General features: G+C 44.0%; 1 long non-coding RNA gene across 1 annotated transcript; it reads right to left on the bottom strand.

Annotated features, from left to right (window-relative positions):
* Window positions 1-114,435: 114,435 nt before the first annotated feature.
* Window positions 114,436-248,139, bottom strand: LOC135181026 (uncharacterized). Its single transcript, XR_010304653.1, has 4 exons — window positions 248,051-248,139; window positions 216,296-216,394; window positions 130,542-130,610; window positions 114,436-114,976 (listed from the first exon to the last, which is right to left on the bottom strand). It is a non-coding gene; the product is annotated as an uncharacterized LOC135181026 (long non-coding RNA).
* Window positions 248,140-288,358: the final 40,219 nt, after the last annotated feature.

Below are 288,358 nucleotides of genomic sequence, written 5' to 3'. Positions count from 1 at the left end.
ACTGAGTTTTCAGATGAAAGACAAAATATTTCGCTAAACTTTTGTGTTCTCACTGCAAAAGTTTGCCTACTTGTTTGGATTCCTGCTTTCTTTGAATGCTGACTGCACTTATTCTTGACTTTGGTAGCTGTTAATTTGCAGGCCTTTTCAAAAGGGATGAGATTTCTGGGATGAGATTTAAGGCCAAGTGCAGGATTCTGCACTTTGGCCACAACAACCCCAAGCAGTGCTACAGGCTGGGGACTGAGTGGCTGGAGAGCAGCCAGGAAAAAAGGGACCTGGGGGTACTGATAGATAGTAAGCTGAAGATGAGGCAGCAGTGTGCCCAGGTGGCCAGGAGAGCCAATGGCATCCTGGCCTGCATCAGGAACAGTGTGGCCAGTAGGACAAGGGAGGTTATTCTTCCCCTGTCCTCAGCACTGGTCAGGCCACACCTTGAGTACTGTGTCCAGTTCTGGGCTCCTCAATTCAAGAGAGATGTTGAGGTGCTGGAACATGTCCAGAGAAGGGCAACAAAGCTGGTGAGGGGCCTGGAGCACAAATCCTATGAGGAGAGGTTGAGGGAGCTGGGGCAGTTTAGCCTGGAGAAGAGGAGACTCAGGGGTGATCTTATTACTGTCTACAACTACCTGAAGGGACATTGTAGCCAGGTGGGGGGTGGCCTCTTCTCCCAGGTAACCAGCAATAGAACAAGGGGACACAGTCTCAAGTTATGCCGGGGTAGGTATAGGCTGGATGTTAGGAGGAAGTTGTTGTCAGAGAGAGTGATTGGCATTGGAATGGGCTGCCCAGGGAGGTGGTGGAGGCACCATCCCTGGAGGTCTTCAAGAAAAGAATGGGTGAGGCACTTAGTGCCATGGTCTGGTTGACTGGCTAGGGCTGGGTGCTAGGTTGGACTGCATGATCTTGGAGGTCTCTTCCAACCTGGTTGATTCTATGATATTATATGATATTCTATGAAAAGATGAGCAAGCCCTGTAACAAGTATTTCTCTATTAGCTTGCCAGTAGTATATATGAAATCAGGAGACGGGGGAAAGGAAGTAGTGAGCAGAGACTTCATGCTCTTTGTTTATTGTGTGGACATTTGTGATGAGGTTTAGGCCTATTTCACCAGTGTGACAGTGTGCCAAAACTGCACTTTGCAAGACATCCTGAAAGTCTCCTGCCATGATGGGAAGTCCTGGAGGCACACAGATTTTCCAGGATAAGGTCAGAGATTGATTGTCTCTATTCCCCATCGCTCTGCAGAGCCTGGGAAGAATCACAAACCTCATCGACTGACAAGACACTGACAGAATTCTGTGCAAGTGTTTCGGGTGCTGTCTGAAGCTGTAGCTGGCCCCATGAGTTGGGATATTAATATTAGTGAGTAAATACTTATAGCCTCTTGTAATTCACCAATTGCCTTCTGCCACAGATCTGCCAACCTGATTGACTCTATGATTCTATGAACAGGAAGCTTCGAACCTTTAAGAATCATCATATTTTGCTAGAAATTACATCAGACATACCAAGAAACCACATCATTGCTGTTAACATTAATCAATTTTTCAGTCTTTTAAATGCAACATATTTTTAAATGCAAGGCTAAGTGCACATAGGTTTTGTTCAGTTGGTCCAAAGCCTATGCATAACAATATCATCTGAATGCAAGGAAAGTAAGTTAGGGGAGGTACAGAGTACTTTGTGTGGCTCTTATTTGAAAAGTTATTTGAACAACAACATGGATTTGTCTTTTGATAATTTGCAATGGCTCTGTGCACTTTCTCTGTTTAGTAAATCCTACATTTCTTCCTTGGGCCAGAGGTTGGAGTAGATGGTCTCTAAAGGCCCCTTCCAACCTAAGCCATTCTATAAGCAGAAAGGATCTTCTTGAGGCCATCTAGTGGACAAGTGGTATAAGTAATCATAAGCAGTGTGTTGACCACAGGAACCCTCTCTTCCACTTCAATTGACTTCAATTAGTCATAGAATTCACAGAATCACAGAATTTCTTAGGTTGGAAAAATCTTTCAAGCTCTTAGAGTCCAATCATTAGTTTCACACGGACAAGTCCTTAACTAAACCAAATCACTCAGCACAACATCTCATCACTATGAATCACTATGGTTGGAAAGGACCACCAGGATCATCCAGTCCAACCTTCATCCCAGCATCCTTCATCACCAGACCATAGCCTCAAGCACCACATCCACTCTCTTTTTAAACACCTCCAGGGATGGTGACTCCACCACTTCCCTGGGCAGCCAGTTCCAGTGCCAGACCAGCCACTCAGTAGAGAACTTCCTCTGAACATCCAACCTAAACCTCTCCTGATGCAACTTGAGGCCATTTCCTCTTGTCCTGTCATTAGCAACTCATGAGAAGAGACCATGTTATCTTATTGCTAGTTATTTGCTCTGGATCCTATGTTATTATTTGCATAATGTTTCCATGGCCATTGCAGAAGAACTGGATTATTATTAAAATTACTGGTTGGGATGTGTGTGTGTGAGAGAGAGAGACTCCTGAATATTGAATTAATATAATTAATTAATTAATGTAGTTAATCAATTAATTGCATTACAGTCCCCACAGGTAAGCAATGGAGGTTTTACCTTCCTTTTTTCCCCCTCCTTTTTTAATAGAGGTAGTGAAATTGTGTGAACTCATCTTTGATAACATAATCTAAAGGATGTAGGCAGTTCTGGCTCAGTATCAGATAAACCTTTGCTCTGGGAATCCATGCAAATCATAGGAATCACTGTTTTGTGAGTCTTGGCCTTGGACGTGCTTAATCAGCCAGAATTTCCTATTAATGAATTTTGAATAGTCACGACAGAGCTGATTACTTTAAAGATGGGCAAAGAATTTTGGCAGGAGAAGAGGCGACATTTTATAATGGTAAATAATATCTCTCCTCTACAATATGCAGCAGTGCAGTGCTACGTGCAGTGCATATCAAAAGGGGATGTGTTATTCATTAAGTGCATTGAATAAGAACTATGATATAAGTGGTTTCACAGCTCTGAGGTCTTCTAGTTAATCTTTACAACAAACCTACCAAACTGATTTCATGAGCTAAGGTTTGGGGGTTTGGAGTGATTGATTTTTTTCTTGTTGGAGTTTGGTTTATTTATTTGTTTTAGGGTTTGTTTGTTGGGGGTTTTTTGTGTGATTGGGATTATTTTGTGTTTGCTTTGCAGTTTTGTGTTTTAACTGAAGTGGAGATTAATTCAAGGAGAGCAAGGATGGATTGAGAATAATGCACTGTTGAGGAGTTTTTGCAAGGCTGGTGCAGACTGTGCATCTTAGCTGTACCTAGGACCTGAGTCCAAATTATTCAAGGTCATCTTTACATTTAACATAAATCCAACTAATAGCCCAAATCCTGAAGACTGCAATATTACATAGGCTGTGCTCCATAGGTTTCCCTTCTTATTTAATCAATGCTTTTACTGCCAGTCTGTAATTGAAGGATACCAGATTTTCCATTATATTATCTATTCAGATTTTACATTTGCTTTTCCTTTGAGGAAATAACCACTTAGTAAAAGGGTGTAGAATTTGGATGGGATTGGAATTGGTTATGATCTCACTTTACAATTCCAAGCTAGGGCATATGAAATATTAAGTAATAGCTATGATAATTATGATTATCCAAAATCACAGCAGGATTTTGTACAGTTATGCAGTTCCCTTCTTTGTATTTAAACTGTTCAAATATGTCATTTTCTCTTTTATATTGATAATAGGCATACAGCAATTTTCATGATAGGCACCTAAATATATACAGTATGTAATTGTCATGGGACAACATAGTGTTATTAGGATGGAAAATCAGGGAAACTTTCCTTTATCTTTACCCATGAGTTTCTCATGTTGTTTTCTCCATTGTCCTGCTGAGGAAAGGAGTGAGGTTGATCTGGTGGGCACTTAGGTCAACTCACCACATCAACTGAAAAACAAAAGAGTTTTAAATGTCTTTATGTCTATAAAAGGCATTATCATAAAATCATTAAATTATGTAAACCTGTTAACACAGAGTCACTATGACATATATTTAAGCTAACATTAATTTGTTAAATCCCTTCTTAAAACCCCACACTGAGAGCTTTTGCAATTTCCTTTAATCACAGAAGTGTCAGTGGAGATCACTCAGGTGTTAGGTCAAGAAGGTATTCATAATATATCATAATAACAGAATATGCCTTGAAATGAAAGCAGAGTTCTATAAAGATGAAGGGAAATGAGCTGGCTGTTGGCTACCACTGCATTTTTTTCTGGAGATATTCCTATTGGAATCCAGAAGAAAGTTTTTCACAGTGAGAACAGTGAGACATTGGAATCATCTCCCAAGAGAAGTGGAACCACCTTCACTGTACAGTTTTAAGACAGCTGGACAGTGTGCTGGGCCATCTCATCACCTAGAAAGGTCGGACCAAATGATCTTCGGGTCTCTTCCAACTTGGCAAGTCTGTGATTCTGTGACTAGATCATAAAATCATAGAATCAGTCAGGGTTGGAAGGGACCACGAGGATCACCTAGTTCCAACCCCCCTACCCTACCAGGAACAGTGTGGCCAGTAGGACAAGGGAGGTTATTCTTCCCCTGTACTCAGCACTGGTCAGACCACACCTTGAGTACTGTGTCCAGTTCTGGGCCCCTCAATTCAAGAAGGATGTTGAGGTGCTGGAACATGTCCAGAGAAGGGCAACAAAGCTGGTGAGGGGCCTGGAGCACAAATCCTATGAGGAGAGGTTGAGGGAGCTGGGGGTGTGCAGCCTGCAGAAGAGGAGGCTCAGGGGTGATCTTATTACTGCCTACAACTACCTGAAAGGACATTGTAGCCAGGTGGGGGGTGGCCTCTTCTCCCAGGCAAGCAGCAATAGAACAAGGGGACACAGTCTCAAGTTGTGCCAGGGTAGGTATAGGCTGGATGTTAGGAAGAAGTTCTTCACAGAGAGAGTGATTGGCATTGGAATGGGCTGCCCAGGGAGGTGGTGGAGGCACCGTCCCTGGGGGTCTTCAAGAAAAGCCTGGATGAGGCACTTAGTGCCATGGTCTAGTTGATTGGTTAGGGCTGGGTGCTAGGTTGGACTGGATGATCTTGGAGGTCTCTTCCAACCTGGCTGATTCTATGATTCTATGATTCTACCATGGGCGGGGACACCCTACCCTATATTCATAACTATGAGTAAAAAGATCCTCCTAAACCACTAAAGAACTGCATCATTTGAAAAGATTTTATAAACTAACTACTTAAAAATACAATAGGTGGAAATATTTCTAAATTATCTCCCTAGTTTATAGTGCATATATGTATATGAAGTTAGAAAAAGTGAGTAAATCATTTACTTCACAACTGACTGCTCCAGAGGAAAATAGCACTGCATTTCCTACCTGCTAAACTGATTGCTATGAACACGTTGTAGGCTTGTGCTCTTTCTTCAGATCACCTTTATTGTGTGTTTGCTCACATCTTAATCCATAATTTGTTCGGTATTCTTTTTTCCTTTTTTGATTAGGTACATAAAAGAAGTATCTAATGTAGTGGAATCATAGAATCATAGAATCAACCAGGTTGGAAGAGACCTCCAAGATCATCCAGTCCAACCTAGCACCCAGCCCTAGCCAGTCAACTAGACCATGGCACTAAGTGCCTCATCCAATCTTTCCCTGAACACCTCCAGGGATGGTGACTCCACCACCTCCCTGGGCAGCCCATTCCAATGCCAATCACTCTCTCTGGCAAGAACTAATCCTTGTCTGTTCTACTGAGGGACCTATGAGACTTGTAATGAATGTTAGCATGGACAATATATTTTGAAGTCACATGAGAGGTTATCTCTGCCTTCAATAAACAAACAGCTGTAAAATAAATCATCAGGTCAATGTGTTGTCACTGTCTACCGAAAACATATCTTATTTGTACTTAGTTTCTTTTGCTCAGTATGCAGAAGGTAGAAGTGAACATGGCCACCCTAATGTGATACCCTGTGAAACATCAAAACGCACCCTGCATAAAATACACTGCACAAAAAAATACAGTGGAGTGAAAGAGAGATTGAACACTTCTACTGAAAGGAAACAAACATCTGGATGTTGTCGCAAAGCTTTTGCTTACTTAAATGATTGAGGATTAGATCACTCATAGAATCACAGAATCATAGAATCAACCAGGTTGGAAGAGACCTCCAACATCATTCAGTCCAACCTAGCACCCAGCCCTATCCAGTCAACTAGACCATGGCACTAAGTGCCTCATCCAGGCTTTTCTTGAACACCTCCAGGGATGGTGACTCCACCACCTCCCTGGGCAGCCCATTCCAATGCCAATCACTCTCTCTGTGAAGAACTTTCTCCTAAAATCCAGCCTAGACCTCCCCTGGCACGACTTGAGACTGTGTCCCCTTGCTCTATTGCTGGTTTCCTGGGAGAAGAGGCCACCCCCCACCTGGCTACAATGTCCCTTCAGGTAGTTGTAGACAGTAATAAGATCACCCCTGAGCCTCCTCTTCTCCAGCCTAAACAGGCCCCCAGCTCCCTCAACCTCTCCTCTTAGGATTTGTGCTCCAGGCCCCTCACCAGCTTTGTTGCCCTTCTCTGGACATGTTCCAGCACCTCAACATCCTTCTTGAATTGAGGGGCCCAGAACTGGACACAGTACTCAAGGTGTGGTCTGACCAGTGCTGAGTACAGGGGAAGAATAACCTCCCTTGTCCTACTGGCCACACTGCTCCTGATGCAGGCCAGGATGCCATTGGCTCTCTTGGCCACCTGGGCACACTGCTGGCTCATGTTCAGCTTACTATCTATCAGTACTCCCAGGTCCCTTTCCTCCTGGCTGCTCTCCAGCCACTCAGTCCCCAGCCTATAGCACTGCTTGGGGTTGTTGTGGCCAAAGTGCAGAACCCTGCACTTGGCCTTGTTAAAGTTATGAGTTATAAAAGCCAAACCACCACAAACCCAACCCACTCAACCAACCAAAAAAACCCCCAAAGAGAAACAAAACCAACCCAAAAAAACCCAAATACTCAAAAAGAAATCAACCCAAAACTCAGGTGAAAAAGAATTTCAGTAAACAGAACATACTATTTGGCATCAAAGCTTTCATTAGTAGATATCTGTTCAGTAGAGTAAAAACAAACAACTAACTCCCTGCTTTTGGGAGCTGAAGATATATACAAATTACAGAAACTCACAAGTTTATCAGCTCCTTAGTATGTTTAAGCAGAAGCAATGCCCTGTCAGATATGAAGTAACATTAATACTATGTGACAAACTGTAATTCAATGCAACATGATTTGATGTGCTAATAAAATGCAACTTGCAAATGTATATTACCTATGGCAAACTAAGTCCTGTCAAAACTAATGAAAAAGAAAATCTTTGCCTGTCACAGATGAGTAAAATTTCTTTTTATGCTATTGCTTTCTGACATGTAAACACATTGTGGGACTGATAAGGTAAGGCTAAAAATATTACTGCTGTCTAAAGAAGTGGAATTTAGTAGGTTGCAGAAACTTGGAACTTAGGATAGGGAGGCCAAGGATGAAAGGGTTGCAGTTGGCTGTCTGAGATCAGGTATAATGTGACATAACCTATACACCTGCAGTGAGATGTTACTGAGTTTCTCATATCATGCCTGAATACCCTCCTTAAATAAAACAGTGTTGTCAAAAGAGATTCAACTGAAACAAAAAGTGTAGTAACAGACATGAAGACATTTTTCCCACAAGTGGCACCTTTGGCAGTTCTGAATCTGGTTGGTATTTGGGAGATATTTTGAGTTATTCAAGTTCATCTCCAGCTGAAGATGATTGATGTACTAACTAAAAAATCACTGGAAGCTAAAACCTGGGGTTGCTTAGGATCGTAAACTTCACCTGGTGGTTTATGTGGCCAGACTTCCAGATAAGGGACAGGTATAGGAAACCAGTTCTGAATATTGTATTGTTGGGAACACCAGCATACATGCCAACAAGGAAGGCTGCTGAGGCAGTCTTGGCATACTTCTCAACATTTCATTCTCTGGTGTTCTCTTCTAACTCCTGCGCAGCTTCATGTATATACTCCCACACATATTGCTGTGTACACTTGAACTACTCCATCGTCACCTAACTTCCAGTCAGCATTGCTTGTGTAACTGCTGTGTGCTGCTTTAGCTTTTGGAACAGATATTCCTTTCTCTTAGTAAAATATTTTTACTAAAGGATTTTTTATACCTTTGTTAAGTCTAAAGAAACTACTGAAGAATCATAGTGATGATCACTACTCATTATCTGCATCCATGCAAAAACACAAACTAACATAGAATCATAGAATCAGTCAGGGTTGGAAGGGACCACAAGGACCACGTAATTCCAACCCCCTCGCCATGGGCAGGGACACCTCACACTAGATCAAGCTCTCTAGAGCCTCATCCAGCCTGGTCCTAAACACCTCCAGGGATGAGGCTTCCACCACCTCCCTGAGCAACTCATTCTAGGCTTTCACCACCTTCATGATGAAGAGCTTCTTCCTAATATCCAGTCTGAATCTACTCATTTCCAGCTTTGTTCCATTCCCCCCAGCCCTATCACTATCTGAAATCCTAAAAAGTTCCTCCCCAGCTTTCTTGTAGGCCCCTTAAGATATGAAAGGCCACAATAAGGTCACTTTGGAGCCTTCTCCTCTCCAGACTGAACAACCCCAACTCCTTCAGTCTCTCCTCATAGGAGAGATGCTCCAGCCCTCTGACCATATGTAAGTATATACAAAATGACAATTGTAATCATAACCACTTTGCAGATGAACAGCTTGCTTCCATTCCAAGGAAAGGCACAAAGTTTCCAGAGGTCATTGAATAACTGAGCAAAGAGCTTTATTTTTTCTTTCTTTTTTTTTTTTTAAAGTAGAGAAGCTGAGCTGATTTTGCTACATAAGTCACAGGATCTGTGTCAGAGCACCTTTCATGAAAAGGACTGGCCTTCCCAGGAAAGAGCCACAACAGCAGAACATATGCAGAAGAAAAGCTAGTGATCTAGCCTGGAGGTGTCCTGGCACTAACCATAGAATCATGGAATTGTAGAATCACAGAATCAACCAGGTTGTAAAAGACCTCCAAGATCATCCAGGCCAACCTAGCACCCAGCCTTAGCCAGTCAACCAGACCATGGCACTAAGTGCCTCATCCAGCCTTTTCTTGAATACCTCCAGGGATGGCAACTCCACCACCCCCCTGGGCAGCCCATTCCAATGCCAATCACTCTCTCTGGCAATAACTTCCTCCTAACATCCAGCCTAGACCTCTCAGGGGAAGTTGGTCTCTTCTGCCAGGCAACCAGCAACAGAACAAGGGGACACAGTCTCAAGTTGTGCCAGGGGAGGTCTAGGCTGGATGTTAGGAGGAAGTTGTTGGCAGAGAGAGTGATTGGCATTGGAATGGGCTGCCCAGGGAGGTGGTGGAGTCACCATCCCTGGAGATGTTCAAGAAAAGCCTGGATGAGGCACTTGGTGCCATGGTCTAGTTGACTGGCTAGGGCTGGGTGCTAGGTTGGACTGGATGATCTTGGAGGTCTCTTCCAACCTGGTTAACAAAAAATCAAATAACAAACATGTAGCATTTTATTTTTTAAAAAGTATTTTTTGCCTAATAATTGTGATTGATAACTGAAATAATTTTCTTCACTCTCCAGGGAGAGGAGAGTGCTTCAAAGGTATTTGACTAACTGCTCTCCTGTTTACACTAGTGGAAGTGAGAAGCAGCCTTCTGGTAATTAATGGAGTTATTTGAGTCTAAAGGTTAAATGACTGTCAGAAAACCAGAAACCAAACATCATGTCATGGTAATGAGCACAAGTTTGAACTGAAGCGAAGGGTGAAGGAGGAGAATCAGATTTGTTAAAGCCTGGATGAACAAACATGAGCTGCAGACAACTGGGTCTATTTTTAATAAGTAATAAGTCTCCCTAGAGAAATGAAAATGCTTTTTTCAACGGACAGTGGACATCTTATTACCTATAGATTTATAATTGGAGAGAAAATATCCTTTTTATGCAATAGATGAAAGCTGATTACTATTAATTGGTTGGGAAACAAGGAGTGAGAATAAATAAATTGGGAAATAAGGTTGAGAGCTACTTAAATCCGTTGAATTATGATCGCCTTTGTTATGCGTGACTGATTTGTTGCAAGCAAAATTAAAAGACATCAGTTCCTTATATTGCTGTTAGTGAGATTGAAATAGTTGTTTACCATCAGCACTTACTGCAGACTGCAGTATCTCAATGCCCAGCATTTCTAATTCTGCTACATTGTCTTTACATAAGACCTTACTTTATAATTACTTGGCCCAGCCTGGTAAGGAGGAAAATTGAGACATCTATAAAAATAAGTGATATAAAAATACAGAACTATGGGAAGTGCTTCAACCATAATTAAGGGCTTCTTGCAACGTAGCTGTAGAAGGTGTAAATTAAAAGTAAAAAGTTATTATTAAGAAAGGACAGTTTGTAATAGGATGAAGAGTGAAAAATAACACAATTTAGCATGAATTTTAGTAAACATATAATAAAATGCATTCTAGAGAAGAAAATGCTAAGTCTTCTGTCACTTTCTTCTGTATTTTGTGTTTAGGTTTGAACATTTTGTTTTGCACTGAATGCAGGTTTCTTCAGAACAATATAAACCATCTTCCAAATATTGAGAGACTGAGGGAGCTGGGACTCTTTAGCTTGGAGAGGAGGAGACTAAGGAGTGATCCTGTTGTGGTAGGCATGAATAGGCAAAAATAGGCTTATGCATGTCCTTTTCTTCTCTCCCTCTGTCTTCTATGGGGAGAAGCAACCATGGGAAAGAGGACGAATAACCTGGAGACACTGAGTCTAAGGACCCTGGCTTGCCTAGACTTGTTTTACTCCTGTTTACACCCTGTAGTAAACAAGGTGCATACACGTGGCTTGTGTCTGCCTCACTCAAGGCTTACATCCTGCCCTAAAAAGGTAAAAGTAAGCCTATGGTTTCACCTAATATGGTCAAGATTGGCTAACTGCCATTCTGATTGGCTATTCTGTGTCCAAAAGCCCGTTCATCTTGGGCTGTGATGATAAAAAGAGATGAGCAGGTATAAAGTATGCTCTGTCATTGTATTTGTGCTTGTTTGCCTTCTTGCTTGCTGTTACTGCCATTGTTCCTGCCTTATCATGCTCTCTGCTTCTGGCAGTGATTCTGACATTGCCTTCTGCAGTGTTATGCTATGCTAAGCTATAATTTAGCTCTGCTGAATAATAAGCCCTCTGCTCTGGGCTAGTGTGCCTGGAGACATGCAAAATCCACTTGGATGTGTTCCTGCACAACCTGATCTAGGGATGGCTGCTTTAGCAAAGGAGTTGGACTAGGTGATCTCCACAAATCCTTTCCCACCCCTATTATTCCATCATTCTGCATGACCAGGAAAAAAATCTTCCCTGAAAGGGTTGCCAAGTCCTGGAACAGGCTGCCCAGGGTGGTGGTGGAGTCACCATCCCTTGGTGAATTTCAAATTGTGTAGATGTGGTTCTGAGGGACATGATTTAGTGGTGGACCTGGCAGATGTGGGTTAACAGTTGGACTTGATGATCTTAAAAGTCTCTTCCAATTTAAACAATTCAATGGTTCTGAGTTTCCCAGGAATAGGCATAAATGCCTTCACATCATAGGCCTGCATGGCCAGCAGAATCTCTTGAGGGAATCTCCAAATTAACCAGTAAGGAAATAAAACATCCTATTTCTATGCATTTTTAGATTAAAAAACCCAACTGCAACCAAACCACCATACATTAATTATTAATTTCTATTTTTTTTCTTATTGTTTGATGTAATATTTTTCATGTGCTTTAAAGCTACTGCAAGAACTTTTCTGAAGCCAATGACAGGGTGTTTCTTTGCCAGAGAATTCAATGGAGTGGAGCAAAGATAAGATGATTACTCCTTGTTTGAGAAAACACAAGGAACTCCACTGTGTGCAACATCTGCTGAAGTCTGCTTGCATAGCAGGTATTGCCTTTGCTCTGGGCATTGGGGACTGGGAGTGTTTGTGAGGGCAGCTGTCACACTGTGCTTGTTTTGTACTGTGTAGGTAAATCTGAATGATCTGAACATGCAGGGAGAGGTTCAGATGAGCCATTTCCTTCCCATGCTTTATAGGGCAATGTAAACGGTCATATAGACCAGTGTGATGCATGGAATTGTCCTACAGGAATGTATTGCCCCAGTAAGATATTATGATGCACTACTTCTCCTGAAATATGAATACCTAGCCATCATAAAATATACCAGAATTTTACTCTTCCCTTACCTTTTCCCTTCCCTTCCTTTTCCCCTTTGTTTTTCCCTTCCCTTCCCTTCCCTTCCCTTCCCTTCCCTTCCCTTCCCTTCCCTTCCCTTCCCTTCCCTTCCCTTCCCTTCCCTTCCCTTCCCTTCCCTTCCCTTCCCTTCCCTTCCCTTCCCTTCCCTTCCCTTCCCTTCCCTTCCCTTCCCTTCCCTTCCCTTCCCTTCCCTTCCCTTCCTTTGCCTTCCCTTTTCCTTTCCCTTTTCCTTTCCCTTTTCCCTTCCTTTTTCCCTTCCCTTCCTTTCCCCTCCCTTCCCTTCCCTTCCCTTCCCTTCCCTTCCCTTCCCTTCCCTTCCCTTCCCTTCCCTTCCCTTCCCTTCCCTTCCCTTCCCTTCCCTTCCCTTCCCTTCCCTTCCCTTCCCTTCCCTTCCCTTCCCTTCCCTTCCCTTCCCTTCCCTTTTCCCTTCCTTTTTCCCTTCCTTTCCTTCTGCCCAGTCAAATCATGATTCCTCGAATTCATCCATGATGAGAATATAGTCCATGTTTTTGTTATGAGTGCTAGTTCTGGCAAAGTAAACTGCTAGACTGATCACAAACACCTCACAATGAGCCCTCATTTATTCAGGAGATTTACTGGCTCAGTGGAACTGGTGGCATAAATAATAGTATGTTATTTTCCCCTTTAATTATCTTTACATTACTTAAAATCTGTGAGTCTCAGTCTCTATAACATAGTTACTGTGGGAAATTATCATTAATATATGATTAGAACTTCTTGAATCATTTGAATGTTTTCTTGTTAGGACCAAGCATTCAGTCAAAACATTTTGACTTCATCCTACTTGCTTTAAGCAGATTGTTCTGAGATATAGGAGCTCATGCCAGACTGGATTTTCCACTGCTGGTGCATGCAAAATGCTAGAGATGAAAAACGCCACCTGGACTGTCTTTGACTCACAAACTGATTTAGTAATAGGTTTAGGAACTCCATGTCTCAGCTATGCTGAGCAACATCTCATTGTAAAATGGCTCATTACTGTTAGTGGTCTGTAATTTTCACAGTGTGTGCAAATTTTAATTATGGGGGAATAGCTGCAGCATTGCTTGTTTTATTTAGCTGCATTCATGAGAAAGATTGGTTTAGGAATACAGCAAGAGATATCTAAATGTAAGACCTTTTTTCTTTACAGAAACTTTTAAGGATGAAGTGTATGAGTCTCTGTCTGCTGATTGAACGTTTTCCTGAACTAAATTAAATCCTTAATGTTGCCCTCTCTAAATACACCTTATAGAACATGCACATTTTTTTATAAGAAGCCAAAATTATTAAGCTTACATCCATTTCAATTATAAACTTCTTTTTTAATCCCTGGTAGCAGTATCGACCTTTGCTCATGGCGTTCCTTTGTGAAGTGGATGTAGAGTATTTGTCTGCTCTTGTTTTTAAAGGACATCGTTTATTTAAAGGTTTTATTGCGTTTAAAAAGGGAAAGGTGAATCAATCGGTGACATCTGTATTTAAGTGACAAGTGATGGAAAAATGGAGGGAGAAAGAAAGAGAGAGAGAATGAGAGAAAGAGAGAGAGGAAGACAGGGAGAGAGAAAGAGAAAGAGAAAAAGAGAAAGATAAAGAGAAAGGGGGGAAGGGAGGAAGGGAGGAAGGAAGGAAGGAAGGAAGGAAGGAAGGAAGGAAGGAAGGAAGGAAGGAAGGAAGGAAGGAAGGAAGGAAGGAAGGAAGGAAGGAAGGAAGGAAGGAAGGAAGGAAGGAAGGAAGGAAGGAAGGAGAGAAAAAGACAAAGAGAGATAGAAAAAGAGAGAGAAAGAGAGAGAAAGAAAGAGAGAGAGAGAGAGAGAGAGAGAAAGAGAAAGATGAAGAGAGATAGAGACAGAGAAAGAAGTGAAGAAAGAAAGACAGAGAAAGAGAGAGGGAGAGAGAAAGAAAGAGAGAGAGAAAGAAGGAAGGAAGGAAGGAAGGAAGAAGGAAGGAAGGAAGGAAGGAAGGAAGGAAGGAAGGAAGGAAGGAAGGAAAGGAAGGAAGGAAGGAAGGAGAGAAAAAGACAAAGAGAGATAGAAAAAGAGAGAGAAAGAGAGAGAAAGAAAGAGAGAGAGAGAGAGAGAGAGAGAGAAAGAGAAAGATGAAGAGAGATAGAGACAGAGAAAGAAGTGAAGAAAGAAAGACAGAGAAAGAGAGAGGGAGAGAGAAAGAAAGAGAGAGAGAAAGAGAGAAAGAAAGAAAGAAAGAAAGAAAGAAAGAAAGAAAGAAAGAAAGAAAGAAAGAAAGAAAGAAGAAAGAAAGAAAGGAGAAAGAAAGAAAAGAAAGAAAGAAAGAAAGAAAGAAAGAAAGAAAGAAAGAAAGAAAGAAAGAGAGAAAGAAAGAGAGAAAGAGAGAAAGAAAGAAAGAAAGAAAGAAAGAAAGAAAGAAAGAAAGAAAGAAAGAAAGAAAGAAAGAAAGAAAGAAAGAAAGAAAGGAAGAAAGAAAGAAAGAAAGAAAGAGAGAGAGAGAAAGAAAGAAAAATGAAGAGAGACAGATGGAGAAAGAAGGAGAGGAAAAAAAAGAGATAGAGAGGAGAGAAAGAAAGAAATTAATTTATCTCATTTAGCCTTGTCCTGAGACTGCCAAGAATTTTACACCTGAACTAGACAGGAAAGTGACTTCACATGAAGAACAGCAGGTGCTGTATCAGCAAGCAACTTGAAGTAGAAATTGGAACCCAAGCAAGAAAACTGCTCAAATCAACAGAGATAGCAAGTGCAAATGTAAACTGAAACTGCTTGCTAGCATGTTTTCTTTTTTGCTCCTAAAGGTTAATGAATATTTAGTGCAGTGTAGGGCCATAAAACATGATATAAAACCCGCTCCTTCTGTCAGCATTTGAAAGTTTATATGGAGACGACAGGAGCCACCTCTGGGAATAGCTATTCTGTCTCAGCAGCAGGACACTCTGGCTGCCAGGAAGCTTTGCTGTGCTGAAATACTGCTGCAGGTTAGCAGCGGAACTAAAAAGAGAAGTGAATTTCATTTGAGCCTGGGCTAACGACTGGATGAGCGCTTCAGAAGGAAACAAACCCACAAAATAACCCCAGTCCTCAAGAAAGGTACAAAAGTACACAGTGCTCTTAAAAATGATATCTCTTCGTGTTTCAGGATGAGATTGGTCTGAAGAACTTCAGAAGTGGGAAGTTCTAAGTTTCCTGAATTATGCCTGCTGAAGAAGGCTTCATTTATACTATGATTAAGAATATGATCTGTGTGATGGTTTGGGTGTTTCCACCCTCCCCTCTTATGAAATCACCCAGACTAGATTCGGCAGAGATGGAAATTGAGGCATGAAGCTTTATATTTACAGCTTAAAACAATATACAAGCAGGTACTTACAATATACACAGCTATAGACAGACATATACAACAACCCTCCCAGAAAACAGAGTCCCAACCACCCTTTCACCTCCTTTCCACCCCTCTGCCTTATCCCAGACTTTGCCTTATGTTCAAGGTGAGTTGCAAGGATCAGCCAGCGGGGTTAGGAAGCAGAAGGATTGGTTACACAGACAGCGGGTTAGGTAGAAAAGCACAGGCACCAGCTGCAGCAGAGAGCCACACTGCATTATCTGTGTTTGTGTTCTTGTTTATATCCATCTCAGCAAGCCTATGAGTGCAGCAGCCATCACCATTGTTTCCTTTTCACAGCCTAGCATCTAATTTCTCTCAGTAAAATATTTCAGCTAGGCTCCAACTAGCACAATCTGTTGCACCTCTTCTCAGCTATCAGCAACTCATATCTGTGTCATACCATTGCAGTATTTGCCTTTATGGTGATTTTGTTTGTTTGTTTTTAGAAGTCACTTCCACTGCCTTAACATATAAACCAAGATGTTTGAAAAGAAGTATCTGTAGTTTATCTGAAAGGACGTGAGTTACACCTTCAGTATCTGGACACACCTTGAGTATTGAGTCCAGTTCTGGGCTCCTCAGTTCAAGAGAGATGTTGAGATGCTGGAATGTGTCCAAAGAAGGGCAACAAAGCTGTTGAGAGGTCTGGAGAACAGACCTGTGACAAGAGACTGAGGGAGCTATGGGTGTGCAGCCTGCAGAAGAGGAGGCTCAGGGCAGAGCTCATTGCTGTCTACAACTACCTGAAGGGAGGCTGTAGCCAGCTGGGGTTTGGTCTCTTCTGCTAGACAACCAGCAACAGAATGAGGGGACACAGTCTCAAGCTGTGCCAGGAGAGGTCTAGGCTGGATGTTAGGAGGAACTTGTTGCCAGAAAGAGTGATTTACATTGGAATGGGCTGCCCAGGGAGGTGGTGGAGTTGCTGTCCCCGGAGGTGTTCAAGAAAAGCCTGGATGAGGCACTTAGTGCCATGGTCTGGTTGACTGGCTAGGGCTGGGTGCTTGGTTGGAGTGGCTGAGCTTGGAGGTCTCTTCCAACCTACTTGATTCTGTGCTTCTATGATTCTATGACTGTGCCTGAAAATAGCATGAGTACTATGTCTTTTGGTACCTAAAGATGATCAAAATATCCTGAAAGTAAGCAAACCAAACAAAACAAACAAAAAAAAACCCAAATACACACACAAAAAAAACCCAAACAAAAACAAATCATCAACAAAACCAACCAAAAAACCCTAGCAAATATGTCATTATGTAAACTTTCTTGTAGAGCTTTTCATGCATCAAGAAACATCTCATCTGCAATCACAGTGAAAGAGAGGGATGCTCTGCTTTTAGCATCTGCACTTCAAGATTGAAAGTAGTCTCACTAAATTTGCAGATGACAAGTTGAAAAGGAGTGTTGATGCACTTGAGGGTAGAAAGGCACTGCAAAGGGACCTGGACAAGCTAGATCAATGGGCCATGGCCAATTGTATGAGATTTACCAAGGCCAAGTGCCAGGTCCTGCATTTGGGACAGAATAATCCCATGCAACACTACAAGCTTAGGGAAGAGTAGCTGGAAAGCTGCCTGATGTAAAATGACCTGGGGGTCTTGGTTGACAGCCAGCTGAATATAAGCCATCAGTATGCTCAGGCAGTCAAGGAGTCCAATGGCATCAGAACTAGAGAGCTGAATATAGCCCTGTATGTGGCACTGGTGAGCCTGCACCTCAAATACTGCATTCAGTTCTGGGCCTGTCACTACAAGAAAGACATTCAGATGCTTGAATGGGTCCAGAGAAGGGCAACAGAGGAGGTGAAGTGTTGAGAGAAGCAGTCCTGTAATGAGCAGCTGAGGGAAGTTGGATTTGGTCTATCACTTCTTACTAAGCAAACCAACACCCATCTCACTACAACCTCCTTTCAGTTAGTTGTAGAGATCTAGAAGGTCTTCCATCAGTGTCCTTTTCTCCAGACCAAATCCTCTTAGCAGACAGAAAGGCTTCCATGTTTTTTCTATAACAACATTAAATGCACTGAACAAAAGATTTGGGGTTGCTTTTGGTTTTTCTGGAGTTTGGAAACATACATTATGTTGTTGATGTTTCCTGATTAGTCTTTCATAGAATCATAGAATCATAGAATCCACCAGGTTGGAAGAGACCTCCAAGATCAGCCAGGCCAACCTAGCACCCAGCCCTAGCCAACCAATTAGACCATGGCACCAAGTGCCTCGTCCAGTCTTTTCTTCTTGAACACCTCCAGGGACAGTGACTCCACCACCTCCCTGGGTAGCCCATTCCAATGCCAGTGACTCTCTCTGCCAACAACTTCCTCCTAACATCCAGCCTATACTCCCCCCAGCACAACTTGAGACTGTGTCCCCTTGTTCTGTTGCTGGTTGGCTGGCAGAAGACACCAACCCCCACCTGGCTCCATGACATGTTGTGACAGTGAATAGGAAACCCATTGGACTTCTTGAGAAAAAGCAAAGCCTTCCATCACTTCAGAGAAGCGTTGATGGTTTAGAAAATGAGTAGCTGATTACCTTTATGCAAGTCAAGAAGGAAAGGCTGGTAATAAGTGTGAGCATACAAGCAGGAGAATCAGTTTGCCAAGCCAAAGGACACACTGGAAGGCAGACTAAGAATAAGTATTCTGCTGTGCTTCAGGGGCTTCCATTATCACCCTCATCCTGGAGTGAGATATCTAATCAACCACACAGAACTGACAGCTTGGTACATGAAATAGTCTTGATGGCTTACTCCTGCACTTTCTGTCAGACTCATCTTTTCCTCTAAACTTGTCTTTTCCATCAGTGTTGTGCCTTTCTATCGTTTACTGATGGTGTGCCCCTGTCTTTCCTGATATAGGAACTGACAGGCAGCTGCAGGTTCTGAGAGCTGCTCAGCTCTGAGGGGCAAAAGCTACAAACATTCCTCTGCGAAGATGTTAGCTGACAGAAACAAAGGCAGGCTTGTACTTTGTGAAATGTTTTATGTGAAACAAAAAGAAATGGCAGTGGCACTAAGATCTTTTGCAAGGAGCCTGATTGACAGTGTCGAAATGCTTTGGTTTTCCTTCTCTTTGGACTTGCATCCCTTGGTCTCAGGTTTGGAGGCCTCCAGTTGAGCTACATAGCACAGGCTGCAGCCAGGTACTGCCTGGGAGTGTGGCTGACAAAGGCTGAAACTGTGCCAACACATAAATGAGTGAATAGTAACAGTGCCTTACCTCACACTACGTAGTTTACTGCTGCAGATATTTCCAACTGGCCTTATGTAGGGAAAAACAATGCTGAGATACATCAGCTAGGATAAACTTAGTGGGAAAAGAGAAGATATAAAAAATACATGAAACATTTGGATATGGCAGAGCTTTAATACATTAGTACACAAGTACTCTGGTTAATGAACTCTGCTTACTAAATAATACATAGTGGCTTAGCCATCAGAATGCACTGGTCTGGCTGTGTGCTTGTTCTGGGCTGCTCAGGCTTGATGTTAGGAGGAAGTTCTGCACAGAGAGAGTGATTGGCATTGGAATGGGCTGCCCAGGGAGGTGGTGGAGGCACTGTCCCTGGAGGTGTTCAAGAAAAGACTGAATGAAGCACTTAGTGCCATGGTCTGGTTGACTGGCTAGGGCTGGGTGCTAGGTTGGACTGGATGAGCTTGGAGGTCTCTTCCATCCTGGTTGATTCTATGATTCTAAAAAAGCATGCTATTTGTATGGTCTTCTCTAGCCCTTCTCACCATGGCAGACTAGAGTCATGAGATTAGATTCACTAAGACATGAAACATTATAGATCTGATGTTCCTGCCCCTCCAAAGGTTTTATGGAAATAATGGAAACTGTGGTGGTTTTAATGTGAAAGATCTGCCTGGAGAAGAGGAGGCTTCGAGGAGACCTTGGAGTAGCCTTCTAGTATCTGAAGGGGGCCTACAGGGGGGCTGGGTTGAGACTATTGACAAGGTCTTGTAATAACAGTACAAGGAGAAATGGGTTTAAACTGTCAAAGGGGAGATTTAAACTGGATGATAGGAGGAAGTTCTTTCCAGTGGCACAGGTTGCCCAGGGATGTTGTGGATATTCCTTCCCTGGAGGTGTTCAAGGCTGAGTTGAATGAACCAGAACCAGAGAATGCCAGGTTGGAAAAGACCATAAGGATCATCTGGTTCCACTTTTCTAGGCGATAGTGGAGCTGAGATGAACTGGCCCAGCACCTTGTCAAGCTGAGGCTTAGACTGCCCAGTGCAGAGGAATCCATGATGCATGATTCCAATCTCTAACTGTTCTCATGGTGAAACATTTTCTTCTGGAATCCAATGGGAATCATAGAATGAGGTCTTGAAAGACTTGTTTTGATGAGAGGTGTCCCTTCCGATAGCAGGGGCTTGGAACTAGATGATATTTGATGTCCTTTCCAACCTAAACCATTCTATGACTCTATGATAACTTCCTGGATACCTATGCAATGAGGCAGGAGTGAGCACTGTAACTATTTAATGCATTAGTAACACAAGCAGATAAGACTAAATAACTGAAGAAACTAGGGCAACTCTCATCTCTATGGTGATTGGTGCAATCCAGTTCATGCTGGTATTGATTTGCTGCTAGCAAATGATTTGATAATTACTACAAAGCAAAGTTGCTTTATCACATTTTCTACATCAATCTCAATTACACACAGACCTTCAATAATTGCTGACTCATTTAGAAGTCTGAGGAGCAAGATAGGAACTGAAATGATATTGATATAGATTTTCCTTCTCGCCTTTGAATGCCAGACTAAATTGGGGTGCAGACATGTGAGTTGGATAGTAGAGGAAACTTCCCTTATTACCATCTAAATTGGCATCACAAGTATTTCTGTATCTGCCATTTCTCAGTGGCATGATATTACACTTGCCTATAAATAGACAATAAATTGCATCTAGCGTAACACACTTTAAAGTCATCTCAATGGATCAACAATTAAGCTGCAGAACACCTAACTGCAAAGGCTGCTGTTTTCTTCAATACTCAGAGGCTTATAGCATTCCCAGTTATGGGTGCAGAAGTCAGTAATACACCCAAAGAACACAGTTGGACTCGTTGCCTTGGGCACAAATGAATACCACTCTGTGACTTGCAACTGTATAATTAGTAACTGTGTGCCTAGTGCAGTATCCATATGACCTGTATCAGGAGCAGTGTGGCCAGCAGGGCAAGGGAGGTTATTCTGCCCCTGTACTCAACACTGGTCAGGCCACATCTTGAGTGCTGTGTCCAGTTCTGGGCTCCTCAATTCAAGAGAGATGTTGACATACTGGAATGTGTCCAGAGATGGGCGACAAAGCTGGTGAGGGACTTGGAGCACAGCCCTGTGAGGAGAGGCTGAGAGAGCTGGGGGTGTGCAGCCTGCAGAAGAGGAGGCTCAGGGCAGACCTCATTGCTCTCTACAACTACCTGAAGGGAGGCTGTAGCCAGGTGGGGTTGGGCTCTTCTGCCAGGCAAGCAGCAACAGAACAAGGGGACACAGTTTCAAGTTGTGCTGGGAGAGGTCTACTCTGGATGTTAAGAGAAAGTTCTTTGCAGAGAGAGTGATTGGCATTGGAATGGGCTGCCCAGGGAGGTGGTGGAGGCACTGTCCCTGGAGGTGTTCAAGAAAAGCCTGGCTGAGGCACTTAGTGCCATGGTCTGGTTGACTGGATAGGGCTGGGTGCTAGGTTGGACTGGATGATCTTGGAGGTCTCTTCCAACCTGGTTGATTCTATGATTCTATGTAAAAATCACAGAATCACAGAATGTCAGGGACTGGTAGGGACCTCAAAAGATCATCTAGTGTGATCCCCATGCCAGAGCAGGACACAATTAAAAATCTCAAAGCAGCCTTATTTAGGTCACCAAAGGAATGTTAACATAAGCTGAATAACTCTGTGGCAGTGTCTGCTCAGCAGCAAAACGACATGAAGGCACATCCATGTGGTTCACTACGATTTAATTCATTGGGATGCTTCTGATCAAAGACTACAGGAAACTATAAATATCAGTGGTTTAACTTTCTGCCTAGAACAAATCAAAGAGAGGAAAAATATGGAAGAAGGGGAAAGAAATAAAAAGGACTAAGAAACCCAACAACAAAATTGCATGCCCAGAATTACTTTTTCCAAGAGGAAAAAAAAAAATCCTGCATTTTTTCCCCCAGAAAATGCATTTTCTAAGCTATAAACCAAACCTGTTCCTCTTATTTGTTCATTCAGACTTGCTGTGGCTGTCACAGTGCAATGGTGGCACCTATTGGTCTGTGATATACACACAAATCTGCCTTTTTTTCCCCCCCAAATTAATGCAGTCTACTCTCTGCTTCTGCATGCTGGGAGCAGCACTAGAATGACAATTCCTGCATCGAGGTGACAGCATGACTCACAGTAATAGCTCTGAAATTAGTAATTTCTGATTCAGGTTTCTGCCCACATGTTGTGACTGTATTCTTGAATTGAGGCAACTACTACAGAGATGATCTTTTAACAGGTAGTGAGGTCTATGAGTTCCCTTCAGAATAACTGGATGGGTGCCCCCTTCTGAGCATGATTCATTTTCTCTGATGTTTCCTGAGAAAAGAGAATAAATAAGGGAAGCATACATTTGAGTATGGTTAATGAGAGTCTTGTGTGAGCCAAGCCGTGCAAAATGGGGTATGCTGTTTCTTCATTTGTCAGAAGGAAGGGTGTGATGAAAGAGCTGAGGTGGTGTGGAGATAAAGCAGGCATAGAGGACAGGCATAGATTCAGAGCTGTCTCTGTACACACACTTAGCCTGTGCCTGCCTAGTGCAGGGCCTGTGCTGTTCCCAAATTAGGGAAAAGTGAGCCTGTGGCTTTGCCTAATGTGGTGAGGTTTGCCTAACTGCCATCCTGATTGGCTGTTCTGTGTCCAAAGGGCAATGAATCTCAGCCCATATTGATCAAAGGAGACAGGCAGGTGAACAACCTGCTTTTGCTTCCCTGCTTTGCTGCCCTGCTCTGTGCCTGCTCTCTCTGCTGTGCCCAGCCCTGCTGCTATTGCACACTGCCTTATTGCTGCCTGCTAAACTCCACTGCCGCCAGTTACGAGGAGCAGACCCTGGATGCCTGCAGGCGATCAGCCTGTGTGGCCAGCATGACACCATGCTGAGACTGCACCACATCTGCCTCTGCACCTGGAGGTCCTGCCTAGAATCCCTGCACATATACACAGATCATCCAGAAGAGCCAGGAGACAAGGGCAGAGATTGGCTGCGTCCTGTCCCCAGGAGCCAGGAAGATTGAAGCCTCAATGTCAAACAAGACCCAGTCCCCTGGGAGCATTTGGGCACTGTCTGGACTGTGGCTAGCCCCTATGAGTGGGTAATAATAATTAGTGAGTAAATGCTTAAATGCCTCTTTGTAGTTCTCTATTGCCTGCTGCTCCTTGAGCCCATCTGCTGGGCAAGTGGCGTATTGACCACAAGCGGCATTGACAGCAGGAACCTTCTCTTCCAGTTCAATTCATGTTTCTATATTTTGCTGGTTATTATTAGATGGAGATATTATCCATAGAATGTTTCCATGACTGTGTAAGAACTGAAATATTATTAAAATTGGTGGTCAGGGGTGGTGAGAGTTCTGAATAGCAACATTAATAAACAATATTAATTTTGGAAAACATCATCTCACATCAATTAATTTCCCCTCCCCAACAGCAGGGTTAGAATTTTTCCTGTTTTCCCATTACTATTTTCCAAGTTCTGGTTGTTTAAACTGTTTCATTCTGTGCAATTCCTTCCTGTTGACTGAAAAGCCAAAGAACCTCAGGGAATTTTTCCCATTTTAAAATAGTATTAATAAAATTACTATTAATACACCAATTAATATTAATAATTCATAACTATTATTAATTTCCAATACACTTATGACATTCCAGCACTCCTATAAGCCAAACAAGTGATTAGATATATTTCTAAGATGACTCAGGGCCCTAGCAAAGCAGCATTCCTCAAAAACATCTCAGCCACAAAATGCTGCCACAAAGATGTGAAAAGTTCAACCAAATGTGAAAATTAACAGCCAGTTGAACTATCACTTTAGTATCGAGGGATAATTTGACTCTCAACACATTTGTTCAGCCTGGATTTTCATCCCCAAGCTAGTTTTGGGGTTATAAAATATTCATAGAACATATTTTCCACTTAGTCCTGAGTCGACTCTGCTGTATAACTTTAAATGATGAGTCGAAAATGCGTACAGAATGTTAGATGTTAAACTGCTGCATCAAATTTGTGCTTAGTTGATTTAGGTCTGTTCCAAAATATAAATTATACTATATTAATGTCTAGTAATAAGCATGATCTTAAAGAGAAAGGAAAAACAAAAAGAAATCCATACCTGACAGTTTTAGCCTGATAATATCACAGAATCACTGAGTTTCTTAGATTAGAAAAGACCTTTAAGATCATCGAGTCCAATCATTAGTTTCACACTGACAAGTCCTTAACTAAGCCAAATCCCTCAGCACTATGAATCGCTGTGGTTGGAAAGGACCACCAGGATCAGCCAGTCCAACCTTCATCCCAGCATCCTTAATCACTAGACTATATGCAATGGTCTACTGATAGACTATATCCAACGGTCTAGTGATAGACTATATCCAATGGTCTAGTGATTTCTCTGACTTTGAGAAATACAGGATGCCTTTACCAGTCTTTGCATACATAATTTCTCTACTTCATATTTCAAATAACCTTAGTCCATAATTACAAGTAGAGTGAATTCAACACTTTCCTCCTCTACCCCAAAACCTCATTGTTGTCTACATTGATGCCTACAACTACCTGAGGGGAGGCTGTAGCCAGGTGGGGGTTGGTCTCTTCTGCCAGGCAGCCACCAACAGAACAAGGGGACACAGTCACAAGTTGTGCCAGGGGAGGTCTAGGCTGGATTTTAGGAGGAAGTTCTTCACAGAGAGAGTGATTGGCATTGGAATGAGCTGCCCAGGGGGATGGTGGAGTCACCATCCCTTCAGGTTTTCAAGAAAAGCCTGGATGAAGCACTTAGTGTTATGGTCTGGTTGACTGGCTAGGGCTGGGTGCTAGGTTGGACTGGATGGTCTTGGAGGTCTCTTCCAACCTGGTTGATTCTATGATTCTATGAAAACCTGCTTGACTTTACCTTCTCAAATGACATTTCTATTCAGAGAGGCTGCTATTTCACACTCATAATGTATCCTACAAGAATTCCCACACTATAGCTTCCCATGATTAAAAGTATTTATTTGTTCCCTTTCCCTTGACAACCAATACATAAAAAATACAATAAAAATATCCAAACACCTCTAAAAAATGTTTACCAAAGGTAAGGCAATGTCTGTTTTTACAATTGGAGTATCTGTCACAGAAGTTGTAGTTAACTGACAAAAATAAAATTGGGTAGTTTCCATTTTTCTTTTTAATATATTCATCTCAATTCTTTTTTTTTTCTTATAATAGAACTGCTCAGAGAATAAAATTGATGTATTCTGCAGAATAGTTTTAAGTGCAAGAAGCTTTTGCAGAAGTGCAAGAAGTACTTGCAGAGCAATGTCAGATTTCTACAATATAGACTCACAGAATCAATCATAGTTGGAAGAGACCACAAGGATCATCCAGTTCCAATCCCCCTGACATGAGCAGGAACATCCTACCCTAGATCAGGCTGCACACAGTCTTAGCCAGTCTGGCCTTAAACACCTCCACAAATGGGGCCTCAGCCACCTCCCTGGGCAACCCATTCCAGCCTCTCACCACTCTCAGGCTCAACAACTTCCTCCTCATGTCCAGTCTGAATCTCCCCACCTCCAGCTTTGCTACATCCACCCTTGTCCTGTCACTCCCTGACAGCCTAACAAGTCCCTCCCCAGCTTTTTTGTAGCCCCCTTCAGATCCTGGAAGGCCGCAAGAAAGTCATCTGGGAGCCTCCTCTTCTCCAGACTGCACAGCCCCAACTCTTTCAGTCTGTGCTCACAGCAGAGCTGCTGCAGCCCTCTGAGCATCCTCGTGGTCCTGCTCTGGACACGCTCCAGCATCTCCAGATCCGTCTCCTAAGATTCAATATTGCATGAAATAGATGATATGCTTCAGAAAGAATATACTCTTCAGAAATAATGTTATAGGACATTTTTATATATTGAAATCTGCCATATTTTTCAGTGAACAAAGATGTAATGATAGACACAGAATCATAGAATCATAGAATCAGTCAGGGTCAGAAGAGACCACAAGGATCATTCAGTTCCAACCCCCCTGCCATGGGCAGGGGCACTCTACCCTAGATTGGAAAGACTAAAAGAAGAGAAGACTGAGAGGGGATTTAATAAACGTTTATAAGTATCTGAGGGCTGGGGGGTAGGAGAGGGGGGGACAGGCTCTGCTCACTCATTCCCTGTGATAGGACAAGGAGCAATGGATGGAAGCTGCAGCACAGGAGGTTCCACCTTCAACACAAGGGGGAACTTCTTGACTGTAAGGGTCCCAGAGCACTGGCACAGGCTGCCCAGAGAGGTTGTGGAGTCTCCTTCTCTGGAGCCTTTCAAGGCCTGTCTGGATGGATTCCTGTGTGACCCAGATTATATGGTCCTGCTCTGGCAAGGGGGTCGGACTCATTGATCTCTTTGGGTCCCTTTCAATCTCTGACATCCTGTGACCCTGTGAAGGTGACAGCAACAGCCCTGAGTTGGTACAGGTGTACATATCCAAGCGGTGCCTGAACTGCAACATCCTCTTCCAGAAGCAGACTGTCAGGGTTGCTTAAATACAAAGAAAGGTCATCAGAGAAGCAGTCTGAGATATACTTCTATGACAACACAGCTTTGGCAGTGTTTTATCCATGTGGGCAGATGTAACTCCTGGCTCACCCAGATCTGAAACCTGTTAATTAAATATTATTTATAGTTCATCTCAGTAGCCATCTCAGCACGGAGTCTTTGTGTCCTCACACACTTTAGATGCAATTACTTAGACCATTCTCAACACTGTGGTAGCCACCTTGCTTACAGAGGAGCAGTAGAACTGGTCTTTATCAGATATGGCTTGTTCTCCAATTTGTCCTTCCCCCAAAACATATATTCTGTTTACACTAATGTAAAATGATTTAGTAGCAGCATATAAATGTGAGAAATAGTGTGTGTGAGAGAGAGAGAGGGAGAGGGAGAGATCACACTTTCTTTACTCTCCAGAGACTTAACAGAGTGAAAGCATATGTGTATATGCAGGAAAAGCATATTTTTGCTTGGCAAAATGAGAAAAGCTAATTAAAGTTTATACACTTGTGGATTATGTATCATTTCCTTGTGACTCATAAAATGTGCTTGGAATTTATCCATCATTTAAACTCTGTATCAACAGATCATATATGGCCAGCAGGGCAAGGCAGGTTATTCTGCCCCTGTGTTCAGCACTGGACAGGACACACCTTGAGTACTGTGTCCAGTTCTGGGCTCCTCAGTTCAAGAGAGATGTTGAGGTGCTGGAAGGTGTCCAGAGAAAGGCAACAAAGCTGGTGGGGGGCCTGGAACACAAACCCTATGAGGAGAGGCTGAGGGAGCTGGGGGTGTGCAGCTTGCAGAAGAGGAGGCAGACCTCATTGCAGAAGAGGAGGCAGAGGTGTGCAGACCTCATTGCTCTCTACAGGTACCTGAAGGGACATTGTAGCCAGGTGGGGGCTGGTCTCTTCTGCCAGGCAACCAGCAGCAGAACAAGGGGACACAGTTTCAAGTTGTGCTGGGGGAGGCATAGCTGGATGTTAGGAGGAAGTTCTTCACAGAGTGATTGCCATTGGAATGGGCTGCCCAGGGAGGTGGTGGAGTTGCTGTCCCTGGAGGTGCTCAAGCAAAGCCTGGATGAGGCACTTAGTGCCATGGTCTAGTTGATTGGCTAGGGCTGGGTGCTAGGTTGGACTGGATGATCCTGGAGGTCTCTTCCAACCTGGTTGATTCTATGATTCCATGATCAGTGTATTGCTCTCATCATTATACACCAAATTGTAAGTTCTATGTACTCCAATTTTGTGCATTATTACCACTTGATTGCATTTGTTACTAAATTCCTCTAAATTATGAAAGAAGGATTTAGGAAGACCTCATGTGGCATCCATTGACTTAACAGTTATTTCCCAGTGGTCTGGAAGAGAGGAGGAGAATGCAAACTACATGGGTTGTCTATGAGGCAAAAAGGAACGTGTGAGCCTTGTACTTAAATGTTTCAGTGATTAAACAGAAAGTAAAGCACCATGGGGACATCAGGCTTCAAACTTCTCCAGCATTCATTGAAGCAAACCGTAATGAGAGAGTCATTGGAGGAAACATCAAAGAATGCTCTTTCTGAGGGGACCTAAAATCCATGCTGCCCTTTCATGAGCTCGTTCTTGCACATCCACTTCCATTGCAGAGAACATAGAATCATAGAATCAACCAGGTTGGAAAAGACCTCCAAGATCATCCAGTCCAACCTATCTCCCATGGTGGTGTAGCCCAATGATTATGGAATTCCTCACTTTGAGGAATATCCAGATCCCAATGTAAGGATTCTATCACTTTTCATATTTATTATAAAAATCCAAGTGCTCTTGTGCTGCCAGGGGGTGCAGTGCCTTTCTGGGGTGTATTAGAAGGGCTGTGCTTAGTAGGTTGAGAAAGGTTCTCCTCTCCCTCTACTCTGCCCTTGTGAGGCCTCATCTGGAGTATTATGTCCAGCTCTGGGCCCCTCCAGTTCAAGAAGGACATAGAGCTGATGGAGAGAGTCCAGCACAGAGCCACAAAGGTGATGAAGGAAATGAAACATCTCTGTTACGAGGAGAGCCTGAGGGAGCTGGGGCTGTGCTGCTGGGTGAAGAGGAGTCTGAGAGGTGACCTCACCAATGGTTATCAATGTGTGCAGGGTGAGTGGCAGGAGGCTGGAGCCAGGCTCTGCTGGGTGATGCCAAATGACAGGACAAGGGGCAATGGGTGGAAGCTGAGGCATAGGAAGTTTCATTTAAAGACAAGGAGGATTTTTTCCCCTGTGAGGGTGACAGAGCACTGGAACAGGCTGTCAGGGGGGCACAGCACAACTTTTAATTTTAATGAACACAAAATTTTGGTTTTTTTTTAAGTACAAACAAACAGATTGCAAGGAAAATGTAATAAAGTGTAGATCTGTGGCCTTGCACATGAATAAGAGTTATTTTCTGTCTTAATTGTGTCCCAGTTTACCTTGAAATTCACATGATAAATTTACTATAAAGAAAGGAATAAATGTCATCATTGCAACAGTCATAGAATCAGAATCAACCAGGTTGGAAGAGACCTCCAAGATCATCCAGTCCAACCTAGCACCCAGCCCTAGCCAGTCAACTAGTTCCTCAGACTTTTCTTGCCATGATTTTTCAGCTTTTTAAATGGTAATGAATATATCTGAACCTCTTCTTTGAAGTCAGGTTCAAAATAAACAATTTAGAAAGAACAGGAAACGCCTCCAGTGGTTTTGGGTAACTTCATTTCTATACTGAGGGCATGAATTTGTACAAAGCAATAGGAAAGACACAGCAAAAAGCAGTTAATGGTGTGACTCACAGCTTAAAGTTGTGATTTCACACATATGCAAGTACATTTCAAATAAATATGTATTAACTAAAACCTTGATAGCCAGAACTACACAAACTTGTTAAAGCCAAGGCTTTGAATCTACTGTGTACAGTTCTGGAGCCCCCAGCACAAGAAGGACATGGAATTGTTGAAGTCCAGAAGAGGTCATGAAGATGTTCAGAGGGCTGCAGCAGCTCTGCTATGAAGACAGGCTACAAGAGTTGGGGCTCTGCAGCCTGGAGAAGAGAAGGCTTTGAGGAGACCCTGGAGTGGCCTTTCAGCATCTGAACAGAGCCTACAGGAAGGCTGGGGAGGAACTATTTAGAAGGATGAAGAGTAACGGGTTTAAAGTGGAAGAGGGGAGACTTTAACTAGATGTTAGGAACAAGTTCTTTCCAGTGAGGATGGTGAAACACTGGCACAGGTTACCCAGGGAGGTTGTAGCTGCTCCCTCCCTGGAGGTTCTAGACCAGGTTGGATGAGGATTTGAGTGACCTGTTCTAGTGGGAGGTGTCTCTCCCTATGGTTGGAACTAGATGATCTTTGCTGTCCCTTCCAACCTAAACCATTCTATGATTCTACAATCATGACATTCTGAGTAAGTGCTCTGTGCTAGTTTGAAGCTAGCTAGAATGTTTTGGTGAGAAGAACTAGATCACAGGCTGTGAAAGGGAAACAATGGTGATGTCTACTTCACTCATGGGCTTGCTGAGATGTATAAGACCAAGAATCCAAACATAGATAAGGGAGCAGCTCTTTGCCTGGGCTCTGGGTTGCATTTTTCTCTCTAACCTCACCCTGTGTCTCTCTGATTAATCCACTTTACTTCCTAACCCCCCTGACCGACCCTCCATTCTTCCTGGAGGCACAAGGCAAGGTCTGGGGTAAGGTAGAGGAGTGGGAGAAGGTGGAAGGGTGGTTGGGAGCCCCTCCTGGGGACTCAGGTTTCTGGGAGGGCTGTTGTGTTTCTGTATTACCTTTTACCTTGCATGTTACTGTCTATAACTGTATATACTGTCAATATCTGCTTGGATGTTGAGCTAAGCTGTAAATAGAAGCTTCATTCAATTTCCAGAGCCAGCTGAGTCTAGTCTGGGTGATTTCCAAAGTGTGGGGGGACAGGGAACACCCAAACCATTACAGTGCTCACATTCAGAACTATTTCTCATTATTTTAGCTTTAAATTTGTGATTTAGTGCAAAATAAACAATGCTAAACAAATGGTAATACAAAGCAGCACTCTTGAGAAGCATCAAATCTTGCCAGGGCTCTTTAACACAGGAAAAGGAAGCATTGGAAAAGGTAGATACCAAAATAACTTTTGATGACAGAGGCGAGATCCTTTACTAATATTAGGAAGGAATAGGTAGTCTAAAAATATAGTTTCTAATTTTCACAGATGTCAGTGGAAAAAAACGAATCTCTTCACCTGCAGGAGCACTGCAATGGGTTGCACTGCTGTCCTTTGTGAACTGTCTTTTTCTCTGAAGCAACCTAAGCTATTTCAGGATGTAGATGATTATGTTTTCCAGTGACTAAATACAAATTTCAAGGAATGAAAGAATGCCTGCTTTGGTAGCTTGCTTCAGCTACTGGATATTATCCAGCATGTAAATGGAGGTGGTGGAGGCACCGTCCCTGGGGGTCTTCAAGAAAAGCCTGCATGAGGCACTTAGTGCCATGGTCTGGTTGATTGGATAGGGCTGGGGCATAGGTTGGACTGGCTGATCTTGGAGGTCTCTTCCAACCTGGTTGATTCTATGATTCTGTGATCCTTTTGTCAGGAAGGAAAACTCTCAAACAAGGTTTCCTCCTTATGGCAGGTTCACCGAAAGCGTAGCTTTGCTACAGATCACTTAAAACATGAACACTGCAATAGCACACATATTTTTGCAAAGTAATAAACACTGCAGCTGTGGATAGCAGGAAAATAATCTGCTTAATCTTGGCTAGAAAGCTCTTAATGTTGTCTAACAGGTCAGATTATTATTACATGAGATAAACACATGGCAACAACTAAGATGAGAAAATGATCCATCTCTGATGGTGTCTCACATGATGCCCTCAGAAGTGAAAGATAATTCTGCTTTTAATGAGACTATGCTCTTGAAGCCCAGAAAGCCAACCAGAGCCTGGGCTGCAGCAAGAGAAGTGTGGGCAGTAGGTCGAGGAAAGTGATCCTCCCCACTCTCCTCTGCACTGGTGAGACCCCACCTGGAGTACTGCATCCAGTTCTAGAGCCCCTGTTACAGGAGGGATATGGATGTGCTGGAAGGTGTCCAGAGAAGGGCAACAAGGATGATCAGAGGGCTGGAGCACCTCTTCTATAAGGACAGACTGAGGGAGTTGGGGCTGTTCAGTCTGAATAAGGTGACCTTATTGTGGCCTTGCAGTATTTTAAGGAGGCTACAGGAAAGCTGAGGAGGGACTTTTTAGTAGTGATAGGACTGGCAGGAATGGAACAAAGCTGGAAATGGGTAGATTCAGGCTGGATATTAGGCAGAAATTGTTCATCATGAGGATGGTGAGAGCCTGGAAGGGGTTGTCCAGGGAGGCAAAGGAAGCCTCACCCCTGAAGGTGTTTGAGGTCAGGCTGGATGAGGCTCTAGAGAGCTTGACCAAGTGTGAGGTGTCCCTGTCTATGGCAGGGGGCTTGGAACTAGATGATCCTTGTGGTCCCTTCCAACCCTGACTGATTCTATGATTCTATGAACAGTTGAGACCTATTTAAACTCCAACTATATGCACTTATCTTATTTTCATTAGCATGTAAGAGACATGTATAGATATGTATGTGTATATGTTTATACATTATGTATATATGTATATTTAAAACTGCTTTTCTTAACAAATTAATTCAGGGCACTTTACTGATATTCAGAGATACAGTTCTAAGTCATTTTCAATTGTAATTCTCAGCATATTCAGGGACATAAATATAGATACAGCATGGGATTATGCACATTCTTTCTGGCAGCCACTATACAGCAGTGTTTACTACTTCCCAATGAAAAAGGAAGCTGAGAGTTTCAAAGAGACAGTTCATTAAACTAGAAAAATATTAAGTATTCCAAACTTGCCAGGAGACTGCAATATTTTCTTTTATATCTTGCTTCTAACTGAAACACAATTTCTACCAATGGAAACATGATGGGACTTGATTCTACACTCCAGTCAAACTTCATCAAGTGATGCACATTCTAAATAAAGAAAATGGTTTAGTCTCCTGACATTTCAAATGAGAAAATTCAGTCACAGGAACAATGAAGTAGAGCCATTACACTTATTTATTTATTTGGCTCTTGAGCTTGAGAAGTTCTATTTTATTAGCCTGCCAGATATTTCAGGACTGTTCTGCTGTCCTGTAAGTGACTTAAAGAAGAATGGAGTGCATATTTAGGAAAGGCAAAGCTGTCATCATTCCCTTTGGTTTATCTCATCCATTGAGAAACTTTGTTTTGGTGTGATTGCCTTTGTTATAGCATGTATCATATTGTATTGAATTATTACATCATATGGTAGCAATATTGGACAATCTTTATTGGAAAAGGTCTTTTAGATCATGTAGTCCAATCATTATCTAACTCTCCTTACTCTGGAGCTAAACCATGTGTTTTCATAGTATCACACAGTATCACAGTATCGTCAGGGTTGGAAGAGACCTCACAGATCATCAAGTCCAACCCTTTACCACAGAGCTCAAGGCCAGACCATGGCACCAAGTGCCACGTCCAGTCCTGCCTTGAACAGCCCCAGGGACGGTGACTCCACCACCTCCCCGGGCAGCCCATTCCAGTGCCCAATGACTCTCTCAGTGAAGAACTTTCTCCTCACCTCAAGACTAAATCTCCCCTGGTGCAGCCTGAGGCTGTGTCCTCTTGTTCTGGTGCTGGCCACCTGAGAGAAGAGAGCAACCTCCTCCTGGCCACAACCTCCCCTCAGGTAGTTGTAGACAGCAATGAGGTGTCCCCTGAGCCTCCTCTTCTCCAGGCTAACCAATCCCAGCTCCCTCAGCCTCTCCTCGTAGGGCTGTGCTCAAGGCCTCTCCCCAGCCTCGTCGCCCTTCTCTGGACATGTTCAAGCTTCTCAATGTCCCTCCTAAACTGGGGGCCCAGAACTGAACACAGCACTCAAGGTGTGGTCTAACCAGTGCAGAGTACAGGGGCAGAATGACCTCCCTGCTCCTGCTGACCACACCATTCCTGATGCAGGCCAGGATGCCACCGGCTCTCTTGGCCACCATTGCCTTGAGAGCCATTTCCAATACTTGAGAACCCTTACAGTGAACAAGTTTCTTCTAATATCCAATCTACAGTGCAGTTGTTCCTTTCAGCTCCTTTTCTTTTGCCGCACCACACAGCTTGGTGTTGGTGGCAGATTTGATGTGGATGCAGTCAATCACTGTCCATGTCACCAACAAACATGTTAAACAGCACCAGTCCCAGTACCAACCCCTAGGGGGATACCACTCATCATAGGTCTCCATTTGGACATTGAGGTATTGATTGCAAGTCTTGGAGAGTGGCCATCCAGCCAATTACTTGTCAACCAAGTGGTCCATCCATCAAATCCCTGTCTCTCCCGTTTAGAGACCAGGGTGTCACACAGGACAGTGCCAAATGCCTTACACAAGCCAAGGAGGATGACATCAGTTGCTCTTTTCTTATTTACCCATGCTGTGACTCCATCATGAAAAGACACCAAACTTGTCGGGCAACATTGGCCTTGGTGAAGCCATGTGGGCTGCCAGCAGCCACCTCCTTGTTTTCTATGTGCCCCACCACAGCTTTCAGGAGGATTTGTTCCATTATCTTGCTGGGCACTGCGGTGAGACCGACTGGCTGATAGCTCCCCAAGTCTTCCTTATCTCCTTACTTCACTTTGAGTGCTGTGTCCAGTTCTGGGCTCCTCAATTCAAGAGAGATGTTGACATACTGGAATGTGTCCAGAGAAGGGCAACAAAGCTGGTGAGGGGCCTGGAGCACAGCCCTGTGAGGAGAGGCTGAGGGAGCTGGGGGTGTGCAGCCTGCAGAAGAGGAGGCTCAGGGCAGAGCTCATTGCTGTCTGCAGTTACCTGAAGGGAGGCTGTAGCCAGGTGGGGTTGGTCTCTTCTGTCAGCCAAACAGCAACAGAACAAGGGGACACAGTTTCAAGTTGTGCCAGGGGAGGTCTAGGCTGGATGTTAGGAGGAAGTTAATGGCAGAGAGAGTGATTGGCATTGGAATGGGCTGCCCAGGGAGGTGGTGGAGTAACTGTTCAAAGAAAGCCTGTCTGAGTCACTTAGTGCCATGGTCTAGTTGACTGGCTAGGGCTGGGTCCTAGGTTGGACTGGATGATCTTGGAGGTCTCTTCCAACCTGGCTGATTGTACAATTTCTTTTTTAAAACAGAGGTTACCCTTCACCCTTTCCATTCAGAGGGAAATCAATTTGATCATCATGATTGTTTAAAATATGGCTAAATGGTCTTTTCCATCTCGAAATCTACAGAATAAAACAGGATGAACAAGAGTTCAAAGCCTGCATTTTCAATGACCCCCAGATAAAGCTGATAACAATACAGCACTCAAACAGTATGTTTCCTGCAGAATTGCATGAAAAGAATAGCATGAGCTAGTGTTTAATCATTGTAATAAATGATATTTCCAAGAGTTGTTCTATAAAGGTCATAGTTTTTTTTTTTAGGTAGTTATAAATTACCTTTTCTTTGTCCTCTCTAAAACAGCTGCTTCCTTCTTTCATTCTTACTGTGCTTTTTTCCTGGTTTGGTAGATTAGCAGTTAAAAACAAATTCCTAAAGCTACAAGTATTTAATTAACATAACAAAAAAAAAGATTGCTTATATCCTTCTGGGGTCTCTTTTTAACTCAAATACATTTAGAGATGATGAGGGGTACCTTTCATAGGTCCCTCTTGGGAATTTATGTGCTCGAGTCACGTTTCCATTAAAAAGATTTGTTTCTGCAACTCCCTGTGCACCGTTTTGAAGACCTGCTTCTTGGAATATCAAATTCTATTTTGTTTGATAGATGTGATGTCTGGTAAGAATAACTGAGTGAATTTTGTGGCTTGCTTGTCCTTCAGTTCCAAATTAGCATTTTGCAAGTTATTTATTTTGGACTGATAGGCATACAGGAACTGAAACTACACAGGCTTTCAAATACCTTCACTAAAATATTATCATATTTAGAAAGCCCTGATAGCAGCAGTGATTTGGATGTTTTATTACTAAGGGGGGAAAAAAAAACACAAAACCACCTATTTTTTCTTACTTTTAAGTCTCTGTTATGCAAAGAAGAAAAATAAAGTCATTCCAGATGGAAAAATAGTGACATTTAAGACCAGCTTTGATGGTGAAATATGCAGGTTATGTACCACCACTTCCTAAAGTAAATCCAGTCTTCAAACTAAATCGCCGATCAAGCTTTCAAGTATACTACAAAGTCAAATAGAGAAGCTTTGGTGCTCCTAAAGGCAAGTGGCTTTCCTCATGGGTAATGAGGAGAGAGACTTGAGGGAGTGGTGGACGAGAAGCTTAACATGAGGCAGCAGTGTGCACTTGCAGCCCACAGGGCCAACCAGAGCCTGGGCTGCATCAGGAGAAGTGTGGCCAGCAGGTGGAGGGAGGTGATTCTCCCCCTCTACTGCACTCTGCTGAGAGCACACCGGGAGTACTGCATCCAGTTCTGGAGCCTCTATTACAAGAGGAATGTGGAGATGATGGAGCATGGTGTTATGCAAAGAAGAAAAATAAAGTCATTCAAGATGGAAAAATAGTGACATTTAAGACCAAGTTTGATGGTGAAATATGCAGTATATGTACCACAACTTCCTAAAGTAAATCCAACTCCTTTTAAAGGCAGAGCACCAATAATCACTTACTTGTAGTCAAACTGTAAAAAAAAACCCTACAGCATCTCAATTTAGAGGTCACACTGCACTGGGTCACACTCAAAATGAGAGCAATTCCTACGCCCTGCAGAATGTCCTTATCATGTCTTTTCTATGCAGATAAACCTTTTTTTAGAGATATATGCTGAATCTTACCACTATCTGAGTATTAGTGCCTTTAAAGGTAATATGAAGCTTCAAGTTGAAATCATTGGGTCAACAATTGGTCCCCCAAGGTTGAAGCAAGGCTTCTGTTGTGAATGAAGCAGTCAAACTCTAATCATAGGATCATAGAGTCAGTCATGGTTGGAAGGGACCACAAGGATCCCTCCTGACATGGGCAGGACACCTAGATCAGGCTCACAGTGACAAGACTTTTTTCCTTGCACTCCTCCAAATCAGTTCTCTGTTTCAAAAATTTCTTAATCTAATGACACAAGTATTTTCTACAGACAACCTGCTTAGAATCATAGAATCAGTCAGGGCTGGAAGGGATCAAAAGGATTAGCCAGTTCCAACCCCTCTGACATGGGCAGGGACACCCTACCCTAGAGCAGGCTGCACACAGCCTCATCCAGCCTGGCCTTAAACACCTCCAAGCATGGGGCTTCAACCACCTCCCTGAGCAACCCATTCCAGGCTCTCACCACTCTCTAACTTGGTGGCATTTCTCAATAGTTTGGGTCAGATCACTTCACTCTTCTGCCACTCTCTGGTTGTCTTCTTCCTCATCTATTTTTCCATTTTGCTCATGTCTGCTTCTACAATGTGAAATCATTTTGATAATTGATGAAAACCAAAAGTGCTCTATTTCCCAGTTAAAATCTATTTTCACTAGGAAATTAGAAAGGCAAATCTTTAGGAGAGAAAAAAAAGAAGAAACAACTACAGAAACATTTATTACAAATAAGTCCATAATGAATTGTGAGGAACTTAAAGGATTGCTTACATCATAGAATCATAGAATCAACCAGGTTTGAAGAGACCTCCAAGATCATCCAGTTCAACCTAGCACCCAGCCCTAGACACTCAACTAGACCATGGCAGTAAGTGCCCCATCCAATCTTTGCTAGAACACCTGCAGGGATGGTGACTCCACCACCTCCCTGGGCAGCCCATTCCAATAGCAAATCACTCTCTCTGTGAAGAACTTCCTCCTAACATCCAGCCTGTATGAGGGAACCATTTAAAGAGAGTGGGTTTCAGGTCAGTTTGCATAGGACTAAACCACTAATTATAGTCAAAGCATCTCTGTTAATATTTTAAACTAATTAATTATTTCCAGCCAAAAGTCTTTTTCTTCAGATAATCATAGAATCATAGAATCAACCAGGTTGGAAGAGACCTCCAAGATCATCCAGTCCAACCTAGCACCCTGCCCTATCCAATCAACTAGACCATGGCACTAAGTGCCCCATCCAGTCTTTTATTGAAGACCCCCAGGGACGGTGCCTCCACCACCTCCTTGGGCAGCCCATTCCATAATAAGATGGAATAAGGAAAAAAAAGTATGAATGGGAGAAGTTAGAATATAATGGCTTTGCAAACTTTTGCCTTGAGGTTTTCACTGGTCTTGTGGATACTCTTTGTTGAAGCTGCAAAAAACAACCTTAATTTGCTACCTCATAGATGACACCATGTTGGGATCATGTGTGGATTTATTAGAGGGTGGGAGGGCTCTATCTGGATAGATGGGCACAGTTCAACACTGTGAGTTTTAACAAGTCCAAGTGGTAATACAGCTATAGGATCATGGAATCCCAACATGGTTTGGATGGGAAGGGATGGAAGTGGATTGAAGTTCATTTAGTCCAACTCCTCTGCAAGGCGCAACGACATCTTTCACTAAATGGACATAAATCAACCTAATTGTCAACTTTTTATTCACAGATAGATGAGATCACTCTTTTTTCCTTTCCCCTTGACAGAAGTTATTTCATAACCATCTGCTTCAGAACTCCTGGCATTAGCTTGTGGGAGTATGTGGATCACTGCTTTACCTTTTATGCTTTATAAATCTGAGCATTTAAATAACAAATCTTGTAATTAAAACATTTCTCCTCCATTTTATTAGTGTTTGGCATAGTTAAGTCCTAGAGCTGGTGTTTAAAACTAAACTTAGGGATACATAAACCATTTTCATAGAATCAACCAGGTTGGAAGAGACCTCTCAGCTCATTATTTGCTTTGGAGTTTATGAAAAGAAATCTACAAGCTTTAAGGCAAATCTTTTAATGAAGCTCTCATTTATACGTTAAAAAAGAGAGAGAGCAATGTCAAACTGAACAGCAAATTATTTAGCAAAGGAACAAAATATTTTGGTGAAAGGCTCCTGAGCAATCCATAAAAGCAACTCTTTTACACCTCTATTTAAGCACAAAGAGTAAAAAACTGGTTTCTCTGTTAGCAAACCTTGATCTAGGACCCTGTCTGCCACAATCTCTCCATCATGTATTTTTTTCATTCACTCTGACTCTGGGATCTGTTTCTCTGCAGGCTGCTAATGATCCACTTTCATGGTTTATTATGTTATTGTCAGTTATTCTGCTGAGATTGTGCTATGCCAAGGTATTGCAATCAAATGCTTGTGGCCCAAGACAAATTGTTGGTGCCATGAGCTTACTTTTCTAAAGTCTATTACTGTTTCCAGATATACTTCTTCTCTTCTTAGCTATGAATACAGAATTGTCATTCCTAAGCCTCACCTATGGAAAAGATCAGCATTCAGACTGTCTCATGGAGGTACTGGTGCTGATCTGCACCCATAAAGAGCTTTGAGAGCCTTAATATCTCCAAGTTTCACTATCACATCTGTTGACACCTGCTTGCCTATTAAATATGAGACCCCACCTGGAGTACTGCATCCAGCTCTGGAGCCCCAATTACAAGAGGGATGTGGAGATGCTGGAGTGTGTCCAGAGAAGGGCCATGAGGCTGCTCAGAGGGCTGCAGCAGCTCTGCTGTGAGCACAGACTGAAAGAGTTGGGGCTGTACAGGCTGGAGAAGAGGAGGCTCCCAGGTGACCTTCTTGTGGCCTTCCAATATCTGAAGGGGGCTACAAAAAAGCTGGGGAGGGACTTTTTAGGCTGTCAGGGAGTGACAGGATTGGGGGGAATGGAGCAAAGCTGGAGGTGGGTAGAGTCAGCCTGGACATGACTAGGAAGAAGTTGTTGAGCCTGAGAGTGGTGAGAGGCTGGAATGGGTTGCCCAGGAAGGTGGTTGAAGCTCCATCCCTGGAGGTGTTTAAGGCCAGGCTGGATGAGGCTGTGGGCAGCCTGATCTAGGGTAGGTTGTTCCTGGGCATGGCAGGGTGTTGGAACTAGATGATCCTTGTGGTCCCTTCCAACTCTGACTGATTTTATGATTCTATGATTCTATGATCTACTTGTATAGAGACCCAATTTATTTAACTATCAAATTCAGTTCAACTACTTAAAAAGATAAATAGTGTTTTCTTTTCCTTTGCATGCTTCTCATAAGAGTTCAAATAAGAGAGGTCCCAATCCTCCCCTGAGCACATTTGTGAGTGACTGTCATCATACTTAACTGCAAATTCTGTTGCACTGTAATTTCTTGGCCAATTACTTGGTTACATCCAATTAAACTAACTGAGTTCCAGTTAGATTATGACATCTCATTTCTGAACAATACCCTAAAGAGGGAAGAAACTTACATTTTCAAGCAAGCTCTCTTAGACCTGTTATAGATTATATCACCCCAGCTATCAGAGACAGAAAAGACCTCTATGTTCATCCACTAGCAGTAAAAAATGATTTCCACATTATATGCTCATTGTTACACACAGCACTGGCATGAAGATTCCATGAGTACAGAAGCCTTAGGCTCTGTCCTGCTCTCTACCTTTCCCTGAGCACACTGACTACCATGTTTATCCTTTTATTGTTCTCCTTTTGTCTGCTCTTCTAAATCCCTTTGTTCAGTTTTTATTTGTTCTGAGCTGCTGCTATGGCACTGAATGTTGATGACATCAGAAATTATTCTAACTCAGAAGGTTATTTTTCAGCTGCATTTGTTAGCATAACAGAGACATCCTCTATTTACATGGGGAATCTCTGCAGCTGCTCATCATGCTAAGATCAATTGTATCAGGGATTACAGGCATGGGTTAATACTGCAACAGGGACAGAGACTGATCATAGAATCATAGAATCAACCAGGTTGGAAGAGATCTCCAAGATCATCCAGTCCAACCTAGCACTCAGCCCTAGCCAGTCAACTAGACCATGGCACTAAGTGCCTCATCCAGGCTTTTCTTGAACACCACCTCCCTGGGCAGCCCATTCCAATGCCAATCACTCTCTCTGCCAACAACTTCCTCCCAACATCCAGCCTAGATCTCTCCCAGCACAACTTGAGACTGTGTCCCCTTGTTCTGTTGCTGCTTGCCTGGCAGAAGAGACCAACCTCCACCTGGCCTGACCAGTGTTGAGTACAGAGGAAGAACAACCTCATACATCCTTTCAACTCCTCTTGTTGGTTTTCAACTCCCTTCCTTCCTTCCTTCCTTCCTTCCTTCCTTCCTTCCTTCCTTCCTTCCTTCCTTCCTTCCTTCCTTCCTTCCTTCCTTCCTTCCTTCCTTCCCTCCTTCCTTCCCTCCTTCCCTCCTTCCCTCCTTCCCTCCTTCCTTCCCTCCCTCCTTCCTTCCCTCCCTCCCTCCCTCCTTCCCTCCTTCCCTCCTTCCCTCCTTCCCTCCTTCCCTCCTTCCCTCCTTCCCTCCTTCCCTCCTTCCCTCCTTCCCTCCTTCCCTCCTTCCCTCCTTCCTTCCTTCCTTCCTTCCTTCCTTCCTTCCTTCCTTCCTTCCTTCCTTCCTTCCTTCCTTCCTTCCTTCCTTCCTTCCCTCCCTCCCTCCCTCCCTCCTTCCCTCCTTCCCTCCTTCCTTCCTTCCTTCCTATATATATATATAGAGTACCCCTGTGTTTGCCAGAAAGGGAAGCCAACTGCTTGCAGACTGGGCAAACGGTCACACAGCACTGCAGGAATGAAGCTTGCTGGGAATACATTAGGTATTAATAGACAATTTATTACAAGAATGAAAGAGCTGAAATAGGTATTAAAATACTAGTGCAGAGTACAAGATTACTGTTAAGAGACATCTTCCCCTTAAGAAAAAGAAAAACTTGTGAATAAGATCCAATCTACATAGAGATATAGAATCATAGAATGGGCTGGGTTGGAAAGGACCTCCAGAGGTCATCTAGATAGGTGTATGTATCAGTTGGAACAGAAAGCTGGGACTTCTCCATGTGTTAGGTTTCATTCATTTTAGTAATGTGATGTCAGTACACTGCCAACATCCACAACAGAGTTGTTGCAGATGGTGTGTTTTAAATAGAGCTGGCAAATTCTGTTGTTTCACATAAGGTGCACTGAAGTGGTGCAATACTTCATGGGAAAGCCGAAAATGTTATTCTACATTAGGCTAAGGAAGATTGGATTAGCTCCTCAAATGTAGAGTCTCATTTTTTTTTGCCAGTTGCAGACCTCACTGTGAGGTCCTGTGTCAGCATCCTCACCAGCTGTGTTTTAGATGGTGGTGCAAAGAGTACAAAATAGTGTCAGCTCATGGATTTCTCAGAGCAAGTGTTTTTTGGAGTCTGAATGACTAAAGACATGGAGCCTAAGTTGGAAAAATCATAAAATAACAACAAAAAAGCTCCAATCTCATCTGCATTCATGTAGATATCTTCATGAGCTTAATAAACCAAATGTTCTATATACATCTAAACTATTTAGGGGACACAGTCTCAAGTTGTGCCAGGGTAGGTATAGGCTGGATATTAGGAAGAAGTTCTTCACAGAGAGAGTGATTTCCCATTGGAATGGGCTGCCCAGGGAGGTGGTGGAGGCACCGTCCCTGGGGGTCTTCAAGAAAAGCCTGGCTGAGGCACTTATTGCCATGGTCTGGTTGATTGGTTAGGGCTGGGTGCTAGGTTGGACTGGATGATCTTGGAGGTCTCTTCCAACCTGGTTGATTCTATGATTCTATTTAATTTTATATCTTGATACTTATCTAAATAAATTACCTTTATTTATGGATTATTTTTTCTATATAGGAAAATATTTATGTACATCTAAAATAAAATACTGCAGGAACATACATTTGAATAATAGTAAAGTGAATCTAGTATCTTTAGAGTTCTGAGATCAGGAGATGCCTCAAGCAAACCTTGGCTTACTCTACACAGACCAGCAGGACTTTGGAGTGAAGTCTGAGATTTTTATCAGTCACTTTTAGTCACATTTGCACTCAGCTCATTATAGTAGCGAACTCTGGCTTGCTCTCACCTGTTTTATCTTCATATCATCTTCTACCTCTTCTATTTGACATCTGAACACTTTGAGGCAAGACAGCTTTGGGGATTGGAGGAGAGTGGAGCAGTAGTGTGTGCTTTGGTTTGGGTTCGTTTCTTTGTTCATGCTTTTTTTGTTACTGTGTTTTTAATTAGCACAATCACAGTATCACAGTATCACAGTATCATCAGGGTTGGAAGAGACCTCACAGATCATCAAGTCCAACCCTTTACCACAGAGCTCAAGGCTAGACCATGGCACTAAGTGCCATGTCCAACCTTGATTAAGAACCATAGAGAGTAGTGCTCCTTTGTCACATTTTAATGTGCCTTGAAAAGCAACTTCATTTGGGAAAATCAAAGGGGCAAGAATCTACCATTTCTTTTCTGAGGCAATATAATTGCTTCTTGTATTTTAAGTTGAAAGAAGGAAAACTTGAATTATTTCCACCTTCAACATGAGCTATCAGTCTCAAGTTGTGCCAAGGCAGGTATAGAATGGATGTTAGGAGGAAGTTGTTGGCAGAGAGAGTGATTGGCATTGGAATGGGCTGCCCAGGGAGGTGATGGAGTCACTGTCCCTGGAGGTGTTCAAGAAAAGCCTGGATGAGGCACTTAGTGCCATGGTCTAGTGTAAGGCCTGAAACACAAACCCTATGAGGAGTGGCTGAGGGGGCTGGGGTTGTTTAGCCTGGAGAAGAGGAGGCTCAGGACAGACCTCATTGCTGTCTATAGCTACCTGAAGGGAGGCTGTAGCCAGGTGGGGGTCAGACTCTTCTCCCAGGCAACCAGCAACAGAACAAGGGGACACAGTCTCAAGTTGTTCCAGGGGAGTTATAAAATGGATGTTAGGAGGAAGTTGTTGGCAGAGAGAGTGATTGGCATTGGAATGGGCTGCCCAGGGAGGTGGTGGAGCTGCGGTCCCTGGAGGTCTTCAAGCAAAGCCTGGCTGAGGCACTTAGTGCCATGGTCTGGTTGACTGGCTAGGGCTGGGTGCTAGGTTGGACTGGATGATCTTGGAGGTCTCTTCCAACCTGGTTGATTCTATGATTCTAAAGAGATGAACTTAAGACTGTTTTTATTTGAGAAGACAAACCCCTGAGTTTGTAGATAGATCATAGACTTCCACAACCTGCTTCTCTAAGAGATCTCCATTATCAGGACACTACACAGGAGAAGTTATTTCAGTCAGTAAACATTTTAATTTGGTGTGTGCATGTGTTAAAAACTGCCATTGAACACTATCAGCTGATGTATTGATGATGTAGACAGCTCTCTGTCATAGCCTGAGACTACACAGTGGCAGAATAATGAACTTTCATGCACAGTTTCAGGCTAATTTAAATCAGTGATAGGATGATAAAGCTTTTATATCCTATGATCAATTCTCTTACCATAAAGATGATAAAATATTACTGATGTATGATAATAAATGAGAGCCTAGCTTCAGACTTATAGACACTTCATAGGTATAAATTTGTGCAAGTATAGAGTTCACTGCATGATAGTAACATAGTGAGAAAATAAATCACAGCTGCCAGCAATGTGAACATTTCCTGAAGTAGAAAGGTATTACTGTTGTAGAATAGATAGGCAAACACAGCAGGGAGTGATGAAGTTTTTTTCTGGTTTAAACATGTAATAACATTAAGAACTCACAGATACAACTCTTCTCCTTGCACTCCTCCAAATCAGTTCTCTGTTTGAAAAAAATCTTAATCTAATGTTGCAAGTATTTTCTCCAGAGAACCTGCTTAGAATCATAGCATCAGTCAGGGTTGGAAAGGATCACAAGGATCACACAGTTCCAACCCTTCTGCCATGGGCAGGGACATCCTACCCTAGAGCAGGCTGCCCACAGCCTCATCCAGCCTGGCCTTAAACACCTCCACAAATGGGGCCTCAATCACCAACCTGGGCAACCCAGGCCAGGCTCTCACCACTCTCATGCTCAACAACTTCCTCCTCACATCCAGCCTGCACCTACTCTTCTCCATCTTCTCTCCATTTTCCCTAGCCCTGGCACCCCCTGATATCATGAAAAGTCCTTTCCAAGCTTTTTTGTAGGCCTCCTTAAGATTCTGGAAGGCCACAAGAAGGTCACCTCGGAGCCTCCTCTCCAGACTGAACAGCCCCAATTCGCTCAGTCTGTCCTTATAGTAGAGCTGCTGCAGCCCTCTTATAAACTCAGTGGTCCTTCTCTGGGCATGCTCCAGTACGTCCACATCCTTCTTGTAATGGAGGCTCCAGAGCTGGACACAGTACTCAAGGTGAGGTCTCACCAGAGCAGAGTAGAGGGGAAGAATAATCAGCTTTGTCCTACTGGCCACACTGTTCCTGATGCAGGCCAGGATGCCATTGGCTCTCTTGGCCACCTGGGCACACTGCTGGCTCAGCTTCAGCTACTATCTACCAGTACCCCCAGGTCCCTTTCTTCCTGGTTGCTCTGTCCCCAGCCTGTAGAGCTGCTTGTGGTTGTTGTGGCTGAAGTGCAAAAACTCTGCACTTGGCCTTGTTAAATCTCATCCTGTTGGCCTCTGTGCACCCATCCATCCTGTTATGGTCCTTCTGCATTCTTATTTTCTTTTCTGTAGCCATAAGGATCTAAAATTCTAAAATCACAGAGAGTGATTGGCATTGGAATGGGCTGCCCAGGGAGGTGGTGGAGTTACCATCCCTGGAGGTGTTGAAGAAAAGCCTGGATGAGGCACTTAGTGCCATGGTCTGGTTGACTGGCTAGGGCTGGGTGCTAGGTTGGACTGGATGAGCTTGGACTTCTCTTCCAACCTGGTTGATTCAATGACTATGACTGCCATGGTCTAGTTGATTGGACAGGGCTGGGTGATAGGTTGGACTGGATGATCTTGGAGGTCTCTTCCAACCTGGGTGATTCCATGATTCCATTAAAATGTTGTGGGGCTCTTTTTTCTTTGCTTCCTAAGGCAAAGACAAACACCCTTTGAGCTATTTACTACAACTAGTGCTACACTGTCCTCTCCTCACTTGTTTATTCTTCTTTTAGAAGCCCACCAGAACATGAGGTTCAATGGTAATTCAAACAAACAACAGGGGAAAATAATACATGAACTATCTTCATTTTTTTTGCCTATATTCAATTAAGATGTCTTGAATAGTCTACCCATAAGAAATATTTTGTGCTGTAAAACAATCTCCTTCAAGGCAAATCTTGAATACATTAATAACATAATATGACTCAATACCTTTTCCACTATTCACTCTGTAATCCGCAACTCTCTCAGGCTCTGAACAATTCATTGTAATTCAGTCATATGATAAAAGAGGTCTTGAAGGTTATTGGATTTTCTTTTACTCAGCTTGTCAATCTTCTAAGGAAAATTCATGTTCACAATGTTTGTTGCATTCTGGAGTGAAATTCTTCTGACTTATTTTAAGGAGGGCTAAAGTCAAAGATGCAAAGAGAAGAGGTTTATAAATTAAGTTGTAGTTCCAAACGTTGCACTAATTCAAAGACATAATAAATGTTTGGTGAGTTTAGGTTAACAGCCTTTTGTTATTCGAGCAGGTTGGAAGAGATCTCCAAGATCAGCCAGTCCAACCTGGCACCCAGCCCTGTCTGATCAACTAGACCATGGTACTAAGTGCCTCATCCAGGCTTTTCTTGAATAACTCCAGGGATGGCAATTCCATCACCTCCCTGGGCAGCCCATTCCAATGCCAATCACTCTCTCTGGCAAGAACTTCCTCCTAACATCCAGCCTAGACCTCTCCCAGCACTACTTGAGACTGTGTCCCCTTCTCCTGTTGCTGGTTGCCTGGCAGAAGAGACCAACCCCATCTGGCTACAGCCTCCCTTCAGGTAGTTGCAGACAGCAATGAGCTCTGCCCTGAGTCTCCTCTTCTCCAGGCTAAACAACCCCAGCTCCCTCAGCCTCTCCTCATAGCCCTTGTGTTTCAGACCTCTCACCAGCTTTGTCACCCTTCTCTGGACACCTTCCAGTATCTCAACATCTCTCTTGAATTAAGGGGCCCAGAACTGGACACAGTACTCAAGTACTCATTGTAGATGAAGGGAAGAAACAATCTGTGTAGATAATACCAAAATGTATTCTTTCCCAACATTACCAATGCTTTTCCCAATTAAAATAACAAAAAGTTAATAAATAGATAGATAGATAGATAGATAGATAGATAGATAGATAGATAGATAGATAGATAGTTGCATGACTAGAAAATGTTGAACTCTACTAAATTCACCTTTTTAAGTATGGTAACTAACATTTACAGCAGTTGCAAGGCAGGAAAACATTAATATCATTCCAGAACTGATGCTACTAGGATTGTGTGAGCAAATATTATCTGAGAGGAAGAAATCTGTTAACCTCAGAGGGAGGGTGGGTCTGTGACTTGATCTGTTGTGTCAGGGGGAGTCAGAGAGCAAATAACACAGCTGTCCTGCTTCCAGGCAGCCAAAAAGACATCACTACATGTAATGACCTCAGAGCAAAAGCTGGGTCACTGTTGCCACTGGCCTGTTTCTTATCTCACATGTGTGACAGCAAGGTTTTTAAAATGAACTTTAGGCCACCAAAATAAAGAGGGTTGCTCTGCTAGGTCTAACCATAAGAAATATTTTTGTCAACTCTGTGTGTGTGTCCCTTGAAAATGAGTTTTACAAGAGAAATTTGGATGGAGAGACAATTCTGAATTCAGTATCTGCCTCATAGTGATCCTAAGGAAGGGAAAAAAATAATGTCACACCCTCCCAAGGACTCCTTTAAAAGCTGAGTACAGCTATCAGCTCCCTTTTCTCCAACCTTAGGCTGTCATGTGTATTGCCAGGAAACATCTGTCTCTGCCTTGGAATTCTCAGCCTTAAACTTAATACATTGGGATCACCCCACAGAGACCCTGGAATGGGTTGCCCAGGGAGGTGGTTGAGGCCCCATCCCTTGAGGTGTTTAAGGCCAGGCTGGATGGGGTTGTGGCCAGCCTGACCTAGGGTAGTGTGTCCCTGCCCATGTCAGGGTGGGGGTTGGAACTAGATGATCCTTGTGGTCCCTTCAACCCTGACTGATTCTATGATTCTATGTGTGTGTGTGTGTATGATACATTGGACTGAATGACCTTGGAGGTCTCTTCCAACCTGGTCAATTCTATGATTCTATGTGTGTGTGTGTGTGTATGATACATTGGACTGAATGATCTTGGAGGTCTCTTCCAACCTGGTCAATTCTATGATTCTTTCTGTGTGTGTATGATACATTGGACTGAATGATCTTGGAGGTCTCTTCCAACCTGGTCAATTCTATGATTCTATGTGTGTGTGTGTGTGTATGATACATTGGACTGAATGACCTTGGAGGTCTCTTCCAGCCTGGTCAATTCTATGATTCTATGTGTGTGTGTGTGTATGATACATTGGACTGAATGATCTTGGAGGTCTCTTCCAACCTGGTCAATTCTATGATTCTTTCTGTGTGTGTATGATACATTGGACTTAATGATCTTGGAGGTCTCTTCCAATCTGGTCAATTCTATGATTCTATGTGTGTGTGTGTGTGTATGATACATTGGACTGAATGATCTTGGAGGTCTCTTCCAATCTGGTCAATTCTATGATTCTCTCTGTGTGTGTATGATACATTGGACTGAATGACCTTGGAGGTCTCTTCCAACCTGGTCAATTCTATGATTCTATGTGTGTGTGTATGATACATTGGACTGAATGACCTTGGAGGTCTCTTCCAACCTGGTCAATTCTATGATTCTTTCTGTGTGTGTGTGTGTGTATGATACATTGGACTGAATGATCTTGGAGGTCTCTTCCAACCTGGTCAATTCTATGATTCTATGTGTGTGTGTGTGTATGATACATTGGACTGAATGACCTTGGAGGTCTCTTCCAGCCTGGTCAATTCTATGATTCTATGTGTGTGTGTGTGTGTATGATACATTGGACTGAATGATCTTGGAGGTCTCTTCCAACCTGGTCAATTCTATGATTCTTTCTGTGTGTGTATGATACATTGGACTGAATGATCTTGGAGGTCTCTTCCAATCTGGTCAATTCTATGATTCTTTCTGTGTGTGTATGATACATTGGACTGAATGACCTTGGAGGTCTCTTCCAACCTGGTCAATTCTATGATTCTATGATATTCAGAGAGAGAGAAATCAGATATGTATAAAAAATACACAAGCTAAAGTTCTAATTCTTTTTTTTTTCACAGTTAATACACAAACTTTACATAACAATTCACCTTCTTTTACTCAGATAGACCATAGGAGTAAAAGGTGTAACAGGATCCTTAATTGCTACTGTTTGTTTCAATTCTTTATGTTAAAATAAATTGGCTCTGTTCTTGGTTCATGTTGTCAGAGATGCTGATGTAAACTCCTCCTCATAAACAAGGAGAGTAATGACAGTTTGTCCTCAAAGCAATTTCCAGTGCTCACAGGTGGGAGATTTGAATGCAAGGGAGGTTATGTATGTGAAAAAATCCCCCAAGCATTCTGTTAAATACTTTAATTTATACTCATGTAATGATTTCAGGTTATCTCCTCCATCCCATTATTTCAAAAGGTCACTTGTTTATGACTCTGTATATTCAAAGCTCTATTACAGGTACTGGTACTATTAATAATACTATTTCTTCCAACTCAGTTTCATGAGTGGAATAATTTTTGCTTTGGCTAACACACAGGTCTAGTCAGCAAATACCAGAGCTGTCTTCCCATCTTTGTGTTTATTTTTGCACTACTCTAGCCTGATGAGGATTTTGTCCCTTTTCTTTACTTTGTTTCATAGAATCATGGAATTAACCAGGTTGGAAAAGACCTCCAAGATCATCCAGTCCAACCTAGCACCCAGCCCTATACAATCAACTAGACCATGGCACTAAGTGCCTCATCCAGGCTTTGCTTGAACTCCTCCAGGGACAGCAACTCCACCACCTCCCTGGACAGACCATTCCAACGCCAATCACTCTCTCTGCCAACAGCTTCCTCCTAACATCCAGCCTAGACCTGCCCTGGCACAACTTGAGACTGTGTCCCCTTGTTCCGTTGCTGGTTGCCTGGCAGAAGAGCCCAACCCCACCTGGCTACAACCTCCCTTCAGGTAGTTGTAGACAGCAATGAGGTCCCCCCTGAGCCTCCTCTCCTCCAGGCTAAACAACCCCAGCTCCCTCAGCCTCTTTATTTACTTCAGAGATTATTTTGCCAAGTAAATCAATAGTTCTACAAATTTCAACTTTCATTGATCTCATTTATTAATGGAATTACTTCCCATCTGGCTTTTTTCTTCTTTTTCTTTATTTTTGCTTTATTTTTTTTTTCTGCTTTCTTTTTTTTTCTTTCTTTCTTTTTTCCCTTTTTTTTCCTTTTCTTTTTTTTTTTTTCTTTTTTTTTTTTTGTTATCTTTTATAGGTTTCTGTGTGGCCCTTATATGTAGACTGATATCTGTAAACCTGTGCAAAACTACAGGTCCTGAGAGTCCTGGTGAACAAGAAGCTATCCATGGGAAAGCAATGTGCCCTTGTGGCAAAGAAGGCCAATGGGATCCTGGGGTGCATTAAGAGGAGTGTGGCCAGCAGATCAAGATAGGTTCTCCTCCCCCTCTACTCTGTCCTGGTAAGAACTCACCTAGAATACTGCATTCAGTTTGGGCTTCCCAGTTCAGGATGGACGGGGATCTACTTGAAAGAGTCCAACAGAAGGCTACAAAGATGATTAAGGGGCTGAAGCACTGCCCTGTGAGGAGAGGCTGAGGGATCTGGTGAAGAGAAGACTTAGAGGGGATCTAATCAATGTTTATAAATATCTGAGGGCTGGGGGTCAAGAGGGAGGGCACAAACAGTTCAGTTGCACCCTGTGATAGGACAAAGGGTAACAGGTATGAACTACAGCACAGGAAGTTCCATCTCAACATGAGGAAGAACTTTACTGTGAGGGTCATGAAGCACTGGAACAGGCTCCCCAGAGAGGTTGTGGAGTCTTCTTCTCTGAAGACAAAGTTTTAAGACCTGTCTGGATGTGTTCCTGCATGACCTGTGATAGATTCTATGTTCCTGCTCTGGCAGGGGGTTTGGATTTGATGATCTATGGAGGTCCCTTCCAACCCCTAACAGCCTGTGACTCTCTGAATCTGCTGAACTATCAAAACAATGTTAGAGAGTGCTACCCTCAAGCGTAAGATCTAGCAATAGCTTTAAGAACTGCTTAAATATCCATGTGGAAACCAACACAGACATACTGAAAAATAACATGAAGCTTATGCAGAGCATTTCTAGAGCCAGCCACTACACTTATCAACATTTTCTCTTGAAGGCAACTGGTAGCACCACAAAACATAGCAGCTCTAAGGGCAGCCGCTCCATGGATGAGTACATGGCGAGTGATGTGTCTGCTGCTACCCTGAATTCTCCTGACAGTCTCCCAGGGATTTGAGTCAGTGGCCTGAAAATGCTGCAGAAAATCTGAGAGTGTTAATTCTTAAATCACAAATTAGACATCTGTGAGTAGGGCTGTTCAGCCTCCTGGTAAACCTTACTTGACTTTCTTGCTCAAATGAGCTCAACATCTCTGTGTTCAGCAAATCACTTTCTTCCAAGACTGAAAGATGATGTGTAAGTTCCAAACATTTTACTTACTAGTTCAAGAAACATCACTTGTTTTTTAAGGAGTTCAATTTATCTGAATTAAAGTCAACATAACTTGTCTGAAATAATGGCAATTCCAGCCATCATTAGGATTAAGTAATGTGATCAACATAGCAACACACTAAAAGGAAAATTCTGCTTTATTCTATGCTCTGGATAAATTTTTGCTGTGACCAAAGTGAATATGCCTAAACAAACAATCCAATGCAGTTTTCTGCATGAAAAAAAAAACAATTAATTACATAATTATGCAACCCCTGAAAGAGTTTTGTTATTCAAGGATGATTTATTTGGTCTCTTGGAACATAACTGTGTCCAGTTCTGGGCCTCTCAATTCAAGAGAAGTGTTGAGGTGCTGGAAGGTGTCCAGAGAAGGGCAGCAAAGCTGGTGAGGGGCCTGGAACACAAACCCTATGAGCAGAGGCTGAGGGTTGTTTAGTCTAGAGAAGAGGAGGCTCAGGGGTGACCTCATTGCTGTCTGCAACTACCTGAAGGGAGGTTGTAGCCAGGTGGGGGTTGGTCTCTTCTCCCAGGCAACCAGCAACAGAACAAGGGGACACAGTCTCAAGTTGTGCCAAGGGAGGTCTAGGCTGGATGATAGGAGGAAGTTGTTGGCAGAGAGAGTGATTGGCATTGGAATGGGCTGCCCAGGGAGGTGGTGGAGGCACTGTCCCTGGGGGTCTTCAAGAAAAGCCTGGCTGAGGCACTTAGTGCCATGGTCTAGTTGATTGGATAGGGCTGGGTGCTAGGTTGGACTGGATGATCTTGGAGGTCTCTTCCAACCTGATTGATTCTATGATTCTATGATTCTATATATAACAATGTATGTATATATATATATATATAGGGCAATACAGCACATTAAAATCAAGAAGTGACATGAAGTATTTGTGTGCACCACACATAGACAAACTCCACTTGCTAATGAGCTGCTGCTATTTAACCTGTTCTTTTAGTTACCATGACTTTAACTAGGCATCCAGCTTTGCCAATGATTTATCTTCTTGGCCCTACACCTTCCCCTGCTGTTAAAACGTTGCCTCCTGCTAGTAGGGAATGCACAGTTTCATGAAGATAATTACAGGATTTCAGCCTCCAGAACAACTAATCAATGTTCTACCCCTTTCCTGCAGCACTCCATTTCCCTTTTAAAGGAATGGAAAAATAATTGCAATAGATAAAAATAAATGTGAAATGGTTTCAGTACTTTTATACATTAAAAGCAATGACTTTAATAATTCCCAAGGAGCTAATATTGAGTGTACTGGGATTTTAGGGAAAATACTGTTTTTGAGTTATGGATCAGTGCACTGCATGCATAAACATGCTGATATAAAACACTAAATGAAGAAAAAAACCACCATATCTTAATCTTTCCCACTGTATTCCTCTTTTTCTGGAAGAAAAGAGAAGATGGTGGTAAAAAAGACATATAGGTAGAATTTTAACACATTTAGAATTAATCCAATATGATAAAGAGGTTAACACAAACCCCATGAGGAAAGGCTGAGGGAGCTGGGGGTGTGCAGCCTGGAGAAGAGGAGGCTCAGGGCTGACTTCATTGCTCTCTACAACTACCTGAAGGGAGGTTGTAGACAGATGGGGCTTGGTCTCTTCTGCCAGGCAAACAGCAAGAGAACAAGGGGGCACAGTCTCAAGTTGTGCTGGGGGAGGTCTAGGCTGGATGTTAGGAGGAAGTTGTTGCCAGAGAGTGATTGGCATTGGAATGGGCTGCCCAGGGAGGTGGTGGAGCTGCCGTCCCTGGAGGTGTTGAAGCAAAGCCTGGATGAGGCACTTACTGCCATGGTCTGGTTGACTGGCTAGGGCTGGGTGCTAGGTTGGCCTGGATGATCTTGGAGGTCATTTCCAGCCTGCTTGATTCTATGATTCTCTGATATGGTATGTAATATCTATTTGATTGTTTGGAGTCATCTGTTTCAGGTGAGTCTTAGAATCATAGAATCAACCAGGCTGGAAGAAACATCCCAGCTCATCCAGTCCAACCTAGCACCCAGCCCTGTCCAATCAACCAGACCATGGCACTAAGTGCCTCATCCAGGCTTTTTTTCTTTTGAGCACACACAGCCTACTCACTGGCAGAGCTGTATGAGAACCAGAAAAGTCTATAACACAGTGTGAGCACTGCTCAGCAGTAACTAAAACATCTCTGTACTGTCAAGAGTGTTTCAAGCACATATCCAAAACACAGACTCACAGAAGCTGCTGTGAAGAAAATTAACTGTATCCCAGCAAAAACCAGCACCCCAGCCACAACCAGTACACTAAGACAGTTTGCTTCACTCTGAACCTTCCTTGTACTTCTGAGGACAAGAAACCTGCTTCCTATTAGCTGTATCTTTACTATAAGGCTGAGATTAAAGCAGTTTTTCAGTAAGAGAGATGCATTTTGTAGCATTTCCTAGTGCAAGCCAGGCTATGTAATTATCAACTTTTCCCTCCTACTAACTATCCACTAAGACTTTTGAGGTCTGTGTCTCTGATAGTGTTTGACCTATGTGACATATATCATTCAGAAAGAGATGATACTGAATCTTCATTATCCTTAAAGGCCATATTACATTATATATTACAGTAGATTTTGATACTGCACTAGATACATTAGAGACCAGATGACCACAGCAGAAATTCAGAGCATGGGTGGAGAACAAAGCTACCTTTGCAGCATGATATATGCTTACCATAAGAGTCAAAGCCTGTTTCAGCTTCCCTGGAAGTTGATGTGAATCTTTTCACTGACTCCCACAAGAACTGAGCTACATCTTCAGCTGTCACAGATCTTACTCTTGAGGGCAGATTCTTTGGAAGGAAAAAATAAAGATCTCTCATGAGTAAGAATGTCAGGACTGAGCTCATCAAAATAGATGATAACCTTCTGGATGGTACCATTGTCTAAATCTGACATAATAGCAGCATGAGAATGGTATTCTGGGGTGATGTTAAATTAATCCAGCTGAAACTTTAGGCAGGAAGAATAAATATAGAGACAGCATGAAGAAGCTTGTCTTGCATACCAGTACTAACACAAAACATGAATTGAGAGTGACTTAACCTGTCAGCAAAGCGTTAGTGTAGCATGGAGTAACTGTGCTCTAGTAGTGTTCAGGGTTTTACAGGACTGATGGAGAAAAAAACATGACTTAAGTTGTGCATGGGACGATGGTTTGATGGTTTGTGGTTGGTTTGTTGCTTGCTTGCTTATCACTTTTGGAGCATGCAGCCATTAATGTCTGTACTCATTGAAACTCAGCTAATGTTAGGAAGAGCAGCTATGCCAAAAACTTTGGAGTGAAACTGGTACAGTGAGAGCTTGCTGTAGGAAATGGAAGGAGACAGAGACAGGGATTTGGAGTTGCTGTCGAGGGGGGCAGGGAGGTCATTCTGCCCCTGTACTCTGCACTGGTTAGATCACATCTTGAGTACTGTGTCCAGTTCAGGGCCCCTCAATTTAAGAAGGACATTGAGATGCTTGAACATGTCCAGAAAAGGGCAACGAGGCTCATTGAGAGGCCTTGAGCACAGCCCTACGAGGAGAGGCTGAGGGAGCTGGGATTGGTTAGCCTGGAGAAGAGGAGGCTCAGGGGTGACCTTATTGCTGTCTACAACTACCTGAGGGGTGGTTGTGGCCAGGAGGAGGTTGCTCTCTTCTCTCAGGTGGCCAGCACCAGAACGAGAGGACACAGCCTCAGGCTGTGCCAGGGGAGATTTAGGCTGGAGGTGAGGAGAAAGTTCTTCCCTGAGAGAGTCATTGGACACTGGAATGGGCTGCCCGGGGAGGTGGTGGAGTCGCCGTCCCTGGGGCTGTTCAAGGCAGGACTGGACGTGGCACTTGGTGCCATGGTCTAGCCTTGAGCTCTGTGGTAAAGGGTTGGACTTGATGATCTGTGAGGTCTCTTTCAACCCTGATGATACTGTGATACTGTGAAATGACTGGATGAGGCACTTGGTGCCATGGTCTGGTTAACTGGATAGGGCTGGTTGCTAGGTTGGACTGGGTGATCTTGGAGGTCTCTTCCAACCTGGTTGATTCTATGATTCTATGATCTGGAACTTGGAGTATCTTCTACCTCTCCAGTGACCTTGTTGCCTGCACAGTTGTTTCTCTCAGATACTTCCTCTCCCATAGCTGTTACACAGCAACTCAGCAGCAAAGTTTGGTAAACTAATTTTCTTTGGACATTCATTTACGTATTTGCATCTGTTCTCAGGTACTACACTAGCAGTAAAATCATTTAAATCACCAGGAAATACAAATTTATTGCTAATAGCAGCTGTAAAATATCTTAGTAAGTGTTGCCAAGTATTAGAAAGTTGGAGTCATTACTGAGAATAACTTTGTGTGACCTATGGTTTCAACTTTTAATTAAAGCCTGACCGTACTAACAACATTATCTTGCGCCATATCTCTCCCAATATATTATTTTAATGACTTGTGTGAATCATATAATGTGAATTTATTAGAGATAAAACTAGTACAGGCCAATGAAATGTTCTAATCACAACTATTTCCCTCAGCTGACTTTCTCCTTTCATTCAGGTCCAGGGTCAGCTTCATTGACCTTCCTAATTCATATCTATTTTTTGCTGTCATGTGTGAAAAGTTACATTCTATCACAAAATATCAGCTTGCTTTATGATGGGTGGGAACTTTCTTTAGCATTTTTTAGGATTATTTGGCAACTAATTTCTCTGACATTTTAGCAGCAACATACCTTTATGGACAGATACATAGTGGTTTATACCATGTAGTAGTGGAAACCTCCAAAACGTTTTTTCCCCCAAAGGAAAAAAAAATATTGATATTATCTTAAAAAATGCTAATTAAAAAAATACAACTCAATAATATATTGTGGAAATACAATGAAAATATAACTCAAAAACATATTGTGGAAATACAATGATTGCCACAACAGGCTCCTAGCCAAGCTGGCAGCTCATGGATTGGACAGATTCACTCTGTGCTGGATCAAGAACTGGCTGGATGGCAGAGCCCAGAGAGTGGTGGTGAATGGTGCCACATCCAGTTGGCAGCTGGCACCAGTGGTGTGTCCCAGGAATCAGTGCTGGGTCCAGTCCTGTTCAATATCTTTATTGATGATCTGGATGAGGGGATTGAGTCCAGCATCAGTAAGTTTGCAGATGACACCAAGCTAGGAGCAGCTGTGGAGATGTTGGAGAGTAGAAGAGTCCTGCAGAGGGACCTGGCCAGGCTGGATGGGTGAGCAGAGGCCAATGGGATGAGATAGAACATGGCCAAGTGCAGGGTTCTACACTTTGGCTACAACAACCCCAAGCAGCACTACAGGCTAGGGACAGAGTGGCTGGAAAACATCCAGGCAGAAAGGGACCTGGGGGTACTGATAGATAGTAGCTGAAGATGAGCCAGCAGTGTGCCCAGGTGGCCAAGAGAGCCAATGGCACCCTGGCCTGCATCAGGAACAGTGTGGCCAGTAGGACAAAGCTGATTATTCTTCCCCTCTACTCTGCTCTGGTGAGACCCCACCTTGAGTACTGTGTCCAGTTCTGGGCCCCTCAATTCAGGAGAGATGTTGAGGTGCTGGAAGGTGTCCAGAGAAGGGCAATGAAGCTGGCAAGGGGCCTGGAGCACAGCCCTGTGAAGAGAGGCTGAGGGAGCTGGGGGTGTGCAGCCTGCAGAAGAGGAGGCTCAGGGCAGAGCTCATTGCTGTCTACAACTACCTGAAGGGAGGCTGTAGCCAGGTGGGGTTGGGCTCTTCTGCCAGACAACCATCAATAGAACAAGGGGACACAGTCTCAAGCTGTGCCGGGGTAGGTCTAGACTGGATATTAGGAGGAAGATCTTCACAGAGAGAGTGATTGGCATTGGAATGGGCTGCCCAGGGAGGTGGTGGAGTCACCATCCCTGGAGCTGTTCAAGAAAAGCCTGGATGAGGCACTTAGTGCCATGGTCTGGTTGATTGGACAGGGCTGGGTGCTAGGTTGGACTGGATGATCTTGGAAATCTCTTCCAGCCTGGCTGATTCTATGATTATTTGTCATATCATATTCAGCATTGAATTTCCCCCCATATTTGATTGCAGCATGTGAGCTGTAAGCACTGAGGGTTCCAGTACACCTTTCTCGTTATGGTTTTAGTGTTTAGGCTATAATAAAGTATTGACACTGTATCTGGAGGGGGTACCCACGTGAGAGTGTGTTCCCTGGTCTCCAAAGAACTCACTGCAATACATAGAATTGGAATCCATTTACAAAAAAACCCCAACAACAACAAAAAGCAAACCTAGCACTCCCCCTGAATGTTTAAACTTCCTTACTCTGAAGGCACCTCACAAACTTTTTGTGCTGCAGGATGATCTGAAGCAGGCAAGATTTGCAATCTGTCACTATAAAAGCTACTGTAAGGGAGAAAAAAGAAGAAGCTCTTGAACACATAAAAGAATGGTCTGTTTGCCTGGAAGCCTGCCTGTTCCCAACTCCAACTCCTATTATCTTTCTCACCAATATCTTTAACCCATCACAGCAAGAGCAATGTTATGACAAGAGCAAAGATTGTTATAGAAGAAAACACCCAAAGCCTTACAAAAGACTCAAGCATTGAGTGCATGCAGTGAAAAATCTTTGCTATCAAATGCTTTCAGCCTGTTTGAACTGTTCTGCTTCTCCTATTTAAATCCCTTCTACTAAGCATCTGCTGGTTGGAGTCAATTAACTTTCTGTCTCCTGTCTGGTTTATACCCTGTCTCCACTTGTCATCTCTCACAACACTAGTATTTTTCATGCTTGAATAACAGAAAAATAATAACCACATTATTTGCAGCGACCACTCTCTGTGGTTGCATTCTCTGGGTGCAAGAAAGTATTCCTCATCTCCCTGGGGGCCCAAGGAAACATTTCATTAAAAGGATGTGGTAAGCTGCCTCCTTGCCTGGCAGTCTTCAGGGACTTTCAAATCAGGGGCACCAAGAAGCCAGGCAGCATGTCTGTGATATGCTTTGTATTCTTTCTTAGATCAAAGCTCTTTTATTTTTAGATCCATGGTTACCAGATCTGTGCTGAATCAATATGATACAGTTTGAAGTTAATCCAAAAATTAATTGAACATACACTTCAGCTGTTTAGGCACTCTACTGTCAGTGTAGTTATGTTGATCTAACCAAAACCTTTTTTCTTTTTCCTCTGCCTTGTGTATAGACTCTTAAAACAAACATAAACAAAACCCCTGTATAGGGTTAACACTCCTGGGGGAGTGACCCTGAACCTGACCCGACCCCTAGGGTCAGGTTCAGGGTCACTCCCCCAGGAGTGTTAACCCTATACAACCCCAAAGCTCTTTCTTCTAAGATCTGTGCTGGAAAATTGCCCCTTATACAGAACACTGTCTCATGTAGCTCGTGGAGACCCCACAACCTCAAGGTGAGGCTGGACAAGGCTCTGAGCAACCTGATGTAGTGGAGGATGTTAGGAGGAAGTTCTTCCCAGAGAGAGTGATTGGCATTGGAATGGGCTGCCCAGGGAGGTGGTGGAGTTGCCATCCCTGGAGGTGTTCAAGAAAAGCCTGGATGAGGCACTTAGTGCCAGGGACTAGTTGATTGTCTAGGGCTGGGTGCTAGGTTGGCCTGGATGATCTCAGAGGTCTCTTCCAACCTGGTTGATTCTGTGATTCTTTTCTCTTCACAGACAATGATCCAATTTCTCTCATTAAAATATTCCATTTAGTCTCAAACTAGCACAAGAGAAAAGTTCACATCATTAAAGCAAACAAACAAAAAAAATACTGAAGGTTGTAATTGTGCAGCAGAAACTTCTGAGGCTAAGGAAATCATAGAATCAACCAGGTTGGAAGAGACCTCTAAGATCATCCAGGCCAACCTAGCACCCAGTCCTAGCCAGTCAACTAGACCATGGCACTAAGTGCCTCATCCAGGCTTTGCTTGAACACCTCCAAGGATGGTGACTCCACCACCTCCCTGGGCAGCCCATTCCAATGCCAATCACTCTCTCTGACAACAACTTCCTCCTAACATCCAGCCTAGACCTCCCCCAGTACAGCTTGAGACTTGTCACAGGGAATCTAGAAATGGGACTTCAGATCACCCAAGTTTCATGTACTGCCTGCAGCTAGCTGAGCACAAACAAGATCTGCAGTTTGCCTCATTCCAACCTGGTGTACAACACTTGGAGCTTGCTTGCCTTGTAATCCTCCTGGTACCTCAGTAAGCCTTGTGGAAGAGTGTGGAGGCAGCACATTTGCTCTTCTGCGCTGTTTTAATAATGTGAAAGAACTCACCAGGAGAAATCTAACACAAATGACAATAGTGGACAGAGTACAAGCATCAGTTTACAAAGATGCTGGAGGCATTCCTTCCCCAAGCTCCAGAACAGGAGCTAGTGTCAAACAGGTTTCTGTCACATAATGATATTGCTGTCTTTGTTTGTGTCATCAGGGATTTAACAGCAGAGCTGTAGCTCAAGCCCTAGGCTGAGTGCTTCTATATGGACATCAAACCACTACATATTCTACCTGTGGTTTATGGTATTAGATTAAGATAAATGATGTCAATATCATCATAGATATTGTGTCCTGCACAGCTAGATGTGTAAGTGCCTGCAAATGTAAGATGCAATTTAGGAAATGCATCTGCCTTTTTGACAGTAGAAATGTACATATTGGTTTGCCTGTGTGATTTGTCTTACACCCAGAGTAGCATGAAGTGAAATGTTTCCTTTGTCATATTTCTTAGCAGGAGAAGTAAGATGTACAGATGATGCCTTATCTGCAGAGGACAGAGTGACTATTTTCTGGTGAAGCTAATAATGGCTTCTCAGAAAACACAGTTCCTAGCATAAATAACTGAAGAGAAAATGCATACAGAATCATAGAATATCAGGGGCTGGAAGGGACCTCAAAAGCTCATCTGGTCCAGCCCCCCTGCCAGAGCAGGATCACCTAGAGCAAATCACACTGAAATACATCCAGATGGTTCTTGAATCTCTCCAGAGAGGCAGACTCCACAACATCCCTGGGCAGCCTGTTCCAGTGCTCTGTCACTCTCACATTGAAAAACATTCCTCCTCAGGTTCACATGGAACCTCCTATGCCTCAGCTTCCACCACTGCCCCTTGTCCTGCCACTGGGCATCCCCAAGAAGAGGCTGGCTCCAGCCTCCTGGCACTCACCCCTTATATACTTATAAACATGAATCAGGTCACGCTTTAGTCTTCTCCTCTTCAAGCCAAAAAGCCTGAGCTCCTTCAGACTCTCCTCATAAGGAAGATGTTTAACTGGTTATTTAGCCTGCAGAAGGGGAGGCTCAGGAGTGACCTCATTGCTGTCTACAACTACCTGAAGGGAGGCTGTAGCCAGGTGGGGTTGGTCTCTTCTGCCAGGCAACCAGCAACAGGACAAGGGGACACAGTCTCAAGCTGCGCCAGGGGAGGTCTAGGCTGGATGTTAGGAGGAAGTTGTTGTCAGAGAGAGTGATTGGCATTGGAATGGGCTGCCCAGGGAGGTGGTGGAGTCACCATCCCTGGAGGTGTTGAAGCAAAGCCTGGATGAGGCACTTAGTGCCATGGTCTGGTTGACTGGCTAGGGCTGGGTGCTAGGTTGTCCTGGATGATCTTGGAGGTCTCTTCCAACCTGGTTGATTCTATGATTCCTTAATCACTTTTGTGGCTCTGCTCTGGACTCTCTCAAGCATCTCCCTGTTCTTCTTGAGGTGAGGGACCCAGAACTGGACACAATATTCCAGGTGAGGCCTCACCATATGCTTGTCTTGTGTTTTAAAGTGCCTAATACATGCAGTGGTATGAGCAGCTCTTGTGCCTCAGGGCTCAGAGGAAGGCACCTGGTTTACTAGTTGTTTCCCTTTCTGTTCTGTAATTTGAACATCGCTGCAGCTGATCAATCTGTTACCACTGTGCCTCTAGTGGCTCTGTGTCATCATCTCAAACTGATGAGCTGCCCTTCCTCAGGTGCTGAGGAAAAATCCATACCTTGGAGCTAAGGTCAAAGTCTTTTGAGATTACTTTTATTGTATTTTCTTTGGTGATATCTGTTACACCAAACTGCATTGTGTACACTCACTGTGGGATAGAATCGTTTCATAAAGTGATTGAGATGAAATTCCAGTGTGAGAGGATTGTGCATATATTGATTTGAATGAGGGTAGAGAGGCTCTTCAGAGGGCCTTGGATAGGCTAAATCAATGGGCCAACAGTAACTGGATGAGTTTCAACAAGGCCAAATGCCAGCTCCTGCACTTGGGTCACAACAACCCCAAGCAGTGCTACAGGCTTGGGGCAGTGTGACTGGAGAGCTGCCTGGCAGGAAGGGTCCTGGGGGTTGCAATAGACAGGAGCTGAATATGAACCAGAAGTGTAACCAGGCAGCCAAGAAGGCCAATGGCATCCTGGCTTGGATTAAAAACGCTGTGGGCAGCAGCAGCAGGGAGGTGATTGTCCTCTAGGACTTGGATCTGGTGAGGCCACATCTCAGGTATTGTGTTCAGTTTGGGGCACTGCAATGCAGTATCACAGTATCACAGTATCATCAGGGTTGGAAGAGACCTCACAGATCAAGTCCAACCCTTTACCACAGAGCTCAAGGCCAGACCATGGCACCAAGTGCCACGTCCAGTCCTGCCTTGAACAGCTCCAGGGACGGCGACTCCACCACCTCCCCGGGCAGCCCATTCCAGTGTCCAATCACTCTCTCAGTGAAGAACTTTCTCCTCACCTCCAGCCTAAATTTCCCCTGGTGCAGCCTGAGGCTGTGTCCTCTCATTCTGGTGCTGGCCACCTGAGAGAAGAGAGCAACCTCCTCCTGGCCACAACCACCCCTCAGGTAGTTGTAGACAGCAATAAGGTCACCCCTGAGCCTCCTCTTCTCCAGGCTAACCAATCCCAGCTCCCTCAGCCTCTCCTCGTAGGGCTGTGCTCAAGGCCTCTCCCCAGCCTCGTCGCCCTTCTCTGGACACGCTCAAGCATCTCAATGTCCCTCCTAAACTGGGGGGCCCAGAACTGAACACAGTACTCAAGGTGAGGTCTAACCAGTGCAGAGTACAGGGGCAGAATGACCTCCCTGCTCCTGCTGACCACACCATTCCTGATGCAGGCCAGGATGCCACTGGCTCTCTTGGCCACCTGGGCACACTGCTGGCTCATGTTCAGGAGGGTATCAATCAGCACCCCCCGATCCCTCTCTGTCTGGCTGCTTTCCAAATACATACAGGAGAGATGTGGAGGTGCTGGAGCAGGTCCAGAGGAGGGGAAGGGCCTGGAGAAGAAATCTTATGAGGTCTGACTGAGGGAGCTGGGGATGGCTACTTTGAAAAAGAGGAGGCTGAGAGAAGACCTCATTGCTGTCTACAACTGTCTGAAAGGATGTTGTGGAAAGGCTGCTGCTGGTCTCTTCTCAAAGGTAATTGGAAACAGGACCAGAGGGAATGGCCTGAAGCTGAAACTGGGGAGGTTTAGATTGGACATTAGGAAAAAGTTTTTCATGGAGACAGTGGTCAGGAACTGTGAATGAGCTGCCCAGGGAGGTGGTGGAGTTACCAGCCCTGGATGTGTTTAAGGGTTGTTTGGATGTGGTGCTTAGGGCTACGGTTTAAGGTGAATCTTGTGGAGTAGGGTTATAGGTTGGATTTAGTGATGCTGAGGGACTCTTCCAACCTGGATATTTCTGTGATTCTGTGATATAGAGAAGGAGAAATTATTTTTCTCTCTTAGTGGGAATGAAGGAATGAGACTGCAAGTGGCATAACATTATTCTCTACATGTATGTTGGCTTTTTTTTTTCATGGAAAGCTACTGAAAGACTTTAGAAAAGAGTGAACTAAGGGAAAAGAAGTGTGGGGGGAAAAAGGCAAAAGGAAGTAATCTCTTCTTGTCTGAAAAACACTTTGTGTTCATTTGCAATGCAGACAAACTTTCACTATTTTTTTAAAGTAATGGTTTCTGTTCTTTGGTGCAGCAAAACAAGCTCATGGCTCCAGTTGTTGTCCTACCATAGAATCATAGAATCAACCAGGTTGGAGGAGACCTCCAAGATCATCCAGGCCAACCTAGCACCCAGCCCTATCCAGTCAACTAGACCATGGCACTAAGTGCCTCAGCCAGATTTTTCTTGAACACCTCCAGAGATGGTGACTCCACCACCTCCCTGGGCAGCCCATTCCAATGCCAATCACTCTCTGTGCCAACAACTTCCTCCTAACATCCAGCCTAGACCTCTCCTGGCACAACTTGAGACTGTGCCCCCTTGTTCTGTTGCTCATTGTTTGGGAGAAGAGCCCAACCCCACCTGGCTACAGCCTCCCTTCAGGTAGTTGTAGACAGCAATGAGGTCTGCCCTGAGCCTTCGCTTCTGCAGGCTGCACACCCCCAACTCCCTCAGCCTCTCCTCACAGGACTCTGTTCCATGCCTCTCACCAGCTTTGTTGTCCCTCTCCAGACACATGTATATATATATATATATATATATATATGTATGTATGTATCAGTCTGATGACTTTTGACCATGAGATTTTCCACAGGGAGCTAAAAATAACTTTGATTTTATCTAACTTTCCCAAGGTTACCAAGCAACACATCTTCAGCAACACATCCTTTTTTTAGAAGGGGAAAAAAAATAGCAAATCCAACATTTTTTAAATGGATAATGTTGACCTTTCTGTGTCATTACATATACTCCTGGAAATAATTCAGTGTTGTCACCAATCATTTTAAAACTTCATATTTTCCTATGGTATCATTTGCAAAAATTAATAATTATCCTATAGGGCTGTGATTTCTTTTGAAAGCTTCTTCTTAAAGTGCTCCATATGATCAGAGTTTCTAATGAGCAGTCCTCCGAGGAGCTGTCAGGAGATAAGGTTTTAAATGTATTATGAAGGACATAAATGCATCTAAGTAAGTGGAAACAATCCTCACGTCGAAACCTCTCTTTAAACAAGAGCTTTTGCAAAGCACAAGCATGTCAAAAATCCCTGCAATGCTCATGAGATTTTCCACAGAAGCTACATAAGGCAGAAGGAAAATAAAACCCAAACAATAGATAACTGAAGGGTCATTTGCCTCGGTATAGAACATTCAGAAGAGGATATCTCACTCTTCATCACAGTAAACCTTAGTCTCCCACGCCCCCAACCAGGCATATATTGCTCCCAGAGATGCCCTCTGATACAGAATATGTACTTATAACCCAGGCAAGGTACCAGCCCTCTTTAACCTATTTACAAGACAATGAGCTTTCAATTTCCCAGAAGCACACTCCAGGGTCCTTCAGCCAAAGTGAAGAAGGAAGAATAAGGAGAGAATGTTGAAACTACCTGGCACTCTCCAATAGTGAAAGCAGGAACAGATTCCCACACAGCTGAGCCTTCCCCACCCAGATGCCCTCACACTGGTGGATCAAAAGTGATAACCATCTGTCATTACTACACAGCCCCTTTTAATACTGAGAGGCAATAAACCTGAGCCCAATGTCACAGAGAAACACGTCCGGACTCCACCAGGGCAAAACAGAATCCCGCTTTATTACAGCCAGAGCTACTTTTTATACCTTAATACAGAGAAAGCACTGACATATTATGAATGATTGATAGTTCCGTTTCGAAGGTGCTTCTTCCACTTATTTTCATTCCATCCTATCAGTCTCCTGCTTCTCTCCCATGAGGAAGGCACCCTGTAACTCCTGGGAATCAACACTGTACGCTCTCTACGCCACTCGTTATTTTTCTTCCTTGCATTTCTCTTTCTTGCATTCCCACACAATGTGTCCTGAACTCTCTCACCAGACCATTCAGGCTGACCTTTCACACATAAACACCTTACTATTTAGCAACTTAAGAGTGGCTTACTGAGCTCGTTCCTCTCCACAGGCAGTTAAGCCTCAGGAGTGATCATGGCACGACAGAAGCATGCCCATGGAGATCAGCGGTGGCTCTGCCACCGATTTTGCCTAGCACCAGAAATATGCTCTCACTACAAACTTATTGTGTCTACAATTCAATGAGACCATGTGAATAAGATATATGCTTCCAGACTAGTTTCTCTATCAGTTTAGACAACAAATGTCCAATTTCAAGGCATCAGAGGTACCTTGAGTACTGTGTTCAGTTCTGGGCCCCCCAGTTTAGAAGGGATGTTGAGATGCTTGAATGTGTCCAGAGAAGGGCGACGAGGCTGGTGAGAGGCCTTGGGCACAGCCCTACGAGGAGAGGCTGAGGGAGCTGGGATTGGTTAGCCTGGAGAAGAGGAGGCTCAGGGGTGACCTTATTGCTGTCTACAACTACCTGAGGGGTGGTTGTGGCCAGGAGGAGGTTGCTCTCTTCTCTCAGGTGGCCAGCACCAGAACAAGAGGACACAGCCTCAGGCTGTGCCAGGGGAGATTTAGGCTGGAGATGAGGAGAAAGTTCTTCACTGAGAGAGTCATTGGACACTGGAATGGGCTGCCCGGGGAGGTGGTGGAGTCACCGTCCCTGGGGCTGTTCAAGGCAGGATTGGACGTGGCACTTGGTGCCATGGTCTAGCCTTGAGCTCTGTGGTAAAGGGTTGGACTTGATGATCTGTGAGGTCTCTTCCAACCCTGATGATACTGTGAGACTGTGAGGTCAAAGAATGCTTTTTTCACCAGTGCAAGTATCACAGATTGATGAATGTTCAAAGATATTTTTTGATATAGAAAAGCCCAGTAATTCAAACCCAGATCTCAACTCAAATAGGATTTCAACCAGTCCTGGTGGTGTATATTCAGCAGTTGGCTTAACTTTACAGCTATCATATCTTCAGGAGATACAGTCAGTTAATACATAAATTAAGACAATTATATGAGCTGTATCTTTCCCAATGCAAATGATGTCTCCTATGCAACTTTAGTTGCTGTCTGAAAGATCACCTTTCTGTAGCTATACTTACCTGTCAAAAATGATAAAGTGTTTACTTCTGTCATAAGCAAGGATATCAAGAATATATGAGATAGATCTACATAAAATCAACTTTGTATATGTGGGCTTGAGAGTGCCTAACAATCTTGTTTTCCTTTTGTTTGCTGTACCTAAATAGAGGTCATTATTCAGTAGGAAATATGCAGAAATAAAACTAAAGCAGGGAAAGCTGCCACTTGTAAGGGACATCTTGCATCAGACTTTTCCAGTGACACTCACAGCAGTCAAACAGTGAGCTGCTAAATGCCAGATTCTATAAAACATAAATAACCTTGAACAAACTCTCTTATCTAAACTTGGCACCCAGAGAGGATGCTGCTGCAGCTAGGAAAATTATCTGGCCTAAATGAATGTACAGAAACATAGAATCAACCAGGTTGGAAGAAACCTCCAAGATCATCCAGTCCAAACTAGCACCCAGCCCTGTCCAATCAACCAGACCATGGCACTAAGTGCCCCTTCCAGGCTTTGCTTGAACACCTCCAAGGACAGTGACTCCACCACCTCCCTGGGCAGCCCATTCCAATGCCAATCACTCTCTCTGCCAACAACTTGACCATGGAAGAGTCTGGCATCCCTAGGGAGCAGCACAGAAGGAGCACATCTCAACAGAATAAGGGGACAGAGTCTCAAGTGGTGCTGGGGGAAGTACAGGCTGGATGTTGGGAGGAAGTTCTTCACAGAGAGAGTGATTTGCATTGGAATGGGCTGCCCAGGAAGGTGGTGGAGTCACAGTCCCTGGAGGTGTTCAAGCAAAGCCTGGCTGAGGCACTTGATGCCATGGTCTAGATGACTGGACAGGGCTGGGTGCTAGGTTGGACTGGATGATCTTGCAGTTCTCTTCCAGCCTGGTTAATTCTATGATTCTATGATTCTAAGCAGTTAAATTTCAGGTTAGTTGCAGGAAACCTTGTCCAGCCTCAGTTCTATTTTTTCCTTTTTATTAACCCAAAGCATTTCCCAACAGGCTCCATAATTTTAATTTGTTACCCCTTTGTGATATTTCTCATCCTTACAACATAGTTGCTTTCACAATGTTTTTTACAGAGATTAAAATGTCTACATACTGATATCCATTTATGCAAATCTATCATGCAGTTATTATTCATGCTAGAGCAGGTCTACCATATAATGCAGCTCCACAATCTTGTTTTCCTCTTCATCTAGACACTTTATGATGTTGATATTCATCCTTTTGTTCCAAAATAGAAGATATTTAATGCATTCAGCATTTGCTTATTTTGTGGGCTGGGAATTGTCAGTTCTTTTGTGCTACGTGACAGTTTCCTTTCCCTCTTTTATCCTTAATTCAAATCCCACTTAACAACACGTGGCAGTTTTGCAAGCTTGAGGTCAGTGACCCTATTTAAATGCAGCAAAAGTATTCATAAGCAATTTCCATCCAATGCTCCAGAAACTGGGTCGTGGGGTTACCATTGATCACTTATATGTTACGAGGTCTTGTAACAACAGGATGGGGGCTAATGGGTTTAAACTGGCAGAGGAGAGATTTAAACTGGATGCTCAGAGGGCTGCAGTAGTTCTGCTAGGAGGACAGGCTATGAGAGTTGGGACTCTACAGCCTGGAGAAAAGAAGGCTTGGAGGAGACCTTGGAGTGGCCTTCCAGTATCTGAAAGGGGCTACAGGAAGGCTGGGGAGGGACTATTGACAAGGTCTTGTAATGACAGGATGAGGAGTAATGGGTTTAGAGTGGCAGAGAGGAGATTTAAACTGGATGTTAGGAAGAAGTTCTTTGCAGTGAGGGTGGTGAGACACTGGCACAGGTTGCCCAGGGAGGTTGTGGCTGCTCCCTCCCTGGAGGTGTTCAAGGCCAGGCTGGATGAGGCCTTGAGCGACCTGTTCTAGTGGGAGGTGTCCCTGCCTATGGCAGGGAATTGGAACCAGATGATCTTTGAGGTTCTTTTGAACCTAACTCAATTTATGATTCTATGACAGCAGGAAAAAGGTCAATAGTTTTCTTCTTTTCCTTTTCAGGCATTGAAATTATTTGTAGGTTTGTAGATTTTAAGATTACAGTATTTAAGATTACTTAAAATTACAGTATCACCAAGGTTGGAAGAGACCTCACAGATCATCAAGTCCAACCCTTTACCACAGAACTCAAGGCTAGACCATGGCACCAAGTGCCACATCCAATCCTGCCTTGAACAGCTCCAGGGATGGCGACTCCACCACCTCCCCGGGCAGCCCATTCCAGTAGCCAAATTGCAATAATTTCAATGATTCATAGAATCAGTCAGGGTGGGAAGGGATCACAAGGATCATCTAGTTCCAACCCCCCTGGCATGTTTGACTACTTGAGAATCTTGATGTTTCCCTTTGATATTATTTCTATGGTCTATCTGTAAAAATCCTTCCCCACAACTATTTCTAAAGCCCTTATTGTTTGTTGTCTGATTTCATTGTTCTCCTCAAGTGATCATGGCCACCTGCCATTTCAGCAATATCACTACTAAAAAAGCTGAAAACAGGTAAAATAAAAAAATCTAAAATAAAAATAATACTCAATTATCCCCATAACAGACCATAAAAAGCTTAATTGAATCAGGATTGAAATTAAAAGAGGCAAACAAGAAACCCCTCATGGATTGAACACTTCCAACACTCTGAATTCTACCTTTTGGTGACTTTGTCAAGGAAAAAGGAGCAATAAAATCTGAGTTACTCTGGGGTTTAATCTAACCAGTGACCACAAAAGATGCAATAATGATGATTGAGAGCAATAAAAATGATGAGAGAGTGATTTGTCATTGGAATGTGTTGCCCAGGGAGGTGGTGGAGTTGCTGTCCCTGGAGATGTTCAAGAAAATACTGGATGAGGCACTTAGTGCCATGGTCTGGTTGATTGGCTAGGGCTGAGTGCTAAGTTGGACTGGATGATCTTGGAAGTATCTTCCAACCTGGTTGATTCTATGATTCTAAGATAATTTACTTAAATATTATGTATTATAATACATATTTTTTGGTCAGAATGAAGGTAATTTGGATTCCTAAGTGAAATCAGCAGCTGCATGGTGAAAGTTACATCAGTAGCCACCACAGTGATTTGCCATTGGAATGGGTTGCCCAGGGAGGTGGTGGAGTCACTGTCCCTGGAGGTGTTCAGCAAAGCCTGGATGAGGCACTTAGTGCCATGGTCTGGTTGACTGGCTAGGGCTGGGTGCTAGGTTGGACTGGATGATCTTGGAGATCTCTTACAACCTGGTTGATTCTATATATGATTCTATATATATGATTCAATCTCCATGGTCAAACACAGTCCTGATAAGGTTCACCAAAGGATCTCAGTGTATTGCTTATGTACCTGCAGGTACTGGGATGCCCCCAAGCAGCTCGAGGCTTGATATCCAGCGACAGGAAATGAAAAAAGGACAGGATGAAATAGGAACAATGAAAATGGTTGGAAGAGCTGACACAGTGGCAAAAGCACCACATAAAATAGTAGTGGCAAAGGCAGCAGGAATTGTTATTGATTGTATTCTGACATGAAACAGAATAAAACAAAGTAGAATCATAGAATCAATCAATCTTGCAAGAGACCTCCAAGATCATCCAGATCAACCTAGCACCCAGCTCTAGACAATCAATTAGACCATGGCACTAAGTGCCTCATCCAGGCTTTGCTTGATTACCTCCAGGGACACCGACTCCATCACCTCCCTGAACAGCCCATTCCAATGGCTGTGGGCTATGCTTTTCTCAGTGATCAGCTTAGGGAAGAATTTGGACAGCTTTTATTTGTTAGAAAGTAAGGGACCTGCTAAGGTCATCTAGGTTAATAACTGCATTTAAGCAGCTTCACTTTGATAATTAAGGCACCTGCTGAGGTCATCTAATCTAATGTCTGTATTTAAGTAGGTTAACACAATGTTAATAGATGAAACCCAAAAGCCAAACATAAACAGCAGCAGAGAAACAAATGTATGATGGACTTAATATATGACCTGATTAATGAGTGCTATTTTAGGACCCAGGAAAACAAACAAAAACCTCAACAGGAAATGAACAACAAAACCCAAAGCAAAGGAAATTATGGAGAGAAAGACCAAATAAGTATTTCTAAAACAGTTCTTCAGAAAGAACTCCACAACGTTGGTTTTGCTTCAAGTTAATAAAGAAATCTAATTGCTACAACCAGCAAGCTACAGATTTGTATTTGGGCAGCATTCAAAGATCTGTGGTATGGACACTAATGTTGAATTCTACTCTTTTTCATTTCTGATCCTTTATTTTGTTACAACATTAAAATAATAATAGATGACTTTCATACTTGTCAGTTCTAATCTGTCTGCTACCAGCATTGATCAAAAACACAGCACACAAAGTTAGACCATCTGCATTCAGAAGGAAAGGAAATCTGCATCTCTTCCAAGCAATGTCTCTTGTGTCACAGCTTCTCCTTCGTGCTTAGTCATCAGGTGTTTCTAAAAATAGGGTTGATCAATATTCATGGGGAGATTCACATCACAGAAGAAAGAGGGCATCAGGCTTTCTTGTAATGACAGCAAAATCACATGAGTGTGTGGAAAAGATACTCAAATGTCCATTCATTTACTGCTAATAGAGCACTAAGCAAAATGTATTTTGTTGTTCCAAATTCTTCCAGGCACTTATCACATATTCACCTGTGAACTACCTAGTCAGCCTTTCTTTGCTGCTGTCATGCTACTCTAAGCCTCTGAGACAACATGCAACACATGCAGTATTTAATAACTGCCTGGGTAAGGTTTATTTCCCCAGGTTTTATTGACATACTCATGAGATGACCCAGAAGGCTGACTAAAAGGTTTGTCACTTCTGACTGATGTAGCTATCCTGTATTTATGCTGATAAAGTCTTTATTCAGCTTTGCACTGTCATACATTTTCTTTTCCCATGTATAAAACAAATGGATCTGTTTGACCAGCTGTCATTTGTTTAAGCTAAGACAATCTTCTGCTCCAGCTTTCCATGAAAAGAGAGTAAAAGCAGCCAAGGAAAGGGAATTCTTTTGTTCCTTAATAATTCCACTTAACAAGGATGAATGGTACACTATTAAAATTATGAATTATTTATTGCTGAAGCTTGTCAAAGTTCAACTTAGGCTATTCCTAACCCTAGTCATTTGCTTATGCTAAACTTATCTTATTCCTAGGCATTAGAATGGGCTGCCTAGGGAAGTGATGTAGTCAGCAACCCAGGGTATGACTAGGGGTCATTTGGATGTGGTGCTTGGGGATATGGTTTAGGGTGCACCTTGTAGCATTGAGTTGCTGGTTGGACTTGATGATCCTGAGGGTCCTTTCCAACCTGAATATCATGTTCCATTTTGGGCACTGCAATACAAGAGAGATGTGGAGGTGATGGAGTGGGTCCAAAGGAGGGCAATGAATGTGGGGAAGGGCCTGGAGAATAAATCTTATGAGGAGCAACTGAGGGAGCTGGGGATGGCTACTTTGAAAAATAGGAGGCTGAGGGGAGACCTCATTGCTGTTTACTGCTACCTGAGGGGACATTGTGGAGAGGCTGCTGCTGGGCTCTTCTCACAGGTAGTTGGAGATAGAACAAGGGGGAATGGCCTCAAGCTGAGGCTGGGGAGGTTTATATTGGGCATTAGGAAAAAGTTTTTCATGGAGAGAGTCATCAGGAACCGAAATGAGCTGCCCAGGGAGGTGGTGGAGTCACCCAGCCTGGAAGTGTTTCAGGGTGGTTTGGATGTGGTGCTCAGGGCTATGGTTTCAGGTGAATCTTGTAGAGTAGGGTTCTAGGTTGGACTCGATGACCCTGAGGGGCTTTGCCAACCTCAATGTTTCTGTGGTTTCTCTAAGTAGTTTCGTAGTGTCCCAGTGAGAAAAATCCAGTTTGTAGCTAAAGAGTTATGCTGAGCACCTAAAGGGATGATATGCATAGTAATGTATTATTCACATACATGTCACACATCCTTGTACCAATAATATTAGCAGCAAACTAAAGCTGCCTGTCTGGGACTAAGGCTGTCAGAGATTACTTTGACAGGCCAGCAAAGAGCATCATCTTTGCAAATTTGTACTGTGAACAATCCAGAAATCTATTTTGCCTCTTTTTCTGCCATCCATCAAAGCTCCATAATCTCACAAAAGGATTGCTTTTGAAAATCCATAATGCATTTTTCTGAGATAATTAAGGATTTAAGAACCTGTGTATTCCAATCTTCACATCTCTCGTCCTTACATAACTTAGATATCCCTCTGAAAATTACTATTCAAGGGAGGAACAGGCATGCTTCATCTCACAAGACTAAAATTAATGCCATTTTAGTAATCAGATGTTGTACTGCTAATGAGTCCATTAAAAAAAAATAGCAGTTAATGTCAAGAATTAAAAACTCTTCGTGGACAAAGAACTGTTCTGATGCAGGCTCTAAAAGCAATGGAAATTAAAAATAAATTAGAAAGATGTCTCCATGAAATCATCTTTGGAGCAGAAAACCTTTATTTTAGAGGCATTAAAACCTCCACTAACAAAATAGTTGCTTTTTTTTTCATACTTTTTAAATCAATATGTACTATAAATGTTTCTCAGAAAATTAGTAAACTGTCTTTTGAGGAGTGTTCTCTCATTGGACATGACCTATGCAGAAGCACAGTGTCACAGTATCACAGTATCATCAGGGTTGGAAGAGACCTCACAGATCATCAAGTCCAACCCTTTACCACAGAGCTCAAGGCCAGACCATGGCACCAAGTGCCACGTCCAGTCCTGCCTTGAACAGCTCCAGGGACGGCGACTCCACCACCTCCCCGGGCAGCCCATTCCAGTGTCCAATGACTCTCTCAGTGAAGAACTTTCTCCTCACCTCCAGCCTAAATCTCCCCTGGCGCAGCCTGAGGCTGTGTCCTCTTATTCTGGTGCTGGCCACCTGAGAGAAGAGAGCAACCTCCTCCTGGCCACAACCTCCCCTCAGGTAGTTGTAGACAGCAATAAGGTCTCCCCTGAGCCTTCTCTTCTCCAGGCTAACCAATCCCAGCTCCCACAGCCTCTCCTCGTAGGGCTGTGCTCAAGGCCTCTCAATGAGCCTCGTTGCCCTTCTCTGGACACGCTCAAGCATCTCAATGTCCCTCCTAAACTGGGGGGCCCAGAACTGAACACAGTACTCAAGGTGTGGTCTAATCAGTGCAGAGTACAGGGGCAGAATGACCTCCCTGCTCCTGCTGACCACACCATTCCTGATGCAGGCCAGGATGCCACTGGCTCTCTTGGCCACCTGGGCACACTGCTGGCTCATGTTCAGGCGGGTATCAATCAGCACCCCCAGATCCCTCTCTGTCTGGCTGCTCTCCAGCCACTCCGACCCCAGCCTGTATCATAAAACATTTCCTGCTATTTTCTCCCCTCATCTTAGTCACACGAAGGAAATAACTGCATTTCCAGCAACAAAACCTTGTATTAGAGTATCATTTTCACTCTTCCCTAAAAGTGATATCTTTCATGACTTGCCAGACTCCCACAATTACTCCTCAGAAAACTGTTCAAGAATGTCTGGGTTCCTTTGTATCTTGGCAACTACACATTAGAGTCATGATCCTCATTATACACTGAAGTACGAGGAGGTATTAGCCATATACAGTAGATTTCATTACAGCACAAAATCCCCCCCAGCAGTACTTTAGGGCAATGGTATATACTGGCTAACCCATGTACAGAATTCTGAATGGCTCACAGCAAAAGTAGATAAACCCTCATGTTTGATAGCTTTGGTTTCTGCCACACCACTGTAATTCCCACAGAAACTGCATCACTACAGCCAAAGATGAGAAATGCCAACAGCAGAAGTAGCACCTTGGGACTACTAGTTCCCAGTTCTGCATGGACTCCCTCACTTCTTTTCTTGGGTTTGCTATTAACTATCCCACCCTATTTCCCTCACAGCATCACAGGGTGTTAGGGGTTGGAAGGGATGCAAAGAGATCATTGAGTCCAACATCCCTGCCAGAGCAGGTCACACAGGAATACATCCAGACAGGCTTTGAAAGTCTCTAGAGAAGGAGACTCCACAGCTTCTCTGGGGAGCCTGTGCCAGTGCTCTGGGACCCTTACAGTAAAGAAGTTCCCTCTTGTGTTGAGGCGGAACCTGAAGGGAGGCTGTAGCCAGGTGGGGTTGGTCTCTTCTGCCAGGCAAGTATCACACAGTATCACAGTAGCAACAGAACAAAGGGACACAGCCTTAAGTTGTGGCAGGGGAGGTATAGGCTGGACGTTAGGAGGAAGTTGTTGGCAGAGAGAGTGATTGGCATTGGAATGGGCTGCCCAGGGAGGTGGTGGAGTCACTGTCCCTGGAGGTGTTGAAGCAAAGCCTGGATGAGGCACTTGGTGCCATGGTCTAGATGACTGGCTAGGGCTGGGTGCTAGGTTGGACTGGATGAGCTTGGAGGTCTCTTCCAACCTGGATGATTCTATGATTCTAAGACAAGAATGCTACCAAATACCAACATAACAACAACTCTCTGTGTTTACCTGGTAGCCTCTTGCACATACAGATACTACCTCCTGTGACTGCTACTGCCCTGCAGTCAAGGAAAATATCTGGTGTGTTTGGTTAGCTAAACTGGCAAATTAAACTGAAATGCAAAGTTGTACCATGCAGCCTAAGCATAGCTTTGTAATGAGAGTGGAATCCAGATGGAATCTGAAAAGCAATCAAAACACAACAGGATGCACTCATCTGGTGTGAGTCACTGCATTGTCTGGGTTAAAGGGACATAAACTGGTTCTGTTCTGGCAAGGCATGGAAAAAAAATCTTGCTTGGCAGAGCTTGCAGGAGAGTAAAACTAACATTAAATATAATTGGAGGACTCTGAGTATCTGAAAATGCATATTTTTTTACATGGTTTACTTAAAAATTAAAATCCAAAAATGCTCTTGGCCACTATCACTATTTACTAGCTCTGAGGTGAAAAAACCAAGTCCCAAACCCTAGAAGCATTGCACAGTGATACAACTTGTACATCGCATGCTGTTGCTTCCCTTAGGCGTAATTTGGGCTGAGATGAAACTTCAGGAGGATTTCAAGACAAGATCAGGGTGAAAAGTGAAGAGTCTGCAAAGTGAGGGAGCTTTACTCAAGGAGATCAGGAATTGACCTAGGAACCTACATGATTCACTTTTGGATGATGACCACAGGGCTTCAGTGTAAAAAAACATTCTAAAATTCTCTGGCTATCTGGGAGGAAGAGAATCTTTAACTTGCCAATCTTCTGATAAATCATTTACCATGTAACTGAAAAGCTACTTCTTCCCCATCAACTTGTAAACATCCTCCATACTCACATGGTTTCAGTACTGCAGACAGAATGCCCCACAGACATGTATAAAATTTTAAACACTTCTTTTATTTGGTTTGGTTTGGTTTGGTTTGGATACTAGCTTTAATTCACTTTCCAACCAGGAAGGTTTCTAAATGGATCCCAGGTGGGATCCATCCTAAGGTGATGCAATAGCTGGCAGATGAGCTGGCCAAGACACTCTCTGTCATTTGCTAACAGTCCTGGCTCACTGGAGAGGTCCCCAAAGACTGGATGCTGGCCAACGAGATGCCCATCCACGAGAAGGGCTGGAAGGAGGAATCAGGAAATTCCAGACCGGCGAGTCTGACCTCAGTGCCAGGCAAGGGCATGGAACAGGTTGTCTTGAGTGCCATCACAGAGTACCTACAGGATGGCCAAGGGATAAGCCCCAGCCAGCATGGGTTTAGGAAGGGCAGGTCCTGCCTGACCAACCTGAGCTCCTTTTATAATCAGGTTCCCTGCCTGGTGAATTTGGGGCAGGCTCTGGATGGAGTCTACCTGGACTTCAGAAAAGCCTTTGACAGTGTCTGCCACAACAAGCTCCTGGCCAAGCTGGCAGCTCTTGTCTTGGACAGATTCACTCTGAAATGGGTTCAAGGCCAGGTTGGATGAGGCCTTGAGGTACCTTTTCTTGTGGGAGGTGTCCCTGCCCATGGCAAGGGAGGTTAGAACTAGATGACCTTTGAGTGCTCTTCCAACCTAAACCATTCTATGATTCCCTTCAATAGATTTTATCAAAACTAGAAATTTTACAAATACTTCTTCCTGGATAATCTGTTGTAGCAAGTTGGGGGTGGGAGGTGGGGATGTAGTGTTATACCAAGTCAAAGGCATGAACAATGACATCATGCTTCATTTACCTGCTTTGTGCCTGTAGTCTACCTTAGAAAACACATGTAGAGCTGCACAGTAACAACTCTTTCTGCTGGAAGCAGTGACCTGAGTTATTTTCTTACGGAACTTCCATTCCTCATCATGAGATAAATTAACTTCATGATGTGGCAGCAACGCTGCAAGTCTTGAGAGCTGTATAAGGTCAGAAGTTAAACTTGTCATGCTGCAATGACACACTTGTTTTTTTGAATTAAAGGAGTCATTAACTGTTGAAAGGAGGAAAAGCCACAGGAACCTGCTGTGAATGCCATAAAGTCTGCAGGTTTTCAAAACTCCTAATTGAGGCTGCATGGTTCAAACTGGAGTTAATGGCAGCCCTTTAACCTCTCAGTAAATTCGTGCCAGAGACAAGCTATCAAGAAATGGGTTTTTCTTCTTGTTGTTGTTGTTTACTGTTTCCTTTTATAACTCATTGTTTATTCTGGAAGATATCTTGAGTCATGTTTGGAAGCTTTTCCAGAATAATTAAGTAATATTGCATTGTTCCTCTTCAACACAAGACCATGACAGTGTCATCTAATACTACAACACTAACAACATAAGCCTATGGAAAGCCATCGAACACCACTTACACTTGCAGTTATGTCCTAGTCACTTGTTCTGTGCTGACCTAGGCAACACAGAAAAAGGGTAAGTAACTGAGAAAATCAACTGCAGATTCAAACAGCAGTTGAAGAGAATGCAAAGTGACTGGAGTGTCTGAGCAGCTGTCATAGAATCAACCAAGTTGGAACAGACCTCCAAGATCATCCAGTCCAACCTAGCACACAGCCTAGTCAATCAACCAGACCATGGCACTAAGTGCCTCATCCAGGCTTTTCTTCAACACCTCCTGGGACAGCAATTCCTGTTGGGCAGGAGTTGCCCATTGGAACGGGCATCCCATTCCAATGCCAATCACTCTCTCTGGCAAGAACTTCCTCCTAACATCCAGCTTAGACCTCCCCTGGCACAACTTGAGACTGTGTCCCCTTATCCTGGATGGAGTCAAGATTTATAAGCCTAGTAGCATGAACAACAGCATTAGATAAGTTCATTTAAATTTACCCATGAATGGCTAGGAACATGGCCTTAAGATCTGCAGAATGCTTAGATATTCCAAGTATTAGAGCTGCATTAATTACAAAGTTTAAATGAAAAATGTTAGCTACAGCTAGCACAACACTTAACCCAATAAACAATATGCAAAGTAAATTCCCTAGACACATTGCTTTACCACTGACCCATAAATGATATGCAGAATAGTAATTAAAGTGTGCAATCCCATTGGGTTCTCTACCTAGATCTGACCCCTCAAGGAAACATGCAAGAATAATTAATGTATTTATTAACAATGAAGTCTGTAGTTTGTAGAGCTAACTTGAAAAGATTTTATCTATGAAAACAGAAAAAAAGCATTTGTATTACTCTTCCCTTTGGAGAGGAAAACATACTGCCTAGTAGAAAGAACAAATTGTAAATATATATGTCTGTATATATATATTGTAAAATATATTGGATTACATATATATATATATATATACACACATATACATTAGAATACAGATATACATGAGCCAGCAGTGTGCCCAGGTGGCCAAGAGAGCCAGTGGCATCCTGGCCTGCATCAGGAGCACTGTGGCCAGCAGGACAAAGGAGGTTATTCTTCCCCTGTACTCAGCACTGCTCAGGCCACACCTTGAGTGCTGTGTCCAGTTCTGGGCTTCTCAATTCAAGAGAGATGTTGAGGTGCTGGAAGGTGTCCAGAGAAGGGTGACAAAGCTGGTGAGGGGCCTGGAACACAAACCCTATGAGGAGAGGCTGAGGGAGCTGGGCCTGTTTATCCTGGAGAAGAGGAGGCTCAGGGGTGATCTTATTACTGTCTACAAGTCCCTGAAGGGAGGCTGTAGCCAGGTGGGGTTGGTCTCTTCTGCCAGGCAACCAGCAACAGAACAAGGGGACAAAAAATTCTATCTCCAGACTTCTGAGGCTAACTACAGCTTCCAGACAGTACCCAAACACTTGCAGGGAATTCTGTTGATGTCTTGTCAGCTGTTGAGGATTTTAGTTCTTCCCATGCTCTTAATGGGTGCTGGGAGTTCCTCTTGGACTCCAGATTCCGCAAAGAACTTTGCAGAGGGGCAGGCAGGATGTCTTGCAGATGTGCAGATGGGCACAATGCCACACTGGCTAAGTGAGTCTGTCATGGGAAGGCACTTAATGCCATCTTCTGGTCAACTGAGACAAGGCAGTTTCCAGGTATACAAACCCAAAGTATCAGGGCTTGTTACTATACAGCATGCAGAATGTTGCAGAGCATGGCAGGATGCAACTGCAAGAAGCAATGAGGCAGAAGCTCATAGAGGCAGAGTAGCAGCAGAAGCAAATTGAGGCAGAGCACCAGTAAGGCAGAGCATGTTGTCTTTCCCTGCTTATCTGTTTTTACCAATGCATGCCAAGGCTAATAGCTCTTTGGCCACAGATCAGCCAATCAGAATGGCAGTTTCCCAACTTAACCTTAGCTAAAGTCAGGACTGACTTTTACCTTTTTAGGGCAGAACACAAACATGTGTATAAACACATGCAGGTACCCTGTAAACAAGTTTGGAAGGAGAGAAGGAGACTGAAAGGCATCAGGCCTTTTGTCATCCTTTCCTGCCCTTCATTCTCCCACCAGCAAAAGGAAGGAGAGCAGAGAAACACATCTGGGCAAGCCAGAACATGCTTAGGCCTAATTTGGCCTATTTTGGCCTTCCATGACAGCTCTATCAAAGCATATTTTCCATGGATGAAACATTCAGCCTTCAACATTTTTTTCTCCCAGTGAGAACAGTATGAAAATGGAAGTATTTCATTAAAGCTAAGTGCTGCACACAACCAGTGAAGTTGGTGTGCCTGAGATTAAACATGCAGACTGTCATTAAATTCATTTTGAAATCTCAGGACCATTTCTGCCTTTGTTTTCTGTTTTAAAAAGATATAGAAAAATAAGAAAAGAGGGGGGAAAAAAGGCCAGCAGCAAGGTACATCTGTTTTAATGTCAGAACTTCAGACAGAAGTAGAGTTCGGATCAATACCCTTAAGAAAAACACAAAACACAAAACCCCCAAATGAAATACGAACACAAGAGTAACCCTTACAGTTCAGATGGATTATTGTTTATCAGCATCTCTTTCACTTCATGAAATCACAAAGTTAAAAGTTCAGCAAATCAATCTAAAACACTATAACTCTGTGCTCAGATCCAAAGAGAGGTGGCAGGTTATGTATTTGTTTGCTTTGCTGAAGAATGGGTGATGGTAGGACTTGTAATGTTTTGGGATTGGATGTGTAAGCACTTCTCTTCAAGTTGCAACTTAATTCAGACCCATCCCAAAATATCACAGTATCACAGTATCATCAGGGTTGGAAGAGACCTCACAGATCATCAAGTCCAACCCTTTACCACAGAGATCAAGGCCAGACCATGGCACCAAGTGCCACGTCCAATCCTGCCTTGAACAGCTCCAGGAACAGCGACTCCACCACCTCCCCGGGCAGCCCATTCCAGTGTCCAATGACTCTCTCAGGGAAGAACTTTCTCCTCACCTCCAGCCTAAATCTCCCCTGGCACAGCCTGAGGCTGTGTCCTCTCGTTCTGGTGCTGGCCACCTGAGAGAAGAGAGCAACCTCCTCCTGGCCACAACCTCCCCTCAGGTAGTTGTAGACAGCAATAAGGTCACCCCTGAGCCTCCTCTTCTCCAGGCTAACCAATCCCAGCTCCCTCAGCCTCTCCTCGTAGGGCTGTGCTCAAGGCCTCTCCCCAGCCTCGTCGCCCTTCTCTGGACACGCTCAAGCATCTCAATGTCCCTCCTAAACTGGGGGGCCCAGAACTGAACATAGTACTCAAGGTGTGATCTAACCAGTGCAGAGTACAGGGGCAGAATGACCTCCCTGCTCCTGCTGGCCACACCATTCCTGATGCAGGAGCTTTTCAGGAATATGCTGAAGGCTTTTCAGGAACTCAAGATTAGCCTCAGCTTTGAGCCAGCTAATTAGTCTGTTTTGCATTTGAAAGGAAGATAAGTAGAAGGAAATAAACTGCAGTTCAAGGTTTTAATAAATCCTTTCCTCTTAGTGGACTTAAGATTTCCTTGGAGCATACAGAGCACAGGCCCTGCATATCCATGCACAATGGTAAGCTAATGAGAGCTTCCAGTGACTCATGATACACATCATAAAAAAGAAAGATATTTTAAATTATAGTTTGTCAAACAGTGCATATTGGTTTATTGTTAGGATATTAGTCTTTATTAAAACTTGAGCTGCTGACATTGAGAATATAATGTGATTATTCTTTCCAAAATCCACTAAGATACACTACCTTCAAGCACATGGATTCTGTCTTTCTGTTTGGAATAATTTTAGTGATGGGGTTTGGGGCTTTTTAATCTTCTTCAGAAACTTCCTGAAATGATACTAACACCCTTCTTGCTTGTGAAGGATGATGAAAAATTAATAATCTGTCTTAATTTTGATATCCAGGTGATGATTGTTAATAACTGAGCATTATTTATTAACATTAAAACTCGACAGAAACTTATTCACAGGTTCAAAAATGCACAGGTTGGAAATTTATACAGGCAGGGTACAGGCAAAACCAGAGCACTTCTTTCTGACAGTGGCAAATGCAAATACACTGGAAGAGGCTTTTAATTATTTACTCACAAAATTATAAACCAGACAGTACCCAAAGCACGTGGAAATTTATCTTCTTGGCCACTGAGACTTGATTGAGTGAAGACACTGAGGTGACATGGAAGATTTAAGTGAGGTCAAAATCATATTCAGTCTGGTTACTGCATGTTTAATAAGAAAGAATGGAAAGGATGAGAAAACATTTCAGGTGTGTTAGGATTCTTCTGCCTATATAGAACAAGGGGACACAGTCTCAAGTTGTGCCGAGGAAAGTATAGGCTGGATGTTGGGAGGAAGTTCTTGCCGGAGAGAGTGATTGGCATTGGAATGGGCTGCCCAGGGAGGTGGTGGAGTCACCATCCCTGGAGGTGTTCAAGAAGGGACTGGATGAGGCACTCAGCGCCATGGTCTAGTTGACTGGATAGGGCTGGGTGCTAGGTTGGACTGCATGATCTTGGAGGTCTCTTCCAACCTGGTTGATTCTATGATTCTATGATTCTGATTCTTCCCAGACTTCTGGGGAAAGGAGGCAGACAATCTCTGACCTTGTCTCTTGGCTTCTCTGGACAATCTCCAGGAGTCTTTCAGGTGCAGGCAGGATGTCTTGCCATGTGTGGCCTCAGCACAATGTCACACTGGGGGCTATGCAAGCTTAGACATTTGGTGCCTGTTCCTGGTAAGCTGTCCAGGCAAATTCAGGATGCAAAATGAGATGGCAGCAGCCCTGTGCTATCTGCTTATCCTTTTTACCATTATCCAGCTCTAGACTAGTGGGGCATTGGACATAGATTAGTCAACCAGAATGGTACTTTGCCAGGCCACACCATATTAGGTGAAGTCAAGGCTTTCACCCTCCCCTCCCACAGTTGCCTCCCACAGCACAAGAGGAGCAGGGGAACATGTCTAAGCAAGCCAACATGGATAAGCCCAGGTTTGCCCCATCAAGCCCACCACCACATTGTTAAACTCTTCTGATGTGTTAATATGAGTTATGAGAAAATTTCAGTGGTCACACTGGTCTTCTTTTAGAGGTACAAAAGTTTTCACAATATCAATAACATCACAGAATATTACAAAATGTATCTGGTTGAAAGAGACCTCAAAGATCATCCAAACCTTGACCCAAAACCGAAGGGTCAACACTAAACATTGTCTCCACCCACCAGGTCCACATGCAGCTTGAACACCCCCAGGGATGCCAACTTCACCACTTCCCTGGTCAGATAATTCCAATGTTTGATAACACTTCCAGTGAAGAAATATTTCATAATATCCAACCTAAGGCTCCCCTGGTGCAGCTAGAAACTATTTCCTCTAGTTCTGTTACTTGTCATCAAGGAGAGGAGGCTGCCCCCTTCTCACTTCAGCCTCTACACAGCCTGATCTGTGTCCCTGCCTGTGGCAGGAGGGTTGGAACTAGATGATCCTTGTGGTCCCTTCCAACCCTGACCAATTCTATGGTTTTGTCCAGAACATGGTCCTGAAAGGTGACACACACTTTGAATGAGACACTGCTCTCTAGCTGGCTTCTGGTCTACGTGTATTCACAGAATCAGAATCAACTAGGTTGGAAAAGACCTCTAGGATCATTTAGATTCATTCCAATTCTTTCTGAGCCTTTCATAGACATTAAGCAAAACTCCAATGGTCCCATTCTTATAGGTGAGAGGCTTCTGCAGAGCAATTTGTTATAGAGTTTAGGATTTCTGTAGAACTAAAGAAAATGCTTCCACATATAGGCTTTGGTAAGTTCCATACAGCTGTCCTGCTTTTGTTGATGTGGTTTTACTAGCATGCTTCATTCACTGGTCTGTCTCTCCTGTGCAGGGTTCTTGAACTGAGTAATCCACCTATATCATAGAATCAACCAGGTTGGAAGTGACCTTCAAGCTCATCCAGTCAAACTTATCACCCAGCCCTATCCAATCAACTAGATCATGGCACTGTCTCATCCAGCCCTATCCAATCAACTAGACCATGGCACTAAGTGCCTCATCCCTCTTCCATAGCTACTGTTAAGTGGTTAAACCATTATGAAACGATGAGACCCTTTTAGAAAACAAACCTGGTATATAAGAACCTTTGACTCATTTAGCAGTTACAGAAGAAGAAACCAAAACGTGCTTTGAAAACTGTAGAAGCTTTTACCAGCATTTGTTCCAAATTAATCTTGTGCAACTTTGGATAAGCCACTAAACCTTGCTGCAACTCAACTCCTGGATCTGTTTAGCAGAAATAATCAAAGTGATAAACAGCAGCATCAAATATTTCACCTTCTCTTCTGACCCACAAGAGTTAGAAGTCAAACAGAAGCATTAATAATTTCATTTCTTCTCATGGCCAGCTGCAAATGTGTATCTGAGGACAGTCACTTGGTCCCTGTGGTTGAAAGATTTAAAATGGTTTTTCAGGCATCCTGAATAATGGAAGCAATACAAAGCTCACATTTTACAACAGAGCAGCAAGCCTTGTAAAGGGGAACTCTATCTCTCCCAGCTGCCATTTTTCAGAGGAATATCTCCACCTCTTATATTGATTTTAGCTGTACAATAACAGTTTCTCAACAAGTTACAGCTTTCCAATGGTGTCTCTAATTGTGAGCTTACTGGAATGAGTCCAGAGAAGGGTGACAAAGCTGGTGAGGGGCCTGGAGCACAGCCCTGTGGGGAGAGGATAAGGGAGGTGGAAGTGTGCAGCCTGGAGAAGGCTCAGAGGTGACCTCATTGCTATCTACAACTGCCTGAGGGGAGGCTGTAGCCAGGTGGGGTTGGTCTCTTCTCCCAAACAACCAGCAACAGAACAAAGGAACACAGTCTCAAGTTATGCCAGAAGAGTTATAGGCTGGATGTTAGGAGGAAGTTGTTGGCAGAGAGAGTGATTGGCATTGGAATGGGCTGCCCAGGGAGGTGGTGGAGTTACCATCCCTGGAGGTGTTGAAGCAAAGCCTGGCTGAGGCACTTAGTGCCATGGTCTAGTTGACTGGACAGGGCTGGGTGCTAGGTTGGACTGCATGATCTTGGAGGTCTCTTTCAACCTGGTCAATTCTATGATTCTTAGAAAGTGATCTTTAATTTTATCTAGAATATGATAAAGTGACATTTACTAGAGAAAAAAAATATAATAACCTTAAGGAAGATGGGGAAGGGGTCAAGTGGTGGCAAAGACCAAAAGCAGCAGCAGCCACAACAGCAGCAGGGGAAGATAGCAGCAGGCGCAGCTCAAGCAGCAGAAGCCAGCAAGGGGGAAAGAACAAGCTGTGCTTCCAGACATAAAGCTCTTGATGCTCCAATGAAATGATATTGACTTATCCACTGTTGCCATTATATGGCCTATCCCTGGAATGTTCACCTCTCCCCTATGCCTGAGCTAGAAAATCAGCTCAAACTGCCCCAGTATTTAAAGTATCTCATAATTTGGTAAATACAACTTTGTTTAAAATTGACTCCAAATTAGTTGTTGGGTTCCTAGGATAAATGATTTAAAAATCCCAGATTTTTATTATTTGTTTGGGTTTTTTTTAAACTAAACTTCTACTACACAAAGGTAATGAAGACTACTTGCATTTTAGCAGGCTGTTCATTCACTTTGATGTGCAAGATATGATCTCTAAAGAAGCCGAAAATGAGGGAAGCCAGAGCTGCATCTCTTTCTTTCTCAGTCACCAACTGAATGAGCATGATCCTAAATAATCACAGATAATGATAAACCACAGTAAGGAGGACCTCAATTTATCAGGTCAAAGGACTGGTTTTGCTATCACCTCTTTATCTAGGCAAGTATAGAAAATAAAGCTCTTATGTGTCTTGATGATATGACTTTCATAGGGCAAGTAGATGGTCCTTTTGCCCAAGAAAATTCAGTGTTATAGAAGCAGGCAACTAAAAAAAAACAAAAGAAAGTAGTGAGCTAGTTTGAGCCTAGCTGGGATATTTTAGTGGGAGGAATTACATGCTAGGTTGTGAAAAGGAAACAATGGTGAGGGCTGCTGCACTCATAGGCTTGCTGAGATGGATAAAAACAAGAACACAAACAGAGATAACAGAGCTGCTCTCTGGCTCTGGCTGCCTCCCTTCTCTCTCTAACCTGCTCTCTGGGTAACTAATCCTTCTACTTCTCAACTCCCCTGGCCAATCCTCCAAGCTCATCTTGCACGTAAGACAAAGTCTGGGATAAGGTAGAGGGGTGGAGAGGAGGTAGAAGGGTGGTTGGGAGCCCCTCCTGGTCACTCTGGTGTCTGGGAGGGCTGCTGTGTTTCTCCATTACTTTTGAACTTGTCTATGTCTGTCTGTAGCTGCATAGACTGTAAACACCTGCTTGGATATTGTGCTAAGCTGTAACTATAAAGCTTCATTCTTTAATCTCCAGCTAAGGCTGAGTCTAGTCTGAGTGATTTCATAAGAGTGGGGGGGCAGGGAACACCCAAACCATCACAAGTAGAAATGACATTTTTACCATTATTAATAATCCCCTCGGTGAGACCCTCTAGGACATCTTTGGTGTTGGAACTGAGAATTTCCAGTCCAACTCAGGAATGCAAAGTAGATGGCAGGGCATCTCACCCTACCTCTCACCTTCAGGTTCTGTTGGATGCAGGAACCAAACCAAGGATCTCAGCAAAGAACTTGTTTCATTTTACCAGGGAAAAAAAAAGTCCTTTTAACAACAATAATTACTTTTTTTATGCCAAGAATCAGAATCACTGCTACAAATTCATTGATGAGGGAGGGACCTGGGACTTTTTATTCTGGAGAAGACTGAGAGGGGGTTTAATGAATGTTTATAAACATCTGAGGGATGGTCAGGGGATGGGGGGACAGGCTCTGCTCACTGCTCTCTGGGATAGGAGAAGGAGCAATGGGTATAAGCTGCAGCACAGGAGGTTCCAGCTCAACACAAGGGGAAACTTCTCTGTAAGGGTCAGAGCACTGGCACAGGCTCCTCAAAGCAGTTGTGGAGTTGTCTTCTTTGGAGACGTTTCAAGGGCTGTTTGGATGTGTTCCTCTGTGATCTGTGCTAGATTGTGTGGTCCTGCTCAGGCAGGAGGGTTGGACTGGATGATCTCCTTGGGTCCCTTCCAACCCCTGACACCCTGTGAAATGTATTAGTCAACAGTTAAACGTAAAAGTGTTGCATAAAGATTAATTTAATTAATAAAAAGAAATGTGTCTCCATATCTAAAATTCATGAACATTTTCTACACCTTTCCCCTTAAGCTGCTTTCTAATTTTGGTTCAGCTTCTTCAGTGCAATAGAGCATAGCCCAGCTGCAGTCTGCTTCCTCCCATTTGATTTACATAATCCTTAATTCTCATAGTCAATCTGGTTACAAATGACATTGTCACTTTCATAATAGCCCCATAGGTCTTATCTTTCCTGAAACTTATCAAAATCAAAATGTTCTAAATATTAGACCATAATATGCATTACCATCCCCATTATGAACTATTCCAGAACGAGGCTAATTATTAGCTCTGAAGGGTACTTTATCAAATCCCTCTCTTTGCTCAATTCACCTTTTAACATGCCTGAAAAAATTAGAGGCAACTTGCATGGAAAAAAAAAACCTTCAAAAATCTATCTAGCATTTCTTTTGAATAAATTGGATCCTTGCTTCATCTGGCCACCAATTTCAATCATGTTCATTTCTGGCTAAGTGTTGTCACATCACAGAATGGTTTAGGTTGGAAGGGACTTCATTTGATTCCAACCCCCCGCCACAGGCAGGGACATGTCACACTAGAACAGGTCACTTAAGGCCTCATCCAACCTGGCCTTGAACACTGCCAGGGAGGTTGTGGAGCACAGAAGCACCCAACGTGATCAAAGATCACGTTGGGTGCTTCTGTGCTCCACAACCTCCCTGGGCAACCTGTGCCAGTGTCTCACCACCCTCACTGTAAAGAATCTCTTCCTAACATCCAGTTTCAATCTCCCCTCTACCAGTTTAAACCCATTACTGCTTGTCCTATCATTACAAGACCTTGTCAATAGTCCCTCCACAGCCCTCCTGCAGGCTCCTTCAGACACTGGAAGGCTACTCCAAGGTGTCCTCGAATTCTTCGCTTCTCCAGGATGAAGAGCCCCAACTCTCTCAGCCTGCCCTCACAGCAGAGCTGCTGCAGCCCTCTGAGCATCTTGGTGGCCTCCTCTGGACTGGCTCCAACAGTTCCATGTCTTTCTTGTGTTGGGGGCTCCAGAGGAGAGCAGAGCCAAGGGGCAGAATCCCCTCCCCTGCCCTGCTGCCCACACTGCTCTTGCTGCAGCCCAGCACAGGGTTGCTGTCTGGGCTGTGTGCACACACACTGCCAGCCCGTGTTGAACTTTCATCAAGCAGGACTCCCATGTCCTTTTCCTCAACCATTTGGCTTTTATGTCTTCCAAACAGCAGTAACTTTCTGAATCTGTTCATTGGCATTCCATTGCAAACCCAAAGCCAAGAACACAATCTGGCTCCATTACAGCTCTGCATTTCCCCGCTCAGGGAGGCAGTTTGAAAAGAAGTGTCAAGGTTTGCAGCTCCCTGGGGTCACAGTGTGTCTGTTCTAGTGTCACACACACTGATAAGCTCCTTAGAAAGCCTTGACACTCGTACTGAAATGCAAACTGCTTTTCTAAGCACATGGCTGATTGGCATCTATGTGTTTCACCAAATCCTCCAAAACTTTGTGGGAAGGCACCAGGCCAGTCTAGGAGACAAGTATCACAGTATCACAGTATTATCAGGGTTGGAAGAGACCTCACAGATCATCAGGTCCAACCCTTTACCACAGAGATCAAGGCCAGACCATGGCACCAAGTGCCACGTCCAATCCTGCCTTGAACAGCCCCAGGGACAGCGACTCCACCACCTCCCCGGGCAGCCCATTCCAGTGTCCAATGACTCTCTCAGGGAAGAACTTTCTCCTCACCTCCAGCCTAAATCTCCCCTGGCACAGCCTGAGGCTGTGTCCTCTCCTTCTGGTGCTGGCCACCTGAGAGAAGAGAGCAACCTCCTCCTGGCCACAACCACCCCTCAGGTAGTTGTAGACAGCAATAAGGTCTCCCCTGAGCCTCCTCTTCTCCAGGCTAACCAATCCCAGCTCCCTCAGCCTCTCCTCGTAGGGCTGTGCTCAAGGCCTCTCCCCAGCCTCGTTGCCCTTCTCTAGACACGCTCAAGCATCTCAATGTCCCTCCTAAACTGGGGGGCCCAGAACTGAACACAGCACTCAAGGTGTGGTCTAACCAGTGCAGAGTACAGGGGCAGAATGACCTCCCTGCTCCTGCTGACCACACCATTCCTGATGCAGGCCAGGATGCCACTGGCTCTCTTGGCCACCTGGGCACACTGCTGGCTCATGTTCAGGCAGGTATCAATCAGCACCCCCAGATCCCTCTCTGTTTGGCTGCTCTCCAGCCACTCTGACCCCAGCCTGTATCTCTGCATGGGGTTGTTGTGGCCAAAATGCAGAGTAGGAATATTGGCAGGAAAAGCACTATGCAAGAGGAGGTGTAAAGGCATGGCTCTCAGCTTGGAATGCTTCTTCACCTGTGATTAAGAGGATGTGTAATCACTAGTCTAGCTGTAAGGCCAATTAGCTTTGAAAAAGTACTAAAATCTACTATGCAGCCAGGTATGAAGAGCCTATGACCTTGGTGAATTAAACGGATTTCTGTCTGTTTTCCTTCCATGAGCTAATCCTCTGCCTTATCGCATTACACTCTGCTGAAAGCAAAGATGCAGCTCCAGGATAAATCAATAAAAGGTCATTTGCTAGTGTAGAGCTTATTCTTATCAGAAAGCCACGTGAAAGAGACTTAAGCAACTCAGAATTCATTCATATAGCCCTCCAAATAAGCATAGGAGTCTTAGAGCATTTAATCTTCAGGCAGCATGTGCAACTCCATCAAACAGAAATGCTGGTTTAAAACAACTGAACACAGCTTTTCCTTTCAAAAACCTCTATCTTCTCAAAACCTTGCTTGAGATGATGGGCCTTTGTGGATCCTTGATATGCTCACAAACGCTGTGATTTGGGGAGAACAGATTACCTCCCCCCTCATTTTGAAGTATACTGTTTGGGGACTGCCACAAAGCTGAATAATCTTAGATCTGTTAAGCTGCTGTATGCATCTAAGGGTTGTGTTAAGGATCATCTGAAACATCTGAACTGGAAGCCAGAGAATAGAATAATCAGAAGCATTAACGTTTGAACTGGAAGCCAGAGAATAGAATAATCAGAAGTATTAACACTCTGTGAGAGTTGTCACAGGCTTGGTTGAGAAAGGCTCAGCAGGGTAGCAAACACAGCTGACTGCCACTCACAGGGGAGAAGCCTACAGTTCCAGCTTCTCAAGTTAACAAGAATAAGCAGAGTTATTGGTGCTCAGACTTGCATCTTGATTTTGGATATTGCAGTTCAAGCAGAACCACAGACACCAAAGCTGTTCCCAGCATGCCTGACTGCTTTTTGAGCTTTGGGCCTTTCAGGACCCTGTTTTCCCTTCCTATGCTGCATCAAGCTACATGTGATTGTCCCAGGTTTCAGATCCCCTCCTTCTCCCTGTTTTTCTAAGGCTCTTCACGTATAATGCCTCTTTGGGTTAGTGATTCTTGATTGCTTTGAATCTAGGACAGGTCCAATGCCAGGCAGGACAACAGATGGCTTACTCACAGAGACTAGAGGTGTTATTAAGCAATCTGTGTTAGTTGTAAAAGGATACAGAGTCAGTAGAGTAATTTCCTACCAACAATATGACTAAGAAAAGCACAGCTTTATTTTTCACTTGCAGGCTTTAACAAATTTTTAAGACACTCCATTACTTTTATTTCTCTTTATTGCTTTCAAAAATGAGTTTAGAGTTTCTTTCCTTGTGTTATTTAGTGTGTTCAAACTTATTCTCACTTATTTGGGAACAAAATTCCTTGGGGAAAAAGAAAAAAAAAAGGAGGAATTGGTGGAGGAGACTTAAATGTGTGAAAATCATAGAATTATAGAATTAACCAGGTTGGAAGAGACCTCAAAGATAATCCAGTCCAACCTAGCACCCAGCCCCGTCTTAGTGCCAGACCGTGGCACTATGTGTCTCATCCAGGCTTTGCTTCAACACCTCCAGGGATGGCAACTCCACCACCTCCCTGGGCAGCCCATTCCAATGAATGGGCTGGGTGCTTTGCTAGGTGTTTGGGCGTGTACATGCATCCATCTACATGAGGAAGAAAAAGAGAGCATCAGAAAACACGCAAGGAAAAGCTATTCTAATATGCTCAAGGCAGCTATCTGAAGCTTGGATGTGTTAAACATAAATTCAGAAGCTTTAGAATCTTTCAGCTTTCTAATGTTTTAAAGCAACAGGTAAATTAGTTTAAATTATTTCTATCAGTTTAAATTATTTCTATTAATTCTATGATTCTAAATTATTTCATTCACAAACCACGTTTCCAGTAGTAGATGGGGCAAATCTCTTTGGGCTGGCCAGCAGCAATAAGACAAGGAGAAGCAGCTGCAAACTGGAACATAGGTTTTGCCTCAACATGAGGAGAAGCTTCTTTACAGTGAGGGTGACAGAGCACTGGAACAGGCTGCTCAGAGAGGTTGTGGAATCTTTTCTGGAGACTTTCAAATCCCACCTGGATGCTTCCTGCTCAAACCACTCTAGGGGATTCTGCTTTGGCAGAGAGGTTGCACTTAATGATCTCTCCAACCTCTAATACTCTGTGATTCTGTGGAATTACCAGGTGGCCAAACATGTGGCTGAAACAAGAAGTTTGAGAGAATAGGTCATCAACAATAAGATGGTTGCCTTAAATTCCAATACTTTCACACCATTTGACTGCTTTGTGCAGATCCTTGGCAAGTGAGAACCTAGGAAGATCCCAGAGACTCCTCCAAGCAGCCACCGCAGTGTTTGCTAGCTGATAAGTGCTGTTTGTATGCTTCAGTGTGATGATTAATATCCTAGATGGAGAGACTGCCTGTCCTAGGCAATTTTGTAGCACAAAAGGCCATTTTCCTAAATCCTCATCACCATCTAGGTTGGACTGGATGATTTTGGAGGTCTCTTGCAACCTGGTTGATTCTGTGATCTCCTTCTGCTGCCTGATACTCAAAGGTAACAACAAGAACATCAACATCACCACCAGGATGTAACCAAAGATGCACTGCTATAGAATATTGTTTGACTACTAAATCAACAGGTAGAGAGAACTGAAACTTCTGTGATAATACTGCAAATGCTATGAAAAACAATTTGTAGAAGGGAATATTGTCTATTGCTCAGGGATCAACACTTACAAGTATTAGCAAAATGCAGTCACTAGCTGATGCAGGCAGGCAAAGACACATGCCACTTAGCTACAAAACAAGACAGGGTTTTGCCTCTCTGATGTAAAAGAGTGTCAATGAGATTTGAGTTTCATTCTATTTTCCTTATTAAGGATTCTGAAGGATTTCCTCCATGCTAATTTAATGTTTTTCAAGGCATTAGGATGTCAGGTTGTGATAGGAAAAAGGGGAATGGAACAAAGCTAGAAATGGGTAGATTCAGACTGGATGTTAGAAAGAAGTTCTTCAGCATAAGCATAGTGAGAGCCTGGAACAGACTGCCCAAGCAGGTGGTAGAAGCCTCATCCCTGGAGGTGTTTAAGGCCAGGCTGGCTGAGGTTCTAGACATCCTGATCCTGCCCATGGCAGGAGGAATGGAACTAGATGATCCTTGTGGTCTCTTCCAACCCTGACTGATTCTATGCTGCTAGTCTGTGATTCTAAAGCATTTCACAGATTCATTCCTGCCATTTTTACAGTTTCACAATTGAGCAAAAAGAAGCAGTTAAACACAAAGGAGCTCAGCCAACACCCACAAGTGATGGTAGATTGAGCATCAAACCTAGCCTAGCCCTACCTGACCGGGGGGCCACACCAGGCCCCCCGGCCTTTTGTCCCCTTCACCATTCACCCGGTGTGCACCATGGGCACTCACCACTGATGATGGGAAGAGGATCCCTTTGCCCAATTGGGCAAACTTGAGGCTCCTGCCTTTGCTGGAGCTGGTTAAGAAGGGGAGGGGGAGGGAGGGCAAAGTGGTCACACCTGGGGTGGGTGGAGACTCCAACAGAGCCCAGGTGCTCTGGGTTTGGGGGGAGAAGGGGAAAATGAGGTGTGGGGTGGGAAAGGGACAAAGCCTTTGACACTGTCTGCCACAAGAAGCTCCTAGTCAAGCTGGCAGCTCATGGCTTGGACAGATTCACTCTGTGCTGGATCAAGAACTGGCTGGATGGCAGAACTCAGAGAGTGGTGGTGAATGGTGCCACATCCAGTTGGCAGCTGTCACTAGTGGTGTTCCCCAAGGATCAGTACTGGGCCCAGTCCTGTTCAATATCTTTATTGATGATCTGGACGAGGGGATTGAGTCCAGCATCAGTAAGTTTGCAGATAACACCAAGCTAGGAGCAGGTGTTGATCTGTTGGAAGGTAGGAGAGCCCTGCAGAGGGACCTGGACAGGCTGGATGGCTGGGCAGAGGCCAATGGGATAAGATTGAACAAGGCCAAGTGCAGGGTTCTGCACTTTGGCCACAACAACCCCAAGCAGCACTATAGGCTGGGGACAGAGTGGCTGGAGAGCAGCCAGGAGGAAAGGGACCTGGGGGTACTGATAGACAGTAAGCTGAAGATGAGCCAGCAGTGTGCCCAGGTGGCCAAGAGAGCCAATGGCATCCTGGCCTGCATCAGGAACAGTGTGGCCAGTAGGACAAGGGAGGTTGTTCTGCAACTGTACTCAGCACTGCTCAGGCCACACCTTGAGTGCTGTGTCCAGTTCTGGGCCCCTCAATTCAAGAAAGATGTCGAGGTGCTGGAACATGTCCAGAGAAGGGCAACAAAGCTGGTGAGGGGCCTGGAGCACAAATCCTATGAGGAGAGGTTGAGGGAGCTGGGGGTGTTTAGCCTGGAGAAGAGGAGGCTCAGGGGTGATCTTATTACTGTCTACAACTACCTGAAGGGACATTGTAGCCGGGGGGGGGGGGGGGGGGGTGGCCTCTTCTCCCAGGCATCCAGCAATAGAACAAGGGGACACAGTCTCAAGTTGTGCCAGGGTAGGTATAGGCTGGATGTTAGGAAGAAGTTCTTCACAGAGAGAGTGATTTCCCATTGGAATGGGCTGCCCAGGGAGGTGGTGGAGGCACCGTCCCTGGGGGTCTTCAAGAAAAGCCTGGCTGAGGCACTTAGTGCCATGGTCTAGTTGATTGGTTAGGGCTGGGTGCTAGGTTGGACTGGATGATCTTGGAGGTCTCTTCCAACCTGGTTGATTCTATGATTCTATGGTGAAAAAGAGGATGGGGTGCTGCAAGGAGGGAAATAGAAAGGAAAAAGATAGAGGTGAAAAGAAGAAGATGGGGGGAAAGGAAGGAGATGAAGAGGAAGGGAAGAGGATGGGGGGGAAGAGGAAGATGAAGAGGAAAGGAGGGAGGCAGAAAGAAAAGGAGGAAGATGTGGGAAAATAGGAAAAGGAGAGGAAGGGAAAGAGATGGGGGGAAAGGGAGATTTTAAAACATAATAAAAATGAAAACTGGACTGTAGTGCTTGCACTGAAACCACTCTTTCCATGACAGGGTTAACCCTCCAGGGGGAGTAACCTTGAACCTGACCCTAGTTGGTCTTGGCCCCTCCCCAGGGATGGGTCTGAACACTACCAGGTGATGGTTAGCACACTCCCCCTTCCTGTCCCATAAAAGCAGGGGGAAATTCTCTCTGCCTTTCTGTGCTCCCTGCACCTCTGTTTACCAGCATCTCCATCCTGGTCTTCTTTATTTTACCACGTGGCCATCACCCACGAGGAGGGCAAAGCCATCACCATCAAAATCAGGTTGTATTTATACATTTTGTATTTGTTTTCCCTTCTCTATACCTTTGTAACTTTCCTAACTCAGAGACCTTTTTAATTTGCTGTTAAATTTTTCTTTTTAACTTCTAAATCAAGTGAGATTCATTTATTTGGATGTGCTTAGCTTTTCCTCTCTCTACATCTAACCCCTTTCTTTTGGGAAAGAAGGGGGAAGAGGAAAGGGTACTCTATAAATTGTTATTTGGTTCTGTCAAATTTATCTGAGTCTCTGGAAATTTAAATTAGAACTGAGACAATTAAACCAACTCTTTGTCATTTCTGCTTGGAGTAATAATTGGATATCTTCACTGGCTCACTAAGCTGGCTGAAAAAGAGCAAGTCACACCTGCCTAAAAGGGAAAAAAATGAGGAGCTAAAGGGAAAAATTAAGAACTGAAGAAGAAAAACAATTACAAATGATAAATATATATCTACACAAAGTGTGAGGTCTTTCAGTAAGTTCTGTATGGACCAGGAATTTGTACTTGGGGCCAAGTGGATACCTGACACTTGAAGGTAACACAGAAACATCAACAACATAGTATGTGTCTGAAGATGAAGTGCTATAGAATGTTGTTTGACTAAAATCCACTCCATAGCTGGTTTGCTGTGGAAGGGGCTTGTCACAGATACATCAATTCCACATTCAGGAGAGATCCTTAAGCAGCTGAGTGTCATTCTGTGAAGGCACCTTTCTTAGAATGATTCCAGAAAGAACATAAAGTATGTAACAGAATTGTGGTTTACAGCTTCTAATACTACTTTGTGCAAATAGTTAATTGTGCTGATCCCAGTGCTAACCTCCTGTGTCTTTTTCATGACTGCATTTGTCTATCCACAGTAGACTGTGATTAACTATTGGGACTTGAGCAGGAAAATGTGGTTGTGGTGTAGCTGTGGTTGTGGTGTAGCTGTGGTTGTGGTGTAGCTGTGGTTGTGGTGTAGCTGTGGTTGTGGTGTAGCTGTGGTTGTGGTGTAGCTGTGGTTGTGGTGTAGCTGTGGTTGTGGTGTAGCTGTGGTTGTGGTGTAGCTGTGGTTGTGGTGTAGCTGTGGTTGTGGTGTAGCTGTGGTTGTGGTGTAGCTGTGGTTGTGGTGTAGCTGTGGTTGTGGTGTAGCTGTGGTTGTGGTGTAGCTGTGGTTGTGGTGTAGCTGTGGTTGTGGTGTAGCTGTGGTTGTGGTGTAGCTGTGGTTGTGGTGTAGCTGTGGTTGTGGTGTAGCTGTGGTTGTGGTGTAGCTGTGGTTGTGGTGTAGCTGTGGTTGTGGTGTAGCTGTGGTTGTGGTGTAGCTGTGGTTGTGGTGTAGCTGTGGTTGTGGTGTAGCTGTGGTTGTGGTGTAGCTGTGGTTGTGGTGTAGCTGTGGTTGTGGTGTAGCTGTGGTTGTGGTGTAGCTGTGGTTGTGGTGTAGCTGTGGTTGTGGTGTAGCTGTGGTTGTGGTGTAGCTGTGGTTGTGGTGTAGCTGTGGTTGTGGTGTAGCTGTGGTTGTGGTGTAGCTGTGGTTGTGGTGTAGCTGTGGTTGTGGTGTAGCTGTGGTTGTGGTGTAGCTGTGGTTGTGGTGTAGCTGTGGTTGTGGTGTAGCTGTGGTTGTGGTGTAGCTGTGGTTGTGGTGTAGCTGTGGTTGTGGTGTAGCTGTGGTTGTGGTGTAGCTGTGGTTGTGGTGTAGCTGTGGTTGTGGTGTAGCTGTGGTTGTGGTGTAGCTGTGGTTGTGGTGTAGCTGTGGTTGTGGTGTAGCTGTGGTTGTGGTGTAGCTGTGGTTGTGGTGTAGCTGTGGTTGTGGTGTAGCTGTGGTTGTGGTGTAGCTGTGGTTGTGGTGTAGCTGTGGTTGTGGTGTAGCTGTGGTTGTGGTGTAGCTGTGGTTGTGGTGTAGCTGTGGTTGTGGTGTAGCTGTGGTTGTGGTGTAGCTGTGGTTGTGGTGTAGCTGTGGTTGTGGTGTAGCTGTGGTTGTGGTGTAGCTGTGGTTGTGGTGTAGCTGTGGTTGTGGTGTAGCTGTGGTTGTGGTGTAGCTGTGGTTGTGGTGTAGCTGTGGTTGTGGTGTAGCTGTGGTTGTGGTGTAGCTGTGGTTGTGGTGTAGCTGTGGTTGTGGTGTAGCTGTGGTTGTGGTGTAGCTGTGGTTGTGGTGTAGCTGTGGTTGTGGTGTAGCTGTGGTTGTGGTGTAGCTGTGGTTGTGGTGTAGCTGTGGTTGTGGTGTAGCTGTGGTTGTGGTGTAGCTGTGGTTGTGGTGTAGCTGTGGTTGTGGTGTAGCTGTGGTTGTGGTGTAGCTGTGGTTGTGGTGTAGCTGTGGTTGTGGTGTAGCTGTGGTTGTGGTGTAGCTGTGGTTGACTTGAGTCCCCAGGACGGGCTCCCAACTGCCCTTCCACCTTCTCCCACCCCTATACTTTAACCCAGACATTGCCTTGTGCCCCAAGGAAGTATGGTAGGTGAGGTTAGAGAGAATTGCAGCTCAAAGACCAGGCTGTGCCTGAATGCCTTATCTGTGTTTGGATTCTTTCTCTTATATCTCTCAGCAAGCCTATGAGTGAAGTAGACATCACCATTGTTTGTCTTTAACAGCCTGTGATCTAGTTCTTCTCACCAAAACATTCTAGCTAGCTTCAAACTAGCACACTTACATCTCGCTGTACCAGGGAGACTTATGAGTTACCCAGAAACCCTCTTGCCAGTTTTAAAAACCTCTAGAATGCTATTTTAGTTTGCAGTCCCCCATTCTCAACCAGTAGGTTTACCACTTCAAAATACCTTTTTTTTTTTTATGAGCCTTGAGCAGAAATATATTTTGCTGTATCATCACAAAATCATTACTCATTTCCTGTAGCCAAATGCTGCATTCTGAAAGGGCAGCATGTGGAGACACTCTCTATTTTTGAGAGAAGCAGTGGGACCAATTTAACAAGTCCTGGTAGAAATATAATCAGGAAAAAGAAAAAAGGAAAAGAAAAAAAAAAAAGAAGATGATTCAGCTTAAAAAAGTACAAAGTTATACTTCTGGGAAATAATCCAAAATCACCTCCCATGGAGGAGAAGTAGAGAGAGGAAAAGTGCTTAGAGTGATACCAAGACAGTAGTATAGAGCAAATCCTCCAAAATATTTGTATTGCTTTAATTAATAAAGCAAATTTATGTCAGAAAACTGCAAAGATCAGGAAATGATTATTTAAAGTCATGTGTAAATGCACACTCATGCAGTCTGATGGGAGCCTACTTCCCCAAAGTAATCCTCGGTGTGGCATTTCTGTGATGCAGAAAGCACTGACATAAACGTTGATGTTGATATTTCACTCTTAGCTTTACCATTTCAAACATAAAAGGGGAAAAAAACCCGACACACAGGACTCTGATGGTTTGCATGTTGCCCACGCACACTTAAGAGAATCACAGCACTGATTCTGATTCTTGGCATAAAAAAAGGACTTCCTGGCCTGCATCAGGAATGGTGTGGCCAGCAGGAGCAGGGAGGTCATTCTGCCCCTGTACTCTGCACTGGTTAGACCACACCTTGAGTACTGTGTTCAGTTCTGGGCCCCCCAGTTTAGGAGGGACATTGAGATGCTTGAGCGTGTCCAGAGAAGGGCAACGAGGCTGGGGAGAGGCCTTGAGCAGAGCCCTACGAGGAGAGGCTGAGGGAGCTGGGATTGGTTAGCCTGGAGAAGAGGAGGCTCAGGGGTGACCTTATTGCTGTCTACAGCTACCTGAGGGGTGGTTGTGGCCAGGAGGAGGTTGCTCTCTTCTCTCAGGTGGCCAGCACCAGAACAAGAGGACACAGCCTCAGGCTGTGCCAGGGGAGATTTAGGCTTGAGGTGAGGAGAAAGTTCTTCACTGAGAGAGTCATTGGGCACTGGAATGGGCTGCCCGGGGAGGTGGTGGAGTTGCCGTCCCTGGAGCTGTTCAAGGCAGGATTGGACGTGGCACTTGGTGCCATGGTCTGGCCTTGAGCTCTGTGGTAAAGGGTTGGACTTGATGATCTGTGAGGTCTCTTCCAACCCTGATGATACTGTGATACTTTTTTTTTCCTGTTAAAATGAAACAAGTTCTTAGATACGGAGACACATTTCTTTTTATTAATTAAATTAATCTTTATGCAACACTTTTACATTTAACTGTTGACTAATAAATTTCACAGGGTGTCAGGGGTTGGAAGGGACCCAAGGAGATCATCCAGTCCAACCCTCCTGCCAGAGCAGGACCACACAATCTAGCACAGATCACAGAGGAACACATCCAGACAGCCCTTCAAAAGTCTCCAAAGAAGACAACTCCACAACTGCTTTGAGGAGCCTGTGCCAGTGCTCTGACCCTTACAGAGAAGAAGTTTCCCCTTGTGTTGAGCTGGAACCTCCTGTGCTGCAGCTTATACCCATTGCTCCTTCTCCTATCCCAGGGAGCAGTGAGCAGAGCCTATCCCCCCACCCCCTGACCATCCCTCAGATGTTTATAAACATTCATTGAACCCCCTCTCAGTCTTCTCCAGAATAAAAAGTCCCAGGTCCCTCCCTCATCAATGAATTTGTAGCAGTAATTCTGATTCTTGGCATAAAAAAAGTAATTATTGTTGTTAAAAGGACTTTTTTTTCCCTGGTAAAATGAAACAAGTTCTTTGCTGAGATCCTTGATTTGGTTCCTGCATCCAGCAGAACCTGAAGGTGAGAGGTAGGGTGAGATGCCCTGCCATCTATTTTGCATTCCTGAGTTGGACTGTAAATTCTTAGTTCCAACACCAAAGATGTCCTAGAGGGTCTCACTGAGGGGATTATTAATAATGGTAAAAATGTCATTTCTACTTGTGATGGTTTGGGTGTTCCCTGCCCCCCCACTCTTGTGAAATCACCCAGACTAGACTCAGCCTTAGCTGGAGATGAAAGAATGAAGCTTTATATTTACAGCTTAGCACAATATCCAAGCAGGTGTTTACAGTCTATGCAGCTACAGACAGACATAGACAAGTTCAAAAGTAATGGAGAAACACAGCAGCCCTCCCAGACTGAGGATGCTCAGAGGGCTGCAGCAACTCTGCTGTGAGCACAGACTGAAAGAGTTGGGGCTGTGCAGGCTGGAGAAGAGGAGGCTCCCAGGTGACCTTCTTGTGGCGTTCCAGGAGCTGAAGGGGGCTACAAAAAACCTGGGAAGGGATTTTTAGCCTGTCAGGGAGTACAGGACAAGAGAATGTAGCAAAGCTGGAAGTGGGGAGATTCAGACTGGACATGAGGAGGAAGTTGTTGAGCCTGAGAGTGGTGAGAGGCTGGAATGGGTTGCCCAGGGAGGTGCTGAGGCCCCATCCCTGGAGGTGTTTAAGGCCAGGCTGGATGGGGCTTTGGCCAGCCTGATGTAGGGTAGGGTGTCCCTGGGCATGGCAGGGGGGTTGGAACTGGCTGATCCTTGTGGTCCCTTCCAACCCTGAGTCTATATTTCTATTCTGTGATTTCCTGTGTGATGGGTTAGCAGTTTCTGACATGTTTTCCCTCTGTCTACAGTAAGCTGACATAAAATGACATTTTTGTTCCATCAAAATCTTGGTTTCACTAAATCAATGTTCTCTCAAAAAGAATCTTATATTCATTCCTGAATGCCTCCACCTTAAAGCTGTTTGCATACACAATGTAAACCTGTAGGGAATACACTTGTCCTGAGGAATCTCTGAGCTATAAAGAAAGCTTTTTCTCTCTGTTTGGAATTGACATGCACCTTGCTAGTTAGTGTTGATCAAAACCACCTTAGCCTCCTTCTCTACTTTGGTAAGTCTCTATGACATATGCTCCACTTCTCTCAGTGAATCTGAACACAAAAGCCTCTTAAACAGCATTTTAGGGCTGGTTTAGGTGTTAAGATTTGTAAATAAACAATAATCACTTTGTTGCTGTTAAACTCATGTTCTGTCTTGTGCAACCCCAGTATTGTTTTGCAGAGAACATAGAATTAGAGCACTTCAGGTTAGAAGGAACCTCAAAGATGATCCAGTTCCAACCCCCTGCCATAGGCAGGGACACCTTCTACTACAACAGCTCACTCAAGGCAGCATCCAACCTGGCCTTGAACACCTCCAGGGAGGTTGTGGAGCAAAGAATCACCCAATGTGTTCTTTGATCACATTGGGTGATTCTGTGCTCCACAACCTCCCTAGGCAACCTGTGCCAGTGTCTCGCCACCCTCACCTTCCTAACATCCAGTTTAAATCTCCCCTCTTCCAGTTTAAACTCATTACTCCTCATCCTGTCATTACAAGACCTTGTAAATAGCTCCTCCCTAGCTGTCCTCTTTTAGGCTCCCTTCAGATACTGGAAAATATTTGGCTAAAGCTTGGCAAATGCAGATGTGAATCAGTATTCATTTCATTGTCTCATCAGTGCTGTGAACATTCAAAATGATTTTATCTGCAGGCTGATTTTTATGCCTCCCTGGGCAGCCCATTCCAATGCCAATCACTCTCTCTGTCAACAACTTCCTCCTAACATCCAGCCTAGACCTCCCCTGGCACAACTTGAGACTGTGTCCCCTTGTTCTGTTGCTGGTTGCCTGGCAGAAGAGCCCAACCCCACCTGGCTACAGCCTCCCTTCAGGGAGTTGTAGACAGCAATGAGCTCTGCCCTGAGCCTCCTCTTCTGCAGGCTGCACACCCCCAGCTCCCTCAGCCTCTCCTCCCAGGGTTTGTGTTCCAGGCCTTTCAACAATTGCAACAATTTTTATGACTTTCAGACAATAGAATTGAAAATTGAAAACACTGAATTAAAAATAGCTTTCTTGCCAGACAAAAAAACTCCCCCAAAACTCTGTACTCTAAATGCACATTATATGAAAAAGAAGATGAAGACACAAAGCTCCCAGAGAAGAAATCAATACTGTTGATACCAGAATAAATGGAATTCAACCACAATCCCATTAACAGACAAATTCCCAGCAACTTACTGCCTAGAAAGTGTAGCAATATCAATATTCTCCAAATGTGAATTTTCCATACACGTTTTCTTGTGATGAATGAAGCAGCTTTAACTGAGCCTCAGTTTTTTTATTTGATAAAATAGGAAGAAATAGAGGAGAAAAAAAAATACCCAACCTAATAGAGGTTAAATTACCTGGGGATACTGAGACATATGTGTTTTAACAATGCCTTTAATTTACAGTGACACAGGAAAAGTCAAAAGCAAGCAGCACAACACTATGTAAGGAGTAGTTATTTAGAAGCTATTAGCACTGCAACCACAATTTTCAGTAGACAAAAAAAGAGCATGAAACAGACCAAATCAAGACTATTTGAATTATAAACAGGATAGTCTCAAAAATGAGAGGCAAATGAGTATGCAGGAAGAAAGAGAACAGAGAAAGAATTGTTTCTGTGTATTGAACCCAATTTTTTTGTTGCCATTCTTCTTCTGGCAAAGCTTTCGCTATCTCAGAAACAGCTTTGCTATTATGAGAATTGAAATCATTCCTCCTACCCAAGCCAGTGACATAATAAAAATGAAATCCTATGGCCTCAAACTTATGGAGTGAGAGCTGAAGTACAAGGAAGACTTGCCACTTCCAAATTGCTATTATCATTCCTTTGCTGTCACAGCCTGCTTGCCTTCTTCCTAGTCAGCTCTCTTCCAAAAGTAATTAGAAGCTACTTTTGTTTAATTAAAAGCATGTTAAAAAAGACATACAAAAGTGTTAGGAAATGGATTTGGGCTACAACTGCCTGAAGACATTTGCCATAAATCCAGTTTGAACTGACATCCAATTTTAAGCATCCCTTCTTTAATAGATATTGTGATCCACCCTCATTCTCCTTCTGCAGTACAAGCAGGAGAACCGAACACATTTCTGTCAGAGCAGAAGTCTTTCAAGGTTTGTAAGTGTTCCTCACTCTTTGAAAGCTCAGATGAAACTTGAATTGAAAAAAAAGCAGTCATAGCTGTTAACTCTACAGTTAAAAGATGGTTTGGTATGTTGAATAAAGAACCAAAGCAGGAGACAGGCTACATACAGCATCACTGGTCCTGCCTTTTTTTTTTTCATCCATTATTTCAGCCTTTCTCTCTTGAATACATATTTGTATAGAAGCCTGTCAGTCTGGTACTATAGGCTGGATGTTAGGAGGAAGTTCTGCACAGAGAGAGTGATTGGCATTGGAATGGGCTGCCCAGGGAGGTGGTGGAGTCACCATCCCTGGAGGTGTTCAAGCAAAGCCTGGATGAGGCACTTAGTGCCATGGTCTGGTTGACTGGATAGGGCTGGGTGCTAGGTTGGACTGGATGAGCTTGGAGGTCTCTTCCAACCTGGTTGATTCTATGAAACTGCAAATCAACAGGCAGTGCCTTTGTGGAAATTCCTGGCCCTCAGCCTGGCTCGTATGGATGTGCACATCTTATGTCAGCTCCCCTGAAGAGAAAAGCCTTATGTGCACTTGGGGTGTGGACAGGTAAGCAGCACAGGGAGGAGGCAGAGGCCCTCCCCAGTGCTGCTGTTGGACCCCTGCGAATGCATCAATACACAGGAAGATTTCCTGGGGAGCTGCACCTGGACACCCATCTAAAAAACTGTATGGAAAGACATGAGCAATGCCTGCCACAATGTGCACCTCCAGGGCTGCATCTCCACCAGAGCACCTCCAGGGCTGCATCTCCACCAGAGCACCTCCAGGGCTGCATCTCCACCAGAGCACCTCCAGGGCTGCATCTCCACCAGAGCACCTCCAGGGCTGCATCTCCACCAGAGCACCTCCAGGGCTGCATCTCCACCAGAGCACCTCCAGGGCTGCATCTCCACCAGAGCACCTCCAGGGCTGCATCTCCACCAGAGCACCTCCAGGGCTGCATCTCCACCAGAGCACCTCCAGGGCTGCATCTCCACCAGAGCACCTCCAGGGCTGCATCTCCACCAGAGCACCTCCAGGGCTGCATCTCCACCAGAAGAACTCCTGATGAGCTCCACAGGAGAACATCCCTGGGCCACACACAGGTCTCTCTCCCTCTCTCCTCCCCACCTGCAGCTGATGGTAATATAATTCCTGCTCTTTCCCTTTGCTGCTTCTTCTCTTTTTCTCCATTGTTCTCTCTCTTTCTCTGTCCCCTGTTTTGTTCAATTTTATCCTTTAACAAATAGTTTTGTGGTGCTATCTGGTCTTGCTTGTACCTTAATTTCACAACACAGAAATCTCTAAGAACAGATCTTGATGCTCTGGAAAGAGATATTGTTAATCTCTGTTCTCTGGACCTTGACAAAAGTGCCCTTTACTCTTCACTCTTCTAGGCTGTTGCCTCCTGTTCACTTTTCAAACCCCTCCTATATTTCCTTCACAGAGTAACAGCATAATTCTCAGTGGTGTTTTTACCATTTAATATCCTAAACCAGCTCCTACTCCTTGAGTATGGCTCTGCTACTGAATTTGGCCTCAGGAGTAAAGTAATTGAATTATTTTCTTCTTAAATCTATAAGCAAGGGATAAATCTCCAACTAGACCACAGCACTCAGCACAGATGTGACAAGGATTTATTTCCTCTAGTGAATCTTTGTGGTGCTGTTAGAATTTAATCAGATTCACTGAAAATATCTAACTTGACCTCAATAAATTTTTTTTTTCCTTATGACACAAATGCTCCTTTAACAATCACTTGCACCAGACAGTCCTTTAGGGGAAACAAAAAATTAACAAGAACAAAAAAAAAGGGTTTCAGACTGTAAGACGACACAAGGAAATTTATATCAATATGCATTAATAGTTGAGAATATTAAATTGCTATAGGAAAATAAAAAGCATTCTAAAGGTAATTAAGAGCTGTGATAAAATGGTTTCCTCTTAGCACAAAAAAAAAAAACCAAAACCAAAAGCTGACAGATTTAGAAATACTCTTTGGTGTTAAATGTACTCTGGGATTTTTAGTTGTCTTCAGAGCTGCAGAAAAAGCTCTAAAGTTGTCAGTGTTGTCTGTTAGGCAAAGCTACAGCTCTGGCATGAGTTTAGACTAACTATAGAAGAACTAACTATAGAACTGACTATAGAAGAACTAAACTGGAGAAGAGTGGCATCAGGGGTGACTTCATTGCTGTCTAAAACTACCTGAAGGGAGGCTGCAGCCAGGTGGGGTTGGTCTCATCTGCCAGGCAAGCAGCAGCAGAACAAGGAGACACAGTCTCAAGTTGTGCTGGGGAAGACCTAGGCTGGACGTTTGTGGCAACTGAGTTGAGTTCTATCTCTTAGCAGAGGTTTGACAAAATAAGTCTAGTTAATTCTGCAGGCATAGGTTCGTGAGTATTCCGAGGGGTTCCTTAGAATCATAGAATCAACTAGGTTGGAAGAGACCTCCAAGCTCATCCAGTCCAACCTAGCACCCAGCCCTAGCCAGTCAACCAGACCATGGCACTAAGTGCCTCATCCAGGCTTTTCTTGAACACCTCCAGGGATGGTGATTCCCTTGACATGACATTACATATGTTCAGTTTAGTGCTTGATTTATATCATCTGTTGACCTTTGTCTCTGGTTTTCACTGTAGATTCAGGTATGAAATAACCAGCCTATAGGCATCTTGTCCCTGGAGAAGAGCAGGAAATTCATTGTAAACCTAGGAAAAAATCTTGGATGATTTTCATTCTATAAGAGAACTATAAACTCATCTCCAACATCTAGAGTTCTACTTGTGCTGGTTTGAAGCTAATTGGAATATTTAATGAGGAAAAATAGATTATAGGCTGTGAAAATAAAATAATCATGATGTCTGGATCACTCATTGGTTTGCTGAGAGGTATAAAAAGGACACAAATGTAGATAAGACAGTCTGTCTGGTGGAGACTGATTCTCTCTTCTGCTTGGATCTGCGTAACCCAACTAATCATTCTGCTTCTGATCCTCCCAACTCACCTTGCAAGTAAGGCAGATTCTGGGATATGAGTCAGGGGTGGAAAGAAGGTGAAGGAGTGGTTTGGGTCCTCCTGGGGACTCTGATTTCTGGGAGGCATACTGGGTTTCTGTATCACTTCTAACTTGTGTATTTCTGTACATAACTCTAAATAGCTGCTTGTGTATTGTGTTCGTCTGTGAATATAAAGCTTCATTCTTTAACTTCCAGCCAGCTGAGTCTAGTCTGGGTGAATTCATTATGTGGAGCGGTGGGTAACTCCCAAACCATCACACTAATGCAGGAGCATGCAGAAGTTTCTGTTGTAGCTACCAGTTGCTTATGTCCTTAGAGTTTCCTGGAAGAGGGAGGATGTCAGTTGGACATCTCTGACTCAGTCATCTTTCTGTTCAGACAACTACGTCTGAATTTTATGTGCTGTCATCATCAGCACAACTCAGTTCCTGCCACTGTCTTGAAAATATTAGAATTTTTATTCCAAAGACTAAGTCTAAGACTAAGAAAGAAGAAAAGAGATTTGCTGTCAGAGAACCTCGACATCTTTTGTGGAGTAATCCTGAGTACATCCAAGATCCATCACATTTGTCTTCTATTTTTTTCCCTCCTTCCACCAGGGAAAGCCTGTCAAGTTCACAAAAGTTAAATGGCCTCCACACCATAATGTGGCTTATCAATCTCAGTGACAGCACTGAAAGGAATCAAGAATGTTTCACTCAGTGCTGCAACAGCTTGGAAATCAATGTGCATGTCTAAAGAGGCAGATTTAAAGTCAAGATAGAAGAGAATTGAAATTTTCCTTTGTGGATATGACTGAAGCATCTATACATTATGGGGCTTCTTCTTTTACCTTTCATTATAATCATACATTTCTTTAACAAGACATCCATTAGTCCTCAATAGCAAATTAAAAATACTAAGAAAATTTCCTTTCGTGGACTTTGGTTTCTTCACTGCACGTCCTTGAAACTCAGAACATTGAAAGATAGACAAAAAATGCATTTTGTACCAGATATTTTTTTTTTCTTGTGGCTTGTTAAGCTTTAGTTCAGCCATGAACAACACTGACAAAAATTAAACACATTCACCCCAATCACCACATTATTATCCTGTGCACTAATGCCACTTAAAAGAAAAGAAATGCTTGCTTGCAAGCACCTTTGTGTTTTGTGTTTAAGAACATAAATTATGTTTTTCCTGAAAGAAAGGAAGTGAATTTTTAGTTTTAACTCTTAACCACATGAATAAGATGGACAAACCTCCTTATTTCAGGTGTAAAGTAGAAGGCCTGAACTCCAGCCTTGGTCTTTAAGACATTGCTTACACAGATATTGCTCATCATGCACATAAAATTCTCAAAGCAGGTCAGTGATGAGAAAGCATTACTGAAGACATTGAATGAATGGATGATGTGCTAGTTTGAAGCTAGCTAAATTGTTTTGATGAGAAAAACTAGATCACAGGCTGTGAAAGGGAAACAATGGTGATGTCTACTTCACTCACAGGCTTGCTGAGAGGTATAAGAGCAAGAATCCAAACATAGATAAGGTTCAGGCACAGCCTGGTCTTTGAGCTGCATTTCTCTCTAACCTCACCTTCCATGTCTCCGATTAATCCACTTTGCTTCCTAACACCCCTGGCCAACCTTCCATTCTTCCTTGGGGCACAAGGCAATGTCTGGGTTAAGGTAGAGGGGTGGGAGAAGGTGTAAGGGTGGTTGAGAGCCCCTCCTGGGGACTCAGGTTTCTGGCAGGGCTGCTGTGTCTCTGTATTACCTTGTATGTTCCTGTCTATAACTGTATATACTGTAACGATCTGCTTGTATATTGAGCTAAACTGTAAATATAAGCCTCACTCAATTTCCAGAGCTGGCTGAGTCTAGTCTGGGGGTTTTCCAAAGTGTAGGGGGGCAGGGAACACCCAAACCATCACAAGGAAAGTAGTTTTTGCATCTCAGGAAATGTCTTAGCATTATGTATGTTTGTTTTGTTGTATTCAGCCCCAAACTTGCAAAACTTAGGTTTTGTTTGCATCAATAAAGGGCTTGAATTATTTTCTTTTCTTTCTTTTTTTTTTTCTAGATTTTTTTTTTCCAATACTTTGTCTTGTTCAAACACTTCCCCAGAGCTTCCTATGAATAGATGAAAAAGAAATAGCTTTGAATGCCTTTTGCCCAGGGAGGTGGTGGAGTCACCGTCCCTAGAGGTGTTGAAGAAAAGCCTGGATGAGTCACTTAGTGCCATGGTCTGGTTGATTGGCTAGGACTGGGGGATAGGTTGGACTGGATGATCTTGGAGGTCTCTTCCAACCTGCTTGATTCTATGCTTCTATTTACCAGTCTCCAGACCAGGAGCATTCATTTCTGTTCATATTTTCCCAGTTAACAGTCTTATCTCCCCAGCCCACCACCTAACGCTGTACTGTAACTCTCCATCTCTCTTCCCTGAATCCATACACTGTTGACAAGAAAAAATTACCTCCAGTACATACTTGATTGATTTGTTTTGTTTTGTTTTACTTAAGGACTTTGCAGACTTTGCTGACACTGTACCGAGCAGATGAGTTTTGTCAATGGCTCACTGGTCTGTAGTGAAATTAGCCTCACACAGAAAGCAGACACCACAAAAAGCCTACCTGGAGCTCCTTAGTAATGCTTCCTGCAGAAATCAGTGGAAGAGTTTTTTGCTGAATAAGGAGGAAAGATGTAGTATCAAGCACCATCTCCCTTCTTAACTTCATTTTGTTGTATTCCAGGTTTGCTTTCACACACGTGGGGAAGTTGTTGTACATGCAAATGTATAACATGAACTACTGTCAGTGCTCTGGTGAGCAGGGTTAGACAATGAACCTACATTATCTGACACTGTAGGCATAACCTGTGATTGTTCCAAAGATTCTCACACTTACAATCATAGAATCAGGGTTGGAAGGGACCAAAAGGATCAGCCAGTTCCAACCCCGCTGCCATGGGCAGGGACACCCTACCCTAGAGCAGGCTGCACACAGCCTCAGCCAGCCTGGCCTTAAACACCTCCAGCCATGGGGCCTCAAACACCTCCCTGGGCAACCCATTCCAGCCTCTCAACACTCTCAGGCTGAACAACTTCCTCCCCACCTCCAGGCTGACTCTCCCCACCTCCAGCTTTGCTCCATTCCCCCTAGTCCTATCACTCCCTGACAGCCTAAAAAGTCCCTCTCCAGCTTTTCTGTAGCCTCCTTCAGCTCCTGGAAGGCCACAAGAAGGTCACCTGGGAGCTTCCTCTTCTCCAGCCTGCACAGCCCCCACTCTTTCAGTCTGTGCTCACAGCAGAGCTGCTGCAGCCCTCTGAGCATCCTCATGACCCTCCTCTGGATGCTCCAGCATCTCCACATCCCTCTTATAATGGGGGCTCCTGAGCTGGATGCAGTACTCCAGGTGAGGTCTCAGCAGAGCAGAGTAGAGGGGAAGAATCACCTCCCTCGAACCTGCCAGCCACACTTCTCCTGATGCAGGTCAGGACCTGGTTGGCCCTTTATGTGAAGCACAGTGGAGGGATGCTGAACACACATAATTTAGATCTTATATTGGCAAAAGAAGGCACTCAAAAGCTGAGAAATGCTAGGGGGGAAAAGTACTTTCTTCATAGGATAGATGAAAAATGTGAAAGTTTCTTCTCTCCTTCAGCTAGGACTGTGGATTGCATGTCCTATTAAAACACTGACATCACTGAACATTAATTACTGTTTAACTTCAGATTGTCTTTGTATCCTTTTTTTGCTGTGTGTAATGTTCTCTCCTTTTTCTGCCCTCTTACTACTTCTCGCAGATATTTTCCGCTCACAAATCATCTGATCATATCAACAAGAGAGAATGTGGCTAGGAAATAACTTGCTGAAAGAATAAATATTGTCTAAAACATGAAATCTTGATTATATTCACGCCTTCTATGAGATCTCCACAGGTTACTTTGCTTAGGTACCTGTATTTCTGCCTCCTAAGCATCTCACCTTGAAAGATCTTTGAGACATGCCTAGACTTTCATGGCATGTTTCTGTGCTGCCTGATGTTAGTCCAAAGCCCTTCTCTGTATGAATAAAAGTGAATGGTAAAGAGTCTTCTCAGAGTAAGAACGATGCAGTCTTACAGAAGCTGAGGCAAAGAGACAAACATTAAGGCAATGCTTCCTTAGTGAATCCAGTTGAATCCTTAATACTCTAAAAAAATCTGTGCTGCTGTCTCAGAGTTTGAGATAATAAAGCAAGGGGAAAAAAAAAAAGCCCAACCCAAAACACATCTAAAATTCAGCTCCTGGGTCAACTTTTTAAAGCAAATATTCCAGCAAGCAGCTTCACAGATGGTTCCTACTCCCAACTGCCTCTTCCTACTCTCTGTTTGGAAAACTTTTAAGACGCCTCTGTAGGCTGCTGGTAATCTACAAACAATCAGTCCTTTGACACAGAAACAAAAGCTGTGCTTTGCCTAGCTGTGAAGTGTCGTTTGACAGGGAATTTATTGCGGGTGAAATGATTTGCATGTTGCGAAGGCAGAGATGCCAAATCTTTTAAGTGCAAAGCTGGAAGGCAGCAAATGACCTTATGGGGCTTTCTGAGCAGGAAAGTAGGGTGTGCTGAAGGAGTTCAGGAGCACGCAGATGGCAGCTGAAAAAAAAAAAGACAGCTGACTGCAAAGCTCTTAAAGATTAGGATGAAGAACAAATGCATTTATTTAAGCAAAGGAGAATTCTTGATTCACTGGAATGCCTCTTTTATTGTGCCTCAAATAGCAGTGTTAGTCCAAGTGAAATACCCTGTCAGGATGCAGAGTAAAACGCTGAATTAATGTGTCCTGACATCCTAACTTCAGCATGCAGAGAAAATATGTGAGAAGCATCGTTGTAGACATCACTATTTTACAGCTCCCACCACTATATTGCATGTAATACCTTCTCTAGGAGTCGCTGACTGTGGTTTATGGCAGTTCCCTTGGAGAAGCAAGTGAGAGATGGTAGTACTTGTCCAGGTGAAGAAAGCAACATACACTTACCAGTGTGGCACTCTTGGGACATTATATATATGCATACATACATGAGAGAAAGAGAGAACGAGAGAAAGAAGGAAAGAAGAGAGAGAGACAAAGAAGAAGAAGAGAAAGAGGAAGGAAAGAAGAGAGAAAGAAAGAGAGGCAGAGAGAAAAAGAAGAGAGAAAGAAAGAGAGGCAGAGAGAAAAAGAAGAGAGAGAAAGACAGAAAGAGAGGCAGAGAAAGAAAGAAGAGACAGAGAGAAATAGAGAGAGAAAGACACAAAGAGAGGCAGAGAAAGAAAGAAGAGATAGAGAGAAAGAAGAGATAGAGAGAAATAGAGATAGAAAGATAGAAGGAATGAAAGAAAGGAGAGAGAAAGAAGAGAGAGGAAGAGGGAGAGAAAGAAGGGAGAGGAAGAAGGGAGAGGAAGGAAGGAAGGAAGGAAGGAAGGAAGGAAGGAAGGAAGGAAGGAAGGAAGGAAGGAAGGAAGGAAGGAAGGAAGGAAGGAAGGAAGGAAGGAAGGAAGGAAGGAAGGAAGGAAGGAAGGAAGGAAGGGAGAGAGAAAGAGAGAAAGAAAGAAAGAAAGAAGAGAGAGAAAGAGAGAAAGAAGAGAGAGAAAGAAAGAATGAAATACAGGAGAGAGAAAGAAGAGAGAGGAAGAGAGAGAAAGAGGGAGAGAAAGAGAAGAGAGAGAAAGGAGAGAGACAAAGAGGGGGAAAGAGAGAGAGAGAGAAGAGAGAGAGAGAAAGAAAGGAAAAAGAAAGGAGAATGAAAGAAAGAAAGAAAAGAGAACGAGTTCATTCTTTTCAAATTACAATTCAATTCTTTGTTTTTTACAGTTCAATTCAGGATTGTCTTCAAGTTCCATGCCTTTCCTGGCATGCTTTTGAAGTGGCAGGAGTGTTCCAGCTCATAGTTATTATGTCATCAATATGAAAATAATTCCATAGCCACTGATGTGAAATTGTAATTGTGGGTTTTTTTTTGCCATCTCAGAACCTCGCTTTAAGGGTACCTCACTGGATGCATGATATGCCAAACTTCAGGACCAGCTTCTGAACAGAAAACTCAGTAAGCCTTAAAACAAGCAATGAAAAAGAGGAATGCAAAAGTAAATCACTTCCTCTTTCTGTTTTTTCCTATTCCTCCATTTCTTTTCCTTAGAGCTGAGGTTTTCTCACAGCTTGTGTTGTTATAAATCTCTACAGATCATAAGATAAAAACCCTTTTCTTGCCTTGAAATGAGCTTGAAAGAACAGTAACAACACGTCTTAAACAGAATACAAAAGGCAATAGCCCTCTTCCCCCACACAAACATCCAGAGATGACAAAGGACAAAACAACAGAAACTCAGGTGGGAAGAACAAAAGGAACTTTAGGGAAGGCAAATACTTAGCTGCAAAAAAATGTGTAACAGAAAACGACAACTGGGAAAGGATCCATCCAGAGAGAGCTGGACAAGCTGGAGAGGTGGGACCAGACCAACCTCATGACATTCAACGAGGCCAACTCTAAGGTCCTGCACTTGGGTTGATGCAATCCCAAGCACAACTCCAGGCTGAGTGGAGAATGGCTGAGAGTTAGCCCTGAGGAAAAGGACCTTGGGGTCTAGGGTGCAGCAAGAGCAGTGTGGCCAGCAGGGCAGGCGAGGGGATTCTGCCCCTTGGCTCTTGCCAGACCCCACCTGGAGTACTGTGTGCAGGTCTAGAGCCCCCAGCACATGAAGGACATGGAACCGTTGGAGCCAGTCCAGAGGAGGGCACTAAGATGCTCAGAGGGCTGCAGCAGCTCTGCTATGAGGACAGGCTACAAGAGTTGGGGCCCTGCAGCCTGGAGAAGAGAAGGCTTCAAGGAGACCTTGGAGTGGCCTTCCAGTATCTGTATGGGACCTACAGGAAGGCTGGGGAGAGACTATTGACAAGGTCTTGTAATGACAGGATGAAGAGTAATGGCTTTAAACTGGGGTAAGGAGAAATAAATGAGATGTTAGGAAGAAGTTATTTGCAGTGAGGGTGGTGAGACACTGGCATAGGCCAGCCAGGGGGTTGTGGAGCACAGAATCACCCAATGTGATCTTTGATCTTTGATCACATTGGGTGATTCTGTGCTCCACAACCTCCCTGGAGGTGTTCAAGGCCAAACTGGATGAAGCCTTGAGCAACCTGTCCTAGTGGGAGGTGTTAGAACTAGATGATCTTTAAGGTCCCTTCCAACCTAAACCATTCTAGGAGTCCATGAACTCATTTAGAAGATGCTGCATCACAAGGTCATTACTTTCCCCAAACGTTAATCAATTTGCTAGGGCAGCCTTTCACTGAGCAGCTCCATCTGTAGAGTCAGGTAATCTGCTGCTGGAAACCCACAGCTTTCCACCCAGCACAATGTTTTGCTCCAGACAGCTCTGCTTTCATTGAAAGTCAAACAGCTTTTTCTCTCCATAGCAGCTTCCCAGGGATTCTGACAAAATGAAATTAGCTGCTGCCTACCTTTCTAATACATTTTGGTATCATTGCAAAACTCATCTATAAAAATCTACTGAGTTCTCTCATATTTTTTTTTCACTAGTGGACAGCTGGAAGCCAGAATTTTGCCAAGCAGAAGGGAAGTGGGAACTCTGCTTTCTGTAATGCAGTCAACAGTCCTTAATGAGGCTCAGGAATCTGAAGGCTTCAAGGTAATTCATTCCACTCTGCTAAATGGGGAATTACTGAAATAACATCACATACTTTTAGAATGTCTTCTCTCTAGGGCTCTTAAAGTGCTTCATAATAATTAATTAATTAACTAAGCCTTGTAACATGACTTTGGCATAAAGTGCTACTGTGCTCCAATCTACAAATTAATCTGCTCGTAATGAGTATGTATTATGCCAGTGGAAGAAAGGCAGCTTGTAAGCTTGCCTGCTCTTGCAGTTAATGTGGAAGAAAAAAGCAGATGAATCTGTGATGATTGCCTCTCTTCAACAGCCAGACACTAGAGGATTACTTTAAGCAACTCACCTGTAGCCAAAATAACCACCTTTGAGATAAAGCCTGGCAACCAGCAATAGACAAGGAGACATATTCAAGTTGTGCTGGGAGAGGTATAGGCTGGATGTTAAGAGGAAGATCTGCACAGAGAGAGTGATTGGCATTGGAAAGTGCTGCCCAGAGAGGTGGTGGAGTCACCATCCCTGAAGGTGTTCAGGAAAAGACTGGATGGGACACTCAGTGCCATGGTGTAGTTGATTGGACAGGGCTGGGTGCTAGGTTGGACTGGATGAGCTTGGAGGTCTCTTCCAACTTGGTTGATTCTGTGATTCTGTGAAAGACTCATTACTCCAAAATCTTACCAGATGCTGTAGCAGGACACTTCAATAAATTGACTGGTAAATAGTAGAAAATAAAATGTGCTATTTGTTTTCTTTTCTAGAGTATCATTTATGGTTATGTGATGCTCCTACAACAGGGAATAAATTTTAAAAGCTTTTTTATTATAATGGTTATTTCGAGATTCAAATGCAGCAAGTAGCAGGCTGCTTTGGAGTTAACAAATGATTCTTTCATTCAGATAGGAAGCAGAAAACAAATATTTTAGTAACTATTCTTCCAGGCTGGGGAAGGACCACTGAAACAATACAAGAGGGATGTAGACATTCTGGAGCATGACCAGAGAAAGGTCACAAGGATGATCAGAGGGCTCTGGGCTGTGATTCTGTGATTCTGTGACCTCTGCTATGAGGACAGATTGAAAGAGTTGGGGCTGTACTCTGGAGGAGAGGAGGCTCCCAGGTGACCTTATTGTGGCCTTGCAGGATCTGAAGGGAGCCTATAAAAAGGCTGGGGAGGGACTTTTTACGCTATCAGGTAGTGACAGGACAGAGGGGAATAGAGCAAAGCTGGAGGTGGGGAGATTCAGACTGGACATGAGGAGGAAGCTCTTCAGCATGAGAATAGTGAGAGGCTGGACTGGGCTGCCCAAGGAGGTAGTTGAGGCCCCATCCCTGGAAGTGTTTAAGGCCAGGCTGGATGAGGCTGTGGGCAGCCTGACTAGGGTAGGGTGTCCCTGGCCATGCCAAAGGAGCTGGAACTGTGTGGTGGAGGCACCATCCCTGGAGGTCTTCAAGAAAAAATTGGATGAGGCACTTGGTGCCATGGTCTGGTTGACTGGCTAGGGCTGGGTGCTAGGTTGGCCTGGATGATCTTGGAGGTCTCTTCCAACCTGGTTGATTCTATGATTCTATGATCCTTGCTAGATATAGATGATATACATATAGATAGATAGATAGATAGATAGATAGACAGACAGACAGACAGAGGGAAATTTGCTTTTCTAGGAAATAAAAACTATTCCATATATCTATACAGTAGGCATTTAGCATCAGGCTCCAGAGTTTCATAAGATAACCAATCTCTCCAGCAGACTTTCTGCTATAGTGACATGTGGTACTGCAATGTCTAAACATATAGAAGAATGTAATAAAGGATAGGAACTTATTTATTGTGCACAATTTAATGACATAATTGTTTGATCTACTCAGTGAATGTCAAATGTATGCACAAAACCAGAAAAGAATCCTTCCTTTCTAGTTAATGTAGTATTAAGGCTAAGGTTACCAAAGAGATGAACTTAATTTTCCTTGGTACAATTTCAACTTGCCAGCCATGACCACAGCTGAGATGGACATAGGCAGTGACTGACTTTCTACTCTGTTTCAAATGCTGTGCTCTAGAGAAGAAATTTAATTAGGTTGAGTAGTAAGTTCCCAATGTCTCTTTCTGTTAATATAATTTTCAAGAATAAACCCCAAACAGTTAGAATTTTCCCATGGTGATATGAAGGGAATGTTACACACTTAACTTGAATGTTTATTTTGATTCAACTCCCAATAAACAGGCAATTTCCATATAATACACCTGACATTTTCATTAAGAGTCTTCTGATATATTCTTCCTCAGACTGTGTTATTGAAAAGGGAAGAGAAATAGAGAAGAGGGAATCAAGAGCAGACCTTTAACTGATAGGAAAGGGTAACAGATTCAAAATGTTATAAGAAATATATACACCATGTTCACAGCTATTATAAGCAGTAACATATATGTGAAGGTGCTATGAATCAGCTTTCCACTGCTAGCAATTATTCCAATGCCATCTGTATTTAAACCTATTTTCATAGGGTCACACAGCAGGGGAAGGGTAGCCATGCACAGCATCATGGAAACAGGCCACACAGCCCACATCCATGTCATTCTCCCCAGCAGAAATGGATGTCAAGTCCACAACTACCTTCAGCTCATTCATATCTTTCAGTGCTTGCCTGACCCAGCAGACAAACTGCTTCTGTTGAGCCAGCTCCTTCAGACAGCCACGACACTTCACATTGATCCTCTGCAGCAGTCTCTTGGCACTCATAAACTCAGAGCTGATCATAGAATCAGAGAATCAGAGAATCATAGAATCAACCAAGTTGGAAGAGACCTCCAAGATCATCCAGTCCAACCTTGCACCCAGCCCTATCCAGTCAACTAGACCATGGCACTAAGTGCCTCATCCAGGCTTTGCTTCAACACCTCCAGGGACAGTGACTCCACCACCTCCCTGGGCAGCCCATTCCAATGCCAATCACTCTCTCTGCCAACAACTTCCTCCTAACATCCAGCCTAGACCTCCCCTGGCACAGCTTGAGACTGTGTCTCCTTGTTCTGTTGCTGCTTGCCTGGGAGAAGAGACCAACCCCACCTGACTACAGCCTCCCTTCAGGTAGTTGTAGACAGCAATGAGGTCACCCCTGAGCCTCCTCTTCTCCAGGCTAAACACCCCCAGCTCCCTCAGCCTCTCCTCACAGGGCTGTGCTCCAGGCCCCTCACCAGCCTTGCTGCCCTTCTCTGCACAATTCCAGCACCTCAACATCTCTCTTGAATTGAGGAGCCCAGAACTGGACACAAGACTGAAGTTGTGACCTGAGCAGTGCTGAGTACAGGGGCAGAATAACCTCCCTCATCCTACTGGCCACACTGTTCCTGATGCAGGCCAGGATGCCATTGGCTCTCTTGGCCACCTGGGCACACTGCTGGCTCATCTTCAGCTACTGTCTATCAGTAACCCCAGGTCCCTTTCTGCCTGACTGCTCTCCAGCTACTCTGTCCCCAGCCTGTAGTGCTGCTTGGAGTTGTTGTGGCCAAAGTGTAGAACCCTGCACTTGGCCTTGTTCAATCTCATCCCATTGGCCTCTGCCCACCCATCCAGCTTTTGTGTCTTGCATGCTTTAAGAGTTTCTACTATGTCCAACAACTTCTCCAGGATGCTGAAGTCACCAGAGAGGTTTAAATTCTCTCTGACACTGGCAAAAATCTTTGCAGCATCAAACGCTAAATGCATTTTGTGGCACCCTGGATCTGCTGAAACCGCTGATTGACCCAGGCACTGTCTTCTCCAGGTCTAAGCTTACATAAGTTATTTAGTTCAGTTTTTATGTCTTCAGGCTGATCTGTGTACTCCTGAAAGATTGTGTCAGCTGCAGAAAGCATCAGATTTCCAGATCTGAGATCATCACACAGCCTCTCATAGCTCTCAAAACAAGGAGAGATTAGGCTGGTGGAAATATCATCGAGGTCCAGCGCAGGAAAATTGGAGTCTTTCTCCTCTTCTGAAATTTCACCTTCCTCTGCTGCCCTTCCAGAACTGCTGGAAGATCAGGCTGTCCTTAAAACACTGTATTTTCTGGGCATATTTTTTCAGCTCCAGGCTCAAGCTGTAGTAGGTCTCTGGAGGGCTCTTTTTCACATTCACAACTTCATTTAATCTTTTTGAGTGAAAGTCTTCCTTGTCTTGAAATACCACTTCACCTACAACTCACTGCAAGATGCATTGTAGGAAATAGTACATCCAAACTGGAACATGGATATTGGTCTCTCTGTTTCCATACAGAAATGTGATTGCCAGATCCTAGGGGGGTTTTGCCTCTCTGTTTTGAATAAGCAATCACTTCTGTCTCTCTTCTAATGGGCACACAGCATTCAGCTCTCCCTCTGCAGTCAGCAGTATGGAATTGAGCTCCTCTGCTGCACAGCTTGGAGACAACCAGGTGGGAAGTGATTAGCATGAGTCAGATAAGGCTGTGAGCAAAAGAATTGACTGGTATGATTTACCGTTGCACTCTGATTCTTGCCTCTGCATAATATTTGGTTTCATTTTCCTCCAGCCTTGGTTCTAACAGCAGACAGCTGGCTCTGAAGTCCTCAGGCCCTCTTGTCTGAGGAAAGTAGTCTCATTTTTACCAGAGGCTTATGGCACTGAAATCTATTATCTCATATTCTCCTCACAACGCTTCCAAGAGAAGAAGTCCCATTACAGGAATGCTCAGTCCGAGCCAGCACAGGGAGGACATTCTTTGACTCTCTTACAAGTAGTTTCCTAACTTCCAGGCTATGATACTGTCAGCCAATAACAGATGAAGCTTGTAGCTCTAACACTTTGCATAGAGCTAGAAGCAGTGCTGGCTTGAAACTGGGGAGAGGAAAATCACTAAAAGATGAACGTTTAAAACAGAAAATCCAAAAGAGAAAGACATCAGCATGACAGAGTGGGAAGGAATGAAATTATCCTGGATGAGTGTGAAGCCAAAAATAGAACATTTTCCCATATATTGTCTCTAATACCCAATATTTAGCTACCTTCTATGGAACTTTGCCTTTTGCTCCCTGTGACCAACAACTCAGTTTGTTTTGTTTTTTTTGTTGTTGTTTTGGCTTGGGTTTTTTTGGGAGGGTGTTTGTTTGATTTCCTTTCCTTTCTCCTTTCCTTTCTCCTTTCCTTTCTCCTTTCCTCTCTCCTTTCCTCTCTCCTTTCCTTTCTCCTTTCCTCTCTCCTTTCCTCTCTCCTTTCCTCTCTCCTTTCCTCTCTCCTTTCCTCTCTCCTTTCCTCTCTCCTTTCCTTTCTCCTTTCCTTTCCTTTCTCCTCTCCTTTCCTTTCTCCTCTCCTTTCCTTTCTCCTCTCCTTTCCTTTCTCCTCTCCTTTCCTTTCTCCTCTCCTTTCCTTTCTCCTCTCCTTTCCTTTCTCCTCTCCTTTCCTTTCTCCTCTCCTTTCCTTTCTCCTCTCCTTTCCTTTCTCCTCTCCTTTCCTTTCTCCTCTCCTTTCCTTTCTCCTCTCCTTTCCTTTCTCCTCTCCTTTCCTTTCTCCTCTCCTTTCCTTTCTCCTCTCCTTTCCTTTCTCCTCTCCTTTCCTTTCTCCTCTCCTTTCCTTTCTCCTCTCCTTTCCTTTCTCCTCTCCTTTCCTTTCTCCTCTCCTTTCCTTTCTCCTCTCCTTTCCTTTCTCCTCTCCTTTCCTTTCTCCTCTCCTTTCCTTTCTCCTCTCCTTTCCTTTCTCCTCTCCTTTCCTTTCTCCTCTCCTTTCCTTTCTCCTCTCCTTTCCTTTCTCCTCTCCTTTCCTTTCTCCTCTCCTTTCCTTTCTCCTCTCCTTTCCTTTCTCCTCTCCTTTCCTTTCTCCTCTCCTTTCCTTTCTCCTCTCCTTTCCTTTCTCCTCTCCTTTCCTTTCTCCTCTCCTCTCCTCTCCTCTCCTCTCCTCTCCTCTCCTCTCCTCTCCTCTCCTCTCCTCTCCTCTCCTCTCCTCTCCTCTCCTCTCCTCTCCTCTCCTCTCCTCTCCTCTCCTCTCCTCTCCTCTCCTCTCCTCTCCTCTCCTCTCCTCTCCTCTCCTCTCCTCTCCTCTCCGTTCTCCTCTCCGTTCTCCTCTCCGTTCTCCTCTCCGTTCTCCTCTCCGTTCTCCTCTCCGTTCTCCTCTCCGTTCTCCTCTCCGTTCTCCTCTCCTTCTCCCTCTCCCTCTCCCTCTCCCTCTCCCTCTCCCTCTCCCTCTCCCTCTCCCTCTCCCTCTCCCTCTCCCTCTCCCTCTCCCTCTCCCTCTCCCCTTTCCTTGTCCTCTTCATTCTCTTTTCTTTTCTTTTCCTTTTCTTTTTATTTCTTTTCTCCTTTCTTTTATTTTACTTTTTCTTTTCTCTTTTATTTTCTTTCCTTTCCTCCCCTCTTCTTTCCTTTTCCTTTCTTTCTCCTCTTTTTATTTTCCTCTTCCTTTTCTTTTTTTATTTTTTTTTCCTCTTCCTTTCCCTTTCCTTTCCCTTTCCTTTCCTTTCATTTCTTGTTTTTATTTTGTTTTGTTTTGTTTTTCTGGCAGAAGAAGACATCATTTTTCATTTTTAAGCAGAGAGTTGCTAATTTAAGAGATGCAACCTTCAAACAGGAAAGTAATAAACCCCCATGGCCTTGCTGGTGAAAGGGATTTTAATTGCCACAAAACCACACTAAGGTTATGATTTCATTTTTTTTTTCCTATTAAAAATTGAATGAGCTAAGGCATTATGGCAAACTTAAAGCCATTGTAAATACCAGTGGGCATCTAAGCAGCAACAGAAAGGTTTGCATTGCTCCAAGATTCAGAGCTGTTTACAGGTTCAAGCCATGCCTTTAAAGAGAGTAGAAATCTGATTATGAGGGACAGCAAGCAAATAAAAAGATCAGGTCATGCCAAGGTCAACCTTTAAAAATTAAGGGGGGGAAAAAAATCATTGTTTTCTTCCAAACAAATCCTTTTGAAGATTCATTTAAAATACAGTTTTAAGCAAACAAACAAACCCACAATTATGGTTGATCCAATATAGAAACCCAATCCCATGAGAGACAATAGAAGGGAGGGCTGTATTACCATTTCTCAGCAGGATATTAAGACTTTTTTGATTTAAGGCAATTATAGCTAATACAGAATTGGATTTCAGCAGTTGCTTTTACATTGCATAGAGAGATAATAGCAGTGAACATGTTCCATTTACTCTTTCTTCTTGGCTTTTGAGCTTTGCTTTGTAGGTAGTGATTTATTTCAGATTCAGATTAGTTCAGATAAGGCATATTTGCTCTTAAATCAGTAGATAATTTGCATTGTGGAAAATTATGACAAGAGATGCAAAGAGGAATATGATTTAGAGCAGAACTCTCTGTAATTGCAGGAGTAACCGAAATGGTAGGACAGTGCTTGTGTGCCCATGTATATGTGCTGAGTGCTTGTATCTCAGGAATATATACTTTTCTTCATGTACTTTGGACTATTTAATGATTTTAAGCCCTGATACTTAACAAAGCTCTTTTGGTATTCCTTGGAGTGTGTGTCTGTCTGTCTGTCTTCTCATAGCATCTTTGCAATCAATGTGCATTTGAATTACACTTTTATTGCTATATTGTAGAATCACAGAATCAGTCAGGGTTGGAAGGCACCACAAGGATCAGCCAGCTCCTAAACCCCTGCCATGGCCAGGGACATCCTACCCAAGAGCAGGCTGCACACAGCCTCAGCCAGCCTGGCCTTAAACACCTCCAGCCATGGGGCCTCAACCACCTCCCTGGGCAACCCATTCCACCCTCTCAACACTCTCATGCTCAACAACTTCCTCCTCACATCCAGTCTGAATCTCCCCACCTCCAGCTTTGCTTCCTTCCCCCTAGTCCTATCACTCCCTGATATTGGGAAAAGTCCTTCCCCAGCATTTTTGTAGGCCCCCTTCAGATCCTGGAAGGCCACAAGAAGGTCACCTGGGAGCCTCTTCTTCTCCAGCCTGCACAGCCCCAACTCTTTCAGTCTGTGCTCACAGCAGAGCTGCTGCAGCCCTCTGAGCATCCTCCTGGCCCTTCTCTGGACACGCTTCAACACATCCACATCATTCCTGTAACAGTGGCTCCAGAACTGGATGCAGTACTCCAGGTCAGGTCTCACCAGAGCTGAGTAGAGGGGGAGAATCACCTCCCTGGCCCTGCTGGCCACACTTCTCCTGCTGCAGCCCAGAATCTGGTTGGTTTTCTGGGCTGCAAGTGCACACTGCTGGCTCATGTTGAGCTTCTCTTCCACCAGAACTTCCAAATCCCTCTCCTCAGAGCTGCTCTCCAGATAGTCACTGTCCAGCATGCATTTGTGCTTGGCATTGCCCAAGCTGGAATGTCTGCTTGAATGAACCATTTGATGAAGAAATCTCTCCATTTAATATCTTCAAATAGTTCTAAATAAACTAATAGCTGAAAAGAAAATAATCTCTCTCTTCTTATATTCTCATAGTCACCATCCCTGGAGGTGTTCAAAAAAAGCCTGGATGAGGCACTTAGTGCCATGGTGTAGTTGATTGTCTAGGGCTGGGTGCTAGGTTGGACTGGATGATCTTGGAGGTCTCTTCCAACCTGGTAGATTCTATAATTCTAAAATTGTGAAGGAGAAGGAGCCCAGAGTGATCATCACCTTATAGGCTCAGGATCTGAGAGAAATCAGGATATCTGATTTATTTTAAACTCACTTTTTCACATTATTTTCCACTGAAATATTTTTGAGCATCTATTTATCTGATAGCTCTGACAGCAGCACCTTTCTTATCTGAGCTTTAAATGAAATTTCTACATGAAGCCAGAATACAAAATGCCAATTGTCATTCCCAACCTTTAATAATAATGATTATAAGTTTTTGTTTGACTGGGGCTTTGAGTTTGTTGGGATTTTCTTGTTAAATAGAGCTACTCTGGTATTGTGCATTCTTCCTAAGTAGTTTACTAGTTGCTAGAAACAGAAGGGGAAAACTTTTTCTCTAAATGAACAAAATAGTTGTGCCAGGGTAGGTATAGGCTGGATATTAGGAAGAAGTTCTTCACAGAGAGAGTGATTTCCCATTGGAATGGGCTGCCCAGGGAGGTGGTGGAGGCACCGTCCCTGGGGGTCTTCAAGCAAAGCCTGGATGAGGCACTTAGTGCCATGGTCTGGTTGACTGGATAGGGCTGGGTGATAGGTTGGACTGGATGATCTTGGAGGTCTCTTCCAACCTGGTTGATTCTATGATTCTATGATTTTAATATTCCACATAGAATTACTTGCACTGTGGGAAGTGCAAGTGAAGTGAACTGCAATACCTTGTAGGCCCTTTATAGGGACTGGGAGAGACAAGAAAGCTGGGGAGGGACTTTTTACAAGGGCTTGTAGTGGTTGGACAAGAGGGAATTGATTGAAGCTTGAGGAGGGCATATTTACACTGGAGATTAGGAAGAAATTCTTTCCAGTGAGAGTGGTGAGACACTGGCACAGGTTGCTCAGGGAGGCTGTGGATGCTCCTTCCCTGGAGGTGTTCAAGGCCAGGTTGGATGAGGTTGTGAACAACCAAATTGAGAAGCATCCCTGTGTGTGGCAGGGGGAGTGGAACTAGATGATCTTTAAGGTCCCTTCCAACCTAAACCATTCTATGAACCATTTTAAGCGAGAGCATATGTAAGGAAAACCATAGATCAGGAATATTTTGTGGTTTATTCTTATCTATAAAAACATCATTTAAAAGCAATGCTATAGCTCAGTCAGAAATTTAGCTTGAGAAGCTTCTTGTCTATACCAACACACATAGAAATGGGCATGGACAGGGAGAAAGCTTTCATCTCAACTATCAGCAAGGTGATGTATCTCTGAAGCACTTGTGGAGCTGTGCAGAAATGTGATGCTCTAAAGTCTGCAGTGAAAATGTTTCCTTCTTACCAGGGCAAAACTGTTTGGAGACATCCTTGAACCTTCCATTAAACATCCTTTATAAATGAATTGGGGGCAAATACATTATTAATTTTCTGCTGAGCAAGAGTTATAAAGTCTGAATAGCTTCTGAATGCATCCGTCTGAGTATTAATGATATGTTCTTGGTCCTTCATCCTTCTGGGACTACAGCTGTGCTTTTGTAACAGTGCTGCCCTGCACAACCTTCTATACCCACATGTGCCATTAAGATAGAACTTGAACACAACTTGCAATTAGAGGTATCTAAGTGTGTTCTCTACCACATGGATACATTATCTATTATAGATTATAAAAGGTCAGGCAATAAAAATACTGTACTATGAAAATGGAGCAAAATCACTTGGATATAAATTCGAGTACAAACAAACAGGCAAAAAGATCATAGAATCAACCAGGTTGGAAGAGACCTCCAAGCTCATCCAGTCCAAACACTTCTAAAATACATTGATTTTAAGATTCTATTACTAGCTCCTTCTGAGTACACCAGGTATATGTAGAATAGTCTCCTAAGTTACAGACCTTGGCTGGAAAAAAATGCTTTTACACAGGACACAGCAGAAAACTTTCAAAGTGAATACAGTTGAAAAAACTTTCATGCAATACCCATAAAGTTTCCTTAGAATGCTGGGACAACCCTTTCCTTGAGTGCTGTGTCCAGTTCTGGGCCCCTCAATTCAAGAAAGATGTTGAGGTGCTGGAACATGTCCAGAGAAGGGCAACAAAGCTGGTGAGGGGCCTGGAGCACAAACCCTATGAGGAGAGGTTGAGGGAGCTGGGCCTGTTTAGCCTGGAGAAGAGGAGGCTCAGGGGTGATCTTATTACTGTCTACAACTACCTGAAGGGACATTGTAGCCAGGTGGGGGGTGGCCTCTTCTCCCAGGCAACCAGCAATAGAACAAGGGGACACAGTCTCAAGTTGTGCCAGGGTAGGTATAGGCTGGATGTTAGGAGGAAGTTCTTCACAGAGAGAGTGATTGGCATTGGAATGGGCTGCCCAGGGAGGTGGTGGAGGCACTGTCCCTGGGGGTCTTCAAGAAAAGCCTGGATGAGGCACTTAGTGCCATGGTCTGGTTGATTGGATAGGGCTGGGTGCTAGGTTGGACTGGATGATCTTGGAGGTCTCTTCCAACCTGGTTGATTCTATGATTCTATGATTCTGTGATTCAAAAGAGAGATCTGTGGGGAGCTTTTACAACTGGTTTTGAGGCATTTCTCCTCTGGTCTTGACAAGAAGTTATTTTAAAGGAGAAGTCATCTGTAGAGAATAATCTTAGTATAAAAAGAGCTAATTTTCTCAAAGACTCAATAAATTATTTGACCTTGTCTAGACTTATCATTATCTTTTTCATTATTTATCAGGGATGGAGGTGTTCAGGAATTTTACCTGAAGTATTTCTCATGTATTTCATACTTACAACACAAGGCTGGAACTTTATTAAAGTGCCTCTCTTTTGAGATTTCTTTTTCCACTTTGCAGAACGAGTTGTTAAGTGTCTCTTTGCTTGATGTGTCATAGGCTATTTAACATTTAGTTCCACATCCTGCACCGTTTTCTATGAGGCCTGTGTATTTATAGCTACTGTACTGTACCCTGATGAAGACAGATGGCTATGAAGTCAACTGAAAATTTCCATCTTCCTTTGTCCACTGGCCTTTTAGACAATGACTCATAACATCAGGTGTGCAAGAACAGTTCAAAATACTGAAATGACCACAATAGCAACACCTGGTTCTGGATGCAAAAAATAACAAATAAAAGGAAGATAATTCTTGCCTGGTAAATAAATGAATGAAATGAATCAATCATGGTTGGTCCTGCCTGACCAAGCTGATCTCCTTTTATGATCAGGTTACCTGTATGGTGAATGTGGGGCAGGCTCTGGATGCACAGCCCTGTGAGGAGAGGCTGAGGGAGCTGGGGGTGTGCAGCCTGCACAAGAGGAGGCTCAGGGCAGACCTCATTGCTGTCTACAACTACCTGAAGGAGGTTGTAGCCAGGTGGGGTTGGTCTCTTCTCCCAGACAACCAATAACAGAACAAGGGGACACAGTCTCAAGTTGTGCCAGGGGAGGTCTAGGATGGATGTTAGGAGGAAGTTGTTGGCTGAGAGAGTGATTGGCACTGGAATGGGCTGCCCAGGGAGGTGGAGTCACCATCGCTGGAGGTGTTCAAGAAAAGGCTGGCTGAGGCACTTAGTGCCATGGTCTGGTTGACTGGACAGGGCTGAGTGATAGATCAACCAGGTTGGAGGAGACCTTCAAGATCACCCAGTCCAACCTAGCATCCATCCCTAGCCAACCCCACCTGGCTGCAGCCTCCCTTCAAACATTTCATGAAACCTATGGTCTTGATGCTGATGAGGAAGCTACTCATTTTCATTTGGGTTATTTTTTCATTGGAAAAGAGAGCTAACATCAATATTACTTTGCTGCAATGGAAAAGACAAACTAAGAAGGTCACTTGAATGCCACATTTCAGAAACTTTTTTCATCCCACTGCCTGGAAAATGTTGCTGGCATAGTAGCTGTGTAATCACTTCAGTCTTCTGCCTTCTGACAAAATGTTAGCACTAGGAGGTGCTGAAATTGTTTTGGGTTGAGTACTTTAGCTGTGGCAGGATTCTTTTTTTTTTAATTATTTTTTTAAAGGGAGAAGATTCAAGGACTATTGAGAACAGCAGGGTTTGGAGTGGACTGTATTTATTTTCTTCCCAGCCTTGTTTCCTTTGTCACTTCTCAGCAGCACAATTTTGTCTCGAGCAGATCATCGTGTGGAACGACAGCACTAGGAACTTTTCTGTTTAGCCATTACAAGCACTGGGCAGAAACTTTACACTTCTGTGAGTCAGGAACTAGATGAATGACCTGAAAGACTTTTTTTTTTCAGAGCTCTGTTTTGATCATGTGTGGGAATGCAGAGTGCAGAAGAGCTGTGGGAAAGGAATGAAGAAGGATAGTAATAAGCAGGCTGAAGATGAGGCAGCAGTGTGCCCAGGTGACCATGAGACCCAATGGCATCCTGGCCTGCATCAGGAACAGTGTGGCCAGTAGGATGAGGGAGGTTATTCTTCCCCTGTACTGAACACTGGTCAGGCAAACCTTGAGTACTGTGTCCAGTTCTGGGCCCCTCAATTCAAAAGAGATGTTGAGGTGCTGGAAGGTGTCCAGAGAAGGGCAACAAAGCTGGTGAGGGGTCTGGAACACAAACCCTATGAGGAGAGTCTGAGGGAGCTGGGGTTGTTTAACCTGGAGAAGAGGAGGCTCAGGGCAGAGCTCATTGCTGTCTACAACTACCTGAAGGGAGGCTGTAGCCAGGTGGGGTTGGGCTCTTCTGCCAGGCAAGCAGCAACAGAACAAGGGGACACAGTCTCAAGTTGTGGCAGGGGAGGTCTAGGCTGGATGTTAGGAGGAAGTTGTTGGCAGAGAGAGTGATTGGCATTGGAATGGGCTGCCCAGGGAGGTGGTGGAGTCACTGTCCCTGGAGGTGTTCAAGGAAAGCCTGGCTGAGGCACTTAGTGCCATGGTCTGGTTGATTGGCTAGGGCTGGGTGCTAGGTTGGCCTGGATGATCTTGGAGGTCTCTTCCAACCTGGTTGATTCTATGATTCTCTGATATGCTAAAACATACTCTCCCCACTGCAATATATTTACTTTTCAAACTTCTGTAGAAATGAAATCTACATACAGAGGCAATATTGGTTTGTGGTTTTTTGGGGTTTTTTGGTTGGTTGTTTTTTTTTTTCACATTTCAGAAACACAGCTGCTCTAGGCAAAAAAAAATAAAGCAGCACAGCCCATTTGCACATTTCCTGTTGGCAGCAAAACAAGGATCAAATGATGAAAGCAGCAATTTGAAATGGCTTCCAAAAAAATCAGTGTATTATCACTGTGTGAGGAAATTTGGTGGCCTTACACAAAAATGAAATCTCAAAAATATATATATAATAATATAACAGAATGTTACAGGCTGCTAATAAGTACTTGGAAGTTAACCTGATATGGTCTGATTACAAATTCCAAGTCATTCACTGGAGAATACTCTGAAATACAAACTACCCCATCATCTGCTTGATCATTCATTCATAAGACCATTTCATTTGGAAGGGAATTTAGATCTGTAGTCCAAAATCCTACTAAAAGCAGAGTCAGGTCTGAGGTCAGACTGGTTGCCCAAAGGTTCATCCAGCTGGGACCTGGGAAGCTCTTTGGCACATTTATTATCTAAAGCTACTTAGTGTGCAGAACACCTTAAACTCAGGATTGTACTTAAGAACAGATGTCTTTAAGATAAGCATATAGGCTAATATAGCTAGGCCAGCTCTCAACAACAAATGAAGACATACAGACAACTTCAGAGAATAATTAATTCATATTTTTATGTAGAAATAAAATGGATTATCCAGTAGAGATACTTCATTATTATATAGATGTAGAGAAACATACTAATTAAAGGGAGGCTAAAAAGTAGGCTTTAAACTGAGAATCTAATTTTTAGCTGGCTTTATGTAGGTAAGGTCAATTTTACACTTTATTAACTATGAATTATTGCCTGTGAAGGCACTGATCACTTGAAAACACCAGTATTTAAACCTGTTCCTCTTTAATATGATGCAGGCTGTGGGCATGAATCACCAAATCATTCAGCTTGGAAGCCGCCTAAGTCTCTGTTTTAACCTCTGCTGCAAGTAGGTATGAGATCAAATTCAGACCAGGACGCACAAGACTTTAGCCAGTCAGAACCTGAAACCTCTAAGTACAGAGGCTGTACAACTCCTCCTATTCATTTTGCATGCATTAGTGAAAGGGCATTTCAGAGGCACCCAAGTGTGCTGATTCCCTTGTATGAGTCTGGGAGCTTCCTCCATAAAATTGTTCTGCAAGCACTTCTTTCTTTGTATGCTTGAGTTTGAAGTGCATTCCTTTTCTGTTTTGTGATCACTGTGTCTCTTCTCTTCCCATCACTCTGACCTTTTGCCTTGCCTACCCCACCTAAAACTTCCCCAGTTGTGTTTGGGTTTTTTTTGAGGACTCTCTCCTTACCAGTCTGTCCAGTCTGATAGAAAAGAGTGTTTCCCAACTTGAGTCAGAGGATTACATCTCTTCCAAGCAGCTGTTGACCCTTTAAGAGAGTCCATGGCTCTACAACCTCAAACCCTAATGCAAGCACCAGTTATACAAACAATTGTTGACCCCTAAGTTTTGCCAAGTCCTCCTAATGCCCATCGTTGGCAGGATCAAGTCAAACACTGTCTGAGTCTCCCTGTAGTCTTGTGTGTCAGTTACCAGCAAACTAGTGCAGGGCAAGGGATGTGATTCCTTTCACTCTGCTCTCGTCAGACCCCATCTGGAGTGCTGTGTACAGTTCTGGAGCCCCCAGCTCAACAGGGACATGGAACTGTTGGAACCAGTTCAGAGGAGGCCACCAAGATGCTCAGAGGGCTGCAGCAGCTCTGCTATGAGGACAGACTGAGAGAGTTGAGGCTCTGCAGCCTGGAGAAGAGAAGGCTTTGAGGAGACTTTGGAGTGGCCTTCCAGTGTCTGAAGGGGCCTACAGGAGGGCTGGGGAGGGACTATTGACAAGGTCTTGTAAGGACAGGATGAGGAGTAATGGATCATAGAACCATAGTCCCTGGGGCTGTTCAAGGCAAGGTTGGATGTGGCACTTGGTGCCATGGTCTAGCCTTGAGCTCTGTGGTAAAGGGTTGGACTTGATGATCTGTGAGGTCTCTTCCAACCCTGATGATACTGTGATACTGTGATAGAATCAACCAGGTTGGAAGAGACCTCCAAGATCATCCAGTCCAACCTAGCACCCAGCCCTAACCAATCAACCAGACCATGGCACTAAGTGCCTCATCCAGGCTTTTCTTGAAGACCCCCAGGGACGGTGCCCCCACCACCTCCCTGGGCAGCCCATTCCAATGCCAATCACTCTCTCTGTGAAGAACTTCTTCCTAACATCCAGCCTATACCTACCCTGGCACAACGTGAGACTGTGTCCCCTTGTTCTATTGCTGGTTGCTGGGTTTAAACTGGCAGAGGGGAGATTGAAGCTGGATGTTAGGAAGAAGTTCTTTACAGTGAGGGCAGTGAGACACTGGCACAGGTTGCCCAGGGAGGTTGTGGCTGCTCTCTCCCTGGAGGTATTCAAGGCCAGGTTGGATGAGGCCTTGAGTGACCTGTTCTAGTGGGAGGTGTCCCTGCCTATGGCAGGGGTTTGGAACTGGATAATCTTTGAGGTCCCTTCCAAGCTAAACCATTCTGTGATGCTATGATTCTATCACAGACAATAAATACTACCTTTCAGCAAACCCACATTTGTCAATGAACCCCACAACCTTTACTCCATAACAGTATTGTCTAACCTAGAGTAACTTGTTTCTGGAATTTGGAAGTCACTCACTGGCATACAAACATATTCAAAGCCATTCTAAGACAGCTTCATTGTACTGTGAGTGACAGCATTTATGCCGTCTCCACTGTTAATTAACAGTCCACCTGGAGTCCTCCTGCTTTGCTCAGCTGAGATAAAGGAAACCACCTGCCTAAAGCACTGAGTGCCTGAAGGCTTACTGGGAGAACTACATACCCTGCTCTGACAGGGTATGTAGTGATATGGCTGATTTCTTGGACACTGGAGCCATTCAGCTGCCAGTTGCTGACAAATCAGAGAGACTTGGCTTGACAACAGTAATGATGCTACACTCTCCATAGTCTCTTAACTAAAGCAATTACAACTGCTGGTTATTCACTTCCCCACAGCTTCAAATATTTGTTATTTCCATCCCAATGTCACTGTCTTCCAGCAGACCTCTCCTCAAGAAAAGACACACACTAACTGTGTTGTGTTGCAAGCTCTCATTGCTCAGCATCCATTGTATGGAGGCTGTGTTATACATGACACTATTTTGTCACAAGCTGCCACAAAGGGCAAAGGTAGTTTACAAGACAAAGCAAATGAGGTCTTTTACTATTGAATCCTTTGCAGAACATCAGATACAAAGATTTTAGCAACTGTGAGGAGACTCTGAGGGAGCTGGGTCTCTTTAGTTTGGAGAGGAGGACACTGAGGTGTGACCTCACTCGGTGCCATGGTCTAGTTGACTGGATAGGGCTGGGTGCTAGGTTGGACTGGATGATTTGGAAGTCTCTTCCAACCTGGTTGATTCTATGATTCTATGATTCTTTGATTCTAATGTTTACAAGGATGTAACAGGGTGAGTGCCAGGAGAATGGAGCCAGGCTCTGCCTGGTGATGCCCAATGACAGCACAAGGGGCAATGGGTGGAGGCTGAGGCACAGGAAGCTCCATGTGAACATGAGGAAAATGTTTTACCCTGTGAGGGTGGCAGAACATAGAAACAGGCTGCCCAAGGGGGCTATGGAGTCTCCCTCTCTGGAGATATTCAAGATGCACCTAGATGTGTTCCTGTGTGATCTGATCTAGGTGATCCTGTTCTGGCAGGGGAGTTGGACTGGATGAGCTTTAGAGGTCCCTTCCAGACCCTGACATTCTGTGAGTCTTTGAAATGACAGTAGAGTTAAAAAATAACATTTACTACATTTACTACTTGAAGAACACTTTGTGGTAATGGTGGCCCATACCTAAATCAAAAATAGGCCAGGACAACATCTGTCAGTGAGAAAGTTCATAGTATGTTTTGATGTGTGACAGTTTGGATGTTCCCTGCCCTCCCCACTCTTGTGAAATCACCCAGACTAGACTCAGCCTAGCTGGAGATTAAAGAATGAATCTTTCTATTTACAGCTTAGCACAATATCCAAGCAGGTATTTACAATCTATGCAGCTACAGACAGAAATAGACAAGGTAAAAAAAGTAATTCAGAAGCACAGCAGCCCTCCCAGAAAACAGAGTCCCTAGGAGGGGATTCCAACCACCCTTCCACCTCCTTTCCACTCCTCTCCCTTATCCCAGACTTTGCCTTACATTCAAGGTGAGTTTGGAGAATCAGCCAGGGGGTTAGAAAGCAGACAGATTAGTTACTCAGACAGCAGGTTAGAAAGAGAAGAGAGGTAGCCAGAGAGCAACTCTCTTATCTATGTTTGTATTCTTGTTTTTATCCATCTCAGCAAGCCTATGAGTGCAGTAGACATCACCACTGTTTCCTTTTCACAGCCTAGCATCTATTTCTTCTCACCAAAATATTCCAGCTAGCTTCAAACTAGGGGGGAGAAAAAAAATCCCATTGTATTTTTAACAAGTAGTCCTATTGAATGTCTTTTTCCCCATGAAAACAAAACTAAGTCTGGACTTGAAAAACCCAGAGGATAGATTTGACTATAAGACAGCAGAGAAAAAGTACAACTGGTTTAAACGACTATATTGGGTACTGGAAGCAGCATTTCTGAGTCAATAATGGGCAGATGACAAATAAGCACAATGAATCAGGCAAGGTAACCTACCCTCTGCTCCAAGCTTCACAAGTGCCTCTTGCTCCTGGTCCAAATAGTCTCAGCTCAAGGGTGAGCAGCCTGCAAACAAATTACAAGACATATAACAGGTATGGTTTCCTTAGTTGCTACTCACAGATCCACCTCAGTGCAATCACTAGCTCCCCAGGACTCTGGGCTGGGCAGTGATGAAGCAGTAGCTGGGGACAGTCTGTGACAAAAAGCCCCTATTTTGTAATACTGTGAGTACTCTCCTTGTCCCTTAGCTACACAGCTTCTTTCTGAGACTGCCACTGCTCACACAGAATTAGGGATAATAGAAGACTGGAAAACATCCTTTTCCTGCCTTTTTTTTAATTATTATTTGGCTCCATAGGACCTGCAGGGATTAAAAATTAGAGAACAGGGAGAGTTTGAAGAGAAAAGGGTTTGTGCAAAATATTGTTCATAACTCAACTATCATTTTGGTCTGGTTTGGATATAATGCAGCTGGGGGGCGGGGGGGTGTTGGTCTCTTCTCCCAGGCAACCAGCAACAGAACAAGGGGACAGAGTGTCAAGTTGTGCCAGGGTAGGTCTAGGCTGGATGTTAGGAGGAAGTTGTTGGCAGAGAGAGTGATTGGCATTGGAATGGGCTGCCCAGGGAGGTGGTGGAGTTGCCATCCCTGGAGGTGTTAAAGAAAAGCCTGGATGAGGCACTTAGTGTTGATTGGACAAGGCTGGGTGCTAGGTTGGACTGGATGATCTTGGAAGTCTCTTCCAACCTGCTTGATTCTATTCTATTCTAGTCTATTCTACTCTATTCTATTCATTTGCTAGCTAAAGATCTGCATCACTCCCTTCACTCACAGGTATTGTTGCATGTAAGCTGGCTTTAGCAAATGCAATAGTGGCACAAATGTAATCGTTCCAACTCTGATTATGTTTATGAAAGATTTATGGCACCAATTAGCTGAGCTGTGTTAAATAAACAAAATCTACTACCTAACAGCTGTAGAGCATTGACCTTGGCTGCATACAAAGTTCTCACTAAGCTCCTCTATAACTCCTCTCCTCAGCAGCAGCAATGGAGAAAGTAAGACAGAAAAAAAACTTGTGGGTGGTGAATCAGACAATTTAATCAAGTAAAAAAGCAAAGGCTGGATGTGGGAGCCTTTCACTTAGGGGCATTCTCAAAAGACAATGCTGAAGCAGTGTGGATTTAGCTAGATATTTGATTCATTTTCAAGATAACTACTTTTGTGTGTATATCCACAGATACAAAATGAAAAAAGACTTACTGAAAGATATAAATGGTATCTTGTAGAAAAAAAAGGGTTTTTTCAGAGTGTATGTACTGGAATTCTAATGGAAAACTAGTATTTTGAGACACATAAGAATCATAGACCCATAGAATCAACCAGGTTGGAAGAGACCTCCAAGATCATCCAGTCCAACCTAGCATATTCCAAGTTTTCTGTACAAAACTCTCAGACCTGGAGCTGCCAAGTCACCTGTACCACTTAAAGACCTTATGTTCCATTTACTACTCACTAACTTTACCTTGAGTAGCTTTCTCATATGCTACAACAGTAACTACTTAAAGGGCTTATGTTCCATTTACTACTCACTATACCTTGAGTAGCTTTCCCATATGCTACAGCAGTAACTACTTAAAGGGCTTATGTTCCATTTACTACTCACTAACTTTACCTTGAGTGGCTTTCCCATATGCTACAGCAGTAACTACTTAAAGGGCTTATGTTCCATTTACTACTCACTAACTTTACCTTGAGTAGCTTTCCCATATGCTACAGCAGTAACTACTTAAAGGGCTTATGTTCCATTTACTACTCACTAACTTTACCTTGAGTGGCTTTCCCATATGCTACAGCAGTAACTACTTAAAGGGCTTATGTTCCATTTACTACTCACTAACTTTACCTTGAGTAGCTCTCCCATATGCTACAGCAGTAACTACTTAAAGGGCTTATGTTCCATTTACTACTCACTAACTTTACCTTGAGTGGCTTTCCCATATGCTACAGCAGTAACTACTTAAAGATCTTATGTTCCATTTACTACTCACTAACTTTACCTTGAGTGGCTTTCCCATATGCTACAGCAGTAACTACTTAAAGGGCTTATGTTCCATTTACTACTCACTATACCTTGAGTAGCTTTCCCATATGCTACAGCAGTAACTACTTAAAGGGCTTATGTTCCATTTACTACTCACTAACTTTACCTTGAGTGGCTTTCCCATATGCTACAGCAGTAACTACTTAAAGGGCTTATGTTCCATTTACTACTCACTATACCTTGAGTAGCTTTCCCATATGCTACAGCAGTAACTACTTAAAGGGCTTATGTTCCATTTACTACTCACTAACTTTACCTTGAGTAGCTTTTCCCATATGCTACAGCAGTAACTACTTAAAGGGCTTATGTTCCATTTACTACTCACTAACTTTACCTTGAGTAGCTCTCCCATATGCTACAGCAGTAACTACTTAAAGGCTTTATGTTCCATTTACTACTCATTAACTTTACCTTGAGTAGCTTTTCCCATATGCTACAGCAGTAACTACAGTTTCCTCCCAAGCAAGCTGAACGGATACGTGTGGGAGAATTGTTTCCACTGGAGTGAGAGTGAGGCACAACTTGGCTTTAAACAGAGAAAGCCAGCAAAGAGAACAGTGTGCAAACATGCTCATGGAATTGCACTTATTACTTACATAATTGTGGAACCTGAGAGAAGTTTGGTGGCAAATACACATATAGCATTCAGTGTTCAGCATGGACAGTGGCACTAAGTACACCCTCAGCTCCATTTCTATCCAAGAGACATCCCATATGACAATATAAAGTGCATACTTTATTGCCATGTCATTTATATTTTCCCTTTCTCTTCCACCCAATTCTCACATTTTTTCCCCACACCATTATGTTTTTGAATGCCAATTCAGTCACAGACTCTTGGGGTTTATAAGCCAGGATGTTTTGGAAGACAGGAACATTGTCGAGAATTATTCAAGGACAGTCCCTCAGGGATCAGTCCTGGGACCAGGCTTGTTCAACATGTTTGTGGGTGCCATGGACAGAGGCATTGAGTACAGCCTCAGCAAGTTTGCTGATGACACCAAGCTGTGTGGTGCAGCAGACAGAGGGGAGGGAGGAGATGCCATCCAGAGGGACCTGGACAGGCTGCAGAGGTGGGCACAAGCCAACCTCAGGAGGTTCAACAAAAACAAGTGCAGGATCCTGAATCTGGGTCAAGGCAATGCCAAGCACAATTCCAGGCTGAGCAGTGACTGTCTGAAGCATGGCCCTGAGGAGAGGGACTTGGGTGTGCTGGTGGATAAGAAGCTCAACATGAGCCAGCAGCATGCAGTTGCAGCCCAGAGAGCCAACCAGAGCCTGGGCTGCCCCAGAAGAAGTGTGGCCAGCAGGTGGAGGGAGGTGATTCTCCCCTTCTACTCCACTCTGGTGAGACCTCACCTGGAGTACTGCATTCCAGCCTCTATTACAAGAAGGATGTAGACATTCAATCTGGAGAAGAGGAGGCTCCCAGGTGACCTTCTTGTGGCCTTTCAGTATCTGGAGGGGGCCTACAAAAAAGCTGAGGAAGGACTTTTCAGGATACCAGAGAGTGACAGGACTGGGGGGAATGGAGCAAAGCTGGAGGTGGGGAGATTCAGTCTGGATGTGAGGAGGAAGTTGTTGAGCCTGAGAGTGGTGAGAGGCTGGAATGGGTTGCCCAGGGAGGTGGTTGAGGCCCCGTCCCTGGAGGTGTTTAAGGCCAGGCTGGATGAGGCTGTGGGCAGCCTGATCTAGGATAGACTGTCCCTGCCCATGGCAGGGGGTTTGGAACTAGATGATCCTTGTGGTCCCTTCCAACCCTGGCTGATTCTATGATTCTATGATATAGAACTTGTTTTTTTCACTCTAGAAAATAACAAAAGACCATTACACACCATGTTCCTTCCATAATTATCCTAGAGCAGGGATTAAATTCTTATTTAATCATTCTTCTGCTCTCAATTACTGCTCTCAGCCATCTTCAACTATGTTTTCCTGGACTGTGGAGTAATTGTGCCAGAAACAATGATGCACCAAGACTGGTTCCATGTGGAGGCAAATTGGATCCAGGTAGGGTTTTTAATTAAAAGAGGCAAATAACCAGCATACAAGGGTCAATGTGACCTGGAAACAAGGCAGCCTCCTTTCACATAGTCTAGAATCTAAAGCACCATGCCAAGTGAAACCAAGCTGCCTTTACAAAATATACCTTGTTTTTTTCTTAATTGCAAAACTTCCTTGGTTTTCTGCAATATTGTGTGGGTTTGAGGCCAATCAGAGTATTTCAATGAGATTAATTTGATCATTGGCTATGAAAAGAAAAGAAAAGTAATGTCTATATTGCCCATTCGCCCTGCTGAGATGTGTGAAAACAAGAAACCATAACAAAGATAGTCAGTCTCTGCCTAGAACTGGACACAGCACTCAAGATGTGGCCTCAGCAGTGCTGAGTACAGGGGCAGAATAACCTCCCTTGTCCATCTCATTCCATCCAGAGTTTTAACTGCAGGAGGAGTTTTGGATTGCCTGGCTTATCACACTACAGTATAACAATTCTCCAGAGACCATTTTTAAACGAAAAATTCTTATTTCAGGCCAGTGGAATTTTCCCTAAAGATTTATTTATTGTCTCATAAGGGTAAAAGCTCTGCACTGAAGTTTTTGGAAGACATATGAATCCTACAAAGGCTAGCACCAGGCAACTATTGGTTTAAAGGTGAGTGTGACTGTGCTGTTTGCACCATCACTGTCACCATGGAATCATTGTCAGTGCTTCAGCTTGCACAGTCCATGGTTCAGTAATGGCCTGAGACTGAAATGGCACTGCAGGCAACATTGAGACTGCATGTTTTAGTGATGTGTCAAATAGCTCTTATCAAGGAGGTTATTTCCTCCACCCTGCAAATATCATGACATTTTTTTGTTGAGTTAGAGGGCATTTTCTTGCAGAATTATGACACCTGTTGTATTCACAAACAGTTTCTATCTCAGTGCAGCATTTTTGCCTTTTCAGTTCCAAGAAAAACACTGCAATTAGTGTTATTTCAGTGTTTATTCTGTTGCTTGCAGAAACATTTGCAGTTTAAATTCATGACTGTGCAACCTATGTAGTTTATTTCTTCTTAACAGGTGATATTTTTCTCCTTAGAAAATAATTACCTTTGAAAAAGCTCAGGACTCTCAAATTTAAGGCTGTGCATAGAAATGTTGGTGTTCAGCTTTTATTGTGAGACTGGACATTTGCATTAGTATAATAATATTTTCTCATCATGTAAGGTGCTTTTATTTGATAGGTGGCCACCTCCTGGCAATGTTAATTTCTTCATCAATGTGATTCATTAGCCATATACATCCTTGTTATATTCACAGTACAGAATCTGTACTGATTACTTAAAATCCCTATTACACTCCCATTATTATTATTTTAGTATAGGATGGTACTTTAAAAAGCAACTGGCTTGTTTCTGAATCTAGAAATCACTAAATAATGAATTGAAATGGCTGGTTTTGAGAGCCATTCCAGGCTCAAGAATTGTGAGCTCTAGGCTGGATGTTAGGAGGAAGTTGTTGGCAGAGAGAGTGATTGGCATTGGAATGGGCTGCCCAGGGAGGTGGTGGAGTCACCATCCCTGGAGGTGTTCAGGCAAAGCCTGGATGAGGCACTTAATGCCATGGTCTAGATGAATGGGCAGGGCTGGGTGCTAGGTTGGACTGGATGATCTTGGAGGTCTCTCCCAACCTGGTTGATTCAATGATTCTACGATTCCTTGCTTGTTTTCCCATGATGTACTTACATGGTAGGTTAAAAAAAAATACATAAAAGATTTAAGGATAAAATTACTTCAGATTTAGATTATCATATTCATTTTCAGGCTGGATGGGTGAGCAGAAGCCAATGGGATGGGATTTAACAAGGCCAAGTGCAGGGTCCTATACTTAGGGCCACAACAACCACAAGCAGCACTACAGGCTGGGGACAGAGTGGCTGAGAGCAGCCAATAGAAAGGGACCTGGGGGTGCTGGTAGAGAGTAGCTGAAGATGAGGCAGCAGTGTGCCCAGGTGGCCAAGAGAGCCAATGGCATCCTGGCCTGGATCAGGAACAGTGTGGCCAGTAGGACAAGGGAGGTTCTTCTGCCCCTGTACTGAACACTGGTCAGGCCACACCTTGAGTGCTGTGTCCAGTTCTGGAGCCTCTACTGCAGGAGAGGTATGGAGATGCTGGAGTGTGTCCAGAGAAGGGCCACGAGAATGCTCAGAGGGCTGCAGCAGCTCTGCTGTGAGCACAGACTGAAAGAGTTGGGGCTGTTCAGTTTGGAGAAGAGAAGGCTCCCAGGTGACCTTCTTGTGGCCTTCCAGAATCTGAAGTGGGCTACAAAAAAGCTGGGGAGGGACTTTTTAGGCTGTGTGGTAGTGACAGGACTGGGGGGAATGGAGCAAAGCTGGAGGTGGAGAGATTAAAAGTGGAGGTGAGGAGGAAGTTGTTCAGAGAGTTGGTGAGAGGCTGGAATGGGTTGCCCAGGGAGGTGATTGAGGCCCCATGGCTGGAGGTGTTTAAGCCCAGGCTGGATGAGGCTGTGGGCAGCCTGCTTTAGGGTAGGGTGTCCCTGGGCATGGCAGGGGGGTTGGAATTGGATGATCCTTGTGGTCCCTTCCAACCCTGACTGATTCTATGATTCTGTGTTTTCTTTTTCTCTTGTTGACATTCTTTTTTGTCTTTCAATTTTTCTCACAATTCCTTAGGGATTTAGGACATCAGAGACACGAGGCCACAGACACTGCCATTCCCTTAGTTTCCCTTTAATAGGATGTCTCAAGCATCTGATGTGTATTACGCAAAGTGCAAACTGCTTGTCCCATTGAGCTGGGCTCTTCATTAATCACTTTACTAAAATACCTCTTATTAAAATCTTTGCTTAGTGTCTCTGTGTTTACTCCAGACAAGCTGTTTGCCTCTTACCCACAGTTATTTATTTCCCCTATACCTAATCTCATCTTATTTCATAGAATCACAGAATCATAGAATCAACCAGGTTAGAAGAGACCTCCAAGATCACCCAGCACAACCTAGCACCCAGCCCTAGCCAGTCATCCAGACCATGGCACTAAGTGCCTCATCCAGGCTTTGCTTGAACACCTCCAGGGACAGTGACTCCACCACCTCCCTGGGCAGCCCATTCCAATGCCAATCACTCTCTCTGCCAACAGCTTCCTCCTAACATCCAGCCTAGACTTTCCCCGGCACAACTTGAGACTGTCCCCCCTTGTTCTATTGCTGATTGCTGTCTCTTATGTCTCATCTTTCTTATTTCTGTCTCTTATTTCTCATCTTTCCTAGTTCTGTCTCTTATTTCTCCTCTTTTATCTTTCTGTCTTGCCCAGAATCTTTTCAACACCACTAATCTTCTCTAAATTTTTGATGGATATCATGAAGGTGAACATTATTGGAATAGACATTAACTCAATATGCAGTCATTATTAAACTTAATCTTCTCTCTTTCTGTCTATTTTCCCTTTCCCTAGCCTGCGTTGGGTCTCTATGAATGGCACCTAAAAAGCCCTTGCTGCATTTAGTATCTTAACAATTTTTCCTGCCACTTTTGTCACATAAATGCTTGAGAAGAGGACAAAAGTTCAAAATGTATCCTGCCTTTTTTTTTTTTAACAGCAGGCATCTTAATTTCAGTTGTCAATATATAAGTGCAGGCTCTCCTGTGTAATTACAGTTCCAGCTACATGTCTGCCAAGCTGATAATTGTCAGTGACGTTTCTTTGCTTGCATATTATGATAGATTCACTAATATCTGACCAAAAAGAAATGATTGAAGAAGGAGAATATTTCCTGTGCAGATTATGACATTTTTAACCTGGTAGCACTAATCTTGTTCTCTTCACCATGAGAGTGGTGAGAATCTGGAATGGAAGGTGATGGAATCATCATCCCTGGAGGTGTTTAAGGCCAGGCTGGATGAGGCTCTAGACAGCCTGATCTAGTGTGAGGTGTCCCTGCCCATGGCAGGGAGTTGGAACTAGATGGTCTTTGTGTTCTCTTCCAGCCATGATTCTATGATTCTGTGATTCTAATCCCAAGGAATGAGTGGGAATATGTTCCTCTGATGAGTGAAATTCTTCTGTCTGTCAGTGGTTTTGGTCTAGTTATTACATCAGTGGAAAACACATGAGTAATTGAAATTCCTTTGAAACAGGCAATTCCTGTTACTTTAGTAAGAGGATTCAGAACTTAGTCTCCCATGGAATACAACCTCTGAGTGCTGTGTCCAGGTCTGGGCCACTCAATTCAAGGGAGATGTTGAGGTACTGGAACGTGTCCAGAGAAGGGAAACAAAGCTGGTGAGGAGCCTGGAGCACAGCCTTGTGAGGAGAGGCTGAGGGAGCTGGGGGTGTGCAGGCTGCAGAAGAGGAGGCTCAGGGCAGACCTCATTGCTGTCTACAACTATCTGAAGAGAGGCTGCAGCCAGGTGGGGTTGGGCTCTTCTGCCAGGCAAGCAGCAACAGAACAAGGGGACACAGTCTCAAGTTGTGCTGGAGGAGGTGTAGGGTGGATGTTAGGAGGAAGTTGTTGTCAGAGAGAGTGATTGGCATTGGAATGGGCTGCCCAGGGAGGTGGTGGAGTCACCATCCCTGGAGGTCTTCAAGCAAAGCCATGGTCTGGTTGATTGGATAGGGCTGGGTGCTAGGTTGGACTGGATGATCTTGGAGGTCTCTTCCAACCTGGTTGATTCTATGATTCAATAAACTGATGCTTGCAGTATTGCCTATTTAGATTGATTAATTACATAAATATAAGGAAATAATATACCATTTAAACAGGCCTGCAGAATGTTGGAATGGATCACAAAGTTGTGCTAGTTTGAAGCAAGCTGGAATGTTTTGGTAACAGAACTAGATAACGGGCAGTGAAATGAAAAACAATTGTGTCTACTTCTCTCACAGTCACGCTGAGAACTCTGGGAAGAAGAAGAAAACATTCTCCATTTTGTCTCTCACTCTTGCTTTTGCCTTAGACCTGGTCACATCTCATTAACCCTGCTCCTACTAACCTTGCTCCCTAACCTCTTGGCTGCACCTCTTTTCTTCCTGAGAACTGGGGTAAGGTTGAGAGGGCCGGGGGGAGGTGTTGGGGTGGTTTGAGAGCCCCTCCTGGGGACTCAGGTTTCTGGGAGGGGAGTTGTGCTTTCATATTGTTTATCCTTTGTATATTTCTGTATATAACAATATATAACTGTATATATTGTAAATAGCTGCTTGTAAATTCTGCTAGCTGTAAATAAATTGCTTCATCTATATTCCCAGAGGCCGTCTGAGTTAGCTGGGGCAAATACAAAGTGTGGGAGGGGCGGGGTAACCCCCAAACCATCACATTTTTAATTGGCTTTCCCAACGTGGGGCTAGATATTTCAGTGAGTGGAAATCAGCTCTGGGAATTAAGATGAAGCTAATCAAGCAGCTATTGTACTTGGTGGGGATTGCTATGTGGCCTGTTTTCTGGTTTTTTGTGTACAACTGGATCAAAGATCAAATTGGTTATTTCTTACTTCATGTAGTTTTTAAGAAGGCTAAAGTTAAGCTTTCAAACATGTTCTGGAGCTGGGGTGATTTTATTCTTGGTTATGCTGGTTTTAGTGTCACTGAGAATATTACTAGTGATATTACAAGAGTTTTTGTCAATAATGTTACAATCAATCGAGAGTCTGCTTTATCTACTGCTCTCATGAGGGTCATCCAGCCCCAAACTGAAATGCCAAGTCCATGCAAGGATTTTTACAGGAAAGAGATTGTGGCGGGGTTGCTGTACATTATCATGGCTCTTATGATTTTAATTTTCATATTAATTTTGGTATTATTGGTGAAAAATTCAAAACCAGCTTCTATAAGAACTAGGAAAAATTCTGTGTCTCAGAAGCAGTCTCTTTCACAGCAAAACAAAGGAACACAGTTATCGGCTTCCCCCTTGCCAGCCTCTGCCCCTCCTTCTCCAAGTGCTGGGAACGCGGCCAATGTTCCCGCCAATAACGTAAACAATGATAGCAAAAACAAAAATAATGGTCAGAGTTTAGCAGGAGCCTCAGGAGCACAGACAGGTACCCAAAATCAGAATGTTCCTAGCAAAAATGAAAACAAGTCAGGGTTGGCAGGCATCCCAGGAGGACAGGCAAACAATCCCACTAATGCTAATAATACTACTAGTGCTGGTAATGCTAGCCCAGTCAGTCCAAATCCTAATGACACCAGCTCAGCTAATTCAAACCCCCAGCCAGCAGACCAGAACCAAAATCCTCCTGTTAAAAGCAAGGCAGATTTGAACTCACAAGCTCCAGGTCAGACCCCTAAGGATTCAAACCCTTCAGGTCAGACTCCTAAAGATTCAAATCCTCCAGCAGACACATCCAAGTCTGTTGCTGCTCAGGCCCTTCTGGCACCTGCTAAGGCAAAAGCTAAGACAAAGAGTGGTTCGCAGGAGGATGTAAGAGATGGAACCTCTGGTGATCAGCAGCAAGAGGAGGAGGATGAGATAGTTAGTCTGCGAGACCTTGTAGATGTGCTGAGACAACAATACTCAAGTGAGAGGAGTGCTGTGAGGTTAGCTGCCAAGAGAGAGGATGGTTCCCATGAGTTTAGGAATGCTATGAGGAAGATTGTGTTAGGCCCGGCGCCACCAGAACAACAGGAAGAAGAGGAGGAAGATGACATCCAAGGCTCCAAGGATCCACTCAGAGAGGTCAGGGAAGTTAGGAAGGAATACACAAGGGAATCAGGTGAGCCAATCCTAAGCTGGCTAGTGAGATGCCGTGGCATTGGTGCTAATGCTCTGCAGGTAGGAGACAAGTCTGCCAAGCAGCTGGGACCACTCACTAAGGAGAGTGGAGTAGACAAACACCTAGCAAGTCCTCTTGGTAGGGTTAGCTTGTGGACACGCCTCCTGTTGGCTGTGGCTATGAGATATCCTTCCCGAGATGATTTGCCATGGGCTGCCAAGAAGTGGAACACCATTGAGCAGGGAATTAAGCTTCTGAAGGAGTTTGCTGTGAAGGAAGTGCTTTATGGAGATCATGGCACTCATGAGCCTGATGATATTCCTTTGGGAACAGGTCTCATGAAGAAGCTTATTAAGCTTGCTCCTTCATCCTATGCTAACATATTGGCCAGTAAATTTCTAGCAAGGAGTGATAATGGAAGATCTTTCACTGTTGGTGAATTCACTGACCAGCTCAGGCAGATTGAGGACAGCTTGTCACATTCTGGTATAATCTGTGCCATAAAGACTATGACTACAGAGATGAAGGATAGCATTGAGAATGGCATTAGAAATGGCATGAAAGAACTGAAGGAGGACCTTACAACCTCAATTTCCAATCTGGTAAAGGATACCATTCCTGCATCATCTGAATGGGTGCATGTTTCTGCAGTCAGGAACAGACGCCCACCTCCTGCAAGGCAATTCCAGCCCAGGAGGAGACAAATTCCACCCAGACAGCAGCAATCACGTGCGTCACTGTGGATACTTCTGCGTGACACATACGGGGAGAACATGAACAAATGGGATGGTAAACCTACTTCAGCTCTTTCAAAGAGGGTCAGGGATCTGCAGAGTGGCAGAAACAGAGGCAATAATGCCAGGAAAGTAGCTGTCACTTCTTCAGCTCCTGAGAGCAACTGCAATTGTTCCAACAGTTGCAATTCCTCTCACAACAACACCAATCATTGTGTACACCCTACATGCCATGTTCAGCATTAGGGGTGCCCTGCCTCCAGCCAGGAGGAGGAAAGGGATAGTGGAGAGAACCGAATCTATTGGAATGTATTCATTAGGTGGCCTGGCAGTTCAAGAGTTCGGAAATACAGGGCTTTAGTTGACACAGGTGCTCAGTGTACTTTATTGCCATCTAATTGCAAAGGGACAGAGTCCATTTCTATCTTTGGAATCACTGGTGGATCTCAAGAGTTAACTAAGATACAGGCTGAGATCAGTTTAACTGGTAAAGAGTGGAAGACACATACTATTGTAACTGGTCCTGATGCGCCTTGCATTTTGGGAATTGACTTTTTGAGACAAGGTTGTTTCAAAGATCCTAAGGGTCATAAATGGGCTTTTGGAATAGCATCTGTAGAGATTGAGGATGATAAATTGAAATTGTCTGTTAGACCTGAACTTTCTGATGAATCTGCAGTTGTGGGACATCATGACATAGAGGACCTGGAAGTGCCAATTGCAACTCAAACTGTTCATCATAGGCAGTACAGAACTAACCGTGACTCTTTGTTGCCCATTCATCAGCTGATTCGTCAACTGGAGAGTCAGGCTGTCATTGAGAAAGCTCATTCACCTTTCAACAGTCCCATCTGGCCTGTGCGCAAACCTACGGGCGACTGGAGACTGACAGTTGACTTTCGTGCCCTCAACGAGGTGACGCCACCCATGAGTGCAGCTGTGCCAGACATGCTGGAACTCCAGTACGAGCTGGAATCAAAGGAGGCTAAATGGTATGCAACCATAGACATTGCTAATGCTTTCTTCTCTATTCCCATAGCAAAGGAGTGTAGGCCTCAGTTTGCATTCACCTGGAGAGGAATCCAGTATCAGTTCAATCGTTTGCCTCAGGGGTGGAAACACAGCTCAACCATCTGTCACTCAGTCATCCACAATGCACTGGAGAAAGGTAAAGCTCCAGAGCACATCCAGTACATCGACGACATCATTGTGTGGGGCCAAACTGCTGAGGAAGTCTTCGAGAAAGGTAACAAAATCATTGACATTCTGCTGCAAGCAGGTTTTGCCATTAAGAGAGACAAGGTCAAAGGACCTGCCAGAGAAATTCAGTTTCTGGGAGTGCGGTGGCAGGATGGTCGCCGTTACATTCCTCAGGATGTGATCAACAAAGTCTCTACCATGGCGGTTCCCACCAGTAAGAAGGACACACTTTCTTTCCTTGGTGTGGTGGGATTTTGGAGACTACACATTCCTGGTTTCAGTCAGATTGTCAAACCTCTGCATGATGTGACTCGTAAGAGAAACAATTTTGAGTGGGGACCTGAACAACAAGCAGCCTTTGATCAGATCAAGCGAGAAGTAGTCCATGCAGTGGGCCTGGGACCTGTGAGATCTGGTCCAGACATTAAAAACATTCTGTACACGGCTGCCAGTGACAATGGTCCAACTTGGAGTCTCTGGCAGAGAGCTCCAAATGAGACACGTGGTCGTCCACTTGGTTTCTGGGGACGTTGTTACAGAGGTTCAGAGACAAATTACACTGCAACTGAGAAAGAGATTCTAGCAGCCTATGAAGGAGTGAAAGCAGCTTCTGAAGTAATTGGAACTGAGTCACAATTGCTTTTAGCTCCTAGACTGCCAGTTCTTAACTGGATGTTCAAGGGCAAAGGTTCATCACCACATCATGCCACAGATGCAACCTGGTCTAAATGGATGGCTTTGATAACCCAACGAGCACGAATGGGTAATCTTGACCGACCTGGTCTGGTGGAGGTGATCACCAACTGGCCGGAAGGCACAGACTGTTCCAAACCTCCAGAGGAGAAAATAACTCGTGCTGAGGAAGCTCCTCCCTATGGTGATCTCTCTGATCAGGAAAAGAACTATGCTTTGTTCACAGACGGTTCCTGTCGTCTTGTTGGGAACAAGCGAATATGGAAGTCAGCGGTTTGGAGTCCAACCAGGAGAGTTACCGAAACGAAAGATGGAGAAGGAGAATCCAGTCAGTTCGCTGAGGTAAAAGCTGTTCAACTTGCTCTTGATGTGGCTGAACGTGAGAATTGGCCTATCCTTTACCTCTACACCGACTCGTGGATGGTAGCCAGTGCTCTATGGGGTTGGCTGAAGGACTGGAAGAAGAATGGTTGGCAGAGGAAAGGAAAGCCTATTTGGTGTGCTGATCTATGGCAGGACATTGATGCACGGCTGGAGAAAATTCCAGTGAAGGTGCGGCACGTAGACGCACACATGCCCAAGAGCAGAGCCACTGAGGAACATCAACACAACCAGAAGGCAGACCAAGCTGCTAAGATTGCTCAAGTTGATACCAACTCTGAACTTGACATTGACCTTGATTGGAAACACCGAGGTGAGCTGTTCTTAGCTCGGTGGGCCCATGATTCATCTGGACATCAAGGCAGAGATGGAACATACCGATGGGCTCGCGATAGGTCAATTGACTTGTCCATGGACGCTATCACCCAAGTCATCTATGACTGTGACATTTGTGCTGCTATTAAGCAGGCTAAGCGAATCAAGCCCTTATGGTATGGTGATAGATGGTCAAAGTACAAGTATGGTGAAGCCTGGCAGATTGACTACATCTCTTTACCTCGATCTCGTTCTGGCAAGCAGTATGTGCTGACGATGGTAGAAGCCAGCACTGGATGGTTGGAAACCTATCCAGTTCCACATGCTACTGCACGTAACACCATTGTTGGTTTGGAGAGACAGATCTTGTGGAGACATGGAACTCCAGAGAGAATTGAGTCAGACAATGGTACTCATTTCAAGAACAATCTTGTGAAAAACTGGGCCAAAGAGCATGGTATTGAATGGATCTATCACATACCCTACTATGCACCAGCTTCAGGGAAGATTGAGCGCTACAACGGTTTGCTGAAAACCACCCTAAAAGCCATGGGGGGTGGAACTCTGAAAAACTGGGACAAACATTTAGCACAAGCTACCTGGTTGGTAAATAGTAGAGGTTCAGTAAACAGAGCAGGACCTGCACAATCAGATTTGGTCCAAACAGTAGACGGTGATAAAGTTCCTGTTGTACGTGAAAAGAATCTGTTAGGGAAAACTGTTTGGGTATTTTCTCCTTCGGGCGAAGGGAAACCTGTCCGAGGGGTGGTTTCTGCTGAAGGTCCTGGTCATACATACTGGGTAATGCAGGAGAATGGTGAAATCCAGTGTATTCCACAGAGAAATTTAACTTTAGCTGAGAGAGTTTAAATTCAAGTTGTTAGGAGTTTTCTGTTCTAGGTAACATCGGCGCCCAACACTGAGAGAATCTACAATAGAATCTACAGTACGTGAGCACGAACCCAATATCACCTGGGAGTCCCTGTTCTGAGCTTTTGAATCACCTACATCTGATTGAAGTGTGAACTGAACTTGTATATATTGTCTTAGTGTAAATATTGGTTTAGATTAGATTGGATAATTCTCAGCGATACTCTGAGCGAAGTAGACAAGGGGTGGATTGTGCTAGTTTGAAGCAAGCTGGAATGTTTTGGTAACAGAACTAGATAACGGGCAGTGAAATGAAAAACAATTGTGTCTACTTCTCTCACAGTCACGCTGAGAACTCTGGGAAGAAGAAGAAAACATTCTCCATTTTGTCTCTCACTCTTGCTTTTGCCTTAGACCTGGTCACATCTCATTAACCCTGCTCCTACTAACCTTGCTCCCTAACCTCTTGGCTGCACCTCTTTTCTTCCTGAGAACTGGGGTAAGGTTGAGAGGGCCGGGGGGAGGTGTTGGGGTGGTTTGAGAGCCCCTCCTGGGGACTCAGGTTTCTGGGAGGGGAGTTGTGCTTTCATATTGTTTATCCTTTGTATATTTCTGTATATAATTGTATATAACTGTATATATTGTAAATAGCTGCTTGTAAATTCTGCTAGCTGTAAATAAATTGCTTCATCTATATTCCCAGAGGCCGTCTGAGTTAGCTGGGGCAAATACAAAGTGTGGGAGGGGCGGGGTAACCCCCAAACCATCACAGGAGTCAGTGTTGTGTCACCACTCTTAATCACTTTGTACAAGTGGAGGCAACATCAAAGAATTATGTGAGCAGTGCTTCAGTGATGCTTGGGAGCTACCAGATTCCAGCAAGAGGATTCTGTGTAATTCTGTGCTCTCCTCATAGGGCTTGTGCTTGAGGCCTCTCCCCAGCCTCGTTGCCCTTCTCTGGACACGCTCAAGCATCTCAATGTCCTTCTTAAATGAGGGGCCCAGAACTGGACACACTTTTGAAGCTGTGAAGACATATTTCACAGTATCACAGTATCATCAGGGTTGGAAGAGACCTCACAGATCATCAAGTCCAACCCTTTACCACAGAGCTCAAGGCTAGACCATGGCACCAAGTGCCACGTCCAACTTTGCCTTGAAGTGCCCCAGGGACGGCTTCAGTGCTATACCTGAGAATAGGGAGATTTGAAAAAGAGAATGAATACTTATCATCTGAGTAATCTGCCTCACAGTCTCTTTAATCTGACATGATGAAAAAGTGAAAGCAATTTGAATTAGGACACAGTTTGTTCCCAAAGAAACGGTGCAAATCTAGCAAGGCTCCGCCTTATCTAGCTCCAGGCTTCACGGGCACGCCAGATATGGTTAACACAGTGTGTCATAAAGTTCTCCTTCAGACAAATAAATCATAAATCATTCCTCTGTCATTGCACATTCTCACTGCCTCCAAGCTCCAAAAGCAAAAGCCTGTGTATGTCAAATTTGGGTTTTGATTGGCAGTCAGGGAGCAAGAACAACAGCACACAAGTCTAGCTGAAGTCGGATTAGATCATGGTGTCACACGCACAGGAGCAGCAGAGGCACAGCCTGACCACTTGAAAGGGAAAGAGTGTGACTCAGATTTAGTGGCCTGGGATAAGGTGCCAAAAAGACAACTTTTCCAGGCTAAGGAGTGCTTGAGGGTACAGCAGGTGTAAAATGTTTTCAAATCGAACTGACAGCATTCTTCTTTTGCTGCTTCTCTTTTGTGGCAGCTCTCTCCTGGTAATATGCTAAGAATAATATAATGAAATCATTCTTTTCTTCCCCACACTCATGTCTCTCAGCCTCTTCTCACAGCGCTGTGTTCCAGGCCCCTCACCAGCTTTGTCACCCTTCACTGGAGACATTCCAGTGTCTCAACATCTCTCTTGGATTGAGGAGTCCAAAACTGGACACAGTACTCAAGGTGTGGCCTGACCAGTGAAACCAAACCAAATGAAAAGCCTTGTTAAAATCAAACATTTGGCAGTTTAAAGATGGCTTCATTTTACTGATACATGGATCCTGGAATCCTCTGGAGATGACCAGTTCCTATACACCATAGTTAAAGGTGAGCAATGTGACTACCAGTAACACATGCTGCAGTAATATCGTACATAACCTGAGTTGTCACCTTTTCTATCTACAGGACTTCAAATGAAGAATAGATCATAGAATCATAGAATCATAGAATCAAGCAAGTTGGAAGAGACCTCCAAGATTACAGAATCACAGAATCAAACAGGTTGGAAGAGACCTCCAAGATTACAGAATCATAGAATCAAGCAGGTTGGAAGAGACCTCCAAGATTACAGAATCATAGAATCAAGCAGGTTGGAAGAGACCTCCAAGATTACAGAATCATAGAATCAAGCAGGTTGGAAGAGACTTCCAAGATTACAGAATCATAGAATCAAGCAAGTTGGAAGAGACCTCCAAGATTACAGAATCACAGAATCAAACAGGTTGGAAGAGACTTCCAAGATCATCCAGTCCAACCTAGCACCCAGCCCTAGCCAGTCAACCAGACCATGGCACTAAGTGCCTCAGCCAGGCTTGGCTTGAAGACCTCAAGGGATGCTACCTATCACTTTCAAACACAGAAGCTACCTAAATAGTGCAGATGTTACTTTTACCTTTTTTTCTTTTTTTTTTTTGTTTCCTTTTATTTTTTTCCTCTCCACAAATGAGAAGTAAAGATTTAATATTTCATATATAATTTCCACTCGAGTAGAATGGGAAACATAATTAGGAAGACGTATTTTAATATTTCATTTTGGCTGAAACTAAACATTGGAGTATAATGAAGTTACCTGGGAAAAAAAAATCATGCCCCAATACCCACTGTCTCAGAAATACATTCCCTTGCCACACAGGCACTGCTTAAATTTCTGTCCCATTTCTCCTTGCCTGAGATCAGCCCAATATAAATTCGGTGGAGTTAATCCAGAACATAAAGAAGGGATAAACTCTGTAAATAAAGAGCAAAGACTAGAATTTCATCCTGGATGATACCAGACCTCTTGGAAGGCAGCAAAGGGGAAAAAGATCTGAGGGTCCTAGTTGATGGGAAGTTGACCCTAAGCCAGCAATGTGCTCTTGTAGCCAGGAGGGGCAATGCCATTCTAAGGTGTATTAGAAGGGCTGTGGTTAGTGGGTCAAGAGAGGTTCTCCTACCCCGCTACTCTGCTCTGGTGAGGCTGCATCTGGAGTACTGTGTCCAGTTCTCAGCCCCCCAGTTCAAGAGGGACATAGAACTGCTTGAGAGTCCAGTGCAGAGCCACAAAGATGATGAACGGAATGGGACACAGTCTCAAGTTGTGCCAGGCTGGATGTTAGGAGGAAGTTCTTCCCAGAGAGAGTGATTGGCATTGGAATGGGCTGTCCAGGGAGGTGGCGGAGTCACCATCCCTGGAGGTGTTCAAGAAAAGACTGGATGAGGCACTTAGTGCCATGGTCTGGTTGACTGGCATGGGCTGGGTGCTAGGTTGGACTGGATGATCTTGGAAGTCTCTTCCAACCTGCTTGATTCCATGATTCTAGGAGGGCAGTTCTAACCTCAGCATCTGGAAGAGATGCTGAAAGAAAAGAGCTAAATGAAAAAACACTGTTCTTTTCCAAAACAACCATTCATAGGCTGTTCATTCCTGTCATTTTCAGACTGAAATAAATGAGAAGAGTTTTCAATTAGAGATGCAGCATATTAGCTATTTTCCAAAATGCTTCTACCCTAAGAAAACTACATAATTACTTTACCCTAGATATGAAGGATAAGTACCTTAGAGCTTTTTGTATCTAAAATAAGACTTAGATTTAAAAAGTACATTTCCATGGTGGTGTGAAGTTAGGTTAGGAATTCTATTCACTAGATAATTATATTAGCAATATGCTGAGCAGCATCACCATAAGAACCTCTGTTTGGTTAACCATATCACATCCATGCATTTCTATGAATACCCTGAAGTGCATCCTATATCATCATAACAGTGGAACTGCAGCCCTAGAGGCACAAATACATCACTGTGATGGTGTCAGTTTTGCTTCAGAGGCAGTTCTACCAAGTGTTCCTGCCCTTTATTTCATCAGCTGCTCACAGTTTCTCTTGTCTACCTCCAATAGCTGCACAATTTAAATTCACTTGGGGAGTTTCTCCTTTATGCATATGGATGTCTACTTATAACACTGATTAATCACTGCTATTGTAAACAATATTTATCAGAAGAACACATTAAAAAATTATGTGAAATATGTTCAACTTCACAGCTAAGCATTAATTATTATAATAGATTTGGAGACCTCGGTAGGTCATTTGGAGAAAAGTTATTAAATCTTCCCTAGCTTATCTTGGTGTTATCAAAGAATGACATTAATTATTAACAAGATTTATTAAAGAAAACTGGGGAGAAGTGCAGGTAATTATTTATATTGCTGCTTAGATGGCAACGCTAAAGCATGCAGCTGAAATTTGATACACGTGAAATAAAAGTGCTACAGAATCATAGAATTAGTCAGGGTTGGAAGGGACCACAAGGATCATCTAGTTCCAACCCCCTGCCATGCCCAGGGACACCTTACCCTAGAGCAGGATGCCCACAGCCTCAGGCAGCCTGGTCTTAAACACTGCCAGGGACGGGGCCTCAACCACCTCCCTGGGCAACCCATTCCAGCCTCTCACCACTCTCATGCTCAACAATTTCCTCCTCACGTCCAGCCTGAACCTACCAATCTTCAGCAACAGAACAAGGGGACACAGTCTCAAGGTGTGCCTGGGGAAAGTCTAGGCTGGATGTTAGGAGGAAGTTGTTGGCAGAGAGAGTGATTGGCATTGGAATGGGCTGCCCAGGGAGGTGGTGGAGTCACCATCCCTGGAGGTGTTGAAGCAAAGCCTGGATGGGGCACTTAGTGCCATGGTTAAGTTAATTAGAAGAGTTAGGGGATAGTTTGGACTTGATCCTAGAGGTCTCTCCCAACCTGATTAATTCTGTGGTTCTGTGATTAACTGCTGAGGATTTGAGAACTTTTAAGAAGACCAAAGGTGAACTTCTGAAGGTGAATTATACTCCAGAGTCCTTTCAGGATTGAACAAATGAAATTTGCTAGGCCACACCTACTGAAATTTCTTACCTGAAGAGGAAGGCCTTATACTCATGAGGTCATAATGGGCAGCTAATGTGTTAGAAATAGTCTAGAAGCCAAGAGAAAGCTCACTTCTTCATGTCATCAGACTAAACTACAGCCTGAATTGCATCTGCATCAGTCTGGGATGGTTCAGGAACAGTGACAGATGTGAAGGCTGTGATATGTTTTATGATGACAGTGGGGATGGTTGTAGAAATAAGGCAGGTGGTCATGCAGGATGAGCTGTTTATATTTATACAGGCTCTTCTTGCACCAGTGCCTCATCTCTATCCCACTAACAAGTAGTCATGAAAATGCTTCTTTGCAGTTTTAAGTAATGCCTCAGCATATGCTTCATTTCTATTGCCTATTCTATTCTAAGTGGACCATAAGAGGCCAGTTAAAGATGTTGCTTGCACATTACCCATATTTTGATGTACTCCAGTCCATGTCATTACCTTTACTTATCTAAGGTTGCTAAACAAACAGAATGGAAACCTGGGGAGGTCTGAATGAAGGATGTTAATGTCCTCTCTTCTCATCTGCAGAGCTGGCGAAATTCAGGAGCACTTACTGTGTCTCACAAGAGATGTCAGGCTTTATAGGAAACATTTGAACTCTATCCTATCCATGTCTACTGAAAGCTTTCTGCTAAATAAATAAATAGGAGAAAGTACCTTACCTAGTTGCCACAAAAGGGCCTCACAAATAGACTGCTTTTCCAGACTTGAAAAGTAAAAGTACTTGGCTAATTGTTTTCCTTGCTAAATTTGGTAATCAGCTATCTAAAAACAATCCAAGTCTGAAATTTCCTTGTAAATTAACAGATTATGCTTTGTATTGTAGATCTGACCAAAGGAGACAGAATTTGACATAGACATAGAAACAATCAGGTTGGAAGAAACCTCCAAGACCATCCAGACCAACCTAGCACCCAGCCCTCTCCAGTCATCTACACCATGGCACTAAGTGCCTCATCCAGGCTTTGCTTGAACACCTCCAGGCACAGTGACTCCACCACCTCCCTGGGCAGCCTATTCCAACACCAATCACTCTCTCTGCCAACAACTTCCTCCTAACATTCAGCCTCCCCCAGCACAACTTGAGACTGTGTCCCCTTGTTGAATAAGTTACAACTGAGCAGAGATATTTCCAGAGTCTTTCCATTGTGCTGACCTCTGTTCTGTTCTAATATATTGAAATTCAATTATTACACTTGTTGGACAAAAAGTGAGTGCAACAGTGAGCAATGTAGATAAGGAACCATAACTAAGCATTTAAAGCAAAATTATTTTGCCATTAATCATTTTCTTGAGAACCAAATCTTTCTCTGAGTAGAAAGTGCAAAGTATAACAAGAAAAAAAAAGGTAATTGCTACACCTTTTACACCTTTTTAGACATGGAAAGTGTGAAAGCAAATATGTTCTTATCCTGCCAGTGTAAATCAGAAGTCATTATGCCACTGGAGCTATTTGAAAATCAACCTAGTGTAATTGTCTTATTTCATGGAAATTTTGCTCTTATTAATAAGTCACCCTACAGAAAGCAGCCACAAACTTAAATCACTGTGAAAGATTGAACTTCTACCAATTTTCTACTTCTTCTAGAAGAATTACATTTGGATTCATTTCATTGCATGCCTTTCAGATTTACTTTTGAAAGGTCAAGTTATCAGTTTGGGTTAATGATGACATTAGTGGCTCCTTCCCAATAGCAATGGCAAGCAAAATCTTCGTTTTTCCATTCCTTTTCTTAAGGTGATGTTGGAAGTTGATGGGACGTGACAAAGTTTGTAGGACAAAGTAGACAAAGTATTGGTAAAAGCAGAGAGGACATTTGTCAGTTCTTGATTCACAAAAGAAAGTATTCAAAAGTCAGTGAGTGCCCTTCTTAAAACCAGATGTGCTGACCTGGGAGAAGCAGTCGATGCACTTGACAACAGCTCTGCCATCTAGAGCAACCTTGACAAGCTGGAGATGGGCCAACAGCAACCTGCTGAAACTTACTAGCTACAAACACAAAAGCTCCCAGCTTGAAAGTAAGATCTGGCAGGAGTACAAGCTGGGGATTGACTGATTGAAGAGTAGGCCTGCAGAAAAGGCCCTGGGGTCTCTGGTAGGCAGGAAGATGAACATAAACCAGCAGTGCGCTCTAGCAGCAACCAAGGGTGGCCAAGACACTAGAACAGGCTGTGCAGGGTGGTGTGGATTGCCCCTCTCTAGAGGTGGTCAAGGCCAGGTTGGGCAAGGCTTTGTTCAATCTGGTCTACTGGAAGGTATCTCTGTCCTTGGTCAGGAGTTTGGAACAAAATGACTTAAGTGTGAGGAGAAACTTCTTTACAGTGAGGGTGACAGAGCAGTGGAACAGGCTGCCAGGAGAGGTTGTGGGGAATCCTTCTCTGAGACATTCAAAAGCTGTCTGGATGTGTTCTTGTGCGAGCTACCTTAGGGGCTTCTGCCTTGGCAAAGAGGTTGGACTCAGTGATCTCTGGAGGTCTCTTCCAACTTCTAAAGTTCTGTGATTCTGTGATCTTCCAACCCAAACCATTTTATAATTCAATAGCATCCAGGCCAATGAACAGGACACAGACAGCATTTTGACAAATTAATGCCACTGCTCCTGTTAAGCACTTGTTAGGCTATATCTGAAATAGTCTATCCAGTTCAAATCTCACAATGCCAGGAAGACATTGACCAACTGGGATAAGTTCAGCAAAGAGACACCAACAGGGCTGAGACTACAGCACTTACCCAGATCTGTTTAGCCTGGAGAAGAGACAACTTCAGAGTCACACAACAGCATCCTCCTGGTGAGACCTCATCTTGATCACTGCCTTCAGTATTGGGCTCCCCAGTTTCAGAGGGATAGGGATCTGCTGGAGAGGGTCCAGGGAAGGCTACGAGGGACTGGAGGGCATGGCTTATGAGGAGAGGCTGAGGGACCTGGGACTGTTTAGTCTGGAGAAGAGAAGACTGAGAAGGGATTTGATGAAAGTTTATAACTATCTGAGCACTGGGAGTCAGGAGAGGTGGGACAGACTCTGCTCACTGCTCCCTGGGATAGGAGCAATGGGTGTAAGTTGCAGTATAAGAAGTTCCACCTCAACACAAGGGGGAACTTCTTTACTGTAAGGGTCACAGAGCACTGGCACAGGCTGCCCAGGGAGGTTGTGGAGTCTCCTTCTCTGGAGACTTTCAAGGCCTGTCTAGATGCATTCCTCTGTGATCTGTGCTAGGTTGTGAGGTCCTTCTCTGGCAGGGGGGTTGGACTCGACAATCTTCTTGGGTCCCTTCCAACCTCTAACACCCTGTGATCAAGTACCTATGAGTGGGTGACTGAGAATATGCATCCAGGCTCTTCACAGAATCAACCAGGTTGGAAGAGACCTCCAAGATCAGCCAGTCCAACCTAGCACCCAGCCCTGTCCAATCAACCAGACAGTTTGTTTTGATTTATTTTAATAATTGCTTCTGAACAGATGCATTTCCCAAAATCTCCAGTGAAATTTCCTGCATCTAATTTGTGCAAAGATCATAGAATCATAGAATCAACCAGGTTGGAAGAGATCTCCAAGATCATCCAGTCCAATCTAGCACCCAACCCTGTCCAATCAACTAGACCATGGCACTAAGTGCCTCATCCAGGCATGGCAACTCCACCACCTCCCTGGGCAGCCCATTCCAATGCAACAACTTCCTCCTAACATCCACCCTACACCTCCCCTGGCACAACTTGAGACTGTGTCCCCTAGTTCTGTTGCTGGTTGCTTGGCAGAAGAGACCAACCCCACCTGGCTACAGCCTCCTTTCAGGTACTTGTAGACAGCAATGAGATCTGCCCTGAGCCTCCTCTTCTCCAGGCTCAGCTTCTCCTCACAGGGCTGTGCTCCAGGCCTCTCACCAGCTTCGTTGCCCTCCTCTGGACATGTTCACTATTCCTGGAGTCATATGTCTTAAGAAGTGTGTTATGAAATCAGTTCCTTTGCTTCATATTTAAGAAAATAAATTTAGACTCTACTAGAGCAAATCATTCCCCACTGGAAAACATGGAATAAAACCACATTGTTAAAAGGCTTGAATTTCCAGCAGTCAATGCACATGCTCCTGCATAAAACAAAATGCTTGATAAAGAGTATTATGTGTTCAGTTTACTTAGCATAATGGACAGTTCATGTTCAACCAAGTATTATATCACTTTCTCTAAACTTCAACTTAGAAGGTAATTCTGTGTTCTCTTTACTTAGCACAGACTAAGCCCAAATAAATAGTGAAGGATTCCAGCTGGCATTCTGAGTGTGCACTTGGCAAAAGGAAAAGGAGAAAAAATAAGCAAGAAGATAAAAAGAAAATTAGATGAGCAATGTATGACTACCTGGAAAGAAAAAAAAACCACTCAGATTCCCTTGGCAGGGGTGTGGTGGTAGGATTGATGGGGTAAATATGGGCTTATCCATGTTGGCTTGCCCAGACATGTTTCCCTGTTCCCCTGCTCCTCCTGTGCTGGGGGAGGCAACCATGGGAAGGGAGAGCAAAAGCTCTGGCTTCACCTAATATGATGAGGCCTGGCAAAGTGCCATTCTGATTGGCTAATCTATGTCCAATGCTCCACTAGTTGCAGGCTGGATATTGAGCAGATAGCACAGGGCTGCTGCCATCTCATTTTGCATCCTCAGTTTGCCTGGAGAGCTTACCAGGAACAGGCACCAAATGCCTAAGTGTGGTCAGCTTGCATAGCCCCCAGCGTGACATCGTGCTCAGACTGCACATGGCAAGACATCCTGCCTGCACCTGAAAGGCTCCTGCTAAGACTAGAAGTCCTGGAGATACACAGATCACCCAGGGGAGCCAGGAGACAAGGTCAGAGGTTGTCTGCCTCCTTTCCCCAGAAGCCTGGGAAGAATCAAGTCTCAGTGGCCAACGAGACAGAGTTCCACATGCTTTGGGTACTGCCTGATGTATAATTTTGTGAGTAAATACTTAAAATCCTCTTCCAGTATAACATTTGTGTTTGCCACTGTCAGAAAGAAGTGCTCTGGTTTTGCCTGTACCCTGCCTGTATATATTTCCAACCTGTGCATTTTTTGAACCTGTGAATACATTTCTGGTGAGTTTTAATGGTAATAAACAGTGCTCAAAGTTATTAACAACCATGGCCTGGGTATCAAAATTAATACAGATTATTCATTTTGCATCATCCTTCACAAGGGGGAGTTGGAACTAGATGATCCTTGTGGTCCCTCCCAACCCTGACTGATTCTATGATTCTCCCTGTCTCACTTTCCCCAACTTAAACACATGTTTTTAAGATGTCTAAAGAGCCACAAGAGTTTGCTGGTGTTTCTCTGCCTGTGGTTATTTTTAGGCTTCCAGATACTGAAAAATAGCTATTATCTGCTGTATTCTATGGAAGAGAGTCAAATTAAATTTCAGAAACCTTCTTCTCCCCTGGAAATAGCTGTTTTAAGTTAATAAACACAGTGTATAGAATTAGGAGTGACTACAGATTAACTGTTATATGACCCACAGATATTAAAGAAAGTGATGCTATCCATATGAGATATTTGGCAGAGGGAAGGTGATTCATAGGAAGTAGGAGAGACTTCAGGAAGTGAGAGATCTGAGACTGGATTAACATTATTACATCAACTCTGTGGTACTATTTTTTGTCAGCCTTTGCAATAACTTTACGCTATTAGAAAGAACCACTTCAACTATCACCAAGCAGTGTATGTTTTACAATGCACACCTTCACTGGCCTGTTTTTCACTATGTTAATGCATTTTCAGGACAGACCTAGACAGGCTGGATGGGTGGGCAGAGGACAATGGGATGAGATTTAACAAGGCCAAGTGCAGGGTTCTACACTTTGGCCCCAACAACCCCAAACAGTACTACAGGCTGGGGACAGAGTGGCTGAGAGCAGCCAGGAAGAAAGGGACCTGGGGGTACTGGTAGATAGTAAGCTGAAGATGAGCCAGCAGTGTGCCCAGGTGGCCAAGAGAGCCAATGGCATCCTGGGCTGTATCAGGAACAGTGTGGCCAGCAGGACAAGGGAGGTTATTCTTCCTCTGTACACAGCACTGGTCAGGCCACACCTTGAGTACTGTGTCCAGTTCTGGGCCACTCAATTGAAGAGAGATGTTGAGGTGCTGGAATTGTCCAGAGAAGGGCAACAAGGCTGGTGAGGGGCCTGGAACACAAACCCTATGAGGAGAGGCTGAGGGAGCTGGAGGTGTGCAGCCTGAAGAAGAGGAGGCTCAGGGGGGACTTCATTGCTGTCTACAACTACCTGAAGGGAGGCTGTAGCCAGGTAGGGTTGGTCTCTTCTCCCAGGCAACCAGCAATAGAACAAGGGGACACAGTCTCAAGTTGTGCTGGGTAAAGTATAGGCTGGATGTTAGGAGGAAGTTCTGCACAGAGAGAGTGATTGGCATTGGAATGGGCTGTCCAGGGTGGTGGTGGAGTCACCATCCCTGGAGGTGTTGAAGCAAAGCCTGGATGAGGCACTTAGTGCCATGGTCTGGTTGACTGGCTAGGGCTGGGTGCTAGGTTGGACTGGATGATCTTGGAGGTCTCTTCCAACCTGGTTGATTCTATGATTCTATGAAATGTAAAAGAATTCAATACAATAAGGCAGAAGTTTTACATATATGTCTCTTCCCCCACAAACACTTTTTTAGCAGGACTTTGTCCTTTTCTTAGCTGAAAAGTTTCAAGCTCCAGTCTGACTCAACTTGAATTGACATTTACCCATTCAAAACTACTTAATTGTAAATAGAATTCTACTTGATCACCTGCACAAACCTTATTTCCTAGAAATTGGGTTCAATTACACCTATGCAACATAGACTGGATGTGAGGAGGAAGTTGTTCATCATGAGAGTGGTGAGAGGCTGGAATGGGTTGCCCAGGGAGGTGTTTGAGGCCCCATTCCTGGAGGTGTTTAAGGCCAGGCTGGCTGAGGCTGTGGACAGCCTGATCTAGGGTAGGGATCACCTAGACCAGATCACATAGAAGTGCATCCAGGAGAGCTTTAATTATTTCCAGTGAGGGAGATTCCACAACCTCTCAGGGCAGCCTATTCCATAGGTTCCTTCTAGGTTCAGGTTGGATTCATGGCTTCATTGGGATATAATCTGTTCACAAACCACCCCTTAGATACAATTAAGTACCTTATCTAAAGGGGACCCACAAAAAAGCTGATACTCAAGTGCTGTTAGAGAGAAAAGCTATTATACAATGGAGCTATTATACAATGGAGCATGTCCAGAGAAGGGCCATGAGGATGCTCAGAGGGCTGCAGCAGCTCTGCTATGAGGACAGACTGAAAGAGTTGGGGCTGTTGAGGCTGGAGAAGAGGAGGCTCCCAGGTGATATTACTACAATGATGTGTGAAGACATGTACTATAAAAAATGCATAGCAATAAGGCATTCCAGTGAACTCTCTCAGATCAGCTGCTCCTCTGGATGAGGCACTTAGTGCCATGGTCTAGTTGACTGGACAGGGCTGGGGGATAGGTTGGACTGGATGATCTTGGAGGTCTCTTCCAACCTGGTTGATTCTATGATTCTATGACAGACGAGTTCCCATTAGATGCTCAGAGATAATTGCAAGCCTTGATATACAGTACTGCACTGCATTCATTTTCTAGTCTCTAGCATTACTGCAGAATGTTTTGTTGATTAATACTGGTTCTTGGCACACAGTTCCACATGTTGCTGATTAATTCAGCCTCAGGTTGCTCCTCTCTCTTTTTCCACATCAGTAATTAGTGAGCAAAGCTAAACTTTCCACTCCCACAGTATGCTTTCCCAGCCACGATGTAGATTTAGCAGCTGGCTTGATGTTGTTAATGCACTTTGGACAGTCATTCCCTGACTATCAGATAAAACATTCTAATTGTAAGTTAGTTTTCTTTCCAGTGTTTCATGCACCAGTGATTAACAGCAGCATTTATACATTTTCATATCTTAGAATCTTTGCTTTTGTGATGTGCTGTAGCAGTCTTTACAAAATCTCAGCAATGCTGACAGCAAATCAGATGTTTCAATAGACATACTGGGCAAACTTAAATAAATAGATTGAATTTTCAAGCTGGGATTAGATAGAACTGAGGTCCTTAAACTAATTACTTCAGTAGCAAAAGCTTCTGCTTAGCTGCTTTTTATAGTACAGGGTATATCTAAGTAGATGGATGTCTCCCTGCTTGAAGTTATTGCACCCTGGAGATTCAACTACTTACTGACTCAGAAGTACTCCAGCCTGAGCAGCCTGGTGATTATCTCCTGCCTAAACCTCACTGGATCCAGAGGAGCTCAGACACTTCTCATAATATGCTTAAACTGCACTTAAAATCACATATAGATCTGCACAATCAAATCTCTCATAAAGTACAGTTCTAACTGCTGTCTGTTCTTAAATTACTTGAGGGAGGGCAGATGTTATTCATTCTTCTCCCACCTGGAGTACCGCATCCAGTTCTGGAGCCCCTATTACAAGAGGGATGTGGAGATGCTAGAGCATGTCCAGAGCAGGGCCAGGAGGATGCTCAGAGGGCTGCAGCAGCTCTGCTGTGAGCACAGACTGGAAGAGTTGGGGCTGTGCAGTATGGAGAAGAGGAGGCTCCCAGGGGACCTTCTTGTGGCCTTCCAGGATCTGAAAGGGGCTACAAAAAAAGCTGGGGAGGGACTTTTAAAGATATCAGGGAGTGCCAGGACTGGGGGGAATGGAGCAAAGCTGGAGGTGGGGAGATTCAGACTGGACATGAAGAGGAAGTTGTCCAGCATGAGAATGGTGAGAGGCTGGACTGGGTTGCCCAGGGAGGTGGTTGAGGCCCCATGGCTGGAGGTGTTTAAGGCCAGGCTGGCTGAGGCTGTGTGCAGCCTGCTCTAGGGTAGGGTGTCCCTGGCCATGACAGCAGGGTTGGAACTGTGTGATCCTTGTGCTCCTTTCCAACCCTGCCTGATTCTATGATTCAATTCTCTGATTCTGAAGTGGTAAAATAGGGATGATAAGGCTTTCCTATGAAATACCACCTGGGCATGACAAAAACCAAAAGCAGTTGTCCAATCAAAGGCTACAAGTCAAATTCATCCTTCACTCAGAGGGATGGAGCAGGGAAAATTTCCAAGACAAGTGCCATGGTCTAGCCTTGAGAATTGTGGTAAAGGGTTAGACTTGATGATCTGTGAGGTCTCTTCCAACCTTGGTGATACTGTGATACTGTTTGGGATATTTTGATGAGAACATCCCCTTGCTGGGATATTTTGGTGAGAAGAATTAGATGCTAGGCTGTGAAAAGGAAACAATGGTGATATCTACTGCACTCATAGGCTTGCTGAGATGGATAAGAACAAGAACACAAACACAGGTAAGTTTTGCCTCTCTCTAACCTGCTGTCTGTGACTAATCCACTTGCTTCCTACCTCCCCCCAGCCAACTTGGCAAACTCACCTTGAACATAAGGCAAAGTCTGGGGTAAGGTAGAAGGGTGGGAGGAAGGTAGAAGGGTGGTTGGGAGCCTCTCCTGGGGACTCAGGTTTCTGGGAGGGCTGCTGTGTTTCTGTATTACCTTTAACTTGTCTATTTCTGTCTGTAGCTGTAGATATTGTAAATACCTGCTTGGATATTGTGCTAAGCTGTAAATACAAAGCTTCACTCTTTAATTTCCAGCTTGGCTGAGTCTAGCCTGGGTGATTTTCTTAAGTGTGGGGGGGCAGAGAACACCCAAACCATCACAACATATCAGTGTTGCACATATTCTTGGGTTCTATTAAAACCTTTCAATATAAAAGTTGTCTTCACATGAACTTCAAAACTACACAACAGTCTTTTCTGAGATGGTCTGACAAGTGCAGTTTTGTGTTGGGAAAACAAACAAGACAAAACCACCATGCACACAACAGCATTCAGTGAAACAATCCCTGAAATAATTTTCTGGGAGCAGAACCTAAAAGTTTTGGGTCCTTTTTTTTTTTGTTTGTTTCTTTGTTTAATTTTAGAAATCTTAATGACTATTCCCTTTCTGATGAGAGTTTGTAATTAGTTAAGTAAAAGCATCATGTGGAGTTTCCCAGAGGTGAATTTCTTTCCTAACTCTTCAATGAATAGAGGGAAAATATTTGTGATCACACCAGGAAAGAAAATAAAAAGAACATAAATAAAACCCTTCCAGTAATAGCTTTAAAGTCATTGCTTGCTTCAATATCAAAGGAGTTCATTCCTTCAAACATGGACTAAACTAAGGCATCAGTATCCCAAGGAGTATCTGCTGGTGAAAGTCATTTAATGCATTGTGAATTATCTGGCATAACATCTTATCTTTTGCTTATAACAAGACTGATACAGTATTAAAAGATAATTTACAAAGTTCCTGGTTATAGCAACCAGTTGGTAATAAAAATAGAATCACAGAATCAAGTAGGTTGGAAGAGACCTCCAACATCATCCAGTCCAACCCAGCACCCAGCCCTAGCCAATTAATAAGACCAATTAGACCATTTTTTCTTGAACATCTCCAGGGATGGTGACCCCACCACCTCCCTGGGCAGCCCATTCCAATGCCAATCACTCTCTCTGCCAACAACTTCCTCCTAACATCCAGCCTAGACCTCCCACAGCACAACTTGAGACTGTGTCCCCTTGTTCTGTTGCTGGTTGCCTGGCAGAAGAGACCAACCCCACCTGGCTACAGCCTCCCTTCAGGTAGCTGTAGACAGCAATAAGGTCCCCACTGAGCCCCCTCTTCTGGAGGCTAAACGCTCCCAGCTCCCTCAGCCTCTCCTCATAGGGCTTGACTTAGTTGAGTAAATGTCTTAACTATACAATTCCCATCTGAATTCTCCAAAATCTCAGTTAAAATCTGCTAATTATAATGAATAAATGAGTAAGAGGCTAGACTGTAAAACAAGGAGAACACAGAAAATCACCACCTCTTTCTAAGGAGATGTAAAAGACTGCTTTATTACAGTAAAAATAGCTGAGCCTAAGAAAACCTTATATGTAATGGCCAAAAATGTTCATAGGAGAGATTATTTGTGTGTAGGGGTATAGTATACAAAGCAGAGATGATTCCACACACTGGAGCTATGGAAAAAAATTAGAAGCTTTTGAGATTTTCAAAGATCATAAAACAGAATCACAGAATGGTTTAGCTTGGAAGGGACCTCAAAGATCTAGTTGATTGGACAGGGCTGGGTGCTAGGTTGGACTGGATGATCTTGGAGGTCTCTTCCAACCTGGTTGGTTCTGTGATTCTGTGATCATCTAGTTCCAACCCCCTGCCATAGGCAGGGACTCCTGCAGATAAAACAGGTCACTCAAGGCCTCATCCAAACTGGTCTCAAACACCTCCAGGGAGGTTGTGGAGCGCAGAATCACAGAACGTGATCAAAGACACAACCTCCCTGGGCAACCTGTGCCAGTGTCTCACCACCCTCACTGCAAAGAGCTTCTTCTTAACATCCAGTCTAAATTTCCCCTCTGCCATTTTAAACCCATTCCTCCCCATCCTGTCATTACAAGACCTTGTAATTAGTCCCTCCCCAGCCCTCCTGTAGTGCCCTTCAGATACTGGAGATGGATGATGAATATTTGTGAAGCAAAGGAGAAAGTTTTTGCTGAGGCTGTGACTGCAGAATTGTTCTAACAGATACCTTGCTTCCACATTCATCCTACTGAGTTTTGAATAGTCTGCTCTATTTCTATAACATTGCTTGTGTCTGTTAATCACACATCCAGAAAGAGACAGTAATTGCCAGTGATGGATGATGGCTGAAAATATCTCACATCACAAAAGCAAGATGCAGCAGCAAGGAACTGCCTGTAATATATTATTCTTCTGCTGGAAAACTTGAAGCAAATGATTGCTCCTTTGAGAGATACTATATCCAGTCTTTTTATACTGGGGACCTCATTATGAGATAAGACAACTGAGAGCCTTGTTGGTGTACTGCTAATAATTGCACACTAATAGGCTTCCTTGCAACTCATCTATGTGCTGTGTTTCTCTTCAAGAAAAATGGTTTCTTATAGGTAAATGCATAACCCCTGGAGAAATGTGGCAATAAAACTGGAACAGTTAATGTACATAAAATATGCAGGCTACATCTACAACCAGCAACAGAACAAGGGGGCACAGTCTCAAGTTGTGCCAAGGGAGATCTAGGCTGGATGTTGGGAGGAAGTTGTTGGCAGAGAGAGTGATTGGCATTGGAATGGGCTGCCCAGGGAGGTGGAGTTGCCATCCCTGGAGGTGTTCAAGCAAAGCCTGGTTGAGGCACTTAGTGCCATGGTCTAGTTCATTGGACAGGGTTGGGTGCTAGATTGGACTGGCTGATCTTGGAGGTCTCTTCCAACCTGGATGATTCTATGATTCTATGCTGTGAATTTAAGAGGTTAGATGGCACACAAAAATATTTAAGGTAGTTGATGCTTTAAAATTATATAGCTGAATATAATTTAGTTATACAATTTTGGCTAAAAGGAGTAAAAATTGTGGCTCCCTTGAATGTTTATAATAACTTTGGTTTTCCTCAAGTGAAAGATGCAGCTGTTCACAAAGTAAATAAAACCAACAAGAACATGAACAGATGGTACTAGCTGTCCTTCTGCAGGCCCCCAAGCTACTGCATGCAGAGAGAACCTCTATTTTCATAGAATCATAGAAACAACCAGGTTGGAAGAGACCTCCAAGATCATCCAGGCCAACCTAGCACCCAGCCCTAGACAATCAACCAGACCATGGCACTAAGTGCCTCATGCAGTCTTTTCTTGAGCACCTCCAGGGATGGTGACTCCACCACCTCCCTGGGCAGCCCATTCCAATGGCAATATTTAAGAGCCTGAAAAGTAAGAAAGAACAAATGAAATTATATGCTTTTTAGAAAGACTGAGCACCTTTAGTTTCACTTCTTTTTTACAATTTTAAATGAGGTTTTGGGGTTTTTTGTCCTGTTTGTAGGGCTCAACAGAATTAAAATCATAGGAACAATCATAGAAACATAGAATCAGCCAGGTTGGAAGAGACCTCCAAGAACAGCCAGTCCAACCTAGCACCCAGCCCTGTCCAATCAACTAGACCATGGCACTAACTGCCTCATCCAGGCTTTCTTGGAACACCTCCAGGGATGGCAACTCCACCACCTCCCTGGGCAGCCCATTCCAATTCCAATCACTCTCTCTGGCAAGAACTTCATCTAGCTCCAACCCCCCCTGCCATGAGCAGGGACACCTCCCACTAGATTGAGCTGTCTAGAGCCTCATACAGCCTGGCCTTAAACACCTCCAGGTTGTAGCTTCTCCCTCCCTGGAGATGTTGAAGGCCAGGTTGGATGATGTCTTGAGTGACCCGTTCTAGTGGGAGGTGTCCCTGCCTATGGCAGGGAGTTGGGACTGGATGATCTTTGAGGTCACTTCCAACCTGAACCATTCTATGATTCTATATCCATTTTCCTCAGCAAGTTTGAACTGAGAACTGCAATGGTCCCAGAAGTTCACAGAGACCAAAAATCTAACTATATCTTTCAGTATAAAATGAACATTAAGAATGATTCATTTGGAATGGGCTGCCCAGGGAGGTGGTGGAGTCACCATCCCGGGAGGTGTTCAAGAGAAGACTGGATGAGGCACTTAGTGCCATGGTCTGGTTGACTGGATAAGGCTGGGTGCTAGGTTGGACTGGATGAGCTTGGAGTTCTCTTCCAACCTGGTTGATTCTATGATTCTATGTAATAAAAATTCTGTCCATTCTAACACCAAAGAGTACAGCAAAAGTTATCAAATTTAAAGGAAATTACAGCAGGAGTGAAAGTTCACATACAGTGTGTGCCTTACTGTGATGGCAGACTAAAATGGCTATCAAGGCAATGAATATAAGGAAATAACAGCACATTTCCCTGTAAATGTCAAGTAGTGTTACTCTGAAAAATGTCAAAGCAATAATTAGGTGAAGATGACTCCAACTAATCTGTACTATGTGGTCACTTTCAGTGTATCAATCAAGTGAAGCCAATACTAATACTAGTTGCTGCCAGAGCTTCTAAATACCTCATCAAGTAATGACTCTCCTAAAGGAAATGTATATAATTATAGAATAGCCAACGATGGAAATTTGATTTCTAGGATCTGGACTCAAATGTAATTTCTTTTCTATTAACTTTAAACTTAAAAACTCTGTTTGCCCTTGGGAACTCAAGGCTAGAAGGCTGCAGGGTCAGTGACTTGAGGTGCCTATTATTGAAGGCAGATGGACTCTATAAGCCTTTTGGTACACTTCTTAATCTTCATCTTAGAAGGTCGTTGCAGTTTTGTCCTTCACTTCTCTGCATTAAAGGTATTCCAAGACTTGAGTGTTCTGATGGGTAGAATTTACTAATTAGCAACATAAATTTATTCATGCTCACATTATGCTTTCTTCTGTTGACAACTTTATCCTTTGGCTTCGATATGTATCTTCTTGCCTGATATTTGACTGTCTCAACAAACAGTATTGATATTCCTTCTCCTCTTCCCTCTTCTTAACTCAAGGTCTCTTTTCCTTTTCCCTTTGCTTTATGTTTTCATAGGAGAGGTTCCATATTTGCATTTTCATTTTAGCTGTTCTTCCCTACAGCTGTGGGAGGTTTTCTCTGAGATCTCAACAAGGTTTCAGTTCACTCCTGTGCAACAGCATTCGAAAACAGTAAAAATCACTAAATGTGATCTGCAAAATAAAAACTCTCTGAAAAGGGGCTACTTTTTAAAAACCTGACTGAGCCATCCCAAATTACCACAGGAGAAGGTTTGGTTTGGTTGTTTGTTTTAAAGAAAGAGAAAGAGAGGGCAGGCAGAGAGTATGAAGACCAACAAAACAAGCAAGCCTATGTATTTTTAATGTGATGTGGGCTGGTGAAGCTGCATAAGACTGGAAAATGCAAGTAGAAAAGCAGACATACTCCTATCCATAGTCAAACTCAACAAAAGTTGGGATGCTGATTCTATGGTGCTTGTGAGGGGAGTACTGTGTCCAGTTACAGACTCCCTGGCTCAAGAGAGTTGCATGAGAGGGTGTGGTAAAGAGCCACAAGGTTGATGGGGGATGGAAACTTCCCTTTTATGAAGAAAGGCTGAGGGACTTGGGCCTTTTTAGCCTAGAGAAGAGAAGGCTGAGGGAGAATCTTCTCAATGCTTCTCAACACTTCAAGGGTGGGTTTCACAAGGATTGGTTCAGTCATAAAGGGTGCTCAGTGACAGGAGAAGGGATAATGGGCACTAACCAGAATACAGGAAGAGCAGCTTCTTCACTTTGAACGTCGTAGAGCACTGGAACAGGCTGTCCAGTGAGGTGGTGGAATCTCCATCTCTGGAGTCATTAAAAATCTGCCTGGATGACATCCAGTGCAAGCTGCTGTAGTTGAGCCTGCTCTGGCATGGGGATGTTGGACTAGATGATCTCTTCCAATCCCCTAACATTCTGTGAGCCAATACAGTCAATCTGAAATTACAATTTGAGCCTTAGAGGGGTAATTGTGTATTTCACTGTGAGAGCAATAAATAGATAACTCCAATTTTCTAAATAGAAGCCATCCAATGAATACTTTTATCAGTAATGTTTGCAGCTGAAAAAGACATAACAGCATAGACAGGGTTTAAATCTGGGCTGGGGAGCAGACTGAGCATTGTAGGAGTTAGAGCATCAGCTTAGCTACAGTGCAGTTTGGAGCACAATTTTATTCACCAGAACTCCTTTGCAGCACAATGTAGAAAGAGCATCTTACAGCAAGATCTACAAGACACCAATGCAGCTAAGCCTGTTGATACTGAGAATACTGACTGATCCTTGAGGAGAAAAGGACTTAAATACAATATTTCTATCCACAGTTTAGAAATGTCTTAGAAGTAAGCTTTTACAGCTCTCTCCTTTTCCCAGGTACCTTAGAAAAGCCTTTCCTTTGAAATATTGCATGAGTATGATAGATAATAGAACTATGGATTTTTCTTGCACTTGCTGGATAAATACTGAGTACCCTGATAAAAAAAGTCAAAGTAGGATTACCTGAAGGGAGGTTGTAGCCAGGTGGGGATTGGTCTCTTCTCCTAGGCAACCAGCAAAAGAACAAGGGGACAGTCTCGAGTTGTGCCAGAGGAGGTAGAGGTTGGATGTTAGGAGGAAATTCTTCACAGAGTGATTGGCATTGGAATGGGCTGCCCAGGGAGCACATCCAGCACATCCATAGCCCTCCTATAACAGTGGCTCCAGAACGGGATGCAGTACTCCAGGTGGGGTCTTACCAGTGTGGAGCAGAAAGGGAGGATAATTTCTCTCACCCTGCTGCCCACACTTCTCTTGCTGCAGCCCAGGCTCTGGTTGCTCTCTGGGCTGCAAGAGCACACTGACAGCTCATACTGAGCTTCTCATCCACCAGCACCCCCAAGTCCCTCTCCTCAGGGCTGCTCTCAAGCCACTCACTGCCCAGCCTATATTGGTGCTTGGGATTGTCTGAACTCAGATGCAGGATCTTGGACTTGGTCTTGTTGAACTTCACGAGGTTGGCTGACCTCAGCAAGCAAGAACCATAAAATGAAGCACTCCAACACACACCATAGGATGTTTCTAGACACCTCAGTCTCCCAGTCTCTGGATAGGGCATGTACATTCAAATGATGCCATCCATTTTCTTTGTCTGTTTTCAATTGAATTCTATTATTTCCACAGTGCTTTTTAAATTTAACTTCATTATTTCTGCTTTCTCTCCTGCAATTTTGTTTATTATGGACTAAGCAAACAATTCTGTATGTGCTGCACATTTACTATGTTTTTCTTGTTACAGACAGTATCTTGTGTGTGTCAGGCACCTGGAATAAGATTAGGATCTTATGAAAGGTTCTTTGTGACTTATGTATGACTAATTGCACTGACAGCTCAACATCCTTCACCAGGAGTTGTTCACCACACAGAACAATGCAATTAGAGAGCTGTTGAATTCTTGCCTCCCACTACTGACCAAAGCTCAAGGCAGGGATCAGCAGTGATGGCACATTCCTCTTAAACTATGTCACACATTCACGTTCCTCTGAAACACAGTGTATGTCAGATCTGGAGCTTTTATCACAAAGGTGTTTCAGTGGAAGACTTTCATTTCACACCTTTTTGACAGTTAATGAGAGGGTGCTCAAGCCATCATCTTTTTTTGCACAGATGGCAGCCCCACAGGTTGCTCTGGGACTTGTGAAGGAGCAGACAGCTGATTAGTTATTTTCCTTGCTCCTAGCTGCTGAAAAAGTTTCCAACAGGGAGGGCAAAGATCTGGCATCTACTTTGACCTCATCCAGTCCTCTGTTCTTCTCTCATGCCCCATACTGTTCCTCCTCTGACCTTGTAAACTAACCAGGTTTGGAGGGTTCAAAATCTTTTCTCCTGCTGTAACAGCTGTTCCAAGAGAGTTTAGGGTTGTGTTCACTCCGAAGCATTTCATAAGCAGAGCTGCTATGTCTGGATGTACAACTTTAAAGACACACACACAAAAAAAACCTCAACAAAAACCAACCAAGCAAGCAAAACAAATAAAACAAATCACCACCACCTCCTCTAATTAAAAAAAAAAAAAAAGCCAACAGCAAAAAAAAACCCACACCAAAAAACCCCAACCAACTCAAAAACTCAAAAATGTTGTGGCTTTGTTAGCTAAAAACTAAGTGAAAATGTCTTGTTTCACTGCATCACAGATCACAGGCTCACAGGATGTCAGGGGTTGGAAGGGACCTGAAGAGATCATTGAGTTCAACCCTCCTGCTAGAGCAGGGCCATACAGATCACAAAGGAACACATCCAGAGAGGCCTTGAAAAGTCTCCAGAGAAGGAGACCACACAACCTCTCTGGGAAGCCTGTGCCAGCGCTCTGTGACCCTTACAGTCAAGAAGTTCCCCCTTGTGTTGAGGCAGAACCTCTTTTGCTGCAATTTACACCCATTGCTGCTTGTCCTATCCCAGGGAGCAGTGAGCAGAGCCTGTTCCCCCCATCCTGGCCAGCCCTCAGATACTTATAAACATTTATCAAATCCCCTCTAAGTCTTCTCTTTTCCAGACTAAAAAGTCCCAAGTGTCTCAGTTTCATCTCTGTTGGAGCTGGGTTTTGGTTTGGTTGGGTTTTGTAGATTGTTTGTATGTTTTTCAGAGGGACTACAGATGAGAAGCTGGAACATAGCTTTTTTTTTCCTACTACTAGCCTGCACTCTTCAATGATGACCTCTCTGTAGAGTTGAGGCAGGCTAATGGGTTACATAACACCTTACAACCTTAACCTCTGCTTCTGGATAGAGTAAGATGCTTTAAGGATACTGGTGCTCAGTGAAGAGTTATGGTTTAAGTGTCTCCAAGATGCATTTCAGTTTTCTTTTGACTGTAAGTCCACAAAGATGTAATGTCACTCCTAAAACCCTAGCCTAACATATTCCAAAGGACACTCATGTGCTGTGGCTTCATTAAAAGCTTTCCTGACATCAACAATCTTCTTGAAATTATCATTTCATGGCAGACAAGGTACCAGAAAGTGAATAAAATATATTCTGGCTCCAGTACACAGCCCTAAAATGTACAGGAAAGGGGGGGGGGGGGGGGATCTCCAAGCACAAAAATCTACCAAATCCCATCAAACCTTTTATTTCTATCTGAACTGCAACCTTCAGGTTTCAGTGCATTATTCAACCACTTGAAAAGTTTCAATGACTGCACTGCTTTATAGCAAGTGGAGCAAGTTTCTGAATCATCTTCTGTATTTTAGTTCACTTTTTATGTCATTTCAGTATTGTATTCTATACCTGAGCAGTATGCTCCTTCTTTTTCCCTCTGAACTTGTGAAATCCCTCTTGGTGTTGATGCTCCTGGCAGTTTAGCTTTTAGTTCACTATGAGGAGGCATATGTGACAGGGAAATGCTAGATATTAGCTGCAGCAGTGGCTGGTTATTCTTAGTGAAGTTTCATTATGGTCTATTATGAGGGGTTGTTTGATTGACAGGGAGATTCACAATAAGCCTTATCACAAACAGGAAAAGACCTGCATCAATTAACACAAATTAGCATCCCTGATGGAAATCTGGGATAGGAATGGGAAAGAACATCACACATTTTACCCTGTTCAGACTGAGTGCCTCAACTTCATTTAGCTTTGTACTAATAGAACTAAAGCTTCACACAGCCTCAAAATTTACACCAAGGTCAGCTGCTGCATGGACCTGCCCATAGATTTAGCAGCAGATGAACAAGAACTAGCTCTGATTTTCTAACCTGGCCATAGATTTAGCAGCAGATGAACAAGAACTAGCTCTGATTTTCTAACCTGGCCATAGACTTAGCAGCAGATGAACAAGAACTAGCTCTGATTTTCTAACCTGGCCATAGATTTAGCAGCAGATGAACAAGAACTAGCTCTGATTTCCTAACCTGGCCATAGATTTAGCAGCAGATGAACAAGAACTAGCCCTGATTTTCTAACCTGGCCATAGATTTAGCAGCAGATGAACAAGAACTAGCTCTGATTTTCTAACCTGGCCATACATTTAGCAGCAGATGAACAAGAACTAGCTCTGATTTTCTAACCTGGCCATAGATTTAGCAGCAGATGAACAAGAACTAGCTCTGATTTTCTAACCTGACCATAGATTTAGCAGCAGATGAACAAGAACTGGCTCTGATTTTCTAACCTGGCCATACATTTAGCAGCAGATGAACAAGAACTAGCTCTGATTTTCTAACCTGGCCATACATTTAGCAGCAGATGAACAAGAACTGGCTCTGATTTTCTAACCTGGCCATACATTTAGCAGCAGATGAACAAGAACTAGCTCTGATTTCCTAACCTGGCCATACATTTAGCAGCAGATGAACAAGAACTAGCTCTGATTTCCTAACCTGGCCATAGACTTAGCAGCAGATGAACAAGAACTAGCTCTGATTTTCTAACCTGGCCATAGACTTAGCAGCAGATGAACAAGAACTAGCTCTGATTTTCTAACCTGGCCATATATTTAGCAGCAGATGCACAAGAACTATCTCTGATTTTCTAATGTAGAGAATGCATTAATCTATATCTCACCTGTACAAAGCCTTGCACAGTTCCTTGCTTTTGTGTTGCTTTTGAGTTCTGGGATCATACTAAAGAGGAGAGGAGCAGAAAAATTAATTGTGCTCTGAATTTTAATTATGTTCCCTGGCTAATGAGCTTGTCCATTTTTTTCCCTGCTGTTTATCTCTGCATAAATCTTTATATTCTCCTGTAATTCCCAGTGAAAATGCTCAACAATATTCATTTCTTCAGTTCATTCTATAAAATTAGGCCACATTCTCCCACAAAAATACTTTATTGATTAATCTGTCAGAGATAAGCTGGATGAGGCTGTGGGCAGCCTGCTCTAGGGTAGGGTGTCCGTGCTCTTGGCAGGGGGGTTGGAACTAGCTGATCCTTGTGGTCCCTTCCAACCCTGACTGATTCTGTGATTCTGTGAAATACTGAACAACTATTTTCCATCTAATCAAACAGGCAGAAATGTTCAGGTATTGCATTATTCACTGCTGACTTGTACTGTTTGAAGATAATTGAAATGATTTCTTTTTCTCCTGATGTTCTGCAGCTGCTTTGTCTCAGAGACAGGCTTTAAGTTATTTGACAGGAAGGCTTGTTTGACAGGATGGACTGCATTACTTTGAATTTAAAGTCTGAAGAGATGGAAATGCACTGGACTAGAAGTAGCTGACAGGTTCTTCAACAAACAGGTACCCGTACGAACCTTGCCTACACCTTCACACAAAATCAGAACAAGTTCCCATTGTGTCAGTTGCAAAACAAATGATGAGTGAGCCAGAAAAAGAATGGGGGAAAAAAGAGTAAACATCAGACTGTCAGATCAGTTGCCACTTATGTAAATTTTGATATTTATAAGCTAGACTAGACCTTATTTAAACAAAGAGACTTTGACCTCCATTCGTCATTGGACAGACACAAATATACTGCTAGAATTCAGGCGCTGGCAGAAGAGCAAAAAGTCCTCTCCTGGAGAATGGGCAAGCTCTGTGCAGCAGCCAAAGGCCAGAGCTGCTTGTGGCCTGATCAGCTCTCTGTACTCACTGGAGTGTGGGCAGCAGATGCTTCTCATTATCTGAAGCCACAAACCTTTCCCCCACCTCACCAAAGCGGACAGAGAAGCAATTGCAGCACCGTGTCCCATGGGATTTTCTTTTTGTTTTGCATTTAAGATCACTATAAATTGCTGAAGAACAAAGAACAAACAAAAACCACCAAACACAGTAAATGCTGTGCAGTAGTGGAGTGGCCACTGTGCACTGCTAAAGGGTGTTGGGGGTTGCATGTAGGACGAGAGGGAAATACATGGATGAAAGCTCTTCAGAAGAAGAGAACCAGTTGTAAAGTGCAGGTTTTATCTTTAAGAGACAAAGCTGTGAGTAGGAAAATGGCCTTAATTATTCCAGCTTTTGCCTTTTTCCCTCATTATATGAAACTTTGGATTCTTTTCTCATTCCTGCTCCTTAAAAGATCTTATATATTTCTATTCATAATGACAATCCATCTTAGTTTCCATTATATGCACATAGAATCGACCAGGTTGGAAGAGACCTCCAAGATCATCCAGTCCAACCTAGCACCCAGCCCTAACCAATCAACTAGACCATGGCACTAAGTGCCTCATCCACTCTTTTCTTGAAGACCCCCAGGGATGGTGACTCCACCACCTCCCTGGGCAGCCCATTCCAATGCCAATCACTCTCTCTGGGAAGAACTTCTTCCTAACATCCAGCCTATACCTACCCCACCACAATTTGAGACTGTGTCCCCTATATATTTATTACATATATATTTATGAAGACATAGTCACAGAATCATAGAATCAACCAGGTTGGAAGAGACCTCTTCTGATTAAGAAAAAACAGTTCTACAAAAACACTATTAAAGCCATGGTCCCATCAATACACCACTCTCGTGCTCAACAACTTCCTCCTCATGTCCAGGCTGACTCTCCCCATCTCCAGCTTTGCTCCATTCCCCCCAGTCCTGTCACTCCCTGACAGCCTAAAAAGTCCCTCCCCAGCTTTTTTGTAGGCCCCCTTCAGATACTGGAAGGCCACAAGAAGGTCCCCTCAGAGTCTGCTCTTCTCCAGACTGAAAAGCTCCAACTCTTTCAGTCTGTCCTTATAGTAGAGTTGCTCCAGCCCTCATTAATGAATTAGATTTTCATCAAAGAACTTAATCTGTAATTGTCCATTCTATTAGGAAATATTCAATTTGTAACACCTTAACATGGAAGGAAAAAAAAATTCACCTGATGTCTAAGCTGAGAAATCTTACAGGTGGATACAGGAACCTTGGTTTGAAGTTTTGACATTGAGAATTTCATTAGCTCTTGATTACTTCTATCATGAAAGAGGTTTTTTTTTCCTGTCATTTCAAAAGTATTGCTAAGGCATCTACCAACAGAATCAGTTCTCTCATCCAGTGGTAGAATAGAGATACAAATAAAACTGATGGGGGAAAAAAACTCCTAATGCCTTATTTTTCTCAAACAGGCAGTTGAAAAGGTAGAAGTAGGGAGGAAAAAACCCTGTATTTGTAGTGAGCAGATCAACCTTCTGACTCACCATAGTTATTTTTACTGTTGTCTTTGTCTTCTGACTTTTCCCCTACATTTGATTTCTGTGATGTGACAGCAATGATTCTCTTGGTTTGAATAGGTTTGTCATAGCCTTTGACCAGACTCAGCAGAGGTTTAGGCAACCAAAGCAAGGATCTATTTTTGCAGAAGGAGGCAACCATGTGGAAATCTGTGTATGCAATCTCAAGCAAGCTTCACTATGCCACTGGGCCTCTGTGGATCAAAACCTGGTTTTCAGCTTGCACCTGTGGGAGATTGCTCGTGAGATAATCTGCACAAAATATTGGTGTGAAAAAGAAGACAATTAATAAAGGAGATGAAATTCAACCTACATGGAGGTTTCTGTTTCTTCACCTAAAGTCACTAATGTCTTATGTCCTACTTTGAGCCCAGCTAGAATGTTTTGGTGAGAAGAATTAGATTACAGGCTGTGGAAAGGAAACAGTGGTGATGTCTACTGCACTCATAGGCTTGCTGAGATGGATTAAAACAAGAACACAAACATAGATAACAGAGTTTTGCTCTCTGGGCTTTGGGGCTGCATCTCTCTCACTAACCTAGCCTGCTGTCTGTGTGACTAATCCATTGGCTTCCTACCTCCCATGGCTGACCCTCCAAACTACCTGGAGCATGAGGCAAAGTCTGGGGTAAGGTAGAAGGGTGGGAGGAAGGTGGAAGGGTGATTAAGTGCCTCATGCAGGCTTTGCTTAAACACCTCCAGGGATGGCGACTCCACCACCTCCCTGGGCAGCCTATTCCAGCCCCCCTGCCAGGGCAGGATCATCTAGAGCAGAGCACACAGGAATGCATCCAGATGGTTCTCAAATATCTCCAGAGAAGGAGACTCTACAGCCTCTCTGGGCAGTTTGTTCCAGTGCTCTGTCACCCTTACAGTGAAAAAAACCTTCCTCAGGTTCACACAGAACCTCCTATTCCTTAACTTCCACCCATTGCCCCATGTCCAGACACTGAGTATCACCCAGCAGAGCCTGGCTCCAGCCTCCTGGCATTCACCCATTACACATTTAAACACATGAATGAGGTCACCCCTTAGTCTCTTCCTCTCCAAGCTAACAAGCCCCAGCTCCCTCAGTGTCTCCCCATAAGGAAGATGTTCAACTTCCTTAATCACTTTTGTGTCTCTACTGAAGCACACATCCAAAATCACACAGTCATATCAGTCCACATAACTACACAGTCACATCATTGTGTTTGCAAAGAAATGGATGATTTGGAGGCACACTCAATAGCTAATAATGAGGAGGGGGAATGAGAAACCTGTGATCTCCTACTAAAAACTTCTTTCTAAGTTTGAAATAAATATTTCAAACATCTTTATTCAGAGTATCCAAGAAAGCAGAAGAAATGCCTGCCAGCAAACCTCAGGAGTTTTATCCAGCGTTCAAAGCCGTGAAGCTCTTTATGGCAGGAAAACCCAGCAGTGTTCTAGACAGGTATCATAGAATCAACCAGGTTGAAAGAGACCTCCAAGATCATCCAGGCCAACCTAGCACCCAGCCCTATGCAATCAACCAGACCATGGCACTAAGTGTCTCATCCAGGCTTTGCTTGAAGACCCCCAGGGACAGTGCCTCCACCACCTCCCTGGGCAGCCCATTCCAATGCCAATCACTCTCTCTGTGAAGAACTTCTTCCTAACATCCAGCCTATACCTACCCTGGCACAACTTGAGACTGTGTCCCCTTGTTCTATTGCTGGTTGCCTGGCAGAAGAGGCCACCCTCCACCTGGCTACAATGCCCCTTCAGGTAGTTGCACACAGTAATAAGATCACCCCTGAGCCTCCTCTTCTGCAGGCTGCACACCCCCAGCTCCCTCAGCCTCTCCTCACAGGGCTGTGCTCCAGGCCCCTCACCAGCTTTGTTGCCCTTCTCTGGACACCTTCCAGCACCTCAACATCTCTCTTGAACTGAGGAGCCCAGAACTGGACACAGCACTCAAGGTGTGGCCTGACCAGTGCTGAGTATAGGGGAAGAATAACCTCCCTTGTCCTGCTGGCCACACTGCTCCTGTTCCAGACCAGGATGCTGTCGGCCATCTGGGCACACTGCTGGCTTCACCTTCTCTTCTTCTTCTCTGGCTATCTGCCTTCAGATAGATACTGTTATGCAGCTAGGTTTACTTTTATAACTAAAATTACTTTGTCTGTGAAAAAAACAATTTTACTTTCACTTTCAGGTGGAGAGGCTATTTTCTGAGGCTTATTGTATTTGCACTAATCAGTGACTTGATCATATACGTCTCATTTCCCCATAAGACAGCAAGGGGTTCTCTTCATATATCCATTATAGATTCAAGTCATCCTCACCCCAAGTGGTTTATCCCTTTCAGTCAGTAGCTCAATCAGCTAATTCTTGCTGCTGATAAGACGCCTTTGACAGCTCCAACATCTAGATTTGTTCATTGTTTTCTAAGATGTGGACACACCACTGAGCTTAAGCCTTTCACAGCTTTTTTATTCCCTGTAACTACCACAGTCTCCCTGGAATTTTTTTTCAGATGAATGTTCCATACCAAATGCAAGTGTGGGCTCTGTTAATTGTCACAACATGCATATGTCAGTCAAAATCCTTTAAATGGAGAAAGGAATCTTTGTGGCTGATTACATAGTCCCAGTAAATGAAGTATACTGACATCCACAATAGAGTTTGGATTGAGTTGTAAAGGCAACGAGTAGCAAGTGCCAGCTATTTGTAGGACAATTAGCTGAATCTTTCTCAATGGTGAGAAGAGTTGTAGGAGGCATAATCATGTATGACTCACATTTCTTCTACTTATTGGCAAGCTATGTTGTGATGTGGTGTGTTTTGACATCGTACTTGGAGGGCAATAAGCAGGCAGGGTGCAAGCAGAGAAGGGGAGGATAGTTGTGGTTTGAAGGAGGTCTGTAGCAGCAGAGATTGAGAGAACTAAAGAGAGCAGGAAAAAGACATGATACAAAACAAAAATAAATCAAGAAAGAGATAAATTTTAAGGTGCTTCATAATGATTGTTGCAACCTAGAAACTGAGAGTTGATAGCTTGACAGCAAAGTGAAGGAAAGAAAGAGCACTGGAAAGAGGAAACATCTGCATACATATCACATTCAGGTGTTCAGAGAAGGGTGACGAAGCTGGTGTGGGGCCTGGAACACAAACCATATAAGGAGATGCTGAGGGAGCTGAGGCTGTTTAGCCTGGAGAAGAGGAGGCTCAGGCAGACCTCATTGCTGTCTACAACTACCTGAAGGGAGGATGTAGCCTGGTGGAGGTTGGTCTCTTCTCCCAGGCAACCAGCAAGAGAACAAGGGGACACAGCCTCAAGTTCTGCCAGGGGAGGTCTAGGCTGGATGTTAGGAGGAAGTTGTTGTCAGAGAGAGTGACTGGCACTGGAATGGGCTGCCCAGGGAGGTGGTGGAGTCGCCGTCCCTGGAGGAGTTCAAGCAAAGCCTGGATGAGGCACTTAGTGCCATGGTCTAGTTGACTGGATAGGGCTGGGTGCTAGGTTGGATTGGATGATCTTGGAAGTCTCTTCCAACCTGGTTGATTCTATGATTCTGACTTCCCTTCTACCTGACCAGGTGCTTGTAAATGTGTAAAATCCCTGGTTTTTACCAGTCAGCATGCATGCCAAGTGCAAAACTAATCAACACATCTTAATGTCTTTGTATGGCAGGACAAAAGTTCTTGCAGATGAGAGAAGAGTAGCAAGTATCACATCTTAATACAGAATCAGAGATCTGAATGCCTTAAAAATCTTCACAGGCAAGTCAGGAAAATATTGTCTAGTTGAAACCACAACAGAAGGATACATAAACGATTGAACAGATCACAGAATCACAGCAGCATGCAGGTTGGCAAAGCCCTTCAGGACCACCAAGTCCAACCTTGAACCCTACTCTACAAGATTCACCTTAAACCATAGCCCTGAGCACCACATCCAAACCTCCCTTAAACACATCCAGGCTGGGTGACACCACCACCTCCCTGGGCTGCTCATTCCAGTCCCTGACCACTCTCTCCATGAAAAAAATTTCTAGTCTAAACCTACCCAGCTTCAGCTTCAGGCCATTGACACTTGTTCTGTCTCCAGCTACCTGTGAGAAGAGCCTAGAAGCAGCCTCTTCACAATGTCCCTTCAGGTAGCTGTAGACAGCAACAAGGTCTCCCCTTGGCCTCCTCTTCCTCAAACTAACCATCCTCAGCTCCATCAGTTGCTCCTCATAAGATTTATACTTCAGGCCCTTTCCCAGCTTTGTTGCCTTCCTCTGGACCTGCTCCAGCACCTCCACATCTCTCTTGTATTGCAGTGCCCAAAACTGAACACAATACCCAAGATGTGGCCTCACCAAACCCAAGTCCTAGGGGACAATCACCTCCCTGCTCCTGCTAGCTACAGCATGGTCTAGTTGATTGGATAGGGCTGGGTGAGAGGTTGAATTGGATGAGCTTGGAGGTCTCTTCCAACCTGGTTGATTCTATGATTCTATGCCATTGGCCTTCTTGTCCGCCTGGGCACACAGCTGGCTTATATTCAGCTCTTGTCTATTATGATCCCCAGATCTCTTTCTGCCAGCCACACTGCCCCAAGCCTGTAGCACTGCTTGGGGTTGTTGTGACCCAAGTGCAGGAGCTAGCATTTGGCCTTGTTGAAGCTCATCCCATTAATGTTGGCCCATTGATCTAGCCTATCCAAGTCTCTCTGAAGAGCCTCTCTACCCTCATTCAAATAACACTGCCACCTAACTCGGTGTCCTCTGCAAACTTACTAATGACACTCAGTAGTCCTCAAAGCAAAGTCTGTATCAAGTGAGGCAATCAAGGAGTCTGTTCCAGGCTTCCTGCTACTTCATAATTGAAGTTTTAGTCTCTGTCTGAGACAAACATTAACTAGTTTGTAAAGGATACGGAAGGCAAGGAAAAGCACTGCGCCTTCGAGCACGAGAAATGAGTTGGAAAGAGCCCAGTGGAGAGTAGCAGGTCTGCTCAAGGGAACGTGAAAACGTGGAAATAATGTGGATTGTTTAAAAGAGAACAGAAAATTGAGAGGATAACACGGTAATGATCATCGGGTGTGCTGAGGGCTGTCACCAGGATGAAAGCAGGCTGCTGTGTACACAAGGAACAGGACAAGAAAGTAACAGACGCAGACGCATTCAAGCACATGCACTTCAAATGATTCTATTGATCTGTGCTGTTACAGACATGCACTGCCACAATTTAGAGCTCTGTCTTTTTTCATAGCAATTGAGGAATACAGCACAGCACCTAGAAATTGGGTCTGTAACCATTAGTCAAACCAATGTACTGAAAGTGGAGAAAGTATTACAGCGAAATGAGATATTGTTCCATCTGTGAGATCTTCTTTCCCTTATTTTATTCTTTTGGGGTACTTTAACTGCTGCAGCTGTAGCAATAACTGTGCAGCAAAGAAATCCCTCAGAAGAAGCCTGTGATTTAATGTGCCATGATGTCCAAATTTCTTTGGAAGGCAATTTATGTATTCACTGCCACGCATCTCAGAGTAGCTGATTATTTCCAATGTGCTCTAATGTGCAGGTTTAGTCATCCTAACGTGCAAGTGAATGTCAAGGAAGCCTTGTTCTTTCTGCTGGATTTCACTAATATAGAAACAATCAATCAGCACTGCTCGCTTAATTCCTTGTCTAGCAGTTTGTTTGCAGGGGAGCATTTGCAATGTTGCCTGTCAGTTCTCATTACCTTTTGATCAGTAGCTTCGCAGAAATGGCACTGCCAGAAGCAGTTGACTTTGACAGCAGAAGTGCATCTAATGGATCACTTTTTTAATGTGAGAGTTAGCCATTTCACAGGAGACATCATAAATTCTGTTGGGTTTTAGATATAATTAAAGCAGAGATAATTTTAGGGTTTAAAGACAATTATGATTCTGTAGCTCTAACTAGATTTGAGCTAAGTTAACAAGTTCTTAGTATCAGATAAACCTCAAATGTTAACAAAGTTCTGGGAGGAAAAGTAGTATCTATAGTTTAAAAATATCAAAGAATGGTTTAGGGTGGAAGTGACATCAAAACCATCCAGTTCCAACCCCCCACCATAGTGAGGGACACCTCCCACTAGAACAGGTTGCTCAAGGTCTCATCCAACCAGACCTTGAACACCTCCAGGAAGAGAGCATCCACAACCTCCCTGGGCAACCTGCTCCATTGTTTCACTACCCTCACTGGAAAGAACTTCTTCCTAGCACCCAGTTTAAATCTCCCTCTGCCAGTTTAAACCCATTACCCCTCATCCTGTCATTACAGGATTGACCTTGTCAATAGTCCCTTCTCAACCCTCCTGTAGTCCCCTTCAGATACTGGAAGGTGACTCCAAGGTCTCCTCAAAGCCTTCTCTTCTCCAGGCTGAAAAGCCCCAACTCTCATAACCTGTCCTCATAGCAGAGCTGCTGCAGCCCTCTGCCTGAGTTGCAATTATCTTTATTTTAATCACCAACTAGACCATAGCACTAAGGGCCTCAGACAGGCTTTGCTTCAACACCTCCAGGGATGGTGACTCCACCACCTCCCTGGGCAGCCCATTCCAATGCCAATCACTCTCTCTGCCAGGAACTTCCTCCTAACATCCAGCCTAGACTTTCCCCACCACAACTTGAGGCTGTGTCCCCTTGTTCTGTTGCTGGTTGTCTGGGAGAAGAGCCCAACCCCACCTGGCTACAGCCTCCCTTCAGGTAGTTGTAGACAGCAATGAGGTCTGCCCTGAGTCTCCTCTTCTCCAAGATAAACACCCCCAGCTCCCTCAGCCTCTCCTCACAGGGCTGTGCTCCAGGCCCCTCAACAGCTTCATTGCCCTTCTCTGGACACATTCCAGCACCTCAACATCTCTCTTGAATTGAGGAGCCCAGAACTGGACACAGCACTCAAGGGGTGGCCTGAGCAGTGCTGAGCACAGGGGCAGAATAACCTCCCTTGTCCTACTGGCCACATTGTTCCTGATACAGCCCAGGATGCCATTGGCTCTCTTGGCCACCTGGGCACACTGCTGGCTCATGTTCAGCCTACTCTCTACCAGTACCCCCAGGTCCCTTTCTTCCTGGCTGCTCTCAGCCACTCTGTCCCCAGCCTGTAGCACTGCTTGGGGTTGTTGTGGCCAAAGTGCAGAACCCTGCACTTGGCCTTGTTCAATCTCATCCCATTGTCCTCTGCCCACTCATCCAGACTGTCTAGGTCCCTCTGCAGGGCTCTCCTACCTTCCAACAGATCAACACCTGCTCCTAGCTTGGTGTCATCTGTAAACTTACTGATGCTGGACTCAATCCCTTGGTCTAGATCATAAGTAAAGATATTGAACATGACTGAGCCCAGCACTGATCCTTGAGAAATTCTACCTCCACCTTTGTCTCTTGCTCTGAGAATTTTGTTATCACAAAGCAACATCACTTTTGCCTCAAATAACCACTTAAAGTACCCTTTGATGCGATGCATCACCAGAAAAATGTGATGTATGAAATGCAATCACCATTGAAAGAAAATAGTCTTTTAAGTATGTTGGAGGATGTATTGGTTTAACTGAAACAGAGTGTTAAAATGTACACCTGTGAAAATGCCACTGAGAAATGCTTGCACATTTGAAATAGATAAAACTCCTGAGCTGTGTGCAGCTGTTTGGTTGTAAAATGTGCTGCAGCACTACTGATGTATTCTTGCTTAGCTGACCTTGGTGAGTAGACAATTACTCCAAACCATTTGGTCTGGGGAGAGAAAAAACGTGTCCATTTATGACAAGCAATGGTTTGGACAGAAACACTAACTGAAGGAGTCAAGTAAGGTCTGCCAGCAGGCTGACAAATGTCAAGATGAGTTAAAATACAATGACAAAGACCTGGCCACAGTCTGTGGGCCAAATCTTCGGGTCAAAGCCATTTCCCTTGGAGGACAGAACTGAACATTCAGAGGCGACATGCCCTCAATCCTGATGCTCTTCTGTGCACAAATGTTTTCTTTACATGGAGCTACAGCAGCCTAAATCTGTGCTTCAACTTGTGTGGTGTTCACCATAAAAAGAACAACTCTGTGCAGACTAGAGGAAAATAGAAAGGTGATATTCAGGCCACTGTTATACATGTACTAACGCTTAAATCCTCCTGCTCTGCTTTTGATGCTCATCAGTGATACATGGACTTTTTCACCATGCAGTTTCCAGCCATTGTGGGCAACAGCCAGGAATACTCTGAGAGTATCAGCCCTGCTAGCTAGGATGGCTCAAGCTCAGAATGAGTTCTTAGGCAGTTACATTTTGAGATTCTAACATATTTCTGAGAGCTTTGAATATTCTGTTCAACACAGAAAACGCTGGATTACAGTTTCAAAAGCAAGCAAATGTTCTGATCAATGGGAAAGCAGCAAATTAATTAACAATTAAGAAAGAAAGAAAGGCAGAATATTAGCTACAAGCTCCAGTCACTCCAAACAGAGGAGAGCAATGTCACAGCAGTGCAAGCATGTGCTTAATTTGTTTTGTCTAGGTCTAGAAAAATCGCTTTGGTAGAGAATGTTATTGAAGTAGAATGTGCCCTGGGGGCCAAGAGGGCCAATGGGATTCTGGGGTGCATTAAGAAGTGTGTGTCCAGCAGATCAAGGGAGGTTCTCCTCTGATTCTACTCTGCCCTGGTGAGACCTCATCTTGAATACTGTGTACAGTTCTCGGTTCCCCAGTTGAAGAGGGACAGGGATCTGATGAAGAGGGTCCAGCAGAAGGCTATGAGGATTAGGGGACTGGAGCACTGCTTGATGAGGAGAGGCTGAGGGACCTGGGGCTGCTTAGTCTGGAGAAGAGAAGACTGAGAGGGAATTTAATCAATGTTTATCAATATCTGAGGGCTACAGGTGGCTACAGGAAGGCTGGGGAGAGACTACTGACAAGGTCTTGTAATCACAGGACAAGGAGGTTTAAACTGGCAGAGAGAAGATTCAAACTAGATGTTAGGAAGAAGTTCTTTGCAGTGAGAGTGGTGAGACACTGGCACAGGTTACCCAGGGAGGTTGTGGCTGCTCCCTCTCTGGAGGTGTTTGAGGCCAGTTTGGATGAGGCCTTGAGTGACCTGTTCTAGTGGGAGGTGTCTCTGCCTACAGCAGGAAGTTTGAACTGAACAATCTTTAATGTCATTTCCAAGCTGAACCATTCTCTGACTCCATAAGGTGGGAACTCTGTCAAGGCTGGAAGTCCATGCCTTTTCCCTCACTCTATGCTTTTCCTAGCCAAAATATCCACTTGCCATACACACTAGGTGCAAAAAATCCAGCCATCCACCAGCCAATTGCAGTGCAGGCTTCTACATCAGTTGGATAGACGTGGAAATGGTGCCTTTTGTTGTTCCCCCTTCAAGCCTGCTAGGTAAGGGTAGGAGAGGGAAGCAGTTATTTAGCACCTTCTTTTCCCCAATTCAAACCTCTGGGAGACAGAGGGTGGGGGGTAGAAGGAATTTGCAGTCTCCACAACATTACCCAATTGTAGGCCCAAAAGAAACAAAACAAAAGGCAGCAGCAGGTTTTTTTCTCATGACAGAGTATCTGGCAGATTAATGATGGTTATTTAAATTTACATTTCAGTTCATTTTGCTGCAGGACATAAGTTAATGAGATATTGATGGCATTTGAACTCAGGACTACATGTTCTGTAAACAAAGACAGTGTAAATTCTAATAGGTCATTTTGCCACATGAATTCCCTAGTCTCAAAACCTGGATATCAGAGAATCAAAGAATCAACCAGGTTGGAAGAGACTCCCAAGATCATCCAGTCCAACCTAGCACCCAGCCCTAGCCAATCAATTAGATCATGGCACTAAGTGCCTCATCCAGGCTTTTTTTGAGTACTTCCAGGGATGCTGGCTCCACCATCTCCCTGGGCAGCCCATTCCAATGGCAAATCACTCTTCTCTGTGAAGAACTGACCCTTGGGGGACAACAGTAGTGACAGCTGCCAACTGAATGTGGCACCATTCACCACCACTCTCTGGGCCCAGCCTTCCAGCCAGTTCTTGACCCATATCAGAGTGTATCAGATATGTTTCCTGAGAACCACTCTAGCAAACAGAAATACCTAGAGAGAATACATACACTACACCATGATTCCTTTCCCCTTCCCAAAGAGCTTTTCAAGTGGACAACTTCTCTATAAAAATATTGTTGTTCAACCAAGAAGAGTCTTATGATGTGCACTAGGTAGTTGGTCCTGTTCTGTTTTGGCAGAAAGTAAGACTATGAGAACTCAAGCAAGCCAACACAAAATATAAATCCCTGCATTTATAATACAAAGCTGTGGTTTTGGTTAACAAATCATAGAATCATAGAAAGTCAGGGGCTGGAAGTGACCTTGAAAGAACATCTGGTCCAGCCCTCCTGTCAGAGCAGGATCACCTAGAGCAGATCACACTGGAACACATCCAGATGGTTCCTGACTATCTCCAGAGAGGGAGACTACACAACCTCCCTGGGCAGCCTCTTCCAGTGCTCTGTCACACTCACAGGGAAAACATTCTTCCTCAGGTTCACATGGAACCTCCTGTGCCTCATCTTCCACTATTGACCCTTGTCCCATTACTGGGCATCGCTCAGTGGAATCTGGCTCCAGCCTCCTGGCACTCACTCTGCACACCGTTATAACCATGAATGAGGTCACCCCTTAGTCTCCTCCTCTCCAAGCTAACAAGCCCCAGCTCCCTCAGACTCTCCTCGTAAGGAAGATGTTCAACTTCCTTAGTCATCTTTGCAGCTGTGTGCTGGGCTCTCTCAAGCATCTCCCTGTCCTTCTTGAACTGGGAGGCCCAGAACTGGACACAATACTCCAGATGAAGCCACACGAGGGGAGAGTAGAGTGGCAGGAGAACCTCCCTCAACCTACTAACCACAGCCCTTCTAATACACTTCCAGACTTGGGAGTTTCAATCACAGTAAATTCATCTGGAGAATATTATCCTCCCTCGACACTCTGATTAGCAATGCTTCCCATATCATGTTCAAGGAATAAAAGAAGAGAAAGCCAACATAAAGTTTCTATTACATTTTCAAAACCTTCAGACCCTTCAAAATTCAAAAGTTGTGGAAAGAAAAACTGTTTTCAATTATTCCTTGACTTGAAAAACAAAATAACCAAAGCTTCTTAAGGCACTGATAAAGTTCTTGCTTTAATCAGATTACACACACACACACAAGATTGAATTATGGTTAAACTTCTCCCTTCCTGTGCTAGTTTGAAGCTAGCCAGAATGTTTTGGTGAGAAGAACTAGATCACAGGCTGTGAAAGGGAAACAAGGGTGATGTCTGCTGCACTCATAGGCTTGCTGAGATGGATAAAAACAAGAACATAAACACAGACAGCAGAGTTGCTCTCTGGGCTTTGTGGGCTGCTTTTCTCTCTCTAACCTAACCTTCCATCTGTGTGATTAATCTATCTGCTTCCTAACCCCCCTGACCAACCCTCCAAACTACCTTGAGCATAAGGCAAAGTCTTGGGTAAAGTAGATGGTTGGGAGGAATGTGGAAGGGTGGTTGGGAGCCCCTCCTGGGGACTCTGGTTTCTGGGAGAGCTGTTGTGTTTCTGTATTACTTTTTGACTTGTCTATTTCTGTCTATAGCTGTATAGATTGTAAATACCTGATGGATATTGTGCAAAGCTGTAAATATAAAGATTCATTCTTAATTCCCAGCTGCTGAGTCTAGTCTGGGTGACTTTCAGAAGGGGGGTGGGGAAGAGAACACCCCAACCATCACACTTCTTTTAAAAGAAGAAATTCAGAGATGTTATTATTATTATTATTATTTCAAATTGAAAAGCTGAAACAAAACATGATGCAGCACTTTAAGTCACAAACATCAAAACTGATTATTTCTGTAATCCTATTTGTTTAGAACCGAATTAATCCTAGACCAGTTTTGTTTTCAAATCAACTTGGCACTTGCAGAGATTACAAAGCTAATCTTATTCAGTGCTTTTTCTACCTCCTTACATGTTCGATGTAAATCAGATGAAAATCTGATGCCAGTGAAGTTTGTCATTTTTTTTTGCTTAAATGTTATGTGATCAAAGTTTGTTTTGATTTATTTTAATAATTGCTTCTGAAGAGATGCATTTCCCAAAATCTCCAGTGAAATTTCCTGCATCTAATTTGTGCAAAGATCATAGAATCATAGAATCAACCAGGTTGGAAGAGATCTCCAAGATCATCCAGTCCAACCTAGCACCCAGCCCTAGCCAGGCAACTAGACCATGACACTAAGTGCCTCACCCAGCCTTTTCTTGAACACCTCCAGGGATGGTGACTCCACCACCTCCCTGGGCAGCCCATTCCAATGCCAATCACTCTCTCTGACAACAACTTCCTCCTAACATCCAGCCTAGACTTTCCCTGGCACAACTTGAGACTGTGTTCTATTGCTGGTTGCCTGGGAGAAGAGACCAACCCCCACCTGACTACAGCCTTCCTTCAGGTAGTTGTAGACAGCAATGAGGTCTGCCCTGAGCCTCCTCTTCTCCAGGCTGCACACCCCCAGCTCCCTCAGCCTCTCCTCACAGGGTTTGTGTTCCAGGCCCCTCACCAGCTTTGTCACCCTTCTCTGGACACCTTCCAGCACCTCAACATCTCTCTTGAATTGATTAGATTCTACTCCTTAGGGAAAGAAGCTTTCCACTCACTACTTGTTGGTAGCCTGGTGTATGGAATTTGCTTTTCGACCCCAACACAGATCAGTGCAAAAGATCAGTGACATCCATGGGACAGACTTTGCATAGAACTCAAGGGATAACAGAGTAAATTCATCAAGCTCATATATTTGACAGCCTTTGTTAAATCTAGGACTTATCTTCACAAGAAACTTTATTTCCAGGTGTTGTAATTTGACCATGGCTACAGGGTCATCCCTACAGGAAGGCTTAGGAAGGCTATTTAGAAGGTCTTGTATTGACAGAATGAGGAGTAAAGGGTTTAAACTGTCAGAGGGAAGATTTAAACTGGATGTTAGGAAGAAGTTCTTTCCATTGAGGGTGGTGAGACACTGGCACAGGTTGCCCAGGGAGGCTGTGGCTGCTCCCTCCCTGGAGGTGTTCAAGCCAGGTTTAATGAGGCCTTGAACAACCTGTTCTAGTGGGGGGTGTCCCTCACTATGGTGGTGGGTTGGAACTGGATGACCTTTGAGGTCCCTTCCAACCTGAACCATTCTATGACTCTATCAGCTCTCTCATTGTGCTGGGGAAAGTACAGGCTGGATGTCAGGAGGAAGTTCTTCACAGGGAGAGTGATTGGCAGTGGAATGGGCTGCCCAGGGAGGTGGTGGAGTCACCATCCCTGGAGGTGTTGAAGCAAAGCCTGGATGAGGCACTTAGTGCCATGGTCTGGTTGACTGGCTAGGGCTGGGGGATAGGTTGGACTGGATGATCTTGGAAGCCTCTTCCAACCTGGTTGATTCTGTGATTCTATGAAATTCAAAGCACAGCACTGTGTGGGCTGCTGCAAGGAAAGAGAGCTCCAACCCAGTCAGACCCAGTGCACCAAGGAATGATGATAGATCTTATTTATGCATTGTATTCAGATATCTGACCTCTGTAAGCCATCCTCTGTTCTCTCTAGTTCAAATGAATCCTAAACAGAGGTTGTGGACTTGAAAAAGCTTCAGGGAATAAATTTGCAAGGTAAAATATGAAGCTCAATTTAATTAGATATATTAATGATCAGGCTTTGAGGGGCAAGGAATAGGGATTGTTTTGTCAATTTTTGTCATGCAAAACAAAATGCCAAAGATCTCTGAAACAATTCAGAAGAGAACTTATTAGGAGGGAAAAAAGGAAACATTAAAAGAGTGTAGGGAGGGATGATGAATTAAGAAGAAAAGAAGTTATTGCAGGCTTCCTGACAGTCTTATTAATTTTTGGTGTCTGCATTGTGCATTTAATTAGCATAATCCTATTTGATGTGCAGTGTTTTACATGGAAGAAAAACATCCTAGTGACTGATCTTAAAAGAATGAGAGCAGAAGGAATTAAGCTAAACTACATTGCAGAAGGTTAAGTAATGTATGTTCCCCAGCCTTTCAGTCAGATAAATAACAACAACAACATTCAATTAATGCACACTGAGGCACAACTAGGTTCTTAGCATTTCCTGGCTCTCTCTATATTCAGTGAAATTAGTAACTTGGTTTTATCTTTCTCACTGAAAAGGTGGAGTAAAAGCAAGCCTGTGTTACAATGACCTTAAAATGGATAATTCTTTAGAAGCCAGTGGATGGTTTGGGTCATTCTTTCATCTACAACAGTGTTGATAGTCATGGAACATAGCTACCAAATGATGTTTTGTTCCTCATCTTCTTGAAATAAGTTCTATTGGCACACATTGTGTTCATTTTCTGCTCTTAATGTAGAGTAGCAATTGCTCAGACTCCTCTGAAAGAGGAGGGAATCTGTGGCTGTCATAGAATCATAGAATCAAGCAGGTTGGAAGAGACCTCCAAGATCATCCAGTCCAACCTAGCACCCAGCCCTAACCAATCAACTAGACCATGGCACTAAGTGCCTCAGCCAGGCTTTTCTTGAAGACCCCCAGGGACAGTGCCTCCACCACCTCCCTGGGCAGCCCATTCCAATGCCAATCACTCTCTCTGGGAAGAACTTCTTCCTAATATCCAGCCTATACTTCCCCCCACACAACTTGAGACTGTGTCCCCTTGTTCTATTGCTGGTTGCCTGGGAGAAGAGGCCACCCCCCACCTGGCTACAATGTCCCTTCAGGTAGTTGCAGACAGTAATAAGATCACCCCTGAGCCTCCTCTTCTCCAGGCTGCACACCCCCAGCTCCCTCAGCCTCTCCTCATAGGATTTGTGCTCCAGGCCCCTCACCAGCTTTGTTGCCCTTCTCTGGACATGTTCCAGCACCTCAACATCTTTCTTGAATTGAGGAGCCCAGAACTGGACACAGCACTCAAGGGGTGGCCTGACCAGTGCTGAGCACAGGGGCAGAATAACCTCCCTTGTCCTACTGGCCACACTGTTCCTGATACAGGCCAGGATGCCATTGGCTCTCTTGGCCACCTGGGCACACTGCTGGCTCATCTTCAGCTTACTATCTATCAGTACCCCCAGGTCCCTTTCCTCCTGGCTGCTCTCAGCCACTCAGTCCCCAGCCTATAGCGCCATGTGTAGCTGAGGATTTCCTTGCTTTGAAGTTTTGTTTTGGGGCAGGTATTTGTTTTTCAAATACAGATACAGGAGCGTTTATGTTTAATGTAGAATCACAGAATCATCTTAGTGCCATGGGTGAGGCACTTAGTGCCATGGTCTAGTTGATTGGCTAGGGCTGGTGCTAGGTTGGACTGGATGATCTTGGAGGTGTCTTCCAACCTGGATGATTCTGTGATTGAATCAGTCAGGGTTGGAAGACACCACAAGGATTATCTAGTTCCAACATCCCTGTCATAGCCAAGGACACCTCACGTTAGATCAGGCTGGACAGAGCCTCATCCAGTCTGGCCTTAAACACCTTCAGGGATGAGGCTCCCACCACCTTCCTGGGCAACCCTTTCCAGGTTCTCAGCATCCTCATGTTAAAGAGCTTCTTCCTAAATCCACTCTGAATCTACCCATTTCCAGCCTTGCTCCATTCCCCTCAGTTCTATCACTACCTGACAGCTTAAAAAGTCTCTTCCCAGCTTTCTTGTAGGCCACCTTCAGATAATGAAAAATGACAATAAGGTCACCTCAGAGCCTCCTCTTCTCCAGACTGAACAGCCCAAACTCCCTCAGCCTCTCCTCATAGCAGAGCAGCTCCAGCCCTCTGAGCATCCTCATGGACCTTCTCTAGACATGGTCCAGCACATCCATAGCCCTCCTGTAACAGTGGCTCCACGAATGGATGCAGTACTCCAGGTGGGGTCTCAGCAGTGCTGAGTAGAGGGGGAGGAACACTTTGCTTGCTCTACTGCCCACACCTCGCTTGATGCAGCCCAGGATGTGATTGGCTTTCTGGGCTTTATGTTTCTCCAAGAGTTTTGCTTCTGCTGACAAATATTTTATGGGATTCAGAGAAAAAAAAAATCTTCCAAAATTGAAGATTCTTAAATTCAAAATTTGATTTAAAGATCTCAGCTTGTAAAATAAACTGCTGAAAATCTCCCCCTTCACTTAAATCTGTTATTAATTTTGTAATAGTCACCTTTTTGAAAACTGCTCTATAAAATCAGAGCTATCACTTGTGTGATGGTTTGGGTGCTCCCCACCCACAGACACACACACACTTAAGAAAATCACTCAGACTAGACTCAGCTGCTGGAAAGTGAAGAATGAAGCTTTATATCTACAGCTTAGCACAATATCCAAGCAGGTATTTACAATCTATGCAGCTACAGACAGAAATAGACAAGTTAAAAAGTAATACAGAAACAGAACAGCCCTCCCAGAAACCAGAGTCCCCAGGAGGGGCTCCAAACCACCCTTCCACCTTCTTCCCACCCATCTATCTTACCCCAGACTTTGTCTTATGTTCAAGGTGAGTTTGGAGGATTGGTCAGGGGGTTAGGAAGCAGAAGGATTAGTCACAGATGGCAGGTTAGAGAGAGAAGTGCAGCCCCAAAGCCCAGAGTGCAAAACTGTTATCTATGTTTGTGTGCTTGTTTTGGTCCATCTCAGCAAGCCTAGGAGTGCAGCAGACATCAGCATTGTTTCCTTTTCACAGCCTATCATCTGTTTATCCTCATCAAAATATCCCAGCTAGGCTCAAACTAGCAATGCTTGGTTCTTTACTAAAAGCTTAGATTTATTTCTAGTTTTTCAGAACCAAAGCAAGAAACCACTTTTACCCTTCCTGCTCATAATGAAATGATGAGAGAGATTTTTGTAATGCAACAACTCCTTATGATGTTTGCTGTAGACAAATTCTGCAGCAGCTCAGAATGGCTTTGAAGAGAGGACATCCAACTTGATCCAGATGCTGTCATGGTCTCTTTGACAAGTACCATAATCAATCATTCATAATCTTCCAGTTGTGATTAGAATCAGAGGAGGCAGAAATGGAACTACCTCGATCAGATGCTTAAGACTGAGTAGTTCAGGGTAATATATTCTCTGGTATCATAGCTGGCATAAATGCAGTTTTCAAGGCACTGCACTAAAATGAATAATAAACTAGAGGAAATCAAAGACTTTGGAAAAGCTGTGGTCATGTCATGTGGTCATGATCCTTTTTCATTTGTTCCCCATCTATATGTATTTAGTCTCACACTACAACATTCAAACGTTTGTAAAGCAGGAGATAATGAAACACCAATCTGGGAATGATTTACAAGGGGAAGGGCAAAAGGGGGAAGGAGAAAGGGGGAAAGGAGAAAGGGGGAAGGGAAAAGGGGGAAGGGGAAAAGGGGAAGAGGCAAAGGGTGAAGGGAAAAGGGGAAGAGGAAGGGGAAAGGGGGAAGGGGAAAGGGGGAAGGGGAAAGGGGGAAGGGGAAAGGGGAAAGGGGGAAGGGGAAAGGGGGAAGGGGAAAGGGGGAAGGGGAAAGGGGGAAGGGGAAAGGGGGAAGGCGAAAGGGGGAAGGCGAAAGGGGGAAGGCGAAAGGGGGAAGGCGAAAGGGGGAAGGCGAAAGGGGGAAAGGCGAAAGGGGGAAGGCGAAAGGGGGAAAGGCAAAAGGGGGAAAGGCAAAAGGGGGAAGGCAAAAGGGGGAAGGCAAAAGGGGGAAGGCAAAAGGGGGTAGGCAAAAGGGGGTAGGCAAAAGGGGGAAGGCAAAAGGGGGAAGGCAAAAGGGGGAGAAGGCAAAAGGGGGAGAAGGCAAAAGGGGGAGAAGGCAAAACAGGGGGAAGGCAAAAGAGGGAGAAGGCAAAAGGGGGGAAAGGCAAAGGGGGAAAGGCAAAGGGGGAAATTTGAGGACAGTCTAAACTTAACACTTTTACAAGCAAGAACCTTCCTTCTTTTACACCTTATGAATTTGACACTCAATCTGGTGGCAAAGATGTATGGCTTTCAGGTCAGCCAGTGTATACTAAAGGAAGCAGCATGGAATGGGTGATGCACAGGCATTACTGCCAGAATGCACTGAGATTCTACATTAGGGTTAATAGTCTCCAGTCTCAGGCATGATTTATTCAATGAGACAGGGGAAAGCTTAACACCAGTGGTGAAAGCACTAAAGGTTGAAAAGCTGCAATACCTAAACCAGCACTTAGGAAGGGGAGTTAGAAATCATCTCCATTCACTAGTGTTGAAAGACATATGTTTTTCCTGTAGTGATACCTCAAGGAAATAGATTGTTTTTCTAGTTGTTCCAAACATTTCATGCACACAGAATCCTGCTACCAACTTTCATCTTCTAGGAATTTTAGTTACCTTTAAAGTGCATGCATGAAGATGTTCACTGAGCACTGCTTGAACTGTAGCACATCATTAGCAAAATCTGAAATTCAGCCTACAGATTCAGCAGTTGCTCAGCATTAGGAATCTCTCAGAAAAGACACTTATTTCACTGAGATGGGATTTTGAGATCATATTAATTAATTCATCACTATAAATCACAGAGACAGAGCATATCTTCTGAACTCCAGTCAGTCAGATACTAATCAGTGGTTCATTAGCTTTAAAAATATCAACCTGGTTGAGCTATCATTGCTCTGAACACTAGACTGATGAGTTACATTAGAGAGAATACTGCATGGCACAGAGGAGAAAATTCCTTTCACACACTATGCAAGCAACATGTTCAAAAGCTTGTGAGAAAAGCAGTAGTAAGGACACTCATTTAGAGAAGGACCAAAAAAGCACTTTAACTGACCTCAGGTTTTGTTTTGCTCCTAAGTGCTACTCAGCCCCAGTGCTACATGCAGTGCTCTGATTTGTCCTGAAGAAGGGAATTCAATCAACCTCAGAAGAAAATAATTGGGCCCCATCCCTCTTTTCTTCTACCAGGAGAAATGATTCACTAGTCCTAAAGGTTAGCTTTGTGCTGTAAGATCTAGACAAATGGAATTAAACACAAATTCAGTAGTAACACATCCTTTAATGTAACTCTGCTACTTTGAGCCTAGCGGGGATGTTTTGGTGAGAAGGATTAGACTACAGGCTGTGAAAAGGAAACAATGGTGATGACTGCTGCACTCATAGGCTTGCTGAGATGGATAAGAACAAGAACATAAACACAGATAACAGAGACTCTGTCTTTGGGACTGAACTTCTCTCTAACCTAACCTGTTGTCTGTGTGACTAATTCATCTGCTTCCTAACCCCCTGGCCGACCCTCCAAATTACCTTGAATGTAAGGCAAAGTCTGGGTGGAAAGGGGTGGAAAGAAGGTGGAAGGGTGGTTGGGAGCCCCTCCTGGGGACTCTGGTTTCTGGGAGGGCTGTTGTGTTTCTGTATTACTTTTAACTTGTCTGTCTATAGCTGTATAGATTGTAAATACCTGCTTGGATATTGTGCTAAGCTGTAAATATAAAGCTTCATTCTTTAATTTCCAGCTGGGCTGAGTCTACTCTGGGTGATTTTCTTAAGTGTGGGGGGAGTGGGGAACACCCAAACCATCACAATAACATTTTTTAAAGTCTGTGATACATCAAAGAACAGTTTTGAAGCATCAATACTGTACCCTCCACCCTAAATTAATTCCCTGTAATTATATGGTCAAGTTTATGTAAACTTTAGCTGGTTGAAGCTGCTTTTTCTGCTCTGGATAGACTTTTACAATGAAACAATGCAGTAGTTTCTGCAGAGGTTTCCAGGTGCCTAAACAAATCAGAAGAGCACTAGCTGAGTTAAGCAGGGGCTCAGCATTGATAAAAGGTACTCTGAAGTGTCACTGTACTCAGCCAGATGCAATAGATGTAGTTTCTTGAAAGACACAATTGTGCCAAGACTGTAAGTGTAGGTGTAAGAGCAATGAGCCTTCACTATTTTCTCAGCTCTGAGCACCATGGTGATTTTAACAGAGTAGACAGGTAAAATATATAAATATATAAATATATATATACACACACACTTCTAAATTCAGGGGGATTTACAAAGTGGAAGAAGTAGTTAAGTGTCTGTCTCTCTCCACACTATTTGCAGGCTTGTCAAGTCACAGACTGAGGATGTCTACTGGGTCTCTACTTTCATGTGATACCTGAAATGAAACATAGCCTGGAGCAAGGTATTTGCAACAGCACTACAGCAAAACAATTAGCAGAAAGAAAATCTCTGCTCTTGTGTGCATGACCTGGAATGGCTCCTGGCTCATCCACCAGAAAGCACTATGTGCAGTCTCATCCATTTCTGCATAATATCCTTCAAAGCTTGGATTTCTCATGTTGAGGATCTGCAAACTTAAAGGTCTCATTCTTATACCCAGCATAATTTATACTGCTGTTATAGAGAAACATTTCATGCTCAAACAAGTTTATCTGAGCTATTCAAACTCTGAAAACATGCAATGATTGAAGTATACAGCAATGCAGTGAGAACCTTAGTGTCTCACCAGTGCTCCTTGGTCTTAAGAGAGCAATGCAACCTTCCAGGAGAACTATTATATGTTTTCTGACAGCTTCAAGCAACTTTTCAAGTTGAATGTAAAGCCACCATCATCAAAATTGATGAGTTAAGGACTCTTTGAATGTATGCCAGCAGACCAGCACTGCTCATTTTTAATGATTACATTGGTTTAAATTACTAAAATAGGCAATCAAATTATTTTATTATAGAAAACATGTGGTAATACCCAGAATAGCTTCTAAAGTTTTGTGATAGCCAAGGAAATGAATGTGTAGGTTAATTTCCTTTTCTTTGCTTGTATTTAGAAATTGCTAAATGTGATTTTTTTTTTCCTCTCTGATTAGCTCAATTTCATAGAATCATAGAATCAACCAGGTTGGAAGAGACCTCCAGGATCATCCAGTCCAACCTAGCACCCAGACCTAGCCAGTCAACCAGACCATGGCACTAAGTGCCTCATCCAGGCTTTTCTTGAACACCTCCAGGGACGGTGACTCCACCACCTCCCTGGGCAGGAGTACTCCTCACAACCCAAAAGTTCAGCACTGAATTGTAAAACTTGACCCTAAAAATTGTCTGAGTTAACCTTCTCCAAGGCCAGAGTGCAGGTTGAGTGAAGAGTGCCACAGACCTTCAGTTCAATGCTTCATGCAAAAGTTAACATTTCCCTTTTGTAATTATTTTCTGTTTCACTATCAGGCTACAAGGAGTGGTCATTTTTCCTCCTAGAGGATAATATGTAGCTGCCTACACTTAGGTGATGACATCCACATGGCATTCAGGCTGCTGCCTAGACTTAGATGATGACATCCACATGGCATTCAGGCTGCTGCCTAGACTTAGATATGACATCCACATGGCATTCAGGCTGCTGCCTAGACTTAGATGATGACATCCACATGGCATTCAGGCTGCTGCCTAGACTTAGATATGACATCCACATGGCATTCAGGCAGCTGCCTAGACTTAGATGATGACATCCACATGGCATTCAGGAAGCTGCCTACATTTAGGTGATGACATCCACATGGCATTCAGGAAGCTGCCTAGACTTAGATGATGACATCCACATGGCATTCAGGCAGCTGCCTAGACTTAGATGATGACATCCACATGGCATTCAGGAAGCTGCCTACATTTAGGTGATGACATCCACATGGCATTCAGGAAGCTGCCTAGACTTAGATGATGACATCCACATGGCATTCAGGCTGCTGCCTAGACTTAGATGATGACATGCACATGGCATTCAGGCTGCTGCCTACACTTAGGTGATGACATCCACATGGCATTCAGGCAGCTGCCTAGACTTAGATGATGACATCCACATGGCATTCAGGAAGCTGCCTAGACTTAGATGATGACATCCACATGGCATTCAGGCAGCTGCCTAGACTTAGATGATGACATCCACATGGCATTCAGGAAGCTGCCTACATTTAGGTGATGACATCCACATGGCATTCAGGCAGCTGCCTAGACTTAGATGATGACATCCACATGGCATTCAGGCAGCTGCCTAGACTTAGATGATCACAGTATCACCAAGGTTGGAAGAGACCTCATAGATCATCAAGTCCAAGCCCATGATGACATCCACATGGCATTCAGGCTCTTACTTCAGAAGAATCATCAACATGTAATCACAGCTTTGGATCACAGGATGCCAGGAACTGAAAAGGACCTCCAAAGATCACTGACTCCAACCCTCCTGCCAGTACAGGACCTCCAGAGATAGTCAAGTCCAACATCCCTGCAGAGCAGGGCCAATTTAATCTAGCACAGGTTGCATAGCAACACATCTAGACAGAGCTTGAAAGTCTGCAGAGAAGGAGACTTCACAACTTCTCTGAGCAGCCTATTCCAGTGCTTTGGGACCCTTAAAGTTCTTCCTCATTTTAAGGTGGAACTTGCTGTGCTGTAATTTACATCCATTGCCCCTTGTCCTACCCCAGGCTGCAACTGAGAAGAGAGTATCACAGGACTTTCAGTGCTACTGCCTCTACTGTTGTTAAAGTCAGCCTGGTTTGTAGTTCAGAAGGTGTCCTTGCTCTCTGATTAGCAGCATGCTTTTTGTGCGCTGTGAAATCAGCCCTTGCAGGAAATGTGTGAGGTGAAAGCAGCAATCATGCAACGGGCTGGAAGTGAGTCACAATGAGTAGCAGTACCTATGGCACCTCTCTCTGGGTAGCTGGCATGTCTTTATGTCTTACCTTACATTTTGCTGTCTTTTATATTTTGAAACACTGTTCTTGACTTGTGATGGATGATCTTGGAGGTCTCTTCCAACCTGGTTGATTCTATGATACCACATCCCTGGCAAACCCCCTTGAATTTTCCCCTATCCCAAGAACTAAATCTAATATTCCCCAGTGCTCCAATCCTCCTCCACCTCTCCCCAGAGCCTCTGCCATCCAAAGAAGCCCAAACAAGCCTCTGGAGGCCCCAAAACAGGCCTTCCCAATAAAGTGGCTCCTGCCACACACACAGGGCAGGAGGAGGAGGAAAGGAGAACAAACTGACCTTGTTGTGAGCTTATAACAAGATAGCAGACTTAAGGGATTGAATAACAATTGTCTAGTCCCCAGAAAACGTTTAACCCTATAGTCTCAATCTGGGACACTACTTCACAGGATCAGAGGATGTTAGGGTTTGGAAGGGACCTCCTGAAATCATTGAGTCCTGCAAGAGCAGGGCATAATCTAGTGCAGATGACACAGGGTTGTTAGGAACTTCCAGGCTAGGAACTCCACAGTGATAGTGACATAATTCAAATCACAATCAAATGTCTAAAATTCTGCCACATCACCTAACTGTAGATTTCTGCAACAGCAAGGATCTGTGTGGGTGATTGCTCAAAATCCCTTTATAGTCAGAGGAGTAAGAGCACTTCTAGAAGGTGATTCATTGGCCCTGTTTTAGATGTCAGCTTTGAGAGATGAATTATATTTGGAAGTGCCTGTTTCTTTACTCTGACTATAAAGGGAGCTCAGACAATTAGCTCAGATGTGGATGTCTCCACTGTAAATGCAGAAAGGCTGGAGCAATGAATCCCACCTCTAGTCTGGCAACGAGTGGCATCTCCCTTCCTGAGTTGTTCCACTGAAGTCAATGGTAGATGGCAAAACAGAAGTACTAATGTGCAGATTCCTTATCCTTGCAGAATTTACAGGAGCTATGCCAGAGCTCCTGGAATTAGGGGAAAAAAACACCCTCTATGTACAATGTTAGAGAAATTGCATGGAAATCATTGTAAGCAAAGGAACAGTTCTATTGGAAGTGGAATTAATGAAGCTTAGGTTCCTATGGATTTGTGTTTCCTGGTTGATTTACTTTCTAAGTGATTTTTAATAAGGTTGCTGTTGAAACTCACTTCTTATTAGATGCCAAAGATTCTGCAGAGGCAAGAACCATTATGACTACCTCCATCAGAGGAAATGTACAGGGAGGAGGGCAGGCACTACTGGCACTGGAACAACCCAGTATCACAGAATCATGGAATCAATCAGGTTGGAAGAGACCTCCAAGATCATCCAGTACAACCTAGCACCCAGCCCTAGCCAGGCAACCAGACCATGGCACTAAGTGCCTCATCCAGGCTTTTCCTGAACACCTTCAGGGATGGTGACTCCACCACCTCCCTGGACAGCCCATTCCAATGCCAATCACTCTCTCTGACAACAACTTCCTAACAACATCCAGCCTGTACTTCCCCCAGCACAACTTGAGACTGTGTCCCCTTGTTCTGTTGCTGCTTGCCTGAGAGAAGAGACCAACCCCATCTGGCTACAACCTCCCTTCAGGTAGTTGTAGACAGCAATGAGGTCTGCCCTGAGCCTCCTCTTCTCCAGCCTAAACACCCCCAGCTCCTTCAGCCTCTCCTCACAGGGCTGTGCTCCAGACCCCTCACCAGCTTTGTCACCCTTCTCTGGACACATTCCAGCACCTCAACATCTCTCTTGAACTGAGGAGCCCAGAACTGGACACAGCACTCAAAGTGTACTCTGTAGGGAAAAAAAAAGGAATCTTTCCTGAAAAGCTGATGCCTGACATCTACAAGCCACAGACACTTTCCTCTATGCTTTGGCTTTCTCCAGGTTTTGCTGGTATCTCTCCTCCTTACCTAGACACATACTAGCATGAAACATATAGGGATTTGAAGACCTTTCCTTCTCTACCAACTTGAACCAAAATTTGCCAGCAGGTATTCATCAGAAGTTAGTGAGGTGAACTGACAACCACAGCCAGGGGTTTCCAGAGATGCACTTGTTGATTTTATGGAGAAAATCAAGAGGAAAAAAAACCTTAGGAAGCAATATTTTTAAGGACAATGTTAAGATCCTTTCAGAAATCTGTTTCCTGAGGACTCCAATATTACACTTTATTTGAAAGAGAGCCTCTCCAGCCATGCTGTGTTCTTAATAGCACATTAAGGTCATTAGTTCAGTGAAATGGCCTCACACAGGAGGTTTTTTTTCCAGGAAAGCATTTAACCACTTGATTTCACCAAAGTCTAGGGGGGGAAATATTTCTCTCAGTATGACTCTATTCTGAAATTAAACTCTTTTTCCAGCCCCACCTCCATCCCTTCTGTTCATGAGCAGCATTCAGATATATATCAGGGGGTTGGGTTTTTGTAATGTTTACCAGCTACTTTCACAGCATCTTATTTCTTTAACTACCAGAGTACAGAAATGGATCCATTTTTCCATGGTTTATTGAATGTTTCTGAGGAAACAGGCTGACTGCATTTTTCTCTTCAGGGCTCCTTGTTCTCTTGTTTCTTAATCAGGAAAATGACATGTGGTAGCTATGGTAGTCTAATTACTGGAATAAATTCAGGATAAAGCTGTTACTCCGTGCTGCTACTCTCAGCCTTTGCAACACTATGACAGCTTCTCTGACAGACTCCAAACCATGGAAATTTCAGGCATCTCTCTAGATATTTTCACTCCATACTTAAGTAAGAGAACAGAGGACTCAGACTGAAAAAGCAGTGCAAGGAAGAGCTTAGATTCATGCATTAAGCATACTGCTTTCTAATGATGCATGAAGAGAAACAAACAAAACCAAGAAAGAAGTCCTACAAAAGCAGCAAAGCTACCCGCCAAGTAATTTATTTTTTCATGTCCAACAGTTTAATACCTCACAAGAAGGTATTTGTTGAGGTGCTGGAAGGTGTCCAGAGAAGGGCGACAAAGCTGGTGAGGGGTCCGGAACACAAACCCTGTGAGGAGAAGCTGAAGGAGCTGGGGGTGTGCAGCCTGCAGAAGAGGAGGCTCAGGAGTGACCTCATCGCTGTCTACATCTACCTGAAGGGAGGATGTAGCCAGGTGAGGGTTGGTCTCTTCTCCCAGACAACCAGCAACAGAACAAGGGGACACAGCCTCAAGTTGTGCCAGGCTGGATGTTAGGAGGAAGTTCTTCCCAGAGAGAGTGATTGGCATTGGAATGGGCTGCCCAGGGAGGTGGTGGAGTTGCCATCCCTGGAGGTGTTCAAGAAAAGCCTGGATGAGACACTTAGTTCTGTGGTCTGGTTGCCTGGATAGGGCTGGGTGCTAGGTTGGACTGCATGATGTTGGAGGTCTCTTCCAACCTGGTTGATTCCATGAAATATGTTTTCACATGCACTACATAAAAGTGGTATGCAAGAGTGTCATATTATGACCTTCCAGGCTTTAGACTTATTCATGGATTTGATGAAAACCAAGAACAGGGACTACAACACAAAGAAAATTCACTGTACAGATATTGTCATGAGTAGTTTGCTATATGCCTCTGGTGACACAGTGAAGGACTAAAAATCAATTTCAACAAATCAAATTCAGTTCTTCATAGCCTAAACCCTCCTTGCTGTGATGTTCCCTACTTACTCCACATCAATCAGAACATTAAAATAAAGAAAAAGAAAATGAGAAGTGAAGCTGAGGAGAGAAATACCTTCTGTAAATGCAACCTACAAGCTACTAATTATCCTGTCTTTTCCTTCATGGGAACAGTTTTTTTCCTGTATCAGTGTAAAAATAAGTAAAGAATGAGGAATCCTTTCCCTAGATTTGCTATGGAGCATTATATTTGTTCTGGAATTTGTTCTGTGCTCTACCATCAGAGTTCATTAGCTGCTGCCTTCTTTGACACCACAACTCCGTGCTTTTAGTTTCCACTGAAAGCCTTGTAAGAGAGTTTACTGAAATGCAATTATCAGATTCTTGGGTTTATGGACCAAGACTGTCACCTTCTGGTGAATGAATTTAAACTCACTACAGAAGCAGAATATCCTCAACCATCCCCTAACAGACTCCTTTTAACACACTGTTATTTAGACATATTCCTGTATCTTAAATTTGTTTTCCCACTGTCTTTAAACTTGTGTTGTGAAATGTTCTGACTTTACATGTAGATAACTACAGTCACAAGCAGATACATGAAGATTTCTCCAAAAGTTTATCATTTCATTATTTAAAGTCCCTCATATTAAACAAATTGTTGTGTAGAAGCTGATTTGGAGCTCTAAGACTAGCAAGCTGACTGTTTTACGGGCTCACAGGATGTTAGGGTTGAAAAGGAACCAAAAAGATCATCAAGTCCAACCTCCCTGCCAGAGCAGGACCATACAATCCAGCTCAGGTCACACAGGAACACATCCAGACAGGCCTTGAAAGGCTCCAGAGAAGGAGACTCCACAACCTCTCTGGGGAGCCTGTGTCAGTGCTCTTTGACCCTTACAGTAAAGAAGTTCCTTCTTGTGTTGAGGTGGAACCTCCTGTGCTGCAGCTTCCATCCATTGCTCCTTGTCCTATCCCAGGGAGCAGTGAGAAGAGCCTGTCCCCCCCCCCCCATTCTGACCCCCAGCCCTCAGATATTGATAAACATTAATTAAATCCCCTCTCAGTCTTCTCTCCTCCAGACTAAACAGCCCCAGGGCCCTCAGTCTCTCCTCATCAGGGAGTGCTCCAGTCCCTTAATCACCCTCATTAGCCCTCCACTGGACCCTCTCCAGCAGATCCCTGTCCCTCTTCAACTGGGGAACCCAAAACTGAAGGCAGTACTCAAGCTGGGGTTTTAGTAGATTAGTAAATGACAATGAAAGCTACCTGATCTTATGAAAGTAAAGAATTAGAGCTTAAGCTTGAGAAACAGTTAGTGAAAACATGCTATTTAACTCAGGTAATATCTCTTGCAGTACAGATGCGTACTAAAGCTGGACTGCTGGCTAATTTTATAAGCTGGGAATGACAAAGCAGAGCGCATCTTAGATGCATTTGGGATATGTTTGTCTGAATTGGTTCCACAGTTAGAGCTGGTTCTGTCACAGGTTCTTAGCTACCAGCAGATCTGAGATAAGCCTCTGTATTTTGCTCTTCACAGCAGAATAACCCATTAAATCTTCATGGCAACAAACAGAAACTCTTCTGTGAAGTTATTTTGATAGATTTTTTAAACATATTTTATGCAAGAGAAGGAGAAAAAGGATACAGATTTCCCATTGGAATGGGCTGCCCAGGGAGGTGGTGGAAGCACTGTCCCTGGAGGTGTTCAACAAAAGCCTGGATGAGGCACTTAGTGCCATGGTCTAGTTGACTGGATAGGGCTGGGGGATAGGTTGGAGATCTCTTCCAACCTGGTTGATTCTATGATAAAGTTTTCTTGGGTTTGAGTCAGTCTAGCTTTGCATGTTTGGTAGCCATTGAAAAGAGGAGCACAGCACAGGCCCACTCTGCTTGGAAAGCTGGACTCCTTGCCTAGCAGAAGCTGCTTCCTAACATCTCAGGCAGAGATTGCTTTGTGCCCTCTAACCCACCTCTACTGTGCTTTACTATAGGCAGAAAGTGACTTGCATTGAAAACATCAAATGTCTGGGGAACATTTAAACTGTCCTGAGGTACACTTGATTTCTCCTCGAATGGTTTTTGTGGGGTTGATATTCTTACCTGACCTGAGATGCTGGAAAGGATTTGTGAGTTATGTCCATTCATTAATTTGTGAATCAAAATTAAGAAGCCTTAAAATCATAGATTCAGCAGTAGTAAATTCATGCCAGTAAAGAATGTGACTATATAAGACAGCAGTCACTGGACCTGGCTCATTGAGTTGCCTCTAAACTGATATTCCTGAACTGAATGGTCTGGTTGATTGGCTAGGGCTGGGTGCTAGGTTAGGATGGATGATCTTGGAGGTCTCTTCCAACCTGGTTGATCCTATTCTACTGATAGAAAGTTAAGTTTTGTCCTCCCCCAAGCACCAGTGCAAGTGACACACCTTAAAGGGGAGTTGGATTTACCTGTTCCTGGAAATGAGGTTACTCTCCAAAACAATTCTATTTTCACCCTGCTTTATTAGTGTCAATTTGATCACTGTTTTGAAGGCTTCAGGACGTTATTTGTGCAACAGAAAACGTTGCCAAGTCCACCAGTTTCTTTCACAAAAGGAATAGTTATCTCTTTGCAGGCAGAGTGTAAGTTTTAAGTCCCTATTTATAGCTTTAACCTTCACTGCCATGTCATCCTTCTACAGACTAATAAGCCAACTACAAAGAGTTTGAGCTCTCCACAATCCCCTAAGAGCTGTTGTGACACTTTGGTATCACATTAGCCAACTCTGCTTTTCTATTAGTGTCCCAGGTTAGGGTGGACGCCTCCCCTGGTAGAACAAACTCACCACACCATGGATCTTTTTGGAAAGGCAGAGAAAAGTGAAATTCTATTCCCTATAGTTTAAATATAACAACAGCACAAAGAGAAAGAAACTACTACAGAGACGGAATAACCTTAACGAAGATGGGGAAGGGGTCAAGCAGTGGCAAACAGTGTGGCCAGCAGGACAAGGGAGGTTCTTCTGCCCCTGTACTCAGCACTGCTCAGGCCACACCTTGAGTGCTGTGTCCAGTTCTGGGCTCCTCAATTCAAGAGAGATGTTGAGGTACTGGAACATACCCAGAGAAGGGCAACAAAGCTGGTGAGGGGCCTGGAACACAGCCCTGTGGGGAGAGGCTGAGGGAGCTGGGGGTGTGCAGCCTGCAGAATAGGAGGCTCAGGGCAGAGCTCATTGCTGTCTACAACTACCTGAAGGGAGGTTGTAGCCAGGTGGGGTTGGGCTCTTCTGCCAGGCAAGCAGCAACAGAACAAGGGGACACAGTCTCAAGTTGTGCCGGGGGAGGTCTAGGCTGGATGTTAGGAGGAAGTTGTTGCCAGAGAGTGATTGGCATTGGAATGGGCTTCCCAGGGAGGTGGTGGAGTCACCATCCCTGGAGGTGTTCAAGAAAAGCCTGGCTGAGGCACTTGGTGACTGAATAGGGCTGTGTGCTAGGTTGGACTGGATGATCTTGGAGTTCTCTTCCAACCTGGTTGATTCTATGATTCTAAGATAGCAGCAGGCGCAGCTTAAGCAGCAGAAGCCAGCAAGGGGGGGAAAGAACAGCCTGTGCTGCCAGACATAAAGCTCTTGATGCTCCAATGGAATTATATTAACTTATCCATTGTTGCCATTATATGGCCTACCTCTAGAATGTTCACCTCTCCCCTATGTCTGAGCTAGAATCTAGCTCAAATGGCCACAGTTACCAAGGCAGTTACAGGCAAAAGGCTACATACTGCACCATTACAGTCTCTTATGAATCATTTCATACCTGGCTGCCTTTGGAGTATCTTATTGAATGACTCTTGATATTGGGCATTTGTAGCTTATTCATTTTACCAATTTGTTCCTATTTCTGTTCTACTGACACTTAGATTTAAGGTCTGTCTAACATACTCATCATAAAGAAAGTCTGGAGCACCTCTGCTATGAGGACAGACTGAAGGAGTTGGGGCTGTTCGGTCTGGAGAAGAGGAGGCTCTGAGGTGACCTTCTTGTAGCCTTCCAGTATCTGAAGGGGGCCTACAAAAAAGCTGGGGAGGGAATTTTTAGGATGTCAGGTAGTGACAAGAGCAAAGCTGGAGGTAGGTAGATTCAGACTAGACATGAGGAGGAAGTTCTTCAGCATGAGAGTGGTGAGAGGCTGGAATGGGTTGAGGCTCCATGCCTGGAAGTGTTTAAGGTCAGGCTGGATGAGCCTCTGGCCAGCTTTATCTAGGGTAGGGTGTCCTGCCAATGGCAGGGGGTTTGGATCTAGATGATCTTTGTGGTCTTTTCCAGTCCTGACTGATTCTGCCTGGGACAAAACCCTCAACCAGCTAAAATACCACACAGAAGAACTCAGCCTCACTAAGGAGGCCCATCCAGCACACATAGATAATGTCAGAGTGGCCACCAACCTTCTTCCTACCTAACCAGGGGCCACCAGGCCCCCCAGCCTTTGTCTCTCCCCACACCCATTCACTTGGTGTACACCACAAAGACTCACCAGTGATGATAGGAGCATCCCTCTGCCCAGATGGGCACAGTTTAGGGCTTATGCCTTCCTGGGGGACTTAAAAAGGGGAGTGGGCAGGGAGGTCAAAGTGGCCACACCTGGGGTGGGAGAAGACTCCAGCAGAGCCCAAATGCTCTGTAGTTTGAGGGGAAAAGGGAGGAAAATGGAGAAAGAGAGAGAGAAAGGGAAGGAGGGAAGGAGGGAAGGAGGGAAGGAGGGAAGGAGGGAAGGAGGGAAGGAGGGAAGGAAGGAGGGAAGGAAGGAGGGAAGGAAGGAGGGAAGGAGGGAAGGAAGGAAGGAAGGAAGGAAGGAAGGAAGGAAGGAAGGAAGGAAGGAAGGAAGGAAGGAAGGAAGGAAGGAAGGAAGGAAGGAAGGAAGGAAGGAAGGAAGGAAGGAAGGAAGGAAGGAAGGAAGGAAGGAAGGAAGGAAGGAAGGAAGGAAGGAAGGAAGGAAGGAGGGAGGGAGGGAGGGAGGGAGGGAAGGAAGGAAGGAGGGAGGGAGATAGATATGGTGTTCCAGCATGATCTGGTATAGGTGATCCTGCTCTGGCAGGGGGGTTGGACTCGGTCTTTCAAGGTCTCTTCCAGCCCCTAACATTCTGTGTTCCTGTGAATTATCTCTGATGACCACAGACCAAGTTAATCAGTCTAAATGGTTCCATATGCCATTTTCTTATCCCTTGTGTCACCCAGCTGCATCAGATTTCTGCTGAGCTGTATCTCATGCTCACTCCCAGCAACTCTCTCATTCCTGCTGTGCCTGCTCTCTACATCCCTTCATAACCAGGTCAGAGCAGAGAGATAAAGAAGCAGTACACCAATTGATAGTTTTTTCAGCCTCTTTCAGACAGTGCATGGCTGGATGCCATTCACTTCAAGAATAAGGCAACTTGCTGTCCTTGAAATAACAGTGTCAAAGCTGCCAACCAGTTGTGCTTGATGGGGCATTATCACTGGATAAATTGGTTTCCTACAGTAGCACAATTCACTTTTAGGAGTTACCGCAGATAACTGTAATGGGAAGGTTGTGACAGTAAAAAGAGGAAGAGGTGTCTTATAGTTCTAGTATGAAATATTTCTATTCTATTAACATAAAAACGCTTGACTGAGATCACAGCCTGGGGTATGCAGGGGATTTCAATGTCAAGAACTCTAGTAAAATCAGTGCATGACTCTAGAGGTGATTGGCTGGGTGACACAAGCTTGGCCGCCCTCTTTTGTACTGTTGCCTAGGGTTTGTGTTAGTGCTTGTCAAGGGTCAGGGCTGGGCCACCCACTAAATGAGTGACAGACACTCTCTGTTAAACCCTTTCCTTTCCCACAGGGAAGAGAAAGGGAATAAGAGGCAGCAGTCCCTATCTTGACAGGAGTATTTTTCTTTCCTTTTCAATGATTCCAAATTCCCATCACTCAAAGAAGGCCTCGTTTTCCTTTGAAAATATGACTCCATACATCTTTTTATGTCTTACTACAGGACCCTCTAGTGCTTAAATGTCTCCAGAAAGATTTCATGTTTTCAGAAGGTAAAATAACAATGAGTGATAAGCTTTGCCTGTTACCTAGACATTGCCTGAGATACCCCATAACTCAGCAGAATAGAATAGAATCAAGCAGGTTGGAAGAGACCTCCAAGATCATCCAGTCCAACCTAGCACCCAGCCCTATTCAGTCACCAAGTGCCTCAGCCAGGCTTTTCTTCAACACCTGCAGGGATGGTGACTCCACCACCTCCCTGGGCAGCCCATTCCAATGCCAATCACTCTCTGGCAACAACTTCCTCCTAACATCCAGCCTAGACTTTCCCCACCACAACTTGAGGTTGTGTCCCCTTGTTCTGTTGCTGGTTGCCTGGGAGAAGAGGCCATCCCCCACCTGGCTACAACCTCCCTTCAGGTAGTTGTAGACAGCAATGAGCTCTGCCCTGAGCCTCCTCTTCTGCAGGCTTCTCCAGATTAAACACCCCCAGCTCCCTCAGCCTCTCCTCACAGGGCTGTGCTCCAGACCCCTCACCAGCTTTGTTGCCCTTCTCTGGACACCTTCCAGCACCTCAACATCTCTCCTGAATTGAGGGGCCAAGAACTGGACACAGCACTCAAGGTGTGGCCTGACCAGTGCTGAGCACAGGGGCAGAATAATCTCCCTTGTCCTGCTGGCCACACTGTTCCTGATGCAGGCCAGGATGCCATTGGCTCTCTTGGCCACCTGGGCACACTGCTGGCTCATCTTCAGCTCCTATCTATCAGTACCCCCAGGTCCCTTTCTTTCTGGCTGCTTTCCAGCCACGAAACAAATGTAGTTATTCAAGCAACAGTCAAAAATCACCAAGGACAAGTGGCAGAGTATTTTTCATATCCAATTAACATATGCTTTCCTACTTAAGTTTTGGCATCCCTACTAGGGAAAAGTAGGATGTTTCCAATGGGAATATCCATTCTGAGAGTTTCAGCCAGTTACCAGACACAAGTTTGGCTGCTGTGTAGTTCCACAACTATTTCTTTTTAACTATTAAAGAAGGTGTTTCCTCCTTATTTCTGCCACCAGACTGAATATCTCATTGGCACTGTCTGCATGCAACTGCTGCAGATAGCTAGGACAAGGCAGGGAGTGGGAAATAGACTAATTTTGATGTTACAGAGAGCACTGAGCCCTGGAGACTACAATTCTATGTCCACAAGACAAATATAGCAGAGCCAGACCTAGCATATGTTTTTCACACACTTCCTTAGCAACTCTGCTTGCTGGGGAGAGTAGCAGAGTTGTAATTGAGTGAGGAAACATGTGCTAGTGAGTAGGGCATGAGACTTGAAGCTGATCCTCACTTAATATAAATGATCACAACTACATTACACCTCCTCTGCCCCTGTGGAACTATGCAAATTTACAGTTGCTGAAAACCCACCGAAGAGTTTTTTTCCTGGCAGTACTTTTGAACTGTTGCAGGTGAATTTGAGTGCCTGAGCTTTCCATCTGAAATGAAAATCCAGTATTGCTCTGCAAAAGTTAAAGGATAGGAAAGGAACTGTGAGAGAAAGAGATCAGCATGGTTAAAGAGAAAGCATTCCAGTCTTAACTGTAGGTATCTGCCTTTTTTGTTGCCAAGGACAGCTTAGAGATGCAAAGTGAACTTCATTATACTCTCCTCAGATGAATCTAATGAAAGCTTAGTTACATCACTGCAGGGGTCATGCCCTGCTGCTCCCTTCCCTATTCCTAACGCTTTCTCTTCCTATCCAAACCAAAAGCCCATCACAGAGTTCTGGGAACTACTCATTGCTGTCTACAACTACCTAAAGGGAGGTTGTAGCCAGGTGGGGTTTGGGCTCTTCTGCCAGGCAAGCAGCAATAGAACAAGGGGCCACAGTCTCAAGTTGTGCTGGAGTAGGTCTAGGCTGGATGTTAGGAGGAAGCTGTTGACAGAGAGAGTGATTGGCATTGGAATGGGCTGCCCAGGGAGGTGGTGGAGTCACTGTCCCTGGAGGTGTTGAAGCAAAGCCTGGATGAGGCACTTAGTGCCATGGTCTAGTTGATTGTCTAGGGCAGGATGCGAGGTTGGACTGGATGAGCTTGGAGGTCTCTTCCAACCTGCTTGATTCTATGATCCTACGAACAGAGAGTCTGAAGATGTTTCATGCCTTTTCCTGAACCCAGCATCTTTTAGAGCTGTTTGCAACTGTGGGAAGTGGCTTGGCTCTGATGGCTCAGAAGGCCACCTCCAAACCCATGCTTCTATTTTCCAAAGCATATCTTTATGACTCACAGTCAGATGCTTTGCCCATGACAGCTCTGTGACTGGTGTGGAAAAGTGATGAAGGAAATGTCACCTCAATAGTAATAGCAAAGATTTTTGTAACCTGAGCTAATTTTATCACAGCTCAGATGTTTTATCTTAAGTGTATATATATATATATAAGGAAAGGTGACTCCATGTGCAGGAACAGAGAATTTTTTTTGCTGTCATTTTTCCATGTTTCTGCTGCAGGAATTTAGAGTTTAGATTTTATGACAAGAAAACCATAGAAGGTAATAGATACCCAACAAAATCTTAACAAAACCACTTCACTTAAAAAAAAACAGATTGTGTGAGTAGATTCTGATCAGCTGCTTATGTGGAGGCATTTTGCAGACTGATACAGAGCAGCTGCTTACTTATGCTGGTGTAGTTTAGAGCATAAATGTAGTTTAAAGCACAAACGTAGTTTCAAGCATGACTTATGTAACTCTTCAGCCATTCAATCTATGCTTCTGCAGAGCATTCTCTATTGTATAAATGCCAGCATTCTGTCCACTTGCATTCACATTTCCCTAGCTGTAGAGATGAGGACAATTACTTTACAGGAGCTAAAAGTTTCTGACCTCTGTCTGGAGGGGAGCAACAATCCCCTGAGGCTGTCAACAAGCAGCCATATGCACCTAGTTTGAATCACTAAATATCAACATTGGATCTCACAGCTCATACTGTCTATGGGAGGCCACCTGCTTGTTGTCAGCTGCAGGATCTGTCCCTCTATCTGTCCAGGTCAATGGGCACATCCTCTGCCAGATGATGTCCCTCTGCCCTGATGAGACCTCATCTTGATTTGGGGACTGGAGCACTGTCTGATGAGGAGAGGCTGAGGGACCTGGGGTATTTTAGTCTGGAGAAGAGAAGACTTAGAGGGGATTTGATAAATGTTTATCAGTATCTGAGGGCTGGCCAGGATGGGGGGAACAGGCTCTGCTCACTGCTCCCTGGGATAGGACAAGGAGCAATGGGAGTAAATTGCAGCAAAAGAGGTTCTGCCTCAACACAAGGGGGAACTTCTTTGCTGTAAGAGTCCCAGAGCGCTGGCACAGGCTGCCCAGAGAGGTTGTGTGGTCTCCTTCTCTGGAGACTTTCAAGGCCTGTCTGGATGTGTTCCTCTGTGATCTGTGTTAGATAATATTGCCCTGCTCTGGCAGGGGGGTTGGACTCGATGATCTCCTTGGGTCCCTTCCAACCCCTAACATCCTGTGAGCTTGTGATGAATCATTACAGCTTCAGTGTGGTCAATGGGTCTGTGGCAGTCAGTACCTGATGCGTATCACTCCAATGAAAATACTCCACCTCTTGCTACCACAGGCTTTGGATCAATACCAGAGTTAATAACTGAGCACATTACTCTTGGAGCCAAAATTAGCAAGACATCTTGTGACATTATATTTAATTTTTTATCATAGGTGCATTAGAATTCTTTGTCAAAAATTGGTATGGGACCTAGTGAGCATGTGTACTCCTAAATTGTTGCTCCTTCATCTTCAGGTCAAAAATACAAGAGGAAAAGTGTGATTACCTGATCAAGGATGTGATGTTTTGGGTGTTCCCTGCCCTCCCACACTTAAGAGAATCACCCAGACTAGACTCAGCCAAGCTGGAAGTTAAAGAATGAAGCTTTATATTTACAGCTTAGCACAATATCCAAGCAGGTATTTACAATCTATGCAGCTACAGATAGAAATAGACAAGTTAAAAAGTAATACAGAAACACAGCAGCCCTCCCAGAAACCAAAGTCCCCAGGAGGGGCTCCCAACCACCCTTCCACCTTCTTCCCAGCCCTCTACCTTATCCCTAGACTTTGCCTTATATTCAAGGTGAGTTTGGAGAATAGGCCAGGGAGGTTAGGAAGCAGAAGAATTAGGCAGCAAGTTAGAGAGAGAAGTGCATGTAGCCCAGAGCCCAAGAGCAACTCTGTTATCTATGTTTGTATTTCTGTTCTTATCATAGAATCAACCAGGTTGGAAGAGACCTCCAAGATCATCCAGTCCAACCTAGCACCCAGCCCTAGCCAGTCAACCAGACCATGGCACTAAGTGCCTCAGCCAGGCTTTTCTTGAACACCTCCAGGGATGGTGACTCCACCACCTCCCTGGGCAGCCCATTCCAGTGCCAATCACTCTCTCTGCCAACAACTTCCTCCTAGCATCTAATTCTTCTCACCAAAATATCCCAGCTAGGCTCAAACCACCACAAATACCAAAACATTAAGCAGCAGTTTTAATTCCAGAAATCTTAGCTAGATAAACTACAGTATTAAATGAAGCTGAAATTCAGATGAAGTCATCAACTTGCTTAGGAAAGAATGTCTCAAGTACAAATGAAAATCCAGAACATCTTTCCCGGTGTAATCAATCTGCTTTTTCACCACAGCAGTGCTCTACTTCTCAGTCCTTTAGTAGGGAGCAGAAATGCAGCCTACAGCTATCTGCAATAGAGTCAGTCACTTCAATTTAACCTTAAAAAAATCTGGCTGGCAGACAGGGAGCTGGTCTCCACCAGGGTGATTTTATAACACAACACAAGCGTCAGGTGAAATTACATCTGGCAACCAGAGTCCTACCACCTTATCCATCCAGTCAGCCCAATAGAAATATCATCTACAGCCTTTTCATTACAGGTTATTCATCTGCTGTGTACAGCAATTCTTCATCTCTTTGATAGGGTTTAGAGCATTCTGCCACACACTCTTGATATTTTTGTGCTTTTAATTCCAAGAATCCCATTAAAAATATTTGTTCCATGTTCATTTTATTTCTTTGTTACAGAGGGTCTATTAAGATTGCCATGGCTGCTATTCCAAGCTGTAAAAATGCCAGCTGACAGAACTGAAACCCTTGATTGCTTCCTTCACCCTCTTAAAAACCCATGCCTGGGTGGTCAAGCTGTGCTTCATAAGCTCAGTCATAAACAGGCCCATGGCAGCTTCTAACAAAGGAGATGGTTACTTACTGTGTAAAGCTCCAAAGGACCCTACCAGGGACAATGAGATGTACAAAATTAATGACAGCAAATGCATTTAGCAGACAATAGGCACATTTTCAACTCACACTGGGCTTTAATCTCACTATATTTAGAAGCCTAATTTTGTACCTGGAGGTGTTAAAAAAAAAAAGACTGGATGGGGCACTTAGTGCAACAAAGCTGGTGAGGGGCCTGGAGCACAGCCCTGTGAGGAGAGGCTGAGGGAGCTGGGGGTGTGCAGCTTGGAAAAGAGAAGGCTCAGAGGTGACCTCATTGCTGTCTACAACTACCTGAAGGGAGGCTTTTCTTGAACATGTCCAAGGACGGCAACTCCACCACCTCCCTGGGCAGCCCATTCCAATGCCAATCACTCTCTCTGACAACAACTTCCTCCTAACATCCAGCCTAAACTTCCCTTGGCACAACTTGAGACTGTGTCCCCTTGTTCTGATGCTGGTTGCCTGGCAGAAGAGACCAACCCCACCTGGATACAGCCTCCCTTCAGGTAGTTGTAGACAGCAATGAGCTCTGCCCTGAGCCTCCTCTTCTGCAGGCTGCACACCCCCAGCTCCCTCAGCCTCTCCTCACAGGGCTGTGCTCCAGGCCTCTCACCAGCTTCATGGCCCTTCTCTGGACATGTTCCAGCATCTCAACATCTCTCTTGAATTGAGGAGCCCAGAACTGGACACAGCACTCAGGGAATGTCCTGACCACTGTTGAGTACTTGGGAGAATAACCTCCCTTGTCCTGCTGGCCACACTGCTCCTGAGCCAGCCCAGGATACCACTGGCTGTCCTGCCCACCTGGGCACTGCTGCTCCATCTTCAGCTACTCTCTACCAGCACCCCCAGGTCCCTTTCTGCCTGGCTGCTCTCACCCACTCTGTCCCCAGCCTGTAGTGCTGCTTGGGGTTGTCATGGCCAAAGTGTAGTAGTACAGGACTGCATTAGCTCTGCTGCTGAGGGGAAAACAAATACCAAAATAATCTCAATATAGATTCCCCTGACACTTCTGAATATTCTGCAGAATAATACATCCTGCACAGGCTTCACAGGATCAAATGCTGTCAGTAGTACAATATAATATGCCAGCTATTTAATACTGGCACTGACTTCCATGAAACTGAGCTGTCTGAAGCCCTGCAGCAGTGCTGAATCAATGGCAAAGGGCCTAAGAGAAGGAAACAGACACACCTGCCCCTACTGTTACTCTCAGCTTTTTCCACCACCATTTCAGTTCTCATTGTTCTCACAGTATGGATGTTGGACCCTATGCTGCTGGGTCACCACTGCTGGGTTAACAAGCTCTCGTTACCTCTCTCCTGTCTCTTACACACACTCAAAAGAATGTGCCAGAGGAACTGACAGACCAGTGACCTGGTCACCATCTGAAAGAACAACTACAGTTTTCTCAACAGGAATTCTTCAAGGCAGCAATAAAGAAGAAACAGGGGGGAAAAAGAACTGCCATGGCCCAGCTCCATACACAGTATGAAAACTGAAAACAAAAGCTAAACCCCATATGTATCTGGGGGACATGAGCTTGAACACAACCCCTACTCCTTGTCCCCTTGCACTGCTCAGAGCGAGGAGGTAGAGAACTCAGGAGTAAAGATAAGCCCAGGAAGAGGGAAGTGGGTAAGGTGCTTTAAGATTTGTTCTTATTCCTCATTATCTGAGTCTGATTGAACCTGCAGTAAATTAAAGGTATTTGGCCAAGTCAAGGCAGCTTCACCTGTGAGAGTATTTGGTGAATGATCTCCCTCTCCTATCTCAACCCAAGAGCCTTTCTGTGTCTTTACTTCCCATCTAGTTAAGGAGGCAGAGTGATATAATGACCTGGTGGACACCTGGCATCCACCCAAAGTCAATTACCACACTTACTCCAAAATCCTATTCCATACATACCTTATGGGAGCCCTTGCAGGACAGAAGTTACAATCTGTCTCTTTATGCAGCAGACACTTTGCACATTGCTCATCTAGTGTTAATTGAAGCATCCCTGGGAGCATTCTACAATCATCAGCTTTTGGATTGAGATGTCAACAGAGCAGTATAAAATAACTGCTCTGTAAACCACAAATGCTTACCACTTGGCAGAGGAATACTTGACCAGCAAGTATTTGAGCTATGTGAAGTACTAACTGCTCAGAGCAGGCTACAGCTGCAGGAGAATGTTCTCTCTTTCACTTGATCCTCTGTCAGCATTAGTAGGTTTCTCATTATCCTGTTATTCTGGGGGGTTGTTTTTTTCCCTTAAAATCCTCTGTAGACATTGATGACAGATTTTTACCAACTCACCTAAGCTCTCTAGCATGTACTAGGAGCTACAGTTTCATACTGTTAAGGGGTGTCTCCAAACAGTCCTCCATCTGTTCTCCATGGAATTGACATAACAGAAATATCCTCAATGATATGTATCAACCAGGAAGGTAAATCTGGGTCTTAGAATCATAGAATTCCAGGGGCTGGAAGGGACTTCAAAAGCTCATCTGGTCCAGCCCCCCTGCCAGAGCAGGATCACCCAGAGCAGATCACACAGGAATGCATCCAGATGGTTCTTGAATATCTCCAGAGAGGCAGACTCCACAACCCCCCCGGGCAGCCTGTTCCAGTGCTCTGTCACTCTCACAGTGAAATTATCACATGGAACCTCCTATGCCTCAACTTCCACCACTGTCCCTTGTCCTGTCACTGGGCATCACTGAGAAGAGGCTGGCTCCAGCCTCCTGGCACTCACCCTGCACATATTTATAACCAGGAATGAGGTCTTGCTGTGTGTATGACTACAGTAGACACTACCAAATACTGGCACAGTCATGATCCTGGCCAACAGTTAGGAAGAAAAGTCATAAGATACAATCTCAATAAGAAAAATAGATATGGCCTCAATGTTAGAATAAGAAAGAAATCTTTTATTCTAAGGTGCATTAGTACATCACAGTCCTCCTTCTGGCTCTTCACCAGTAGGGACAAGAAGTGGGAAGGAATCTACAGTGCTAGGAGGGTTGCAAACTGTATGAAAGATTTGCAGCTAGATGTCTCCAATGGAAGGAAGTAGGAAAATCACAACATTTCCCAAGAATCATTTATGGTTAATCTCAACTTTTCATGTTTAACTTTTCTGGTTGCATGCCAAAGGAAATTTTTAACCTGTGGAAGCTAGAAGGAAGGAAAAAAAACCCACAGCCTAGATAGTTCACTATAAAGATGGATAACCTATGTAATTTAACCCTCACAATGTTACAGTGCTTTTTGTTCCAAACAAAATATATATGAATGCAGCTCATTCAAATTCTAGAGCAAAATTATCATGCAAAGCTTGTTTGTCCTGTCTGGACGAGTTTTATATCTGCTCTAAAAGAAGTGCTGGTTTAGCCTTATTTAAAACCTAACTCTCTAGCCAGATACCTTGTTACAAAGTGTGAATAATACTGATTCTAAAACCTATAGGAAAGCTGCTGCAGTGTTTTATTTAAAGTGACTCTACCTAACACTTAGCAAATTATGTGCTGTCACAAAGCCTTTCCAGTGCAAGATGATCTAGCTATAAATCAGCTATGAGGTGATAGAGCATGACACACTAGCCAGACAGACACACACAGGGGATGCAGTCTCAAGTTGTGTCAGGAGAGGTATAGGCTGGATGGTAGGAGAAAGCTCTTCACAAGGAGTGAGTGATTGGCATTGGAATGGGCTGCCCAGGGAGGTGGTGGAGTCACCATCCCTGGAGGTGTTCAAGAAAATCCTGGATGAGGCACCTAGTGCCATGGTCTGGTTGATTGGACAGGGCTGGGTGATAGGTTGGACTGGATGAGCTTGGATTGATTCTATGATTCTGACGAGCTCAAAAGCAAGTGAACTACTTTCATTTTTAATCCCCTTAGGAAATAGATTGCTTTCTGTAGCATGTGAGTTTTCCAAATATTAATAGCTGCAGATTAAATCATGGCCAAAGTTCTTTAGGAAATTCTGATCCTTGGAAATCAAAAAGGTTTGTTAGGAAGTGCTTTTCTTTTTCCAGTATTTCTGATGGGAAAGAATTAAAACTTGGGAGTTTGCTTTATTTTACTGCATTATTTCATCTTGCTTTTCTGAGATATTATAAAGAAAAGATATTGGAATATTTTGCTTTCATATTTTTTATAGGCTCCCTTTATGTACTGAAAGCTCAGAGTAAGCTTTTCCTGAAGCTTTCTCTAGCCTGAGAACAACCCCAATTATCTCAGCCTGTTTTCACAGGAGAGGTATTCCAGCCCTGCTCTGGACCATCTCAAACAGGTCCACGTCTTTCCTGTGCTGAGAACTCCAGAGCAGGACACAATCCTCCAGGCAGAGTCTGACCAGAGCAGAGAGGCAGAATCACCTCCCTTGACCTGCTGTCTGTGCTTCTTTTGATGCCACTCAGGAAGAGACTGGCTTTCTGAGCTGTGAGCACACATTGCCAGCTCATGGCCAGCTTTTCAGCCACCAGCACCCCCAAGCCTTTCTTGGCAGGGCTGCTCTCAATCCCTTCATCCTCCTGCCTGTATCAGTACTGGGGTATGTCACTTCATATTTTAAATAACATAGCAGCACTGTGAATATGAGGACATGACTGTATCCAAAATATCCCTCTGATTTAGCCCAGAAGGTACTTCACTAGAAAATGCTCTTGCAAGCTTTCTTATTTAACCTGAGAGCAATGCCAGAAGTTGTTTTGTTTCTGTTGATGTGCCTAAGTGATGGTTGGTAGTGTTGAAAGACATATGTGGAGTCAAGAAGCAGCACAGTTATAATCACTGATGAATGCAAGATGCCTGAGGCAAATAAGGGCTTTGGTGCATGTACTTTAGGGATACACCAAGGCGAAGGTGTTAAAATATGCCTGGAGGTGGACACAAAGGAGGTGGAAAGCAGAAGAGGCTGCTAGATACATGCTCTTGCAGTGACATACACAACCAGTACCATCCACAAGGTAAAATTAACTGGAGAGATACTTTTTGATAGCACTTAACAGGGAAATGTCTTTCTATATCAATTCAAACACGGTAAGTCTTGATTCATCAGTATCCTAAGTACAATGGAGCAGCCAGTGAAATACTACAGGTGCCTACTTCAAGGAGAAGAAAACAAATCAAGCCTGCTAATGCTATTATAATTGGCACCTGTGAGTGCTTAATTAAAGCACCTGAGAGGAAGGCACCAATAAGAACTTAAAATCTGAGAGATATGCATTAGTGGTGTCTGGTAAGGGATTCAGACATCTGAAGATGCCTGCTAAAAACTCAGTATTTGAGTATTACTCAATCTCTGTATGAGGAACATATTATATTCAGATTCTTCCAGTGGATCTGGAAAGAGAAACTGCTAAGGAAACTTACAGTCATCAAAACACACAGGGAAATGCTTTCCTTCATCTTCATTTAGCAGCACATCCTCACTCAGGTGTGATTCCATGTTTGTTTTTCAGCTGGCCAGACCTAGAAAAACACAACCATAAAAGACAAAGTTTTTCTATCAAGGAATTACAGCATTCTTGGCTCCAAATTAAAGCCACTTCCTCTAAAGTGTGCAAAAATGAAAGTGTGATGCAATTATTTTCTCCTCCCAGTATTATCAGACAAACCCCAAAGTCAAGGCATCTCCTTTTCTCCAATGATACACATGACAGCGTTTTCCTCTGCTGTAAAATATAACTATTTGAAAGAAGGTTTAAGGCAGCAGTAAACAGCTCAGGAGCTGAACAAATGCTCCTTGAAGTAAGAGCAAATATTTCCAATTATTTAATTGAGTTTCATACCAATATCCATCCACGGAAATGTTGAGGGAATCAAATCATAGAATCAGTCAGGGTTGGAAGAGATCACAAGGATCATCTAGTGCCAACTCCCCTGCCATGAGCAGAGACATCCTACTTTAGAGCAGGCTGCCCACAGCCTCATCCAGCCTGGTCTGAAACACCTACAGGGATGGGGCCTCAACCACCTCCCTGGGCAACCCATTCCAGCCTCTCACCACTCTCTTGCTCAACAACTTCCTCCTCACCTCCACTCTGAATCTCCCCACCTCCAGCTTTGCTCCATTCTCCCCAGTCCGGTCACTCCCTCATAGCCTAAAAGGTCCCTCTCCAGCTTTTCTGTAGGCCCCCTTCAGATCCTGGAAGGCCATCAGAAGGTCACCTGGGAGCCTCCTTGCACTGCTGATGTCCCTGAGGTACATAGAATCATAGAATCAACCAGGTTGGAAGAGACCTCCAAGATCATCCAGGCCAACCTAGCACCCAGCCCTTTTCAGTCACCTAGACCATGGCACTAAATGCCTCTGTAGTGATGACTGGATGAATGATGATTGGAAAGGAGGCCAAGCATGGGTTATATTCTATGTGTTTATTCAGAGCTTTGTAGCAAAATTCTTTATTGAATCCTATAGAACTCCACATCTGGCTCCATAATTTCACACACACTATAATTAAAAAAAAAAAAAAGGAAAAAAAACCCTAAACAAGGCAGCAGTAGCATGAAAGTGCAAAATGGATTTTGCTCTTAGCTCTGACAATCTTATTATTGAACAGCAAGATGGCTTTGTAATGAAGAATGCTTGCAAATTGAAAAGTTCCATGCAGCCTTCTTGTACTCCATTTATCTCCAGGTTACTGCTTCACTAACTAAATGATTGCATTTAAAAATATCCATTTTCTCTGTTCCATGCTGTATGTGGTGGTAGGTCACTGACTTACCTCTGTGCTATTGAGTTTCAGCATAATGCTTCATTTACCTTAGACAACCCACGCACATACGTGGAAAGCTACCTTATACCCACTTTGTAGTACTGCCCTTTGTTCAGCAAGCTTTTATCCAGGAAGCAAACTGATCCTACAAACTTTAATTTGTCACTTTCTTATGATTCCTGCTGGGATAGAGTCCTTTGAGCAGATAACAATAGCTGAAGTTAACAATCTGGGGAGATGAAACTTCCCAGGAAGAATCGAAATGCACGACTGGGAAATGAAGATGTGTCAATATTTTGTTATTTAGAAGCTTGCTTGCCTTCTCATACCATTCCCCCAAAGCCACAGTTAAGGATGTAATAAAGTTAAAGACATCATAAGGGGACAGTGTCTCAAGTTGTGCCAGGGGAAGTATGATTAGGCTGGATGTTAGGAGGAAGTTCTTCCCAGAGAGAGTGATTGGCATTGGAATGGGCTGCCCAGGGAGGTGGTGGAGTCACTGTCCCTGGAAGTGTTGAATCAAAGCCTGGATGAGGCACTTAGTGCCATGGTCTGGTTGATTGGCTAGGGCTGGGTGCTACATTGGACTGGATGAGCTTGGAGGTCTCTTCCAACTTGGTTGATTCTATGCTTCTGTGATTCTGAGTTAGAGAGCAAGAATGAGCAGGGGAAATAGTGAGTATAGTTTTATATTTGCAGGAAGAGCATAGGATGGGATGAGGGGGATGGGGTTAGAGAGCAAGAATGAGCAGGGGAAATAGTGAGTATAGTTTTATATTTGCAGGGAAAGCATAGGATGGGGTGAGGGGATGGGGCTAGAAAGCAAGAATGAGCAGGGGAAATAGTGAGTATAGTTTTATATTTGCAGGGAAAGCATAGGATGGGGTGGGGGGGATGGGGTTAGAGAGCAAGAATGAGCAGGGGAAATAGTGAGTATAGTTTTATATTTGCAGGGAAAGCATAGGATGGAGTGGGGGGGGATGGGGTTAGAAAGCAAGAATGAGCAGGGGAAATAGTGAGTATAGTTTTGTTTGCCTACAAAACTAAATATATGTAGTACATACATATTAAACAAACAGCTGTGAAAATCTGTTTTAATTTCAGAAGCATTTGTTATGCTCCTAAATTGCTGTTTGAACAGAAAAGAGAGAAAACTGTCATCTTCTCTCTAGTTCCTAATTTTTCCCATTCTGTACTAGAGGCAAATTTCAGTGTTTTTAAAATAAGAACTCTGAATAAATCCACAGAATGATAGAAATTGCCTTCTAACACTAGAGCAGAAGAATAGAAGCTTTTGATAAATTAGCATTTTGCATCTTTACTGGTGTTTGCCTTCTTTAAAACCAGCACTTACTTAGTGCACTAGTCTACAACTGATCAAAATGCACATCTACTCTTCTGGGAGCTGTAAGGCCCAGAAACACAACCACAACACTGCAGCTTGGTAGCCTTCAAGCCCTCATGAACAGAATGAACCCTTTAAAAAGATGCAACTACCTGAAGGGAGGCTGTAGCCAGGTGGGGTTGGCCTCTTCTGCCAGGCAACCAGCAACAGAACAAGGGGACACAGTCTCAAGTTGTGGCAGGGGAGGTCTAGGCTGGATGTTAGGAGGAAGTTGTTGGCAGAGAGAGTGATTGGCATTGGAATGGGCTGCCCAGGGAGGTGGTGGAGTCACCATCCCTGGAGGTGTTGAAGCAAAGCCTGGCTGAGGCACTTAGTGCCATGGTCTGGTTGATCGGCTAGGGCTGGATGCTAGGTTGGACTGGATGAGCTTGGAGGTCTCTTCCCACCTGGTTGAGTCTATGTTTGAAAGATTGTTTTTCCATTAGGATTAGAATATGTCTTTATTGAAGTCTTGGTTTTGAATTAAGTCACAGAATCACAGACCATTAGAGGTTGGAAGGGACCTCCAGAGATCATCAAGTCTAATCCCCTCCCTGCCAAGCCAGTCAAGATCCTGATCTAGGATAGGGTGTCCCTGCCCATGGCAGGGGGTTTGGAGCTAGATGATCCCTGTGGTCCCTTCCAACCCTGACTGATTCTATGATTCTAAGAGAGTGTAACAATATTGGTGCCTTTGTTAGATCTTGTTTGTGTGACAGGAATGTTACCTGAACATTGCAAAACTTTGTGTGCACTATTTGATGGATACACTTTGCTGTGGTGTTGTCATTGATCTGAATAGCATTTTAGAGTCTTACATCACATAGTTGCAAAACTTCCATATAGAAGACACTTGCCACATTAAAAAGTAACTGAATGAAAATGTTTTCTCCAGGAGGAACAAGAGATGGTCTGTAGCCATAGATGTCCACCAAAATCAGTGTCTGAGTACATGGCACTGAAATTATTTTACTAAATGTTTAATGAGGGATTTAATCAATGTTGATCAATATCTGAGGGCTGAGGGTTAGGAGTGGGGGGACAGGCTCTGCTCACTGCTCCCTGGGATAGGACAAGGAGCAATGGATGGAAGCTGCAGCACAGGAGGTTCCACCTCAATACAAGAGGGAACTTTTTGACTGTAAGGGTCCCAGAGCACTGGCACAGGCTCCCCAGAGAGGTTGTGGAGTCTCCTTCTCTGGAGACTTTCAAGGCCCTATCTGGATGTGTTCCTGTGTGACCTGAGCTAGATTGTATGGCCATGTTCTGGCAGGGGATTGGACTCAGTGATCTCTTTGGGTCTCTTCCAACCCCTAACATCCTGTCAGCCTGTGACTCTCTACAAGCAGAAAGTACTTGAAGCCTGTAAACGTATCATAGTTTGGCAAGAATTGAGACAAGAAAACTTCTAGCAACTTTCTTTTAAAAGTCATGTGGTGGAATGGGAGGAGAACCTGAGCAGTCCAATAAAATATGGTGGAAGCTACTGGAAAGCATTTAAATGCAATGAGACTGCAAGTAGCTTGAAGAAAAATGTGCCATAAGACAAACAACCTGGAGCTGTCAAAAAACAGCCTGAAAAGAAGTCTGTTTTCTTCCTTGGACCTAGATAACTGCCATGGGAGATAAAGGGAAAGTCAACAGCTGTAATAAATCTAGACCTTTGATGACTGCATCTAAAGCTGCAGCACAGGAGGTTCCACCTCAATACAAGAGGGAACTTCTTGACTGTAAGGGTCCCAGAGCACTGGCACAGGCTCTCCAGAGAGGTTGTGGAGTCTCCTTCTCTGGAGCCTTTCAAGACTTGTCTGGATGTGTTCCTCTGTGACCTGAGCTGGATTGTATGGTCTTGCTCTGGCAGGGGGGTTGGACTTGCTGATCTCTTTGGGTCCTTTCCAATCCCTGATATCCTAAGACCTTCTGTTCCATTTCACAGATATATTTTTCAAGGCTTGCTCTGGAGAAGCAGCCCTTGATGCAAGCATCCATAGGAAGAACAGCAATGGTGTTTCTCAGTCATTTGAAGCCTAAATACTTGAAGCATCTTGCTCTGAAATTATATGGAGTCATTAGAAATTCTAGCCTCATATTCTGCCTTTAGGAAGGAGTTAATCTCATGTAGCACAGATTGAGCAGCTTCATGTTTCTTGTAACACCCTCATAATATGCATCATTTACCTGCTACCTGTGTTTCAGGCACAGAAATCACTGCCTGGTCACTTTGCAAGTAGCCCTTCCCAGACATCACCCTGGAAAAAGTGCTCACATAACTACTCATTATATGCACTCAACTCTGGCGTAGCCTCTACTAAAGCATAATGGGTTTAGCCTTTAGGCTTGGTAATTTAATTTCAGCTCACACCATATCCAGTGCTATAGAATTCTTTAAAGCAGGCAAGCCATGCTGATTTATGTTACCTGACTGCTGGCCAGAGGATCACATTTTAAGGTGGCATCAGTTGCATACCTATTTAGGGTTTTCCACTCTGTGGGCACAGTAGTGACACACAGACGTAACCAGGACAGCTTTAAATTAGCCAGCAGGAGAGCACTGATAGCACAAAGCCCTAAGGGTTATTTTACCTGTTTCTTCCTTAGCCCTTGAAAGTTCCTATTAAGTAGGGAGTCAGCAGAATGTAGCACAGTAAAATCTTCAACTCAAGCTGTACTGTACCCATCTTAACAGCATCCATTCCTCTTTGAGGTATTATTATGACCCCATTCTCACAAGCAGATAATGACATTGACTACAGACATCTATTTCAGTAATTCCCTTGTGAATATGATGATTAAAAAGAGTAGATCTGGGTAAAAGAAGCTGTTCTGAGTATTACTGACACGAGGAGGCTGAGGAGAGACCTCATTGCTACAACTACCTGAAGGGACATTGTGGAGAAGCTGTTGCTGGTCTCTTCTCACAGGCACTTGGAGGTGGGAATGACCTCAAACTGAGACTGGAGAGTTTAGATTGGACATTAAGAAACAGTTTTCCATGGAGGGAGTGGTCAGGCACTGGAATGAGCTGCTCAGAGAGGTGGTGGAGTCACCTACCTTGGATGTCTTTAATAGTGGTTTGGATGCGGTGCTTAGGGCTATGGTTTAAAGTGAATCTTGCAGAGTAGGGTTCTAGGTTGGACTTAGGTGACTCTGAGAGGCTTTGCCAACCTGCATGTTTCTGTGCTTCTTTTTCTGTGAAATGGCAAAAGAAATCTCCCAACATCCAATTTAACCACTTGTTTTTAGCTTGGGGCATTCTCTTCCACACTAAAATTTCCCACTTCTTAATAATGCTACTACAAGAGTAAAATATTCTTCAGATGCATGCCTGTCTGCTTTTTGAGATGAAGAAGATGGAAGTTTAAAATCTATCACCAGTCTTAATGTCAGTGGCTACACAGGACTCTGCTTCTTCTGCCACAGCAGGGCAGAATCCTCTTTATCAATCAGTTGCTAACGTGTATGCCAGGAGGATCACATTCCCCTCTGCTTCCATCTGTTATTCAGCTTGTCCATTTAGATTACAAACCCATAAGGGTAAGACTATCCCTCTGTTCATATTTTATAATGGAATGGGATCCTTTCTGGGCTTCTGTGAGGCCTCTAGACATTGGAGCACTGGATGTTAGGAGGAAGTTGTTGGCAGAGAGAGTGATTGGCATTGGAATGGGCTGCCCAGGGAGGTGGTGGAGTCACCATCCCTGGAGGTGTTCAAGAAAAGCCTGGATGAGGCACTCAGTGCCATGGTCTGGTTTACTGGATAGGGCTGGGTGCTAGGTTGGACTGGATGATCTTGGAGGTCTCTTCCAACCTGGTTGATTCTGTGATTCTATAATTATGGGAGTTGTAGTACCTAACCTGGACATGATGTAAACAGGAGGAAATATCTAAGTGTCTGAGGTCACCTCAACCTTTCAGAAAGGATTGCATTAAGGAAGGTGGCAGAGTTGTCTTTTGGGTTGTGTGTAGTTTTGCAAGGTTTTGTTATTGTTGATCTTGTTTGGGGATTTTCAGCTGTGGTTTCTCTTCGTTTCATAGCAATCCTTTATCTGAATGTGTGCACACAGATGCCAATAGACTGCCTTTGCTGCTGTCATTTTATCTGTTCTGATATTTCTCTGCTTTGTATTCCTCCCTACCAATTTCACATGGCCTACCCAAAAAGGCATGTGAGGAACATGAAGAACACTGGCAATTTGTGTGAGACAGAAAAACCATTCCCACCTGTCTCCCATTAAGGTTTGATCTTGCAAATCAAATGTGTGCTCTGCACATGATATCTACCTGCTCATGATTCATTACAGGATCAGAATGGAAACACAGAGTCAAAAGGGCTGCCTGAGACCTGGCAGTCAGTAGAAGAACTAAAGCATTTTCCACAGAAGGCAGCTAAAATACATTGTGTTTGATAAAATCAGAGAGCTGCCTATCCATTTAGGCATTTAACAGGGCTGAAAATGAAGCACATGTAACTTTTTATTACAGGGCAAGAAGCAAAACACTGATAGGTAGCTACTCTGGAAAACAAATTACATTTTAAGGAGGAGTAATTTCATTATTTTGGGACCTTCTGTGGCTATCATTAAATTAAAACATAAAACATTATGCACTACAAATGTCAAACCCTGTAAGACATGGGTGTAGCAAATGCAGAACTCACATTTGGTGGAGTTAATTAAATCAAACCTAAACCTGTGCAGAGGAAAAAGCCTGAGGTATGACAAGAACACACATAGATTAGGGTGTTTGCTCTCTGGCTTTGGGCTGCACTTCTCTCTCTAACCTGCCACCTGTCTAACTAATCCTTCTGCTTCTTAACCCCCCTGACCTATCCTCCAAGCTCACCTGGAACGTAAGACAAAGTCTGAGGTAAGGTAGAGGGGTGGAAAGGAGGTGGAAGGGTGGTTGGGAGCCCCTCCTGGGGACTCTGGTTTCTGGGAGGGCTGTTGTGTTTCTGTGTTACTTTTTAACTTGTCCATTTCTGTCTATAGCTGTAGATATTGTAAATACCTGCTCGGATATTGTGCTAAGCTGTAAATAGAAAGTTCATTCCTTAATTCCCAGATTGGCTGGAAATAGCCTGGAGAAGAGGAGGCTCAGGGGTGATCTTATTACTGTCTACAATTACCTGAAAGGGCATTGTAGCCAGGTGGGGGGTGGCCTCTTCTCCCAGGCAACCAGCAATAGAACAAGGGGACGCAGTCTCAAGTTGTGCCAGGGTAGGTATAGGCTGGATGTTAGGAAGAAGTTCTTCACAGAGAGAGTGATTGGCATTGGAATGGGCTGCCCAGGGAGGTGGTGGAGGCACTGTCCCTGGGGGTCTTCAAGAAAAGCCTGGATGAGGCACTTGGTGCCATGATCTAGTTGATTGGATAGGGCAGGGTGATAGGTTGGACTGGATGATCTTGGAGGTCTCTTCCAACCTGGTTGATTCTATGATTCTATGATAGTCTGGATGATTTTCTTATGTGTGTGTGTGTGTTGGGGGGGGATAACACCCAAACCATCACAAGAATGAAAGCATATCTGTCTTTAAAACAAACCCCACAGTGTTGTTGTGATAAAAACCTGCTTGCTCAAGTGTTTACTGCCATTAACAGCTTGAGATCCTTATTTACAGTGACCACACCTGTAGCTTGAGTTCTTTATTTGCAGTGATTGCACTTGTAGAGCAATCTCACTGAGTTTATTGTCATGGCTAACAACAGCAAAACAGAAAAGCCCACTTGAAATAAAAAGAGTAGTTTGTGTTCAGTGACAATATCTGAGCAGTAAAAAACTGGTTCTGTGCTACCAGGCTTGAAATTTAGAGAATAGGAGGCTGATAGAAAGACCCTGCCATGGAGAAAATGGCATTGAGTAAGAAAGTGTATTGGAAATCAATAATCATTTTTATGTATGAATATTAATTGATCTATGAATATTATTTTTATATATGTTATAATTATATATTAAATTATATATGTGATGGTTTGGTGTTCCCTGCCCCCCCACACTTGTGGAATTCACCCAGACTAGACTCAGCTGAGATGGAAATTGAATGAGGCTTTATATTTACAGCTTAGCACAATATCCAAGCAGGTATTTACAATCTATACAGCTACAGACAGAAATAGACAAGTTCAAAAGTAACACAGAAACACAGCAGCCCTCCCAGAAACCTGAGCCCCCAGGAGGGGCTCCCAACCACCCTGCCACTTTCTCCCCACCTCTCTGCCTTACCCCACACTTTGCCTCACGTTCAAGGTGAGTTTGGAGGATCAGCCAGGGGGGTTAGAGAGCAGAAGGTTTAGTTACACAGACAGCAGGTTAGAGAGAGAGAGAGAGAGAAGTGCAGCCCAAAGCCAGAGAGCTACTCTGTTATCTATGTTTGTGTTCTTGTTTTTATCCATCTCAGCAAGCCTATGAGTGCAGCAGCCATCATCATTGTTTTCTTTTCACAGCCTAGCATCTAATTCTTCTCACCAAAATATCCCAGCTAGGCTCAAACTAAAACAATATATAATTATATATATTGAAATATATATAATTATATATTTAATATTAATTTTATTATTCAAAAATTCGGGGAAATTCCCTGAGATTCTTTGGATTGTTGGTGGACAGGAAGCATTTGCCCAGAAATAAACAGTTTAAACAATCAGAAGTTGGAAAATGGTAACATGAAAACAGGAAAAATTCTAACTATGCTTTATGGACTCTTGGCCTTCACTCCAGCAGCTGTACTGTGCTAGTTTGAAGCTAGCTAGAATGTTTTGATGAGAAGGACTAGATTATAGGCTGTGAAAGGAGGACAGAATGATGTCTACTTCACTCATAGGCTTACTGAGAGATACAAGAAGAATCAAAACACAGATAAGGCACTTCTGCTAGGGAACTGGCTGAGCTGCATTTGTCTCTCTAGCCTCTCTCTCTGCTGTTAATCCACTTTGCTTCCTATCCCCCTGGCTGAACCCCCATTCTTCCTTGGGACTGGGGTAGGGTTGAGAGGGGTAAGGGGAAGGTGAAGGGGTGGTTGGGAGCTCCTCCTGGGTACTCGGGTTTCTGGGAGGGCTGTTGTGTTTCTGTATTACCTTTTGCCTTGTACATTTCTGTCTATAACTGTATATACTGTAAATATCTGCCTGTATATTGTGCTAGCTGTAAATAGAAGCTTCATTCAATTTCCAGAGCTGGCTGAGTCTAGTCTGGGTGATTTCCAAAGTGTGGGGGGGCAGGGAACACTCAAACCATCACATGTACTCACGACACTTTTGGTCCCTGAGTAAGTCTCCTGTATCAAAGACACTTTCAAACTCACAATAATGATCCCAGGGTAAAATACAAAATATTCCTGGCAGAAGGCAAGCTGAATTGCTTGTAGTTCTCTGCTGGACTCTCTCCAGCAGATCCCCATCTCTCTTGAACTGGGGAGACCAAAACAAAATGCAGTATTCAAGATGGGGTCTCACCAGGGCAGAGTAAAGGGGGAGGAGAATCTCCTTTGATGTGCTGGACACACTCTTCTTAATGTACCTCAGGATACCATTGGCCCTCTTGGCCACAAAGGCATGTGGCTGTCCCATGGACAACTTGTTATCCATCAGCACTCCCAGGTCCCTCATTTAACAGCCATGGTGTTGTTATGCTAACAGTTGGGCTTGGTGATTTTAGAGGTACTTTCCTATCAAAAACTATTCTATGGTTCTATGCATACATATTATGATAAGCTACACAATAAAGGTGACACTTCAGAAAGTGTCCAGATCAACTCTCAAGCTAAAGAGGGAATGAATGAATACAACAAATAATTATGTACAATCTAAATTAGGAGCAAAAAAATAATGCAATCAATTATTAGGACAAAATTAATCAAGCAAGCAAGGAGAATATCCAAAGACTTTTGATCTCACCAGGCAGAGTCCTTAGGTTTTCCCATGTCACAGTATTTAGCACTGAGGCTTGAAGAACACTTGAACAGCCAAAGGATTACTAAAATATCTTCTTTACTCAAGTAGTTAAATATTACTAGTGAGAAGAAAAAGATCAAGGCAGAAATGGAGCAATGTTCCCTTCAACCAAAGAAAGATCTACTACAACCTGGTTTGCTTTGGCAAGACAGCAAGCAGCTGTTTGAAGCAAGTGATTATTCCCCTTCACTCAGCATATTGGCATCTCATCTGAAGAGCTGTGACCAGCCTGGGGAACCCTACTGCAAGAAAGACATTGACATGCTGAGTGAGTTCAGTGATGGACAACAGGATAATCAGATGACAAAAGCATATGGCATATGATAAAAGGCTGGAAAGGGTTGAGCCTGTTTAGCCTAGAGAAGAGGAGAGGTGAAGGAAAACATATTGCTGTTTCTAGCTGCCTTGTGGAAGAGTGTAGAAAATATTTGATTCAGACTCTTGTCAGAGGTGCACAAAAAGCTGAGAGGCAACTGATAGGTCTTCCAGTGTGGGAAAATCCATCAGATTTTATCCCCCCCAAAAAAAAGCTTTCACCAGGGAGAGAGGGAGGGAGGGAGGGAGGGAGAGAGGGAGGGAGGGAGGGAGAAACCTCCAATATTGCTGCTATTAAAGTTTCTATGATTACATCATATAAAAATATTTAGGGGTTTGCTTTGCTGGTTTTAGGTAATTAAATTTGAGTTGAAACCTTTGTTTTCTCCACCCAAAAGCTACCTGGGCAGAGCCATGAGGAAGCAATGGCTGGGCAATGGTAAGAACACTTTCTTCCTGTTTCCTAATTTCTCCATGTTTCAGCTTCTGTTTTGGGAGACTTGTGGGGGGGTTCTTTTAAAATAGAAGAGAGTCTTTAGGAATGAAGAGCTTTGGATCCCAAAATAACACTCTACCCTCTAGAAAACAAAGTATTTATGCAGGTTCTCTGTTGGTTTCACATTCTAGAGCTACTCTAGTTTCTGTAAATTGCACAAACATCTCCTGTGGCCAGAGGGATAAACATTTAATACAGCCCAATGCCAAGGGATACTCCTTATTAGTGCAGAACATCTGGCCTTAGTTCCACATCAAAAACATTCAGGTTGCTGAGTGGAGAGGAGGTATTTTTTTTCCAATTTGGCAGATGTTCTTCTTCTTCTGGAATATCATTTGCAATGCATAACCATCCAGACAGCCTGCAGATTTCTTCAGACAACAATCTAGACCAAGGAGTTCTGCTTGCAGCTTCTAGTACTTCTTTTGTCCTCTCTCTGCTGAGTTTAAAGAAATCATATACAGCTGAGGCACTTTTCTGTCGTGCTTTTGGCTCAGCCAGCAACTGAACATCATGTGGCTGCTCATTCACTGCTGCTCCCATCACCCCAGTGAGAAGGGAAGGAGACTTGGGAGGAAAAAAAGGTAAAACCTTATTGATGTGATGGCTTAGGTGTTACTCACTCCCCCACTCTTATGAAATCACCCAGGCTAAGCTGGCTGGAAGTTAAGGAAGGAAGCTTTATATTCACAGCTTAGCACAACATGCAAGCAGGTATTTACAATATTTACAGCTACATGACTGGGGGGAATGGAGCAAAGCTGGAGGTGGGGAGATTCAGACTGGCTGTGAGGAGGAAGATCTTCAACACGAGTGGTGAGAGGATGGAATGGGTTGCCCAGGGAGGTGGTTGAGGCCCCATGGCTGGAGGTGTTTAAGGCCAGGCTGAATGAAGCTCTAGACAGCCTGATGTAGGGTAGGGTGTCCCTGCCCATGGCAGGGGGGGTGGAACTAGATGATCCTTGTGGTCCCTTCAAACCCTGACCGATTCTATGACTCTATTCTATGATTCTATATAGAAGTTAATACAGAAACATGATATCCCTCCCAGAAATCAGAGTCCCCAGGAGGGGCTCCCAACCATAGAATCAATCGGGTTGGAAGAGACCTCCAAGATCATCCAGTCCAACCTATCCCCCAGTCCTATCCAGTGCCTAGACCATGGCACTAAGTGCCTCATCCATTCTTTTCTTGAAGACCTCCAGGGACGGTGGCTCCACCACCTCCCTGGGCAGCCCATTCCAATGGCAACCACTCTTCCACCTTCTTTTCACCCCTCTACCTCATCCCAGAGTTTGCCTTATGTGCAAGGTGAGTTTGGAGGATCAGCAAGGGAGGTCAGAAGCAGAAGAATTAATTACACAGATCCAAGCAGAAACACAGACTCCGACAGACAGAGACACACGCTGAGTTCCTAACATCCAGTCTGAATCTACCCATTCCCAGCTTTATTCCATTCCAACCAGTCTCATCACTACCTGACATCCTAAAAAGTCCCTCCCCAGCTTTCTTGTAGGCCCCCTTAAGATACTGAAAGGCCACAAGAAGGTCACCTCAGAGCTTCTTCTCTCCAGATTGAACAGCCCCAGCTCTCTCAGTCTCTCCTCCTAGCAGAGGTGTTTATGCAGTTGTAAAGGGAAAGTTATGATTTCTGCTTTTACTTCTGCATTTCAGTGCTGTCTTAAAGTTGACAAAACATTTAGAATGCTCTACAATAGTTAACCTGCAAGTGGTTTGACAGCTATTTTTATATTCTGCCTCAGATGCTCTGTTGTTACTGAGACTTTCCTTTTCCTTTTGTACCTTCAATGTTACCAGCATGTTTTGCATAATTGCTCCTATTTTTCTCTGGTGATCTGGAATTTGGGTTTATAGACTCACCACATAGGTAACAGCTGTAGAAATTCATTCCTGTTTTTGCACTGCTTGCAATACAAATCCACTAAAATCCAGGTCAGCCTTCGTGAATTGTTTGTATCGATCCCTGATGTCCTTTCCATAGGAACATGCACATAAACAAAAGCAGAGCAAACCAGTGGAATGGGATGGGATAAACAAGCTATGCCTCCACTGTTTTCTCAGATCCATTTGCATGGCTGCTTGCCAATTCCTAATCTCTGCACTTCCCCTGATGCACAAAACCACACAGCAGTCCAAGCAGGGGGTCACAAAAAGCAGAGCACCTTGGACAACCTTAGATTCCATTTCACACAATCACAGAATTTCTTAGATTGGCAAAGCCCTTCAAGCTCATCAAGTCCAGTCATTAGTTTCACATTGACAAGTCCTTGACTGAACCAAATCCCTCAGCACAACATCTCAGCACTATGAATCGCTATGGTTGGAAAGGACCACCAGGATCAGCCAGTCCAACCTCCATCCCAGCATCCTTAATCACCAGATCATAGCCTCAAGCACCACATCCACTCTCCTTTTAAACATCTCCAGGGATGGCAACTCCACCACCTACCTGGCAGCCTGTTCCAGTGCCTGACACCTGCTCAGTGAAGAGCTTCCTCTGAACAGCCAACCTAAACCTCCCCTGATGCAACTTGAGGCCATTACCTCTTGTCCTACCATTAGTAATTTGGGAGAAGAGACCAGCTCCAGCCTCACTACGACCTCCTTTTAGGTAGTTGTAGAGGGCAATAAGGGTCCCCCCTCAGCGTTCTCTTCCCCAGACTCAACACCCCCAGCTCCCTCAGCCACTCCTCACAGGTCATGTTTGCCAGTCCTCTCCCCAGCCTCATTGCCCTTCTCTACACTGCTCCAGCACCTCAGTGTCCCTCCCATACTGTGGTGACCAAGACTGTTCATAGAATCATAGAATCAACAAGGTTGGAAGAGACCTCCAAGATCAGCCAGTACAGCCCCATCCAGTCAATAACACCACGGCACTAAGTGCCTCAGCCAGGCTTTGCTTCAACACCTCCAGGGATGGTGACTCCACCACCTCCCTGGGCAGCCCATTCCAATGCCAATCACTTTCTCTGACAACAACTTCCTCCTAACATCCAGCCTATACCTACCCTGGCACAACTTGAGACTGTGTCCCCTTTTTCTATTGCTGCTTGCCTGGCAGAAGAGTTCACCACCTACCTGGCTACAATGTCCCTTCAGGTAGTTGTAGACAGTAATAAGATCACCCCTGAGCCTCCTCTTCTCCAGGCTAAACAACCCCAGCTCCCTCAGCCTCTCCTCATAGGGTTTGTGTTCCAGGCCCTTCACCACCTCTGTTGCCCTTCTCTGGACATGTTCCAGCACCTCAACATCTTTCTTGAATTGAGGGGCCCAGAATTGGACACAGTACTCAAGGTGTGGCCTGACCAGTGCTGAGTACAGGGGAGTTCACAGTACTTGAGGTGTAGTTTCCCTCTATTTGATTTGACAATTTGCTTTAATTTCCTCTCCCAAAAGAACAGCATGATTAAACTGGAAAAGTAACTTTTATTTCACTATAGCCTACCCAGCCAGGATTACAAATAGACAAATAAAATACCACATTATTGACAACATTCTGTAAATCAAATGTGATCAGTATTAATACTCTTGACATTTCTTAACTCAGTGCTAGCAGAAACCTCATGGATTTTTGTTTCATTGATTAAACACTACTCATTGTATTTCTGAAATGAGAACAGCCACAGTGAGGGTTGTAAAACACTGCAATTTTTGATCCTCAATACTATACCTGGCTTGTGAATTGGTTTATTTTTCTTTGTGTAGCTTTATGTAACAAGCAGAATTACAAATGTTAGAAATATGGAGATTCCAATCTTATTACCTTGGAGAGAATGATGGTGAATGGTGCCACATCCAGTTGGCAGCTGTCACCAGGGGTGTGCCCCAGGGATCAGTGCTGGGCACAGTTCTGTTCAATATCTCTGTTGATGATTTGGACCAGGGCACTGAGTCAAGCATCAGTAAGTTTGCAGACAACATCAAGCTAGGAGCAGCTGTGGATCTGCTGGAGAGTAGGAGAGCCCTGCAGAGGGACCTGGCCAGGCTGGATGGGTGGGCAGAGGCCAATGGGATGAGACTGAACAAAGCCATGTGCAGGGTTCCACACTTTGGCCACAACAACCCCAAGAAGCACTACAGGCTGAGAACAGAGTGGCTGGAGAGCAGCCAGGCAGAGAGGGACCTGAGGGTGCTGGTAGAGAGTAGCTGAAGATGAGGCAGCAGTGTGCCCAGGTGGGCAGGAGAGCCAATGGCATCCTGGCCTGGATCAGGAACAGGGTGGCCAGCAGGACAAGGGAGGTTATTTTGTCCCTATACTCAGCACTGGTCAGGCCACACCTTGAGTGCTGTGTCCAGTTCTGGGCTCCTCAATACAAGAGAGATGGTGAGGTACTGGAATATGTCCAGAGAAGGGCAGTGAAGCTGGTGAGGGGTCTGGAACACAGCTGAGGGAGCTGGGGTTTTTTATCCTGGAGAAGAGGAGGCTCAGGGCAGATCTCATTGCTGTCTCCAACTACCTGAAGGGAGGCTGCAGCCAGGTGGGCTTGGTCACTTCTGCCAGGCAACCAGCAACAGAACAAGGGGACACAGTCTCAAGTTGTGGCAGGGGAGGTCTAGGCTGGATGTTGGGAGGAAGTTCTTGGCACAAAGGGTGATTTGCATTGGAATGGGCTGCCCAGCGAGGTGGTGGAGTCACCATCCCTGGAGGTGTTCAAGAATAGCCTGGATGAGGCACTTAGTGCCATGGTCTAGTTGACTGGCCAGGGCTGGGTGCTAGGTTGGACTGGATGATCTTGGAGGTCTCTTCCAACCTGGTTGATTCTATGTTTCTGTGATCAGTTACCCCATTATACTAAACAAAACCACTCAAATCATTTAGGCAGATGAAGGACGAGGAAAATGTGACAGCAATAAAAATTGCTCTCCTATCTCTTATCTCTTACTTGTGTGCATCCATGTTTTTAATCTCTGTCTTTTCAAACGCTTGTACAGGTTTGTGGTACGACACAACCGAGCACAGCACATTTAGCTGTAGAATTTCTACAGGCTCCCAAAAGCCATTGAATAGAATTGAAATGCTCCTATTCACATCAGTCCCTATTAGACCACGCCCCTAATAATTATAATCATATTTATCTTCGGTAGAATTAAGCTAAAAAGCAACAACCACCAGAATGGTAACTCAGAGCTTAATGCATGTGGTTGATTCCACTTTAATATATGCTGTGTTTAAGCAAAAATATACATATTAAAAATGCCATTATAGGCATGCCACAAGGGGGACACAGTCTCAAGTTGTGCCAGGGTAGGTATAGGCTGGATATTAGGAAGAAGTTCTTCACAGAGAGAGTGATTTCCCATTGGAATGGGCTGCCCAGGGAGGTGGTGGAGGCACCGTCCCTGGGGGTCTTCAAGAAAAGACTGGATGAGGCACTTAGTGCCATGGTCTGGTTGATTGGACAGGGCTGGGGGGTAGGTTGGACTGGATGATCTTGGAGGTCTCTTCCAACCTGGTTGATTCTATGATTCTATGATTGTGTTTTTGGCATATCTTTGGTATAAGTTTGATATATACAGAAAGATTTGCTGCTTTGTGGTGTTGCTGTTATTTGTAATGTTTCAGCTTCAGAGAATTCTCTGAGAATGAGCAAAAGTAGCTTTTGTAGGCAAATCACAATCTCTGATGTTAATCTTTTCAACCATCCTCTTACAAAGAGCTATTGAAATGCTTCTCATCTCCTTTGGCAGGTAAATAATGACACTACAAAGGTGTTGAGAAGCAGGGGTAGTGTGCCTGTCACAAAGGATACAAATTCATCCACCCCTATGATTAATATTTGATGTGAGCAATTCCAGACTACTGATTAGCTCTATTAATAATTAACACAATGTTATCATAGATGATTAAGGCTATTTCTTTTAATGAGATTCTCAAATCATTTCAAACACCTCAGAATAAATTCTTTATGATATCTACCTAGGCACATGTTCCAGCAGCTCTGCTATGGAAAGCTTTGTAATGACAATTCAACCAACCCTGCAATACCAACAAAGACAAATTGCATCCTAGCTGCTGTACAGGAAACAGTTGCAGAAGAATGCTTTAGGCAGCCAAATGTATTTTCTTTTTTTCCTTAAATCTATCACAGAATCAACCAGGTTGGAAGAGACCTCCAAGATCAGCCAGTACAACCTAGCACCCAGCCCTAGCCTATCAACCAGACCATGGCACTAAGTGCCTCATCCAGGCTTTGCTTCAACACCTCCAGGGACAGCAACACCACCACCTCCCTGGGCAGCCCATTCCAATGCCAATCACTCTCTCTGCCAACAACTTCCTCCTAACATCCAGCCTAGACCTCCCCCAGCACAACTTGAGACTCTGTCCCCTTGTTCTGTTGCTGGTTGTCTGGCAGAAGAGACCAACCCCATCTGGCTACAGAAAAGTAAAATTAACCTGAAAACTTAATTTTAAAACTTCTATTTCAGCTCATATTGTGAAATAAGATATTTTTCCTGCAATTATTTTCATATAGAATCAGCCATGTTGGAAGAGACCTCCAAGATCATCCAGCCCAACCTAGCACCCAGCCCTATCCAATCAACTAGACCACGGCACTACGTTGGTTTTAATTAACTATATATTACTGGTCATGGAAGGCAGAAGCTCTGCCTAGGAAGGACAGAGTTGGTAATTATAGCACTGTATTATCTCATTGGATATTCTGATAGGCATCACAGCTTCAGACATTAAAGTCTGTTTATTATTGCAGCAGGCTGGCAACTAAGCCTCCACCAAGGTATTTCTTCACTTCTCTCAGTTGGATTGGGGAGAGAATGAAAGGACAAAACCAAGAAACCTTGTGTGTTGAGATAAAGACAGTTTAGGAGGTGAAGGAATGCTGTGTGCACATGCAAAGCAAAACCAAGGAGTTCACTGGCTACTTCCAATCGTCAGTCCAAATGCTTCAGCATCTCTGGGAAAGCAGGGCCTTTAGAAATCAAAAAACCTAGCCCCTGAGTGTCTCTTCTTCATCCTTCTTTCCCTGAACCTTTACTGCTGAGCACAACATCATGTGGTATGCATAATATAACACCTCCTTGGGTCATTGGGGGTCAGCCATACTGGCTGTATCCCCTCCTCTACCCAGCTGTACCTAGTGCTAAGCTGTAGCAGTTGTTCTGTTACTCAATGACATCTCCCCATCAGGGAAAGGCAATTTGGGAAAGGAGAGGGCACTCACTGATTGCAATGAGAATAGATGTAATGATACAGCAAAACTAATATTAATAGCAATATAAAGTGTGAAAAGTTCTACCCACGCCATCAAATGAACAACAGTCACAACAAAGAGGAAAGCAGACCTCAGGAGCAGAATGATGGGCAGGCCCCTCCAGGAAAGCACAACCTTTGAGAGAAGCCACATCATGAGTCCCCATCCTCAGCCAACTTCCCCTATCATGATAAGTGTGACATTTACAGTGTGGAGTACACCTGTGAGACAATTGCAACAGATCAGCTGCTCTGGCTGACTCAAAACTGTGACCAAGCCTGCACACCACGACTGACCTGTGAGTCAATCTCAGTGAAACAAGGACACTCACTCTCTGTGAGGGCAGAGTGAGAAAATAGAAAGTCTTGACACTGTACAAACAGAACTCAGCAAGAGCCACAGCACTTGTGTGCTATTAATGTCACCCACATAGTGACTGAACAACCTGCTCTAGTTGCAGATGTCTCCACTGACTGCAGGGAGGTAGAGCTATACGATAGAAATTTGTGGGCATATAATTTTGGTACATGATCTGTTGGCAATAGTGGTCTTAGGCTGATGGTTGGACTTGATGATATGAGAGGTCTTTTCCAACCCAAACAACTCAGTGCCAGGCAATGCCATGCAACAGGTCATCTTGAGTGCCATCACAAAGCACCTACAGGATGGCCAAGGGATCAGGCCCAGCCAACATGGGTTTAGGAAGGGCAGGTCCTGCCTGACCAACCTGATCTCATTTTATGATCAGGTTCCCTGCCTGGTGAATGTAGAGCAGGCTGTGGATGTAGTCTATCTGAGCTTCAGCAAAGCCTTTGACACCATCTGCCACAACAAGCTCCTGGCACAGCTGGCAGCTCATGGCTTGGACAGATTCACTCTGAAATGGGTCAAGAACTGGCTGGATTGCAGAGCCCAGAGAGTGGTGGTGAATGGTGCCACATCCAGTTGGCAGCTGTCACTAGTGGTGTGTCCCAGGGATCAGTGCTGGGCCCAGTCCTGTTCAATATCTTTGTTGATGATTTGGACCAGGGGATTGAGCTCAGCATCAGTAAATTTGCAGATGACACCAAGCTAAGAGCATGTGTGGAGCTGTTGGAGGGTAGGAGAGCCCTGCAGAGGGACCTTGCTAGGCTGGATGGGTGGGCAGAGGCTAATGGGATGAGATTGAACAAGGCCAAATGCAGGGTTCCACACTTTGGTCACAACAACTTCAACCAGTGCTATGATTCTATAATCAAGAGAAGTGCAGAGTAAAATAGCAGATAATGTATTTTCTTACATAGGACAAGAAAACAAGACCTGGCAGGAAAAGAGACTAAGAGATGAACAAGATATAGGAAGCAGACTTACAGGATGCAATGTAAATGTATATATTCATTACAACAGGTTCATGCAGATTGTAAAAAGAAGTTGCAAAAGTTACAAGTGCCCTAAGGCAGCTGCAGCTTCTTCACTGAGCACTGAAATCAATTTGATATGTGTACATTAAATCTATTCCAAAGCACACAGATGTTTTAGCAGCTTTTTCTTCATTTGAGCAATTAGCAGCCTCAAAGGTACAGAATTTCTTTTCCCTTGGACCACAAATGCCACTTTTCTGTTTCTATTTTCTCCAATAATTGAAGAAGCTGTTTGTATTAATTGCATATGAATATTCTCTATGCTAAGTTTGATTACTTTTTTTTTTTCCTATTCTGCATCAAGGGACTAATGAAAAATTAGGGGGGAGGGAGGGAAGAGAAGAATGGAAATAGAATTAAGGAAGGGGGGGGGAGGGAAGAGAAGAATGGAAATAGAATTAAGGAAGGGGGGGGGAGGGAAGAGAAGAATGGAAATAGAATTAAGGAAACATATAGATTAGTGTGTATTTCTCTGGAATAATATCTGTTCTGGTGCTCACAGATCTTGTGCACAGCACTAGGTCAAATCGACACAGACATCAGCACTTAGTGAATTAAAACTGTCTCAAAGGCTGGGATGGGGAAATGGCAATGAAACTGGTGAAAGGGAGAATGTGCCTGGCAGTTTTGCAATTAACTCAGGTCTTACCTCTTTAGTATTGATGATCTTGGAAAGAATGCAAAGCATGTTAATATGACTTAAAATATCTTCAAAGGAAGAGTTAAAAAAAACAAAGACATTTTCTAGTCAGGGCAGCACTAAAGGAAACAGAGAGATTTGAGAAAACAGCAAAGTAAAAACTAGCATATTGGCTGGAAAATAATCTGAGCTGATGATAGCAAATCAAAGTTCTGGCAAGCAGCCATATGGAGAGATCCTAATGTACTCTAAGAGCTCCACAACCAAATACAATCTGCAAGAGATAAAGCAGCAAAGGCTGCTCAAAAATATTATACCTTGGCAGATCAGAGAGTGTCATCATTTAGTTAGGTACATACCTGTACCAAATACACTGGAAAGATATCAAAAAGCAGCACAAGGAACCCTTAATTAATTAATTAATCACTAGGCAAACATTCTTTGGAGCCTTACTGCAGAGACAGTGGCCAACTCTGTAGAAGAGCAAATGTCCCAGATATTAGCATCAGTAATGTCCTTAAGAATGTGGCTGAGGAAATTGCATTCATTGGTTGAAACATATGCAGGGCCAAAATTATGACAGTCCCCAGTTTAGGCAGCTCTTCAAGTTGCTACCCAAAGGCCAACAGATCAGCAAAGAGCCCAAGAGAGAATATATCTGAGGGGAAAATAATTTTCTCCACAAACAAGACTTGTTCAAAGGTTAGAGACTAAGTCAGACAAATACCCAAAGAGTGGCTTCATGTCCCAGTGGAGGCCAGTGAAAAGTGGAGTCCCTCAGGGATCAGTCCTGGGACCACTCTTGTTTAACATCTTTGTCTGCAACAGAGACAGTGGCACTGAGTGCAGCCTCAGCAAGTTTGCCAACGACACCAAGCTGTGTGGTGTGGCTGACAGGCTGGAGGGAAAAGATCCATCTAGAGGGACCTGGACAGGCTGGAGAGTTAAACAGGCATGAAGTTCAACATGACAAAGCGCCAGGTTCTGCATCTGGGTTGAGGCAATGCCAAGCATCAATATAGGCTGGGCAGTGAGTGGCTTGAGAGCAGCCCTGAGGAGAGGGATTTGGGGCTGTTGGTGGATGAGAAGCTCAACGTAAGTTGTCAGTGTGCTCCTGGAGCCCAGAAATCCAACCAGAGCCTGGGCTGCAGCAAGAGAAGTGTGGGCAGCAGGGCTAGAGAAGTGATCCTCCCACTCTGCTCTATACTGGGGAGACCCTACCTGGAATACTGCATCCAGTTCTGGAGTCCCTGTCACAAGAGGGCTATGGATGTGCTGGAAGGTGTCCAGAGAAGGGCCACGAGGATGCTCAGAGGGCTGGAGCAGCTCTGCTATGAGGAGATGGAGTTGGTGCTGCTCAGTCTAGAGAGGAGAAGGCTCCCAGGTGACTTTCTTGCGACTTTTGGTATCTTAAGGGGGCTGCAAGAAAGCTGGAAAGGAACCTTTTAGGCTGTCAGGTAGTGATAGAACTGGGAGGAATGGAACAAAGTGAGAAATTAGTAGATTGAGACTGAATATTAGGAAGAAGTTCTTCACCATGAGGGTGGTGAGAGGTTGGAAGGGGTTGTCCATGGAGATGGTGGAAGCCTCATCCCTGCAGGTGTTTAAGGCCAGGCTGGGTGAGGCTCTAGGCAGCCTGATTTAGTATGGGGTGTTGGTGGCCATGGCAGGGGTTTGGAACTAGATGATCCTTGTGGTCCCTTCCAACCCTGACTGATTCTATGATTTGATAAATACAAGCCAGCTCAGACATAAGTTCTGAGGGTTTTTTTGAAACAGTAAAACAGATTTTTGATAATAAAAGCATAATGACACAAATTCAGTGAGGGCATTTAAAGTAAAACAACTCAGAAAGAAACAGTTTATATGAGATGGTGATAAGAAAGCTATTATTTGAAAGAGGAGAATGGCAGGCAGCACTGAAATTAAAAACAATTTCCCATCTCTCATCTACAGATTTTATCTGGGAGATGAATGTTCCAAGTATGACAACAACTCTGCAACCTAAGTCCATATGTTCTTCTTCAGAGCACAGGTCCTTTTTTTGCATTCACCTGCTGCAAATTGCTAAACAATATCTGTTAAATGTTGCCCTGATTACTTAGTAATAGAAGCATTCCACTAAATTACCTTCAGCATGCCTTTGTGAAATAAAACCAAACACTAATTATATATAGTAGAAGGTTACATCTTTTTTGACAATTACATTTGGATTATTGGACTGGTTTTATCCTCCACACAGTTCCAAGACCTTTTGTGTAAAGCTGCTTCCAATGACCTTTGCATAAAGAAAAATTGCCTGTGCCTGTGTTTATTAACCTCTGCTTTTAAGTTAAAGCCAAAATAATCCATTCTAATATATGTAGACAGAGTTCACCGTGATTTAGAACACTGGATTTTGCATTGATAAACTCTTTGTTGAATCTAATTGTATTTCAATGTTTTATTCAGGAACATAATGGATATAAACACTTTGTAGCACTTGTACAGTGGTTATTTAAGAGATTTAAAGGTCAGGAGCCATACTGAGTGTCTTTACAACTTTGACTTCCTTTAAAAATGAAGGTGCCACATAGACAACATTTATCATGAATGTCAGAGGAGTCCAGCCTCCTACAGAATACACAAATTAGGGATCATAAGTGATAAGGGGAAAAAGGGATAGAGAACACAGAATGTAGCAACCTAGTGAAATCATTAACTGTGCGAGCACCAATATTAAGCATCATCAATCAGACAAACACAAAGGAGGGAGGTTAAGCTTTAGAGGGTCTTGAAACACTCCCATGGAGAAGAATAATATTGTATTCAAAGATGAGAACATTGGAAACTCTGGCCAAGAATGTGACCTAAAACTGATGCCCGGTGGACAAAAGGTAGAGAGGTCAGAGTGAGGAAGACATTGACCTTCCTCCCAAAGACCCCAAAAGACAATCTCCAGGTGGCAGTGAGTATGTGTGAAGAGGTGGGACAGGATGGAAATGAGTTCCAGAAACTAATTGTAATAACCCCACCCCTGTACTGAATATGCATGATTTGATAGCATAAATATTCTACTTGAACCAGGTGAAGGTGTGCAAGGGCTTTGGAGGATGACCTCCTCTTGTCACCTACCACTGATTAAAAACATACTTTTCCTGATAACACTGCATGTTGTGAGGTCTCATTTTCCATAGGTCATAAGGGAAAGCCTCTTTTATTGTCACACCAAGATGCTAACTTTTTTATCACAAAAGACAACATTTCAGAGCAAGAAGTGAGGCTTACATCAATGACTGATGCATTCTTAGATGTGATCATGAAAACAAGTGCTTTCTAACTGGCATTGTCATGTATCGAATCAAGTCTGTGCCAACCAAATAAATCTTCTGAAACCTTGCAAATGAGTGAAATTCAGATTAATGGCTTGCAGCCTGTAACATGATCTTTGCTGCTCTACAGAAGTGCAGTTGAGATTAATCACTGCTGAGATGCATTGCAGGCATGTCAGGAACTGAAAAAAATCAAGGTGAGAAACAAAGTGTTCTACCAAATGTATTTACCCTGCTTTTTGTTACATGTAGTTTGGTTTTGATGATTGAGTCAAATAAGTCTGTATTCACTGTTGTTGTCTGAAAACAGTGCTTTAGAATCATAGAATCAACCAGGTTGGAAGAGACCTCCACGATCATCCAGTCCAACCTAGCAGCCAGCCCTATCCAGTCACCTAGACCATGGCACTAAATGCCTCATCCAGTCTTTTGATGCCTTTTCTGAAGGCATAATTTCAGCTGTCATGGTTTAGTCTCAATCAGTCAGCAACTAAAATCCATGAAGTCACTCACCCATTCTACCCCACCACGAGGAGGAGAAAACATAGCAAAAGGCTCAAGGGTGAAGACAGTGGGCAACAAAGAGTCACTAACCTGTTATGATCACAGCCAAAAACTAGACATGATTTGGGGAAACAACATCAATTTCATTTAAATACCAAGAAAAACTTAGTAATCAAATCATAGAATCAAGCAGGTTGGAAGAGACCTCCAAGATCAGCCAGTCCAACCTAGCACCCAGCCCTAGCCAGTCAACCAGACCATGGCACTAAGTGCCTCAGCCAGGCTTGTCTTGAGCACCTCCAGGGACGGTGACTCCACCACCTCCCTGGGCAGCCCATTCCAATGCCAATCACTCTCTCTGCCAACAACTTCCTCCTCACATCCAGCCTAGACCGCCCCGGCACAATTTCAGACTGTCCCCCCTTGTTCTGGTGCTGCTTGCCTGGGAGAAGAGCCCAACCCCACCTGGCTACAGCCTCCCTTCAGGTAGCTGCAGACAGCAATCAGGTCACCTCTGAGCCCCCTCTTTTCCAGGCTGCACACCTCCAGCTCCCTCAGCCTCTCCTCAGAGTAGGATAATGGGAAAGCACAGTCATAGAATCACTTTAATTGGAAGAAAGCTTTAAAAGAAGCCCAACCTTTAACTTAGCACTGCCAAATTACCACCAAACCACATCACTAAGCACAACACTTAATGTCTTTTAAGTAATCCAGGGATAAGAAATAGAACCAGATCTTAAAAACACCTTCCCTCACCTCCTTCTTTCTTCCCAGGCTCATCTCAGTTTCTTTACGTTCTCCTCCTTTAAGTAGTGCAGGGGTAGGTGGAATGGATGTTGCAGTCAATTCATCATGCATCATTTCTGCTGTTCCTTCCTCTTGAGGGAGAGGACTCCACACAAACTTTACTCTCCAAAGAAGGAATCAACTCTGTTGCTCTCACTAGCCTAGAAACACCCAGACTGTATATTCCACACAGCTGTATTTTAGAACATCCCCAAACTGGATCCATCTAAAACTCTGAATTCAAACTCCTGTAAAGATGGAAGATTTAGGCACCATACCATCATTTAAATGGATGCTCCTTAGAAGGAGCATCACAGTGGCTCTGGCTTTTGTCTCTGATAAACCAGTAGAAAACCAGGAGGTTTTCAAACAAAGTACTGAGAACAAGACAGAGATTGTAATATTTTCCCTATGGAAAACTTGGTGTTCCCACATCTTTGTTATTGTACACAGTTCTCATCACTGCACCTCAAAACAGACATAGTGATATTAGAGAAGGGGCCCAAAAAAAGGCAAATGTGATCAAAAGGTTACTGGAGTAGCTGCCTGAGAGGACAGAAGCAGAAAGCAGAGAAATGGCTGAGTTTGGAGAGCATACATCTAGGGAGGGACACACGGTTCAGGCTCCAAAAAAGAGGCTGAGATAAACACTACTGTTATTTACTGTATCTTATCCTGTGGGAATCAGGAGCACTTGAGAAAATGAGGGAGTAATTTTAAAAGAGGACAAATAAAGTAGTATCTTACACTGTGAGTAGAGATACTCTGTAATCTGTTGACACAAACAGCAAAGCCAGTTGAAAAAGGGATAAGGAGAAAGTATGGACTATCCATAACACAGAATGCAAGGTCTGGATGAGAAGGGTACCTGGAATATGGATATATGGACTATCCATAACACAGAATGCAAGGTCTGGATGAGAAGGGTACCTGGAATGTGGATATATGGACTATCCATAACACAGGGTGCAAGGTCTGGATGAGAGGGGTACCTGGAATGTGGACATATGGACTATCCATAACACAGGGTGCAAGGTCTGGATGAGAGGGGTACCTGGAATGTGGATATATGGACTATCCATAGCACAGGGTGCAAGGTCTGGATGAGAGGGGTACCTGGAATGTGGATATATGGACTATCCATAGCACAGGGTGCAAGGTCTGGATGAGAGGGGTACCTGGAATGTGGATATATGGACTATCCATAACACAGGGTGCAAGGTCTGGATGAGAGGGGTACCTGGAATATGGATACATGGACTACCCATAACACAGGGTGCAAGGTCTGGATGAGAGGGGTACCTGGAATGTGGATATATGGACTGTCCATAACACAGAATGCAAGGTCTGGATGAGAGGGGTACCTGGAATGTGCATGTATGGACTATCCATAACACAGGGTGGAAGTTTGGATGAGAGGGATACCTGGAACGTGGATATATGGACTATTCATAACACAGGGTGCAAGGTCTGGATGAGAGGGGTACCTGGAATGTGGATGTATGGACTATCCATAACACAGTTTGGGTAACAGAAGTACCTACTACCAGCCCAGGTACACTCCTGGTTGCAGGGGCAGCAGGAGGAGGCAAGGCACAGGAAGAGGCCAAGCTTTTGTGCTCTCCCTAAAAGCACCTTCTTCTTTTACTATTAGAGGCATAGTATTGGACTCAAGTATCATCCTACTGGCACAGAATATTCCCTAAGTTTTTTTTTCTCCTTAGAGGACTGAAGATTTTCTTTTTGCTTTTTCTCTGCATTTATTTGGTTTTGGTGAAAATCAAATCAGTTCTGGAAAGAAGTTCTCTGTGCACCTATAACCCAAGTTGGACGGAAGCTGCAGCAGCTCATGTATTACTTCCATTCAAAGGTCTACTTTTACTGAAAATGGGCAAGCTCAATCCCCTGATAAGATTTGCAAGCAATGTGATTTGATTCAGAACAAACAGATAAAGAGATCTAAAAGGAGCCATCTAACTTAACTTAGGACAGATATTAGATTGGACACTTAAATCACCTAAGTAAATCAGCATCGATCATTCCTATCTAAATGATTGTAGCTTCCATTAAATCAGCCAAACAAATACAAGTAGTCCACTTTGACAGCAGGGTCTGTAGTTGTCACAGCCAGAATATTTAAGAATTACAGTCATGCTCTCAGAGTGGACAGCAGCATTAAATGCACTATTTTGTTACTTACGTTGCTATAAAACATGAAGCAAAATAAAGGTTTCATTTAATCATGGGGGGAAAGGCAGCCCAAAATGTAAATATTTCCTTTGTCTTTCCTTTCTAAAGAATTGGTTTAATCAAATAAGTGTCTAAATTGTTTAAAGAGTTTCTATAGCATCCATTTGATGCAGTCAAAGATTCCATACAAAAACGATCCCCAGATTTAGGGCCATTTTGCTCCTAAGTTTGTGGTAGGATCCTAGAGGCTGGGATCCAAATGGTATTTCTTCTGCTCTGAGGAAATTGGCTCATGAGCCATTCAATAAAAGACAAGTTCTTGCCCTTTTGATTAATCATTACACCAGAGACACAATTTTTTAAAGATACATAGAGGTACTTAAAGAGTGAGTGTGAATTTGAATTCCAGGAGAGCTCTTTGCTAGGCAGCTACAGCTGAGCAGCAACCAATACTGGACTTTATTGAGTATGGAGAATCTGCAAAGGAATAAGAAGAGGAGGCTCTGGGGAGACCTAACAGCAGCCTTCTAGCACGTAAAGAGCCTACAAGCAGGCTGAAGAGAGACAATTTACAAATGCCTGCAGTGATAGGACAAGGGTCAATGGCTTCAAACTAGAGAAGAGCAGATTTAGATCCGATGCTAGGAGCAGGTTCTTTACTATGAGGGTGATGGAGCACTGAAACAGGTTGCCCACGGAGGTGTTTGGGGCCCTGTCTCTGGAGATGATCAAGGTAAGGCTTGACAGGGCTCTGGGCAACCTAATCAAGATGAGGAATGACTCTGCTGACTGCAGAGTGGTTTGGGCTAGATGACCTTTGGAGGTCCCTTCCAGCCCATTCTATGATTCTATGAATAAAAGGATGCAATATACATGACAACCTTGCTGGTGGGTCTGATGTAATGCAAAGAATGACATAAATAATGGAGAGAAAATTACCTTCAATATGTGATGGTTTAAATGGCAGGTCTAAATATCAGGTATTTTAAGTATCTGACTAGCAGGTTTGGGAAGGGATGGGAGATAGCATAAGCATACTTTTGTTGTATGTTGGAGAACTTACTTCATTCACTTTAATCCAGGGCAGAGCCTTTATGTAGTATTGCTACATACCTCTCTTATTAAAATTGATGTGATTATTGCTTAAATAGTCAAAAACCATCTAGAAGTCAAAATTGCATTGCAGACCCTGTAAATTTAAACAAACAAACAAAAAACCCCAAGTTCATATTTAAATTGATAGAGTCTCTGAAAAGTATCCATCTCTCAGAAATCGAGTGGATTTCTGCCTCAGTGAGATAAGATAGCTCCAAGGATGCAATACATTAGAGCTAAGGACAAAGAGGCTGTGATTGCAGCAGCAAAAGATATGAACAGATCTACAGAGCTTTTGGCCTGAGGACTGAGAGTGGTTGGAGACTAAAGAGTCCCAAAGATCTGCTTGTTTTGCCATAATCAGCCTGAGAGCTGGAACAGAGGAACCAAAGAGAGCAGCTGTCTCAAATAGAAGGCTTTAGAAATTAAAGAGAATTTCTACATAAAAGAGAAGGTAACACTGGGAAAGGAATTAACAGGATAGTGAGGAAACTCTACTAAAAAAACATCTTTCTTATTTTGAGCTTTTTACAGCAGATGCCTTAGAAGAGGCCTTAAACTGTAAACTAAATCTTCTGCCGTACTTAACCTGAGAAGTTGCCTCAGACAATATTTCTTGCTGCTTAAATAAATATTAAAGAACTTTGATGCATCTCTTTTTTTGCCTTATTTTGGCAAAGAAATGGGACCAGACACACATCCTTTGCACAGTTGTAGCTTGCCAGGAACAATTCCCTGCACCAGATGGCGAGGAGCATGGCTGCCTGTCTTCTGCATCTCAGCAGCCAGTTAAGAACAACTGATGCTAAGAGCAAACAGACATATGCTTCTGTGAGTGACAGCACAATTATATTTGCACAGTTAACAATGAACCTGATCCCTCAACAAAACTATTTCTGTTCCCCATCAACTTTTTTCTGTGGTGTGTCTGTAAGGGGAGAGAATTCCAGCATGGTGACACAACAGCAAGAAGAAAGATTTTCTTTTTAATTGAGAGATTGATCTTTCTGGTGCTGTTTCCATCATGTATTGATTGGTTTTGAAGCTCTTGGAATAAATTGTATGAAGTAAATGGGCACTATAAACTCCTGTGAAAATAAGTGAAAGTTTTAATACTGCCTTAAGAGTTAAAGGATGAAACCTGAGGTCTGGATTCAGACTGTCTGTTTGCTGTACCTTGTTAAAGCAGGAAGAAAAGTGTGGCCAGCAGGACAAGGGAGGTTATTCTGACCCTGTACTCAACACTGATCAGGCCACATCTTGAGAACTATGTGTAGTTCTGGGCTCAGCCATTCAAGAGAGATGTTGAGGTGCTGGAAGGTGTCCAGAGAAGGGCAATGAAGCTGGTGAGGGGCCTGGAGCACAGCCCTGTGAGGAGAGGCTGAAGGGAGCTGGGGGTGTTTAATCTGGAGAAGAGGAGGCTCAGGAGTGACCACATTGCTCTCTACAACTACCTGAAGGGAGGCTGTAGGCAGGTGGGGTTGGTCTCTTCTGCCAGGCAACCAGCAACAGAACAAGGGGACACAGCCTCAAGTTTTGCCAGGGGAGCTCTAGGCTGGATATTAGGAGGAAGCTCTTGCCAGAGAGAGTGATTGGCATTGGACTGGGCTGCCCAGGGAGGTGGTGAAGGCACCGTCCCTGGGGGTGTTCAAGACAAGCCTGGATGAGGCACTTAGTGCCATGGTCTAGTTGGCTGGGTAGGGCTGGGTGCTAGGTTGGACTGGATGATCTTGGAGGTGTCTTCCAACCTGGTTGATCCTGTGATTCTATACATATGCATTTGCATGCTTAAGTTATTAGTGATTAGGCACACTTAATCTCTGGTAGATATTTACACTGTCAAGGTCCAAAAAGTCCTTCAAGCCACCTTGTTCAATCTCCATTATAACATAAGTCAACACTTATCAAGTCTTACCATGGACAGATTATTATCACTCATTACACATACCTTTGTGACTTGGTCCTAACAATGTTTATCACTTCTAAACATGAGATTTTCTAGCAATGAAAATGCCCATAAAATGAAGGAGGAGGACCAGGGAAGTTGGTTCTCATTAGTCTATACTTGAACATTTATTTGATTTCTTGGATATTGAACAAAGACTGTCAAATATTTATAAAAGTTAATGAAATGTGGATAGTCCAAACAAGATATAATACTCTCAGCTCCCATCCTGACATTGCAATAATTAGATTTAGTAGAATTATGGTGAAATTAAAACACTTTGTTCCTCATTACTGTAAAATCTATATTGAGATGATAAATAAAATCACTGTAAGAGATACAGACCTCTCAGCTGAGGTTTCAGAAGTAGCATCAGTTAGCACAGGCATTATAGTAAAGCAGGACTGAGGACTGTAAGTTTAAAATCTAGCTGAAATTGATTGTACTATAAACACTTACTCTGTATTTTCAATGCTGCCTATATTTAACATACTAGAGCAAACATCAGGCTTTTATAGTATTTTTCATACTATAGTAAATTTTGAATTGAGTGTTAATTAATATAAGTGAGATTAAATTGGTTACCATGGCATATGCTCAGAACTGTTATAACAGATGAGTACTCAACATTATGCTGGAAGCATATCCATATAGAATCACAGAGTCAACCAGGTTGGAAGAGACCTCTGAGATCATCCAGTCCAGCCCAGCACCCAGCCCTGTCCAATCAACCAGACCATGGCACTAAATGCCTCATCCAGGCTTTGCTTGAACACCTCCAGGGATGGAGATTCCACCACCACCCTGGGAAGCCCATTCCAACAGCAAATCACTCTCTCTGTGAAGAACTTCCTTCTAACATCCAGCCTATACCTCTTCTGGCACAACTTGAGACTGTGTCCCCTTGTTCTATAGGTGGTTGCTTGGGAGAAGAGACCAACCCCCACCTGGCTACAACCTTCCTTCAGGTAGTTGTAGACAGCAATGAGGTCATCTCTGAGCCTCCTCTTGTCCAGACTACACACTCCCAGCTCCCTCAGCCTCTCCTCACAGGACTTCCCCTTCAAAGAAACTGAGTTGGGAATTACACTTGCTGCAAGACTTTCCAGATGAAGCACAAATCCTTAAGCGTTCTGGAACAACAACAAGCATATATACTTGCCTTCTCCTTTACAGTCTCCTTCCCACTTCATGTCAGGACTAAGGCATCTCAATCATTGCAACTGGCCTTTGAAAGGAGGCATCCTTCAGGTTACTCAGCTTTGACAGCTGGTGTTGCTTACCTAATCAACATCTTACATTTCTGCACTAATGAAAGACAATTGGCTTTGGCGGGGAGCACTTTCCCTGAAAGGGGGCATCTAAATGTGTGGAGCCAGGTTTCAGCAGCCTTAACTTCTAAGCAGCAGATCTGTGCAAGTAGAGTGATGCTGTAAGCCCATCCCTCCACATTGCTCTGCAGACACTCATGCTTCAGACCACGTTATGTTCCTTACAGAGAATTATGCACTGCCACTGCCCATAGACAAGGTGCTTAGTCTGGAGAGAACAGGATTTATGACATTGTCAACAAAAGCTGCTTAGTCAGGCCCTTACACAGTATATAAGGCACCACATGAAAATAAAATGTTTCTTCTCTCCCTGATTTTTTTTGTGTTCAGGTTTGGAGCCCACTGAGCTATATAAGCTCCCTGTGCTAGTTTGAAGCTAGCTGGAATATTTTGGTCACAAGAATTAGTTGATAGGCTGTGAAAAGAAAACAATGGAGATGGCTGCTGCACTCATAGGCTTGCTGAGGTGGATAAAAACAAGAACACAAACATAGATAACAGAGCTGCTCTCTGGCTCTGGCTGACTCCCTTCTCTTCCTAACCTGCTGTCTGTGTAACTAATCCTTTTGCTTCCTAACTCCCCCTGGCCAATTCTCCAAACTCACCTTGAACATAAGGCAAAGTCTGGGGATAAGGTAGAGGGGTGGAAGGGAGGTGGAAGGGTGGTTGGGAGACCCTCCTGGTTTCTGGGAGGGCTGTTGTGCTTCTGTATTACCTTTTTAACTTGTGTATTTCTGTCTATAGCTGTATAGGTTGCAAATACCTGCTTGGATATTGTGCTAAGCTGTAAATATAAAGCTTCATTCTGTTTATCAGGTTGGCTGAGTCTAGTCTGGGTGATTTTCTTAAGTGTCACACTCTCATAGCTGTTATCCATTTCAACATTAAAGGAATTAATCTTCTTCATTTATAGTTAATCAGGGAGGGATCAGCCAAGTATTAACATGACTCAAAATCTCACTAATGCTTATTGGCTGTAAATACCATTTAATGCCTTTGTAGAAAACACCTCAACTGCTACATTCAGTGGCTGAGGAAGGAATCTCTATGGCATTGCAGTATTCCTTGCTCCAATGAAGCCTGTTAAATTTTTGGACTGAGATAGGTGAAGTTTGCATTTTATCCAGAATTCAGCTAAACATTTTATCAAGAATGCCTGGAAGTCATCAAAAGAACATGGGCTTCCTGGCAAAGCACTTGGAATGGATGCATGACTTTCAGAGAACAAGTCATTTAGGAAGTGAAAAAGATCTGTCAGAGCATAGAATCAACCAGGTTGGAAGAGAATTCCAAGATCATCCAGTCCAACCTAGCACCCAGCCCTGTCCAGTCAACTAGACCATGGCACTAAGTGCCTCATCCAGTCTTATCTTCAACACCTCCAGGGACACTATCTCACACAATAGCTGCCATTACAACTGTATGATCTAGAAGTTATAAAAGATTCAGGTCAGGGATGGACACTGCTGCCTAGCTGCAAAGAGGTGAAGCAAATGCACTGCCATTGCCTCTTTTGGAACTTGTATCCCCACTCATAGCTCTCAGGGACAAAAAACATATCATAACCTTAATTACAAAAACTAAAGGAAAGACTCCTGCTTTCATCTCTTTGTAGAAAGGAAGCATTAGGATATATTTCCTTTTCCTACTTTTAGATCAAATTCTTCTGTCTTCTATGGAGCATGCTGGATTCTTGCTTATTTAGAACAGAATCAGTCAGGGTTGGAAGGGACCACAAGGATAATTTAGTTCCAACTCCCCTGCCATGGTCAGGGACACCCTACCCTAGAACAGGCTGGCCACAGCCTCGTCCAGCCTGGCCTTAAACACCTCCAGGGATAGGGCCTCTACCACCTCCCTGAGCAACCCATGCCAGGGTCTCACCACTCTCATGCTGAAGAACTTATTATCTTTATCTTCATGTTCCTTATACTGCAAAGAGCACTATAATACTGTGAAAATTCTCCTGCTCCACTGAGCAGCAGAAAGCTGGCGTAAGTATATAGAAGGGGCATACAATGCACATGACTTAAACATGAGTTTAAGTTTTTATGGAGGCCATGGAGCTTTGAGATCTTGCCATTATGACACTCTGACCTTAAAATGTTTATTTCAACACCAAATAATCCTCTCTATTCACATCTGGAGGCAAAGGAGCCCTGCTGAAAAAAAACAAACATTGATGGCTCTATTTGTAGAACCACACATCCTTTGTCTGTCCTCAGATGAAATATAAAGCACCTACTCCTCAGAGAAGAATCAGAGCATGTGCTATGGAAATGTCAAATTAATTAATTAAAAGCCACACCAAAGGGACAATAAAAGTTGTAAATGCTTTCCATAAATAACAACCCATGGGAATTTACAGCTGTTAAATTAGCTACAACCTTTGCTTGGATTATATAGCCCCCCTGATCTTCATTTTTTAATTAAGGTTGTTTTTTTTTTTCCCCTTGTACAATAATTTTCAATATGCTTCTGTTGGATTCAAGAATCAGTTGAAATGCTGTAAAAAAGGAGAGAAAAATAAAAGAAGAAATGTAATTTCAATTGGAATATTGCAGCTCCACAACTCAAAGCAAGGCTACTCTCTGGGAAGCACAATGAGCAGGATCACTTGGTAAAGCTGGGTTCTTTCTAACTAAATGGTTTTCAAATGCAAATTCACATACTCTGGAGTAAGGAATAGCTACAAAACTGGCACAACACATTCTGGAATGACTGAACGCATAGAGGTGTTAGCACCTAAGTTAAAAACTGTAAAAATATGGACTTTTGGGACACTGTTCTGACAAAAAGGTCAATTCAATCCCCAGATTCATCCTTTTTAGCTTTATTCCTTATGTTTGAGTCCCCACGGAATGTAAAATTGGGCTCTGAGTCTTTACAGAGACAGTGCCAGGAGGCGGGTATCTCCAGAGGGTGATGCAGATGTTGAAGAAGCTGCTTTACCCACTGAGAGTTTCTGTCTTTCCATGTTAATTACTGAACTCCCAGCCTTGGTACATAAATTAGGTAGCCTAAATTGAGCCACATAAACCTGGGCCATATGTTTGACACAGAAGCTGACCATCAGGTCAGAGTTGTGCCACAGAAAACAGTCTTTTTGATCTGGTATCTTTAGAGTAAGGTGAGACCCCACCTGGAGTCCTGTGTGCAGTTCTGGAGGCCCCAACACAAGAAGGACGTGGAACTATTTGAGCCAGTCCAGAGGAGGCCACGAAGATGCTCAGATGTCTGCAGCATGTCTGCTATGAGGACAGGCTACAAGAGTTGGGGCTCTGTAGTCTGGAAAAGAGAAGGCTTCCAGAAGACCTTAGAATGGCCTTCCAGTATCTGAAGAAGGCTACAGGAGGGCTGGGAAGGGACCACTTACAAGGTCTTGTAATGACAGGACGAGGAGTAATGGATTTAAACTGGCAGAGGGCAGATTTAAACTGGATGTTAGGAAGAAGTTCTTTACAGTGAGGGTGGTGAGACACTGGCACAGGTTGCCCAGGGAGGTTGTGGATGCTCCATCCCTGGAGGTGTTCAAGGCCAGGTTGAATGAGGCCTTCAGTGACTTGTTCTAGTGGGAGTTACCCTTGCCAATGGCAGGGGGTTGGAACTGGTTAATCTTTGATGTCACTTCCAACTTGAACCATTCTATGCTTCTATGGAACGGTTTCAAAAGATGCATCCAGGACCAAGTTACACATTGGTCAAGGACAAGTCAATGGACTCACTACAGAGGTGAGGGATGGGGTATGGCCTGTGGCACAGAGCAGTCCAAACTCTGGGAGACCTGCGAAACAGTAAAGCATGGGGTCACAGCAGGACATTTGGGTTCTTTAGTCATGTGCTGATCTACAGGACACCAGGCATGATGGCAACAGATGTGATATATACATCTGTTACACCTGTTACTGCTGTGCCCAGTCTTGTTTGGTATCTTCACTGATGATCTGGATGAGGAGACTGAGTCCTCCATCTGTAAGTTTGCAGATGACACCAAGTCGGGAGCATGTGTGGATCTGTTAGAGGGCAGGAGGGCTCTGTAGACGGACCTGGACAGGCAGGACAGATGGGCACACTTCAACGCCATGAGATTTAACAAGGCCAAGTGCAGGGTTCTGCACTTTAGCCACAACAACCCCAAGCAGTGCTACAGGCTGGGGACAGCTTGGTTGGAGAGCAACCAGGCAGAGAAGGACCTGGGGGTGCTGGTAGATAGTAGCTGAACTTATGTTCAGCCAGCAGTGTGCCCATGTGGCCAAGAGAGCCAATGGCCTCCTGGCTGTATCAGGAATAGCATGGCCAGCAGGACCAGGGAAGTCCTTTTGTCCCTGTCCTCAGCACTGGTCAGGCTATACCTTGAGGACTGTGTCCAGTTCTGGGCCCCTCAGTTTAAGGAAGATGTTGAGGTGCTTGAATGTGTCCAGAGAAGGGAACTAAGGCTGGTGAGGGGGCTGGAGCACCATCCCTAAAGGTGTTTAAAGCATGCATAGATCTGCTGCTAAGGGGACATGATTTAACACCAGAATTCATAAAGTTAGATAATGGTTGGACTCAATGATCTTAGAAGTCCTTTCCAACTGAAACAATTCTATTATTCTACAGAGTGATCAGAACGGTACAGATTGATCCAAATCCTTTACTTGTCCCAGCCAGTACTTTATGCACTAATTCAGCATTGGTCTCACTGTTCAGCCTCAGCAATGTTCTTCCTCTTCCATTGCAGACATAGAATCATAGAACCAACCAAGTTGGAAGAGACCTCCAACATCATCCAGTCCAACCTAGCACCCAGCCCTGTCTAATCAACCAGACCATGGCACTAAGTGCCTCATCCAGACTTTTTCTGAACACCTCCGGGGAGAGCAACCCCACCACCTCCCTGGGCAGCCCATTCCAATGCCAATCACTCTCTGTGCCAAGAACTGCTTCCTAACATCCAGCCCAGACCTCCCCTGGCACAAGAAGTCAAGGTTGTGTATCACTCCTGAGCAACATTCAAACGTAGAAAATACTATCTGAAACAGTTACAGTTTTACAGCAGCAAGTCTCCTTGAAGACAGGAATTTGGGCTAGAAATCTTCTTTGTCTGCCTGGCTCCAGTGACTGCAGCGCTACTGTGTGTTATCTCTGCAGTGAGATGCAGCAGCTGTGAGACAGTGTACAGGGTGGGAGACAAAAACAGAGCTCTTAGCAGGATATCTTCTTTGGAAATACTGTCCTGCTGATGCTAACTTTAATGTTGTGCTAAAAAATCCAATCAAGCACTCCTTTATGTAAGCTTTTACATTGCCTTGTCTTAGATTCACATTATTTTGAACCAGATTTATCTTGGAGTCTCAGACTGGTCGATAACAACCTCTCTATTTTTAGATCAGGAATATTTTCCTTTTTCATGGCCTTCCCTAACTATTACCATAAACTCAAGAAGGAAACACCAGAGATCAGTCACACTAAACTCATTCCCACCACCAAGAGTCCATCTCAGTCAAGAAACAGTAATAAGTCACACGCAGTTAGCATACTCAGGTGGTTATTGCAAGCAGGATTTTATCATGCAGCTAAAAATACGATGCAAGGTCCACTGAAAGACATATTGCAGTCATCTGAGACAAGCAGTAACCAAGGCACATGGCAAAGCAGGTTCTACCTTTTAAGGAAAGGAATTGTTCACTAGCCAGGTAAGCCAGGATAAGAGTCTTGGTCTAAAGCAAGGTCTGACAGGCTTTCAGCTCAGGAGGAAATAAATGGCTTCTGTAAAGAAAGGCTGATGCTGACTCTAAATCTGTCTGATGGTGTGATTGCAGAGCTCTGATGGAAGCTCTTTTATACAGGTGAACTCCTAGGTGAAAAATTTCTCTTCATGCTTTAGATGCATCCTGAAATACACAGCAAGCACAGAGCCATACCTCTTGGTCAGAGAAGAGGAAGTCAGCAGAATTTTTAAGTGCTTTGGAAACTGTAAATGAACTATTGTATTTAGATTTTACCTCAGTGTTGTAGGCAAAAAATAGCTTAACTTGTGAATACTTTAATTGGGCCTATATGTGTCTGCAATTCATTCTTTAAAGATGAACTTTTGCACTTGCAAGCAGAAGCCTGCTACCTGCAAGACACAATGGGTATTACTTGGCTGTAAATTTTGATAATGCCTGGACTACAGAGAAGTGGCACATCCTGAATGCTGCTATTAACAGAGATGAGACAAAATCACCAATTAGGCTGAACAGGCATTGAGCCTCTGCATGTAAGCTACTTAGACTGGGAAACAGAGGGGCTTGGGGCTGAAAGATGCATAAGTGCAAAGATAACATGGCCTCAGAAGGCAGAGAGGGGCTCAATGGTGGTAAAGATGCTGGATGGAAAAAAGTTTTGGAAGCTTGGGAAGGTACTAAAGATGGAGAGATATAATAAGACATAGAACCATACAATCAACCAGGTTGGAAGAGACCTCCAAGATCAGCCAGTCCAACCTAGCACCCAGCCCTATCCAATCAACAAGACCATGGCACTAAGTGTCTCATCCAGGCCTCTCTTGAACACCTCCAGGGATGGTGACTCCACCACCTCCCTGGGCAGCCCATTCCAATGGCCAGTCACTCTCTCTGTGAAGAACTTCCTCCTAACATCCAGCCTAGACCTCTCCTGGCATAACTTGAGACTGTGCCCCCTTCTTCTGTTGCTGGGTTCCTGGCAGAAGAGACCAACCCCACCTGGCTACAGCCTCCCTTCAGGTAGTTGTAGTCAGCAATGAGGTCACTCCTGAGCCTCCTCTTCTGCAGGCTGCACACCCCCAGCTCCCTCAACCTCTCCTCACAGGGCTGTGCTCCAGGCCTCTCACCAGCCTTGCTGCCCTTCTCTGGACATGTTCCAGTATCTCAATGTTTCTCTTGAATTGAGGAGCCCAGAACTGGACACAGCACTCAAGGTGTGGCCTGACCAGTGCTGAGTACAGAGGCAGAACAACCTCCCTTATCCTTCTGGCCACACTGTTCAGGACTTTAGCCAGTAGCATCAAGTTGTGATAACTGCAAGCAGCAGGACAGCATGAAAAAACACAACTTTGTTCTCAGCATTGCTGAGCTAGCAGTGACTTCCTTTCTGGGAAGGGACCTCCCTGCTTGGCAAGGGAAGCCAAGACCTACTGACTAAAATAATTTCAAGAGGGAGCAATGAGTGAGACACAATCAAATGGGGGAAAAGATCTAATTTTATTGGTTCTTGAATAAAACCCAGGACCTAGTAGGCTGAGGTTAATTTTGTGTTGCCCATGACAATTAGTCCAGCTTGAGTCATGTTTGATTTGAATACCAGAATAAGGTAATAATAAGCTAATAATAATAGCTAATAATAAGCTAAGCATCTGGCAGATGCAGTAGGGTCTAGGGACACCTTCAGATAGAAACCATAGCTCCTCAGCCTTTACTTCACTATAGTCAAAGAGTAATGGAAGTCCATATTTGAGATGGATGGGCCAGCCTGCACAAGGTGGGAGAGGCAAGGTCCAGTGCTGGTGTGGAGAGTGGCCTTCCCAAACAGGATGTGGTAAGGTAGTGAAACACACTACACAACTCCAAAGGTCACAGGAATAGTTTCCCAGCAACAGAAAGGTACAAACTCTACCTTGTCTGAACGATTAATAGTGTTATATCTTTCACACAGCCCTGCATTCATGGGAACAGAATATTGCTGTTCTAGTCCCAAAAATATAGCATTAAGGCAGACTACAGTCAACCTTTTTTTAGACTTCTTAATGGATCCATTAGGGAACCATTTCCTTAACTAAAGTGAATGGCAGATCTGCTGCTTGATGTCATTGTAACACCTGCATTTAGACCACAATTTGTTCAAACCCTCTGGTCTTTGTAGGTCCTGTGTTGCCTAGTGGGAGGGATGCAGGGCTGGAAGGCAGCTGGCCATGTGTTGAGCCAGCAGTGTGTCCAGGTGACCAGGAGAGACAATGCCTTGCAGACAACCACAGCTGGCCAAGAGAGCCAATGGTATCCTGGCCTGGATCAGGAACAGGGTGGCCAGCAGGACAAGGAAGGTTATTCTGCCTCTGTACTCAGCACTGGTCAGGCCACACCTTGAGTGCTGTGCCCAGTTCTGGGCTCCTCAATTCAAGAGAAACGTTGAGATACAGGAACATGTCCAGAGAAGGGTGATGAAGCTGGTGAGGGGCCTGGAACACAGCCCTGTGAGGAGAGGCTGAGGGAGCTGGGGGTGTGCAGCCTGGAGAAGAGGAGGCTCAGGGCAGAGCTCATTGCTGCCTACAACTACCTGAAGGGAGGCTGTAGCCAGGTGGAGTTGGGCTCTTCTGCCAGGAACCCAGCAACAATAGAACAAGGGAACACAGTCTCAAGTTGTGCCAGGAGAGGTCTAGGCTGGATGTTAGGAGAAAGGTCTTGGCAGAGAGAGTGATTGGCATTGGAGTGGGCTGCCCAGGGAGGTGGTGGAGTCACCATCCCTGGAGGTGTTCAGGCAAAGCCTGGCTGAGGCACTTAGTGCCATGGTCTAGCTGACTGGCTAGGGCTGGGTGCTAGGTTGGACTGGCTGATCTTGGAGGTCTCTTCCAACTTGGTTGATTCTATGATTCTGTGATTCCATGACAGACTTTGAGCACTGCTAGTGTGTGAGAAGAGATGGTGAATTGTCAGTGAATGCAGGTGCCACAAACTGTACTTGGGAAACCATTTTGACAATGCTCATAATCCTCAGCTGTACATGTTCAACACAGCAGCACACCTTCCATCTTTGAACTCTGTGGTTCTCTAGTTCTACATGCTTTGATATGCAATGAGGTCATGATACGTGTTGATGACAACAGCTCTCACTGAGCTGAAGATTGTGATATCAAAGCTGAAATATTTTGACTTCACTGCATGATTAAACATCTTGAGGGAAAAAACAGAGATCTATGGGACTATCAGAAACCTTTAAAGTGCATTTCTCACATAAAGATAAAGGTTACATCTAGTGTGTTGCCTCTAGAAATGTTCTGCCAGGTTGCTATAGCAACCTCTGCTATGTAAATTAGCAAGAGCTTTATCATAAGATTTTTAGATTGTTGGATTTAGAAGAGAAAAAAAATGGAAGTAAGAGCTGAAGTGAACAATAAGCAGGAGAAGCATCTAAAGGCACCAGTTAATAGTTAGTTGTGGTCCACTGGCAACTAGATACTCAATTATATTTTAAACTACAGTTTTCATCATGATTCAATATCCTCTTACACAGTCTGTACTGGCAAAGATGGTGGCACTTAGACTGAAAAAAATCCCTTTTAGGCTTAAAGCCATTTGAAATAAACCACTTCCACCCCAGAAATATCAAAGTAGAGAAGGACAGGATCAGTAAACCTAAGACAATATCAAAGCAGAGATGTACAGGATCAGTAAACTTCAGGCGAAGAAGAAACTAAAAGCCCCAACAAGGAACCACAGAAGGTGAAATACCCAATTCTAAGTGTACCCCAAAGTTGTTGAATGTTCTGAACTTGTGGAAAACCACTGGAAGGGCATTTTTTAGCACTGCTCTGCATACAGATTGCTCATTAAAATAGCAATGTGACCGTCAGGGGATTCTTTGCTAATAAGCTTCTTCATCTGAAAACAGACCATGAACTGTATTTGCTGTCTGGACCCAAGTATAGTGAAAAGCACCTGCCAGCCTTAGTTGGGGTTGTGTTAATCCCTAGAATATTTAGGGATGATCTGTTAGCTTACAGATTGTAAAGACCTACTGGGTCAGAGATTCCCAGCCCCATTAGTGTTTCCCACTGAAGTTATTAGACGTACAGATGGCAGACAGTAAAATGTCACAGCCTTGTTTCTAGGAGAGAAATACACAAGTCAGAAAGTAAGAGAAAATGCATGGAAAGGGAAAGGCAATTTTCTTTTTCTATATAAAAGCAATAGGTTTCTGGTTCCCTGATGGCAATTTCCCATGTTACCTATTGCTGTAATTGACAGCAGGATATTACACAGCAGTAAATGGAAAAGAACATATTAGCCCTCATGAATGGGTTGGCAGGTGACATGGGCATCGTGAGCAAAAGACTGGGTGATTCAGAGGACTATCTGCCTGACAATATTTGCTCACTTCTGAAACATTTGAAAACTCCTATATTTAGATCATCTGAGGGCAAAATGCAATTTTTTCCCACCAGGAACATTTCAAATGGAAAGCTTATGCTGGAAGCAGCTCTTTCACAAAACTCTGGTTTCCATTGACATTCATACCTTTCAAGGTATGAATCATAGAATCAACCAGCTTGGAAGAGACCTCCAAGATTATCCAGTCCAACCTAGCACCCAGCCCTATCCAGTCAACTAGACCATGGCACCGAGTGACTCATCCAGTCTTTTCTTGAACACCTCAAGGGATGGTGACTCCACCACCTCCCTCGGCAGCCCATTCCAATGCCAATCACTCTCTCTGCCAACAACTTCCTCCTAACATCCAGCCTAGACCTACCCCAGCACAACTTGAGACTGTGTCCCCTTGTTCTGTTGCTGCTTGCCTGGGAGAAGAGACCAACCCCACCTGGCTACAGCCTCCCTTCAGGTACTTGTAGACAGCAATGAGCCTCCTCTTCTCCAGGCTAAAAAACCCCATCTCCCTCAGCCTCTACCAGTGCTTTTGGCAGGAATTAAAAAAGATGATTAAAACCAGAATCCCACAAGGGAGAGGAAATAAATGAAATAGAACAACAACTTTGCTGGTAAAACAATTTGAACTAAAAAGATGTCTTCAGTGAGGACTGGAAGAGAAAATAAAAGCTTTGATGTGTATGCATCCATCTTAATGATGCTTGAAAAACCATTCAGCTAGAGAGTTTTGGGTTAGGTCATGACAAATGCTAAGTTACTTTATTTCTTCTATATTTTTTCCAGAGAATTTAACAGCCAATGAATTATTTTTAATTTTGTTTTTTATTTCCACTAGCTTTGTACACCTGCAGAGAGAGAGCAGCCACAACCTCCCTGGGCAGCCTGTGCCAGTGTCTCACCACCCTCACTGCAGAGAACTTCTTCCTAACATCTAGTTTAAATATCCCCCGTGCTAGCTTAAACCCATTCCTCCTCATCCTGTCATTACAAGACTATGTAAATAGTCCCTCCCCAGCCCTCCTGTAAGAGCCCTGCAGATACTGGAAGGCTACTACAAAGTCTCCTAGAAGCCTGCTCTTCTCCAGGCTGAAGAGCCCCAACTTTCATAGCCCACTACACAGAATCATAGAATAACTCAGGGTTGGAAGGGACCACAAGGATCAGCCAGTTTCAACCCTCCTGTCATGCCCAGGGACACCCTACCCAAGAGCAGGCTGCACACAGCCTCAGCCAGCCTGGCCTGAAACACCTCCAGCCATGGGGCCTCAACCACCTCCCTGGGCAACCCATTCCAGCCTCTCACCACTCTCATGTTCAACAACTTCCTCCTCACCTCCAGACTGACTCTCCCCACCTCCAGCTTTGCTCCATTCCCCCCAGTCCTCTCACTCCCTGACAGCCTAAAAAGTCCCTCTCCAGCTTTTCTGTAGGCCCCCTTCAGATCCTGGAAGGCCACAAGAAGGTCACCTGGGAGCCTCCTCTTCTGCAGACTGCACAGCCCCAACTCTTTCAGTCTGTGCTCACAGCAGAGCTGCTGCAGCCCTCTGAGCATCCTCCTGGCCCTGCTCTGGTCACACTCCATCATCTCCACATCCCTCTATTAATAGAGGCTGCAGAACGGGATGCAGTACTCCAGGTGGGGTCTCACCAGAGCACAGTAGAGGGGGAGAATCACCTCCCTGGCCCTGCTGGCCACACCTCCCATGCTGCAGCCCAGGCTCTGGTTGGAGTTCTGGGCTGCAAGTGCACACTGCTGGCTCATGTTGAGCTTCTCGCCCACCAGCACCCCCAAGTCCCTCTCCTCAGGGCTGCTCTCCAGCCACTCACTGCCCAGCCTGCATTTGTGCTTGGCATTGCCTTAACCCAGATGCAGGACCTTGCACTTGGTCTTGTCGAACCTCCTGAGGTTGGCCTGTGCCATATACAGGTTTTGCATACATCATCCTCCCCCTCTAAATATATTATGATTTAGACCACATACAAAAAAAACAACAAAAACCCAACCCTACATTATTAGGGCAAATGCAGTTGCTCAACATAAATGTTCACAGTAATATTTTATTTACTGCTTTCTCTTTACTTTTATTACCTTACATGTTCACTCTGCTTGGTAGAGAGAATGTGTATATTAAAAAGCTCTCATGCTACTTAGAGATTGCAAATAAATGTTTCACTTTGATTATTTTATACTGCCAGGGAGCCATCTAAGAAGGGAGAAATGGAAATTCCTCCTATTTTAAATTAATAAAAATAGTTTTGATTTATCAAAAAGGTATCAAAACTTCAAGAAGCTTTTTCTTACTTTTCACAGAATCATAGAAACATTCATGTTGGAAAAGATCCCCAGGATCAACAAGTCCAACCTAGAACCTTGCTCTACAAGGGTCACCCTAAACCAAATCTCCAAGCACCATATCCAAACAACCTCTACACACACATGCAAGGTTGCAGACTCCACCACCTCCCTGGGCAGCTCATTCCAGTCCCTGACCACTCTTTTTATGAAAAACCTTTTCCTAAGGTCCAATATAAAGCTCCCCAGCCTCAGCTTGAGGCCATTCCCCCTTGTTCTGTATCCAATTACCTGTGAGAAGAGACCAGCAGCAGCTTATCCATAACGTTAGCTCAAGTAGCTGCAGATAGCAGTGAGGTCTCCCCTCAGCCTCCTCTTCCTCACACTAACCATCCCCAGCTCCCTCAGTCGCTCCTCATCAGATTTATTCTCCAGACCCTTCCCCAGCTTTGTTGCCCTCCTTTGGACCTGCTCCAGCACCTCCATATGTCTCTGATATTTTGGTGCTGAGCACATTGGAGCTCTGCTGTGGGACAGGTTCCATGCTCAGTAGGTCCCACTTTAACACCTAAAGTGTCTACATTTTGTATCTTCCCTCTCATTTTCCCATTTTCTGTGCTACTGCCTACATAATCACCTCAGACCTGTGGTAGCTACCCTGGTCTCATTATGAAGTCAGGTAAAGAGGAACTCATGGCATACTGCACCATTAAGAAGATAAAGCAGGTTCTGACTACATCTGCCTCCTCTTTGCTGTTCAGATACTCAAGAGATGTTCACCAAACACCACAGGCTTCTCTGTTGCTCAAGGTACTCTCCAAGCCAAAGCCCAGGCCAATCAAACAAAGGTTGAGCTACAAATGTGTCACTAATTTCTGTTTCCACATACTGAAGCACTCCTTCTGGCAGCTTCATACCCTGCATGCTGCCAGTCCTAATCTCCTTTTTGTGTACAGCCCCATCATCGATTTTGAATTACTGTGATCAGTGATCCTCTGCAGGATGGGCTCCTGGTGTGTGAGTGTCTACTGCTTATTAGAAGAGGTCCTTATGCAACACAGGAGGCTGTGAGAGGTCAGTGTTATGCTCAGTGATGGAAATATTAAACATTCTGTTTGTGACATCCTCTTTTCTGACTAGGAATCAATGGAGCTTTACTGCTGTGAAATGGAAAGGCTGTCTCAACAAATCAGGCTTTTTTTCTGTGCACAATTCAATTAATACAGTACTTGTGAACAAGAGGTTCACACAAGCCATGTGAAGAGAGGCTGAGGGAGCTGGGGTTGTTTAGCCTGGAGAAGAGGAGGCTCAGGGCAGCTACAGCTACCTGAAGGGAGGCTGTAGCCAGGTGGGGTTGGTCTCTTCTGCCAGACAACCAGTAACAGAACAAGGGGACACAGTCTCAAGTTGTGGCAGGGGAGGTCTAGGCTGGATGTTAGGAGGAAGTTGTTGGCAGAGAGAGTGATTGGCATTGGAATGGGCTGCCCAGGGATGTGGTGGATTCACCGACCCTGGAGGTGTTCAAGAAAAGACTGAATGGAGTACTTAATGCCATGGTCTAGTTGATAAGACAGGGCTGGGTGATAGGTGGGGCTGGGTGATCTTGGAGGTCTCTTTCAACCTGTCTGATTCTATGCTTCTAGGTTTGACACGGTCATAGAGCTGAAGAGGAGATTCAGTAGGTGACCGACAGGTTCAGATACTCTTTGGTGCATAGACCTCCACCTCTCATTGTGGATTGTGGACCTCACTGCTCTCCTTAGATCAGGTCCCTGACAGCCCTCTCTCATAGTTAGCATGTTTTATATGCAGAGTTATCATCTCCTTCCTTATATACATGATTGCCTAACAACTAAACAAAGCATTTACTCTATCAGCAAAAGGCAAAAGCTGACAGAATGGTATTACTTCCTCTGCTTGTTTCTGCTTTGGTGCAAAGATAATTAATTTAAATAAAGATTTTTTTTTAAAAATAGAATATTTAATTGCACTCCAGTGAAGTTTCCCATAATTTAACACAGAAACTGTAACAGCATAAACAGCTGAATCTCAAAGGCAGGAGCACCAAAATGAAGCTGGAAGGGATTAGCATTATCCCCTAGGTAGAGTTTGAAATCTCAGACATAAAAATGTAACCAAAGATTTACAAAGCTTTGTTTATGTCCAGATCTTCAAACCAGATACAGGAGGCAAGAAATGATGCAGGCAACTTTGTTGTTATCTGCCCAGAAGTGACTGCTTATCATAGAATCAATCAGGTTGGAAGAGACCTCCAAGATCATCCAGCCCAACCTAGCACCCAGCCCTATCCAGTCAACCAGACCATGGCACTAAGTGCCTCATCCAGGCTTTGCTTCAACACCGATGATCTGTGAGGTCTCTTCCAACCCTGATGATACTATGATGATACCTCCAGGGACAGAGACTCCACCACCTCCCTGAGCAGCCCATTCCAATGCCAATCACTCTTTCTGGCAACAACTTCCTCCTAACATCCAGCCTAGACCTCACCCTGCACAACTTGAGACTGTGTCCCTTTGTTCTGTTGCTGCTTGCCTGGCAGAAGAGACCAACCCCACCTGGCTCTGTTCCTGTGATTTGTAGCCAGGAGAATTCCTGCTGATCATTAATATGAATGGAAAACATCTCGTTGAGAGATTGGTGGAATGCCTTGTGGTGGGGTTACAGTTCCCCCCAGTTAAAATCACCAGACAAGCTCAGAAGGCTTGGAAGCAAATGAGCCTATTATATATAATATTATGTATGTACAGCAAGCTAAAATCTAAAGCCTGTACTACAGTGCATGTGTACAACATGGATTTACAATGATTTACAATTGAGAAATATCACCAGAAAACCTCACCCTGCACAGTGGAACTAAGGAGTAGCTTTCCCAGAGAGAAATCAGCCCCACTGTTATCTACTCAGCCATGAGTTAATGCAGCCATGCCAGAGCAGCCAGCATGGGGGAGAAGAGGCAGGAAGCAGGGAGCTAGGAAGTGTGTGCACAACAGATTATATACTCCACCACATCCCTGGGCAACCCATCCTAACGCCAATCACTCCTTCTGTGAAGACCTTCCTTCTAACATCCAGACATCCTCTATACCTAATGTAATAGATTTCTGGACCTGCTGAAGGCATTCTTACAGCAGAAGTAATAAATACCATTTTAGCAGTATAAATTGGGGGATAGGATAATAAAATATTTTTTAAAAGCTATGTTTTATGTTAAGACCAACATTTCTCCTTCCATAACTTGGAATTCATAATGTATGTTACATAACTGGTTACAGCAAAGCGTTTCTGCAGCAGAATGCTGGGCTCTTAAAACAAATTGTTTCGTAGGGGAACAGTGCACTCCAGTGATCAAAGAAAGGAATTGTTTCATTCATAAACCAGGTGGTTGTGGCTGCCTTTATTTTCTCAGATTTACCTTCTTTTTTTTCCCACAGCAATCTGTACATCACAGAACCATAGAATCAACCAGGTTGGAAGAGACCTCCAAGATCATCCAGTCCAACCTAGCACCCAGCCCTAGCCAGTCAACCAGACCATGGCACTAAGTGCCTCAGCCAGGCTTCTCTTGAACACCTCCAGGGATGGTGCCTCCACCACCTCCCTGGGCAGCCCATTCCAATGCCAATCACTCTCTCTGTGAAGAACTTCTTCCTAACATTCAGCCTGTACTTCCCCCAGCACAACTTGAGACTGTGTCCCCTTCTTCTGTTGCTGCTTGCCTGGCAGAAGAGACCAACCCCACCTGGCTACAGCCTCCCTTCAGGTACTTGTAGACAGCAATGAGGTCTGCCCTGAGCCTCCTCTTCTGCAGGCTGCACACCCCCAGCTCCCTCAGACTCTCTTCATAGGGTTTGTGTTCCAGGCTACTCACCAGTTTCGTCACCCTTCTCTGGACACCTTCTAGCACCTCAACACTCTCTTGAATTGAGGGGCCCAGAACTGGACACTCACTATTGATTAACCCAATTGTCTTTACATTTTAGTGCAAATATTCATATATGTCCTGTCAAAGTGACCTGGACTAGGCTGGTTCTCATGTAGAGTGGGAGTAGAAGAGGTAAGGATGGCCACTCAGTTGAGTTACCAGGTTTTCAGAATGCATTCTCCTTGTTCTCTGAACTCCTTCTCAGAGAAAAGCAGCTACATCTATTCTTAGATCCAATAGTTTATGACTAAGAGTAATGAAGAAACTAGGAATCTAAGCAATAAAGGAAATCCTCCCATTTAGTTACAAAGTTCAGAATAGACACCTTTGCCTTCCAGATTTCTGCAGAGAATAACTTTAGTCTACCCCTAGTCCCAGACATGGTCAAGGCTTTATGCCTAACAACAGAGGGAAAGGGGTAAGAATTGTCCCCTTGTTTTATCTTGATAAACCCCCATGCCCTGCAGACTACTTCAGACACTAAAGTTAGATTTACTTCTAGTCACAGACCTGTTCAATGGTTTATGACTATGAGGTTTTAGGTATTGGAAGTTCATTGTGATGCCTTAAGACAATACTCTGGTTTTATGTAAACTTGAGTTGGCAGCAATTTAAAGAGGTAGTAGCAATATCAGTACATTAACAGTGTTGTAACTTAAAAAACAGCAATGCTGAATCAGTAAAACCCAATAACCAGTTCTGGTAAAGAGAGTGTTCCTCAGAAAATTTAACAAAGCTTGCTGAGCAAAGGCAAATAACACACAAAAGCACCCACAGAGCTGTGTATAGGTACAGAGGTGAACCTAGGAATAAGATGTTGCCCTTCAGCAGATGGAATATCTTTGGCCAACACAGGACCTCTAGGATTTTTGCAAAGTATTAGAGGTTGCAAATACTCACATCCCCCTTCTTCAGCTTATTACAAGAGGCCAGTCTTCTCTGTTGTAAGTCTTTGCAGAGGGTCAGTGGCTCCCTTCACCAGCTTACCACAAGTGGATGGTCTTCCCTTTGTTGGCTTTGCCAGCTGATGGTCAGAGTCAAACCTGAAAGTCAGCTCAGCTCAGCTGGAGATAACAAGACTCAGTCTGCTGGTATCTCAGAGAGCTCCAACGGGCCTCACTTTAGCATCAGTATTTATAGGACTGCAAGATGATTGATTTTGGTCAGTACTACAGGTAGTACTTCTCTGCTGTGCCCATTAATCTTATCAGGCAAGCTTGGCACTTCTGGGGGGGGATAGGACAGGTTTTATTTCTTATTTTTGGGCATCTTTCCAAGGCATTCAGAAGCTGAAGGTACAGCTGAGGGGTGCCCAGTAGTCTCAACTTACTGAACACATCTCCGAGAGGTGTGGGAGTCAATTTCTTTCACTTAACCTCACTGAGAGTCACAAAATACCAACTTCACCCAGCTTCCTGCATTTCAACACTAAATAACAGCACAGTGCCTGGTACTGATATCACAAAATGGCCTGAGAATCAGCTTTACAAAGTGGCCCAAGGAGAGCAGAGAAAGCAGCCTAGCAGATTTCACAACTAGGCTCAGGGAGCTGCATATCTGTGCCACCACCTGATGAACGACAGACACTCTCTAGGAACCCCTTTCCCTTCCCAGAAAGGGAAGATAAAGAGAATAAGGGGGAGAGACTTCTGAATTGAAAAACAAAACAAAACCCAACCAAATTAACAAAAACACAAAAAAAAAACCACCTAAACCCCTAAAACTGCTATTGCTGAATGTGAAAGTAAAAATAAAATGGATTAAGTACAAATATATATAAAATCCATATCAAACCCAACTACTCCGAGGGCAATTACATCACTGTCATCACTGATACTGTGCAGAAGTCCCAGCAAGGACTCAGCAGAGATGGGAAGTGGATTCAGGAGTCCCTGCTATTTCTGCAATCTCCTCAGCTTTGGAACACTGCTCAGGCCACACCTTGAGTACTGTGTCCAGTTCTGGGACCCTCAATTCAAGAGAGATGTTGAGGTGCTGGAATGTGTCCAGAGAAGGGTGACAAAGCTGGTGAGGGGCCTGGAACACAGTCCTGTGAGGAGAGGCTGAGGGAGCTGGGGGTGTGCAGCCTGCAGTAGAGGAGGCTCAGGGGTGACCTCATTGCTGTCTACAACTACAACTGAAGGGAGGTTGTATACAGGTGGGGTTGGGCTCTTCTGCCAGGCAAGCAGCAACAGAAGAAGAGGACACAGTCTCAAGTTGTGCCAGGGGAGGTCTAGTCTGGATGTTAGGAGGAAGTTGTTGGCAGAGAGAGTGATTGGCATTGGAATAGGCTGCCCAGGGAGGTGGTGGAGGCACCATCCCTGGAGGTGTTCAAGCAAAGCCTGGCTGAGGCACTTAGTGCCATGGTCTGGTTGACTGGCTAGGGCTGGGTGCTAGGTTGTACTGGCTGATCTTGGAGGTCTCTTCCAACCTGCTTGATTCTATGATTCTATGAATAGGCTTTCTCTTCGAACAGAAACACTAGAATAAATGTCATAACATTAGTAGTCCCATCTTCAACTGAGAAGTCTTTCCTCAGAATTCAGAAGATAGAAAGCTATAGGTAAACAAAACAGGAAAGCTGCTGAAACTGACTCGGAGCTTCTATTCCTCTCCTTCTCTCAGTCTCAAGATGCACACAGCCTCAAGCTGCACCAGGAGAGGTTTAAGCTGGATGTTAGCAAAAAGCTCTTCACAGAAAGAATGACTGCTTATAGAATCACAGAATCAACCAGGTTGGAAAAGATCTGCAAGATCATCCAGTCCAACCTAGCACCCAGCCCTGCCCAGTCAACCAGACCATGGCACTAAGTGCCTCATCCAGGCTTTGCTTGAACACCTCCAGGGATGGTGACTCCACCACCTGAATCTCTCTAAGCTTGCTGTAACCCCATGAAAGTTAATACAGTTCCTTTGAAAAAAAAAGCCATAGTAAGAAGGTTTTCAGGATCTTAACTGAGAGTTAAGCAATTTGTATCACAGAATCATAGAATTATAGAATCAACCAGGTTGGAAGAGACCTCCAAGATCATCCAGTCCAACCTACCACCCAGCCCTATCCAATTAGAGATTAGCTGATCCTAAAGCACAGTGTGTTTTTTCAGCATAAAGTCAAGGCCAATGTGGATATTTACCAGTGTTCAGCATAGGTCACTTGGGTATTTGTTTGCTGACATATGAAAGCAGTTGCATGCCACCTGTAATTTTTGATCTATTAATGTTACATAATAGCTAATGTGTTCCCATCTAATGCATTCACTTATCTTCAAGAAAATCAGGATGAGTGAAGGTTATTTTTTGTTCATTTTCTGAGTCCTATGATGATACTAAACAGGTCTGGCATCAAGCTTAAAAGAAAATTATATTCAAATGTTGAGCTTCATTGGTTTTGTTCATAGAAAAATTATTGAATCATTGAATCATAGAATAGAATCATAGAATCAGTCAGGGTTGGAAGGGACCACAAGGGATCAGCCAGTTCCAACCCCTCTGCCATGGCCAGGGACACCCTACCCTAGATCAGGCTGCCCACAGCCTCAGCCAGCCTGGCCTTAAACACCTCCAGCTATGGGGCCTCAACAACCTCCCTGGGCAACCCATTCCAGCCTCTCACCACTCTCATGCTCAGCAACTTCCTCCTCACCTCCAGACTGACTCTCCCCTCCAGCTTTGCTCCATCCCCCCCAGTCCTGTCACACCCTGATAGCCTAAAAAGTCCCTCCCCAGCTTTTTTGTAGGTCCCTTTCAGATTCTGGAAGGCCACAAGAAGGTCACCTGGGAGCCTCCTCTGCTCCAGACTCAACAGCCCCAACTCTTTCAGTCTGTGCTCACAGCAGAGCTGCTGCAGCCCTCTGAGCATCCTCATGGCCCTTTTCTGGACATGCTCCAGCATCTCCACATCCCTCTTGTAATAGGAGCTCCAGAATTGACCATCTAGCCTTTGAAAATGTACTCCTGCTTTAGGCAATAGGACCTGGGGTCAGGATTCATCTCTGCAGGACCCTTATTCCTGTGTTAAAGTAAATTATGAAAGTAATCCATTAGAGTCAATGGGCCACAAGGCTGAGACTTTTTATTCCTCCTTAGTTGTTTGTGTGGAAGATGGATGATCTAACCTTGGTAAATTTAGTCTCTTACTCAAAAAGTGGCATCTCAATTTAAAGTGACTTATTGCAGTATCCAGGAATATTTCTTAACACTTGCTCTTCATTTTGGTGAGGTCAGAGCTCCCCTTATAAGTCACCATTGACCTCCCATTGACCTGTGATTCATGTCTGGGCAATCGTTTTGGTAAAATCTCAACTCTGGAATTTTTAATCATTTTCAGTTTTCCACATTCCTTCCTCAGAATAAGTCACTCAGACCTCTGGTTCATCTCTATAGGTGAGCTTCTTCCTCCTGACCAAAGTGGGCTGCCATCTCACAAGTGACACCACAATTTCAGCACCATCTTAGCAATGGCTTCGTAAGTTCTTAAAGGTCTTGCAGGTAATAATCACTCTTCTGCCTCATTATGCTCCATATTCAGGCATCTAAATAGTTCATTTGTCTTTACCCTAATCCAGGTGTAAAATTCCATGATTCCCACACAGTCCTTTCACTACTTTACTCCTTCCTATGCATTCTCTGTGGCAATTTTCGGCCTTTATTGTAGTTCCCTACTCTAGTTCTCTTAGCTTTCAAGGTTTACACTCGATAGGTACTTCTCTGAGTTATCCAGAATCAGAGAATCAACCAGGTTGGAAGAGACCTCCAAGATCATCCAGTCCAACCTAGCACCCAGCCCTAGCCAACTAACTAGACAATGGCACTAAGTGCCTCAACCAGACCTTTCTTCAACACCTCCAGGGACAGCAACTCCACCACCTCCCTGGGCAGCCCATTCCAATGCCAATCACTCTCTCTGCCAACAACTTCCTCCTAACATCCAGGCTAGACCTCCCCTGGCACAGCTTGAGACTGTGTCCTCTTCTTCTGTTGCTGCTTGCCTGGCAGACAATACCAACCCCACCTGGCTACAGATTCCCTTCAGGTAGTTGTAGACAGCAATGAGCTCTGCCCTGAGCCCCCTCTTCTCCAGGCTGCACACCCCCAGCTCCCTCAGCCTCTCCTCACAGGGCTGTGCTCCAGGCTCCTCACCAGCTTCAGCACCCTTCTCTGGACACGTTCCAGTATCTCAAAATCTCTCTTGAATTGAAGAGCCCAGAACTGGACAACATACTCAAGGTGTGGCCTGAGCAGAATGTGGGCTTCTGCCTCAGAATGGCTGCAAATACAGACAACTTTCCTATTTTCTTTTATTTTTTTTTCTCCCACTCACTCCTCATGGTTGTAACACCACCAAAGTTTGCTGCTGTGGGACTTCTCTGTCTGTATCCTTAAAACTGTTGCTGAAAGATCATTATGCAGATACAGAAAATCCTACAGCATTTTGAAAAGTCTATTTCTGCTCTTACAGCTAGAGGTTACAGAGGTTGTATTCCTTGGGATACACTGACTACTGAAAACCACATAAGGTATACTGAGGTTTACATTTTCCTTTGATTACTAATTTATATACATGATAAATTCCTTACATGTCCACTCTTTACACTCTCTGTCTCTTGTATATATTCATTTAGTCCTCTCTATTCTGACTAGTTCAATTTCAGTCTGCTTGGCTTTCTTTTGATTTTCAGCCTTGATATTCATGTTCACATTTTTGTGCCAAAGGCTAAAAAGCTCTTAGTTAGAAGAATGTAACAGTAAGCTAAAACTGCTGAAAAGATTTTTTTGCATCCTTCAGTATTCTGAGAAGGTTTTATTAAAGGTAGAATGGAAATATATATCAATTTCCTAAATCATAGAATTATAGAATCAACAAGGTTGGAAGAGACCTCCAAGATCAGCCAGTACAACCTAGCACCCAGCCCTAGCCAGTCAGTAAGACCATGGCACTGAGTGCCTCATCCAGGCTTTGCTTGAACACCTCCAGGGACGGTGACTCCACCACCTCCCTGGGCAGCCCATTCCAATGCCAATCACTCTCTCTGCCAACAACTTCCTCCTAACATCCAGCCTAGACTTCCCTCAGCACAACTGGAGACTGTGTCCCCTTGTTCTGTTGCTGCTTGCCTGGCAGAAGAGCCCAACCCCACCTGGCTACAACCTCCCTTCAGGTAGTTGTAGGCAGCAATGAGCTCTGCCCTGAGCCTCCTCTTCTCCAAGCTAAACACCCCCAGCTCCCTCAGCCTCTCCTCATAGGGTTTGTGTTCCAGGCCCTCACCAGCTTTGCTGCCCTTCTCTGCACACCTTCCAGCACCTCAACATCTCTCTTGAATTGAGGAGCCCAGACCTGCACACAGTACATTTCTGCTAGCTATTTCTAGATCTAATTAATCCTTTGTATAACATTTCCATGTCCATGTAAAGAACTCATTATTATTACAGTTAGTGGTCAGAGGTGGTGAGGTTTTTTTAATACCAAAATTAATAAACATCATAAATTTTGAAAATATCATCTCACAATTCATTAATTACCCTTCCATAACAGTAGACCACCACATAGCTGTGTTTTAACTGCTTGTCCCTGTTCATGTTTAGATTGCACTGCAATCTGAAGAGCAGATGACTCTTCATCTGTAGTAGATTGGCATGGATGCTGTGCTCAAAGCAACTTAGAAGTACCTTTTGCACAAACTCTTCTCACAGTTAAGAGGTAATGCTTTCAAAGAGCTGAGAGCTAAATGCCTTTTGACAGGAGCAATTCTTTTTGTGCACACATATTTTTCACACAAAATGAAATTCACAGCTGAGAAGTGTTTGCCCTCTCCAACACTTGAATCCCACTCATGGCCATGCATACAATGCTGAATTGTAGTTTTAATGTTTTAAACATCTGATTAGGTGATTGGAGGAAGAAAAATTCCTGCTGATTGGACTCCCGAAAACAAAAGTATCACACTGTCCTGTAGGCAGCAGAGCTAATGAAACCTGCCTTCTTATATATGTGAGTCCTGTTTCCTTCAACTCACCCTTATCACCCCAGCAGAATTACCTCTACTCATCATCAGATGACATCTTTTGGAATACACATAGAAAAAGGGGGAAATATGCACAAGCCTTGAATCATAGAAGCATAGAATCAGCCAGGTTGGAAGAGACCTCCAAGATCATCCAGTCCAACCTACATGAACAACATGCATATAAAATAGCTGCTTGCTATCAAAGAGAATGTGTTATGGATCATTTCACCCCCCTTGGGCCTCAAAAGGAGGCACTGGTTTGGACCTTTAGCCAGTCACCTTTTCAGTAAATTTGTAGGGATGTAACTATCCTCAGGAATGTAGTGGGGTTAGAGTTAGCACTTTAGTTTCATTTAAAATTTCATAGAATGGCTTAGATTGGAAGGGACCTCAAAGATCATCCAGTTCCAAGCCCCCACCACAGGCAGGGACAGCTCCCACTAGAACAGGTCACTCAAATGGTTTAGATTGGAAGGGACCTCAAAGATCATCCAGTTCCAAGCCCCCACCACAAGCAGGGACAGCTCCCACTAGAACAGGTCACTCAAATGGTTTAGATTGGAAGGGACCTCAAAACTCATCCACTTCCAACCCCCCACCATAGGCAGGGGCACTTCCCACTAGAACAGGTCACTCAAGGCCTAATCTAACCTGGCCTTGAACACCTTTAGGAAGGGAGAAGCCACAGCCTCCCTGGGCAACCTGTGCCAGTGTCTCACCACCCTCACTGCAAAGACCTTCTTCCTAACATGTAGTTTGAATTGTCCCTCTGCCAGTTTAAACACATTACTCCTCATCCTGTCATTATAAGACCTTGTCAGTAGTCCCTCCCCAGGCCTCCTGTAGGCTCCCTTCAGATATTGGAAGGCCAGTCCAAGGCCTTCTTGAATCCTTCTCCTTTCCAGGCTGCAGAGCTCTATCTCTCATAGTCTGTCCTCATAGCAGAGGTGCTTCAGCTCTCTGCGCATCTTTGTGGTCTCCTTTGGACTCGCGCTCATAGTTCAATGTCCTTCTTGTGTTGTGTTGGACACAGACATTGTGTTGGGTACAGAAGAACAACAGCAGATAAGTCTATATCAAGTCATTAATTTGCTGGACTAGTATGTAATCTGTTGTGCACACACCTCCTAGATCCCTGCTTCCTGCCTCTTCTTCTCCCCCATGCTGGCTGCTCTGGCATGGCTGCATTAACTCATAGCTGAGTAGGTAACAGTGGGGCTGATTTCTCTCTGGGGAAGCTATTCCTTTGTTCCACTGTGCAGGGTGAGGGGAACAATTCAAGAGGTTTTCTGGTGATATTTCTCAATTGTAAATCATTGTAAATCCATGTTGTACACATGCACTGTAGTACAGGCTTTAGATTTTAGCTTGCTGTACATACATATTATATATAATAGGCTCATTTGCTTCCAAGCCTTCTGAGCTTGTCTGGTGATTTTAACTGGGGGGAACTGTAACCCCACCACAAGGCATTCCACCAATCTCTCAACGAGATGTTTTCCATTTGTATTAATGATCAGCAGGAATTCTCCTGGTCACGAATCACAGGATCATAGCCAGGTGGGAGTTGGTCTCTTCTGCCAGGCAACCAGCAACAGAACAAGGGGACACAGTCTCAAGTTGTGCCAGGGGAGGTCTAGGCTGGATGTTAGGACAAGTTCTTTCCAGAGAGAGTGATTGGCATTGGAATGGGCTGCCCAGGGAGTTGGTGGAGTCACCATCCCTGGAGGTGTTCAAGCAAAGCCTGGATGAGGCACTTAGTGCCATGCCCTGGTTGATTGGCTAGGGCTGGGTGCTAGGTTGGGCTGGATGATATTGGAGGTCTCTTCCAATCTGGTTGATTCTATGATTCTATGATTCTATGATCACAGGATGTTAGGGGATGGAAGGGACCTCCACAGATCATTAATACCAACCCCCTTGCCAGAGCAGGACCACGGAATCTTGCACTGGTCACACAGGAACACATCCAGATGGGTCTTGAAAGTCTTCAGAGAGGGAGACTCCACAACCTCTCTGGGGCGCCTGTTGCAGTGCTCTGTGACCCTCACAATAAAGAAGTTCTTCCTGATGTAAATGTGGTGTAAAATGTAGCAAATTGCTCCTATCAGTCTTCAGTTCATGGGGAGTGAATAGTACATTTCTCTATAAGGCATTACCACTTTAAAGACAAGCAAATGAAACAAACAAATAAACACAATAAAACCTGAGTCTATTCCAGCATGTGTTCAATTTCCCTTCTCTATTTACTGAGCTCCAAAAGAAGTTATTCACCCACAGTTCCCAAAGTGCAATATTTCCCTGCCAACAAAACAATAAAACACTTTTTTTTCCTTACCCCCCAACCCCCCTTCCTTGTTCTTTCACTTAAAAGCCTTCATATGTTTTATTTATGTTTTTGCCATCCTAAGCAACACGAAATCAAGCATTCATTATGTGCATTCCCAAACAGGAAACTGAAGATGAAGCTCCTAGAAGCTTCTCTGTTAACTTTTAAAAATTGAAAAGCCATAGATATAACAGAGACTATTGGGAGCTTCCTCTCCTTGTTGTTCTTTTGAGAGACATATGATGTCTCTCAAAACATCTGGCTGGAAGTTTTCTGACAGAAAAGTGAATAAAGAAGAAATAATAAAAAGAACAAACACACCAGAAACAAACCATAAACCCCCCAAATTACATTACAATGCAGCACTCCCCATTTAGTATCTCTTCCGTATCACAGTATCACAGTCTCACAGTATCATCAGGGTTGGAAGAGACCTCACAGATCATCAAGTCCAACCCTTTACCACAGAGCTCAAGGCCAGACCATGGCACCAAGTGCCACATCCAATCCTGCCTTGAACAGCTCCAGGGACGGCGACTCCACCACCTCCCCGGGCAGCCCATTCCAGTGTCCAATGACTCTCTCAGGGAAGAACTTTCTCCTCACCTCCAGCCTAAATCTCCCCTGGCACAGCCTGAGGCTGTGTCCTCTTGTTCTGGTGCTGGCCACCTGAGAGAAGAGAGCAACCTCCTCCTGGCCACAACCACCCCTCAGGTAGTTGTAGACAGCAATAGGTCACCCCTGAGCCTCCTCTTCTCCAGGCTAAACAATCCCAGCTCCCTCAGCCTCTCCTCGTAGGGCTGTGCTCAAGGCCTCTCCCCAGCCTCGTCGCCCTTCTCTGGACACACTCAAGCATCTCAATGTCCCTCCTAAACTGGGGGGCCCAGAACTGAACACAGCACTCAAGGTGAGGTCTAACCAGTGCAGAGTACAGGGGCAGAATGACCTCCCTGCTCCTGCTGACCACACCATTCCTGATGCAGGCCAGGATGCCATTGGCTCTCTTGGCCACCTGGGCACACTGCTGGCTCATGTATCTCTGCCTTTAGCCATTCAGGAGAGCAAAACTTGCTCTTCTTGCTGGAGGGAAAAGATGCCTGTTTGTAGAAGCACAGGGATCTATGACATGGATCACAGATGAAACTGGCATGGAATAATAATTTTCCAATCAAAAAATAAAGTTTCATCAGAACTTTTCTCCAGACACTGTTCATTTCTACAGCACTTGGGACTGCTGTTTTCTTTTGCTTAAATTGAACTCCTTGGGTGACTGAGCATGTTGAAATGTATCATTTTCATGTGCTTAATTGTAGAATGTTTTCATTTTATTTAAATCTCTCTGTTGTTTGGAAAGTTTAATTTTTTTTTCAGTCATATCCACATTGTCAATATGAAGCAGTTTGGTATCAACAGCATTAAATACTCAAAGGACTACAGGATGTTAAGGGTAGGGAGGGACCCAAAGAGATCATTGAGTCCAACCTCCCTGCCAGAGCAGGACCACACAATCTAGCTCAGGGCACACAGGAACACATCCAGACAGGCCTTGAAAGGCTCCAGAGAAGGAGACTCCAAAACCTCTCTGGGGAACCTGTGCTAGTGCTCTGGGACCCTTACATGACGTTCCCCCTTGTGTTGAGGTGGAACCTCCTGTGCTGCAGCTTCCATCCTTTGCTCCTTGTCCTATCCCAGGGAGCAGTGAGCAGAGCCTGTCCCCCCCCCCCCCCCCCCCCCCCCCCATTCTGACCCCCAGCCCTTAGATATTCATAGACATTTTTTAAATCCCCTCACAGTTTTCTCTTCTCCAGACTAAACAGCCCCAGGTCCCTCAGCCTCTTCTCATCAGGCAGTGCTCCAGTGCCCTAATTATCCTCATAGCTCTCTGCTAGACCCTCTCCAGCAGATCCCTGTTCCTCTCTGACTGGGGAGCCCAGAACTGAAGGCAGTACGCAAGCTGAGGTCTCACCAAGGCAGAGTAGAGGGGGAGGAGAACCTCCCTTGATCTGCTGGACACACTCTTCTTAATGCACTCCAGGATCCCATTGGCCTTCTTGGCCACCAGGGCATATTGCAGGACTCTGCACTTGTTCTTGTTGAACCTCATCTGGTTCCTCTGTGCTCAGCTTGCAGTCTGTCCAGCTCTCTCTGGATGGCCACACAGCTGTATAAGCCAAGCCTCCCACTTTGGCCATCTAGTCCAACCCTTCTGCCAGGGTACTGCTTTCAAAGCAATACCCATTTGTAAAATCATATCCTTAACAACATTCCTTAAAAACCTGTTGGATTTTCCTGCTTTTTTTGTTTTCCAGCAAGTTGGCATTTAAAGTTCAAAAATTCCCATCAAAGACAGAAGCTGAGTTTGGGCAGATTCTAAGCCTTAATAAGTATGATTCTGTTGCAAAAGGCAGTCTCAGGCAGATATAACATCCAGGACTTTGTGCTGCCCTTATAAGAATCAATGTTAATACTGAGTTCTCCAGATGAAAGAAGGGTGCTGGCACAGCTCTGAAAATAGCAGAGTGAAAGCACACAGAGCAAGGTGATGGCAGGGGCAAGAAAGGGTTAGAAAAGGGAGAAAAAGAAGATATTGGTAAGGAACAAGGTAGAAATATATTCATTTTCACATGAGAAAACGTAAAATGTGACAACCCTGAAGCTGAGACTAAAGAAAATTACAGATCATAGAATCATAGAATCAATTAGGTTGGAAAAGACCTTCAAAATGATCAAGTCAAACTGATCACCCAACATCAGCTAATCAACCAAACCATGGCACTAAGTGCCACATCCAGACTTTTTTTAAACACTCCCAGGGATGGTGACTCCACTACCTCCCTGGGCAGCCCATTCCAATGCCAATCACTCTTTCCCTGAAGAACTTCCTAACATCCAAACTGAAACTGCCCTGGCACAGTTTGAGACTGTTCCACTTCATTCTCTCACTTAGCCAGCATAAGGAGAGGACAAAATGTGGGAAGATGGCAATAAATAACTACCAGGATTAAACAAAAAAGGAGGATGAAGTGTCCTGGAAATACTGATGGTAAACAGTGCCAGGCAAACATTTGCTGGGCTGCATCCAACCAACTAGACCATGGCACTAAGTGCCCCATCCAGTCTTTGCTTGAACACCTCCAGGGGCAGCAACTCCACCACTTCCCTGGGCAGCCCATTCCAATGTCAAATCTCTGCTTACAGCTGCATTTATCTTAATGCCACTAATTTCTCTCAGAAGAAAAAAATGTGGATAAAGGGGGGGAGGTTGTTTTGTCTTGTAAAATGTGAATCAGAAGAACAAAAAGTGTTTAAAAATGTGGTTAAAGAGAGGGGAGTTTGTTTTGTCTTGTAAAATGTGAATCAGAAGAACAAAAAGTGTTTAAAAATGTGGATAAAGGCTGAGAGGTTGTTTTGTCTTGTAAAATGTGAATCAATTATTCTAACTTAAGCATCCACTATAGAACAGAAATTGAGTAGCAATGTAAAGCACTTGACAGCGTTGCCTTCATGCACTCACATTGCAGCACTATGAGGAATATTTTTGCTTCCCACCATGTCATGAAGGGCAAAAGTAGCTCTTGAAACCTGCATGCTATTAACTATATATTGAAACTGCATTTTTCACTTGGTCTGACACGGTCATCTCTCATGGATTGTCAAAGTCTCTCTGGCTCCTTTTCAGAGTAACAATCTGCTACCCTACTGTCAGCACTCTACTCCCACCAATGTCTAATTAAGATTATCCTATCTGAATGGTTCCTTTCACCTCTACAAAATGTGAAATAAACTACATCTAAATGAAAAGAAATGTGTTCACAGAGGAATATAATTAAATCCTTTCATAATGATCCTTTTATTTAAGCCAGAACAAGTCCTTATGAGGATGAGACCTGTAGTTCACAATTTGAAGAGTCTTGGTAATTACTCTGTGCAGGAAAGCCACTGTACCCACACAAAGCCTTCTCCATAATGGAAGCATCTTCAAAGATTAGGCCTGATCAGCGCTTGCATAGGAAATGTAAGTGAATATTGACAGCACTTGCATCAGGGATTGGTTTGCTGAGCTAATTTCTTTTGCTGCCTATCTTAAAACCATAGAATACCAGATTGGAAGGAATCTCAGGCATCACTTGGACCAAACTGTGTTTTTTTCATATTCCACATAGCTTTCAAACATCCACTCAGGACCTTTTTTCCTCTCCTAAGGTTATAGAACAAATACAAGAATAGACACATGCTCCTTACAATCACCCTGGCTACAATCAGCATGGCTTCACCAAGGGCAAATCCTGCCTCACAAACCTGGTGGCCTTCTATGAACAGGTCACAACATTCATAGATGAGGAGTGAGCAACTGATGTCATTGACCTGGACCTGAGCAAGGCCTTTGACACTGTTCTGCACCACATCCTGGTCTCCAAGCTGGTGACATATGGGTTTGATGGGTGGAATATGAGATGGATATAGAACTGGATTCATGGCCACACCCAAGGAGTGGCTGTCAATGGCTCGATGGCCAAGTGGAGGCCAGTGACAAGTGGAGTCCCTCAGGGATCAGTCCTGGGACCAATCTTGTTCAACATCTTTGTGGGTGCCACGGACAGAGGCATTGAGTGCAGCCTCAGCAAGTTTGCTGACAACACCAAGCTGTGTGGTGCAGCAGCCAGGCTGGAGGGAAAGGATCCATCCAGAGGGACTTGGACAGGCTGCAGAGGTGGGCACAAGCCAAGCTAAGGAGGTTCAACAAGACAAAATACAAGGATCTGCATCTGAGTCGAGGCAATGCCAAGCACAAATGCAGACTGAGCAGTGAGTGGCTGGAGAGCAGCCCTGAGGAGAGGGACTTGGGGGTGCTGCTGGATGAGAAGCCCAACATGAGCCAGCAGTGTTCACCTGCAGCCCAGAAAGGCAAGCAGAGCCTGGGCTGCAGCAGCAGAAGTGTGGCCAGCAGGGCCAGGGAGCTGATTCTCCCCCTCTGCTCTGCTGAGACCCCACCTGCAGTACTGCATCCAGCTCTGGAGCCTCTGTTACAAGAGGGATGTGGAGATGCTGGAGAGCGTGTCCAGAGAAGGGCTACGAAGATGCTCAGAGGGCTGCAGCAGCTCTGCTGTGAGTACAGACTGAAAGAGTTGGGGCTGTGCAGTATGGAGAAGAGGAGGCTCCCAGGTGACCTTCTTGTGGCCTTCCAGGATCTGAAGGGGGCCTACAGAAAAGCTGGGGAGGGACTTTTTAGGCTGTCAGGGAGTGACAGGACTGGGGGGAATGGAGCAAAGCTGTAGGTGGGGAGAGTCAGACTGGAGGTGAGGAGGAAGTTGTTGAGCCTGAGAGTGGTGAGAGGCTGGAATGGGTTGCCCAGGGAGGTGGTTGAGGCCCCATGGCTGGAGGTGTTTAAGGCCAGGCTGGCTGAGGCTGTGAGCAGCCTGATCTAGGGTAGGGTGTCCCTGGGCATGGCAGGGGAGGTGGAACTGGCCGATCCTTGTGGTCCCTTCCTACCCTGACTCTTTCTATGCTTCTATGATTCCAGGCCTGGCTGATACTAGTCAGAGCATGTAAATACATTCTATGGCCTATGAAAAATGTGTAATGCAGCTGACTTGCCACTGACCAAACTGCATGCCACAGAGCCCAAAATGGAATAAAAATTATGCTTTATAGTTCCAAGAAAGGTTCCCCCCACACACACTCTTCTATTCTACCTGCAGATCTCAGCTAGAGAATATGGTACCTTGTATCAAAGGCACTCATCAATCATCAGAAAGAATTGGGAAAGACTTTTCTTACTATTTCCTTAAATTTTTAATGTTCAAACTCCAGTGTCAGTATGGTGGAGGGAAAGTATTTGTGTAAGAGAAAGCTACAAGGGCAGATACTTACTGTTGAAAACAAACGTGGCCAAAAAGATGAAAGCCTTATTTTAGCAAAGGAAAAATAAACCAACAAACTTTGAGCAGTCATTCACTTCTAATTATTCTCCAGCAATAAATGAATAGAATAATGAATGTTGTTAGTATAATTCCCTATTCATCAGGAATACCAAGTAGGAATGATCAGTTACTATTTGCATATCACTGGAGTTAATGTCACTTTCATCTTTTAATGGATACAATAAAAAGTTGAACAAAAAATGGAATCTAATGTATAATTGACAATATAGTAGCAGTTTTCTCATCATGCTTTCAAGTCAGAAAGGCACATAACAAAAAGGAATTAATTGCAGGATTTTTGAAAGTCAGTTCCTGTTCAAGACAAAAATAGTTGTTGTCAGTGCTCCTTCCACAAGGGCTCAGGCCAGTGGTCACTTCAGTTTCAATTTCCCATGTGCTGGCCAGTCTTTTCGGAGTAGTGATTTATTTTGCACCACTTTAGATGGACAAGCATGGTCAGATTTAACCTTTAGCTGCCCTGGACTCATAGAATCATAGAATCAACCAGGTTGGAAGACAGCTCCAAGATCATCCAGCCCAACCTAGCACCCAGCCCTGGCCAATCAACTAGACCATGGCACTGAGTGCCTCATCCAGGCTTTGCCTGAACACCTCCAGGGATGGTGCCTCCACCACCTCCCTGGGCAGCCCATTCCCATGCCAATCACTCTCTCTGTCCAGAACTTCCTCCCAACATCCAACCTAGACCTCCCCTGGCACAACTTGAGACTTGATAGATCCAGTGAGGTAGTTCCTTGGATCACTTCAATGGAAAGCCTGGCACAAACATTAATAATTCGAAGTGACATACAATGAGCACTTCAGGAAATCACTTTTCTCCCTCTCAGCCCTGCCTCCCTAAGGACAGGCAGCCACCTCCAAGGAAATGGCTTGTAGGCTGATCTCCAGTTTTTTAGAGCATTCTGCAAGTCAGACTGCTCTATGAGCAGTGTCTGTGGAGGCAGCTGTAACAAGCCAGCTAGATGTTCCCCCACTGATGAAGGCGAGGAAGTTTAGGGCTCGCAACCTGGAGCTGCAAAGTACCTTGCAGCTGTATTCACTCCAGGACAATCTTACATAATGAGCAATTTTGTGAGATGCTATTTTACATCACAATTACCCTGAAAGGAAAGTGGTCCTCTAATATGTTTGATTGAATGCAATCATTTGAGAAAAAAAATATGTAGAAGCCACAATCCAGCTGGAATGGCCGGAACGTTCTGCAGGGCAGCCCTGACAAATGAAGCACTCAAAAGTTCAAATTAAACTATTTCTGTGATTTAAATAGCAAATTACATTGCTGGGTTCTGCCAGATTAATTTACTCCCCCAAAAAATGCAAAGTGAAATGCTACAGATTAGAGTTTCCTGACAGGGACTGAATGTGAAAAAGCCCTAGCAAATGTGAGGGGAAAAAGCAGCTTTAAAACTGGTAGTAAGAAAGCTGGAAACATTCTCTAGGGGAATCCAATTTATTCTCGTAGATATGACAAATTTAGGCTGAAGAGCTCTGTTAATGGAGGGCAGTAACTTAGTGGAATTCATTTTCATGATGGGAAAAACACAATAAAAACTGCCCTCAGAAGTGAAAAGGGCTAAGCAAGCAGAGAAGAATATAGATCAACCCAGAATTATTTAAGAACACAGAGGATGTTGCTAGATTCAGTGGATGTTAGTTCTTTCCAAAATTATATGCTGTAGAGCTCAAAATCCCTTCCAAATCATTTTAAAAGGAGAGTGAGCCATCTCACCCTGGGTGAAATGAGATGGCTCCTTCATTTTCACAAGGAAACAGTCCTAAACCCCAGAAAGGTTGGCTTTGAAACATCTTTCCCATTTGAACATCATACACTCAGCTTTCTTTAAAGAGAGGTAAAAAGAAATTCCAGCCCTAGCTCAAGGGAATTCACCTCGGAAGTTATGATCACAATGCTTATCACTCAGCTAAGCTCTCAACTTTTAAAGTGGAGGTTGCACTGCAACCACTTCAGATAGGAAAATTGAACACGAAAATAACTGTCCTTGTAAAGCTTTCTGAATCATTCCAATGAAAAGTGGTGATTATTTGATAGAACTCTAAGCCTACAGCAATGCACTCTTTGCTCTGTCTTTGGGGATGGAGTGGCTGGAGAGCAGCCAGGAAGAAAGGGACCTGGGGGTACTGGTAGATAGTAGGCTGAAGATGAGCCAGCTGTGTGCCCAGGTGGCCAAGAGAGCCAATGTCATCCTGGCCTGGATCAGGAACAGTGTGGCCAGCAGGACGAGGGAGGTTATTCTTCCTCTGTACTCATCACTGTTCACTCAGGCCAGACCTTGAGTGCTGTGTCTAGTTCTGGGCTCCTTAATTCAAGAGAGATGTTGAGATACTGGAATTTGTCCAGAGAAGGGAGACAAAGCTGGTGAGAGGCCTGGAACACAAACCCTATGAGGAGAGGCTGAGGGAGCTGGGGGTGTTTAGCCTAGAGAAGAGGAGGTTCAGGGCAGACCTCATTGCTGTCTCCAACTACCTGAAGGGATGCTGTAGCCAGGTGGGTTTGGGCTCTTCTGCCAGGCAAACAGCAACAGAAGAAGGGGACAGAGTCTTAAGTTGTGGCAGGGGAGGTCTAGGCTGGATGTTAGGAGGAAGTTGTTGGCAGAGAGAGTGATTGACATTGGAATGGGCTGCCCAGGGAGGTGGTGGAGTCACCATCCTAGGAGGTGTTGAAGAAAGGTCTGGCTGAGGCACTTAGTGCCATGGTCTGGTTGACTGGATAGGGCTGGGTGCTAGGTTGGACTTAGATGATCTTGGAGGTCTCTTCCAACCTGCTTGATTCTATGATTCTATGATTCTATGTCTACAGAAGTCTCTTTTCCCAGTTTCCATACTGCTGCCTAGCCTGCAGGAAAGCACACTCCAGTAACTCACAGCATAGAGGTAGCCTTAAGGACACAACAAAACTATTACATAGAATACACGTGGAGTAAGTTTCAGTTGTGCCATTTCCCTGACATAATGCCTCAGATTATAGCCATTCTAAAAATTACCTCTAACACTGAGTTTTTAAATACATCTAAATAGGGCAGAGAGCTATAAAAAGCAGTTTCCAAAGGGTGAAATTATCTAATGCAAATTTTATTGCAAAAGGAGCATGCATTTTGGAGGCTTTGCTGCCTGTAACTTTCTTCACTGAACTCTGGATAAAATTGTGCAGCCCTTGGGTGAATCTCAGATGTCTGTTCCTCAAGAAATAGAGTGTGTTAAGATGATGTTATGGAAATTTAGTCTAGATTACTTGAAAGCTTTGGGAGGTGTTGCTGATACTCATCTCATAGCAGGGGCCTGCAGGGAAACAAACACTGAGTGTAGGCAGAGGTAAATGAGTTATGTGATTAAGTACAATGCTGAGAGAGGTAACGACATTGCTTCATTGTCTTTTTTTTGCCAGAACTGTTTTGTTTTATTTCAACTGTCACCAAAAACAAAAACAAAAAACTCAAGCAAAACCAACAACAACAGAACCCAAACAAAAAAAATAAGGTCAGAGAAAGCAGGATGGAAGCTATTGTGGGATAGAGTGGACTGCCATCAGCAGGAAAAGGCATTATCTCTGTTCCTCTTATAGTAACCATAGAATCATAGAATTCAACCAGGTTGGAAGAGACCTCCAAGATCATCCAGTCCAACCTAGCACCCAGCCCTAGCCAGTCAACCAGACCATGGCACTAAGTGCCTCAGCCAGGCTTTTCTTAAAGACCTCCAGGTGCGGTGACTCCGCCACCTCCCTGGGCAGCCCATTCCAATGCCAATCACTCTCTCTGCCAACAACTTACTCCTGACATCCAGCCTAGACCTCCCTGGCAGACTGTGTTCCCTTGTTCTGTTGCGACCTCCCTGGCAGACTGTGTTCCCTTGTTCTGTTGCTGGTTGTCTGGCAGAAGAGACCAACCCCACCTGGCTACAACCTCCCTTCAGGTAGTTGTAGACAGCAATGAAGTTTGTCCTGAGCCTCCTCTTCTCCAGGCTAAACAACCCCAGCTCCCTCAGCCTCTCCACTGTTTTTTTTTTCACTGCCCCATTTTGGGCTATTTGTCCATAAACCCAGATACAGCTACATTTAAGCCTAGAAAAGTTATGTGAAGGACTTATATCACCCACAAAATCTTCTCCAAAAGGAAATCCTATCAAATCTACAAAGCATTAATCACTCCTCTTAAGGTAAACCCAGTGCAAAATACATTACTTAGCATTATCCAATCTCTAAGATAAAGCCATGGCAACAACAACATTCTTTAGTCATGGGTAATTTTTCAGTGGACTTAGAAACTCAAAACGTGTATTGAGAGCTTTTCTTTCATGATTCAGTAACACTAGGAGAAAAAAAATGCAATATGAGCACCTTGCAGGAACGACAAATCCTTATGACTAATAAAAGGACTCCTTTCAGCTGCCCAACCTCCAGCACCTCTTTCACTCAACACAGTGATACAGAAAACTAAAGCTCAGAGAAATTGCAAGAAATCATCCAAACCACAGTCAGAAAGAAACTGATCTTAGTCTCCAGTGATCACAAAAAACAGTTAATCACCATTGTTCTAATTACTGTAGTTTATTATAGCTTCCTTCCTTCACATGCTTTCTGTTGCTTAGATTAACCAACTGCAATGGTATCATGAGTTATTCACAGCTCATGGGTTTGGTAGCAATTTCATTGTTTGTTGATGTCTTTCAGGCTGTCACTGTTGTTTTCTAGAAGTTAAAGCACAGGACACAGAAATCAAATGCTGTATTTCAGGGGTTATTTTGCTAGTTCTCCCATTTCTCACCTATCAGCTCTCCTAGCAATACTCACTGGAAGAAGATAAAATATTGTTTGCAAGGACATCACACTGCTGACTCATAACATTTCACAGCTGCTATCCTGTCAGTTATTTCTCCCTCCTAAACCTAGAGCATAAATAACTCCACCTTTCCTGTGAGTTGACTACTGCACAGCTTGTTTGTGGCATGACAAGCCACTCACTCTACTTCATATATACACTGGCTGGGCAGTGACAGGCTTGAGAGCAGCCCTGAAGAAAAGGACTTGGGGGTACTGGTAGCTGAAAAGCTCAATATGAGCTGACAGGGTACACTTGCAGTCCAGAAATTCTGGGCAGCACCATGAGAAGTGTGGACAGCAGGTTGAGAGAGGTGATCCTCCCCCCCTACACCACTCTTGTGAGAACCCACCTGAAGTACTGCACCCAGTTCTGGAACCCCTATTAGAAGAAAGATATGGACATGCTGGACAAGAAAGATATGGACATGCAGAGAAGGGCCATGAGGACGACCAGAGGGCTGCAGCACCTCTGTTATGGAGACAGGCTGAGAGAGTTGGAGCTTTTCAGTCTGGAGAAGAGAAAGCTCTGAGGAGACCTTATTGTGTCATTTCAATATCTGAGGGGGGCCTACAGGAAAGCTGGGGAGGGACTTTTTAGGATGTCAGGTAGTGATAGGACTAGGGGGAATGGATCCAAGCTAGAGAAGGGTAGATCTAGATGTTAGGAAGAAGTTCTTTGCCATAAGGGTTGGGAGACACTGGAACAAGTTGCCCAGGGAGGTGGTGGCAACCTTATCCCTGAATGTTTATAAGGTCAGGCTGTATGTGGCTCTGGGCAACCTGATCTAGCATGAGGAAAAGAAAAACAGGAAAAAAAAGAAAAAGAGAAAAAATATGAAAAAAGAAAAAAGAGGGGGGAAAAGAATAAGAAAAAAGAAAAAAGAAAAAAAGAAACAAGAATAAGAAAACAGAAAAAATAAAAAAGAAAATGGAAAAAAAAAGAAAAAAGAAAATAAAAAAGAATAAAAAAAAAGAATAAGAGAAAGAAAAAAATAAGAAAAAAGAAAACAGGAAAAAGGAAAAGGAAAAAAAAGAAAAAAATTAAAAATAAGAAAAGTAAGGGAAAAAAGGAAACAAGAAAAGGAAAAAAAGAAAAAGCAAAAATAATAAGAAAAAAAGAAAAAAAGGAAAAGAAAAACATTAAAATGACTAATAAAAATAAGAAAAATAAAATTATTTTTAAAATAAAATAGAAAAAACAGAAAAGAAAAAGGAACAAAAGCAGGGTTAAATGATGTGTGTGTGTGTGTAACAGGCAAGGCAGAACTGGCTGTTGTTGGAGAGCACGTTCGGTGGAGCGCTATGGGAAGATGACTCTTTGCTCACCACTATGGTTAGATGGTCAAATCCACTTTATTTCTGTGATACAGTGACTTAAATGCATTCTAGCAAGAGGCATGCTCCACCAAGATTGGTTACAGTCAGAGGGTCCAGAGTTACTTGTAAGGCATCAATAGGTCAGCATACCATAACAATCTGAGGGTCAGCCTCTGGGGCTGGCTAAACTCTACCCACCTGCAGCTGCACTCCACCCCCTGCAGCTGCATGTGGGGGGAAGCTTCCCTGTGCCTGCTATCTAACTCCCAAGATGGATTCAAGGACATTCCCAGCACGGGTTGCTCATTGTTTATCAATTCTTGTGTGCTCTGCTAACAAGAATTTCTCCAACAGGCTGTCACACGCAGAAACGCATGCAATTATCTGAGATATTTTTGTCAGTCTTTTAAACACTTAATGTTGATTTCATACAGAATCTCCTTTTTAATCCCACGGTGTGCACAGAAGAAAAAAAACCCATTACTTAAGTCCTAGTGTCGCTGACTGGACATGTAATTATAATCAATAGCATTGGTATAAAAATGCAGACAGGCGAAGATTTGGTGAAACGTTATGGGAATAAATGATGGGATTAAGAGGGACTGGGAGGGAAATAAATATATTCTATCAAACCATGGGGAAATTGCTGTACTTGGAGAGGCAATGCACAGAGCCTTAAGGAAACACAGACATCAACATCACTTGCTTTTTTCTCTTCAGTTCCTAAACGCAGGAATATTTGCTTTTCTGAACGGATGAAAAAGGCACATTTAAAATCAATATTATCCAGACAAGAACCACATGGCACCTCCATTTCTAAAGGTGTTTTATCAGTAGACATAGCTGCATTCAAAAACATCTTTTGAGAGCACTGCCCACACTGCTTTATACAGCATAGCACTGTCTAGACTGCATCGTGCAGCCAAAGAAAGCATTTACAGTCCCAAGGGGTGAAGGCTTTTTCACTAACTATGCTGCAACACATTAGGCATATCCCCTTCAGACTGCTGCTTTAGACACTGAATCTGAGATTGTTTATATTATGTGGTTGGTATCAGTTAGGCTTATGGAAAGGAACTGAGTGGCAGTGAGCCTGTTTTAGCATAACGGCACCAAATCAGGCTTAGTCTTGATGTTAGGGTGAAAGGTATCCACGAAACAGCAGTGGGGAAAAGAGAGAAAAGCTTTCCTGGCACACGTCTTTTGGCTAAGGAGAAGTAAAGGCATGATTCTGCGCTGAGCATCCACATTCTAGAAATAAAGCATCAGAAACCAAGTGGTGGTTGTGATGAGAAGTGCCTCACCAAGCCAAAGCAGAGGACAGATTCCTTCTTTCATCACTACAAAAGTCATTATGGAGTTCCTGAACTCCATTTCCACTTAGTGCAACAGAGCTGACATGAGATCCCTTGTGCACAGATACATCGCAGATGTCACTGAGTTAGAATCATAGTATCATAGAATTCTCAGGCCTGGAAGGGACCCCAAGGATCATCTAGCTCCAATCCCCCTGCCATGGGCAAGGACATCTCATATTAGATCAGGTTGCTCAGAGCCACATCTAGCTTGGCCTTAAAGACCTCCAGGGACGAGGCTTCTACCACCTCCCTGGGCAAGCTGTTCCAGCATCCCAGAACCCTCATGGTGCAGAAGTTCTTCCTAGCATCCAATCTGAATCTACCCACTTCTAGTTTTGCTCCGTTTCCTCCAGTCCTATCTCTACTTGACACCCAAAGAAGTCCCTCCCCAGCTTTCTTGTCAGCCCCCTTCAGGCACTGAAAGGCCACAATAAGGTCTCTTCAGGGCTTTGTCTTGTCCAAACTGAACAGCCCCAGCTCTCTGTCTCCATTGGAAGAGGAGGTGCAGCCCTTTGATCATCCTCATGGCTCTTCTTTGGACACATCTTTCCTGTAACAGGGGCTCTGTACCTGGATGCAATGCTCCAGGAGTTCATCTACTCTCCTCTCTGCCCTGAGCAGCTGAACTCTTTCACTTTCAAACATTAACATCCTAGCTGTGTGGGGAGAGGGAGCCCAGACAGCATGTTCTGACAGCCTCCCGGTCTGTGCATCTGAAGATCATTGCACTCTGACTGCATCCACAGATCTCTGTCTAGGGCACTGTGCAAAGTTCACAAATGATAAATGAATCAAATCCAGACCAGGAAAAAAAAGTTAAAAATAAAATATAAGACATAAGGAACAAAGGAGCATAATAACTGTACACTAGCAGTGAAAGAGCACAAATCATCCAGCCCATCTCTCTTCACCGAGGGAGAAGCAGCCGTGCATGTGAAATACTGGACACACACTTGTCTGAGCTGTTCTTCAGCCTCATCAGTATGATTGCACAGAACTCTCACATCTTG

Source organism: Pogoniulus pusillus, chromosome 14, assembly GCF_015220805.1.
Source record: "Pogoniulus pusillus isolate bPogPus1 chromosome 14, bPogPus1.pri, whole genome shotgun sequence".
In the NCBI taxonomy this organism is placed as follows: Eukaryota; Metazoa; Chordata; class Aves; order Piciformes; family Lybiidae; genus Pogoniulus; species Pogoniulus pusillus.
The sequence above is the reverse complement of the archived record's forward strand: the minus strand, read 5'-3'. Positions and strand labels throughout refer to the sequence as shown.